This window comes from Manis pentadactyla, chromosome 8 (assembly GCF_030020395.1).
Source record: "Manis pentadactyla isolate mManPen7 chromosome 8, mManPen7.hap1, whole genome shotgun sequence".
Lineage (NCBI taxonomy): Eukaryota > Metazoa > Chordata > Mammalia > Pholidota > Manidae > Manis > Manis pentadactyla.
In genome coordinates this window covers 95,076,697-95,322,653 of record NC_080026.1, presented here as the reverse complement: position 1 = coordinate 95,322,653, position 245,957 = coordinate 95,076,697, and the positions used below count along the sequence as shown (strand labels likewise).

At 37.1% G+C, this 245,957-nt stretch overlaps 1 protein-coding gene, 1 long non-coding RNA gene and 1 other non-coding gene across 5 annotated transcripts; 1 reads left to right on the top strand and 2 right to left on the bottom strand.

Annotated features, from left to right (window-relative positions):
* Positions 1 to 7,148: 7,148 nt before the first annotated feature.
* MCU (mitochondrial calcium uniporter) lies at positions 7,149 to 241,984 on the bottom strand. Of its 3 annotated transcripts, XM_036928763.2 has the most exons (10): positions 241,389 to 241,526; positions 226,913 to 227,029; positions 226,219 to 226,267; positions 75,532 to 75,601; positions 38,495 to 38,665; positions 37,318 to 37,422; positions 29,588 to 29,748; positions 27,526 to 27,729; positions 10,406 to 10,522; positions 7,149 to 9,102 (listed from the first exon to the last, which is right to left on the bottom strand). In XM_036928763.2, the coding sequence occupies exons 3-10, from the start codon at positions 226,243 to 226,245 to the stop codon at positions 9,025 to 9,027; spliced, it is 933 nt and encodes a 310-aa protein (XP_036784658.2). In that variant the 5' UTR covers positions 226,246 to 226,267; positions 226,913 to 227,029; positions 241,389 to 241,526; the 3' UTR covers positions 7,149 to 9,024. The 3 variants fall into 3 exon arrangements, with proteins under 3 accessions (XP_036784658.2, XP_057361948.1, XP_036784657.2); XM_057505965.1 differs by lacking the exon at positions 226,913 to 227,029 and having other exon boundaries at positions 241,389 to 241,521; XM_036928762.2 differs by lacking the exons at positions 226,219 to 226,267; positions 226,913 to 227,029 and having other exon boundaries at positions 241,389 to 241,984.
* On the bottom strand, positions 168,637 to 179,721 carry LOC130684603 (uncharacterized). The gene is made up of 2 exons (XR_008998936.1): positions 178,711 to 179,721; positions 168,637 to 168,758 (listed from the first exon to the last, which is right to left on the bottom strand). It is a non-coding gene; the product is annotated as an uncharacterized LOC130684603 (long non-coding RNA).
* On the top strand, positions 200,514 to 200,620 carry LOC118933913 (U6 spliceosomal RNA). Its single transcript, XR_005033281.1, has one exon. It is a non-coding gene; the product is annotated as a U6 spliceosomal RNA (small nuclear RNA).
* Positions 241,985 to 245,957: the final 3,973 nt, after the last annotated feature.

Genomic DNA, 245,957 nt, shown 5'->3' with positions numbered 1-245,957 from the left:
ACTGAAAGAATTTACTGTATGGGGAAGGTTTGCAAAGAGATTAGTTAGGAAGAAGGGGTGTGGATGGGATCATCCATGGAAAATGGGGTCCAAGATGGAACCATGGAGAAGCCTAACATCAAAGTTGTGGCAGAGGAAGAGGATGTTCCAAAAGAGACTTAAGAAGTAGTTAGAGATTTACAGAAGGAAAACCAAGAATAGAGTCATAGGAGTTGAGGACATTCAAGGAAAAGGAATTGGTCAGCTGATGATGCATTTATAAAACATATATAAATTTTCACTTGTAAAGCAGGTAATTTATATTCAGTAGGATTTATTAAAATTAGTCTATACATTTAACCTAAGGAAATAGGTTTGGAAGACAAGGAGTTTAGACTTATTTGGGAGAGCAATGAACTAAAGGTTGTTGGGAGTGTAAACACAAATTAAAACCCTTAACAGCTTTGGTGAAACTGAGTTCCAAAATCTAAGACATTCTACTTTTCTGTGAAATCTTTAAAGATTTTAAAAATTCAACCTATTTGTACTTATTTTTATAAGTATCTCCTATGTGCTTACTAGTACACCCAGACAAGTGTGACCCAATAATACATGTGACATGATCTCTATTCTTTCCCTTTACCATATTCACCAATCCTCACCAGTCCTCTGTCACTTGGTCTGGTTGTTTGATCATAGGATTCACCGATGAGTTGTGACATAAATGCCTTCTCTGTGCTTCAGTTTCTTTCTCTTTAAAGCAATGGTTTGACTAGATCAATGGTTTTCATCAGAATCACCAATCATCCAACAATTTCTGATTCAGTAGGAACCAGAGAGCTTGCATTTCTAACAAGGAGATGCTATGTTGCTGCTCCAGGAACCATACTGAGAACCCTTTTAATTTTTCCAGCTCTAAAGTCTATGATCCCTTAGTAAAACTTCATTACCTACACTCATTAATGGATTTAACACTCTCCATTATCTGTCTCCACTAAGAATTCACTAAAGCCTTACATAATCTTGTGGAATATGTAGATATTATTTATTGAATGCAAACAATGGCTTAACATTTTCAATCACATCTTCTTACCTCTTACATGTGACTCAAGGATGTCTGTATTAGGTTGCTCTAAGCTGCCAGGAGGCAGGACCACAGCTAGGAAGGCTCTTAGTACATCTCCCACTGCACGAAATGTAGGTGGACATTCAATACATGCTTTTTGATATGTGTCCAATGGACTAGTAGCATGTGATATTTTTCTGTTTGGTGATTGTTATAAATTTGATACAAACTCTTAAAATAATATATAACCTTCACTCATACTTGAACAACTTTCTGGAGTCCAGGAGACCACCTTGGGCAATCTGGTGGTCTGATATTGAAAGGGTATCTCGCCACAACCCTCCTTAGCCAGAATGACTCAGGAGACATGGGCCCACACAAGAGATTTTTATTATCTGAAAGAGAAAATGACTGCCCCGAGAGAGAGAGAGAGAGAGAGAGAGAGAGAGAGAGAGAGAGAGAGAGAGGGCAGGGGGACAGAGACAGAGAGACAGAGAGAGAGAGCAGGGGGACAGAGAGATAGAGACAGAGAGAGAGAGCAGGGGGACAGAGAGATAGAGACAGAGAGACAGAGAGACAGAGAGAGCGAGCAGCAGTGTGGTACAGAGTGTTGTGCCTTTTATTGTGGCAGATCCGCTTGGCCTGTTGCCTTGGGGGAGGGGAGGGATGTTTAGAGATAAGGTGGGGCAAGCCCAGGCATGATTCTCATTGGCTTATGTGCCTTGGGACAATGGGGTAAATGGAGGATAAATTACTATATTCTTATATTCCTCCCTTTTCTTTTTTGTAAGTGGTAGACGATTTGGGAAGGGGTGAAGGTCAGTCTTCATTAACTGCTTCCTGCTGATTAGGGGCGAAGAAGTTCATTTTTGTATTGATGGGGGGCAGTCCTCAGATGAGTCCTTGGTCTGCAGTGGCAATGGCGTTTTCCAGGTTTAATAAGGATCATCGTCTTTGGAGAGGGGTTGGTAATCCTGTAATATAAGCTGGTTAAATGTTTGGTTAGAAATGTTTTGCATTTGGGCTGATTGCTATGTTTACATAGGGTGGCTGAATTATAGCATTCTTTGGGGACATATGTGCAGGCAGAAAAGCAACCTGTAGGGCAAAGGGAATCCTTGATGGTGCAATCTTTTGGGCAGTCTGAAAGAGAAGAAAGGGCTGGCGTTGGGAAGATAGGTCTGGTGAGAAAATAAGTGTTGAGACCAGGGTTAACAATCCTGAGGCATGATGCACGGTGCTTGTAAGGGAGGTCTTAGCACTCCGTGCTGGCAGAAACTTCTTCAGCGATGAGTGGAAGTGGAGATGAGTGCCGCGAAATGCAGAGTAAGAGGCTCCGTCAAGGTGGAGTAGGAACCTGTGGGATATTTGGTGGGAGGGGAATAAGGTGAGACAAACGGCTTAAGGTGGGAGTTGTGTATCTTATGGGGAAGACCCTGGAGTTTAAGTGAAGTGGGCGTGGAAAGGATTACTGTGTATGGTCCCCGCCATTTAGGAGTTAGGGATGGTGTTGCTTGGTGTGGCGGGGATAGGAGCACAGAGTCTCCTGGGTGATAAAAAGTAGGAGAAGTGGGGTCTTGAGGTTTTGGTGTATAGAGGTCAGCATGGGACCAGAGTAGAGAGCGAATGTGTTGAAGTAAACGGTTGACAAGATGAGGAGGAAGGATAGGAGGTTCAGAGTTGAGACCTGGAGGAAGCACAGGGCAGCCATACATGAGTTCAAAAGGAGAAAGTGTAGCAGGTTTTTTTGGCAAGGCCTGGAGTCGAAGTAGGGCCAACGGGAGGAGTTTTATCCAGTCAAGGTGGAGCTCCAGGGATAATTTAGTAAGGATACATTTGAGGGTTCTATTGGTTCTTTCCACTTTACCTGAGGATTGTGGGTGATAGGGGATGTGAAAATGCCATGGAATATTAAGGGCCTCAGTGGTTGCTTGGGAGATTTGAGAGATAAACTCGGGGCCATTGTCTGATTGTAAGGAAGTAGGTATCCCAAAGCGTGGGATAATTTCAGATAGTAGGATGTTGGATACAGTCTGGGCTCATTTGTTAGTTGTGGGAAAGGCCTCAACCCATCCTGAAAATGTGTCCACCAGTACTAAAAGATACAGGTGGCATTTTACTGGGGGCATGTGAGTAAATTCGAGCTGCCAGTCAGTCCCGGGAATGAGCCCTCGTGCTTGATGCGTAGGAAAGGTGGGTGGTCGAGGTGAGTTGGGATTGACTTTTTGACAGACCTCGCATGAAGTGGTGAGTGTTTTGAGGAAGGCAGTTTCTGAATGAGAAAGAGGCAGGTAAATTTTGAGAAAGCATTGTAAAGATTGGAGGTTAGGGTGGAATAAGTGATGTAAGTAGGAGAGTATGGCCTCAGTGGAAGGCAGGTCGGTAGTTGTAGAAATGGATTTTTTAGGGCCTGGAACAAGGGCACTTATTACAAGGGCTAGCGCTGCTTTTCAGGCTGCCTCATCTGCCCTGTTGTTACCAAGGGAGATGGATGACTGATCTGACTGATGGGAGCAGCAATGTACTAGGCCTATGGCTGTTGGAAGGTGTGAGGCTTCTAGCAGTGGTATAATGTGTTTGGCGTTGGCGATAGAGCTGCCCTTGGTGTTGAGGAGTCCCCGTTCTTTCCAGATTGCTGTGTGGGACAGTAGGATATGGAAAGCATATTTAGAATCAGTAAAGATAGTAAGAGAGGACCCCTGCGCCAAAGTGAAAGCACAGGTAAGGGCAATCAGTTCTGCTTGTTGGTTTGTAGTGTTAGGAGGTAAGGGCTTTGCCTCGATAGTTTTGTCCAGAGAGACAATGGCCTATCCTGCCCATTGAACACCCTCATAGATAAAGGAACTGCTATCAGTAAACCAGGTATATGTGGCCTGAGGAAGGTCACCCTCCTGAATATGGGAGGGACAGGGTAGGAGTTCATCTAGAGTTTGTAAACAGTTATGGAAGGGGGGGCTGTGATCCTGCCTGTGGATTGGGAGGTAATGGAAGAAGGGTGGAGGGATTAAGGGGAGGACAGGTTTTGAAATTGAGGGAGGTGTCCTCAACTAGGGCAAGCTGAAGTGATAGAATCCTGCAGGGGAAGAGAGTCTGCAGGCCTTTATAGGTAAGGAGTTCAGAAAGAGGATGAGGGGAGAAAACAGTTGTGGTTGACCTGAAGGTGAGTTTTTTGAATTCTTGAATGAGGACAGCAGCCGCTGCTAGGGCTCGCAGGCAAGGAGCCCATCCCTAAATAGTAGGATCTAGTTTTGTGGAAAGATAGGCAACCAGGGCAAAGGAGGGTTCTAACATATGTCTCCAAACTCCCAGGGTGAAGCCCTGCCTTTCTGAGACATATAGAGAAAAGGGGCGTGTGAGATCAGGCAAGTGCAGAGCGGAGGCTTGTAGAAGGGCCAGCTGGAGTCTATAGAAGGGCTTAGCCATGGAGATCAAGAAGGTCTCAGCGAGAGGTCCTTTTAATACTAATATCTCATTTTCTTAAACACTCAGACAACTCACTGAGACTTTAAGCATGAGAAACTGTTTTGACAAAACAATTAGAAAACCCTTTGTAATCTTTCAACATTAATGGTTGACTAATAAATCTTTGTTCTTTTAACAAACAAAAAAATTCTAGTTTTGCTGTGTACTTGATATTGAGACTTATTTGCTTTAATTTCACACAGCATGACCTTATTAAATTCTTCCACAAACTTTCTACAATCTTCTTTTTACATTCAGTGTTCTCCCTCTAAATAAACAGCGGTACTTTAGAACAAAGTTACTTTCTTTTATCAAAAGACACATTCTTTAGCATGTAGATATGTTTTCCTTTTTACTTTAAGTAGTTTTAATAAGAACTTAAAACTATTAGGTACCTTAATTTTTAGTGAACACTGAGAAGTAGGCTTTTGTAAACTGTTACACTAGCATTCTTTAGATTGACAAAGTTATGAACACATTTTATAATTTCTGGAACCGTGTGCTTTGCAGCCCAATCTCTAAGCACAAAATATGTTTAAACTTAGCAAAACTTTAAGATTTTAGGTTACTACAAAAATTCTCAGGCTGTTTGTAGGTATACACACTGTAACACACTATTATTATTAAGATGTTCACTTGCTACACTTAGTTTATTCATTCCCAACAACAATGATATTTTACTCACATTAGACAAAGCTACACTTCACTTTAAGCATTTCTCTTTGAAAGATTTAACAGATAACATTAACTAAAATGACTTTAGGTAAACTTAGGCAGCTGATAACTGTAAGGACATGTCTATTTCAGTTCAACTTAAATTAGCATTAATGCTTAATATCTTCTATTAGAATTTTCTGGAAGTTTTAGAATGCCCAATTTTCACAAGTGCTTGTCTTTAAATCAATTTTTATTAATACCATCCGGAGGTAAAAAAATATTTTCATTTACACACTTAGACACACAAACATACAGATTGAGATGTAATGACTACAGTTGGCAATACTTTTCATAAGAGAACATATACACAGACAGATAAACTGAGAGATACAGTGAGAGAGCAGACAAGAGCTCCTGGCATGAGCCAGGAGGGGACAAGAGAGCCCGCAGTGGTGTATTGTATAGGAGTTTTATAGGCAGTTGAGGATATTTGGGAATGTTAAAAAAGCTTAGGGGTGTGGACTTTAAGGCAAGCACTAGATGTTTAGGATTGCAGGGGACACACAGAGAGCTTGGTTCAGAGGTAGGAGAAAGCTTGGATATATGGGATCTCTTTCCATTTGTCCATGCGCTCACAGAAGTTGTATAAGTCGTGGAGAATTTGGGGGCCATTTAGACTGTCCAAGGGATATTGTGGCCAGATCTCATTACAGTAGCAAACAGGTTTGAGGTCTGGAGTGAGGTGGAGGGGCTTTAGATTATTGAGTAAGCACCCTAGCAGTGACTCTGCGGGAATGGAGGGGCCAGATTCAATGGTGAGAATGAGACCATTCAGAAGTCACTGCGGTGTCCCAGAGCAATTGAGAAGGTCGCAGAGAAGACCAGACACAGTTAGGGGGTTGTCACCACCTCTGACTGAGCAGTTGAGGCAAAAACGCCGAGGAGGCTCGGTACCTGGTACCAGGAGTTTATGAGTAGAAATGTAGATAAAGGGAGACTGGGCCTCAGTGAATGAGGATTCTCACCATGGGGAGGCAGAGAAGGGTTGACTATGGGGATCAACCGTGACTCTGAAAGTCATGGTTGGGGGTGCCCCTGTCCTGGCGGGTTCCTTGGGGGTGCCAGACACTCAACGATCACTTCCCAGGTTCCAAAGGGGCATTTAGGTTGACCATGAAGGGGAGTCTCACCAAATTGAAGGCTGGTGTTGGGCGAGAAGACGAGTGACTGGGGAAATGGATGGTGGGCTCGTGGAGGAGGACCGGGCAGTGAGGGTTCCCAAAGTAGCTCAGATTCCCGGAGGAAGAGCAAAGTCAATGGGAGAGCCTCATCTGAGTCACAGCACCAATGAAAGGGTATCTCGCTGCGACCCTCCTTATCCAGAACGACTCAGGAGACACGAGCCCATGCAAGAGATTTTATTCTCTGAAAGAGAGAGAGAGAGAGAGAGAGAGCGCACAAGGGGTCAGAGAGACAGAGAGAGCGAGCAGCAGCGTGGTACAGAGCATTGTGCCTTTTATTGTGGTGGATCCGCTTGGCCTGTTGCCTTGGGAGAGGGTTGGGATGTTTAGAGATAAGGTGGGTAAGCCCAGCAAGCCCCAGGCAAGCCCAGGCATGATTCTCATCGGCTTATGTGCTTGGGACCATGGGGTGAATGGAGGATATTACTATATTCTTATAGATATAATGGGGATTTTTCCTGTTAATTGGAAGATAAGGATATTAGTCTCAGTGCTGCCACTGACCTTATCATGGTTGTAGAGGTCACTTAACCTCTGGTAATTCTGGAAAATTAGGAAAACGCTGGTCATTTAGGTTTCAGAAGGTATAAGTAAAATGCCTGTTTTTAAAATATAGGTTAGGGCTTAATTTCAAAATGATATTCTTATAAAAATTAATTTTAGAAGTAACAAGTTTCCCATCTAGAATCACAGGAAAATAAGTATTTTTTAAAAATTTTGCTTAAAAGAATAAGATGCTATAGTTCAAAAATCGAATAAGTATTTATTGTTCCAGAAGGTACATTATTTTTATACATATTTCATAAATGATACAGGATTTTACATGTCCAATATTTTGCTATTTGTTTAAAGGACTTTTCTCCACATCCTCCCTCCCTTGCCTCCCACATGTCCTGAAAGGATTTGCTCATTACACTGTGCCGTTTCTTCTTAAAAACTCTATGCACAAACAGGATAAGTGGTTTAAAAATAATTCGCACAACAAAAATAAATGAGGGATGAGGTTGAACAACTGGGGGCTGGGCGGGGGAAGGAAGTGGGAGGAGGGCTGGGAGTGGAGACATGCATCCTTTCATTCCGTCCTGCCACTGCAGGGGGTGGCTTGGGAGCAGCAGCCATCCTGGCTGGACTTCAGCCTCTGCAAGGCACCTGGAGTCTGCCTTTGTCATTTAAAGTGTTTCTTTTCATTCATACTTAATGATCCCGAAGGAGGAAGAAAATGAGAAAGAAACCCCTTGCCACCAGGAGGAGGGATAAATCTTGTGAAAGAAAAAAGCCAATTGGTTGTGTGGCGAGCCCCATTATTCTTTCCATCCTGCCCTCATGGTAGTTAAAAACAGGATATTAGACACAGATTCCTTTGACTCTTCAAGTGCAGATGCCATCTGGAAATATGGTAAAAAATATTTTGATAGAGTATAATATTAATTCTTCTTTTTCTCAATTTAAGGTAAGAAAAAATAGGGTGAAGAGGGTAGGCTAAGGAAGCCATAGAAATGTATTCCTGTATAAAGATAAAGTGCACCCTTTGAGATCCACACACTTGATTTACAACTACTGAAGTGGTGGAGATGGGCAGGCTCACAAACAGTGTGGAAGTGTGTGTCCTTTGAGATTAACAAAGCCTCCAGACAAGGCAGCGCCATCTGGATGGCCTGGAATGCTGTCACACAAGCAGATTAACAGCAGTGAAATTATTCTGGTTCTGAAATGGCTAAAGAGCTATGAAATTTAGCCAATTTGTAAACCTTACATCTTTCTAATTTGGTAATAAGCTGAACACCCCTGCTCTGATTTGGGTTGTGGAGGGAGAGAAGAATATCAATAGAATAGTTAAATAAAGGAGGGACATTCTGCCTCCTGTTAAAGGTTAATTAGTAAAAAACAAAACAAATCAAAAAAACCTCATGCAGTGTTGCCAATGATTTCTAGATTCTGATCCAGAGCACTGAAATATATAGACATTTAAGAAGGTCTTACAGGATAAATCCAAAGTATCAAACAGTCATAAGTTGGTTCAATTATTATATGGATAAAATTAGTATAACCAACACGGTGTGGGTGGTCAGAAAAAGGGTACAAGTGAGAGAGATTCCTGGTAGCTTTGCAGAGACTGCAAAATTTAAAATAGGAGTAATGACATGGGCTCAGACTCTTGTTTGCCACCCACCTTATCTTGAGAATTTGCTTTTCTGGTATATTTATTTACTCCTATGTCAGAAATAATAAAAGTGAAAATAAAAAAAATCTAGAGCTGAATGAGGTGCTGGTGTGTTACTGTTTTGCTGACCCTGCAAAGAAGATGCAAGAAAGGAACACCCCCAGCATCATTTTCTCTTCATGAATCTCTCAACTAAATGCATCATTTTCATCTAGAAACTGAGATGCTTGATTAAGACAATATTCACTAAGCCCTTTGAGCTTATATTCTGCAAAGCCTGATCCTCAGATTTTAACATTCCTTTCTTTCCTAATCCTTTTTGTTTTTTATTTTTTAATTAAAGGTAAAAACCCCCTACACTGACGTGGCTCCCAGCTTCCACCTGCAATGCTTTAATTAAAAAGGCAATGGTTATAAACAGGTGTTCTTTCTGCTTCAATTCCGAGGCTCTTTGCAGATCAATCCTTCTCACCAATTTGTCGAAGGGGCAGATGTACTTGTAATGGGTCTCTCAGTCTCTTAAGGTCCATTTCTGCCTAAAATAGAAACCAAAGGTTAGAAAAACTGGCTAGTAAAGCTTTCAATTATATTAATATCCCCTGAGAAAAGTAAATTGTCCTTCATGACTGTGAGTCAGAAAATCATCTCACTCTCAAAATAAGACTGCCTCAGAGGCAAAGGTCTTTGAAGGCAGGGGGACCAAAATGGAAGGCTGTCCTGGCAGTTTCAGTTGCCAACAGAGCCTCCAGAAAAGGTTGTGCTATCAACAGGGCAGGGGTTAGGGTCTCAGGGATGTGGGGAGCACCTTGATGGTGTTTCTCCAGAGAGAAGCCCTTTCACAAACTTTTGCCTGTAGCCAGAACTTTAATTTATGTTGCTCAAAACTTTAGTTGTTTATTCAGTAGTTCTCTAAGTTTTTCACTTAGCTAGTGATTTTAAGAACAAGGATATGCAGTCAACTGCAGCACTTTCAAAACTCACACATGCTCGGACCTCACCCATAAGAAGTTGAATTAATAGGCTTAGGGTAGGGATGAAGTTTCTGTGTTTTTAATAGCTCCAGATGCATTCCCTCCAAATGAGAGCCACCACACAGAGCAACAGAGGACAGGAGTCACTTAGGCCAAGGTAGGAAGACTAAGACTACTCAAAGCACAACCCCATCATCAATGAGGGACAGAGAAGGTGGAGAAGGTTCAGAGAAGAGCAATGAAACATTAAAGAGGATGGGAGAGCTTCTAGAGAGTTTGGAAAAGTCCCTGAAGCCATAAAAGATTATGGAGAGAGGATAAATGAGGATTTATTCACCAAAATCAGATATCAAAGGGAGGTATACATTCAGAAATTTGAAAGAGGTCACTATTGTGAAAAAATATATCAATCTTTAAAAAAGCACCTTCTAGTTTAATAATCTCTGGCCAGCATCTAGCAAAGATTTCTAGTAGACTCTCTCTCTTATCTGGATTTCATTTTTGTCCCATTGCTACTATGTATTTTAGGTGAGAAATTTTGGGTCAATTATTGTAGGAAGATTAAGAAAAGAGAGAAAAGTAAAATAGACAACTCTAAAGAAACAAAAGGAAAAAATAGGTCTAAAAATTTCAATATGCTAGTGTTAAGATAGGTGGGACCATCATCTTTTCACCTGCTTGTTTATAAAGTTTTCTAGAGAGGTGTCTATGATAACTGTTATTTTTATCAATTGAGAAATAATTTATACAGGAAGAAGAGGGTTGGATCATTCTTTCAAAGTTTACCCGCTGAAGTACTATGGTTCTGGATAATAATAATACCATACAAGATAGGGCTGGGACTTATTTTTATATTTGGAAAACTTACCTGAGCAATTGCATCCTTGAGTTGATTGTATTTCTCTAGGTCAAAACGTGACTTTTTGGCTCCTTTATGGAAAAATAATAAGTATTGTCTGTCTCTGGCTTCTGGGTAAACATATTCCTACAAAAATAAAAAAATAAATTATTAATCCTTGGCATACTATCTTCACAAAATAAGCATTTATTAACTATCGATTATATTTAATACACATGAACATAAAGATATATACTGATGAGTGCTGTAAAATATTTAATAATTTTTTTATTGTGAAACACACACAGAAGAGTACACTAAACAAAAATGTACACCACGAGTCATCACATAATGAATATATTAATCATTCCAGATAAAGAAAATAGAACACTGCCAACAACTCAGAGGCCCCCATGCTATCCCTTCTCAATTACTAACCCCTTTTTAAACCCCCAAAATAATCACTATTTGGATTTTTATGGTAATTGTTTTCTTGCTTTCTTTACAGTTTTCTTACTAAAGCATTTATCCCCCTGAGCATTACAGCTTAGTTTAACCTGTTTTTTGAATTTTGTAAAAATGGAGTCAGATAGTGTGTACTGTGCATGGCTACTTTTACTGAGTATTACATTTGTGATATTCATCATTTGTGTGTAGCTGTAGTCTATTCATTTCCATGGCCACTTTATATTCTATTATATGACTACATTATAATTTATCCATTGTACTACTGATAAACTTTGGTGTTGTTTCCAGGTTATGGCTATTCTGAATAATGTTGCTAAGAACATTTCTGGACTTATCTTTTTGAGTGGAAATCATAGATCACAGGGTATGCCTATGTTCAAATTTAAGAAGTGATATCAAACAATTTTTCAAAATGGTTGTGCCAAACATACAACCAGCAGGAGGATATGACAGTTGCCATTACTGCATATCCTTGCCACTACTTGGTATAGTCAGTTAAAAAACGTTGGTGTGTGTGCAGAATTACTACATCACTTTTTAAAAACAGCTTTACTGAGATATAATTCACCTACTATACAATTCACCCATTTAAAGTATAGTGTTCAATGGTTTTTAGTATATTCACAAAATTGCACAACCATTACTATAATCAATTTTAGAATATTTTCATCATTCCCAAAAGAAATCCTGTATTCTTTAACAGTCATTTCCCATCTCCCTTGACATTTCCAGCTACAGGCAACTACTGATCTACTTTGTGTCTCAAAGCTTTGCTTAGTCTGAATGAACATCTCATATAAATGGCATCATACAATATGAAGTCTTTTGTGTTTGCCCTTTCAAGGTTCATCCATTTGTAACATGTATCAGTGCTTCATTTCTTTTTATAGCCAAATAATATTCCACTGAATGGATATACCACAATTTACTCATCCAGTTATCAACTGATAGACATTTGGGTTGTTCCTACTTTCTGGCTACTATGAGTAATGCTGCTCTGAACATTCATGTATAAGATTTTGTCTGAATGTATGCTTTTATTTCTCATGGAGATACATAGCATTTTTCTGATCCCTCATAAGGCTGAGGCCTTTTCATTTTATATGTTATTCGCTATTTGCCTATCCTCTTCTGGAAGTGCCTATTCAAATAAATGTCTTAGAATTTTTTTCTATTGGATTGTCTTTTTCCTTTTTTAAATTATGATTTGTAGAATTATATTCTGGATATGGATCTTTTCTTGAACATACATACATACTACAAATATCTCCTTCCAGACCATTCACCATGTTAATAAACAAAAGTTCTTAATTTTATTATAGTCTACTTTATCATTCTTATCATTTATTGCTAGCACTTTTTATTTTGCATACAAAATTATTCCCTACTCCACAGTAAATTCTCCTTTATTACCTACCTTCCAGAAGCTTTATTGTATTATCTTTCATATTTAGCTCTACACTCTATCTGTAATTAATTTTTGTTTGCAGTGTAAGGACAAAGTCATTTCATTTTTTTTTAAGAAAGATATTCAGTTGTCCTAGCATCATTAATAGAAAAAGACTCTCTACAGCACAATCTTTTTACAATCAGTGTTATAACTTAAGCTATAGTCTTCCATATCTGGTAGAGCAAATACATTTTTACTGGCTTTTCTTAGTCCCTTACATTTCCATATACATTTCTGAAGTAGTTTATTTAAATCTTTTCCCCGATCCCCAAATATGTTAGGATTTTGACTGGGATTACTCTGAATCAGATAGATTAGTTTGGATAGAACTGACATTTTACAATATTTACTTTTCTAGTCCATGAACATGCTATAACATTCCATTCATTAAGTCCCCTTTAATTTTATAAGGCCTTGCAAATCTTTTCACAATTAATTTCTAGGTATTTAAAAAAGTATTGGGGGGCGGAAGATGGCGGCATGAGTAGAGCAGCGGAAATCTCTTCCCAAAACCACATAAATCTACGAAAATATAACAAAGACAACCCTTCCTAGAATAAAGACCAGAGGACACAGGACAATATCCAGACCACATCCGCACCTGAAAGAACCCAGCACCTCGTGAAGGGGGTAAGATACAAGCCCCGGCCCCGCGGGAGCCGAGCGCCCCTCCCCCCAGCTCCCGGCGGGAGAAGATTAGGCAGAGCGGGAGGGAGACGAAGCACAGGACTACCGAACACCCAGCCTCAGCCATCCGGGCCAGAGTGCAGGGCCCTGGATACTAGGAAAACAGGGCAGCAAGAACAGTGAGCGGGCACCGGAGGCCTGGCGCCAGAGGACTCCAGAAAAGCGAGCGACCATTTTTTTTTTTTGCTGTTTTGTTTTGGCGAGCGCTTTTTGGAAGTCTTAAAGGGATAAGGCCCCCAATACTAGGGAAACAGCGCAGCAAGACCGGTGAGCAGATGCCTGAGGCTGGCGCCGGAGAATAAAGAAAAATGACCGGCCACCTTGTTTTTTTTAATTTTAATTTTTTTTTTTTTTTGGTGGTCGTTTTGTTTAGGCGGGTGCTTTTTGGAAGTCTTAAAGAGGCAGGGCGGGACACTTAATCCAGAGGTAGGGAATTCGGGGATCTCTGGGCACCCTAACCCCTGGGCTGCAGGGAGCAGGGAGGCCCCTTACGGAGATAAATAGCCTCCAGGCCGCTCCCCCGCCAACATGACTCCACCACTTTGGAGCAGAGGCCCGAACCAGGCCACGCCCACAGCAACAGCGGAGATTAACTCCATAGCAGCCAGGCAGGAAGCAGAAACCCTGTCCGCGCACAGCTGCCCAGCACAAGCCACTAGAGGCCGCTGTTCTCCCAGGAGAGGAGGGCCACAAACCAACAAGAAGGGAAGTTCTTCCAGCCGTCACTCGTCCCAGCTCTGCAAACTATTCCTATCACCATGAAAAGGCAAAGCTACAGGCAGACAAAGATCACAGAGACAACACCAGAGAAGGAGACAGACCTAACCAGTCTTCCTGACAAAGAATTCAAAATAAAAATCATAAACATGCTGACAGAGATGCAGAGAAATATGCAAGAGAAATGGGATGAAGTCTGGAGGGAGATCACAGATGCCAGAAAGGAGATCGCAGAGATGAAACAAACTCTGGAAGGGTTTATAATGGATAGGATGGAAGAGGCCATTGATGGAATTGAAACCAGAGAACAGGAACGCATAGAAGCTGACATAGAGAGAGATAAAAGGATCTCCAGGAATGAAACAATATTAAGAGAACTGTGTGACCAATCCAAAAGGAACAACATCCGTATTATAGGGGTCCCAGAAGAAGAAGAGAGAGGAAAAGAGATGGAAAGTATCTTAGAAGAAATAATTGCTGAAAACTTCCCCAAACTGGGGGAGGAAATAATCGAACAGACCACGGAAATACACAGAACCCCCAACAGAAAGGATCCAAGGAGGACAACACCAAGACACATAATAATTAAAATGGCAAAGATCAAGGACAAGGAAAGAGTTTTAAAGGCACCTAGAGAGAAAAAGGTCACCTATAAAGGAAAACCCATCAGGCTAACATCAGACTTCTCGACAGAAACCCTACAGGCCAGAAGAGAATGGCATGATATATTTAATACAATGAAACAGAAGGGCCTTGAACCAAGGATACTGTATCCAGCACGACTATCATTCAAATATGATGGTGGGATTAAACAATTCCCAGACAAACAAAAGCTGAGGGAATTTGCTTCCAACAAATCACCTCTTCAGGACATCTTACAGGGACTGCTCTAGATGGGAGTACTCCTAGAAAGAGCACAGAACAAAACACCCAACATATGAAGAATCGAGGAGGAGGAATAAGAAGGGAGAGAAGAAAAGAATCTCCAAACAGTGTATATAACAGCTCAATAAGCGAGCTAAGTTAGGCAGTAAGATACTAAAGAGGCTAACCATGAACCTTTGGGAACCACAAATTTAAAGCAAGCAATGGCAATAAGTACATATCTTTCAATAGTCACCCTAAATGTTAATGGGCTGAATGCACCAATCAAAAGGCATAGAGAAATAGAATGGATAAAAAAGCAAGACCCATCTATATGCTGCTTACAAGAAACTCACCTCAAACCAAAAGACATGTACAGACTAAAAGTCAAGGGATGGAAAAACATATTTCAAGCAAACAACAGTGAGAAGAAAGCAGGGGTTGCAGTACTAATATCAGACCCAAAATAGACTTCAAAACAAAGAAAGTAACAAGAGATAAAGAAGGACACTACATAATGATAAAGGGCTCAGTCCAACAAGAGGATATAACCATTCTAAATATATATGCACCCAACACAGGAGCACCAGCATATGTGAAACAAATACTAACAGAACTAAAGGGGGATATAGACTGCAATGCATTCATTCTAGGAGACTTCAACACACCACTCACCCCAAAGGATAGATCCACCGGGCAGAAAATAAGTAAGGACACGGAAGCACTGAACAACACAGTAGAGCAGATGGACCTAATAGACATCTATAGAACTCTACATCCAAAAGCAACAGGATATACATTCTTCTCAAGTGCACATGGAACATTCTCCAGAATAGACCACATACTAGGCCACAAAAAGAGCCTCAGAAAATTCCAAAAGATTGAAATCCTACCAACCAACTTTCCAGACCACAAAGGCATAAACCTAGAAATAAACTGTACAAAGAAAGCAAAGAGGCTCACAAACACATGGAGGCTTAACAACACGCTCTTAAATAATCAATGGATCAATGACCAAATCAAAATGGAAATCCAGCAATATATGGAAACAAATGACAACACGAAGCCCCAACTTCTGTGGGACGCAGCAAAACCAGTCTTAAGAGGAAAGTATATAGCAATCCAAGCATATTTAAAAAAGGAAGAACAATCCCAAATGAATGGTCTAATGTCACAATTATCGAAATTGGAAAAAGAAGAACAGATGAGGCCTAAGGACAGCAGAAGGAGGAACATAATAAAGATCAGAGAAGAAATAAATAAAATTGAAGAATGAAACAATAGCAAAAATCAATGAAACCAAGAGCTGGTTCTTCGAGAAAATAAACAAAATAGATAAGCCTCTAGACAGACTTATTAAGAAGAAAAGAGAGTCAACACAAATCAACAGTATCAGAAACGAGAAAGGAAAAATCATGACGGACCCCACAGAAATACAAAGAATTATTAGAGAATACTATGAAAACCTATATGCTAACAAGCTGGGAAACTAGGAGAAATGGACAACGTCCTAGAAAAATACAACCTTCCAAGTTTGACCCAGAAAGAAACAGAAAATCTAAACAGACCAATTACCAGCAACGAAATTGAAGCAGTAATCAAAAAACTACCAAAGAACAAAACCCCCGGGCCAGATGGATTTACCTCGGAATTTTATCAGACATACAGAGAAGACATAATACCCATTCTCCTTAGAGTTTTCCAAAAAATAGAGGAGGAGGGGATACTCCCAAACTCATTCTATGAAGCTAACATCACCCTAATAACAAAACCAGGCAAAGACCCCACCAAAAAAGAAAACTACAGACCAATATCCCTGATGAACGGAGATGCAAAAATACTCAACAAAATATTAGCAAACCGAATTCAAAAATAGATCAAAAGGATCATACACCATGACCAAGTGGGATTCATCCCAGGGATGCAAGGATGGTACAACATTCGAAAGTCCATCAACATCATCCACCACATCAACAAAAAGAAAGACAAAAACCACATGATCATCTCCATAGATGCTGAAAAAGCATTTGACAAAGTTCAACATCCATTCATGATAAAAACTCTCAGCAAAATGGGAATAGAGGGCAAGTACCTCAACATAATAAAGGCCATCTATGTTAAACCCACAGCCAACATTATATTGAACAGCGAGAAGCTGAAAGCATTTCCTCTGAGATCGGGAAGTAGACAGGGATGCCCACTCTCTCCACTGTTATTTAACATAGTACTGGAGGTCCTAGCCATGGCAATCAGACAAAACAAAGAAATACAAGGAATCCAGATTGGTAAAGAAGTTAAACTGTCACTATTTGCAGATGACATGATATTGTACATAAAAAACCCTAAAGACTCCACCCCAAAACTACTAGAACTGATATCGGAATACAGCAAAGTTGCAGGATACAAAATCAACACACAGAAATCTGTGGCTTTCCTATACACTAACAATGAACCAACACAAAAGAGAAATCAGGAAAACAACTCCATTCACAATTGCAACAAAAAAAATAAAATACCTAGGAATAAACCTGACCAAGGAAGTGAAAGACTTATACTCTGAAAACTACAAGTCACTCTTAAGAGAAATTAAAGGGGACACTAACAGATGGAAACTCATCCCATGCTCGTGGCTAGGAAGAATTAATATCGTTAAAATGGCCATCCTGCCCAAAGCAATATACAGATTTGATGCAATCCCTATGAAACTACCAGCAACATTCTTCAATGAACTGGAACAAATAATTCAAAAATTCATATGGAAACACCAAAGACCCCGAATAGCCAAAGCAATCCTGAGAAAGAAGAATAAAGTAGGGGGGATCTCACTCCCCAACTTCAAGCTCTACTATAAAGCCATAGTTATCAAGACAATTTGGTACTGGCACAAGAGCAGAGCCACAGACCAATGGAATAGACTAGAGAACCCAGACATTAACCTAGACATATATGGTCAATTAATATTTGATCAAGGAGCCATGGACATACAATGGCGAAATGACAGTCTCTTCAACAGATGGTGCTGGCAAAACTGGACAGCTACATGTAGGAGAATGAAACTGGACCATTGTCTAACCCCATATACAAAAGTAAACTCAAAATGGATCAAAGACCTGAATGTAAGTCATGAAACCATTAAACTCTTGGAAGAGAACATAGGTAAAAACCTCCTAGACATAAACATGAGTGACCTCTTCTTGAACATATCTCCCCGGGCAAGGAAAACAACAGCAAAAATGAGTAAGTGGGACTATATTAAGCTGAAAAGCTTCTGTACAGCAAAAGACACCATCAATAGAACAAAAAGGAACCCTACAGTATGGGAGAATATATTTGAAAATGACACATCCGATAAAGGCTTGACGTCCAGAATATATAAAGAGCTCACACGCCTCAACAAACAAAAAACAAATAACCCAATTAAAAAATGGGCAGAGGAACTGAACAGACAGTTCTCCAAAAAAGAAATACAGATGGCCAACAGACACATGAAAAGATGCTCCACGTCGCTAATTATCAGAGAAATGCAAATTAAAACTACAATGAGGTATCACCTCACACCAGTAAGGATGGCTGCCATCCCAAAGACAAACAACAACAAATGTTGGCGAGGCTGTGGAGAAAGGGGAACCCTCCTACACTGCTGGTGGGAATGTAAGTTAGTTCAGCCATTGTGGAAAGCAGTATGGAGGTACATCTAAATGCTCAAAACAGACTTACCATTTGACCCAGGAATTGCACTCCTAGGAATTTACCCTAAGAATGCAGCAATCAAGTATGAGAAAGATCAGTGCACCCCTATGTTTATCGCAGCACTATTTACAGTAACCAAGAATTGGAAGCAACCTAAATGTCCATCGATAGATGAATGGATAAAGAAGATGTGGTACATATACACAATGGAATACTACTCAGCCATAAGAAAAGGGCAAATCCAACCATTTGCAGCAACATGGATGGAGCTGGAGGGTATTATGCTCAGTGAAACAAGCCAAGTGGAGAAAGAGAAATACCAAATGATTTCACTTATCTGTGGAATATAAGAACAAAGGAAAAACTGAAGGAACAAAACAGCAGCAGAATCACAGAACTCAAGAATGGACTAACAGGTACCAAAGGGAAAGGGACTGGGGAGGATGGGTGGGTAGGGAGGGATAAAGGGGGGGAGAAGTAGGGGGGTATTAAGATTAGCATGCATGGGGGGTAGGATAAAAGGGAGGGCTGTACAACATAGAGAAGGCAAGTAGTGATTCTACAACATTTTGCTATGCTGACAGACAATGACTGTAAAGGGGTTTAAAGGGGGGACCTGGTATAGGGGAGAGCCTAGTAAACATAATATTGGTCATGTAAGTGTAGATTAGTGATACCAAAAATAAAAAAAAGGGCAGTTCCTGTGTGGTAACCTCCAATGAGTTCTACACAAGGGTATCAAGGTCATATAAAAGTGAAGGCAACGGGTCTGTTTGTGTTTATACAGAGGATCAAAGCCTAATTTGGCTACCCCGAAAATGAACTAAGATACGATATGAAAAAGAACTTCCAACATCAGCACTCTCTGGAAGACTCATGCCAGAAGATGATCATCAAAAAACCCCAACAAAGATCCACGCACTGCTATAGCTGTAGATGCACTCATCCCACCAGTTCCTGGACTTGCCATGGGAATGAGGAAGGAGATATCTAAGCTGGCCTGTGCATACAGTAAAACAAAAATTGGACTGGATCTATACTGTTGAAACTCAACCAAGAATTAGGAGAAGTGCAAATTGTAGCGCTCCAAAGTCTTACAACCACAGACTATTTATCGTTAAAAGAACATATGGGATATGAACAGTCCCCAGGAATGGGTTGTTCTAGTATATCTGAATTCTCTCAGACTGTTTAAGTTCAGTCGGACAATATCCACCAAATCATAGATAAGTTTTCACAAATGCCTAAGGTGCCTAACTGGTTTTCTTGGTTTCACTGGAGATGGCTGGTAATTACAGGTATGCTTTGGTTAGGTAACTATACTCCTATTATGTTAATGTGTGTGCGCAATTTACTTAGTAGTTTTAAACCTATACATGCTGAAATTACTCTACAAGAAGATATGTCAAAGAAATAATCAATCTTCCCATGTTTTCTGCCGCCTGCTACTTCTATAGCTTTTCTTCTTCCTTCCTAATTACAACCCTTAAATAGAATTAATGCCTCATATCAAATTTACCGAGTATCATAATTCTTCCAAGTGGTAAAGATACCTCAAGACAAATGCTGGGCATAGAAGCTATAGGGCATAAATACGCAAAGAAATAAAAAGCTAACCATTTCAAACAATAAGGCTTCTCTCTCACTTACCAACTTTACATTTCCCTGTATGGCCCCGGAAGATGACTGGTTAGCCAGAGACGGGTAAGATTCCTCAAGGGAGGAACAACCTAAGACAGGCACAGTCACAGGGGGGTCATCAGGTGAGAAATTGGGGTTCAACAGAGGTGAGGCTTGGAACCTCACCCCCCCTGTTCTGAGAGAAATCTTCTGCATACGTGGATGTTTTATTGCCCTTGTCTAGCTTGGATTAACACATAGTCTACAGGCACACACCTGATCATCTACATTTGCTCTCTTACAACACTAAACTATGTTTTCTACCTTTATCTTGTATCTACCTACCACTTCAGCATTTTATTAAAAATAATAATAATAAAGAGAGAAATGTGGTATCCACATATAAATCAAGTATAAAAATCAAATGAGTATTCATATTTGAACTGACTGTTTATAGTTCATAATGCATGAGCAAAACCGAAGGTTTCTGTGATGGCTGCCCTTGTACTGTTCACCATGTAAGAACTTATTCACTATGTAAGAATTTGTTCTCCATGTAAGAACTTGTTTGTTATGCCTCAGAAGACTGGAGACCGACGAAAATTAGGCTTGGGGTGGATTAATGATTGTGCATTGAGCATTGACTCCCCTATACAGAATTTTATTGTTGTTAACAACCATTTGATCAATAAATATGAGAGATGCCCTCACAAAAAAAAAAAAAAAAAAAAAGTACACATTTCCAATGGTAAAATAATAAGTAACTGGGACGTAATGAATATAGTCAAGATATTGTAACAGCTTGGTATGGTGATAGCTGGTACCTAGAATTGTCATGTATATAAATGTTGAATCACTATGTTGTACACCTGAAACTAATGTAATGTAATACTGTGTGTCAACTACCCTTCAGTAAAAAATAATTATCTAAAAAAAAAGTATTTAAAGTTGTATCTTTTAAAAGTTTCATTTTCTGTTTGTTGCTGGCCTATAGGTTTATATATTGACTGTCTATCCAGTAACCTTATGAAACTCACCTATGGATTCTAACCAGTTATCTGAATGAGTTTTTATCTTTTTTATGCCCCAAATCTTTAAATAGTGTCAGTTTTCTTTCTTAACAATCTTTGTATCGTTTATATTTTTTTCTTACCCAGGCATGGTTTATGTTTGCTTCTGTCTGGAGCCTATGAGCACTAGCACCCTGGGATTACAGTTTTCTAGGACTATCTCAATCTAATTTATGGGACTGAGATGATTGGAGATGAATTACAGTTTCTGAGTGAACCCATAGCAGGTTCATCCTTATTCTACAATGGTAACCTTTAGGGGTTCCAAACCAAAGCAAAAGTGTTTCACCTACTTTAGTGATCCCTGGACATCAATCTCTATGGTTTTGGTCCTTCTAGATTAATAAGTGTGGCTCAGCTTCTTTAATCATCTTATTCCTCAGGGATGAAGCACACTTATTATCAGATTTACCTTCCTGGGACAACTCCTCTTCAGGTCCTTGCCTGGTAATTTTTGCTCTCTTGTTAGCTCTCTAATGTCTAAAACAGATGTGTTTTATGATTTGTCTAATTGTTCCAAGATTTCTTAATGGGAAGATTGGTCTCATTACCTAGTATGCCCTATGAGAAGCAGAAGCAAATATTTAATTATTGATGATGACGGATAATAGCTGAATAGTAGTAAATGGTCTATGGAAGCCATTTGTAAATGGATAGAATTGAGGTCTGAATCAAGTAGCATTGATAGGATAAATGTTGGATTAAAAATTTGAATAAAAGTCCTCTACTTTCATCTAAATTGCTGTTACTAGGTTACTTACCTTATCTTTGCATAGGATATAAATGTACATGCCAATTAAATTTATTCAAAACTATTCTATGTTCCCTCTTTTGGGCAAAAATAATTTACTAAGCAACTATGTACTAGACTCAATTGCAGGAACTAGTGACTTGGTAATAACTGAGAAGAGATGCATACAGCTTGGTTATAAAGGAAAGAGATTCAGAGAGGGAGAGGTTGATAACACAGGGAACACAAAAAATAAACTGGAGTGAGAAGATACCAGAAGTGGGGAACAGGCTTAAGAACAGGTAAAGGGGCTAGTCTTGAATAGGAAAATGCCACCTTTTATTTGAGCTTTAAGGAAATAATGTGAAAGTAGGTACGGATATTGTTAAACTCAGAGAATTTGGAATTAGAAAGATTGAATCTTTTTACCTCAATGTTCTAGGAGAAATAGGTAGGAGGCAAGGTTAAGGGTGTGATGGGAAGCTTGATACAGAGTCTTAGAATAGCTATTGTGGGGGTACTGGGGAGGGAAATCTAATTAGAAACACAAGCAGTAGCCCATTGGACATTATTACATGATTTTTCTCTAGCAATGTTCAGTAGCCTGGATACAGGATAACTGGTTAGATTCATCCAAGATTAGGGGTTTATAGAGTACATATGGTGGAAGGACAAGCATGTAGGGACTGCAGGATACAAAGAGAATGACTACGTGGTCTAAGTTGGACAGAAATGGAAGCGACACATGAGGAAGGTGACAGTAAAAAGTTAAGAGAGATGTCAGGAACCTAAAGGTCTGGATGAGGTCAAAGGAGAAAGTAAATGAATAAAATGGCTAAAAAGAAAATTGTGGTCAGAAATTAGTATAATAATTTATATTGTAAGTAGGATGGTTCTAGGAAAGAACATCCTCAATGGCCATTAAAGTGGTTTGCTGGAGTAAAATAGAAATGATAGTTGTTGGAATTGAGAAGACAAAGGGTATGAAAGGTCAGGCCAATGTTTCTTAACCTTTTTTTTTATTACTGGCCCCCTACATAGCCTTTATAGATATTTTTTCCTGATTGCTCCTTTTCCCCATGGAAGTTTATTACTACAGATATACTAACTACCTGTTTATGTACTGTCAACATTAAGCACCAGTTTTCTCCCCCTCTCATCCCTAACAATATCCCCTTCATTGAAAATGCATGGCCTAAGCTGTTGGATGGATGGTTCACATGCATGCTGAGGTAAGTTCAAAATGGTGATCTTATTGTCAGGCTCCCTTTAGTAGAAACTAGTATTCAGGTTTCACTGAAATATTAGTAAAATTCAATATTCCACTTGATTTTATGATTTCTAGGAACTTGTCATTTTATAAAGATTCTTTGGAACTTAATATGCTATTGGGATATATTTAGGTTGCTAACAGATGCAACATTTCCTTGTAACACGTTTAAAAGAGTTTAAATGCTATTGAACAGGTGTTTTACTTCATGGGTGCTAATCATGGATACGAATATGGAAAAGAATATTTAACCTAAGAAACTCTTTTTACATTTCATTTGGTCACTGTTTCCTTATTCACAAATTCCTTAATTGTTTGCTACTGCTATTTTGCAGTTTGTAGCTTGGGGGCAGCAAAAATGCTTCGAGAATCACAGAATACAGCATTTAACTAGCAGGACAGATAGGCTATTAAAGATATAAGGAAAGAAGTGTTAGGTATGGTAGGGAAATAAAAATTGAATAAAACAGAATGCCTAGCCTCAAAAGATATCATTATCTAGTAGAGGGAAAAAAATAGTATACATGAATAATTATAATACAAGATTAGCATTGAATGAGTGAAAGAGAGGCACCATGTGCTACAGGAATTCAGAAGAGGGAGAGCTGGCCTTAAGGAACTGGTCAAAGGTTCATGAAAGGTAAGCATTTAAGTAAATCTTGAAATATGACAGGTAGAACTTTTCCAGTTGATAGAATAATATGAAGTAAGGACTGACATGGTGTTTGGAAGGAATAAAGAATAGAATTTGGTTTGTTTAGAACACATAGTACATATACACAGGAGTTGACAGACATTTGGGAAATATAGATAGCAACCAGTTATGAGTATCAGGTTCAGGAGTTTGGACTTCTATCAATAGATTAAAAAAAACTCATTTAAGGGGTATGTATTTAAGAGAGAGGGAAGAGAGGAGAGGGAAGGACAGACAGACATATACAAGCTATGTCCAGAGCTGTGATTTGATATGACTGATCTGATTGTTCAGTTCTGTTCACACAGAGTGAGTAGTGTGCGCCCGTAATGGAACTAGGTGCTGGAGACTCTGGACAAACAACAGCGGAACACAAACAGTTTGCTGTCTCTCTTCTCTACCAGACATGTTTGGAAGCCCCAGAAAGGTTAAATATTATTCTTAGGCTTTTCATTTTCCCACACGTAAATAGAACTATGATGACTGATATAATAGAAACAAAACACCATGTTTAGCAGCAGCCACTTAGATTGCAAAAGAAGCAATTCACAGGTTTTTATCTGATACCTAAGAGAACAGGAAAACCTTATGTCTTAGCTATTTTAAATGTTTTTATCATGAGAGGTTGGGTCTGTGGTGACATCACATATATAATAATAAGTGATAATACAGAAATACAAAGAATTATCAGAGAATTCTATGAAAAATTACATGCCAATAAATTGGGACAACCTAGAAAAAATGGACAAATTCCTAAAAAAGAACATTTCAAGACTGACCCAGGAAGAAAAAGAAAATCTGAACAGACCAATTACCAATAATGAAATTGAACTGGTAATCAAAAATCTCTCCCAACAAACAAAATTCCAGTACCAGACAGCTTCACAGCTGAATTCTACCAAGTATTTAAAGAAGAGCTAATATCAATCCTTCTTAAAGTAGTCCAAAAAATAGAACAGGAGGAAGGGAATACTTCCAAACTTATTCTATAAGGCCAGCATCACTCTAATACCAAAACCAGACAAAGACACCACAAAAAAAGAAACCTATAGATCTATATCCCTGATGAACACAGATGCAAAAATCCTCAACAAAACATTAGCAAACAAAATTAAAAAATAGATCAAAAGGCTCAACCATCACAACCAAGTGGGATTTACTCCAGGCATGCAAGGATGGTACAGTATTTGTAAATCAATCAACATGTACACCACAGTAACAAAAAGAAGGATAAAAACCACATGATCATCTCAATAGATGCTGAAAAAGCATTTGACAAAATTCAACATCCATTCATGATAAAAACTCTGCACAAAATGGGTATAGAAGGTATGTACCTCAACATAATAAAGGTCACATATGACAAACCCACAGCTAACATCATAATCAATGGTGAGAAGCTGAATGCTTTTCTTCTAAGATCAGGAAACAAGAGAAGGATATCTACTCTCACCACTTTTATTCAACATAGTACTGGAGGCCCTAGCCACAGCAATCAGACAACACAAAGAGATAAAAGGCATCCTAACTCATAAGAAGGAATTGAACTGTCATCTATTTGCAGATGACATAATACTATATATATATATATATATATATATATATATATATATATATATATATAAAACCCTAACGACTCCACCAAAGAACTATTAGAATTAATAACTGGATTCAGTAAAGTTGCAGGATACAAAATTAATACACAGAAATCTGTTGCATTCCTATATACTAACAACAAACTAGCAGAAAGAGCTAGGGGGCCCAGAAATAAACCCACGCATATATGGTCAATTAATATACGACAAAGGAGAGACATGAATATCCAATGTGGAGGAGAGTTTCTTCAACAACTGGTGTTGGGAAAACTGGACAGCTACATGCAAGAGAATAAAGCTGGATTTTGTGTCTAACTCCATACACAAAAGTAAACTTGAAATGTATTAGAGACTTAAATGTAAGACATGAAACCATACAACTCTTAGAATAAAACATAGGCAAAAATCTTTTGAACATTAGTATGAGCAATTTTTTCCTGGACATCTCTCTTTGGGCAAGGCAAGCAAAACAAAAAATGAACAAGTGGGACTACATCAAACATAATAGCTTCTGTACAGCAAAGGACACCATCAACAGAACAAAAAGGCAACCTATGGGAGAAAATATATTCATAAATGATTTAACCAATAGGGGTTTAACATCCAAAATATATAAAGAGCTCATACATCTCAAAACCCAAAAAACAAATAACCCAATTAAAAAATGGGCAGAGGACCCGAATGGACATTTCTCAAAGAAGAAATACGGATGGCCAAAAGGCACATGAAAAGATGCTCCACATTGCCAATCATCAGGGAAATGCAAATTAAAACCACAATGAGATATCATCTCACACTATTAGGATGGCCACTATCCAAAAGACAAGAAACAACAAATGCTGGCGAGGATGTGGAGAAATGGGAACCCTCACAAACTGTTGGTGGGAATGTAAATTGGTGTAGCCACTGTGGAAAGCAGTAAGGAATTTTGTCAAAAAACTAAAAACAGAAATAATATATGACCTAGTAATTCCACTTCTAAGAATTTACCCAAAGAAATCAAAACCCCTGTTTTGAAAAGATATATGAACTCCTATGTCAACTGCCTCATTATTTACAATACTCAAGATATGGAGGCAACCAAAGTGTCCATGAATAGATGAATGAATAAAGAAGATGTTATACATATACACAATGGCATATTATTCAGCCATAAAAAAGAAAGAAATACTGCCATTTGAGATGACATGGATGGACCTAGATGGTATTACACTAATTGAAATAAGCCAGGCAGAGAAAGACAAATACCATATGATTTCACTTATTTGTGGAATCTAAAAACAAAACAAAACAAAATGAACAAAATAGCAGTAGACTCACAGATACTGAGAAGTGCCTGGTGTTTACCACAGGGAGGACTGGGGTAGATGGCTGGATAGGGAGAGTGAAGGGGATAAAAGGGCACAAAAATTCTGAATCATATTAAGTTGGTCATGGGGATGGTAGTACAGCATGGAGAATACAGCCAATGATTCTGTAACATCTTCCAATGTTGAAAGACAGTAACTGCATTAGTGGGGTTGAGGATTTAATAACTGGGTAACTTATGAACTACTGTGTTGAATACTTGAAACTAATATAAGATTGTATATCAAATATACTTTAATAAAAAAATAGTAAGTGACAATAAATCCTTCATACTTCCTAAAGAGGCACTAGGGATTTTCAAGCTACTAAAAACATAGCACCGGCAACAAAAATTAGTTCCAGATATTGATATTTAATAAATGAGTCCTGGCTGATAAAGAACAGGCCAGGTGTATAAAGTGACTGGATATCTAATTTTCACCTCTCTCCATGAAAAACAACAAAAAACCCACCTATACTCTTAACATACTTAGAAGTAGCCCAGAGTTTAGTTTAGTTATTTGATTGGTTATCAGCAATTCCCCATGCCAAAAATTCAGTGAAAACAAAAAGTTTGGGACTACCCGTGACAGGTAAATTAATTACGTAGTACATAAAAAGCCATTAGCTGACAAGCTATCCTATAGCTGATAATTCTCCTTTGCCCTCTTATTTTCTAACTTACTGTAATATATTTTCCTGAATTATATGATTTATATATTTCTCTTTAAAGTCTGTGAGCTTCATGAGGGCCAAAGCCATGTCTTTCATCTATCTTCCTATCTTTAGCAGATAAAAGGGTACCTAACATAATTGGCATGCATGTGCACGTGCACATACAGCCTTGGTGTGGAACTGGCCCAAGAAGGAACACAAGAGAAAAGAGAACTACTTTGACAACCAAAATGCCATTACTATCTCATAAAAAGTTACTTGAAGGCTTCTTACCTGGCGTGTCATTACAAAATATGCATACATTGCCATGGCACTTCCATAAGTGATGAAGTAGGTGACTGGCTCCATGATGTCCCAGGAGTATTCCCACCAGGTAAGCCGGGCCAAAATGCCAAACTGTGTGGCCATGTAGGCAAGCCCACCCCATAGCACCAAAGTGGTCCTCTTCTCAGCTTTTCTGCTAATCTCAATTCGTACCTATGGGGCACAAATGATAGATCAAACATAAGACATTCTGACATATAATTATCTTAAATTCTTAAACTATCCTGTTTACTAAAGAAACATGACTCATAATCAAGACATATTAGTCTGAATTCTAGTGAATATAGCTTGTCTTCTTAAATAGTATCTGTAGTTTTCATTGAAAAAATAATTTACTGGAGTAATGTTTTTTAAGGACACTTATGTTTTATGTTTCACCCTAGAAAGAGGTGAAAATATGGTAGTGAGTAAGTTCGTTTTAACAGCTCTTCATCCAGCTGTGAGATTCTCTTCTTTATAAGAGGGAAATGAGAACATTTTCCAGCGTTCTCTTCCTGTAGCATACGAGATTTAATCTACTACCAATTTTTACTCAAAGGGCTAACCAGGGGACAGAACAGCACAGTGAGTCAGAGCATGGACTCTGCCATTCAGAACTGTGGGATTAATAGGATTAATACACAAATCAAGTAGAACAGAAATCAAATGTACAAGTACATATGACTTGATTATTCTTCCTACAACAGAATGATTAGAGCCAAAACAGTTCCTACAACTCCTGACTGCCCTCACATGGTTTCGGTATCCTTGAGGAGCGCCACGCCCTAGGGTTAGACTCAAGGTCAGATAATGATTGTGCGTTGATCATGTGTTGAACCCCCTACTCAGAATTCTTTAGATGTTTAAGTTCATTTGCTCAATACATATGAGGAGTGCCTTTTCGGCATTACTCTTGTGCTGTGATGCCTTGAGTACCCTGGTTGGCCTTTCAGATCTTCAGCGTTCTGTTGCATTCCCCCCAAATCTGTGGGTCAGAGGCAAGGGGGAGCTGACAAGAACAACTGAGCTCAAACTATGATCTGCAAATCATCAACTTCACTATGGAGTTGTTCAGTTAAATATCAGAAAACAGGAAAAATACTTATCAATTCCCAGCACATAGGACGATAACTTTGTTATATTTGCTATATTAAAAAAATGCTTTACATTTTGAAAACATCAAATTTAAATATTTTCCCCTTTCACAACAGGTCAATTTATCACATTTCTAATGGTCTTAAATTTATTGAGAACAAACTTGAGACCTGTGCTCATTATTTTTAAAGAAATCAGAAAAAGCAGAATATTAAGATTTGTTCCTTTTCTTAATCTCTAGTATATAGTCTAATTTCTTAAAATGGAAATATTTGCATCATCATTAAAAAATAAGGATGATATTCACTGAAAAACATTTAAAAAATCTAAAGAAAAAAGCATCATAATCCTATTACTCTTAGCATTTTGGAATATATTCTTTTTGATTTTTTTCTTTGTGTGTATGCACACACACATATGTGCATTTATATAAATATTGATAAATGTATAAATACATACATTTATATATGTATATAACATTTAAAAATTGAATCATAGTATACACTAATATGCACACTGTTTTGATTTACTTTTTAGAAAATACGGATACTTTTTACAGCATATTAGAGCTGAATCATTCTAAACAGCTGCATAATATTCCGTATAATACTAATTCTTAACTTGGCTAAAGTCAATATCCACTATACTCAGACCTTTTCTTGATCAGCAATCTTTCCAATTTTTGTTTTAAAGTTGATAAAACTGGTTAAGGGCAGACACTTAGACCTCAAAGCTCTAAGTCCACAATCAAGGCTCTAAACTATTCCTTTTTAAGTTCTCCTTTGATTGAAACTTTCTTATGGTTGAGTCCCCAAAACTAGTGGACTAATTTGATCAACACAGCTCAATTACATAAAACTCAGAGGGAATAAAAAAAATACATATCCTCTGGAAAGAAATACCGGTGAAGAGGAAAGTTTGAGATTTGAATCTTCACCTTCTCCAAAGGTGCCAGCTGCTCTTTGAGATCTTCTAATCTTTCGATGAGCTCCCTTTCCTTGTTTAACTGGTGTTGCTCGATGCACAGCGTGGTGTATAGCTGCTGGACAAGTGTCTTTACATCGCTTAGTGTTGCAGCATTTTCGTGGCTTAAGAGATCTGAAAGAAAGGGGTTACATTTTTAAAAACTGTATGCCTTAAATGAAGAGTTGCTTTTCTTGGGGCTATTAGACAATGATAAGAACAAGACAGATTCATCCACTACAGGAATCCCACCTTCAGTGTAAAACTGCAGGACAGTGATAATTCTTTTTTAAAAAGGAGGTGCCTACAAATCCTAGGAAGTAAATTCATATTTGGGCAAGTTGAAATTTTGAAACCAACAGCTACCATTATATTCTTGGAAGTCTAAATGACACAAATGAAGCTACAAATAATCTTCTTCATTAGAAAAACAAAGAATTTAAAGTAGTATGTTAAAAAGTAGTAGAAAGGTTCAGAATCAATTTGATTATTATGCTTGTTAAAATGCTGATCTATAACTTATCTATCGTGTTGCCATTTTAACTGGTGATTTTTTTTCCCTTTAGTAGTAACATCTGAGAAAAAATACACAGTATTTCAAATTTGCAAATACAAAGGTATAAATAAAATATCAAAATAACCTTAGCCCCCATACACCTTATCCCTAGCATACCAACTTTTATTTATTCTTGTTGGGGAAAGATACAGAAAAGCTGTTTGGGTCTCAATATCATGCTCTAAAGGGCATGAATTTATGAGAATGATTGGGAAGATTAAATTCTTTGATTCAATATCCTCTTCGAGTAGTATGTATTTCTAGAAATCTAAAAATTGTGTTTGAGAATCTAATAAAAAATTGGCTGATTTATACTGTCAAAGAATTTTTCAAAAAAAAGGACCCAAAATGAAGCTTTTGCTTTAGACTCTTAGCCTTAAATGTGATATTTTGTTAGGTCAGCCCTCTTCTAAATCAAAATAAGCTCCAGTCAGAATTAGCTATAAGCCAAAGTCAAAAGCAGCCACGCATTTCAAATATTAGTTAAGGATGTCCTCTAGTATAGTTATCACAGAAATTCAATTAATAAAAAAATTCAAATAAGGGTAGCAAATTGCATTAGAGAAGAGCTGATAAAGTAAAATGTGATACAGCATCTTGCACAGTATGTTGCATGCCTGAGTAACTGTGCTGAATTAATGGGAACAGATAAAACAAGGAAGACTTTGAGTTCTTTAAATCATCTATGTCAGTAGGGTTGTCTAATGCACTGAAGTTGGAGCTCACATTTGCATATGGCTTTATACTTTCCAAAGTTACCAGAAGAGGAAATTGCCTTTTTTTTTTGAGAAACCAGTTGCATTACTGATAGAGTTTTCTTAACAATGGTGGTGCCTGGCTCAGGGCTGGCAGGGAGGGCCAAACCCTCCCCATGCTGTCCAGGGCCAAGGGGGTGGGAGCAGGAACAAAAAAGCTTCTAGAAGGCAATTTAGATTTCACTTGTCTAGAATGTTACAGTGAAGTGGTAGAGTCTATGTCACCTGACCCCCTAGGCCTGAAGCCGAGTTAAAATGCTTCCTATATCAGTATTAATATTTCTCTTGAAAGCTTGGTCCTCTTTCAAAAAGACAATTTCTTAAGCAGGCATCAATTATCTATGGTTAACAAAATCCTTTCACACATATGTTATCCTCACAATACCACTATGAATAAGTTTGGTGCCCACAATTTATAAATGAGGAACTTGAATCCTAGAGATGTAAGATTAGAAAACATTTTTTGTACTAGATACTGATCTAGTCACTATGGAAGGAAAAAAAAATTCAAATGTTAGGTGGTTCTTCTTAATGAAGTCTAACAATATCATTAAAAAGTTGCAGAGTTTAGTAAGTGGAAAAAGATCTGATTGGCAGTCCAATGACTTTTCTATCCTATGCCCTTTCTTTTTCCACTCCAACTTGCAATACCACAATTGTACTATACTTGCTTAGAAGTCCAAGGAGGAAATGAGGGAGGGAGCCAGGAAGAGAAGAAGGAATGGGAGGGAAGGAAAGAAAGAGGGAAGGAAGGAAGGGAAGCAAGCATACCTAAATAGGATTTCTTCCTTTTCCTAATGAAGCAAGGACATGTTAATGATCAAATATGTCTGGAAAATCATAATGTAAAAGTCTACAAAATCTGAAATCAGGGTTGATATTTGTTTTACAAAAAAAGTAAGTTTCTATTAGAACATTGCAGACTTGTTAGTTTAAAAATTAATATTCATATGATGGGTTCTGCTATGTAGAAAATTAATTTTTGTATCAATCTTATCTTTTATGGCTTTTGTGTTTTATGTTATAGTCAGGAAGGTCCTTCTCATTAAAAGTTTATAAAAATATTTCTTTTGATTCTCTCAGCACTTTTACTATTTCTTTTTAAAACTTAACTTTTTGATCCATATACCCTTTGACACAGTACTTCCAGTTCTAGGTATTTTTGGAACATATGTACTCCTATACTTCCTAAGTGATACATATTCAAGATGCTACAATATATACTATAGTAAAAAACAAAACAACATAAGTCTGTCAATAAATTATAAAATAAGCAGTTAAGTGAATGGTGATACATGTTCATACAATGTAATACATAGCAGTTGTGAAAAAGAATGAAGAATTCTTTATGTACTGATATGTCAAGATCTTCAGAATATACTGTTAGGTGAGAAAAGCAGTATGGTGGTTTTATATCTTGTCAATCTGGCTAAACTAGAATTGTTTCTCAAAATACCTTTCCCTGTGTGGTTTGAATGAGAGTTACCCAAATCAAGGGAGATTTTGGAAAGCAGAAGAGAAGCTGAAGACATTTTACTTTGAAGATTGTTGTGCTTTTTAGCAGTGAGAAAACAGATGCAGAGGTGCCTGTAGATGCGACCTTGTGCTTTTTATCCTCTGTTCTGCATCCAGCTCTTTTCTCAACAGCCACCTCTGCTGGTTACCAGCAAATCCAGGACCCCAAACAGACACAGCCTTTTACAGCTGTGCTCTTCAAAACAGTAACGACTAGCCACATGTGCCCATTTAAACTTAAGATTAAAATGGAATAGAATTTAAAATTCAGTCCCTCAGTCACACTAGCCACATTTCAAGTGCTCAATTACAGGCTACAATATTGGATAGTGCAGAAATGGAAGAGTTTCATTATCACTGAAAGTTCTATTTGTTAACACTGTCCTAGAGATTTCTCTATCAGCCCTCCTTTGCAGTCCTAACCTTACAGTTGGATGCACTTGAATTTCCAGGTTCCCTGGAGCTTTGATTTGTCCACCTGTGCTATCACTTCAAAATTAGTGACATTTCTCTGATCTTCCATGCTCCCCTTTTCAGATTCTTACCTCTCTCCTCTGCACCTTCATCTACACTTGTGGAAATTTCATTCCTATAATAAATCTTTTATTCCATAATGTTCATGTGATTGTTTCCCCAAATGAACCTTGACTGAACAAACAGTATGTATGTGTGGATAAAATGAGAGTTCCAGGATTCTCACCTGGCCCTGGTTGACTAGCTCACTGCACATCTGTGGGCAATACATGGCTGTTGACTCTATAAAAAGAGCTCCGCTCAGTGCTCTGGGTGTGACACGGTGGCAGAGCTGCAAGGCTGCAGGAGAGCAGAGCAGAGGCTGGAATGGTGGCAACGCCGAGGACAGAGGCCCAGGGGATGGCTGTGTGGGATGACTGTGCAGAGAGGCCCAGAGGATGGCTGTGCAGGACAGAGGGGCCCAGAGGCAGAGACTGGCTTGCTGCATAGACTCGCTCTGAGGGAATGGGATTCTAGTGACTGACCTGCCACCTGGAAATAAAGTTGGGTATAACCCTTTCACCCCAAAGAACGTTTTGCTGTCAATTTCTTTGGTTACACTGAATCCATAGTGAACTTGCCCAGGGCTGAAACCCATTGGCAAGACAGTATGATATGCTATTATCTGCACAAAAAGGGAAAAAAGATTATGCATTGCTATTTGCTTATGAGTGTACTATCTCTGGTAGGAAACATAAGAAACTAAGAACCAGTGTGATTGCTGGTATGCAGGAGAAAAGGGTGGCTGTGGAATAGTGATGAGAAAACATTTACCCATACATTCTTTGACTTTGGCAGCTGAACCTTGTAAATGTATTACCTATTCAGAACAAATAAAAATATATTTAATGTGCAACTACATACCTTCTAACAGCAATATGAAGACCATAAATGATAATTCATAGGAGACCAACCTAATAGATGTCCAATTCTACACCTGGCTGAAAACAAGAGTTGTTTTCTTTCTGATCAGGTATCGGCAAAGCCCTGGCAAATTCAAGGGACTCAGCTCGATTTTGTTAGATTTTCTTGACTGGAGAATATGGTTCCAAGGTATTGTCACAGTAGAGGAAAACAAAAACTTCAAATCTTGACCCTGAAAAGTGTATTAACATATTTGGAGATGAAATTATAGAAAGAGGGAAGATCAGTCTGTTAATGGCTTAACAACACTTCTGGATGATATGTGTATGATTCATGAAAAATACAGTGAGATGTTTATTAATGATTCTGCACATGTCACCAGTGCCAGGAAAATTAAGGTACAAAAAGGTAGGGAGATATGCTAACATAATAGGGATTAAGAATTCTTTTGAGCTACTAAAATGGTTTGGGAAGGATTTGGGATATTTGAGTTTGTGGCAAGGCATTCATTATTGTTGGTATTTGGTTTTCCTGTTCAACCTTCCCTCTCAAATTATTTACATTAGTAAGAGAGAAGCAATGTCTTCAATATCCTCTGGATGGATAAATGGAGAAAAGGGCTAAGTGCCAATCAAAATGATTCTCCTTAGCACAAAAACTTTGAAAAACAGAGATACAGGGTGTATTCTCTTGTTCCCCAATAATAAGAGGAAGGTAGTTAATTACTACTTCAACATGGACTGGGATAAAAGGATTTTTGTGCTCCCTTTCCATATTCTTCCTTCCATTATAGGTTTAGATTAGGTTCTGAAATTACCTAATTGCTAACATATTTATTCCTCTCATTCGGCAGTGGTCAAACGGGAATCCAGCTTTATCAGCTATGGTAAAAGAATGCAATGTACCTTGCAACTAGCCCTACTGCTATGACCTGCCCCCTCATTTCATTTCAGTTTTTTCTGTCTCTTCTCTTTCAATTTTGGGGTTGGGTAGAAGGGTTGTCAATACTTAATTATCCATAGTACCTACAGACTGCTAATCCCATGTAAACATTAAATGTGGCTATGTAAGATCCTATGTGAATAAGGCCTTTAACCTCTATGCTTGGTAGAAGTACATGAAATCAAGGTTTAGTCATACAACACTCATAGAGCATTTTTATTCACAAAATGCTATTTATAAACAGGGAAAAGAAAAATAGGAGAGAGAAGAGAGAGTTAAAGGGGCTAAGGAGGGAGCAGAAAAACTGTGTCAGAACTTAAAACACTGTCCTGAAAAAGTTTTTCTTCACTAAAACCATCTTAAATTTTATTAGATGAAGCAGATTTATTCCATCTGCTCCATGTATATATACAATTCTAGTGTTCCTCCTACCTCTGGTAGGAATAACAGGAATAACAGGAATAACATCCCACTGAATATATATACCACATCTTTATCCATTCATTTGTAGATGACACTTAGGTTGTTTCTGTATCTTGGCTATTGTGAATAATGCTTCAATGAACATCAGAGCACAGATATTTCTTTGGATATATACCCAAAAGTGGGATTGCTGGATCATGTGATAGTCCTATGTCGGTCAAAGGGTACCAAACTTCCAATTATAAGATGAATAAGTATGTATAGCATACAACAATATATAGCACAATGACTGTCGTTAGTAATGTAATGCATACTTAAAAGCTGCTTAGAGAGATCTTAAGAATTTCACCAAAAAAAGAGAAATGGCAATTAGATGAGGTGATGGAGGTGCTAAGTAATCCTACTATGGTAATCATTTCACAGAATAGTATGTAAGTACATCAAATCATTATATTGTACACCTTAAACTTACACAGTGTCATATGACAATTATATGTCAATAAATCTGGGAAAAATAAAGAGCAAATTTAAAGAACAACACAAAAAACCTGAGTAAAATAGGCCTGTACTTCTGTTATAGAAAACTTCTAATCCAAGAATCAGGGAATAAAGAAGCAAAACATATAAACATAGTTAATATATAGCCAACAATTCCTAGTCAACATGTTCAATTATATCAACTTCATAAAATCCAATTCAGGATTATTTTACTATTAAAAGGATACTTTTCCATCCTTACTACACCTTTCTGTACTTTTTATAACCTAGTTCCACTTCAACTAGGTTGAACACAGAGGAGAATCTGGCTTCTGAACAACCAGAATGCTACCAAGTTAATTCATTTAATTCACTCAGTATAGAATGACCGCCTGAGTCAATGGGAGGTACAAAATCACAGTGCTTTTCTTCTGCGCATTTAACAAAGAAAAGGAAAAAAAAGAATTAAGAAAAGAGATGAGTTACTTCTGGTTGACTGGGAGTCAGATAGATTATGATTATGAAAAGCTTCATGGAAGAGCTGACCTTGATTTTGACACGAGGAAATAGAAGGTTAGGTAGGAAGGAAAAAGACATCTTAGAGGAAAGGTGAGCAAACACTGAGAAGGTAAAGAATAGGACAGTTCCGGTAAGGGCAAAGGAATACAGGATGGAGGAAAAGTAGGCAACATGTAAGAGGGAAAGAGAAAAATTTTAAAGGTAGATGTGGACTAGATTTTGAAGGCATTCAATATTTAGGCTTTCACTTACAATGTTTTCTACATTAGACACAATTCTCAAAAGCAGAATTGAAAAGAAGGGATGTGTTAGGAAGCTGATGGAAGGGGTGGTGGTGGTGGTGGAAGATGTATTAATAGCAGTTAAGTAATACTGAACATCAAGGGCAAAGGGAAAAGTGACCAGAAAAAACACCACTCAAAATGCTATTCAGCATTAGTACTGTGCAGAGTCATTTTGGAGCCTGGGGTGAAAAGAAAAGTCAGTAATAATGACTTTGTTTTTACTTAAAAACTAGGCATTTTATTCATCATGGATTTTTCACATTAACTTTCGTTTTTCAAAATATTTCATTAAAATACTATTTATCTTGATTACTGAGTTTCTGGTGCCCTCTTAAAATTAGTACCCAAAGCAAGTAAAACTTTTTTGAATAAAAGCATATACAGTGCAGAAGTTCCTAAGAACTATATTATCGTATAATAGCTCAATAATTGACTTCCAGACTGCTTATCTTGAGCCATCAAAAAAAGATTAATTCTTGTTACAAATGTTTAAGAGGACAAGGAAATCCACAATCTATTTTAAAAAGATTCCCCTATAGCATTATTAAAATAATAGGACTTTTCACCTATTTGAAGAGAAGGAGCTTAAATCTGGGAGAACATTAATTTATGTAAAACAGAGTGATAATATGCAATAATAAGGCATTCCTGTGTCTATGCAGAATATAAGTTTTAATCAATATATCAGCCAGTGCCAGGTACTTAATGAGCTCACCAACTGAAACTATCTACCTGTATGTAAAACTTTCATGGTTCTTTGAATTCTATCTCTTTCTCAAGGTTATCCAGGGAAAAGCAAAGTTCTTTCCAAAAGTTCTTTCCACATTTCTCTGTCCTTATCAAGGTTACTTTTTACCTCTCTTCGGTGGTCGTACATGATATGTTAAGTCATTAATGACGAGCTTAAAGTCATCAAGGAGGAGGAGGTCTATCCCTGTTGAGGCAGCAACTCGAACACCATCTGTGAGAAATTTAAATGTAAAAGTTAAAATTTGTCACAAATCCATAATTATTCAAGAAACCGAGGAAAAGCAATCCTCAAAATAGATTTTAAAAATTAAATCTTCTCTTTTAAATTTCAGTTAACTTTTTGCGTCATCCCCAAGTTCTGTGCTAAACAAAACTTTGTATTATTTGAGCTTTGTTGTTTTCATGGCCTCAAGTCTGTGAAGATTTAACAAGATGTTTTCCTGGCAGAACTTTATAAAACAAGTAAAATAATTACACAGATGTATAGGTGTCAGCTGGAAACTGAGGGTCAATGGGAAAGCTGTGTGGGTATTTGTCTATGATGGAAGCTGGTTAAGTAAAGAAACAATGCTTTCTAATACATGGTACTTTCCAGTATAGTCACTGATTAGTTGTCAGTAACTTGGTTATCGACATGCTAGGGTTAATAGCAAAGTATACTGATCTGGTCTACTAATTACATTACTAGATGAGTTGAAATTAAGTATTTTTAAAGTACTTAGAGCACAGAAATATAGCAAATTATTAACAACTGGTAAATTCAAATGGGCATTTACTGTACTAGTCTTTTATAGTTTCTGCAGGATTAAAATTTTTCAAAGTAAAAATGGATAAAAATATTAGGCACTAAAAAATAAATGGAATGGATGGATGTCATGTCAAATGGGAATTTTTAGTGCGTTATTTTAAATGCTTTTCAAATTATATATGTACTTTGTAAACTTTTATGTAAAAGACAAAAGCTTTCAAAGAAAGTCCTAATGTTTCATATCTTCAGAGATAAGGGCTCAACTACTAGAAAAATTTATTCTATGCCTAAAGTAATGATAAAAGGTATCAATAAAATAAAATGTGATTGATTGTTCATCTTTGCCCATAGCATTATATGTGAGGTGATTTTGAATGAGATTCCTTGTATGTATATATTTGCTAAAACTGCACAATAATATTCTGAGAACTAGAAGAGAAATCACTCTTTTCTTTTGCAGTGACCTGGGTGTTAATAGAAGTGGTTTGGGATGAAATGAGGGATGGGTGGGAATTGATAATGAAGGCGACTTTACCTGGTGAATAGATGGCAACTCTATCAATTCCCCGATCCTCTTCTTGCAGTTGTCGTAAAAACACACCAACGGAGTCTGAGATAGGTTTGAGTGTGAATTGGCAGCGTTCACGCCGAGATGGTAGCCTCACAGATATCACAGGTAACCCATTTTGATACACTACTGTCACATCTGAATGAAAAAGAACCATAATTGCATGATCATTACATTTCATTATAAGTTAAAGCTATTACTCTTATTTTTTTTAATTTTGGTATCATTAATCTAAAATTACATGAGCAACATTATGATTACTAGACTCCCCCCATCACCAAGTCACCCCCACATACCACATTACAGACACTGTCCATCAGCGAAGTACGATGCTATAGAATCACTACTTGTCTTCTCTGTGTTGTATAGCCCTTCCCATGCCCCCCCGCTACATTATGTCTACTAATAGTAATGCCCCCATTATTTTTCCCCTTATTATTCCCTTCCCACCCATCCTCCACAGTCCCTTTCCCTTTGGTAACTGCTAGTCCATTCCAGGGTTCTGTGAGTCTGCTGCTGTTTTGTTCCTTCAGTTTTTTTTCTTTGTTATTATACTCTACAGATGAGTGAAATCATTTGATACTTATCTTTCTCCGCCTGAGTTATTTCACTGAGCAAAATACCCTCTAGCTCCATCTATGTTGTTGCAAATGGTAGGATTTGTTTTCTTCTTATGGCTGAATAATATACCATTGTGTATATGTACCACACCTTTTTCCATTCATCTACTGATGGACACTTAGGTTGCTTCCATTTCTTGGCTATTGTAAATAGTGCTGGATAAACATAGGGGTGCATATGTCTTTTTCAAATTGGGCTGCTGCATTCTTAGGGTAAATTCCTAAAAGTGGAATTCCTGGGTCAAATGGTATTTCTATTTTGAGATTTTTGAGGAACCTCCATACTGCTTTCCGCAATGGTTGAACTAATTTACATTCCCATCAGCAGTGTAGGAGGATTCCCCTTTCTCCACATCCTCGCCAAGATTTGTTGTTGTTTGTCTTTTGGATGGTGGTCATCCTGACTGGTGTGAGGTGATATCTCATTGTGGTTTTAATTTGCATTTCTCTGATGATTAGCGATTTCATGTGTCTGTTGGCCATCTGAATTTCTTCTTTAAAGAAGTGTCTGTTCAGATCCTCTGTCCTTTTTTTTATTGGATTATTTGCTTTTTGTTTGTTGAGGCAGATCCTCTGTCCATTTTTTATTGGATTATTTGCTTTTTGTTTGTTGAACTGCATGAGTTCCTTATATATTTTGGATGTCAACCCTTTATTGGATCTGTCATTTATGAATATATTCTCCCATACTGTAGGGTACCTTTTTGTTCTATTGATGGTGTTCTTAGCTGTACAGAAGCTTTTCAGCTTGATATAGTCCCACTTGTTCATTTTTGCTTTTGTTTCCCTTTCCTGGGGAGATATGTTCATGAAGAAGTTGCTCATGTTTATGTCCAAGAGATTTTTGCCTATGTTTTTTTCTAAGAGTTTTATGGTTTCATGACTTACATTCAGGTCTTTGATCCATTTTGAATTTACTTTTGTATATGGGGTTAGACAATGATCCAGTTTCATTCTCTTACATGTAGCTGTCCAGTTTTGCCAGCTATTGAAGAGGCTGTCATTTCCCCATTGTATGTCCATGGCTCCTTTATCGTATATTAGTTGAGCATATATGTTTGGGTTAATATCCGGAGTCTCTATTCTGTTTCACTGGTCTGTGGTTCTCTTCTTGTGCCAGTACCAAATTGTCTTGATTACTGTGGCTTTGTAGTAGAGCTTGAAGTTGGTAAGGAAGATCCCCTCTGCTTTATTCTTCCTTCTCACGATTGTTTTGGCTATTCGGTGTCTTTCGTGGTTCCATATGAATTTTAGAACTATTTGTTCAGTTCGTTGAGGAATGCTGTTGGTATTTTCATAGGGATTGCATCGAATCTGTAGATTGCTTTAGGCAGGATGGCCACTTTGACAATATTAATTCTTCCTAGCCAAGAGCATGGGAGGAGTTTCCATTTGCTAGTGTCCTCTTTAATTTCTCTTAAGAGTGTCTTGTAGTTTTCAGGGTATAGGTCTTTCACTTCCTTGGTTAGGTTTATTCCTAGGTATTTTATTCTTTTTGATGTAATTGTGAATGGAAGTGCTTTCCTGATTTCTCTTTCTGCTAGTTCATCATTAGTATAAAGGAAAGCAACAGATTTCTGTGTATTAATTTTGTATCCTGCAACTTTGATGAATTCAGATATTAGTTCTAGTAGTTTTGGAGTGGAGTCTTTAGGGTTTTTTATGTACAATATCATGTCATCGGCAAATAGTGGCAGTTTGACTTCTTCTTTACCAATCTGGATTCCTTGTATTTCTTTGTGTTGTCTGATTGCTGTGGCTAGGTCCTCCAGTACTATGTTGAATAAAAGTGGGGAGAGTGGGCATCCTTGTCTTGTTCCCGATCTTAGGTAAAATGCTTTCAGCTTCTCGCTGTTAAGTATGATGTTGGCTGTGGGTTTGTCATATACGGCCTTTATTCTGTTGAGGTACTTGCCCTGTATACCCATTTTATTGAAAGTTTTTATCATGAATGGATGCTGAATTTTGTTGAATGCTTTTTTGGCATCTATGGAGATGATCATATGGTTTTTGTCCTTCTTTTTGTTTATGTGGTGGATGATGTTGATGGATTTTTTAATGTTGTACCATCCTTGCATCCTTGCATCCCTGAGATGAATCCCACTTGATCATGGTGTATGATCCTCTTGATGTATTTTTTAATTCGGTTTGCTAATATTTGTTGAGTATTTTTGCATCTCTGTTCATCAGGAATACTGGTCTATAATTTTCTTTTTTGGTGGGGTCTTTGCCTGGTTTTGGTATTAGGGTAATGTTGGCTTCACAGAAAGAGTTTGGAAGTATTCCCTCCTCTTCTATTTTTTGGAAAACTCTAAGGAGAATGGATAGTATGTCTTCTTTAGATGTCTGATAAAATTCAGCGGTGAATCCATCTGGCCAGGAGGTTTATTCTTTGTTAGTTTGTTGATTACTGATTCAATTTCTTTGTTGGTAATTGGTCTATTTAGATTTTGTTTCTTCCTTGGTCAGTCTTGGAAGGTTGTATTTTTCTGGGAAGTTGTCCATTTCTTCTAGGTTTTCTAGCTTGTTAGCATATAGATTTTCATAGTATTCTCTAATAATTCTTTGTATTTCTGTGGGGTCTGTCGTGATTTTTCATTTCTCATTTTTGATTTTATGTGTCTAGATTGTCTTTTTCTCCTAATAAGTCTGGCTTGGGGCTTGTCTATTTTGTTTATTTTCTCAAGGAATCAGCTCTTGTTTTCATTGATTTTTTTTCTATTGTTTTTTTCTTCTCAATTTTACTTATTTCTTATCTGATCTTTTTTATGTCCCTCCTTCTGCTGACTTTGGGTCTTATTTGTTCTTCTTTTTCCAATTTCAATAATTGAGACTTTAGACTATTCATTTAGGATTGTTCTTCCTTCTTTAAATAGGCCTGGATTGCTATATACTTTCCTCTTAGAACTGCCTTCTCTGTGTCCCACAGAAGTTGGGGCTTAGTGCTCTTGTTGTAATTTGTCTCCATATATTGCTTGACCTCTGTTTTAATTTGTTCATTGATCCATTGATTATTTAGGGGAATGTTTTTAAGCCTCCATGTGTTTGTGAGCCTTTTTGTTTTCTCTGTAAAATTTATTTCTAGTTTTATACCTTTGTGGTCTGAAAAGTTTGTTGGTAGAATTTCAATCTCTTTGAATTTACTGTGGCTCTTTTTCTGGCCTAGTATGTGGTTTATTCTGGAAAATGTTCCATGTGCACTTGAGAAGAATGTGTATTGTGCTGATTTTGGGTGTAGAGTTCTGTAGATGTCTGTTAGGTCCATCTGTTCTAGTGTGTTGTTCAGTGCCTCTGACCTTACTTATTTTCTGTCTGGTGGATCTGTCCTTTGGAGGAGCGCTGTGTTGAAGTCTCTTAGAACGAATGCATTGCATTCTATTTCCTCCTTTAATTCTGTTAGTATTTGTTTCACATATGTCTGTGTTCCTGTATTGGGTGCATATATATTTATAATGGTTATATCCTCTTGTTGGACTGACCCCTTTATCATTATGTAATGTTCTTCTTTATCCCTTCTAACTTTCTTTGAAGTCTATTTTGTGTGATACAAATACTGCAACACCTGCTTTTTTCTCCCTATTGTTTGCATGAAATATCTTTTTCTATCCCTTCACTTTTAGTGTGTGTATGTCTTTGGGTTTGAGGTGAGTCTCTTGTAAGCAGCATATAGATGGGCCTTGCTTTTTTATTCATTCTGTTACTCTGTGTCTTTTGATTGGTGCATTCAGTCCATTTACATTTAGGGTGATTATTGAAAGATATGTACTTATTGCCATTGCAGGCTTTAGATTTGTAGTTCAAGGGTAGCTTCTTTACTATCAAACTGTCTAACTTAACTTGCTTATTTAGCTATTATAAACACAGTCTGATGATTCTTTATTTCTCTCCCTTGTTATTCTTCCTTCTCCATTCTTTATATGTTAGGTGTTTTATTCTTTACTTTTTTGTGTTTCCTTTGACTGCTTTTGTGAATAGTTGACTATATTTTATGCATTTAGTTAGTATTTGTTTGGTCTGCTTTCTTTGGTATGATTTTATTTTCTCTGGTGACATCTATTTAGCCTTAGCAGTGCTTCCATCTAGAGCAGTCCCTTTAAAATATCCTGTAAAGGTGGTTTGTGGGAGGGAAATTCCCTCAACCTTTGCTTGTCTGGGAATTGTTTAATCCCTCCTTCATATTTAAATGATAATCGTGCTGGATACAGTATTCTTGGTTCAAGGCCCTTCTGTTTCATTGCATTATATGTATCATGCCATTCTCTTCTGGCCTGTAAGGTTTCTGTTGAGAAGTCTGATGATAGCCTGATGGGTTTTCCTTTGTAGATGACCTTTTTCCTCTCTCTGGCTGTCTTTATTACTCTGTCCTTGTCTTTGATCTTTACCATTTTAATTATTATATGTCTTGGTGTTGTCCTTCTTGGGTCCCTTATGTTGGCATACCTGTGGGCTTCCATGGTCTGAGAGACTAGTTCCTCCCCCAGTTTGAGGAATTTTTCAGCAACTACTTCTTCAAAGACACTTTCTATCCCTTTTTCTCTCTTCTTGTTCTAGTACCCCTATAATGTGGATATTGTTCCATTTGGATTGGTCACACAGTTCTCTTAATATTTTTTCATTCCTGGAGATCCTTTTCTCTCTCCTGGCCTCAGCTTCTCTGTATTTCTGTTCTCTGATTTCTGTTCCATTAACAGTCTCTTGCACCTCATCCAGTCTGCTCTTAAGTCCTTCCAGAGATTGTTTCATTTCTGTAATCTCCCTCCTGACTTCGTCCCTTAGCTCTTGCATATTTCTCTGCAGGTCCATCAGCATGGGTATGACCTTTATTTTGAATTATTTTTCAAGAAGATTGGTTATATATGTCTCCCCAGGCCCTCTCTGTGGGGTTGTCTGGGTGACTATTGACTGGACCAGATTATTCTGCCTTTTCATGGCAATAGAAGTAGTCGTAGGCAGGTGGCGCATGTGTCAGCTGGGAGAACAAAGTCTCTTCCTGGTTGCTGGTCGCCTTGCCATTCTCCTTTCCCTCTGTCAGTTAACCGGACACTGGGAGCAGCATCTGGGGTTGCTGTGGGCGGTGAAGCCCTCAGGGTAGCCTAGAACCCTGCAGGGAATGGCAGGTGCACTGGGTGTGCTCTTCTGTGAGAACAGCGCCCCTTGGTGCCTTGCCCGAGCTTCCTCTGTCTGTGCCAGGTAGGTATGCGCTGGCAGTAGCCTCTGGGTCTTTCTGGGTAGCTGGGAGGAGACTCTGGGTGATTGCTGTGGGTGTGGCCGCTCTCCGGCTGCTCCACCACTGGGGTGAACAAGTGGCAGGCTGCTTATCACCGTGAGGGGCTTCAAAGCTTTGTTGTCACCCAGGGGGTTAGGGCGCCTAAAGTTCTTTAGGATTTGTAGCCTGCTGGGCTGAGTGTGCCTGGACAATTCTGTCCAGCTGTTAAGCCCCTGTCCCTTTAAGACTTTCAAAAAGCACTCGCTTTTCTTTGGTCCCAGGGGAGCCGGCTGTGGGGACCCGCTTGAAGATTTTCCTTTTCCTTTTCTCTAATATCCAGTACCATGCAATATGTGTCTGTGCTCCCAGTGCAGATTACTAGGGCTGGTTATTTAGCAGTCCTGTGCTTCCACTTCCTCCCCACTCTGATTCTTTTCCTCCCACTGGTGAGCTGAAGTGGGGGAGCATTTGGGTCCCACCAGGTCACAGTTTTGTATCTTACCCTTTTCGTGAGATGCTGAGTTCTTCCAGATTTAGATGTAGCTTGGCTGTTGTACTGTATCTTCTGGTCTCTCTGTTAGGCATAAGTTGTATTTGTTGTATTTTCAAAATTATATATGGTTTTGGGAGGAGATTTTCGCTGCCCTACTCATGCCACCATCTTGGCCCCTCCCCCTTATTACTATTATTCTTATATGGGAGCCTATTATTATGAGAGTGGTTTAAAATGTTTTCAAAGGCTTAAGAATATGCCCTTTAGCTTTAGTAGAAGGTTATTCTTCAGTTGGCTTATGGAAGATCATATGGGTCACAGAATTCACTTTTAAGAAGAACAAAGCAAAACCTGCAAAGGATTTTCTTCTAAGTGGATCAAGGAGAGGCTTTTCCAGGAATTTGAGGTAAACTTTTGGTAGTGGTGAATATAAACCCTGGTTCCATTTAGTAAAATTTTATTAAGTAGCCAGAGATTGCTGGGCCATACTCAATAACCTGTAGGAGGTAGCCCATGGGAGCCAGAAGCTTTCAAGAACTCCTGGGGAATGGCATCTGAAAGTACACTTTTACTCAATGACAGTCAACGCTTACTTATATTATATCCAAGTTGCTTCATAACTATTCTCTTATGCAATATAATAAAAACTATTCCTTTTATGTTCTCTTGCAGCTTCCTGAAATTTGCTAGAAGCCAAAGCTCAGTTATTTGTGATTAAAATACTTATTAAGGGAAATATCTTAAGATATACAACTGGAAGGATTTTTATAAAAGTACAGGACAGAATTCCTTATTTTCTTTTTTTCCTCAAGTCTTGATTTACAGAGCGTTAGTCGCTAAAAACTGTCAGAATAACTCTTTCAAAATAATTTTCAAATGAAATTTTTAAATAAAATTTTTATATAAGCAACCAAGAATTTAACAATAATAAGTTCACACTAGTCTGTGAAGGAAAACAGACTTTGGAATCAAATCTTGGAAGGAATTATGGCTCTGTATCTTTGGGAATACTGTATAACTTCTCTGAGCCTCATTCTTTCATATATAAAATTGATTTAATCCCTAACTAATAGAGTTATTTTGAGGAATAAAAGAGTAAACCATTTAAAATACTTAGCATCCTGCTCAATTGATACATAAATGATGTTTCTTTATTAGCTTTTTAAAAATAACTAATAGATACATTCTATAATGTTTCCAAAGATTAATATCCATGAAAATCTAAGAGTTGAGAGGAAATGCAATAAATTAAGGTTCCAAATCAATGAAACTTTCCACAATTGTAATCATTTCTATCTTATATCCTTGCCAATGCCAGTAATTTTGAGGCTTACATGTAATGCATACAAAAGCCTCATACTATATTCTTCCATGATTTAAAATTTAAAAGTAACCATTGTTGAGGCATAATTTATATATAACAAAAAATATTCTAATTTTAAATGGACATTTGATCAGTTTTGACACAATAATCATGATAAAGAACATTTCCATTACCTCCCAAAATTCCTTGATCCCCATCCCAGTTAATCCTGGGCAACCACTGATTTGACTTTTGTTACCACAGATTGTATTTAGTTTTTCTAGAGGTTTATTTTACTGAAAATCATACAATATGCATTCTTTTGTATCTGGCTTCTTTCTCTCAGCATAATGCTTTTGAGATCTACCCATGTTGTTGCATGCACAGTAGTTTGTTCATTTTTATTGCTAAGTAGTGTAGTTTCTGTATGGCTACATCATAAGTTGTTTATCTATTTACCTGTTGATTAACATTTGCTTGTTTCCAGTCTTTGGCTACTATGAATAGAGATTTTATGATTATTCACTTATAAGTCTCTGTGTGGACACATGTTCTTGTGGTATGCCTTTTCTCATCCTTTTACTTTTAACCTATCCATGTGTTTATATTTAAGATGGGTTTCCTGCAGATAGCATTTAGTTGGGTCTTGCTATTTTGCCCAATCTGACATCTCTGCCTTTTAATTGAAGTGTGTATATATCATTTACACTTAGTGAATTATAGATATGGTTGTAAATCTATCCTTGTTATTTATTTCCTTGACCCAAGTGTTCTTTATTCCATTTTCCCTTAATTTTTGTCCTCTTTTAGATTAACTGAGTATTTTTATGATTACATATAATCTCTACTTTGGCTTATTAACTATACCTTTTTATATTTTTAGGGGTTACCCTATAGCAGGTGCTGGCAAACTTTTTCTGTAAAGGGCTAGATATTAACTATTTTAGGCTTTGTGAGCCATAAGATGTCTGTTGCAATTACAGATTCTGTGCTATGGTATAAAAGCAGTCATTCGCAATATGTAAACACATAGGCATGGCTATGTTCCAACAAATTTTATTTACAAAAACAAGCATTGGGCTGGACTTGGTCTACTGGATTTGTTGGACCCTGCTCAAGGGTGTACAATATACACCTTTAACTTACCATAGTTAACCTTCAAATAATATCATACCTCTTTAGGTATTATATAGACAACCTTACAGCAACATACTTCCATTCCCCCTACTTTGTAATATCTAATATATTTTAATTCTACATGTTAAAAACCACACATTTTTACTTTGAGAACTAATTATACTTTAAAGAAATTTTTAAATGAGGAAGAATACCTTTTATATTTGGACACATATTTATCCTCACTCCTTTCATATAATCCAAAATTCCATTTGCTATCATTTTTCTTTTTCCTCAAGAGCTTCCTTAAACATTTCTTCTGCAGATGTATTGGCAATTATTCTCTCAGCCTTGATAAGTCTAAAGAAGTCTTTATTTTACCTTCATTTTTGAAAGATATTTTTTGCTGTGTAAAATATTCAAGGTGGACAATTTCTTTTCCCTTTCAGCACTCTAAAAATCTTGTCTTCTGATTTACATCATATATGATAAAGTAATATATATTCTTACCTTTGTATGTAATATATCTTTTTTTCCTCTCGCTGCTTTTAATATTTTCTCTTTATTATTGGTTTTCAATAACTTGATTATGTTCCTTTCTATGGTTTTATGGTTTTATGATTATTCTCTTGGGAATTGTTAAATTTCTTAGATCTGTGGGCTCAGAGTTTTCATCAAATAAGGAAAAATTTGGGCCATTATTTAAACATTTTTTCTGTTTCCCATTCTTTCCTTTTTGGGATTTCATTTACCCTTATATTAGACTATGTGGTATTGTTTCACAGGGCACTGAAGTGCTCTTCATATATTTCAGGGATTTTCCCCCCTCAGATTCATTTTGAATAGTTTTAACTGCTATTCACTTCAATGTCATTGATTTTTCTTCTGTAGTGTCTAATCCACTGTTAAATCCATCTATACTGTTTTTCATTTCAGATATAGTTTTTCATCTCCAGAAGTTCCATTTGTTTCTATTTTTATTCATATTATGTTTATATTTTCCCTTTTCTCCATGAATATAAGGATCATATTTGTAATGATTATTTTTTAAAATCCTTGTCTGGTAATTCCATCATCATTGTCATTTCTAGGTCTTTTTCTATTGACTATTTTTTCTTCTATTTTAACCCCCCTGCTTCTTCATACACCTAGTAATTTTTTATTGGAGGTTAGACACTTTGACTTTTACACTGATGACTGCTGGATCTTGTTGTATAGTTAAGTTACTTGCATATTAGTTTGATCCCTTCAAGTCGTTTAGACAGTCTTTTAGGACAGATCTAGAAAATCTTGATCTTTCTTCTAGGGCCAATTTGGCCCCACTTCTAAGGTATGGTTTTTCTAAATGGTCTACTGAACCTCTACTGAATGGTCATTTATTCAGTAATGTCTCACCTCTCCAGCTGGAGGGAAGTCAAATGATTTCCAGCCCTGACTGAGCACTAAGAAATTTTCATTTTACAGCTTCTGGTAATTATTATTTCCTTGGAAGTCATTCTAGTCTGGTCTTACGGTCTAGAATTTAGTCAGGTAAGGCAATGCAGGGTTAATCTCATTTGTTTCTGTTCTCTGAGATCACAGTACTGTCCTGCCTATTGCCCTGTCCAATACCTAAAAAACAGTTGTTTCACATATTTTGTCTGGTGTTCTAGTTGGTGATAGCAGGATAGCAATTCCCATAGCAGTTAATTCTTTGTGGATACATGATTTGAATTTTTACATAAAATCTAAAGAAGCAAAGTCAGAAATCTCTATTTCTTTATTCCTTTCAAAAGCTAATCTATGTATCCTAAGGAAGAAGCCAGAAATAGTAATATGAACTTAATACATAGCATGCAATATCTAAAGACATTTGAAAATATTGTCATTTTATTCCTCATTTCTAAAAGAATCCTTGGCAATCCATTGTTTCCTTAAAGTCACAGCCACTAACAGGAATATTCCTATCTCTTCTGTGGGCAGTAATGATGATGAGCTCATAAACTTAGGTGATTAACTTGTTCACAGGGTATTTTCCTCCCAATTATCTTCTTTCTATATATGAAAAAACAATTTAATGATAAATTTCAAGAAGTAAACGGAGTGAATTTAAATAAAAGATAGGAGTTGTAAACATATAAAGTATGGAAGATTTTAATAAAGCATCAGTTGCATAGGTAAGTGCTTAGGGATTCTATTTTAAAATAACTGAGACAAAGCAGAGAGAATTAGGGTCTTTCTCACCCACGTTAACTTTTTCCTTTAAAGATCATGAAGGCTTTCAAAGGAATGAAATATGAAAGCTTTCAGAAACTCTGCATGGAATAGCACATTTCAGAACTGAGAAATCTTTATCATAATAATGCTTTTGAAATAAACCTCCAGATCTCCTTCTTTCCCACACACTAGATTGTAATGTAAATGTTAGATTTCTTGGTTTGCAAGTAAAGAAGAACAGTTATCTAAGTTTAACAATATATAAAATAGCTGTGGGTTGTAATGAAGTCACAAGGGATATTTACAAGCAAGTGACAGTTGTCAGCTGCTATTCTCTAGATAATTATTCTTTTCAAGTGTAAGTTGCATCAAGTGGCTCTTTGGTTCAGCTTTTTAAAATCTTTTGCTTTGATTTCCATTTTAATAAAATAAGAAATAATCAAAGTATTTTCTTAGATACAGAAGTCTGCTTCAAAGAAATCTAGATATTATGGGTCATCCAGTATGAATACTGAGAGATAGAACGTGACAACAGATTTAGGCATAATAACAAAAAGGCAAGGAAGTTTCCAGACTGTGAATTGTGAGGACAACAGACACTTAGGGTTGAAGAATAAATTAAAAAAAGATTTTGGGGCATCAAGTACAGAAAATGTCATAAAATATAAATGTTTGTTATTTAGCCAATTGTTAAAAATGTTTATAAAAATTCAAGTTTGGTGTTCAAATTAAAGGGTAAAATATCCTCTAAAGTACATGATCTTATGAACATGACTATATATCTTAAGGACTTATTATGGAAAGAAACTGGTACAATAAGGAAGCACATGCTGTAAAGCTACCTAACTTTATATAATGGATAATTTCAGTGACTTATGATCTTGCCAGTCAGTTTCTTCTCTTCCCCCCTTCTGTAATATTCTCCATCAAGAATGGGAATATAATCATAGAATTTTAGCTTTGAAAGAACCAAAGAAATAACCATTTACAGCTAAGAATAATCAAACATAGCAAGGTTAGGTGATGTTCCTAAAGTCATATAGTTCAACCCGATGCACAGTGTCTTTAGATCTCATTATTTGACTAAAAATATAATTTTCTCCTAGATCACATATTATCTTAGGTTGCTAAATTCAGTGGGAACTTTCGCCCTTATCTTGTTTGTTTTAGAGGTATCTAATGATGCTAACCTACTTCTTCATTTTTTAAAAAGCTTTCCTTTTGGCTTCTGTGATTCCATACTCTTCGGGTTGCTTTTACCTTTCTGTCTACATAGAAAGAAACTAATTTTCCTTCATAGCTCTTCTTCCTGTATTCATTCTTCAAAAGTTTCTAAATGCTTTGTCCTAGGCCTCTGGGCTTCTCAATCCATACGTTCTCTAGGTAATCCCATGTCCTTCTAAAATGCCAGCTACCATTTTAAATCCTGAGGATGTCCCAAACCTATACCTGTTGCCTGCTAGACAACTAAGTTTTCCACAGACACATCTCAAACTCAAAAATCCTAATATTGAATTAATCTTCCCCGAACTACCTACCTTTGACATTTCTCATCTCAGTCAATACTATTATTTAACAATTGCCCAATCCAAAGAATTTTCTGATATTCTTGACTAGTCTTCAAGTCAGAACATGACATTTCTCATATACTCATTCACCATGTCCTTTCATTGTTTTCTAAATATATCCAACCCCTCCAATTCTTTCCACTAACACCATCTAGTCCAGGCCACTACTGCTTCTTTCTTCTACCAGCTCCAGTGTAATTGGACTCCTTACTTCATCCTAGCCTTTGTTCCCATTCAAAAATTATCCACACTGGAGCAGGGTAATCTTTCTTTCTCCAAAGGAAACCACCATCCTGAAGTTGGCATTTAGTGTTTATCTTTCACATCCATGATATACATACATATAGGCAGGCAGATAGACATAGACAGACAGATACACATACATCTCAATACACAATATATAATATGGCAGTAGGCAGCTGCTGAGATGACACTCTATGACCCTTACCTCTAGGTATTCACATCCTTGTGTGGTGTGGTCCTAACCCACATCAATTCAGGGGTGGTCTGTATAATCAGTAGAATACAGCAGATGTAATGGTGTGAAACTTCCCAGGCTATGCCATTAGACTATGTAGATTGTCTTGCTTTCTTGGATTACTTGCTCTGGGGAATTCAGTGGCCACATCATGGACAATCCTGCAACCCTATGGGGAAACCGACATGAAGAGGTGGGGTCTCCTACCAAGAACCAGCACCAACTTCTCAGCCACATTGTGAACTACTTTAGAATTGGATCCTTCAGCCCCAGTCAAACCTTCAGATGATTGCAGTCCTAGCTGACATGGGACTGAAACTCCATGAGACCCCAAGAGGCCCAGCTAAACTGTTTCTGAATTCCTAATCCACAAAAACATGAGATAATGAAGGATTATTGCTATTTTAAATTACTAACTATTGCCATAATTTGCTATATGGCATTAAATAACTGAACACAACATGGTTTTACATGTATTTAGACTTTACATAAATGGTTGCACTGTATACAACCTTCTATAACTTGCCTTTTATACTCAATAATACTTGAGATTTATCCAAATTGAACAATATTTCTGGATTATTCATGCAAAGTCCTATATAGAATTTCATTGTATGAATACATTACAATTTATTTATCCATTGAAAAACCAGATTTATAATATGAAAATAAAGAAAGTTAAGAGAGAGTCAGCAGCACTCCTTGTTTCTAGTATCTGGTGTAAATTTGGTCAAATTTTTTCCTTTTAGAGCTGTGTTTCACATTGTATTTCTTCCACCATTTATTTAACAGTCTGCCATTTCTCCTGATTTACAATGCTAATTATATCACATTTCAAACTTTCATATGTGTAAAATTTTTCATGTGAGCCTACAATCTTTCCTGTATTAATACTTCACTGTTTGGACTATTATGGTTTTAAAAATACATGTTACTATGTGGTTTAGGTAAACCTTTCCCCATTTTCCAGTTTTTAAATTTTATCTTAGTTATTTGTATTGTTTTATTCTTTCATATGGATTTTTGAATAAGCTCATCAGGTCCCATTGGGGTTTAGATTAGCACAGCATTAAGTCTACAACTCCACTTGGGGAATATTGACATTTTTTACAATTTAAAATATTCTTCATATTTATTAACATGTTATAAATATGCATTTTTCCCTATACTCTTTTATGTCCTTCAATAAGGTTTATTGATCTCAATAAACATAGTACACATTTTTTTTACTAGTTTCATGCCTAGATACCTTTACATTATTTTTTAAACACTTACTTCTATATTTGTAAATGTAATTCTAAAAGTCATATGCTTTCTCATTAAATGATATGTTAGACCAAAACATAAAATTATCATTTTAGTAGAATAAAATAAATATTATTTTGGTGATAGTAAGGCCCCTCCTTATACATTATGGGAAAAAATACCCTCAGAAACTAAAATTAAAATATACAAACAAAATGTGCTTGTTTCATAATAACCTCAGAAAAATCTACTTAAATATTTAAAATAATTAAAATTTTCTTTAGATTATTCATAATATATTAAAAATACTGGATCTATTATATTAACATTATATAAAGAATACTCATTTTGAAAAACATGTAAACATTTATGTAGAAAATATCTTCCCATATCATATAAGAAAGACCAGTTATATAATCATAACCTCAATAGTTTGATAAATCCAGTTGAGGCTTTCTAACAACTAATATAAAATTAATTTTTAAAGTTAAAGGATCATTGATATACTATCTTATGAAGGTTTCACATGATCAACATTGTGGTTTCAACATTCACCCATATTATCAAGTCCTTACCTCCCACACCCATTACAGTCACTATCAGTGTAGTAAGATGCTATAGAGTCATTACTTGTCTTCTCTGTGCTATACTGCCTTCCCCATGAGCTAACTATATTGATTGCCAATTATAGTGCCCCTTAGTCCCCTTCTCCCTCCCTCCCCACCTTCCCTAATCTCTTCAGTTTGGTAACCACTAGTCCCTTCTTGGATTCTGTTAGTCTGCTGCTGTTTTGTTCCTTTAGTTTTGCTTTGCTGTTATAATCCACAAATAAATGAAATCATTTGGTAATTGTCTTGATCCACCTGGCTTATTTCACTGAGCATACCATCTAGATCCATCCATGTTGTTGCAAATGGTAGGATCTGTTCTCTTTTTATGGCTGAATAACATTCCATTGTATATATGTACCACCTCTTCTTTATCCATTCATCTATTGACGGACACTTATGCTGCTTCCATACCTTGGCTATTGTAAACAGTGCTGCGATAAACACAGAGGTACATATATCTTTTGGAATCAGGGATCTTGTTTTCTTCAGGTAAATTCCTAGGAGTGGAATTCCTGGGTCAAATGGTTTTTCTATTTTGAGTTTCTTGAGGAACTTCCATATTGCTTTCCACAATGGTTGAACTAATTTACATTCCCACTAACAGTGTAGGAGGGCTACCCTTTCTCCGCATCCTTGCCAGCATTTGTTGTTCCTAGTCTTTTTGATGTTGGCCATCCTAACTAGCGTGAGGTGATATCTCATTGTGGTTTTAATCTGCATTTCCCTGTTCATTAGCAATTTGGAGCATCTTTCCATGTGCCTATTGGCTATCTGAATTTCTTTTTTGGAGAAGTGTCTGTTCAGATCCTCTGCCCAGGTTTTAAAATCAGGTTATTTGTTTTTTGGGTGTTGAGGTATGTAAGTTCTTTATATATTTTGGATGTTAATCCCTCATGGGAAAAGTTGTTTATGAATATATTCTCCCATACTATAGGATGCCTTTTTGTTCTGCTGATGGTGTCCTTTGCTGTACAGAAGCTTTTTAGTTTGATGTAGTACCATTTGTTCATTTTTTATTTTGTTTCCTTTGCCTGAGGAGATGTGTTAAAGAAAAAGTTGCTCATGTTTATGTTAATTCAAGAGATTTTTGCCTATGTTTTCTTCTAAGAGTTTTATGGTTTCATGACTTACATTCAGGTCTTTGATCAATTTTGAGTTTACTTTTGTGTATGGAGTTAGACAGTAATTCAGTTTCATTCTATTACATACAGCTGTCCAGTTTTGCCAACACCAGTTGTTGAAGAGGTGGTCATTTCCCCGTTCTATGTCCATGGCTCCTTTATTGTATATTAATTGTCCACATATGTGTGGGTTTATATCTGAGCTTTCTATTCTATTCCATTGATCTATGAGTCTGTTGTGTCATTACAAAATTGTTTTGATTGCTGTGGCTTTGTAGTAGAGCTTGAAGTAGGAGAGCATAATCTCCTTTGCTTTATTCTTCCTTCACATGATTGCTTTGGATATTCGGGGTCTTTTGTGGTTCCATATGAATTTTAGAACTATTTGCTCTAGTTCATTGAAGAATGCTGTTGGTACTTTGATAGGGTTTGCACTGAATCTGTAGATTGCTTTAGGCAGGATGGCCATTTTGACAATATTAATTCTTCCTATCCATGAGCATGGGATGTATTTCCATTTATTGGTGTCTTCTTTAATTTCTCTCATGAGTGTCTTGTAGTTTTCAGAGTATAAGTCTTTCACCTCCTTGGTTAGGTTTATTCCTAGGTATTTTATTCTTTTTGATGCAATTGTGAATGTAATTGTTTTCCTGACTTCTCTTTCTGCTAGTTCATCATTAATATATAGGAATGCAACAGATTTCTGTGTATTGATTTTGTATCCTGCAACTTGCTGAATTCAGATATTAGTTCTAGTAGTTTGGGGTAGACTAGGGTTTTTACGTACCCTATCATGTTATCTGCAAACAGTGATGGTTTAATTTGTCAATCTGGATGCCTTTTATTTCTTTGTGTTGTCTTATTGCCATGGTTAGGTTTCCAGTACTATGTTGAATAAAAGTGGGGAGAGTGGGCATCCTTGTCTTCTTACCGATCTTAGAGGAAAAGCTTTTAGTTTTTCACTGTTAAGCATGATGTTGGCTGTGGGTTTGTCATATATCATCTTTATTATGTTGAGGTACTTACCCTCTATACCCATTTTATTGAGTTTTTATCATGAACAGATGTTAATTTTGTCAAATGCTTTTTCAGAATCTACTGAGATGACCAAGTGATTTTTGTCCTTTTTTTTTTATGTGGTGTATGATGTTGATGGTTATTTGAATATTGTACCACCCTTGTATCACTGAAATAAATCCCACTTGGTCATGATGGATGATCTTTTTGAAGTATTTTTGAATTTGGTTTGCTAATATTGTGTTGAGTATTTTTGCATCTATGTTCATCAGGAATACTGGTCTGTATTTTCTTCTATTGTGGTGTCTTTGTCTGATTTAGGTATAACAGTGATGCTGGCCTCACAGAATGAGTTTGGAAGTATTTCCTCCTTACCTAGTTTTTGGAAAACTTGAAGGAGGATGGGTATTAGCTCTTCTTTAAATGTTTGGTAAAATTCAATGATGAAGCCATCTGTTCCAGGGATTTTGTTCTTAGGTAGTTTATTTTATTTATTTATTTTTATTTTGGTATCATTAATCTATAATTACATGAAAGACATTATGTTCACTAGGCTCCCCCCTTCACCAAATCCTCCCCACATACCCCTTCACAGTCACTGTCCATCAGCATAGTAAAATGCTGTAAAAACACTACTTGTCTTCTCTGTGTTGCACTTAAGTAGTTTTTTGATTACCAATTCAATATCATTGGTGGTAATTGGTCTGTTCTATAAAATTAATTTTAATTATATTAACTATATAGTTCATTGTATATCTCAGGTGAATCTCTGTAGAACTGTGTAAAACTGCAAAACTATTTTGTGTAATTACTATGAGGCTTCAGTAAGTTGTGAAAACAGAGTAGTAAGTCATCTCTTAATACATGGTATTATTAGTCTTATGTTAAGTAGTTGTACAACCTAAGTACCTTCTAGTAAATGGGGCTTTTCTCTGTTAAAAGAATGTTGCCTTATATCATTAACACTAAGAATCCATACAGAGAATTCACACTGAATATGTGACTATATTGCATTTAGGACAGCTAGGGTTCACTCAATCTCTAGCTTCTTTGCTGTAAGTTCTGGTAGGGTTTTGACTGGAGGGGTGGGGGAGGTGGAGAGAATGAGAGAGATGGGAAAGGGGGAGAGAGAGGAAGTTGGCTGCATTTTTTTCTGTGATTCTATCAATCAGTTCTCAAGGCCAGAGAGTCTGGGTGTAGTCCCTGATCAGTGCTCTGTGCAAATCTGTTATGTATTTCAAGATCTGGTGAAGATTCTTAGCAGTGGTGACTGCTTTCTTTTTGTCTTTTTCTGTTGAAGCATCTTGATATACAATCTCATATTGGTTTCAAGTATATAACACTGTGGTTCAGCAGTTAGCCATATTATTAAATCCTCACCCCGACTAGTGCAGTTACCATCTGTCAACATAGGAAGATGTTACAGAATCACTGGCTATGTACTCCATGCTGTACTACCATCCTCATGACCAACTTATACTGTGACTGAGAATTTTTGAGCTCCTTTATCCCCCTCACCCTCCCCACTCCCCCACCCCAACCCCTTCCCCATGGTAACCACCAGGCACTTCTCAGTGTTTATGAGTTTACTGCTATTTTGTTCATTTTATTTTGTTTTTAGATTCCACAAATAAGTGAAATCATATGGTATTTCTCTTTCTCCGCTTAGCTTATTTCACTGAGCATAATACCCTGTAGGTCATGCTATGTTGTTGCAAATGGCAGCATTCTTTCTTTTTCATGGATGAGTAATATTTCATTGTGCATATGTACCACATCTTCTTTATACATCCATCTACTCATGGACAGTTTGGTTGCTTCCATATCTTCGCTATTGTAAATAATGGGGCAGTAAATGCAGGGATGCATGTATCTTTTGAATCAGGAATTTTTTTTTTCTTTGGATATATTCCTAAAAGTAGAATTAGTAGGTTGTATGATATTTCTATTTTTAGCTTTTTGACAAACCTCCATACTACTTTCTGCAGTAGCTGCATCAGTTTACATTCTAACCACAGTGTAGGAATGTTCCCTTTTCTCCATATCCTCACCAACACTTGTTACTTCTTGTCTTTTGGATATTAGCCATTCTAATTGGTGTGAGATGATATCTAATTATGGTTTTGAATTGTCCTTACCTGATGATTAGCGATGTGGAACATCTTTTCATATGCCTGTTGGCCATCTGTATTTCCTTTTTGTGGAAATGTCTTCTCAGGTCTTCCACCCATTTCTTAATTGGGTTATTGGGTTTTTCTTTTTCTTTTCTTTTTTTTCTGGTGTTGGCATATGACTTCTTTATATAGTTTGGATGTTAAACCCTTATCAGATAAGTTATTTACAATATATTCTTCCATACTGTAGGTTGCCTTTTTGTTCTGTTGATGGTGTCCATTGCTGTACAGAAGCTATTTAGTTTGATGTAGTCCCACTTGTTCATTTATTATTTTGTTTGCCTTGTCCAAGGAAATGTGTCCAGGAAAAACATTGCTCATATTTATGTTCAAAGGATTTTTGCTTATGTTTTCTTCTAAGAGCTTTATGGTTTCATTTAAGTCTTTAATCCATTTTGAGTTTTCAGTAGACAGAAAATCCAGTTTCATTCTCTTGCATGTAGCTGTCCAGTTTTTCCAACACCAGATGTTGAAGAAACTCTTTTCCACATTGGATATTCATGGCTCCTTTATCATATATTAATTGACCATATATGCTTGGGTTTATTTCTGGGCTCCCTATTCTGTTCCATTGATCTATGGGTCCGCTGTTGTACCAGTACCATACTGTTTTTGATTACTGTAGTTTTGTAGTATAACTTGGAAGCCAGGGAGTGTAATACTCCCAGCTTTGTTGTTTCTCAGGATTGCTTTGGCTACTCAGGGTCTTTTGTGGTTCCATATGAATTTTAGGATTATTTGCTCTAGTTCATTGAAAAATGCCATTAGTATTTTGATAGGGATTGCACTGAATCTGTAAATTGCTTTGGGCAGGATGGCCATTTTGACAATATTAATTCTTCCTGTCCATGAACATGGGATGGATTTCCATTTTGTTGGTATCTTCTTTAATTTCTCTTATCAGTGTCTTAATAGTTTTCAGAGTACAGGTCTTTCATCTCCATGGTTATGTTTATTCCTAAGTATTTTATTCTTTTTGGTACAATTGTAAATGGAGTTGTTTCCTGATTTCTCTTTCTGCTAGTTTGTTGTTAGTATATAGGAATGCAACAGATTTCTGTGTATTAAATTTGTATCCTGCAACTTTACTGAATCTAGTTATTAGTTCTAATAGTTCTTTGGTGGAGTCTAGGGTTTATACATATGTAGTATTGTGTCATCTGCAAAAAGAAACAGCTCAATTTCTTGCTTGCCAATTTGGATGTCTTTTATCTCTTTGTGTTGTCTGATTGCTATGGCTAGAACCTCCAGCACTATGTTGAACAAAAGTGGTGAAAATAGATATCGTCTTGTTCCTGGTCTTAGAGGAAATGCTTTCAACTTCTCATCATGAGTATGATGTTATCTGGTTTTGTCATATGTGGCTTTTATTATGTTGAGGTACATACCCTCTATACCCATTATGTGCAGAGTTTTTATCATGAATGGATGTTGAATTTTTCAATTATTTTTTCAGCATCTATTGAGATGATCATGTGGGTTTTTATCCTTTTTGTTAGTGTGGTATACCACATTGATTTATGAATACAGTACCATGCTTGCATGCCTAGAGTACATCCCACTTGGTCATGAAGGATGATCCTTTTGACATATATTTGAATTCAATTTGCTAATATTGTTGAGGATTTTTGCGTCTATGTTCATCAGGACACTGGTCTATAATTTTCTTTTTTTGTAGTTTTCTTAGTTTTCATATTAGAAAGATGCTGGTTTGTAGAATGAGTTTGGAAGTATTCCCTCCTCTTCCACTTTTTGGGCTACTTTAAGAAGTGTGGTTATTAGCTCTTATTAAGTGTTTGGTAGAATTTAGCTGTGAAGCCATCTGGTCCTGGACTTTAGTTTATTGGAAGATTTTTGATTACCAATTCAATTTCATTAGTGGCAATTGGTCTGTCAGGTTTTCTGTTGCTTCCTGAGTCAGTCCTGGAATTTTTCCATTTCTTCTATGTTGTCCAATTTCTGGTATACAATTTTTCATTGAATTTTCTAATAATTTTTTGTCTTTCTGCAGTGTCCATTGTGACTATTCTTTTTCAGTTCTGATTTTGTTAACTTTTGTACTTTCTGTTTTTCTTGATAAACCTGGCTAGGGTTTGTCTATTTTATCTTTTCAAAGAACCAGCTCTTAATTTCATTGATTTTTTTGTTGTTTTATTCTTCCCTATTTTATTTATTTCTGCTCTGGTCTTTATTATGTCACTCCTTGTACTACTTTTGCGTTTCATTTGTTCTTCATCCTCTAGTTTCTTTAATTGTGAGTTTAGACTGTTTATTTGGGGTTGTTCTTGTTCCTTGAGGTAGGCCTGTATTGCTCTGTAGTTCCCTTTAGAACTGCTTTTGCAGCATCTCACACGTTTTGAACTGTTCTATATTTGTTGTCATTTGCCTCCATGTATTGCTTGATTTGTTTTGATCTGCTTATTGATCCAGAAGCATGTTGTTTAGCCCCTATGTGTTTGTGGGCTTCTTTGTTTTCTTTGTGTGATTTATTTCTAATTTCATACCACTGTAGTCTGAGAAGCTGCTTGAAACTATTTCAATCTTTTTGAATTCATTGAGGGTCTTTTTTTTGGCCTAGTATGTGATCTATTTTGGAGACTCTTCCATGTACACTTGAGAAAAATTTATATCCTGTTCTTTTTGGGTGGAATATTCTGTAGATATCTATTAAGTCCATCTGATCTGATGTGTTGTTCACTTCCTGTTTCCTTATTTATGTTCTGTCTGGTTGATCTGTGCATTGATTTCAATGGTGTGTTAAAAAGTCTTGCAAATGAATGAGTGGCAGTCCCCCTTAATTCTGATGGTATATGCTTTACATATTTAGGTGCACCTTTGTTGGCTGCACAGATATTTATAATGGTTATAACCTCTTGTTGTACTGATCCCTTTATCATTATGTAATGTTCTTCTCTGACTCTTGCTATGTTTTTGTTTTGATATCTATTTTGTCTGATATAAGTACTGTTACTTCTGCTCTTTTCTCCCTATTATTTGCATGAAATATTTTTTGTTCCATTCCTTTACTTTCAGTTTATGTCTCTGGGTCTGAAATGAGTTCTTGTAGGCAGTCTATAGATGGGTCTTTTCTTTATCCACTCTGCCATTCTGTCTTTTCATTGGTGCATCCAGTCCATTTAAATTTAAGGTAATTATTGGTAGGTATGTACTTTTTGCCATTTTATTGTTTTGTTGGTTTTATAGCTCCTCTGTGTTCCTTTCTTCCTCTCTTATACTCTTACCTTGTTATTTGATGGTTTTCATTAGTGTTGTGGTTGGGTTTCTCTACTGTAATTTTTTGTGTATCAATTATAAGCTTTAGGTTTGTGGTTACCATGAAATTCATGGATAGTTCCCTACCTATATAACGTCTATATTAAGTTGATGATTGCTCTATTTGAAATACAATATAAAGGTACTTTTTATTCTTCTTCCTCCACACTTTAGGTATTACAGTTCATAATCTGCATTTTTTGGGTATCCCTTGACTGAACTTATATATTGTTGTTTTTACTACTTTTGTTTTGATTTAATTTCATACTTGTTTGGCAAATAATTGATCTGCTACCTTTACTGTGAGTTTATTTTCACTGGTGAAAACTGTTTAGGCTTAACAACATTTTCATCTACAGAGAAGTCACTTTAACGTATCTTGTAATGCTGGCTTATTGGTTGTAAATTCCTTCTGCCTCCGTTTATCTTGGAAATTTGTAACCTCTCCTTCAACTTTGAATGAAAATCTTGTTTGATTCTTGTTTGAAGGTCCTTTTGTTTCAATACATAGAATATTTCATACCATTCCTGTATGGCCTGTAAGTTTTCTGCTGAGAAGTCTGCTGATAGCTGATGGGGTTTCCTTTATAAGTAATATTTTATCTCTTTCTGGCTGCATTCAATACTCTCTCCTTATCCTTAATCCTTGTCATTTTAATTATTATATGTCTTAGTATTGTCTTCCTGGGTTCCTTTTGTTAGGCGCTCTCTGAGATCCAGGACTTGGCTGTCTTATTTCCTTCCTCAGATTGGTAAAGTGTCCAGCTTTTATTTCTTCAAAGAGACTTTCTTTGTCTCTCTCTGGTACATCTATTGAGAAGAATGTGTATCCTGCTGCTTTTGGGTGTAGAGTTCTGCAGATGTCTTTAGGTCCATCTGTTCTAGTGTGTTGTTCAGTGCCTCTGTGTCCTTACTTATTTTCTGTCTGGTGGATCTGTCCTTTGGAGTGAGTGCTGTGTTGAAGTCTCCTATAACGAATGCATTGCATTCTATTTCCTCCTTTAATTCTGTTAGTATTTGTTTCATATATGTTGGTGCTCCTGTATTGGGTATATATATATTTATAATGGTTATATCCTCTTGTTGGATTGACCCCTTTATCATTATGTAATATCTTTCTTTATCTCTTGTTACTTTCTTTGTTTTGAAGTCTATTTTGCCTGATATAAGTACTGCAACACCTGCTTTTTTCTCCCTATTGTTTGCATGAAAAATCTTTTTCCATTCCTTCACTTTTAGTCTGTGTATGTTTTTGGGTTTGAGGTGAGTCTCTTGTAAGCAGCATATAGATGGGCCTTGCTTTTTTATCCATTCTATTACTCTGTGTCTTTTGATTGGTGCATTCAGTCCATTTACATTTAGGGTGATTATTGAACTATATGTACTTATTGCCATTGCAGGCTTTAGATTCGTGGTTAACAAAGGTTCAAGGGTAGCTTCTTTACTATCTAACTTGACTCACTTATTAAGATATTATAAATATAGTGTGATGATTCTTTGTTTCTCTCCCTTCTTATTTCTCCTCCTCCATTCTTTATATGTTAGGTGTTTTGTTCTGTACTCTTTCATGTTTCCTTTGACTGCTTTTGTGAATAATTGATTTTATTTTTTGCCTTTGGTTAGTATTTGGTTTGTCTGCTTTGTTTGCTGTGATTTTATTTCTCTGGTGACATCTATTTAGCCTTAGCAGTGCTTTCATCTAGAGCAGTCCCTTTAAAATATCCTGTATATTTTTTAGCCCAATCTCAGCCCAACTGGGGAGGCAACTGTGGGAACCAGCTCCAAGCACTCCTTTTTCCTCACAGGGGTCCCATCCCACTGCTGCATGCCCAGCCTTAGAGCCATGCAACTGCCCCACCCACCTCTAAGGCAGGTAGGACCACCATTGCAGCAGGACAGGTAGAGGGTGGCCCACCCACAATGATCCCAGCAGAAGCACTGCTGCTGTGTAGATGAAAATGTTGTTAAGTACAACAAAGAAACAAGTTGTACTTGTTTGTATTTTCAAAAATATCCCTGTGGTTTGAGGGAGGCAAATCCCTCAACTTTTGCTTGTCTGGGAATTGTTTAATCCCTCATTCATATTTAAATGATAATCGTGCTGGATACAGTATTCTTGGTTCAAGGCCCTTCTGTTTCATTGCATTATATGTATCATGCCATTCTCTTCTGGCCTGTAAGGTTTCTGTTGAGAAGTCTGATGATAGCCTGATGGGTTTTCCTTTGTAGGTGACCTTTTTCCTCTCTCTCGCTGCCTTTAATACTCTGTACTTGTCTATGATCTTTACCATTTTAATTATTATATGTCTTGGTGTTGTCCTCCTGGGTTCCCTTCTGTTGGGAGATCTGTGGGCTTCCATCGTCTGAGAGACTATTTCCTACCCCAGTTTGGGGAAGTTTTCAGCAATTACTTCTTCAAATACACTTTCTATCCCTTTTTCTCTCTTCTTCTTCTGGTACCCCTATAATGCAAATATTGTTCCATTTGGATTGGTCACACAGTTCTCTTAATATTTTTTCATTCCTGGAGATCCTTTTCTCTCTCCTGGCCTCAGCTTTTCTGTATTCCTGTTCTCTGATTTCTGTTCCATTAACGGTCTCTTGCACCTCATCCAGTCTGCTCTTAAGTCCTTCCAGAGATTGTTTTATTTCTGTACTCTCCCTCCTAACTTGATTCTTTAGCTCTTGCATATTTCTCTGCAGGTCCATCAGCTCAGTTATGACCTTTATTCTGAAGTATTTTTTAGGAAGATGGGTTATATCTGTCTCCCCACGTCCTCTCTCGGGGGTTATCTGGGTAATTCTGGACTGGACCAAATTCTTCTGCCTTTTCATGGTGATAGAGGTAGTCGTAGGCAGGTGGTGTGTGTGTCAACTGGGAGAACAAAGTCCCTTCCTATTTGGTGGTCATCCTTCCCCTCTCTGCTGCCTGTGTCGGTCATCCTCACACCGGGAGGAGCGTCCAGGTTAATCCCCTGAGCCGCCATGGGCAGCGCTGCCCAGAGCCCTGCAGGAAGAGGCAGGCATGCTGGGTGTGCTCTCCTGAGAGAACAGCACCCCTTTGCACCCTGCTCTGGCTTCCTCTGCCTGTACCAGGCAGCTGCACACCAGCGGCGGCCCCCGGGTCTGTCCTGGGTGGCTGTGCACTGGGAGGAGACTCTGGGCGGCTGATGTGGGCACGCCTGCTGTCAGGCTGTTCTGCTGCTTTGGCAGGGTCGCACCGGAGGGGGAATGAATGGCAGGCTATTTATCACCGTGAGGGGTTTCAGAGCTGCACTGCTCCCCAGGGGGCTGGGGCATTTGAAGCTCCTCAGACTTCCCAGCCTGCTGGGCTGAGTGTGCTGGGATGATTCCATCCAGCTATGAGGCCCGTCCCTTTAAGACTTTCAAAAAGCACTCACTTTTCTTTTGTTCCAGGGGAGTCGGCTGCAGGGATCCACTTGCAGATTTTACTTTTCCATTTCCCTAATATCCAGCACACCATGTAATGTGTGTCTGTGCTCCTGGTGTGGATTACTAGGGCTGGTTATTTTGCAGTCCTGGGCTTTCACTCCCTCTGTGCTCCGACTCCTTTCCTCCCACTGGTGAGCTGGGGTGGGGGGAGTGCTCAGGTCCCACCGGGCCGTGGCTTGTATCTTACCCCCTTTGTGAGATGCCGAGTTCTTGCAGATGTAGATGTAGCCTGACTGTTATACTGTATGTATCCTCTGGTCTCTCTTTTAGGAATAGTTGTACTTGTTGTATTTTCAAAAATATATATGGTTTTGGGAGGAGATTTCTGCTGCCGTACTCATGCTGCTATCTTCCAGACTCTCTGGTGTCTCTATTATGTGAATATTATGTTGTTTAGAGTTGTCACACAGCTCTCTTAGCATCCTGTCATTTCTATAGATTTTTTTCCCAGCTTCATTCTTCTTTTCTTTCTCATTGTTTGTACCCTCTACCTGCAGCAATCTATTATTAATTCCCTCCATTGTGTATTCCATTTCAGTTACTTTAGCTCCGAGTGGCATTTTTCAACTCTTCTATCTCTTTGTTGAAGTCCTCCCTGAGATTGCCATACTTTTCCACAGATCAGTGAGCATATTTATGACTGTTACTCAAGAAATTGAGATTGGTGATCTTCTTTTCATTTAGCCCTCTTTCTGATGTCTTATCCTATTCTTTTGTTTGGAATATATTTCTCTACTTTCTCATTTTGTCAGGGTTTCTGTGTTTCTACAATTAAGACGGATGTGCTATGTTTCCTGATCTGGAGAGTAATGGTTTTATGAAGAGGGCATCCTGTGGTGCCCAAAAGCTCAATATTCCCTACTCTCCAGTGCCTGGTTCTCCTTAGTGGTGCTTCCCCAGCTGCTGTTCAGCCAGCAGTGGTCTATCTCAGTCTGTGTGAATGGTAGTTTGCCTCAGCCAGCCTTTTATAAGCTTAGCAGCAGTACTTCTGCTGAGATCATTGTGGGTGGACCACCCTCTACCTGCCCTGCTGCAATGGTGGTCCTACCTGCCTTAGAGGTGGGTGGGGCAGTTGCATGGCTCTAGGGCTGGGCATGCAGCAGTGGATGGGACCCCTGTGAGGAAAAAGGAGTGCTTGGAGCTGGTTCCCACAGTTGCCTCCCCAGTTGGGCTGAGATTGGGCTAAAAAAGCTGAGGAATCCTCTCTCTGCCTGCAAGGCAGCAAAGTCTGTCACTGCTGGGCCAAGAGTGTGCATGTGCAGGGAAGTGCCCTGTAGCTGAGTCACCAGAGTCACCAGCAAGGGGAATAAAGCATTTAGAGCTTTTGTGAGTGACCAGCTTGTTGGGCTGAGGGAGGGCTGGGGAAGTGTTGTCTACTTGCCCTTTCTCCTGAGGTGAGAGCTCCATTCAGCCCTGGCCCCTCTGGCACCCTTCCCTCTGCTGGCAAATCTTTCAACTTCAGCCTCTGTTTTGATTCTCAGTGGGACTGATGGAGTGTGCCTGTCCTCCACAAGCAAAACTCCCCCTGTTGTCCATGGCCATTAATCACCAAAGCCCAATGCAACATGGATTCGTGTTCCCAGAACAGATCTTCAGGACCAGGTGTGTAGAGGTCCTGAATGCTTATCCCCTCCCTGTTCTGTTCTTATTCCTCCCACTTGTGGGCTGGGGTAGGGGAAGGGCTTGGGTTGAGTGGTTCTGCCACTTAACCCTTTGTGTGGTCTTCTCTTCTTCACCAGGTGTAGAAGGTCTGTTCTGCAGTCTTCAGGTCATTTTCAGAGTTAGTTGTATTTGCTCTAGTTGCTTCCCTGGTGTGTGTGTGGGAGGTTTCCACCTTGCCTTTCTACCCTGCCAACTTTTAAAAAATATTCTGGTTCTTTTAAATCAGCTTATGGAAATATTTCTCATAAATATCAAAAGCATTTGTGCTAAGTAAAAAGTTATTCTGCTTTGTTCCTTCCATTTATCTATTCATTCTATTAAGAATTAAAGATTTTGTTTTGCATTCATAAAAATGAAATCCTGTCCTAATATAGTGCTCTAAACTTTCCTTCTTTTTAAGACTAATGCTTTGATGCTGCTGATGTGAAAGTAACTTCATTAAAAATTTGACCATTGGCCTGTTTTAATTTCCAGGTGGTGAACAGAATACAATCCTAAAGTACAGACAGTGGAGTGCAACAGAAAAATTACAGGTTTTGGAATCTCTGATTTGATAGTACTCATGTTCTGCCAGAGGAGACACCTTGAATTCATGGGCACATTACTGAATATAAGCATACTTCAGTTTCTTCACCTATAATGTAAGGATTCTAATATCTCACAAGTCTGCTAAGAAGATTCAGTGAGAATATATGGAAATGCCTACTTTAATAGTTACTCTTACTCTTCCTAGAATCTAAAGTCTTAAAACTCAAAGTCTAAAAACATGTAACACATCCATGAGAAGAACTTCAATCATGCCTTTAAAATCTCAAAAGAACAAAAACGACTTGTTCCACTGAGGGCAACAAGGGGAAAAACAGTGTAAGGTATATGAAGCAATTCTGTGTTCCTTAGTGTCTTTCATGATGTCTGCTAAGGACTGCTAAAGACTATTGAATGTAGGTCTTTAGGAGGTAATTAAGCTTTAAGACCTTTAGGAGGTCATAAAGACAAGATCCTAATCTGATAGAACTATGGCTTCATAAGAAGAGTAGAAGCTCTCTCCACTTCCCACCCTGTGAAGACACAGCAAGAAGGTGGACATCTCCACGCTAGGATTAGAGTTCTTATCAGAACCTTACCATGCTGGCACCCTGATCTCAGACTTCAGGTCTCCAGAACTGTGATAAAATTAATTTTTGCTGTTTAAGCCACCAGTCTATGGTATTTTGTTATGGCAGCCTGAGTAGACTAATTGCCGTATTTTAAAAATAAATGTTTACAAAAACTGGAGAATTTGTCCTCATTTAAAAAACAAAATGAATGGCCATTTCTTATTTTTTTAAACTAATAAAACAAAAATGTACAAATTAAAGCAGAAAATAAACTTTAATGCTACATAAAAGAACAGTTCAATTACAAGGCCACTATTGTTTGGCTTGAATAAAGAAGTCACAATGGCCCAGTTTTAGGACATGGTAATTTGAATATTGCCTTTGATATCTTGAAGGTTATGCCTCTCTGCTTTCATGAAAAGAAAATCTGAAAACTCTGAGACTCTGAGAAAGCTATGTGGGAGCAAATATAATCACAGCTCCTACAGCTCACTTTGTCAAATTACATACTAGGCTAGGTATGTGTAAGGAATCTAGGAATTCTCTAAGACTCTTAACATTTAATTAATATTTATACTTTGATGCAATATCAAAAGCAAAAACATCTTGAGTCCAAGTTCCAGTTTTAGGGTTTCTGAATAGAGGTAATCTTCAAGAGCTCTGAGGTTTTTCAACTCCTGCAGACAAAATGACAAAGCTTTTCATTCATGACTAGCATACAGAGAAACTGCCTCTAACAGTTGGAAAATTCACATAGTTGTTCATTTCCAATTACCTATTTCAGAGTTACAGCTTGGTTAAAAGGTTTGTGACTTTTCTACCAAATCCATAATGACTTTGAGACAGGGACCAAGGGCCTAGACAGAGTAGGGTTGAGGGCCTTCGGAAAAAGCAAGGCAGGATATTTACAGTCAGATCAATGTAACAATGTAAAATCCCTATGAAACTGTGTTCAGCATTATGCAAAGTCAAGGTCACACTAATTCTCTAGGGTAAAGATACTAAACTAGGAATATAGACATCTTCAGTGAGATCAGTTAAAGGTCAAAAGGCCAGAAGCAACCTGGCCTGGAATGTTTGAGTGTTCCTCAAGGGTATCTCAGCATAACCCATGACTTCACTGTAAACAGCCCTAGCAAACAGACAACAACCCAGCCCACCTTGAGGGCAGAGCAGGTGATACAAGTCCACATCCTAAGCCCTCAGTGCCCAAAAATCCTCTACTGCCTATAAATCCCGTAGACAATGCACCACCCTGGGCTCTCTTGTCCCCTCCTGGCATGAGCCAGGAGCTCTTTCCTCTCACTGTATCTCTCAATAAAAGCCTCTGCCCTGGCTCTCCTACCTTGACTGTTTGCTAAGTTCATTCTTCAACTCCGCAAACAAGAACCCCGGCATCAACTTCAAGGTATTGAATTGGAAGGTTATGCTCATTCAGAAAGCCTCAAATATCCCCAAGTAAACGATAACTAAACTCTTCCTTGTGAGACAGGGACTGTGGGTGTAGTCAGAGTAAGGTGGGGGCCTCTGGAAAAAGCAAGGCAGGATATTTACAGTCAGAGCAATCTAACCAGATGCAAGGAAACCCCCTACCAAAACTCTGTTTTAAACATTAAGCTCTAGAGTCATTCTTCAGTGAGATCAGTTAATTTTCCCCAGATAAAGGAAAGTAGCCCATGTTTTCTTATTATGCTAATCATTGGTAATCATGTCTCCACCCCTAAGCCCTTTATCACATTTCCCCAAATCCTCAACTGCCTATAAATCCCCTAGACAATGCACCACCCTGGGTTCTCTTGTCCCCTCCTGGCGAGAGCCACGAGCTCTGTCCTCTCACTGTATCTCTAAATAAAAGCCTCTCCCTGGCTCTCCTACCTTGGGTGTTTGCTAAGTTCATTCTTCGACTCTGCAAACAAGAACCCTGGCATCATTTGTACTAAACTCTCTCTTCATTTAAAAGCAAAACTCTTGTCCAAAGTTAAATCGAGCAAAGGAAAATTTCCTATTTTGATTCTTTTTCTTATTTTATAAAATCTTGTTCTCATGATAGTGATTACTTCTGTAGTAACAGGCAAAGCCTTCTTTTCAGGGCGGTTGGAAGAGTCTTTAATGCCAGTAAGTATCAATGAAAAAAACAATGCATGATTACAATGGGTGGAGCTCCTCTTCTTCTCTGAAACAACACAAGCATGCATGTGCCAAGTTTGGAAAATGTACCATCTTTGCTGAGAGTACCAAGTTCTTCCTTAGAGTAAAAGATAAAACAATTTTTTGTAGTTATTTTGGCAAAGAAATTTAACTCTCTTTCAAAAATGATGGCGATAGCCATTAATGTTAACAGCCTTTCTAGTTTCCATTAAAGAATCTCACATATTTCAGGACTTTTGGCTGTGGCAACATGCTTTTTAAAAGACAAAATCTAGGAGCTAACCCCTTAGGCCAGTATCAGTAGTTTCATCAAGTTGCATTCTGGAGGGAAATGGGATAGTTTCCAATTCCCTCATAAGTTACTTCAAAATATTGGAATAAATGATGGCATACTAGAATGGATGACAGCATCTGAAATTTGACAAATTTGCTTCTACTCCAAGCTAAACCAGTTCAAATACTGTCAGCACATAAAGCTTAAAGTTCTCCCCAATTTCATGTGGCTGCTTTTCTTAGCAATGTGAAAGTTGAAAGGGTTGTGATGGAACAAGTTCAATCACATTTTGTTAGTTTCAAATTGAACTCCTACTTGCACAGGAAAAAAAAATTCTAACTGTAGGGTATATTTTTAAAATAGAACATACAAGATGTTTCAGCTTTCCCAACTTCATATTTTAGGTTGGTGAGAACTCTGCCACAATGAAACATTGAGGCTTTATGTGCTATTGTCTTTGGTGATTAAGCAGTTTCACTGCCTTCATTTTTTTTGTTGTTGTCAAGTTTTTTAAAAGTTGGGATGTAAGAGTGGTGGGATATGTCTGTGCCCTCAATATGATGATAATAAGTACAAAGTTTTCAACTTTATAAGAGTGAACATTAATAACACAAAATGACTGTAAAAAATCTTCCGTTTCCCCAAAACTATTTAAAAAATAACAGGCAAAACTCTAGAATATATAAAGAACCCTTACAAATCAGAACTAAGAAGACAGTTTACTTTTTAAAATGCGCACAAAGTTTTAATACTTTACCAAAGAAAATATTTGAAGGTTTAATGAGCACATTAAAAGATGTTCAACATCATTAGTCATCAGTGAAATGCAAGTTAAAACCACAATGAAGTAATACTACACATCCACTAGAAAGTAAAGAAGAATGATTATGCCAAGTGCTGGGGAGGATATGGGGCGACTGGAACACTTACACATTACTGGTGGGAATGCAAGGTGGTATAGCCACTTTGGAAAATGGTTTTGCAGTTTCCAAAAAAGTTAAGCATATACTTACCATATGACCAAGCCATTCTACTCTTAAGTATCTACCCAAGAGAAATGAAAACATATGCAAAGACTTATAAGAAAATGTTCACAGCAGCATTATTTTTATAGTCCAAAATGAAAAACAATTCAAATAGCTTTCATTTGGTAAATGAATAAACAAAAGGTGGCATTTCCATATGCTAAAACAGTACTGAGCGATAAAAATAAAAGGAAGCATAATAAATGCTACAGTACTGATAAACCTCAAAAGCATTATGATATGTAAAAGAAGCTAGATGCAAAAGACTATATTGCATGAGTTCATTTATATATTTTTAGAAAAGGTTTAACTATAGAAAGAGAAAGCAAATTAGTGGTTGTCTGGAGCTTAGGATGGAGAAGGGACTGACTACAAAACAGCAACAAGGGAACTTTTAGGGGTGAAGGAAGTAGTCTAAAACTGGATTGTTATAATGCTTGCACAATAGCTGAATTTTACAATATGTAAAATATATTTCAATAAAGCTTTAAAAAAAAGTAATAGAATAAAACCAATGAAAAAAATGGGACATATATTTAGTTCTCCAAACCATTCATAGACCTTAGGTTAAGAATTTATGTATTATCGATACTTGTGTTAGACAGAAAAATATATATGAGCAGGGTTGAAAGAGAATAAGGTCGGTAAAGCTCCCTAAAAAGGACTCAGTTAACAAGTTAAACTAGAAAGCCAGAAAAGACTCAGGGTTAGTGAGTTAATCAGTTAAAGCTCAAAAGGTCAGGAGCAACTTGGCCTTGAATGTTTGAATATTCTCCAGATAAGGAAAAGTATCTGAACACAGCCCAAGTCTTCATTGTGTCAATTAGATCATTGGAAGATTTACTCTAGCCTGCTAAAAGGCCCAACTATAAACAGCATAATAAAGACAGGGAGATTCCATCTTAAAGCCAAAATTGCATTTTGAAAAAACCCAGGAAATTAAGAAGAAAGATTCTTAATATACTCTTTAGCAAACAACAAACAAACAACTGTCCACCTTGAAGGAGGGGCAGACAGTCTTGACTGGTATGCTCCCAAACCAGAAGCTGCTATCCTGGGAGGGGATCAAAGCAGTGAATTTCTTGTGTTAAACTAATTTTGCAGAATTACCTAGAGAACTGATAAGAAACTTAATGTCTCATCAAAGATACTTGAGACCACTTAACAACCAAGTCCATACCCCTAGCCTTTTGTCACATTCCTGAAAAATCCTTAAAAGTAGGAACCCCCAACCTTTCAGTGCGCTCCTCTCTCTGGGGTCGCCCGAACTTTAGAAGTGCATAGCTTTAACTGTTTCCCAACCTTTTAAACTTTCTCTCTCCAAACTTTCAGGCACTTCTCCCTGAGGTCGCCTGTACTTTTTCTCTCTTTAAGTAACTTTAAATAAACCTTTACTTTGCTTCACTACTGTGTCTCCGCCGAGGAAAATATACAACGCAATATGCTTCCCTGCCCCACCCCCCCAACACTTGGTTTGATTGAATAGATGATTATTTATTAAAAAGGAATTTTCAATAACCCTTCATTACTAAAATTATTTGCTCTCAAATAATTTTTGTAAGGGACTCTTACATCTTTTGTTAACTACAAAATAAACACAACTCTTACCACAATTCTCAGTACTGGGCTAACTGAGTTGAATTGAATTTCTGGATAAAGATTTGAAAGCAGCCAGAAGTGGCTACTTTCCTTGTTTTTATTATTCTAGCTCACTTTTGAGCACCATCTGTATAGTTAAGGGTATATCCTGGCTTAATGCTATTAAAAATTATCTGGACAATGTTGTCTCTTTTTCACTCTCAAAAGTATCCTAGGAACTTTGGAAAGCTTTGAAGGTCTTAGCAGGTATAAATCATATAATAGTAAAAATTTGACAGTCATTTTACAGTAAGGATTTTGGGCAAAGAAAAATTTAAATGAGAAGTCTAAAGCCACATTTTTCTAGATTAGGGATCTTTAACACTACCACAACCACTTTATAGAATAAGCATTTCTGGTGGGTAAGTACTACTTCTGCAGAGTAGTACATTTTTCTTTTAGAGGTGATAAATATTATTATCTCCATTTCACAGATGAGGAAAGAGATTTTGAGAAATTAATAACATTGCCTGAGGTCATAAAGTGTTTAAATGGTGTAACTTGGATGCAAACCTACGTCTGCTTCACTCCAAGCTTGTCTCTTAATTTCTAAGCATAATACTTTCCATGAAAAGGAACATGGGTGTGGGTATGTATACGTGTATGTGCACTTGTGTGCAATGTATCCAAAGCAGTCCTCAAGTTGAAGTCTATGACTAAGTAATCCATGAGTTGGTTTGAGGGAGTCTGTAGTTCCTAAGAAATTATATGTAAAATTTCCTATGTGTACATATAAATTTCTTTTTCTAGAGAATGAGTCTAGAGCTTTTCCCAGATCTTCGAAAGTATTTATGATACAAGAAAAATTAAGAACATTTTATATTGCTTTTGGTAAATATTTAAGATAATATACATCTTTTATATCAGCTATTACAGTCATCACCATGTATTTCTCAACCAACCCTGGTCATCACCAAGATTTCTCAAACAGCATAATTAACAGGCAATTATGGGAGGCAGTATGTAGTAGGCATATATACCAGGTATAGAAATGTCACAATTACAAAATGCAGTATTTCAGATTTTGTACTTTTAAAAAATGGGGGGTCATGCCTTCATGTGATATAGAATATGACCCAGAAGTCACGATAAGAAAAGTAATGAATTATGGTAGAGATGTTTAGTACTGGTGGCTAAATTCTATTGAAGTAGCTATGTATTAAGCAGTGTTCTCATAAGCTGTATTGACCTAAGGTAAAATTAATTTGGGAGTACAAAATGAGAAAGTTGTATAACTTGAGGCCAGTAAAGACTCTGAGTTGCATGAAATGAATTTTGTGCTTCTATTTCTTGGTGATTAATAGGAGTTGGTTTATTTAAGAACAATAGTATTGGTAGGAATTTTGGGAGCTACTCCTTTTTTTTTAAGTATGTATTTTTTTTAGTTTTTGTAAAAATATTGCCTTCAACTCATCATGTAAATAGGGGCAACCTACTAGCATTTATGTCCTAGATAACATTCAGCCACATACCCCAGTAGAACTGTACCATTGTTAAATTATTGAAATAGTTTTCATACAGTCTAGTATATCAGATAATAGTAACGGCATTAGGTTGCAAAGTTAATAATACAATTTCAATATGAACTCATTAGTTCCAATTAATTGCCACTGTATATCATAACAATCACTGGCACGTGAGTGTCCTATTGTATGACTTAGTTGATACTGAATATATATAACTTACTAAATATATATTTATATATACTGACACTAGATATATAACAATTTCAGATAATACTTTCAATATAAATGGTAGAAATTTTTGAATGAAATGCTATTAGTTCAGCAAAAGCTAAGCGTAGCTGGCACTATGAAAGTATTTTTTTACATTGAGAGACATTCTCTTTTTTGAAACTAATGAAGCTACCCTTCAGGGGTAATGGAGGAAGGTAATAATAGTAACAGGACCTGGGTGTGGTGCTGGCATAGATGTGGACAATCCCATTGGTTGTTTAATGGGCAAGACAATGTCAGAGATAGGAGTGATACCCACCCACTGCCTTGAACGGGTTTATGGAGGGAATGGAGTAGGTGGCATGGGCAGGTGGCTTTATGTTCCTCTGGCTCTTGGCCACATGGGAAGTACTGGCATCTATGTACATAATGAGTTTTATGGGGGGCAACACATCTACCTGTCTTCAGCTGTAACAAACACTGAGTGCTGCTTTTTGATTTATATACTTAGTATTATTTTACCAGTTCTTTATGTCTTAAGAGAGGAAAAAGAAAGCTACTACTATTTTCCTTGTTTTGATTCTGGTCTACTTTTTCTTTCAACCTTTCCATACTACAAATGGGTAATCACAAATGGGTATTTTCTCCAGGTTTAGAGGATTTTAGCAAATACAAACACACTGTCCATATATTCAGATAATTAAGTAGCTTTGGGGAGGGGCTTCTCATAACATTGCAAATATATATATTGAATCTATATTGATGAAATGTAAGCAGCGGATCCTAGGGCTTTCACAAATCATTTGAGGTTTCTTTAGTTTTAGGGGTCCTTATAAATTTGCTGGATGCTCTTTTGATGGTTGCTATGCCTACAAATTAATGTTTATAAGGCTGAAATTAGAGTTCTATCAAACTAAACTTTACAGAGAGAAAATATATTTAACAGCCAACCCTAGGCAAACCATCTAAATTGTAAATGTGCAATACTGGGTAAGAGAAATGACAAGAAGAGTTGTAAACATCTCCCCTACTAATGTAAAAACAACCAAAGCTCAGATCTTATCAGTCCGCAGCATCATAAACATTTGCAAATGATGTGGTCTCCAAGCATCTGTTCATTCTTTTCCATATCAAAGAAGAGTATTACAGCCCTTAGTCTAAGGGAATAAAAAGACAACCAAGGGCAGCAGGTCTCAGACCTTGAATTGCTTCTGTCTAGGCTGTGATGCCATAAAGGAGCTGGAATGTTTAACGATTATCTGTACTATGAAGACCTAATGGTTGGGCCCAAAGATGGTACTTCTGTGATCTTCACATTACCTATGTCCCCAGTTTTAAAAAACAAATGAAAAATAAATGAATAGACAGTAATATTTCATGATCTATGAAAACTTGGTCTGTTAGTTTTTCTTCCTGACATCTCCTCTAAATTCACCAGATCCCTCACCCAACTTTTATTTCTCTTCTTTAGCCCCCACTTCTCTGACTTCAAGTCCATCCTAAATGAAAAAGTATGGTTCAAAAATTTATATGTTGGTTAGAGAATGGAAAACACTGAATTAAAGGAAAACAAACCAGTAGACATAAAAAATGGGTTTGCCAAAACTTACCATCAGAGGGCACAATAGTACTGCAGTAAACAACTCGCACGTTCTGCCAAGAAGACAGCCGCTGGTGCACCTAGAAAACAGACATATCCACTGTCAGGATGGAATGGCAAATGTTATATGCATATGTCTGTGTATATAATAAATAATGACTTTTTGATTACTCAAAGTAATATACATTCTTCACAGAAAAGTTTAACAATACAGATGAAAACAACTCTCTCAAGCTCATACCAATTGTGATGAACATTTTGATTTTCAAGATTTTATACAAATTTACACATACATATCACAAAAACTATATTTCACCTAGTTTTAAAATACTCAATACTGATTTTAAGTGCTATTGTCTAAATTAAACTTTATTGCTTTTTCCTCTTGCTGGCTTTTCCTTCTTATCCTTGACCAGGTATAAGCAATTATTTAAGTAGTTGTATCACAAATTTACTGTTATTGGGTAGACATCTAGTCTTTCTGTTCACTCTCTCTTTTTTAAAACCTTGTCAGGTAACCTCACTCTTTGAGTCCTTACCTCATTACCTTCTTCTGAATATAAGAAGGAAATCACTCACAGTCATATCCACCTTAATTATTTCCTCAAGAATAGTGTTATTGTGGATTTAGGTCTGGAATTAATGTTCTCACAGTTAAAATAGATGTCAGAAAGAATACTGAGTATGTTTCTGCCTTGCCAAATGCTTTATCCCTGTCCTTTTTACACTTATCCCTGTGTAGCATTTACTTTCCCAGTCCCAAAAAACTATTAAGAAAGGAAGAAAGGAAGGCATTAACTGACTAAAAACCAATGTCTTTGCCTCAGAGCCAGGTATTCTATTCCACTTCATTAGCCCTACAAGAAAAATCACTTAGGACTCAAAGAAAAACAATGCACACCTTAACACAACTAAGACATATAACACACTTTATATCCTTCCTGTGAATATCAATTCCCACCATCTTCCAACCTAAAAGGGAGTGCAGAAATGTGAGACTGACATTTATTTTAAAATGTAAATTACAGTAGTCTCTCCTTATCCTTGGGGGACATGTTCCAAGATCTCTAGTGAATACCTGAAACTGTGGATAATACTAAGCCATATATATATATATATATATATATATATATATATATATATATATATACACTATGTTTTTTCCTACATATACATACACCTATGATGAAGTTTAATTTATAAATTAGGCACAGTAAGAGATTAACAAAAACTACTAATAAAATAGAACAATTATAACAATATACTGTAATGAAAGTTATATGAATGTGAATATGGTCTCTCTCTCCAAATGCCTTATTGTACTCTACTCACCTTTCTTCTGATGATGTGAGATAATAAAATGTTTACGTGATGAGATAAGGTAAGGTGAACAACACAGGCAATGTGACACAGCCTTAGGCTACTACATATTGATCTTTTGACAATATGTCAGAGAAGGGTCATCTGCTTCTGGACCATGGGTAACTGAAACTGGAAAGTAAAATGGTGGATAAGAGGGGGCCTACTATAATCATTTAATTTACTTATGACTTAATTCATAGCTGATCATGACACATTAATGTGTTCTGATGTGATGCTGAGAATCTTTAAGTTAATATACACAATCACTTTGTTATGGACTGTGGATTTCAGACTTAAAAAAAAAGTTTCAATACATTTAGTTAAACTCAATCTTACTCCGATCCAGGGATGTTGTGGTTAAAGACCAGTGTGCTGGGAAACCTACACCCCCAAGACTCTGTCTGGACCCCTAATGGGATCCAAAGAATCTTTGCGCTCCATGAATTAGTTTGAAAACTAATACTGGGACACAAAAGAAAATGAGTCCTACCCCTTATTCTACAAATGAGAAAACTGATACCCACAGAGAGCAAGTGCCTTACTGTCACATATCAGTTAGAATCAGGATTAGAATCCAGGCCTCAATATTGCTCACCATGAACTATATGAAATACACAGGGCCTTGATCTTGTCCTCTGTAGGACTGTTAGCTCAACTACAGTGTTAGGGGCTAGGACGCTTAGGTCTCTTCTAGCAATGTGACTTCTTTGAACAGATAAACAAGTACATGACAAAAACTCTAAAGTAAAAAAACGAAGGAAAAATTAAGTCTTTTACACCTAATACTGGTCTTTTTCTCAACTCTGTGGTCCAGCTACTCAGCTCTCCTCTCCAGAGGAGAGTAGTTACGACTTACAGAAGTAGTAGTTAAATCTGGGTATCCTAGCAAAGTCAGTGTGATACACACACAAGTTGTGGATATATGCATGGATTTGTGGAGATTTTTAAAACATAAATGGTAGCATGCTGCAGTACCATACTCATCTAGCTTTTTATATGTAATTTACTTATTTATTTTATTAAGGTATTATTGATATACACTCCTATGAAGGTTTACATGAAAAAACAATGTGGTTACTACATTCACCCCTGTTATTGTGTCCACCTCATTGCCCCATTGCAGTCACTGCCCATCAGTGTAGTAAGATTCCACAGAGTCACTATTTGCCTTCTCTGTGCTACACTGTCTTTCTCCTGATCCTCCCCACACCATGTGTGCCAGTCATAATACCCCTGAATCCCCTTCTCACTCACTCACCACATGCCCTCTCCCACTCCTCTCCTTTGGTAACTGCTAGTCCCTTCTTGGAGTCTGTGAGTCTGTTGCTGTTTTGTTCCTTCAGTTTTGCTTCATTGTTATACTCCACAAATGAGGGAAATCATTTGGTACTTGTCTTTCTCTGTCTGGCTTATTTCACTGAGCATAATATCTTCTAGCTCCATCCATGTTGTTGCAAATTGTAGAATTTGTTTCTTTCTTATGGCTGAGTAGTATTCCATTGTGTATAAGTACCACCTTTTCTTTATCCATTCATCTACTGAAGGACACTTAGGTTGCTTCCATATCTTAGCTATTATAAATAGTGCTGCAATAAACACAGGGGTGCATATATCTTTTTGAATCTGATAAATTACATTCTTTGTGTAAATTCCTAGAAGTGGAGTTTCTGGGACAAATAGTATTTCTATTTTTAATTTTTTGAGGAACCTCGATATTGCTTTCCACAATGGTTGAATTAGCTTACATTGTAGGAGGGTTCTCCTTTCTCCACATCCTCACAAGCATTTGTTGTTCTTAGTCTTTTTGATACTGGCCATCCTAACTGGTGTGAGGTGATATCTCATTGTGGTTTTTATTCACATTTCCCTGATAATTAGTGATGTGGAGTATCTTTTCATGTGCCTGTTGGGCATCTGAATTTCTTCTTTGGAGAATTGTCTCTTCATATCCTCCGCCCATTTTTTAATCGCGTTATTTGCTTTTTGGTTGTTGAGGCATGTGAGTGCTTTACATATTTTGGATGTTAACACCTTATCGGATATGTCATTTACAAATATATTCTCCCATACTGTAGGATGTCTTTCTGTTCTGTTGATGGTGTCCTTTGCTGTACAGAGCTTTAAGTTTGATATAGTACCATGCATTCATTTTTGCTTTTGTTTCCCTTGCTTGAGGTGATGCATTCAGAAAAAAGATCCTAATGTTTATATTCAGGAGATTGTGGCCTAAGTTCTCTCCTAAGAGTTTTCTGGTTTCATGACTTACATTCAGGACTTTGATCCATTTCGAGTTGCCTTTTGTGTATGGGGATAGACAATAATCCAGTTTTATTCTCTTGCATGTAGCTATCCAGTTTTGCTAACACCAGTTGTTGAAGAGGCTGTCATTTCCCCATTGTATGTCCATGGCTCCTTTACCATATATCAATTGACCATATATACTTGGGTTTATATCTGGGCTGTCTAGTCTGTTCCATTGGTTTATGGGTCTGTTCTTCTGCCAGTACCAAATTGTCTTGATTACTGTGACTTTGTAGTAGAACTTGAAATCGGGGAGTGTAATCCCCCCAACTCTATTCTTCATTCTCAGGATTGCTTTGGGTATTCGGGGTCTTTTGTGGTTCCATATGAATTTTAGAATTATTTTCTCTAGTTCATTGAAGAATGCTGTTGGTATTTTGATAGGGATTGTATTGAATCTGTAGATTGCTTTAGGCAGGATGGCCATTTTGACAATATTAATTCTTCCTATCCATGAGCATGGTATGTGTTTCCATTTATTGGTATCTTCTTTAATTTCTTTCCTGAGTGTCTTGTAGTTTTCAGTGTATAGGTCTTTCATGTCCTTTGTCAGGTTTATTCCTAGATATTTTATTCTTTTTGATGCAATTGTGAATGGAATTGTTTTCTTGATTTCTCTTTCTGTTAGTTCATATTAGTGTATAGGAATGCAACAGATTTCTGTGTATTAATTTTGTATCCTGCAACATTGCTGAATTCTGATTTAGATCTAGTAGTTTTGGAGTGGATTCTTTAGGGTTTTTTATGTACAATATCATGTCATCTGCAAATAGTGAGAGCTTGACTTCTTCTTTACCAACCTGGATGCCTTGTATTTCTTTGTTTTGTATGATTGCCGTGGCAAGGACCTCCAGAACTATGTTGAATAAAAGTGGAGAGAGTGGGCATCCTTGTCTTGTTCCCGATCTTAAAGGAAAGGCTTTCAGCTTCTCGCTGTTAAGTAGGATGTTGGCTGTGGGTTTGTCATATATGGCCTTTATTGTCAAATGATTTTTTGGCATCCATGGAGATGGTCATGTGGTTTTTGTCCTTCTTTTTGTTCATGTGGTGGATGGTATTGATGGATTTTCTAATAATATACCATACTTTCATCCCTGGAATAAATCCTACTTGATCGTGACGGATGATTTTTTTGATGTATTTTTGAATTCAGTTTGCTAATATTTTGTTGAGTATTTTTGCATCTATGTTCAACAGGGATATTGGTCAGTAATTTTCTTTTTTCTGTGGTATCTTTGCCTGGTTTTGGTATTAGGGTAATGCTGTCCTCATAGCATAAGTTTGGAAATATTCCTTCCTCTTCTACTTTTTTGAAAACTTTAGGGAGGATGGGTATTAGGTCTTCACTAAATGTTTGATAAAATTTAGTTGTGAAGTCATCTGGTCCAGTAGTTTTTGTTCTTAGGTAGTTTCTGATTACCAATTCAATTTCGTTTTTAGTAATTGGTCTGTTCAGATTTTCTGTTTCTTTCTGGATCAGCCTTGGAAGGTTGTATTTTTCTAGAAGGTTGTCCATTTCTTCTAGGTTATCCAGTTTGTTAGCATATAAATTTTCATATTATTCTCTAATATTTGTTTGTATTTCTGTGGTGTCTGTAGTGATTTTTCCTTTCTCATTTTTGATTCTTTTCATGTGTGCAGACTGTCTTTTTTTTTTCTTGATGAATCTGGCTAGGGGGTCTATCTATTTTGTTTATTTTCTTGAAGAACCACCTCCTGCTTTCATTGATTCTTTCTATTTTTTTTACTGCTTTCAATTTTATTTATTTCTGCTCTAATCTTTACTATGTCCCTTCTTCCACTGCCTTTGGGCCTCATTTGTTCTTTTTCTAGTTTCATTAAGTGTGAGTTTAGACTGTTCATATGGGATTATTCTCCTTTTCTGAGGTAGGCCTGTATTGCAATATACTTCCCTCTTAGCACCACCTTTGCTGCATCCCACAGATTTTGCATTGCTGAATTATTGTTGTCATTTGTCTCCATATATTGCTTGATCTCTGTTTTTATTTGGTCATTGATCCATTGGTTATCTAGGAAGATGTTGTTTATTCTCCATATGTTTGTAGGCTTTTTCATTTTCTTTGAGCGATTTATTTCTAGTTTCATATCCTTGTGGTCTGAGAAGCTGGTTGGTACAATTTCAATCTTTCTGAATTTACTGAGGCTCTTTTTGTGGCCTAGTATATGATCTATTCTTTAAAATATTCCATGTGCACTTGATAAGAATGTGTATTCTGCTGCTTTTGGGTGGAGAGTTCTGTAGATGTCTGTTAGGTCCATCTGTTCTAATGTGTTGTTCAATGCCTCTGTCTCCTTACTTATTTTCTGTCTGGTTGATCTGTCTTTTGGAGTGAGTGGAGTGTTGAAGTCTCCTAGAATGACTGCATTGCATTCTATTTCCTCTTTTTATTCTGTTAGTATTTATTTCACATATGTAGGTGCTCCTGTATTGGGTCCCTAGATATTTATAATGGTTATATCCTCTTGTTGGATTGACCCCTTTATCATTATATAATGTCCATCTTTGTCTTTTGTGACTTTCTTTGTTTTAAAATCTATTTTGTCTGATACAAGTACTGCAACTCCTGCTTTTTTCTCCCTATTAGTTGCATGAAATATCTTTTTCCATCCCTTCAGTTTTAGTCTGTGTATGTCTTTGGGTTTAAAGTGAGTCTCTTGTAGGCAGCATATAGTTAGGTCTTGTTTTTTTATCCATTCAGTGACTGTATGTCTTTTGATTGGTACCTTCAGATCATTTACATTTAGCATGATTATTGATAAGTATGTACTTATTGCCTTGTACGCTTTAGATTCGTAGTTACCAAAGGTTCAAGATTAACTTTATTACTATCTAAGAGTCTAAGTTAACTCACTTAGTATGCTATTACAAACACAATCTAAAGTTTCTTTTTTTTTTCCCCTCCTCTTTTTCCTCCTCCAGTCTTTATATACTAAGTATATACTAAGTACCATATTCTGTACTCTTTGTCTATTCCTTTTTATTACCTCTGGTGACAGCTATTTAACATTAGGAACACTTCCATCTATAGTAGTCCCTCCAAAATACACTGTAGAGATGGTTTGTGAGAGCTAAATTCTCTCAGCTTTTGTTTATTTGCAAATTGTTTAATCCCTCCTTGAAATGATAATCTTGCCAGATAAAGTATTCTTGGTTCAAGGCCCTTCTGATCCATCACATTAAATACATCATGCCACTCCCTTCTGGCCTGTAAGGTTTCTGCTGAGAAGTCTGATGATAGCCTGATGGGTTTTCCTTTGTAGTGATCTTATTTCTCTCTCTGGCTGCTTTTTATAGTCTGTCCTTATCCTTAATCTTTGCCATTTTAATTATTATATGTCTTGGTGTTGTCCTCCTTGGGTCCATTGTGTTGGGATATCTGTGCATTTCCATGGCCTTAGAGACTATCTCCTTCCCCAGATTGGGGAATTTTTCAGCAATTACTTCCTCAAACACACTTTTTATCCCTTTTTCTCTCTCTTCTTCTTCTGGTACCCCTATAAATGAATATTGCTCTGTTTGGATTGGTCACACAGTTCTCTCAGTATTCTTTCATTCCTAGATATCCTTTTTTCTCAGTGTGCCTCAGCTTCTTTGTATTCCTCTTCCCTATTTTCTATTTCATTTATCTTCTCCTCCACCATATCTAATCTGCTTTTAATACCCTCCATTGTGCTCTTCAATGATTGGATCTCTGTCCTAAATTTGTTCCTGAGTTTTTGAATATTTTTCTGTACCTCTATGAGCATGCTTATGATTTTTATTTTGAAATCTTTTACGAAGTTTTATTAATTCAGTTCTCACTGAGTCCTTTCTCTGGCATTCAGATTTTGCTTTGAAGCAGGTTCCTCTAACGTTTCATTATTTGTATTTGGCGCCCTCTAGTGCCCAGAAGCTCTACTCTCTATAGCTGTTCAGCCCCTGGAGTGATGTCAGGGGTCACAGGGGAGTCGTGCTGGTGTCCTGTTCCATGAGGTCCACTTTTCTCCAGATGTATGCAGTCTGGTGCAGCCCTCTTTCCTGTTGCTCTTTCAGGACTAGTTGTATTAATTATATTTTTGTATTATATGTGGTTTTAGGAGGAGGTCTCTGTCTCACCTCTCATGCTGCCATCTTTAATCCAATCCCTCCTTTCTCTCAGAGTTTCTGTAGGTCAGAAGTCTCAGCATAGTGTGGTTCAGTTGGTTCTCTGTTTAGAGTCTCACAAGGGTAAAATCAAGGTATCATTAGGGCTGAACTTTTTTCCAGAAGCTTGTGGAGGGGTGGGGGAGGTGATGAATCTACTTTCAAGGTTATTCAGGTTGTTGTCAGAATTCAGTTCCTTGTAGGATCCAGGTCCTTGCTTCCTTAAATTAAGCTGGTAGGGCTGGTCTCAGTTTCTAGAGGCCAGCCACAGCCTTGGCCTGCAGCCCCCTTCCTCCATCTTCACAGCTAGCACACCCAGAGCAAATGTTTCTCATGCTTCCACTTTTTTGTTTTTTAAACCTTATTGTTTTTACTGACTGAATGGAATTATAAGGGTTAAATAAATTTTATGGTACATCTTTAGAACATCCTATTGACAGACAATCTTTTATTATTATAATATATGATACCAGAGTAGATAACTTTGCATGTGGGCACATATCTGAGAATAAAATACTTCAAGAGTAAGTGCCAGATTAAAGATTAGTGCACTTGAAATTTTGAAAGCTACTGCCAAATTGTTTTTCATGGAGGAGTATATGAATTTACATACCCACAAATTATACTCTTATTCAGTAAATGAGTATCTGATTCCCAACACTTCCCCTAAAAAATGTACAGCTGACCCTTGAATAACCTGGGAGTTAAGGACACTGACCCTAACTCTGACTGTGCAGTCAAAAATCCATGTGTAACTTTTGACTCCCCAAAAATTCAACTACAAATAGCCTACTGTTGACCAGAAGCCTTACTGGTAACACTATTTCATATGCTATATGTATTATATTACTGTATTTTTACAAGAAAGTGAGCTGGAGAAAAGAAAATGTTTTTTCAAATTGTTGCAAATCTCCAAAAAATGTTTCAATATATTTATTGAAAAAATCTGTATATAAATGGACCTGTGCAGTTTGAACCATGTTGTTCAAGGTCAAGTGTATTATCAAACTTTATTTTGCAAATGTCACAGCCGAACAGTATTTCACCATAGCTGTGAATATGCATATTTTGTATTAAAAATGAGAATTTACATATTTTTTTAAATCTCAGAGTTAGTTGTACTTGTTTTCTATAAACTGAAGATTTTACTCCTTCCCCATTTTTTCAATTTGGTTGTTGATCTTTAAACATTATTTTGTAGAAATTCTTTAAATATTAAGAAAATTAGCTCTTTGCCAACATAATGTGTTGCAATCTTTTCTCTGTGGTTTACGGGGCCTGTCTCATGTAACTTAAAGACTTCCTTAGTTAAAGAATATTATAAAATTTTTCTTGGTTTCTTCTAGTTAAATTTTCAGGTTTAAATCTTTGGTTCATTAGGAATTAATTTTAGTCAAAGTTATGAAGTAGAAATCCAACTAATTTCTCAGTAATGTATCACAGCTGTCCTATAGAGTAAATATTTCATTTTCCCCTCTTATTATAAATTATATCTTTATTTTCCAAATACTTATATGAATTTGGATCTTTTTCTGGATTTCTGTCCCATGATCTGTTTGCTCATGCCCTAGTACCACATTGTTTTAATACTCTAGCTTTTTATCTTAGTTTCTGGTAGGGTGAACTGGTTTCCCCTTACTATCTTAAGAATTTTCCTGGCTATTCTTGCTTATTTGTTTCTCTGTATGAACTTTAGATAATCAGTTTGTCTAGTTAAACACATACACATACACATACACTCCTGTTAGTTTCAAAAGCAATATAGTATAGTGGTTAAAAGCACAGACTCTGTAATCACCCTTCCTAAGTTCGGATTATTTAGTAACTTACTCTAACTGCAACCTCAATTGGGCAAGATCATTAGCTTCTTCGCGCCTCAGTTTCTTCACTGAGAAATGGGCAAAGAGTAATCTCAGCACCTATTATTTAAAGTTGCTGTGAAGACTAAATGAATAATACATATAAAACATTTAGAATAGTGCCTGGCATTGAGTAAGCACTCAATAAATGTTAAGTTTTTTGTTTGTTCTGTTGTGAAGCTGAGATCATATTAACTCCATGGATTAATTTAAGTGAAAATGACACATTTATGATTTTGAGTCTTCATAGCTAAGAACCTTATAAACCTTTCCATTTAAGTCTTTGTCTCCCTAAGAAGCATTTTAAAGTTTTCTTCATAAAGATCTTATATCTCCTTTTTCCTAATATAATGCTTTTCATACTAAGTTTTGTCCATTATTAAGATCATGGCCCCTGCACTTTGTTTGCATATGCCTCTATATCTCTGCCTGTCCTTTAATTTTGTTATTCTTCCTGAGCTTCTGTGTTTCAGGAATGAATCAAAATTGTTATTTTGTGTGTGTGATCTAATATGGGACTCTTTTAATAGGAAAGCTTAGGCTATTTATATTTATTAACATATTTAATCTCCTTTCAGGCATCAAATTTTATGCTACAAAGCTTTTATGCTTTGTTTTTATTGCTGCTGTTCCTTCTTAAAAAGTTTACTAAATGGCTTGTGCTTGTTGTTTTAGTTATACAAATGTATTTCTTCTGATAATATGGAAGATTATTCTTAGTAGTTTTTTTCAGAGTAAAAGTCTAGTAAGTTCTTTTAACTGCCTTTAAGACCCCAAATTGCCCGATACCCTATTATCTTTCTAACTTCATCCCCTACCACTCCCAATCACACTGCTTTAGCCCCTTTGGAATCTTTCCTGTTTGTTGTATGCACCAGCTGTATTCTTGCTTCAGGACCTCTGCAATAGTTAACACTTCTGCTTAGAATATTATTTCTCCAGATTAACTATCAGGCTCCCCTTGCTTCCTTCAAATCTTTGCTCAAATTTTACTTTCTGAATAAGGCCTACTCTGAACACCCAATTTAAAATGTCAATCCCATCATTTGGTACTTCTGATATACATTATATCTCTATTATAAGTAATTATGAACTTAATATAGTTGTTTTTTTCCTCCCCTCTGCCATACCATTTATTACATTATTTCTCTCAGTGTTTATCACCTACTACCTACATACTTCTGCCCCATCACTGTATGCCCCACTTTACTCCTTTTACTGTATTTATTGGTTTTAAATGACACCTTTAAACACTTGTTATAAAATGTGAGGTTAATAACACTTTACAAAATTTCCCTCACCCTTCCAACTTCTGTTAGTTATATCATTGTCAAGGTTCTAAATATTCATATCTTCACATCTGTTTTAGTCTGAATTTTATACATCAGTGTACTCTATGCTCACTATCAATACTTTAACAGTGGTTTCTCCTTTCATTTCTTGGCTGGCTGAACTTCATCCTGTAGAATTAGGGCTCATGAGAGCTAAATTTGCTGAAACTTGTCATTATTAAATTTTAACTTGTTAAAAAATGTTTATCTTTATACTGAATGATTATTGGATTGGTAAAAAAATTCCCAAATTAATCTTCCCTTGAGGACTTCAGGATAAAGTATTAGTGGTGAATGCTGCTTTGAAGAAGTCTGTGGCCAGGCATTTCTTTTGGAAAACTGAGTTCTCTTGGCTTTGCTCGGTATCTGTAACCACTGAGGTTGCCTCTCAGGGTCTTCTCACACACCTATTTGGCCTTCATTGGATCTGGCATCCTTTTTTTTTATATATTGTGCTTTGGGATTGCAGAGATCTCTCTGGTTGTACTAAAGATGGAGCTTGTATTTCTGCTTCTATTCTCTTTTCTACTTTAAGGTGATTTTAAGAGAAGGGAAAAACTGCTGCTTCTACTGGGCCATTGTTTATTTAAGTAGTAACTTTTAAGTATGGATATTTTCAAACATACACAGAAGTAGAGAACACAATGTGATGAATTTCTTTCATGTGCCCATTACCTGCCCTCTACATTTACCAACATTTTGTCAAACTTAGTTAATCTATATTGACCCAGTTTTTTACCACAGAATATCTTTAAGGAAATTCTATCCATCATTTTGCTTTACCTGAAAATATTTCAGTATACATCTACTAGGCCATGTTAAAACAAGAAGTCTTTTACCATCTATGATTTTATGAATGGATTACCACTAATAAAAAAAATGTGTGGGTCAGAGAATTGCATGAATACATGATTACTTATGAATATTATTTGTTAGGATGTTAAAATATGATTGGCAGGTCAGTCACTTATTTTTGCAAACAAAGGTTTTATTGGAACACAACCAAGTCTGTTCATTTACTTATTATATACAGCTCATTTGTCTTCGTTCACACTATTAGGGCAGAATTGAGTAGTTGTGTAGTTGCAGGGGAGTTGAGCAGTCGCGACAGAGACTATATGACCCACAAGCCCACAACATTCACCATCCGGGCCTGTAAGAACTTGCGTGGGGACTCTGCTGGGGGACCGTCCCGCAGTTCTGGGGTCATTCACTTCCCAGAGCTGTTTCGTCACTTCTATAACATCTGACCATATATAACATTCTATAACGTCACTGACCATCACAAAATACTACTTATTAAGTGTTCATAAATACACATACAGGTCCTTTTCTGCCTTTAAACCTTCTAACAGCCTGTAGAAGCCCCACAAAGATGATTTTGCTCTTCGTTTTTCCTTTGAAATAAGACAAGACCAACAAACAAAAGCAAAACAAAGACATAGACGAGACAAAGAGATGCTGCGGGGCCAGAGCAAAGGGCACCACTGCTGTGAATGTAGCCACGGCTTCCTGACTCCCTGGACTAAATGTATTCTGTTGTTCAAATTGTAGATTCTTAGGAAATCACAAAAAGATAGAAAGCTTTTAATAAACACTCGACTGGTGTTCAAAGTTTTAAAAAGGTGTCAAGAAGGTAAAAAAAGAAAAACATTCATGCAAATACTATGTATTATTCACATATTTAAATTTCATACACAGAGACTTAAGGTTAAGGTTAAGATTAAGGTTAAGAAAGCAAAGATTCAGAATGTGCAGAAATCAGAGAAAAAGTAAATCTTAAGGCAACGTCAATACCAAATGAACAAGGTGATTTGATGCCAATATGGTCCCTTGAAAAGAGAATACAAGCTTATACTTTTGGTACAAGATAGTCCACATCTTTGATAAGTTAACTTGAGAACTTCTAGGGAAAAAAGGGGCTTGTGGTTAAAGTATAATACCTCTGCCCTGGTATTACAATAATTTCCTTTAAATTTTAACCCCAGGAGAAGAAAAATGCTAGCATTACCAAGTTAGAGTCAGACTACAGAACAATAACTTTATTTTCCCAAGTCATAAGATTCAAGTTGATAGTAAATCAAACTTTGGTATTATAAAGACATTTCATGCCCCCAAGCAAGTTATTAAATTCAATTCAAAACTTACTTGAAAATTCTTTACTACTATCATAAATTATGCAACTTCCCTACACTCACCTTTTATTGTTCAGAAGAGCAAACTCAGCCATATATTCCTGCCAGCAACTTGAGAAGACTATCAAGTCTAAATAACCTGTCAATATCTCCAAAATATTTATAGCCAGTTAGATATTAGACCAGAGTGGGGGAAAAACAGAAGGAAGGATGGAAGGAAAGGAGAGGAAGGGAAGAGAAAAAAGAAAGGAAGGAAAAAGGTATTTCCTTAACCCATTCTCTTTATTTAAGAATATCTTAGGATCTAAATTCATTAGGAAACAAATATCTATTAACTATGTCAAACTATATCAAACAGCTTTGAATGGAATAACTATATTTCTATATTTGTCCATGGCTAAAATCTTGTTATAAATAGCGTCAATATACCACAAGTTTATATATGTCAAACTGTATCTTGCTGTTACATTTTTCCCCTAGTATAACATGGAAAGCTTATGAAAATGGAACTCTTCAATGTCCCAAAAGTCTCCTTTTTTAAAGAGACCAGAGTAGCCATGTTTCAACAATTCTACCGTACGTATCTCCAGAACTCAGTGTTTGTATGTATACTAGGACTAAGAGTGTAAAACTATTTCAGTTGGTCTAAAGCAAGACACAGATGTAACAGCTTCAATTTGGCATCGATTTTGCCCATATCTTTGATATAATGAAATTGTTGAAGCATCACATCAACAATAATTTTTCACTTCTTTGCCTCTACCCATCTACTAAAATAAGCACTGTGGCTTCGAACCCTAGAGATCTGAAGTAGGGGGAAAACACTGTAGTTAGAAGACTTGAACTTACTATCTTGAATCTCAACCCCAAAGTCTCAGTTGACTATTTCACAAGGCTGATTTAACTTAAGGACTTGTGATGATATGAGCACAATAATATCTGAATGACTGTCTACCACAATAAAAGATGTTCAGAAATAAAACTGAGAATAAATCTTCAATCTCCTTAAGGACTGATTCTTATTGAACTGAATTTAATAAGTATAATGCATTTCAAAACCACACTATCTCTAACAAACAGACATTATACAATAAAAACACCTTTTGATGTTAAAGGTAGAAACCTGAGGTATCTCTTCAGGTAACACCATAAAGAGCACTTAAAGGGTTAGACTAAATTCTTTTTCAATAACCCACCAAAGAAAAAAAAGTTTTTCTGATACAGTTTAAGTGACAGTGGTACTTATAATTTGTGTGTTAAATTATAATTACAGGTTAATATTAGAAAATTATTTTTTCCTTGAATATATTATTAAAAATGGTTACTCCATTTTATTATAACATAGGCAACATTTCCTCCACTAGAATATATTGTTACTTTATAATGGAAGTCATGATTCAACTTTAATATTATCTTTAGTTTCCAAAAGAATTTCACACATCTATAAAACAAGGTAATATGCAGGACTTCTTGTTGTATCTTTCAACACCAGTTTTCTAATTAGAAAATTAAATCCAGCTCCCAAATTACCAATACAGTTATTTAAAAATTAATACTTGTTCACCAAACTCACTTTGAGGATCAAGTAAGGTAATGTGTGGAAAATGTACAAGGCAAGATGGAAGCCATTAAATACTTCACCACTGCTGATCTAGCAATAGACTAAATCAGAGCATTCAAATCTTAACTAGTTGTGTATCATATCATTCAACATAATATGAATTGATAAAAGGTAATTTTTTATCCTAATACCAATATTTATTCATTTAATGGTATTAAGAAATGCTTATTAAAGAAAATTATCCTATATTAGGTTTTGAAATCAATAACTAGGTTCTAATATTGATAAAAATTATCACTATGTATGAAATTAAGATAAATATAAATATAAAGCATATGTTAACTTCATTGATAAACAATGTTTCTATTTTAGATTTTGGTATTACCCCAAAATTTCAACAAGAACCAGAGTCCAATATCTACTAAAACATCACTGTGTGGGCTAGATCCCTAGTATCTCAGGCAATTCTACACCTACATTTGGAATGTGTTTATACCCTTTTGGGTGCACATTTTCCTGAATGGTTGCATTTTTACTCTCTTGTGCCTCATGACAGAAATGTTAACGATACCAAAGCAAGAATTTTTGCTCTTAAGTGACAACCGGTCTCCACAGTGAATTGGAAAATTCTCTTCCATTTTTTTCTTCTATTTATTAAGACCCTACATTCACAAGAAAAGTGAAAACTGTGGCCCCTTTATACCATGTTTTTCTAAATGATTATTTTATCCAATATTATGAAACTTTTCAAACATAAAGCAAAATTGGAAGAGTTTTACAGTGAACACCCTTGTATGCCTTTCATCTACATTCTATATTATCAGGTTGTCTATCCATCCCTCTATTTTACAGAAGTTCTTAATTCTCATTTATCATTAACAAATTTTTAGTTCTAGTTTCTTTTATCATTTGTTAATGAATTACATTTTTCAACTGTTTCCTTTACAACTGTCCTGCACTCCTTCTAGATTTTGTCCATACCTGTCTTCATTTGTCACACTGTATTCTAATGACCTGTTTAGATACCTGCCTCCCCTTGGGCATAATGATCAACCTGAAGACTGCCTTCATTTCTTTATATATACACTTACATATATATAAGAGAAAGTGTAAGCTTAATAAATAATTAATTGTCTTCTTTATACCTCAAAATCTTTGACAAGTTAAAATGTTGCCTTATGTACCAGTACTACCCTCCACATACACTGGGAATTAGTCCTAGCTTGTTATTTTATTGCTAAATTACTCTGAGAAATAGGAAGCAATTATGATTTCTATATGTACTTTGGGAGATATTCAGAGTGCAAACTTCTTTACATATATACTAAATGTCTTTTATTTTTAGCTGCTGGAAGGAATAAATATACTGCTAATTATTAATCTTAAACAGCAAAAAATGCAAATGCAAAATCATTACCGGGTTCACTTCCATAAAACCTAGTACTTACTTCTTTCAACAATCATTTGTACAATTCAAAGCAACATAAAGATTTAGAAATAAGGGAATGAAGTCAGAATGTAAACTACCTGGGAGTGTATTTGTTAAAGATGTCTTTGTAGGGGCGGAACATGGCGGCGTGAGTACAGCGGCGGAAATCTCCTCCCAAAACCACATATATCTATGAAAATATAACAAAGACAACCCTTCCTAGAATAAACACCAGAGGACACAGTACAATATCCAGAACACATCTGCACCTGAGAGAACCCAGCGTCTCGCGAAGGGGGTAATATACAAGCCCTGGCCCAGCGGGAGCCGAGCGCCCCTCCCCCCAGCTCCCGGCGGGAGAAGAGTAGGCAGAGCGGGAGGGAGATGGAGCACAGGAATGCGAACACCCAGGCCCAGCCATCCGGGCCAGAGTGCAGACACAGTACGTGCCCAGGGGGCCCTGGATGCTAGGGAAACAGGGCAGCAAGAACAGTGAGCGGGCACTGCAGGCCGGGTGTCGGAGGATATAAGAAAAGTGCGCGACCATTTTTTTTTTCTCTTTTGTCCTGGCGAGCGCTTTCTGAAAGTCTTAAAGGGATAGGGCCCCCAATACTAGGGAAACAGGGCAGCAAGACCGGTGAGCAGATGCCTGAAGCTGGCGCCGGAGAATAAAGAAAAACAAGCGGCCACTTTTTTTTTTTTAATTTAAAATTTTTTTTTTTTTTTTTTTTTTGTGGTCGTTGTTTTGTTTGGGCAGGTGCTTTTTGGAAGTCTTAAAGGGGCAGGGTGGGACACTTAATCCAGAGGTAGGGAATCCGGGGATCTCTGGGCACCCTAACCCCTGGGCTGCAGGGAGCAGGGAGGCCCCTTACCGAGATAAATAGCCTCCAGGCCGCTCCTGCTCCAACGCGACTCCACCACTTTGGAGAAGAGGCCCGAACAAGGCCACACTCACAGCAACAGCGGAGATAAACTCCATAGCAGCCCGGCAGGAAGCAGAAACCCTGTCTGTGCGCAGCTGCCCAGCACAAGCCACCAGAGGTCGCTTTTCTCCCAGGAGAGGAGGGCCACAAACCAACAAGAAGGGAAGTCCTTCCAGCTGTCACTCGTCCCAGCTCTGCAAACTATTCCTATCACCATGAAAAGGCAAAGCTACAGGCAGACAAAGATCACAGAGACAACACCAGAGAAGGAGACAGACCTAACCAGTCTTCCTGAAAAAGAATTCAAAATAAGAATCATAAACATGCTGACAGAGATGCAGAGAAATACGCAAGAGAAATGGGATGAAGTCCGGAGGGATATCACACATGCCAGAAAGGAGATCGCAGAAATGAAACAAACTCTGGAAGGGTTTATAAGCACAATGGATAGGATGCAAGAGGCCATTGATGGAATTGAAACCAGAGAACAGGAACGCATAGAAGCTGACATAGAGAGAGATAAAAGGATCTCCAGGAATGAAACAATGTTAAGAGAACTGTGTGACCAATCCGAAAGGAATAATATCCATATTACAGGGGTTCCAGAAGAAGAAAAGAGAGGAAAAGAGATGGAAAGTATCTTAGAAGAAATAATTGCTGAAAACTTCCCCAAACTGGGGGAGGAAATAATCGAACAGACCACGGAAATACACAGAACCCCCAACAGAAAGGATCCAAGGAGGACAACACCAAGACACATAATAATTAAAATGGCAAAGATCAAGGACAAGGAAAGAGTTTTAAAGGCAGCTAGAGAGAAAAAGGTCACCTATAAAGGAAAACCCATCAGGCTAACATCAGACTTCTCAAAAGAAACACTACAGGCCAGAAGAGAATGGCATGATATATTTAATACAATGTAACAGAAGGGCCTTGAACCAAGGATACTGTATCCAGCACGACTATCATTCAAATACTACGTTGGGATTAAACAATTCCCAGACAAACAAAAGCTGAGGGAATTTGCTTCCCACAAACCACCTCTACAGAACATTTTACAGGGACTGCTCTAGATGGGAGCACTCCTAGAAAGAGCACAGCACAAAACACCCAACATATGAAGAATCGAGGAGGAGGAATAAGAAGGGAGAGAAGAAAAGAATCTCCAGACAGTGTATATAACAGCTCAATAAGCGAGCTAAGTTAGGCAGTAAGATACTAAAGAGGCTAACCTTGAACCTTTGGTAACCACGAATTTAAAGCAAGCAATGGCAATAAGTACATATCTTTCAATAGTCACCCTAAATGTTAATGGGCTGAATGCACCAATCAAAAGACATAGAGAAATAGAATGGATAAAAAAGCAAGACCTACCTATATACTGCTTACAAGAAACTCACCTCAAACCAAAAGACATGTACAGACTAAAAGTCAAGGGATGGAAAAACATATTTCAAGCAAACAACAGTGAGAAGAAAGCAGGGGTTGCAGTACTAATATCAGACAAAATAGACTTCAAAACAAAGAAAGTAACAAGAGATAAAGAAGGACACTACATAATGATAAAGGGCTCAGTCCAACAAGAGGATATAACCATTCTAAATATATATGCAACCAACACAGGAGCACCAGCATATGTGAAACAAATACTAACAGAACTAAAGGGGGATATAGACTGCAATGCATTCATTCGAGGAGACTTCAACACACCACTCACCCCAAAGGATAGATCCACTGGGCAGAAAATAAGTAAGGACACGGAAGCACTGAACAACACAGTAGAGCAGACGGACCTAATAGACATCTATAGAACTCTACATCCAAAAGCAACAGGATATACATTCTTCTCAAGTGCACATGGAACATTCTCCAGATTAGACCACATACTAGGCCACTAAAGACCTCAGAAAATTCGAAAAGATTGAAATCCTACCAACCAACTTTTCAGACCACAAAGGCATAAAACTAGAAATAAACTGTACAAAGAAAGCAAAGAGGCTCACAAACACATGGAGGCTTAACAACACGCTCCTAAATAATCAATGGATAAATGACCAAATCAAAATGGAGATCCAGCAATATATGGAAACAAATGACAACAACAACACTAAGCCCCAACTTCTGTGGGACACAGCAAAAGCAGTCTTAAGAGGAAAGTATATAGCAATCCAAGCATATTTAAAAAAGGAAGAGCAATCCCAAATGAATGGTCTAATGTCACAATTATCGAAATTGAAAAAGAAGAAGAGATGAGGCCTAAGGTCAGCAGAAGGAGGGACATAATAGAGATCTCAGAGAAGAAATAAATAAAATTGAGAAGAATAAGACAATAGCAAAAATCAATGAAACCAAGAGCTGGTTCTTCGAGAAAATAAACAAAATAGATAAGCCTCTAGACAGACTTATTAAGAAGAAAAGAGAGTCAACACAAATCAACAGTATCAGAAACGAGAAAGGAAAAATCATGACGGACCCCACAGAAATACAAAGAATTATTAGAGAATACTATGAAAACCTATATGCTAACAAGCTGGGAAACCTAGGAGAAATGGACAACTTCCTAGAAAAATACAACATCCCACGATTGACCACGAAAGTTACAGAAAATCTAAACAGAACAATTACCAGTAATGAAATTGAAGCGGTAATCAAAAAACTACCAAAGAACAAAACCCCCGGGACAGATGGATTTACCTCGGAATTTTATCAGACATACAGGGAAGACATAATACCCATTCTCCTTAGAGTTTTCCAAAAAATAGAGGAGGAGGGGATACTCCCAAACTCATTCTATGAAGATAACATCACCCTAATACCAAAACCAGGCAAAGACCCCACCAAAAAAGAAAACTACAGACCAATATCCCTGATGAACGGAGATGCAAAAATACTCAACAAAATATTAGCAAACCGAATTCAAAAATACATCAGAAGGATCATACACCATGACCAAGTGGGACTCATCCCAGGGATGCAAGGATGGTACAACATTCGAAAGTCCATCAACATCATCCACCACATCAACAAAAAGAAAGACAAAAACCACATGATCATCACCATAGACGCTGAAAAAGCATTTGACAAAGTTCAACATCCATTCATGATAAAAACTCTCAGCAAAATGGGAATAGAGGGCAAGTACCTCAACATAATCAAGGCCATCTATGATAAACCCACAACCAACATTATATTGAATAGCGAGAAGCTGAAAGCATTTCCTCTGAGATCGGGAACTAGACAGGGATGCCCACTCTCTCCACTGTTATTTAACATAGTACTGGAGGTCCTAGCCACGGCAATCAGACAAAACAAAGAAATACAAGGAATCCAGATTGGTAAAGAAGAAGTTAAACTGTCACTATTTGCAGATGACATGATACTGTACATAAAAAACCCTAAAGACTCCACCCCAAAACTACTAGAACTGATATCAGAATACAGCAAAGTTGCAGGATACAAAATCAACACACAGAAATCTGTGGCTTTCCTACATACTAACAATGAACCAACAGAAAGAGAAATCAGGAAAACAACTCCATTCACAATTGCATCAAAAAAAATAAAATACCTAGGAATAAACCTAACCAAGGAAGTGAAAGACTTATACTCTGAAAACTACAAGTCACTCTTAAGAGAAATTAAAGGGGACACTAACAGATGGAAACTCATCCCATGCTCGTGGCTAGGAAGAATTAATATCGTCAAAATGGCCATTCTGCCGAAAGCAATATACAGATTTGATGCAATCCCTATGAAACTACCAGCAACATTCTTCAATGAACTGGAACAAATAATTCAAAAATTCATATGGAAACACCAAAGACCCCGAATAGCCAAAGCAATCCTGAGAAAGAAGAATAAAGTAGGGGGGATCTCACTCCCCAACTTCAAGCTCTACTATAAAGCCATAGTAATCAAGACAATTTGGTACTGGCACAAGAGCAGAGCCACAGACCAATGGAACAGACTAGAGAATCCAGACATTTACCCAGACATATATGGTCAATTAATATTTGATCAAGGAGCCATGGACATACAATGGCGAAATGACAGTCTCTTCAACAGATGGTGCTGGCAAAACTGGACAGCTACATGTAGGAGAATGAAACTGGACCATTGTCTAACCCCATATACAAAAGTAAACTCAAAATGGATCAAAGACCTGAATGTAAGTCATGAAACCATTAAACTCTTGGAAGAGAACATAGGTAAAAACCTCCTAGACATAAACATGAGTGACCTCTTCTTGAACATATCTCCCCGGGCAAGGAAAACAACAGCAAAAATGAGTAAGTGGGACTATATTAAGCTGAAAAGCTTCTGTACAGCAAAAGACACCATCAATAGAACAAAAAGGAACCCTACAGTATGGGAGAATATATTTGAAAATGACACATCCGATAAAGGCTTGACGTCCAGAATATATAAGGAGCTCACACGCCTCAACAAACAAAAAACAAATAACCCAATTAAAAAATGGGCAGAGGAACTGAACAGACAGTTCTCCAAAAAAGAAATACAGATGGCCAACAGGCACATGAAAAGATGCTCCACATCGCTAATTATTAGAGAAATGCAAATTAAAACTACAATGAGGTATCACCTCACACCAGTAAGGATGGCTGCCATCCAAAAGACAAACAACAACAAATGTTGGCGAGGCTGTGGAGAAAGGGGAACCCTCCTACACTGCTGGTGGGAATGTAAGTTAGTTCAACCATTGTGGAAAGCAGTATGGAGGTACATCAAAATGCTCAAAACAGACTTACCATTTGACCCAGGAATTGCACTCCTAGGAATTTACCCTAAGAATGCAGCAATCAAGTATGAGAAAGATCAGTGCACCCCTATGTTTATCGCAGCACTATTTACAATAGCCAAGAATTGGAAGCAACCTAAATGTCCATCGATAGATGAATGGACAAAGAAGATGTGGTACATATACACAATGGAATACTACTCAGCCATAAGAAAAGGACAAATCCAATCATTTGCAGCAACATGGATGGAGCTGGAGGGTATTATGCTCAGTGAAACAAGCCAAGCGGAGAAAGAGAAATACCAAATGATTTCACTTATCTGTGGAGTATAAGAACAAAGGAAAAACTGAAGGAACAAAACAGCAGCAGAATCACAGAACTCAAGAATGGACTAACAGGTACCAAAGGGAAAGGGACTGGGGAGGATGGGTGGGGAGGGAGGGATAAGGGGGAGGGAGAAGTGGGGGGGTATTAAGATTAACATGCATGGGGGGTAGGAGAAAAGGGAGGGCTGTACAACACAGAGAAGGCAAGTAGTGATTCTACAACATTTTGCTATGCTGATGGACAGTGACTGTAAAGGGTTTTATAGGGGAGACCTGGTATAGGGGAGAGCCTAGTAAACATAATATTCGTCATGTAAGTGTAGATTAGTGATACCGAAAACAAAACAAAAAAACACAAACAAACAAACAAAAAAAGGGCAGTTCCTGTGCGGTAACCTCCAATGAATTCTACACAAGGGTATAAAGGGCATATAAAAGTGTAGGCAAAGCATCTCTTTGCGTTTATACAGAGGGTCAAAGCCTAATTGGGCTACCCCGAAAATGAACTAAGATACGATATGAAAGAGAACTTCCAACATCAGCACTCTCTGGAAGACTCATGCCAGATGATCATCAAAAAACCCCAACAAAGATCCACGCACTGCTACAGCTGTAGATGCACTCATCCCACCGGTTCCTGGACTTGCCATGGGAATGAGGAAGGAGATATCTAAGCTGGCCTGTGCATACAGTAAAACAACAAATTTGACTGGATCTATACTGTTGGAACTCAACCAAGAATTAGGAGAAGTGCAAATTGTAGCGCTCCACAATCGTACAACTACAGACTATTTACTGTTAAAAGAACATAAGGGATGTGAACATTCCCCAGGAATGGGTTGTTTTAATTTGTCTGATTTCTCTAAGACTGTTCAAGTTCAGTTGGACAATATCCACCATATCATAGATAAGTTTTCACAAATGCCTAAGGTGCCTAACTGGTTTTCTTGGTTTCACTGGAGATGGCTGGTAATTACAGGTATGCTTTGGTTATGTAACTATACTCCTATTATGTTAATGTGTGTGCGCAATTTAAGTAGTAGCTTAAAGCCTATACATGCTGAAGTTACTCTACAAGAAGATATGTCAAAGAAATAATCAATCTTCCCAGGTTTTCTGCCGCCTGCTACTTCTATAGCTTTTCTTCTTCCTTCCTAATTACAACCCTTAAATAGAATTCGTGCCTCATGTCGAATTTACCGAGTATCATAATTCTTCCAAGTGGTAAAGATACCTCAAGACAAATGCTGGGCATAGAAGCTACAGGGCATAAATATGCAAAGAAATAAAAAGCTAACTATTTCAAACAATAAGGCTTCTCTCTCACTTACCAACTTTACATTCCCCTGTATGGCCCCGGAAGATGACTGGTTAGCCAGAGACAGGTAAGATTCCTCAAGGGAGGAACAACCTAAGACAGGCACAGTCGCAGGGGGGTCATCAGGTGAGAAATTGGGGATCAACAGAGGTGAGGCTTAGAACCTCATCCCCCCCTGTTCTGAGAGAAATCTTCTGCATACGTGGATGTTTTATTGCCCTTGTCTAGCTTGGATTAACACATAGTCTACAGGCACACACCTGATCATCTACATTTGCTCTCTTACAACACTAAACTATGTTTTCTACCTTTATCTTGTATCTACCTACCACTTCAGCATTTTATTAAAAATAATAATAATAAAGAGAGAAATGTGGGATCCACATATAAATCAAGTATAAAAATCAAATGAGTATTCATATTTGAACTGACTGTTTATAGTTCATAATGCATGAGCAAAACCGAAGGTTTCTGTGATGGCTGCCCTTGTACTGTTCACCATGTAAGAACTTATTCACTATGTAAGAATTTGTTCTCCATGTAAGAATTTGTTTGTTATGCCTCAGAAGACTGGAGACCGACGAAAATTAGGCTTGGGGTGGATTAATGATTGTGCATTGAGCATTGACTCCCCTATAGAGAATTTTATTGTCGTTAACAACCATTTGATCAATAAATATGAGCGATGCCCTCACAAAATAAAAAAAAAAAAGGACAGACTTCCAATGGTAAAATAAATAAGTAACCAGGATGTAATGTATAGCATAAGGAATATAGTCAAGATATTGTAGCAGCTTGGTAGGGTGATAGCTGGAACCTAGAATTATGTATATAAATGTTTTATCACTGTGTTGTACACTTGAAACTAATGTAATGTAATACTGTGCATCAACTACCCTTCAATAAAAAATAATTATCTAAAAAAAAAAAAAAGCCAAGTTGTACAGATAAAGGTATAAAGTAAGATTCTGAAGTTTTGAGATTGACATGGGTATGTATACATGCATACGCATTCTAGCCAATACAAAATATTAATTTAATTCTAATTTGATAATATGATATTTATTACTTACACATTTCACCCATTTATTCCTGGTTGAAAGGTTTTGAATATGGTGAAAATATTAAATAACTTATTGAAAGCCTATGCAAGTGGCAAATGAAAATGCTAGATAAAAATCCATGTCTCCATGTATTTGTCAAGTCTAATTTGCTATTGAGTAAACTCTTGAAAACTGCTCCCAGAAAAAAAAAAAATTGCAATTTCTCTAAATCCTTACCAACACTTATTATCTTTTCTATTATAGCCATCTATGTGGATTTGAAGTAGTATTTCATTGTATAGTTGATTTCCATTTCTCTGATGACTGATGATGTTGAGCATCTTTTCATATGCTTATTGACTGTATCTTTTTTGGAGGAATGTCTATTCAGATCCTTTGACCATTTTAAAACAGGGTTATTTGTATTTTTATTATTGAGTTTAGTGTGGTTTTGGTAAGTTACATTATTCTAGAAATTAGTCCATTTCACATGAATTAAAAAATTTTGGGGCATAAAGTTGTTTGGAATACCCTCTTGCCTTTTTAATGGCTGTAGGATCTGCAGTGATATTTCCTTTCTTTGTTCCTGATAATGGTAAATTGTGTCTACTCTTCTTAATCTGTTTGGGTTGTTATTTCTTCTTTGATGCAACTTTTCAAATATGGGAAAATTTTCCAATGGAAATGTTACGACATCTAGATTAATTCCACTGTGGTTAGAGAGCATATTCTGTATGATTTCAATCCCTTGAGATTTATTAAGCCTTGCTTTCTGGCTTAGCTGCTGGTCAATTTTGAAAAACGTTCAGTGTGCATTTAAAAATTGGCCAAGTAGTTAGTTATTGGATGGGATACTTCCAGAGGCTATTAATACCACCTGAGTTAATCCTAACATTTTTTGGTGACAACTAAAGGGCTTAGCTTTGTTTTTTGCTTGACTAGACAGCAATTCTACCCCTGCAATGTCAGAATCTTCAAGAAACTGTTGTGTGGAACTTTGCAAATAGAATATGCTGCTAGCCTACACACTGTGGAGTTAAAATCAAGCACAAAAGCACATTTGTTTCTGTGCTTGTTTCCTTGTGATGAGATCAATTTCATGGTAAGAAACCCAGACATTTCTTGGACAATTGAGAAGCGATTCAAGATGGCAGCATGAAAGGTGAGACAGAGAACTCCTCCCCAAACCACACATATTCCAAAAATAGAGTTAATACAATTAATCCTAAAAGAACAACAGGAAAGAAGGCTGAACCAGACTGCACACACCTGGAGAACAGAGCACACCTCACAAAACAGGGTAACGTATGAAAGCCTTGATCCAGCAGGACCCAAGCCCTTCTCCCACCCCAGCTCACCAGCGGTAGGAAGAGAAATGGAGCGGGGAGTGGGTGGAAGCCTAGGACTGCTGAACACCCAGCCCTGGAGATCTGCTATGGGAGCACAAACCTACATTGCATGGTGCTCTGGAGATCAGTGGGGTTGGAAAGCTAAGACAGGCAGAATACTTGGAGAGACTGAGATTCCAGCCTTTTGTGGAGGACAGGGATCCACATTTGACTGCTCTAGAACAAAGAAAAGACAGGCAGTCTGTCTGAGAGGCTTCCTAGCAGTGAGAGGGCTGCTGAAGGGGCGGGGTTTGCATGGAGCTTGCTGCGCGGGAGAAGGGATAGGTGGACAAGGTTGTCTGGGCACACTCTACTGAGCAGGTTGGGAACTTTCAGGAGCTTTAGGCACTCCATCCCCATGGCTGGCTACTCAGGTCAGAGGCCCCTCACTGTGATAGGCAGCCTGCTGTGCCTTTCTCCTGGCCTGCCAGCATGAGCTTGCAAATCATGGGCAAGCCAGAGGGAGGCCCAGCCTACAGCAGCTACAGACAAAGCACAGAGGCTTACACCTGTGTGCTGGCTAACTGGTTCTGACAGTGGAGATAGGCACTGCAGCTGGGAAGCAGGAAACAGCTCTTTCCTGAAAACTATAAGGCATTATTGACAGGAACTGAAGACATAGATAAATGAAAAGCTATGTCATTCTCCTGCATAGGAAGAATTAATATTGTCAAAATGGTTATCCTGCCCAAAGCAATTTGGCAATTAATTTAATTCCCATCAAAATACCAATGGCATTTTCCACCAAACTAGAGCAAATACTCCTAACTAAAATTTATATGGAACCACAGTAGACCCCAAATAGCTAAAGCAATCTTGAGAATGAAGAACAAAATTGGGGTGTATCACACTCCCTGATTTCAAGATATACTACAAAGCTGCAGTAATCATATCACACTCCCTGATTTCAAGATATACTACAAAGCTGCAGTAATCAAAACAGTATGGTATTGGCATAAGAACAGATACATGGATCAATGAAACAGATTAGAGAGCCTAGAAATAAACTCGTTCATATATGGTCAATTAATATATGACAAAGGAGGCAAGAATATACAATGCGGGAAAGACAGTCTCTTCAATAAATGCTGCTGGGAAAAACTGGACAGCTACATCTAAGAGAATGAAACTGGATCACTAACATCATACACAAAAGTAAACTTGAAATGGATTAAAGACCAAAATGTAAGACATGAAATTATAAACCTCTTAGAAGAAAACATAGGCAGGAACATCTTGAACATATGCATGAATAATTTTTTTCTGTATACACCTCCCTGGGCAAGGGAAACAAAATCAAAATTGAAGAAGTAGAACCACATCAAACTAAAAAGCTTCTGCACACCAAAGGAAACCATCAACAAGATGAAAAGGCAATCTACTATGCCTTTTATATATTTACAAATGACACATCTGGTAATGGGCTAATATCCAAATATATATAAAGAACTCATACAACTCAACACCCAAAAAAAAGCAAATAATCTGATTTTAAAATGGGCAGAAGACCTGAGTAGACATGTTTCCAAAGATACACAGATGGCCAACAGACATATGAAAAGATACTCCACATTACTAATAACCAGGGAAATGCAAATCAAAAACATGAGATATCACCTCACATCAGTTAGAACGGCTACTATCCAAAAGACAAGAAATAACAAGCATTGGAGAGGATGTGGAAAAGAGGAAACAATCTTCGCGTACTTTTGGTGGGAATATAAATTGGTGCAGTCACTGTGGAAAGCAGCATGGAGGTTCCTCAATAAACTAAAAATAGAAATACCATATGATCCAGCAGTTCCACTTCTGGGAATTTACCCAAAGAAAACAAAATCACGGATTCAAAGAAATATATGCAATCCTATGTTTACTGCTGCATTATTTATAATAGCCAAGATATGGAAGCAATGTAAGTGTCCATCAATAGATGAATGGATAAAGATGTGGTACATATATACAATGGAATATTATCCAGCCATAAAAGACAAAGAAATCTTGCCTTTCGAACAACATGGATAGACCTAGAGGGTATTATGTTAAGCAAAATAAGCCTGGCAGAGAAAGACAAATACTGTATGATTTCGCTTATTTGTGGAATCTAAAAAAACAAAACAAATGAACAGAAATAGACTCATAGACACAGAGAAGAAACTGGTAGTTGTCATGGGGGAGAGGGAAGGGGTGTGGGTGAAGTAAATAAAGAGGATAAAGAGGCACAAAATCCCAATTATAATATAAATTAGTCAACGAGGATGAAAAGTACTGCATAGAGAATATAGTCAATAACACTTTTTTGTCAGTAATATTTTTCTATGCTGAGAGATAGTAACTACACTTACTGGGATGAGCATTTAATAATGTAATACATATCAATAACTTTGATTAAAAAAGACAAAAAATAATAAAAATAATAAAATTAGCTGACTACTTCACTACATCTTACATGAAGGAAGCACTTCATTAGGAAAATATCTATCTTGTATTTCATGTAGGCTTTGGGGACCAAATATTTAGGTTTAAAATTTCTTAAACATTTTTACTCTTTGTTTTTCATCATAAATCTTTTTTCTGTATTTATTTATTTTTATTAAGGTATCACTGATATACAATCTTATATCAAGTCCCTCCTCACACCCCACTGCAATCACTGTCCATCACATAGTAAGATGCTACAGAGTCACTGTCTTCTCTGTGCTATATACACTGCCTTCCCTGTGACCTACCTATATTATGTGTGCTAATTATACTGCCCCTTAATCCTCCTTTCCCTCCCTCCCTACCCACAACAAGTGGTAAACACTAGTCCCTTCTTGGAGTCTGTGAGTCGGCTGCTGTTTTGTTCCTTCAGTTTTGCTTTGTTGTTATACTCCACAAATAAGTGAAATCATTTGGTACTTGTCTTTCTCTGCCTGGCTTATTTCACTGGGTGTAATACCCTCTAGCTCCATCCATGTTGTTGCAAATGGTAGGATTTGTTTTCTTCTTCCGGCTGAATAATATTCCATTGTGTATATGTACCACATCTTCTTTATCCATTCATCTACTGATGGACACTTAGGTTGCTTCCATTTCTTGGCTATTGTAAATAGTGCTGTGATAAACATAAGGGTGCATATGTCTTTTTCATCATTATAGATCTTCGTTCCCTTTCTACTCTGTTTCCTACAGTGTAAGAGCCATTGCTTCTGCTGGATAAGAGTAATGATCACAAGGATGCTAGAAAGTTAAAAATGGGGCAATGCGTTAGAGATAAAGCAAAAATTAATTTCAGTTGGCAGGACAGGCAATGAATCTAAGAATAGAATTTTATTTACAAAGTTCAAGTTTAGGTCTCAATACTGAGTTGTTATGAGGCACAGGATTGTATGTAATCTAGTATCATGGCATCATTTCAAAACAACAAAGCAAAATGGAAAGGGAATATATATAGCATGTGGTAGGGAATAACCATTGATCAAAACACTGAAACTTCATATTATTCCATTAAAAAATCCTAGCGAAATGGATGAATAAGTCCAAAAGGAGATATCTACTTGATCATTTGCCAGTAAAATATGAAGTAATTCCTTATTATTCCCCTCTTTTAAAGCCAAGCCTTAGTGATTGTATCAAATAATCACCTAATGTTTATCCTTCAGCTGAGAAGCATGAAATTAGAAATAAAACTATACCAAAAATATTACTTCCTTCCAACAATTAATCTGAATAGTTAATGAGTATAGCTTGTCTAACAGAAGAATGAGAAAAATTAAGAAATCTAATCAGTTCTTATAATACACGGTACATAATATCTTATTTTTTACTGACAAATTTTCTTCAAATTTGAGCAAGCAATAATAACAAACACAAGGTATGTAAACATATATTATACAAATGTGTAGCACAGATGAAATATTCTTTGAAGCACAAATATAAGGTGAATGGTTCATATCTTTTGAGAGATTCTCATTGATGAAAGATGCTTTCAATTATGATTATGATTTCCTGCCCTGCAACAGATATATACCACTCAACTTCATAGTATAAATGGCAAACACTTTCCCTTAAGAGTTATCTTCAAGGAGGAAAATATATTCATCTTTGGGTGGGCAGAACAAACATTTTCCTTCAGTCAACAATACCATCTAATGATTTATTTCAATTGACTTTACATTAAACAGTACTGCATCAATGTTAAATTTCTTGAGTATAATAAATTATATTATGGTTATGTAGAAGAACAGACTTATTCTTAAGAGACACATGCTGAACTTTTTACGAACTGTCAATGATATCTCAAAAGGCTCAGTGAGGAAAGAAATACATTGGCAAAATGTTAACAGTTAATGAATGTTAGGAAAGAGCATAAAACCTAAATGTGATTTATTCCCACCAGGATGTTTAAACATTTTAACAGTAAGGTATTAACAAAGGGCCACGTGATGGACACTGCTCAGGCTGAGAGTCGGGGTAGGGGTGGGGAATTGATAAGGGCCTGGCTATACCTGTTTGAGTTTTTTAAACCTACCAATAAGATTAAGACAAATGTTAAGGGAAAGATATAACAGGCTTAGGCGACGTCCGGGAAAGAATGTGAACCCTGTAGTACTCAGCCAATGAGGAACCAGGGGAGGGACTTGCTCACTAGGAGATAAATTACTGGCGCCAATCTCCCCAGGTGTGCCTGCTCACCAGACACCGGATTGCAAGACAGTCATTAAAGCCTCACTCCACTGTTCTCTTTGTCTCTGTGTCCACTTGTTGAATTTGGACCAGTGAGTGTGTTTCTCACAATGAATCTAGATAAAGGGAATCTGGATGTCCACTGTACTATTCTTCCAAACTTTCTGTAGATTTGTAACTTGTCAACCTAAAAAGATAAAAAAGGAAAGCATTTATTAAAAATCTAAAAATGCCAACTAAGGTTGAAGGGCTACTTAATAGAACAGGGAAGAGCAAGTGTTAAATACTTGAATATTCTAAGCTCCTGAATATGAAAAAACCTTTCATATTGAAAAACTTTTCTCTCTGACTTCCTCTTATATTCATCTTGGCATTTTACACTTAGTATGCCAATACCCAAATTTACTGATGAGTATTTAGCATGCTGGGGTAAAGGAAATAGGGAGATAGGAGTAGCAACAATTAATGAAAAAACTAACAACCTCTGTCTTAATGTGTGTATGCACCTGAGTTCTTCCCTAAAAATCCTTGCCTCAGAAAACTGGTTCTTAATTTTGGGATATGCTGAGATCTTCCATATCCTAAAGCTAATCTAAGCAGAGAAGAGGGAGGATAAATTAATTCTTTATTATGAAAGTAAAATAGGAGATTCAAGAGTCATAATGGGCTATTTTATTGGTCAAAAGCACTTCACAATACCTAAGTGGAGGCCCTAGGTAATGGTGACAGATTGGTGGCAGTGAGTAGCTCAGTAGTTCCTACCCCTATTAACACTCCAAAGGGAGCGTCTTATTAGTATTTCCTTTAGTGCTTCTGTATGAAACACAATGTTATTTCCTAAAGCCTACTTTTGTTAAATAAATACTCAAACAGATATCACAGGTTTTAGATATATAAAAGACACAGGGGTTTGTGTGTATGCCTAATAAAAAGTTTTCTGCCTTCTCTCTCTATTCCCCCTCTCCCTTCTCAACAAAATGTCATATTTACTGTGAAAGCCATTTCCTCAAAGTAGTTCTTCAGTTGAACTACATATGACTTGCAAATTATGAGACCTATATCATCTAATTCTTTTCCTGGTTCACCCCAATTTATCAAAATAATGAAAACTGACCTAAATCCCTCTCTGCTATTGCTTTTTAGAGATGCTATTTGGGATTCTGACACCATTCTCCATGGGGTTCTCCCACTAAATTTTCAAATGGCATCCAGCAAAATATCTTAAAATATTTTTTTACCCTGAGCAGCAGAATAAAGTATAGAGACACAACACAGTCAAAACTGGCATCTATTCATGCACTGAGTTCATGTTTCTATAAAAGGAGGATTGAAAGCATTAAGAGATAGAAGCTACTTTTATTTGCAGTGTATGTAACACCCAAGGCCAATATGTTTAATGTCACTGAATAGCATTATTAAGACAATGCTCTGAGTCAATGCTGTCTTTGTGTGTTTGATAACAAGCTCTTTGAGGATGACCAGAATATCACATTCTCCCTCCTTGGATTCAACAATACTAAATAATTCAATAAGTGATCTTCAGTAACAATTGCAATAAATAAAAGCTGGTCAATTCTGCAATAAGAGTGTGTTAAAGGAGTTCAAGGTTCTAAAATAGAAAGAATCATAGAAGTCAAGAAGGCCAGAGGAGAATTGTAGTGACTTCTCAGAGCAGTACTTTCTGTCTTATTCTCATGTGGTAAGTTAGGAAAACACTGTAAATGTCATTATTATGACAACAGAGCAATCATGGTTTGCTTACTCTTAGCCTACCTATCCCACTAATCATTCTATATTTGAAGCATATGAAAATCTGAGAAGCCAGAGAAGAGGACAATGATTTAATTACCAAGAGGAACTTTTCATTCTAAATAACATTTTTTCAATTCTATAATAGAGCCAAAACAGTAGCTCAATTATAAGCTGTTTAAGTCTTTAAAATTTTCTCTCTATACTGTCCTATCATCCAATTATTTTCCAAGAGGAAGGTTGAACAGTATTGGTTTTAACCTTTTTTCAAACAGCTATTTACTATTTTACAAAATTCAAAAGGGTAAAGCAAGTCAAAACGTTATCTTCATTTAGGGGGTTAGAGTTAGTACTTGACTGAATTTTGTTAAAGTACTCAGTACACACAAGGCACTCAAAAAATGTTAATTTCCTTTAGGATAAAGTTTCAAAGCCCTCTGGGTCACTCAAGTCCATTAAAATCTCTACTACTACTCTCCATCACTTTACTAATACAAAATATAATACCACTAGCTTTTACTGACACTTATAATACATTTCCAACTAGACTGGAAGCCTTCTGAAAACAGAAACAATACCATGACCACTTTTCATGCTCATTTTTAGTAACCACATAATAACTGTCATGTTAAAGACAGTAATAATTCTAATACCCAAGACTAGTGACTACTACAAGCAACACCTAAAGAAAGCTTCAAATGCTAATCCAAAGTAATATTAGACTTCTTTGTAGACTATTAACAAGCAGCATACCTCAAGCTCATATTAAGAAGGCAGTAAGGTCAATAAAACCAAATAATATGGGCACTCAGCAGGGAAAGGATATGTAATGAGATGGAACTAGCCTATTCTGTGTAAATGGAGCCAAAAGCAGGCTTCTGAGAAACACACATACCTGAAGAGAGTATCTACTTCAGAGCAAAAGCTTAGTCACCATAATTATTTTTCTTGGAAAATACATATACAGAGAGAGACAACAGAGCAACAGAAGTTGAAGGGAGAGAACCAATCAAAGATTGTTTTTCTGGATCCTTCTGGATTAAACTGTTTTTAGAGTGAATGTCAGGGAGCGAAGTATGAAGGAAACCAACCCAATAAACAACTACAAATTAACAGCAATAAAAAAATAGAAAAAAAACATTGACAGTAAGTTTGATGTATACTTTTTAATCAAATTGTTAAATTCAACTATTTAAATTATAACATTATGCTACCATTCCACATCCTTTTATATGGACATGTTTGTCTGGTTGCCCAGAAGTTTTTATATAATGCAGCCCAATAACTTCACCAGATTATGTTTTAATTTGAATCATCCTGTATTAGCTACTTATCAGCACATACCAACTGGCTGGAAGGTAATACCTTTCAGTTACTGAAGTGCAGGAAGCCAGAGGAAATTTCCTTTTACTTAAATAACTACTATAAGTTTTGTTGTACAACTAAATAAAAATCTTCCTAATTTTTGCCCATTCCAACACATTCCTATGTTATTCTTAGAGTACTTTAAAAATTTCCCGGAATTATCTTAAGAAAAAATAGTTGGTGTAAAACAGATGACATGCTAATGAGCCAACATTGCATCATATGACATACAGGTTCCCAAAAGATCCCTTTAGAGTTAAGAAAAAAATTATGAAAAATATTAAGAGACTGGAACAATTTTTTTAGCCATGTTCAACTTTCAGGAGTATTTATTGATACCTTGATATGAAAGATGAAATGAGAAGTACGTTTTTATTTCCTTTTATTCCCCTCCCCCACCTGATTTGCTATAGCTATTTTATAATGTCAAGGTTTATACATTTATAATCAATTCTGAAAGTATAATTTCCACTGAGGTTCCATGAGAAATGAATTTAATTTCTTATTATCACATTAGTTCTGTCATGGTTTCTTTTTTTTGATGATTCTGAATTATTTATTTTATCTATGTTATAACTAAGAAGAAGGAGCATAGCCTGGGATCAGTCAGTATCCATGAACAGTAGATTTTTTTTCACATCCACACAAAGGTTACTCTCATGTTTCATCAGCCATTTTTGGTGCATACACCAAGAAAGTAATGTAAAGATGGGCTAAATTCTAATGTATGGATTATATTTAACCCCTTGTGACTGCCTTATAAAAACCACCGTCGCAAATGGAAGGTCCTATGAAATCAGGTGACACAAGGCAATGACACCAATCAAATTTTTTTTATATTAAGGTATCATTGATTCTTATGAAAGTTTCACATGAGCAACATAGTGGTTTCAGCATTCACCCATATTATCCATTCCTCACCCGCCCCATTGCAGTCACTGTCTATCAGCGTAGTAAGATGCTATATAGAGTCACTACTTGTCTTCTCTGTGCTATACAACCTTCCCTGTGACCCCCCTACATTATGTGTGCTAATTATATGCCCCTTAATCCCCTCTCCCTGCCTTCCCACACACCCTCCCAAACTCCTTCCCTTTGGTAACCGCTACTCTGTTATGGTTTCCTCTTTAAATTCTTTTTTTTTTAATTCATCTTTTGATGATTAAGTATATTTTAACATGATGTAATTTTTTAAAAAGATCTTACAAGTATTATGTTTGTTGAGGTTGTCCATGCTAGAGTACATCCATGTGTTTATATTTATGCTTAAAGTGTTTGGCTGGTTAAAAAATTGTGGGTAGACATGGTAGACTTTCCTCTATTTCTAACATTTGTTTCTTGTTCAGAAAAAAGCTAAAGTAAGTCCAAGTTCTGTCGCCAACCCCACTACCTAGATGTCCACAGAATTCTTTCTTTACTCTTCAAGTTCAGTAATTTGACCAAGATATGCCTTGATAGCCATTCTTCTGTATCAATTATTCCTAAGCCAGAAGGTAGTCTATTATACCTCTAAATATTTTTTCAGTTCCATTTGTTGTTTTCATCTAGAACAGAGGCTGGCAAACTATAAGCAGGCAAGATCCAGTTCACCACCTTTTTTTCTACATAAAATTTTACTGGAACACAGTTATACATAGCGTCTATGGCTGCTTCTGCTCTAGGAGACAGAGCTGAATGACTCCAACAGAAACTGTACTGACTGTAAAGCTTAAAATATTCACTGTCTGGCCCCATAAAGAAAAAGCTTGCTGACCCCATGCATATAGTTAGATCTTTGTTTTCCTTTTATTTTCTTCTCTGTAATTTTTATATCTTATATTTTCTTAATATCATGTAATTTCCTCAAGCCTCTCAGCCATTTCTAATTACATTTACTCTCTCTTCTTTAAAATTTCTAAAGTTTTCATTTCTCTAATGTTTTTTTCACTTATACCACTCTCCTAAAGGTTGCCCACTGATTTTTTATTTTCTACTGCCCTATTATCTCCTAACACTTGTGTTGGAGAGGTTTTAAAAACTTGTTACTGTATTTTCTGTAACAGATCATGTCTGTAATTTAAGTCTATTAAAAACTACATATCAATATGATAGGGTAGAATAGAACAGAACAGAATAGAATAACTAAAAATTAATATAGTTTTCTGCTAATGGAGTTTTCAAAACATAACGAGAGAAGTCCGTAAGAGCTTGCCAATATTTCTTATAGAAAATGTACAATTGGATGGTTTGCATGTGGCTTCTGTTATGCTGTCTCAGTTTCTGCAACTGAATGTGGTCACATAGCCTGGTTTTAGCTACATAACCAAAGAAGTATATAAAAGATTCCTACGTGAATGAGACTGTGGCTTCCCTGAGATCTGCGGGCTATAGATGAACTACAGCCTTGAGGCTGAGAGAGTAATGTAAAATCTGCGTATGGATATTATGAACCTCTGTAATGTAAATGTGTGCCTCTTGCTCCTGCTGCTTTATATTCTCTGCTTACAATAAATCTTACGTGTGTGTGTTTGGTGTGCGCGCGCGCACGCACATGCATGTTATATGAGTCCTGCAGGTTGCTGAAAACTAAAAATAGCAGACAAAATAAGGTTTCAGTTAGCCAGAAAGTAGAGAGATGAGTATCTGGTAACTCATCTCTGTGCCACACTGTATTTTCTGAATTGTTTCTAATAAACTTAGAATACTTGTACATTTAAAAAAAAAAACAAAAAAAAACTACATATCAGAGTTCCAATAAAGGCTCAGGTTACACTTTTAAAGTAACACTTATTTTAGAGAAATCAATGTATTGCTTGGGATTCCCAGGAAATGTTCAGCATCCTCCTGCACGTGGCCTAGATTTTTCAGTATTTAGCAAGCTATCCTTCACTGTTTTATTTTGGGCTTAGCCTTGTGCCTGGTTTCACTAGTGATGAACTCTTCTATTTTGCTGTCTTATTTTTAGTGAGTTTCAAAGAAGTCTGAATAAAAATTTCTTCACTCTGCTACTTTTAACTGAAGTCTCCCCCTCACACATTATATTTTAAAATGAGCTAATCTTTAAAGCAGTAAGTTATTGGCTTGATAGCTTTTAATGCATCAGGAAATGAAAGATAAAAATCCAGCATGAGCAGTGTGAAAGAATTGCTTAGAAGAAGCCTGTGCCAGGAACAACATTTGTTTGGAGATCTGTTCTAATAGCCATGCCAAATTAGTTGTATCATTTGGATTAAAAGTAGTTGCAGAATGCTGTACTATAAAACACTTCCATAGCATACTTAAATTAGGCTTAGGATTAGAATTAGCAGTTTTGCCTGACCATCACTAAGTCCCTTATTGTACTCTTACACTTGAAGAAAGTGAGTACAAGTAAGTCCCTTATTGTAGTCATCTATTTGTTGACATATAGATGTATAACTGCTTTTCCTTTTTCATTATCTGCCAATCTGGTTCAAATATCTCTTCCAATTTTAGGAGGTTAGATTAGGTGATTTTTAAGTCTTAAAATTCTTTGGGTCTAGGTATTAATATATCATGCCATTAGTTAAAATACACATTGTACAGTATGAAGCTGAGTTATGCTTTTAAAATATCTATGTATAGATAAAGACAAATGCCAAATAGACTTGTAGGTGATAAGGTCTGTATAGCTTCCAAATTATTTAGAGTAATCATTATTTCACAATCAGGAAAAATTCCACAAAAATATGCTACCCATCATGCAGATATCAAAAGATAAGCTATTCAAATAAACAAATCCTCCTACACTTCTTTCTCAAATTTTGCCTGTTTTTTTTTTATCACCATTTATAATTAAAGGTTGGGGTTTCTGCAGTCCTCAAGAGTTGTTTACAGCTCTGGATCTCATCATATTGCTGGTTGATGTCTTTGCTCATAAAGAGATCCTGTCTCTAAATGTTCATTTCCAAATTGGCTGGTCAGAAGCCCTCACTAGCAGTCCAGGGCTGGCTTTACCATTTGAATTTGAGTTCTAATAGGTTCTACTAATCTTGCCTAAAAGCTGTCTCATTTAAGCTTCTTATTGGGAATCTGTTTGGATTCTTGATGTGAGTCATCCTCAATATATAAAAAATCCAGAATGTTGGGCTAGAAATACTAGATTAACAACTGGACTGTATTACAGGTGTTGGCAGCAGCAAGCTCTCATGCTAGTAACATTCAGTACAGCTCAGAAATGACACTGATGAACATGATCCAAGAATCAGATTTGACAGTTTAAAGCATGTTTTGATTCTCCAAGTCACAGAGATAACTAAATTGTTAAGTGGCAGATCTTTTGCTTAATCAAAGGATAGATGGCCAGCTCCACCAGTCTCCCAGAGGACAACTAATAAATAGACAGCATAGAATGTTAAGTATTTGGTAAAACATTAAAGCAGTAATAGGAAGAAAGCTGACTCCCTCTTTATATTGCTTCACAACAATTTGCTTCAAATTGTAATGATAATAAGTTTATGTTCTGTCAGAAAATAGCCCCTCATTCTAAATGCTATTTTAAAGTATATCTTCAATAATGAATACTAAAGAAAACTCAGTAGATAATCCCTGAAGTTCCTTTGCACCTTTGCATACTGCATTCAACCTCTATATCTCCTTTTAGAATTCTGTTCTCTCTGATCACTGGATCTGACGTCTCTTTCTTCCTTTTGTCTTGTCTCTTGCTCTGCCCACTGTCTCCACCTCACATCAATAATGAAGTATAGGAAATCTTGAAATTACAAATTGAAAGCATTAAACTTTTCACATTAAAAAAGCAATACACATCCAAAATGCATAAATAATATCACTTCCTAAAATGTGTTCTATATGGGAAATTGCCTTCCAGTGTATTTAGCATAAAAATGACAAGGAACGCAAGTTTGGTTGAGGGAAATTTATTTTACTATTGAAAATTAAGGAGACATAGGAATGTTTTAAGTTATGTCCGTTATGAAGGAAAAGACATCATTTAGAACTTTATAGGTACCAAAATAAGACTTAAAAAGCCAGTAGGGTCTTTGGGTAAATTCTTTTCAAAAAACATTTATGTTATCTTGAGAAATTATCATTTGTCTTCAAAGATAAGTTGATCAATATGCAATTTTTTTTCCAAGAATTTAAACATTACCATTACTCTGTTTCTCAATATATGGATAAAAAGAAATTATTACACAATAAACTCAAAGATAACATGCATGTTAATTAACAGTGTACCTTTTCTAGCAAATTAAACTGAGTCTGGAAGACTCCTTTACTCCTGCCCTGACATTTGAGAGAAAAGCAAACAAGGATTGGGTAGCTGCCAATTGAAATAAAGAAAAAAAAATCCAATTTTAAGAATAATATGAAGGACTCCCACTGATCTAAATAGTACAAATATTATTAAATGGATTAATAGACCATTAAGTCTATGGGTTACACTGGATCTCTACTACCCAAATAACTACAATGGGTGCAAGAAAAATGCTTATCTCATAAAAATGCCAACCTAGTTCTGCAAAAAACATATGTAAACACATCAACAAGATCTCAACAAATGTTACACTGGTTTACTGATGCTACAAAGGCAAGTTCCCTTTAACTTTAGTAACTTTGTTCTCAAAACAACTATCACCATACAACAAAACTTTTAGCAGCCTGGACTTAAATCTTCTACTATTTTACAGTCTATCTTTCCTACACTATAAATTATGCATTTTTGTTTTAAGAAAATGGCAGTTAAATATCTAAGTTTAAACTATCTTGGTTCGAACTGTTACCCCAAGAATAAACTAAGAAAGTGTTAACTAAATTTATTAAAAAGCTACTAAAATAATGTGCTGAGTAGATTTGAGGTCTCTTACTGGATGTAACCGAAAGAAGTTACCAAGTCTTTTCAATATTCTCCCTCAGCATATCCAGGCCTACACACTACTCTTTGTTTTACCACTCTCCCTGCTCAGTAAAAGCCTTCTTTTATTACATCTCTAGTGTCTCAACTTCCTTGACCTCTAACCCCACTCTGCCAGCCCTTACTTCCAGGCAAATCCATTTTATCAACTCCTGTCATAAAATGAAACAAGGGCTATTTGAAAAGGCAATATAATTGTCTTAACTGATACCATTACAAATTCATGTTATACAACCTTCGCTAGATGATTAGGTTAACTCCCTAGATGTTCTCACACATTTCTAGTAGACTCTGAGACTTTTTCCCTACAGAAGCTTTTCAGAATTGCTTCCTGCCTTTCAGTAGATGACCTCACCCTCTACTTTACTGAGGTCAAGGTCTTCTGAAATTCACTCCCACAACTTCTTTCTTTTCCATCAAAAAGTTTCTTTCAATTTTTTTTCTCTTCTTTTATTCTATATAAGGGAATGAAGCACCCCCATTCTTTGCAGGGTTACTAATTCAGTTAGTTCTTTCTTACATCTTTAGTGTCTTCAACTCTAATGGCTCTTTTAGCCCAACCTTAAACATGTCTACTTCTCTATCACACCCATCCACTCACCCCCACCTACTCCACAAACTACTTTCACTGATCTTACTTTCCAACCAAACCAGTTTTCACTGTTAAACTTTACATTACCTTTTTCTCATCTCTCACTTTGTTAATACCTTTTAACGACATTCTAAGAAGTCCTGAATTTCTTCTTGCCCTACAGTGTCTCTGCTTACCTCTATGTCTCCACCAACGTTTGTTCTTTCAGCTGTTCCTAAGATACTCCATAAGGATTGTTCTTTGCCTTTGTTTTTTTACACTTCATTCTGCTTGGAGAGCTCACCCTTTTTTAGAACCTCAAGTTATTATCTCAAGGAAAATAGTATCTTGAGTTCTTTCTCTACTTATTTTCAGATATAAATTTCCAACTGCTAGATATATTTACCAAATATACCTACAGTTTCTTGAAGTAAGTATCTTCCCAAACTAGCTCCATCCCTGTATTTCTATTTTGATTAATTATAACTCCAACCTTCAGGTCATTCAGGCTTTAAGTCTCTTAGTTATCTTACAGTCTTCACTTCCAACTCCCAGCCAATTTCAGACCTATCAAGTTGACCACCCTTTACCTTCTTTTTTGCTCCTTTAAAATTTTTCTGTCAACACTGGTATAATTCAGAGGTTAAGAGCACAGGCCCTGAAGTCACAAATCGATTTGAATCTCAGCTTCCCTAATTACTAGTTTTGTGATTTTGAGCACGTTCTTTAACTGCTATAAGCCTTAGTTTCTACATTTATAAATCCAGATGTGAGGTATCAAAGGGCTGATGTACTTAAAATGATTGGCACTCAAAAAAACACTAAAAAATCCGCTATTTTAACTACTCCCAAAATAGCCTCTAATCTTTTGTCCTTCTAGTATATCCATCACAGTTCACCAGTCACCCTCCTAAATAAAGACTGGATGAAACCATTCTCTCTTCAAAACACTTTCACTGGCTTCTCTTTATTTAAAGGATAAAGCCAAAGACATTCCACAAAATAAACCAATCCCAACTCTTCCTCAAGGTACTAGAAGGATACTTCCTTCTAAAATATGATCTTAAAAATGTGTGTGTTATTAGAATCTTATTTACTTTACCTAACAGCTGTCTACCCCATGCCTATGAAGAATTCACTTGAAAATTTAACAATATTTTTTTGAATCTTTGTTCTTGAGTTCAACTTATAAATTTTCTTGGGATTCTGCAAGTCTTTTGAAGTTAGCAATTTAGATGCCCACAACTGTTCCTCTGCCTTACGAGTTTCCATAGTATACTCATCTAATTTCAGGACAAACATTTATTTGACTCCTTTCTCATTTGGCTGGTAACGAGCTCTGCATCAGAAGCCAAAGACAAGAGAATCTGGCTGAATTTCAGAGACAGCAGGTGGAAGAAAAGGTAAGCCAACTGCTAAATATAATGACAAAAGAAACCTAATATCTACTAGTGATAATATGTTATTATAAAACATGACTATTCCCTAAATTCATGTTATTCATTTCCCAAGTATTTCTTAACAGAAATCATCCATCTACTACCAAGTAAAATAAAATAAGCATGTCTCAAGATGATTACAAAATTTCCTATGTCATCATGTTGCTTATTGACTAGACTGCATTTAAGTGTTTCTATTTGCAAAAGTAATTAGATGTTTAAGTAAGTAAACAAAATCTGGGCAGAAATCAATGATTGTCTTTTCCAGTTTTTTACTATTTCATTAGTTTATCCTGTCAATAATTTGTAAATGCATGTTATTGGGCAAGAAAAAGGAAAAGATTCTCAGTGCCCTATCTTCTACTGGTTACCCCTTAAGACAGCCAGTCAATACTTAAGTAAAAAGTCCAATATCAGGTCGACTTTCTCAGCAAAGTTTATGTGTGTTGGGGAAGGAGAGAAAGGAAACACACACACAGAAGCAAAAGTAAGCAGAAAAAATCCAAGTAGTAGATTCACTGTTCCAATAAACAATTTAGAATTGAGTTACTTGGGAGTGAAAGTGTGAGCTTTGATTAGATCATGATGACCAGCCTCCTTTTCTAATAAAAATGACAGAAAAAGAACTCATAGAACTTGGCCAAATTTCATTAGTTTTCTTAGCTTAGACCATATTAAACTGGCTCCAAGGAGAAGCAATTTAGTAAATTTTTTAATGATTTCATAAGTAGCACATTTGGCCCAATGAGAAGTCATTCAATATTAACATCAGGTAGTATATTCCTCAAAAGTCTCATTTAGGTTTTACTTCAGCTGACTGTGCTGTTAATGAGGAATTAACAAATTACTGTCAAAGAGTCTTTCTCTCCTTTCCATAAATATGAATCACCTTTTAATAAAATTTACTTATGGCCAAAGTCAGGTTTTAAAACTCACCTAGATATCCAAAAAATAAATTAAAATGCTGCTCTTGTGTGTGAAAAGCATTACAATAATTACTGTTGCTCAGTGACTTAAGAAACCACATTAATTATCAAAGCAAATGTCACCCTTTAGAGCTGTGCTACCCTGACTAAAAAATCGTAACTTAGATAAACTGGAGTAATGCTATAAAATTTACCTACACATTTGTGCTTGATACTGTGCTAGTAAAAAGAAGTTCTATGCAGCCAAGCAATGTAATGATAGATTGTAAAAGGCTTTTGTATAATTTCAAAAAAGAAAGAAAAATAAATGAGAGAATTGGGTCATCATACCACACAATGTATGTATGCTGAATTCAAAGAATCCAAGCAGGACTTAATCACTGCCATGATCATATTTTAAGTTGACCACTTAAATGTTAGTAAAATATTGTCACAGAAAATTAAGGCCACTTGAATTTTACTAGTTTTGTAATATGGTTTCATAGCTTTACAGTATCTATATGCCTCTCTGGCCTTGTTTTGTACCTCTGTCATCCTCACTCCATAGGTCCCAACCCAATGCCTTCTTACAGTTCCTTGAACTGGCCAACGCTGTTCTGGCCTATGGCTTCACCTAATTTCTTTTCTCTGCCTGGACCATTCCTTCTGTAGATTTTCACATGATTGGCTCCTTCTTTTCATTCATTTCCTCCTTAGAAGAGTCTTCTCTTTCCATTTAATCTAAAGTAGCTCAACAGCCACTGTGAACACAATACTATTTTATTCTATTCTTGGGGCTTCACACTATGTGATTCTCTGATTTGTTTTCATTTCCCCCCTTCTGCCTATACCATAAGGACACAAGGTCCATGACTGGTTCAACTGTATGTTCCTGTTACCAACGGCAGTGTACCCACTACATAAGAGATACATTCATTCAAACAATCACTGCATATTTGAATGAATTAATGAATTACAAGTCTCCTGTAAAGCTCTTCATGGCTTGTTGCCTACCCATGTGTATGGCTTCATCTCATACCAGACTTCTCACTCTCTGTATGCTGGCCTCTTGTAATTCATTAAATTCTACATTCTCCTCTCTATGCACACACAGGGTCTTTCCCCATTCAGTTTGTTTAGTGAAAGACCCTAATTTATTCCTTTAACTGATTAATGCCTAATCATTTTTGCAGATGTCATTCAATCACTACTTGTTTGACAAAGTCAAATCTCCTTATTAAATGCTCTTATTAATAAGGTCTTCATACCTTTCTTCTAAGCACTGATGAAATTATAATTTTATATTTTATTGTGAGATTATCTGATTAATATCTGTTCCTTTACTAAACTATAATCTCCATGAAAGCAGGAACCATGTCAGCTTTACAGTGCCTGGCACATAACAGGTTCTCAATAGTATTTATTATATGAATAAATATCTGTAGACTAAAGAAGGAAAACAAAACTTAACAAGATCGTCCAATTTAAATAAACAGCATTTTCACGTATAGTTCTCATTTAAGAAGTCCTATTCTAGAAATTGGAATTATTCTCTGAATCTCTCTTTTTTTTTTAAGAAAGCACTAGATATCTAATATTAAGAAAAACATGTATTTGTTTTGGGGTGTTTGGAGTTCCAAATTGGTATATTTAAAGCAAAAATTCAGTATCAGGTTTTTAGACTGCTTAAAAAATTTTAAATTAAAAACTGGGGAGGTACGGCTAATGTATCTTAACAAAGAGAGATATAAACATTGTGCTCTGTTTTGTGGTGTAAAAGAAAGCATACAAAATCTCTTGTGATGTGTTCTTACCATAAAATTGAAATAGAATCTGGCCCCACCTCTAGATTTAAGTAACAATTTATAGGAATACAGGATATAGGGAAATATGTTAAAAGATGCCACAAAGATCAACAAGTTCTACAAGGAATTTCTACAGCACAAATGACATGGTTTGTTCAACAAATAAATAGTAAAGGAAAAAAATATGTAAGTAGAAGATTCAGATCTCACCGACACATAGTCAAACTGGAATTTTTTTTTGTCATAAGTACATTAGTAAGACATGCATACATAATGCACCATACCTTTTTTATTTTTATTGAAAATAGCACAAAATAGATTTTAAACAATTTTTATTGAAGTATAGTTGGTATACAATATTTTATTAGTTTCAGGTGTACAACTATAGCGACTCAACAATTTTATGCATTATGAAATGCTTGCCATGGTAAGTGTAGCTATCATCTGTCACCAAAGTTGGTGCAATGCTATTGCTTATAGTCCCTATGCTGTGCTTTTTTTTCATCCCTGTGACTTAATTTATAATTAGAAGTTAAATTTCTTTATCCCCTTCACTTATTTCACACATGCCTCCAGGTCCCTTTCTTATAGCAACTACCAGTTTTTCTCTGTATTTGACTCTACTTCTGTTTTGTTTGTTCATTGTATGTTTTTAGATTCAATGTATAATATAAGTCATACAGTATTTGTCTTTCTCTGCCTGACCTATTTCACTTAGCATAATACCCTCTAGGTCCATCGTTGTCACAAATGGCAAATTTTCATTCTTTTTATGGCTGGGTAATAGTCCATTGTATGTATGCACCATAGCTTCTTTATCTATTCATCTATCTATAGACACTTGGGTTGCTTCCATATCTTGGCTATTGTAAATAATGCTGCAATAAACATAAATAAGAGTGCATATGTCTTTTAAAATTAGTATTTTCATTTTCTTTAGGTAAATACCCAGCAGTAGAATTACTAAGTTTTTCTATTTTTAATTTTTTGAGGAACAACCACACTGTTTTCCATAGTGGCTGCACCACTTTACATTCCCACCAACAGTGCATGTGGGTTCCCTTTTCTCTACATCCTCACCAATACTTGTCATTTCTTGTTTTTTGATACTAACCACTCTGACTGGTATGAAGTGATACCCCACTGCTGTTCTGATTTGCATTTCCATGATGATTAGGAATGTCAAACATCTTTTCACATGTCTGTTGTTCATCTGTATATCTTATTTGGAAATATGTCTATTCAGGTCCTCTGTCCATTTTTAATTGGATTATTTGTCTTTTTGGTAGCACAAAATAGAATTAATTGTAATAATACTGCAGTGAGTGCATCTGTGTATGAATTTGCTTGTTTCTGCATACAAACTATCAACAATAAAAAACAAATTTCAATCAACTACGTTAGAGAAAAGACTGAATTAGCTTTTACCCTCTATAGAAAATTATCTTAGAAAACTGTTGCCATATGAAAAAGTGACCAAAGAGTATGAAGAAGAAAATGAAAAGTATTATAAAAGTATGTCAGGAGTTAATGGATAAAACTGTTTTGTTATTATTCTGGAACATGTATTTGTTAGTTTTTAAAATATATAAATGTGTAAATTGTTAGAGCTCTTTTCTCATTCTAAGTATTCACTTAAATTGCAAAAAAAAAGTCAGGGAAGAGGAACCTGTGGATTAAAAGAGAATATAACATATGGTCCTTGTTTGGATTCTGCTTCAAATGAACCAACTGTAATAAACCATTTATGGGACTATGAGGAAAATTTGAACAATTAGTAGGTATTTGATGATATTAAGCAAATGTTGTTGGTATTTTTAGATATGATGATGATATTCTGGCTATCTTTACATGTCATAGAGATATACTAAAGTATTTTTGGAAAAATGATATGATAAATGACTTGCATAAAACAATACAGTATTTGTGTGTGTGCATACAAGGAAATGGATGATGGTAAAGATGAAATAAGATTGGCCACACAGTTGATAACTGATGAAGTAAGATAATGAATATACAGGATACACTAAACAATTCTTCAAACTTTCATAAATGTTTTAAATTTTCATAATAAAATATTAGGAATATAAGAGCTTAAGTTTATTTATTAAAAAATAACTTGGAAGACAGGAATTGAATAGATTTGAGGATTTTCCAAGAAAAGCCTTCAAATGCAAGCCTTTCATCAGCACTTTCAGTGTGCATAGATAAATTAATAGTGCAGATATTACTGAGGAACAAATTGAACAATCCATATTTAAGAGTTTGGATTTTGTTTCATTATCAAATAAAAAATTCTTAAGGTACCTTAGGCTCACTGAGCTTTTATTATAACAGGCAAGCAGAGGTAGGGAAAAATGAGTTAACTGAATGAAGAAGTACAGGAAAAATTAGAACTGCTGATTTTGTGAAAAAATGGTTTCTAAAACACTCACACACAGAGGAAAAATATAACCAACTACTGTATGAATTATATTCTCCTCCACAATAATATAAGCCAAAACAGATTACCCTAATGGAAAAACCCACCTAATTTTGCTCCTGAGAAGTACTGTTTTAAGCCTATCTTTTCCGATAATAAAACCTCCAAAGAAGGGGAGAAACATATTATTCTATTGTAGGAGAATCACAGAAACAACGAATCATAAATAATACAAATGAAATGACACAATTCTTTGGGTACACAAACTGAAGCTTGTGAGGTTCTATAGGGAATGAAACCACTGTTGATTAATCTGTAGTGAAAAGCAACTCAACAAAATTACTCAGGAGTTATAAGTATTTCAAAATAAGTTTGAGTGGTGATGTTTTTGTAAAGGATTGGACAGATTTACCAGATTACTTTTCATGGGCATTTACAGAATAAGAAGAAATATATAAACAAATATTAATGTTCAAATAAAACACAAAACAAGTGAATCTGAAGATTATACAAGGAATCAATGTTTTGTTTGCTTTAAAAAAAAGCAAAGACTAATATTTTGAAGATATAAACATAGTGAATATATTTAAGCAGGGCAGGCTCTGAGAGCTGTGGATTATTCAACAGACTAGAGCAGTTAGTATTTACCTTTCCCATAATTTTCTTTTTTCATTCAATTTCTGATGAAATCACAAATTTGTTGGCTTCATACAGGCTCTTGCCAGTTTCACAAAGGACTTTTAAGAAATCATTCACAAGCCCTGGCCAAAGCTGTTAGCTTTGAATCATTCACAAATCTTTATTATTTTTTTTAAAGAAAACTAAAATAGGCTTGATTTGTATTTCAATTAAATACAAAATTATTTTCAAATGGAATGGGGTTAATAAAATTTCTTTGTTATTTATCTTATATGGAAGCACCCAAAGTGTCCATCAGTAGATGAATGAATAAAGAAGATGTACATATACACAATGGAATATTATTCAGCCATTAAAAGAAAAGAAATCCTGCCATTTGCAACAACATGGATGGATCTAGAGGGTATTACGCTCAGTGAAACAAGCCAGGTGAAGAAAGACAAGTACCATATTTCACTTATATGTTGAATATAAATACAAAGCAAAACAGAACGAACAGAACAGTAGACTCATAGGCACTGAGAAGTGACTAGTGGTTACCAAGGGGGAAGGGTTGGGGTGGGTGGGGGAGGTTGAGTTGGATAAAGGGGCACAATAATTCACAATCACAATATAAGTTGGTTACAGGGACAGTAGTACAGCATGGAGGATATGGTCAATGATTCTGTAACATCTTTCTATGTTGAGAAATAGTAACCTCACTAGAAGGGGTGAGGATTTAATAATATGGGTAACTGTTAAACCACTGTGTTTTATATTTGAAACCAACATAAGATTGTATATCAACAATACTTCAATTTAAAAAAAAAGGAAGAAAAAGTGGCCAAGAATTACCATGGATAATCTGAGAAGTTTATGGGTCATGTCAGAATGGCTAGTATCAAAATGAAAAAAAAAAAAAAAAAGTGTTGGTGAGGCTGTGGAGAAAAGGGAACAGGTGGGAATGTAAACTAGTATGGCCACTATGGAAAACAGTATGGAGGCTCCTTAAAAAATTGAAAATATAAATATTATGTGATCCAGCAATTTTCCTTCTGGGTATATATCTGAAGAAAATAAAAACATCAATTGAAAAGATATATACACTCATGTTTTTTGCAGTGTTATTTACAATTGCCAAGGTAAAAAATCAACTTAAGTGTTCATTGACAAATTAATGGAAAAGAAGATGTGGTACACAAACAACACACAAAAACATACAAGAGAAGAAAAATATGCAGCCAAAAAAGAATGAAATCTTACTATTTGTGGTAACACGGATGGCTTTAGAGGGTATTATGCGAAGTGAAAGACATTTCACTTATATGTGGAATCTAAAAATCAAAACAAATGAACAAAACAGAACAGACTCACAATTACAGAGAACAAACCAGTGGTTGCCAGAAGAGAGACAGGGTAGAGACATGGATGAAATAGGTGAGGTACAAACAATAAGAGGTATAAACTTCCAGTTTTAAAATAAATAGGTCATGGGATGAAAGGTAGAGCATAGGGAATACAATCAATAATACTGGAATAATTTTATATGGTGACAGATGGTATCTACACTTATCATGGTGAGCATTTCATTATGTACATAAATGTTGAATCACTATGTTGTATGCCTGAAACTCATATAATATTGTATGCTAACTATACTTCAACTAAAAAAAAAAAGTCTGTGGGTCAGAGTTAGTTCAAGTCACTCACAAGTTAGTAGGGTGTTATGTAAAGAACACATGACTAGAGTCAGAAGACCAGAGGCCTAATGTTACTGCTCGAGGGCTGGCTAAGACTATGACCTCTCTCAAGTCCTTCACCTCTCTCTCTGAACTTTGGTTTGGCCATCTGTGATATGAGGACTGGATTAGATGATCTTTAAGGTCCTAACTATAAAATTCTATCAAGTCATTTCTGATCCTCCAGCTCCTTCTGTACTACCATCTTAAATGATGAAAAGTAAACTTACATTTAATACAATGTTCCTGATGCACATATCAGTTAGAATCAGAGTTAGAATCCAGGCCTCAATATTGCTCACCATCTTCAATATAAAATACATAGGACCTTGCTTGGTCTTGTCCTCTGTAGGACTGTTTGCTCAACTCCAGCATTGGGGGCTAGGATGCTTAGGTATCTTCTAGCAATGTGATTTTACTTAAAAGGTATAATTTTATTATTTTTTGAACAGATAAAATAACTACCTGATATAAAATTCAAAAGTAATACACCAAGGTAAAATAATTAACTCTTTTACACTTAATATTGGTCTTCCTCCCATCCCTGTAGCACTCTTTATTATAGCATATATTTGTAAAAATCTAAATAAATTATGACATATCAATACAATGAAATATTACATAGCTGTTTAAAAAATGAGGTTGATCCACATATGCATCTGTTAAGAGAATATATCATGGAAATCTTAGGTTATAAAATTAAATATAGTATGACTTAAAATATATTATGATTTTATATGTGTTAAAATATATAGTGATTCAATATTTACACTTAAAATACATCCACACATTTATATATGCATAGAGAAAAGTCTGGAAGAATCGACATCAAGTTGTTAATGGTTTTATCTCTAAGGAAAGATGACTTCCACTTTTTATAATAACTTCAGAATTGTGTGACTTACTTACAAATGTCATATATTACTCTAATAAGATTTCTAAAAATTAAAATATTTTAAATGCACATAGAAAAAAATCCTGGGAGGATGCAATTAAAAACACAGTGGTTACCTTTGGATGCTGGGATGATGGTCAGTTTTTTCTTCCTCTTTATGCATTTAGTTCAGTTAAGGAAAAAAAAAGCCACAAGAAGTAGTTTTCTTTCCCCTTTATGCATTTCTATGTTGTTCAAATGGATGCATCTTTGAACATGAATTATTTTTGTAATTAGGGGAAATAACTTAAAAAAATTTTAACTTCAATATATTGAATTATGTTAATATTGTTTTACCACCATATTGAAGCTCATAGAGATTAGGTAACAGGTATAAGATCACATAGCTAGAAAGAAGTATCTAAGGCAGTATGTAAGAGTTATGATTTACAACAAAGGTACATATAGCAAAGATTACAATACAAATATAACAATTATGAATAGCTGTGCACCAAATAGCAGAGCAGCTATTTATCAGAAAATAGAAACATAAAAGTACAAGGTGAAACACACAGAAACATATTAGTTATGGGGAAAGTTCACTCTGTACACCATCACAGATCAAGTGGGCAAAAATAGTAAGGCTACTTAATCTAGTCAAATAAGCTAGAATATGTATGTATATAGGGTATGGGTATATTTTATATCCTGAAAATCAAAAGAAAACAACTTCATCAAATGTCCATGGGACATTATGCACATTGACCACATTAAGGCAGAAAGAAAAGTTCAATAAATCCAAGAAGTAGCACAAATAAAGAAAACATTCTGTAATAACAGTAAAACAAAACTAGAAATATATAACAAACTAAGAAAAAAAAAGTCCTTCTATCTGGACATTTTAAAACTGTTAAACCATTCTTGGTTAATGAGGAAATAAGGACTTTTAAATTTCCCTATTAAGGCTTTGGCCTTGTCTTTGATAGGATGGGACCTCTCTACAATTATTTCAAATGTTTTATTTGAGAAATGTTAAAGTATTGCATGTAGTTTAGGGCAATGGTCCTCAGAGCATGCACCTGGTTCCCCAATGTTTTATGAGAAACCCCTGGTGGATCAGTGAGTTCTAACAGTTACAAAGTGGCAATATTTTCAACCAAACTTTTTTGTCCATGCCAAGAAACAGACACCATATCATAACTGCCTCATCAGAAGCCAGCATTTCCAGTCATAGAAGCTATGATCAAAGTGTGGCATGAATAAGTAACAGTGTGCCCAGGTGTTACTTGGTGTTAGAGGTAAAATTTGGTACAACTCCTTGGAGTGTATTTTTGGGTTATGGTATAGAAAACATTATAATATTATAGTAAATCGATATACTTAGTACATAGTAGAATAAAAAATATATGCAAGCTTCAAATGCTAAACATGGAATTTCAAAGAAACTTCACACTTGCTAAGGATATCCCTAAGTTCCTCAGGGGATACAAGTATCATCCTCCATAGTTTGGGGGTACTGTAGGAGAACAGATTGAAAATCACCTGTATAGTGACTTTTTTGTTATGATATCATCTTGTTATGATACAGAAAAATGCATAGCTTGACATTGCTTTTGTGGATGAAGTGTAATCATAAAGGAAAAAGGAAAAAAAAATCAGACCAAAGTTTCAGTGCACAACTGTAGGTACCAAAAGTACCATCTGATGCCTCATTTGCTTGGCACTGTCAAAAAATCGTGTGTTCCTTATAAGTAAGTTTTGCATGAAATTAAAGCCTACCCTTTTAAGTATAAAATATTTTTAAGTTTTAATTTTCTTTACTCTGAAGAACTCCGGAAGTATTTTTAACTACTCATTATGGAAAATTTTAAATACATACAAATATACTATACAATGAATACCCATGTATCCATCACTCAGATTCAACAATTTCCAACGTATAGTCAATCTTATTTCATCTACCCCATACCCCATTTCCTCCAATGACATATTATTTTGAAGTATCTGAGAAATTATATTATGTTATACACTAAGAAATGTATTTCAATAGCTCTAAAAGATAAAAAAATTTAAAGTTTAACCACAATTATCATTTATACTTACATTTTCAATTTTAGCAGTTTCAATGAAAAATTTTCTAAAATTTATTCATTTTACTTAAAGCATACTGATATTGAAACAACTTTTATTTGATAACCCAGAGTCAATATTCCAGGAGTAGGGTGCCTGCCTATCAAAAACCTAAAACATGTGGCACTGACTGAGATGGGGTGGCAGGTAGGTAGGGTGGGCCTCAAGGAAAATGCTGATTTGAGCTTAAAGGAAAGTGAGGAAAATTTTTCAAAAGCTAGGGAAAATATATATAGTGCTGGAAATTTTGGCAATATTGTCACCTACAGTAATGGAAATGTACCTAATGAATTCAATGTTCTTGCTAAGTAGACTTGGACTTTAAAGAAGCTACCCTTCTTCTAGCTGTCTACAGTAAAATGTAAGTGGAAGAGAAAAGCTGTATATATTAATAAAAAATAAACTATCATTTTTTTAAGGAAAATTTAGAGGAAATATAAATAACTTAAGATTTGCTGGGTTTTATAATAAAACTTTTTCTCATTCTCAATCTCTACAGAAGGCAAACTATTCTCAGATTAAGAAACATTTCTGGGCAAACATCAAATCCAGAATAAACCTTTAAGATCCTTTAAGAAAGATCTAAGGTGGTGCTTTATAGACTCTCAAAGAGAAAAAAAAAAAAAGCCTACTTAAAGCTATTAAGAGCATGCCTCACAGACAGTCTCCATTAAACATTAGGGTTTTTAAAATCTTAAGGGTATTTATTGTCCCAGTGTAGTCTCACAGGCAGCTCATGGTTGGGTGAGGAGGACTTTCTGAAGAGATTTTTGGGTGTGCGTTTGTCTGATGGAGTGAATTTATAAATGGATTCAATAAGAAGCCCACAAAGGTTTAAAAGAAAATGTATTAACTTGCACTGAAAGGAACAGAAACAGAACCAAAATGAAGGGAGGCTTTGGAACTCCCAAACTTCAGTAGACTACTCAGCTGTAAAAACAGGCTAGTTTTTATACAAAAATAAAGATGACCAGCAGAATCAAGAGCCCAGAGCACAGAACCAAGAATCTAGGCAAACAACCCTAGACAGTAAAACTGAGCTCTATCAAGGAACTGACAACATGTGTTGGCTTGATTCCAAAACTGCTATCAGTAACTGCTATGTATCTCATTTTTCCCCCTTTTCAATGGAAGGGTCTATTGTGGTTATCTTATGCCTGTCCACTTTATGTTGCTTGAATGTAGGGCAGATCATTTATCTCTTTAGTTAGAGGTCTTCAAATCAAGAGAAAAGGTTCTCAAGGAGCTGTATGCAAGGAACTGCAGCTGAGGGGCCTCATTCACACCTGGACTTGATATAGATAAGATCCTGGACTTGGAGTTGATGCTGTAATAGAATGTGAATCAATAATGTTGGTAGAGGAGTTGAATATATTTTGCATGTGGGAGGGATGTGAATTCTTATGGCCAGTTTACTAAAGATGGTCACCACAATATATCCCATCCCAAATGTTTTTCTCATGAGATGAAGACAAAATTCTTCCCTTTAATCAGAGGGTCTGTAATTTCTTCCAACTAGGTAGGCAGGCCTATGAATATGAAAGTAATGACACATTACTTCTGAAACTAAGTCATAAAAGGCAACACAGCATTCCATCTGGTTCTTTTGGGGTGCTCACTCTTGGAACCCAGCCACAATGTAGTTAGAAAATTGAGGTCACACAGAAAGGCCACATATTTACAGATATTCTATACTACAGCCCAGCTGAGGTATCAGCTAACAATCAGCCTCAGCCAGACATCAACTGATTGTGACCACATGAGATCCCCAAGCAAGCACTGTCTCACTGAACCCAATCAACCCACAAGACTGTGAGAGATAATAATACAATGACTGCTGTTGTAAGTCACTAAATTGTATGGTGATTTGTTACAAAGCAATAGATAACAAGGACCCAGAATATATCTGCCTTTAATAAATTAAATGCTCATGGCCCAAAGGTATATAAGACTGTCTGCCCATATATGAAGTGATCTCAGCATACTGAGCCTCTACAAAAATTTTCTGATAGCTGTTCCTTTTGTTGGCTGCTCTCTTTTCGAGTAGTTTCAACATCTGTCTTCCTCGCTGTTGCTTTATTTTCTCCAAGTGAGGTTCTAAAGCAGGCTCTGCCTCACCTTTGTGATAATGCTTATTTCTAGGTTCTTAGCTATCTTATTGCAATAAGCCTTGAAAAGCAGCATAATCATTACTGCCACCAACATCTATTGGGCACTAGCCACGTAATGTACTATACTTTAAGTGTCACTTAATATGGATGTCATTTAATCTTACAAAAGAAATTCCTGAGGAGGTATTATCATTATTCTTACATACAAACTGAATGACTTTATCTAAGGTCATACAGCTAGGAAGTGGTAGAGGCAGGATTCAAACTTGACTTCAAAGATCCCACTCTTTACTATACTTATGGCTTATTTTTATAAAAGTAACTGAGGTAGCAATCTCTTTTGGGTAGAAGCATTTAAAAATGTTTATTGCTTTTGGCATTTAGAATTTCCTACATAAAAGAAAACATGTTCAAAAGGAGGAAAATAAAAAAATAAGTTTATATAATTTCATATCCTTACATAAATGTGCAGAGATCTCCTTACAACTAAGGTACCTGAAACTCAAACAGTAGTTATTCAGATTAGTCACACTTGGTAATTCATGGTATTTCAGTAACTATGGGAAAGCACATTGGCTGAAATACTTCCTGATAAAAATAAATATTTCTCCTATATCTAAATAGCCAATATAATTAAGCAGAAACTTAAAAAGAGAAAGAGAAAAGCCAAGGATTTTCAGCATTGTGTTTAAGGAGAAAAACATTCTCTAAAGAGAATCCATCCAAGGACTAGATTAAAACAAATTGTAATACCTTTCTTCTGGACTAGGGATAAAAATGGGGAAGCAAAGAAATAAAAGAGAAAGGAGTAAAATGATAAATACTAATGATTATGGTTTGCAGTCCTACATAATATTAAAATTCTCTTTTGTCCATTTTGCACAACTTTTTTACTATGTTAAGAGATAGTTAGCAGCTGAGCTTAACAGACTTAAATTTGATTTTTTTAAAATTTATAGTAATTTCATAATATAAAGGAACACAAGTGAAATAAGACCCATCACTAATTTTAAACTGTTGGGAACAAGGTAGGGCAAAAAAGATAAAATGTGCCACCACTTCTTACTTCTCAACAATGAGATCATTTCACTTAAAATCTTAATATACTTTTGAAACCCCTGCCCCCATCTACAAAGACTATCAAGACTATATCATATGAACACTATTGCTTCTGGGGAGAATCAATCACTCTGAAGAATATCCACTAAGTATATACCAATAGAGCAAGGCTTTCAAGATTTTGAAATGCCTCCAAAATATCTGATTTGTCTATCTTTGTCAGACCACAATGTATTTCTTTGTTTCTTATTTCTCTATAATCAAAATGAAAAGCACTATTGTAATTTAAAATATACACTGAATTTTAGCTCCTAGAAGATTACATTTTAACTGAAGTGATGTTACATTTTAACAAAAGTACTTCTGCAATGCTGCAATGAAAGCTTTCTGAGCATAGTAGCACACAGCATGCCTAGTAGCTTTTATTATGTAGCTGAAGCCTTCCCTGGCTACAAAACTATAAATAAACAAGCACTAGGGAATCCCAGGAATACTCAAGGTTATTTCATCAGGCAAAAAGAGATTCGATTTAACAGGAGATAATGTATTTCAACTCTACCCTTATTATACCTTCATCTCCATTCATCTACAAAATAACAGAATTCAAAAAATAAAATTTTAGATCACAATTATCTTACAATCTTGCAGAGTGTTCTTTTTATTACCACAATTTTTAAGAGGAATAAATATGATTCACCTTAGATCTCACTCAGGTAATAATCATCATGTTTGCTTAAGCTTCTGGGAGGTATGTAACACATACAACTTCGCATGCAGCTTCCTCCCCGCCCCGCCCCTGCCCCCTCGCGACCCAGCTAAAGGTGGAAGGAGGAAGACAGAAAGCAGTGAAAATAGAAAAGCCTGGAATTAGCCTAAAAATTAGTTCCTTTCTCTTTCTACAGAAAAAGCCAATATCCACTAGATACAGATTCAGGGAATATCCCCTCCCCCCATCCCCCTCTTTTGCTGAATTTTGCAGCATGAAAGACATACACTAGATCTGGACCAAAGTGCTAGTTCAGGACTGCAAGGCTGTAGGATTAAGAAAGATCCAAAGAGTTCAGAATTCTGATGTGTATGTCTACAGTTTAAGTGGTCTATGACAATGTATGGCACAAAACAGGTTCCCATAAAATCTCCTAAATCAAGCCATGGTCCAAAATGAGAACAAAAACCAAATGTATCAGAAGTATGCAACCAGAAACAGCTCGTGGGCCATGTAGTGGGAAGCGGAAACATCCTTTTGAGAATCTCTTATCATGCTAGGTGTTTTTCAAATTTCTTTTCTAGTACTCCATATTTTATTGTGTGATTTAGATGGCTTGGTAATGTCTGAAATGCCTTTAAAAGAGGTAACCACTTTCATGCCATGATCAGAAATACAAATCTAATTTCACAAGCCCAGGAGAGTTGTGAAGATTAACATAATGATAGTCTATCTTTTTTGGGTGCAAATTTGATGGAGAATTATGAGGAAATAGGACTCAACAGGGATTAATGGAAATAGAAAGGTTAAACTAGAAATCCTGTAGAAAAAGGTGTAAAAGGGAAGAACTAATCGGATGTGTCAAATATGGTTTAATCTTACTTTATCTGGATGTAGTATGAAAATGGAGCAATTCTGTCATAAAACAAATCAAAGAGAAAACACAAAACAATATGATTAGACTATATAATTATATAAAGCTAGCATTATAAGCTCTTATATTTACCTGACATGAAGCTAAAGCTAATGTAGTTCTAAACACATCACCGAAGCTATAGACATTTGAGGAATGCTCTATTATAACTAATATGCAACAGCAATCACTCAAATTCTAGCCATTTGACTCTATTAGATATTAACTAGTACTCATACTACCAGCAACAAAACTTGAATTATATAATATGATTTAAATTTAAAACATCTTACTACCTATTGTGTTAAGATTATATTCTTAAGTACCTTAACTGTCTCAAAAATTTCCAGCCGTTCAATCCCATTTTCAGAACTGGTTTAGTCACCCAATGCATATCAATTTTTTTCACTTGATGGTATTGGTTCCAAGGTCCCTAGAGTATACCTGAGGAGATGTGAACTGAGAGATAGTCAATAAAAAAACCCAAAGAAAAGAAGTTAGGAACCTGCTCTCTTAATTTTTACTCATCAATACTGCAAACTTACACTTTACATGCCTCAAAGAGTAGACACAGTAATCATTCTAGACAGGCAAAATTAACCAGTTACAGGACTTAGGGAAGGAGATAAAAAGACATAAAAGATTTGGGGAAACAGCAAAACTGGTTCCAAGATACCATACCCCATCCTAGACAGTTGTCAGAGGAAGGGATTCAGACAAGAAGGAATTTCAACCTTTATTCTTTTTAGTCTCTACTTAGCCACTGTGAGCTTTATTCCAACAAACCACCTGGTTTACTGCAGTAGCTTTTAAAATAGGGGTTTCTATAGATTAGCAGGGAAGCACTGTCATGAGTCAACTACTCATGATGTGGTAATAGGTGACAGTGCAAAATATAAAAATTTTTAAACATATCTTCTTTATCCATCCCTTGACAATATGGGTGTGGAGTAAAATTTCCAAATAAAATGTACTAGATGAACCTTACTCATCACTAGTTTATATGTGCAACTATTTCTACAGCCTACCTACTACCTATATATGGAATCCCATCACTCCAGTGCTACAGTGGAAAGCATTTACTGAGTTGTTTTAACCAGCTAGTCATACAAAGTCAACAACTACTTATTTTGGAACAGCTGGATGCCTAATGAATGAATAGGCCCAAATTCCCAATACACACCGGAATACAGAATAGAACCTCTCCTTGTTTCCTCACAACTGTTATTGCTTTCTTTAAGTAAAAGGTGTCAACTCAGTGCCTATTGGGTACAGAGCAACAGAAGTGCTGTGAAGAAAAAAGATGTGGACAAGGTCTGCGATGGCTGAGGTTACAATCTAATTAGCAAGGCATGATACTATCATAAAAGTGGACACACATTCGTTTATAACAATGCATAATTGCCAAATGAAAGGTAAACTCAATGAAATTTAAGTAACCAAGAGAAAATGAATTTTCAATTAGTCAAGATTATTGTGGGCAGCAGTGGTAGGAGAAGGCTTCTTGGACCCTGGACCTCAACTGGGAGCAGAAGTTTACATTATAAGATGGAAGGGCAACAGGTTTGTCTTTCAAATTGTTTTGTTTAGCTTAATATTAAAATCATTTTATATTACATTATTAAGCTGATAGTTTATCTTTTTAAGCCTGAGATTGAAATATGGTCCTTGACAAATCTCTCCCTCTCTATATATAACTTTTCTTTGCTATTTTGCTAGTTCAGGATGTATAGATTTTTCAGAGAGGGTAGGAAAGCACAAATCTGGTGGCTTGAGCAAGACCAAGTGCTGTAGGAAATACCTAAAACTTCAAAGTCACATATTCTACCAGTGATGACAAGTTTCCAGAAGGATTGAATTTAGTAAGAAAATTGGGGAACAATGTTTATGTTTCAAAATAATTCAATCTCAGCAAATTGGCGATTTATTAACTATTATCCTAGTCCTTCCAATGAGAAAACTCAGTGAGGTTCAGGGAAGTTATGACGCTAAGAATCAGCACAACTAGGATTTGAAATCAGATGTATCTGATTCTAAAACTCATCTCTTCCTACTGTATGTGACTCATAAAAGGTAGCAAAACCAGTGGCTTCTCACTCAATGTTGATGTGTGCACATATAACATAAGAGGTTAATATCCTTAACTAGCCAGAATTCCACAAACAACTACCCAGAACTACATTAACTAAACTAGGTGACATCTCTGAGCACCGATATCATGTTTAGTGAAAGGATCTCCATGGCAAATCAGTCCATATAATTTTATTCTTGAACTTTTACTGCATAGCATTACTACCCTATTTAATATAGTCTTGTTCGCTTAAACTGTTCCATGGACAGCTTTCATCTCCTCAAATCGGTAACAAACACTTTGTAGACAAGGATATATTACTATTCTTTAGAATCTGTAAAGTGCTCAATACATTCCCATAGTACATATATAAAGAACACCTATTAATTAAAAGTTGCTGATCAGTACTCCTTTGATTTCTGTGAAAATCTCCTTTCCAAAAGGATTCCCTTCAACTACTTCTATTATTAGTTAACACTAAATTAAAATAAATGGCTACACATATAATGTTTTTCTTACAAATTAAACCAAGGTGAACATTGCTGCCCTTGTAAGGTTTTTACTAATGACAAGGCCCAGAAAGAGTGAACCCTTATTTCCATGAAATAAACCAACAGGAGAACTTTACATAAATACTAACAAATAAATAAAATTGCAACTCTGGACCATATGCCAACACACAAAAGAAGCTCATTTCAATCTGTCAGATAAATGTCTACTCAGAAGTATGACTTCTAGGATATATTTGGCTATTTTGTATTCTGTTTACTTAATCTGCCACTAGCCATGGCAATCAAAATATGTTTTTGAACACTGGGATATATTTTTATTATGCACATTTTTTAATAACTCTAACTTGTGTTTTTAAAATGCATTTCTAGTCTGTGAATGCCACAGGCAAGTTTATAAACCTAAGTAGCAGGCAGGGGGTGGCAGGAGAGGAGGTAGGGAGGTAGGAAGATGGATGGAGGCAGAGACAAGAGAAAAAGCAAGCTGTAGCTTCAATAAATACACAACCACTAACCCTGCTGCAGAGACACCAAGGTTATTAGAAAATTGCTGACAGTAGCTCTGCCAGGTTTGTCTGAAGCAGCTACCACTACCATTTACTTCGCTGACTGTGTGATATATGCGGAAACTGAGGAGATTCTCCTCCTTGATCATATTTGCATGTTAAATATCTAGTGGCAGGAGGAGCCCTTGGTAGAGAACAGCAATCCCTGTACTATATGGAATCCCAACTCCCTTGACAACAGCGGTATTCTGATTGAACAGTTCTACCACACAGATAAAAGACACATACACTAGGAATTGGTTGATTCACGTTTTAAAATCATTCCCTATGTGCTTTTTGCTCCTTATTCTGACTGTCATTTCAGAGTTGAAATATATCAGCATTTAGGAATTTCCCCAAATTTGCTGGATAAGGAGGAATTCCCCAAATCCTGCCCAATGAAAAGGCAAAGCTGCTCTGCAATATTTTTCAGCCAGAGAGGCAAGGTGTCTAGTGGCCCTCATGCATACACCCATGCATCCCTAGGCTTTCCCCAGTATTGTGCACTGAAATGAAGAGAGCTCACTCAGCTCCCCACACACAGTACTGCATTAACATTTTGGGGCTACTGGGGGCATAGAGGGCTTTTCCTAACAGACAAGGACATCCAGAAATCTAATTCCTACCAACATTTGTCTTGTAGATTCTATCCTTTTTATATACGCCAGTAGCCAGCAAGCTTACTTACATCTATGTTTTAACCTCTCTTAAAACTAAATGTAAAGGAGGGGGTGGAAGATTGCGGCGTGAGTAGAGCAGTGGAAATCTCCTCTCAAAACAACATAAATCTATGAAAATATAACAAAGACAACCCTTCCTAGAATAAAGACCAGAGGACACAGGACAATATCCAGACCACATCCACACCTGAGAGAACCCAGGCCTCGCGAAGGGGGTAAGATACAAGCCCCGGCCTGGCGGGAGCCGAGCGCCCCTCCCCCCAGCTCCCGGCGGGAGAGGAGCAGGCAGAGCGGGAGGGAGACGGAGCACAGGCCTGCCGAACACCCAGCCCCTGCCACCCGGGCCAGAGTGCAGGGCCTTCGATACTAGGAAAACAGGGCAGCAAGAACACTGAGCGGGAACGGGAGGCCGGGTGTTGGAGGACATAAGAAAAGCGCGTGACCAATTTTTTTTTTTTTTGCTTTTTTGCTGTTTTGTTTTGGCGAGCGCTTTTTGGAAGTCTTAAAGGGATAGGGACCCCAATACTAGGGAAACAGGGCAGCAAGACCGGTGAGCAGAGGCCTGAGGCTGGCACCAGAGAATAAAGAAAAACGAGCGACCACCTTTTTTTTTTAATTAAAAAAAATTTTTTTTTAATTACAAAATTTTTTTCTTTTTTTTTTTTTGGTGGCCGTTGTTTTGTTTTGGCGGGTGCTTTTTGGAAGTCTTAAAGGGGCAGGGCGGGACACTTAATCCAGAGGTAGGGAATCCGGGGATCTCTGGGAACCCTAACCCCTGGGCTGCAGGGAGCAGGGAGGCCCCTTACGGAGATAAATAGCCTCCCAGCCGCTCCTGCTCCAAGGCGACTCCACCATTTTGGAGTAGCTGCCCGAGCCAGGCCACGCCCACAGCAACAGCGGAGATTAACTCCATAGCAGCCGGGCAGGAAGCACAAAACCTGTCTGCGCGGAGCTGCGCAGCACAAGCCACCAGAGGTCGCTGTTCTCCCAGGAGAGGAGGGCCACAAACCAACAAGAAAGGAAGTCCTTCCAGCCGCCACTCGTCCCAGCTCTGCAAACTATTCCTATCACCATGAAAAGGCAAACCTACAGGCAGACAGAGATCACAGAGACAACACCAGCGAAGGAGACAGACCTAACCAGTCTTCCTGAAAAAGAATTCAAAATAAGAATCATAAACATGCTGACAGAGATGCAGAGAAATACGCAAGAGAAATGGGATAAAGTCCGGAGGGAGATCACAAATGCCAGAAAGGAGATCGCAGAAATGAAACAAACTCTGGAAGGGTTTATAAGCAGAATGGATAGAATGCAAGAGGCCATTGATGGAATTGAAATCAGAGAACAGGAACGCATAGAAGCTGACATAGACAGAGACAAAAGGATCTCCAGGAATGAAACAATATTAAGAGAACTGTGTGACCAATCCAAAAGGAACAACATCCGTATTATAGGGGTCCCAGAAGAAGAAGAGAGAGGAAAAGAGATGGAAAGTATCTTAGAAGAAATAATTGCTGAAAACTTCCCCAAACTGGGGGACGAAATAATCGAACAGACCACGGAAATACACAGAACCCCCAACAGAAAGGATCCAAGGAGGACAACACCAAGACACATAATAATTAAAATGGCAAAGATCAAGGACAAGGAAAGAGTTTTAAAGGCAGCTAGAGAGAAAAAGGTCACCTATAAAGGGAAACCCATCAGGCTAACGTCAGATTTCTCAACAGAAACCCTACAGGCCGGAAGAGAATGGCATGATATATTTAATACAATGAAACAGAAGGGCCTTGAACCAAGGATACTGAATCCAGCACGACTATCATTCAAATATGATGGTGGGATTAAACAATTCCCAGACAAACAAAAGCTGAGGGAATTTGCTTTCCACAAACCACCTCTACAGAACATCTTACAGGAACTGCTCTAGATGGGAGCACTCCTAGACAGAGCACAGCACAAAACACCCAACATATGAAGAATCGAGGAGGAGGAACAAGAAGGGACAGAAGAAAAGAATCTCCAGACAGTGTATATAACAGCTCAATAAGCGAGCTAAGTTAGGCAGTAAGGTACTAAAGAAGCTAACCTTGAACCTTTGGTAACCACGAATTTAAAGCCTGCAATGGCTATAAGTACATATCTTTCAATAGTCACCCTAAATGTTAATGGGTTGAATGCAACAATCAAAAGACACAGAGTAACAGAATGGATAAAAAAGCAAGAACCATCTATATGCTGCTTACAAGAAACTCACCTCAAACCCAAAGACATGTACAGACTAAAAGTCAAGGGATGGAAAAACATATTTCAAGAAAACAACAGCGAGAAGAAAGCAGGGGTTGCAGTACTAATATCAGACAAAATAGACTTCAAAACAAAGAAAGTAACGAGAGATAAAGAAGGACACTACATAATGATAAAGGGCTCAGTCCAACAAGAGGATATAACCATTCTAAATATATATGCACCCAACACAGGAGCACCAGCATATGTGAAACAAATACTAACAGAACTAAAGGGGGATATAGACTGCAATTCATTCATTCGAGGAGACCAACACACCACTCACCCCAAAGGATAGATCCACTGGGCAGAAAATAAGTAAGAACACGGAAGCACTGAACAACACAGTAGAGCAGATGGACCTAATAGACATCTATAGAACTCTACATCCAAAAGCACCAGGATATACATTCTTCTCAAGTGCACATGGAACATTCTCCAGAATAGACCACATACTAGGCCACAAAAAGAGCCTCAGAAAATTCCAAAAGATTGAAATCCTACCAACCAACTTTCCAGACCACAAAGGCATAAACCTAGAAATAAACTGTACAAAGAAAGCAAAGAGGCTCAGAAACACTTGGAGGCTTACCAACATGCTCTTAAATAATCAATGGATCAATGACCAAATCAAAATGGAAATCCAGCAATATATGGAAACAAATGACAACAACACTAAGCCCCAACTTCTGTGGGACACAGCAAAAGCAGTCTTAAGAGGAAAGTATATAGCAATCCAAGCATATTTAAAAAAGGAAGAGCAATCCCAAATGAATGGTCTAATGTCAAAATTATCGAAATTGGAAAAAGAAGAACAGATGAGGCCTAAGGTCAGCAGAAGGAGGGACATAATAAAGATCAGAGAAGAAATAAATAAATTGAGAAGAATAAAACAACAGCAAAAATCAATGAAACCAAGAGCTGGTTCTTCGAGAAAATAAACAAAATAGATAAGCCTCTAGCCAGACTTATTAAGAAGAAAAGAGAGTCAACACAAATCAACAGTATCAGAAACGAGAAAGGAAAAATCACTACGGACCCCACAGAAATACAAAGAATTATTAGAGACTACTATGAAAACCTATATGCTAACAAGCTGGGAAACCTAGGAGAAATGGACAACTTCCTAAAAAATACAACCTTCCAAGATTGACCCAGGAAGAAACAGAAAATCTAAACAGACCAATTACCAGCAATGAAACTGAAGCGGTAATCAAAAAACTACCAAAGAACAAAACCCCCGGGCCAGATGGATTTACCTCGGAATTTTATCAGACATACAGGGAAGACATAATACCCATTCTCCTTAAAGTTTTCCAAAAAATAGAGGAGGAGGGGATACTCCCAAACTCATTCTATGAAGCTAATATCACCCTAATACCAAAAGCAGGCAAAGACCCCACCAAAAAAGAAAACTACAGACCAATCTCCCTGATGAACGGAGATGCAAAAATACTCAACAAAATATTAGCAAACCGAATTCAAAAATACATCAGAAGGATCATACACCATGACCAAGTGGGATTCATCCCAGGGATGGAAGGATGGTACAACATTCGAAAGTCCATCAACATCATCCACCACATCAACAAAAAGAAAGACAAAAACCACATGATCATCTCCATAGATGCTGAAAAAGCATTTGACAAAGTTCAACATCCATTCATGATAAAAACTCTCAGCAAAATGGGAATAGAGGGCAAGTACCTCAACATAATCAAGGCCATCTATGATAAACCCACAGCCAACATTATATTAAACAGCGAGAAGCTGAAAGCATTTCCTCTGAGATCGGGAACTAGACAGGGATGCCCACTCTCTCCACTGTTATTTAACATAGTACTGGAGGTCCTAGCCACGGCAATCAGACAAAACAAAGAAATACAAGGAATCCAGATTGGTAAAGAAGAAGTTAAACTGTCACTATTTGCAGATGACATGATACTGTACATAAAAAACCCTAAAGACTCCACCCCAAAACTACTAGAACTGATATCGGAATACAGCAAAGTTGCAGGATACAAAATCAACACACAGAAATCTGTGGCTTTCCTACATACTAACAATGAACCAACAGAAAGAGAAATCAGGAAAACAACTCCATTCACAATTGCATCAAAAAAAAATAAAATACCTAGGAATAAACCTAACCAAAGAAGTGAAAGACTTATACTCTGAAAACTACAAGTCACTCCTAAGAGAAATTAAAGGGGACACTAACAGATGGAAACTCATCCCATGCTCGTGGCTAGGAAGAATTAATATCGTCAAAATGGCCATCCTGCCCAAAGCAATATACAGATTTGATGCAATCCCTATGAAACTACCAGCAACATTCTTCAATGAACTGGAACAAATAATTCAAAAATTCATATGGAAACACCAAAGACGCCGAATAGCCAAAGCAATCCTGAGAAAGAAGAATAAAGTAGGGGGGATCTCACTCCCCAACTTCAAGCTCTACTATAAAGCCATAGTAATCAAGACAATTTGGTACTGGCACAAGAGCAGAGCCACAGACCAATGGAACAGACTAGAGAATCCAGACATTAACCCAGACATATATGGTCAATTAATATTTGATCAAGGAGCCATGGACATACAATGGCAAAATGACAGTCTCTTCAACAGGTGGTGCTGGCAAAACTGGACAGCTACATGTAGGAGAATGAAACTGGACCATTGTCTAACCCCATATACAAAAGTAAACTCAAAATGGATCAAAGACCTGAATGTAAGTCATGAAACCATTAAACTCTTGGAAGAAAACATAGGCAAAAACCTCTTAGACATAAACATGAGTGACCTCTTCTTGAACATATCTCCCCGGGCAAGGAAAACAACAGCAAAAATGAGTAAGTGGGACTATATTAAGCTGAAAAGCTTCTGTACAGCAAAAGACACCATCAATAGAACAAAAAGGATGCCTACAGTATGGGAGAATATATTTGAAAATGACACATCCAATAAAGGCTTGTCGTCCAGAACATATAAAGAGCTCACACGCCTCAACAAACAAAAAACAAATAACCCAATTAAAAAATGGGCAGAGGAACTGAACAGACAGTTCTCCAAAAAAGAAATACAGATGGCCAACAGACACATGAAAAGATGCTCCACATCGCTAATTATCAGAGAAATGCAAATTAAAACTACAATGAGGTATCACCTCACACCAGTAAGGATGGCTGCCATTCCAAAGACAAACAACAACAAATGTTGGCGAGGCTGTGGAGAAAGGGGAACCCTCCTACACTGCTGGTGGGAATGTAAGTTAGTTCAACCATTGTGGAAAGCAGTATGGAGGTACATCAAAATGCTCAAAACAGACTTACCATTTGACCCAGGAATTGCACTCCTAGGAATTTACCCTAAGAATGCAGCAATCAAGTATGAGAAAGACCAGTGCACCCCTATGTTTATCGCAGCACTATTTACAATAGCCAAGAATTGGAAGCAACCTAAATGTCCATCGATAGATGAATGGATAAAGAAGATGTGGTACATATACACAATGGAATACTACTCAGCCATAAGAAAAGGGCAAATCCAATCATTTGCAGCAACATGGATGGAGCTGGAGGGTATTATGCTCAGTGAAACAAGCCAAGCGGAGAAAGAGAAATACCAAATGATTTCACTTATCTGTGGAATGTAAGAACAAAGGAAAAACTGAAGGAACAAAACAGCACCAGAATCACAGAACTCACGAATGGACTAACAGGTACCAAAGGGAAAGGGACTGGGGAGGATGGGTGGGGAGGGAGGGATAAGGGGGGGAGAAGTAGGGGGGTATTAAGATTAACATGCATGGGGGGGTAGGAGAAAAGGGAGGGCTGTACAACACAGAGAAGGCAAGTAGTGATTCTACAACATTTTGCTATGCTGATGGACAGTGACTGTAAAGGGGTTTATAGGGGAGACCTGGTATAGGGGAGAGCCTAGTAAACATAATATTGGTCATGTAAGTGTAGATTAGTGATACCAAAAACAAAACAAAACAAAAAAAAAAAAAAAAGGGCAGTTCCTGTGTGGTAACCTCCAATGATTTCTACACAAGGATATAAAGGGCATATAAAAGTGTAGGCAAAGGGTCTGTTTGCGTTTATGCAGAAGATCAAAGCCTAATTGGGTACCCCGAAAATGAACTAAGATACGATATGAAAGAGAACTTCCAACATCAGCACTCTCTGGAAGACTCATGCCAGATGATCATCAAAAAACCCCAACAAAGATCCACGCACTGCTACAGCTGTAGATGCACTCATCTCACCAGCTCCTGGACTTGCCATGGGAATGAAGGAGATATCTAAGCTGGCCTGTGCATAGAGTAAAACAACAACTTTGACTGGATCTATACTGTTGGAACTCAACCAAGAATTAGGAGAAGTGCAAATTGTAGCGCTCCAAAATCTTACAACTACAGACTATTTACTGTTAAAAGAACATAAAGGATGTGAACATTCCCCAGGAATGGGTTGTTCTAATTTGTCTGATTTCTCTCAGACTGTTCAAGTTCAGTTGGACAATATCCACCATATCATAGATAAGTTTTCACAAATGCCTAAGGTGCCTAACTGGTTTTCTTGGTTTCACTGGAGATGGCTGGTAATTACAGATATGCTTTGGTTATGTAACTATACTCCTATTATGTTAATGTTTGTGCGCAATTTAAGTAGTAGCTTAAAACCTATACATGCTGAAGTTACTCTACAAGAAGATATGTCAAAGAAATAATCAATCTTCCCAGGTTTTCTGCCGCCTGCTACTTCTATAGCTTTTCTTCTTCCTTCCTAATTACAACCCTTAAATAGAATTCGTGCCTCATATCAAATTTACCAAGTATTTCTTCCAAGTGGTAAAGATACCTCAAGACAAATGCTGGGCATAGAAGCTACAGGGCATAAATATGCAAAGAAGTAAAAAGCTAACCATTTCAAACAATAAGGCTTCTCTCTCACTTACCAACTTTACATTCCCCTGTATGGCCCCGGAAGATGACTGGTTAGCCAGAGACAGGTAAGATTCCTCAAGGGAGGAACAACCTAAGACAGGCACAGTCGCAGGGGGGTCATCAGGTGAGAAATTGGGGATCAACAGAGGTGACGCTTAGAACCTCACCCCCCCGTTCTGAGAGAAAGCTTCTGCATACGTGGATGTTTTATTGCCCTTGTCTAGCTTGGATTAACACATAGTCTACAGGCACACACCTGACCATCTACATTTGCTCTCTTACAACACTAAACTATGTTTTCTACCTTTATCTTGTATCTACCTACCACTCCAGCATTTTATTAAAAATAATAATAATAAAGAGAGAAATGTGGTATCCACATATAAATCAAGTATAAAAACCAAATGAGTATTCATATTTGAACTGACTGTTTATAGTTCAAATGCATGAGCAAAACCTAAAGTTTCTGTGATGACTGCCCTTGTAGTGTTCTCTATGTAACTTATTCATTATGTAAGAATTTGTTCTCCATGTAGGAACTTGTTTGTTATGCCTCAGAAGATTGGAGACTGACGAAAATTAGGCTTGGGGTGGATTAATGATTGTGCATTGAGCATTGACTCCCCTATACAGAATTTTATTGTTGTTAACAACCATTTGATCAATAAATATGAGAGATGCCCTCACAAAAAAAAAAAAAAAAAAAAAACTAAATTTAGCCAATTCAAAACTGCATCTACCTTCAACAAAATGCAAAATGCTCAGGAAAAGTATGAATGACCACAAGGTGATTTTAAGTAAATAAATCACACATATTAGCTTTAAGAACCACAATTACTACCTGTATGGGACATGCTTCTAAGAAATCTATTAAGAAAACCGAGCAACATTTTTCCTAATGTGACAGTATTAATTTAACAAGTTCTAAAAATACAAAAGTAAAGAAAACACAAGCCTGTGCACTCATAAAAGGAATGTAGTTATGTTAGTCAAATTCTAAGCAAGCAATCTCTCTGTCTCTCTGAATTACGCATACTCTTTACACCGGTTCTCAAGAGGGAACAGAAGGAAATCTTCTTTTGGGAAATGCCAACCCCTTACAAATCCAACCCTCACATTTCCCAGTAAATGGGCTCTTCAACCTTGTAGCACAACAGGAAGTGTTAGCAGAGGAGTTACAGCATCCAATGGTGCTGTCTTCCCCTGGCTTCCCTTGGATCAAACAGCAGGGTTAATTATGTGGAACAGCTAAAAAGGCACAGAATTTGATATTGACTTTATGGGGCTGGTAAATTTCAATAATGCCTATGGCACTAGACTTCATAATAAGCCCCTTAACCCATTTTTGAAACTAAAGAAATGAGGACAAAGTAAAATAATTTTTATTAAAGAAAAGAAGAAGAAAGGAAGAAACAAGTAAAACTACTTAATTTTTTTGGTGCTAATCAGAGGGAAGATCCCTCCCACATGCATTCAATTTTCTTTTCCACCTCATTCTACTGTATGTGTTTTTCTTGGCATGATCTCTGCTCTCTCTCTTTGAGAAAATAAACAGTATTTGCTCTGTAGTTACACATTGGATACAACAGCTCCCCTCAAGAAAGCCTCTCTTCATCCCACAATATTTATTTCCCTCAGAAGAAAATAGGCTAGAAATTCCAATGCTGTCCCATTAAGCAAGCTCTCCTGAGAGCGTTCACACAGTATGCAAAACCTCTCAGATGCCAAAGACAGACCCAAATGAGTGACATGTGGCAATTCTATATATAAGTCCAAAACACTTCAAGGAACCACTAGTTTGTTTTTACCATACCTTTTGTCCTAAATAATATTCTAAAATGAATAGCATCACACTTGTTTTGGACATGAGGGTGGGGGTGAAGGAATGGGAAGGAATTTAAAAAACATAATCTAATCCTTCAAAATATCTGGAGGATTTACACAGAATGCACCCAGATGGTGTATCTATGCCGGGTAATAAAAATCCAACTTGAAAACAATCTACACTTGACATTTTCTAGCCAAGGTAGAGCACTGCAATGCAGTGGTTTCATTTAAACTCTTCAATGAAGTACTTAGGGTGGATATTGATTATGCTTAAAGTGCATTCAACAAAAACTTCAAACCATTTGAGTTACTGTCTCCCTTTTTTATGTCTGGGAACTCCCTTCACACTTCCCTGTAGAACTGTAGGTGGTAAATTGCCTGGGTTTGCATTAGTGGAAGGAGATTTTATTAAGAAACATATCCAGTCACACTTCTTTTTAAATTCTCTGGATTCTTGATCATTAATTAATTCCCTTTAAAGATCAAGGGCTAGTCCCTTGTATACTACTGCAGGATGTTTGCTCATAGTTAGACAGCTACACGACAGTCACAATAACCTTTGTTATTCCTGGCCTTGCTTATCCGCCAAGCTACAAATAATGCATGAACCCTGTATGCAAAGAACATACAAGCTAGTAAGGAAAACAGACATACATCCCTGTAAATTAAGAAAAAGTCAAAATGGGTTCCTCACAAGAGGTACAAAATCAGTTAGACTTTAAAAAATAGGTAGGATTTAGATAAATGGAAAAGTACAAGAGAACAGATGGAAGAGCACGAGTGAAGGAATACAAATGACGTGAAGGCTGAGAATGTGCCAGGCTTGCTACAAATGGAAATGGACCAGTTCAAGTACTGCTACACCTCTATGACCACTTTACAAGGGAGATTTTGGGTGGATCAAGAAGAGAGATGGCATTCTTTTATACTTCTAATTCTTGGGTTCCTCTCATCCAAATGTGTGCTTTGGGTATATTTGTGGAATCAGCAACGGTGAAGGAAGTTCCAGGACAGAGTGGAGAGAATTGTGATCCAATGATCACGTCCTCTGCAGAGTATCCTCTGTAGGGAGGAGTCTGCAGTCCTGGCAGCACTCCCTAGTTTCCCTTATGGCAGTGACACCTAATATCTGATGAGAGTGAAAAGGAATTTCTTCTTTTTGTAGCCTATGCATTTGTCCTATTAATTAGTGTCCAGTGTCCTCATTCTGTTAAAACTGACCATATGGATCATCTACAGATCCTGTCACTAAAATGAGTTCGAGGATCATTATCCCTTTGGCCAAGCCACAAAGACTTTAAATATATCACAGCAACCACAAGAAGGAAAAAAAATGAAAGGAACTGACATGAAAGAAGGTATCTATTTTTCTGAAGTATGTTTGAGAACTAAGCAACTTGTCATTCCCAATTTTCACTTAGGTATTAGCTCAGGTTAACCTCTCACATTTAAGTCTCAACTGATTCCCAGGAAAACAAAACATCTGCTAATGTACAACCACATGTTTCTGAAAACAGACATAAACACTCAAACCCCCAAAGCTTTGTTTTAACCAAAAATGGAATGAGTGGATGATGTCTCACACAGAGTATACTTTGTGTATGTTTGCTTTTAAGAATACTCACCACGTATAACCTGGCTAGCCTTAGGTGGAATTTAACTCCACAATTTACATAAACTTAATAAACCTAAGAAACTGAGGAGGCTGTATCAGAAAGTGAAGTCAGGCAAAGTAAGCCATGGAGAAAAATTCTAAAAGCCTGTGGCCCAGGCTAAGGATACAATCAGCTTATACATATAAAAAAGGCTCTAAGTAGCCTCAGCTTCAGTAGTTTCTTATCCATAAATTCCTTGCCTGCCAAATTCAATTCATCAAATCTTTCTTGATTACCAATAATAGGATACCAAGTTCTACATCAAAAACCGCATCTAACACTCCATATCTAATGCTCCCTCCATACCACCACCCTCTTCCCCCACTCCAGTGTTCTAATTCTTAAAGTTATAGTAACATGGCAAAAATACCCAGAAATAAACTATCCATTGAATTATTGTCTCCACATGTCAGTCAGACCAATTAAATGGGTGTCACCAAATTTTTAAAAATTGTTTGATTATATTTGTGTTACATTTGTAGAATGTTTTTAGTTCTATAAGAGCTCTTTCCTGTCTAAAAACCTCATTTGCCTCTCACAGTAAGTCTGTGAGTATGAAGAAGGTATTAACAGGAGAAAACCAAAGATGCAGTTAACATGGTAAAAATCAGATATCACTATTGCAGGGTTTTTTTGGTTTTGTTTTGTTTTTGTTTTTGTTTTGCTAAACCTTTCCAGATGATGGGACAGTTGAAAAGGAAAGCAGGAATGAAACTCTTTCCATCTAAATCAAGTAGGCATCATTTTCCTGTCATCACAAGAGATTAAGATAAATTTTACAAGTGATGACAAAAGTATCTTTCCTCCTATCTTCCCAATTCCTCCAAAACACACACCAACACACACAATGTTAGCCAAGCAATATCTTAGAACATTACTTTATAAGCACTGCAGGTTTTATTTTCCATTTCCTTCTTCCAGTTAATTTGTTAATACTTTTGAGATATAATTTACAAGACCATAAAGTTCACTCTTTTAAAGTGTACAAGCCAGTGGTCTTTAGTCTATTCACAAAGTCACCCAACCATCATCACTATCTAACTCAAGAGCACTTTCATTGCTCTAAAAAGAAACCTCATGCCCACTGACAGGCTCTCACCATTCCCCTTCACCCAGACCCTCCCTGGCCACCACCAATCTTTCTGTTGCTATGGATGGCCAATTATGGACATTTCACACAAACAAAAGTAGACAATATGTGGCCTTGTGTGACCGGCTTCTTTCATTTAGGATAATATTTGCAAGTTCATCCATGTTATAGCATGTATCAGTATCTCATTTCTTTTTGTTGCCAAATAATATTCCATTCTATGGATATGCCACCTTCTGTCCATCAGTTGATAGGTATTTGGGTTACTTGCACTTTTTGGCTGTTATGAATAATGCTATGAACAATGTACACGTTTTTGAGTGGACATAGGCTTTCCTTTCTCTTGGGAATATACCTAGAAGTAGAATTGCTAAGTCATATGGGAAATCTGTATTAAACACTTAGGAGCTGCCAAACTATTTTCCAAAGTGGCTGCACCATTTTACATTCCCACCAGCAATGTACAAAGTTTCCAATTTCTCCACATCTTCACCAAAACTTATTTTGATCTTTTATTAAAATTATTATTATAGCTATTGTAGTGGGTTGAGGGAATATCTCACTGTGGTCTTAATTTGCATTGCCCTAAGAGCTAGTGAAGGCAAACATCTTTTCATGAGTTTATTGGCCATTTTATATACCTCACTTGCAGAAAGTTCTATTCAAATCCTTTGCCCATTTTGAAATTAGGTTTTGTTTTTTTTATTATTGAGTTCTAAGAGTTTAAATATATTCTGGAGGCAAGTCTTTTATCAAAATAATGATTTGAAAATATTTTCTTCCATTCTGTGGGTATTTTTCACTTTCTTAATGATATTTAACAGCAAAGAAGTTATAAATTCTGATGAAATCTAATTACCTAATTTTTTTCTTGTCTCTTCTGTTTCTGATGTCATATATAAAAGATAATTTGCCTAATTATGATTAGAACACATAATGTAGTGAGTGGGGACACAGGAAAGGCAGCATATACAAAGACAAGCAATGATTCTATAGCACCTTACTACGCTGATGGACAGTGACTGTAATGGGGTATGTGGGGAGGACTTGATAATAGGGGGAGTCTAGTAACCATAATGTTGTTCAAGTATTTGTATATTAATGATATCAAAAAGAAAAAAGATAATTTGCCTAATCCAAGACCATGAAGGATCACATCTCTGTTTTCTTCTAAGTCTTACTGTCCTAACTATTAAATTTAGGTCTCTGATCCAATTTAAGTTAATTTTTTGTTATGGTGTGAAGACAGGGTCCAACTTCATTCTTTTCTGTTATATATCCAGTTATCCTAGCATCATTGGTTGAACAGACTATTCTTTCCCCCACTGAATTGTCTTGGCACCCTTATAAAAAATTAGTTAAGTGTAGATAAAAGGATTTATTTCTGGGTTCTCAATTCTATTCCAGTGTCTAGCCTTATGCCAATTCCACAGTTTCCATTACTGTTGCTTTGTAGTAAGTTTTGAAAGTGGGAAAGTGTGAGTCCTCCAACTTTATTTCCTTTTATGCTTCTTATAACTATTCTGGGTTTACTTGAAATCTATATAGATTTGCACATCAGCTTGTCAATTTATATAGGAAAAAAAGCAGAAGAGATTGTGATGAATCTGAAGATCAGCATTAAAGTATTGTCATCTTAACAATAACAACTCCTCTGATCCATGAACATGGGAATATTTTTCCATTTGTTTAGGTTTCTTTTCTCTCAATAAGTTTAGAGTCTATAAATGTTACACCTCTTATTAATTCCATAGTTATTTTGATCACAGATATACAGTTAAACTGATGTTCATTTATGATTAGGTATATTAATAGTCCTCACTGTATTTGGTATGTGTGCTTACATACAAATTTATTTTTTCACTTTAATTTTTATTTTTCATCCATTATACATCCATATAATCTGAAGCTTTAAGTAAGCTATAAACTTGTTATAAAAAATAGCAATCCATGACCACTATCCCTATCCTTAACCTCAACACCTTCACTCCCAATACACTCACCTCATCTCTTCCCTATCCCATGAGGTAATTGCTCTGAACTGATCCTGTTGATATTTTTTTCTCATTTCCCTAATGAGAAAACCACTTTTATTACCACTTCTTGATTTTTCAACTTCACACAGCATCTACTGACTTTCTACTAGGGAAAATAAAGTTTAGCTCTCTTTCATATGTACACATCCTCACTTAACCCTTCAGCTTCTCCTCTCTAAAAATAATTTTGTCTTCATTATGTTGACTATGTAAATGCTATTACAGTTCAGCCACATAGTACAATAAGATTAGTAATCTCTTTCTTGAACAACATTACATTCTATGGTTTATGACTTTTTTTTGTAGCTTACCTTTCTATGTATTTAAATCATCCATTCTATACCAAAATTTCTTCCACTTAGATAAATTTACTCTTGATACATTAAATATATTAATTTCTTCTTGTAGAAATCTTTCCTGGAGCATTCTGAACCAATCCAATGCTCTCTAGGCCTACTGAATAGCTGTCATCTCAAGATGTGTATATCTGCCATCATTCTGAAGAATTTCTTAATCCTACTTCCTGGATATTATTTCCTTCTAGGAATACTTTCTTATTGGTACAGTACATATTCCGGTAGCTTCTTGTGAAAGTGTGCTTTGAAGGAAAAATTGAAGACCTTACATGTCTGAAAATTTGTTTAGTCTTCCTCACCCTTATTTCAAAGTTTGACTACATTTAGAATCCTAGACTAAAAATTGTTTTCCTTCAAAACATAGGTCATTTATTCATCTTTCAGTAGCTTCCACTATTGGGAAGCCTGAGCTTTGACTTCTGATCCTTTGTATGGAAATTGTTTCTCTCTTGATTCTGTTATCATTTTTTCTTAATCATTATTATGAAATTTCACAAAGATCCTTGATCTGGATCGCACCATGCTTGACAATAGTTGGATTATTTGAATTTAGATATTTGTCTTTCAGTTATAGGAAGTTTTCTTGATCATTTCTTTGATGATTTCATCTTCTCCATTTTTTTTCTGTTCTGTCTGGAAAGAAAGCCTGTTACTTGAAACTACTTTGCTTACTTAACCTCCTGGACTGGACCTTTAATTTTCATTTTTTGTTTATTAAGATATCATTGATATACACTCTTATGAAGGTGTCACATGAACAACACTGTGGTTACTACATTCACCCATATTATCAAGTCCCCACATAGCCCATTGCAGTGACTGACAATCAGTGTAGTAAGATCCCACAGTCACTACATGTCTTCTCTGTGCAACACCATCTTCCCCGTGACACCCTCCATGCTACATGTGCCAATCATAATGCCCCTCAATCACCTTCACCCTCCATCCGCACATGCCCTACCCCACCCTTCCCCTTTGGTAACTGCTAGTTCCTTCGTGGAGTCTGTGAGTCTGTGCTGTTTTGTTCCTTCAGTTTTGTTTTGATCTTAGGCTCCACAGATGAGTGAAATCATATGGTACTTGCCTTTCTCTGCCTGGCTTTTTTTACTGAGCATAATACCCTCTAGCTCCATCCATGTTGTTGCAAATGGTAGGATTTGTTTTCTTCTCATGGCTGAATAGTATTCCATTGTATATCTGTACCATGTCTTCTTTATTGACTGACCTCTGATGGACACTTAGGTTGTTTCCATAGCTTGGCTATTATAAACAGTGCTGCAGTAAACATAAAGATGAATATGTTCTTTTGAATTTGGGATTTATTTTCTGTGGGTAGATTCCTAGGAGTGGAATTCCTGGATCATATGGTATTTATATTTTTAGCTTTTTGAGGAAATTCCATATTGCTTTCCACAAGTTGAACTAATTTTCATTCCCACCAGCAGTGTAGGACGGTTCCCCTTTCTCTGCATCCTTTCCAGCATTTGTTGTTCCTAGTCTTTTCGATGTTGGTCCTCCTAAATGGTGTGAGGTGATATCTCACTGTGGTTTTAATTTGCATTTCCATGATACTTAGTGATGTGAAGCATCTTTTATTGTGCCTGTTGGCAATCTGAATTTCTTTTTTGGAGAATTGTCTATTCATAACCTCTGCCCATTTTTTAATAGAGTCAATCATTTTTGGGTGTTGAGGCATGTGAGTTCTTTACCTGTTTTGGATGTTAACTGCTTTTTGGATATGTCATTTACAAATATATTCTCTCATACTGTAGGATGCCTTTTTGTTCTACTGATGGTGTCCTTTGCTGTATAGAAGCTTTTTAGTTTGATGTCTCATTTGTTCATTTTCGCTTCCATTTCCCTTGCCCAAGGAGATGCGTTAAGGAAAAAGTTGCTCATGTTTATATTTAAAAGATTTTTGTCTTTATTTTCTTCTAAGAATTTTGTGGCTTCATGACTTACATTCAAGTCTTTCATCCATTTTGAGTTTACTTTTGTGAATGGAGTTAGACAGTGATCCAGTTTCATTCTCTTACATGAAGCTGTCCAGTTTTACCAACACCAGCTGTTGATGAGGCTGTCAATTCCCCACTGTATATCCATGGTTCCTTTATCATATATTAATTGACCATATATGGTTAGGTTTGTATCTGGGCTCTCTACTCTGTTCCATTGATCTATGGGTCTGTTCTTGTGCCAGTACAAAATTGTCTTGATTACTGTGCCTTTGTATGAGAGCTTGAAGTCAGGCAGCATAATCCCCCCAGCTTTATTCTTCCTTCTCAGGATTGCTTTGGCAATTTGAGGTCTTTTGTGGTTCCATATGAATTTTAGAACTATTTCTTACAGTATGTTGAAGAATGCTGTTGGTACTTTAATAGGGATTGCATTGAATCTGTAGATTGCTCTAGGTAAGATGGCCATTTTGACAATATTAATTCTTCTTATCCATTGGCAGCGGATGTATTTCCATTTATTGGGGTGTTCTTTAATTTCTCTCATGAGTGTCTTGGAGTTCTCAGGGTATAGGTCTTTTATTTCCTTGGTTAGATTTATTCTTAGGTATTTTATTCTTTTTGATGCAATTGTGAATGAAACTGTTTTCCTGATTGCTCTTTCTGCTACTTCATCATTACTATAAAGGAATGCAACAGATATCTGTGTATTGATTTTGTATGCTGCAACTTTGCTGAATTCAGATATTAGTTCTACTAGTTTTGAGGTGGATTCTTTCTGGTTTTTTATGTACAATATCATGTGATCTGCAAACAGTGACACTTTAACTTCTTCCTTACCAATATGGATGCCTTTTATTTCTTTGCATTGTCTGACTGCCATGACTAGGACCTCCAGAACGATGTTGAATAAAACTGGGGAGAGTGTGCATCCCTGTCTTATTCCTGATCTGAAAGGAAAAGCTTTCAGCTTTTCAATGTTATGTATGATGTTGGCTGTGGGTTTGTCATATATGGCCTTTATTATGTTGAGGTATACCCTGTATACCCATTTCGTTGAGAGTTTTTATCATGAGTGGATGTTGAATTTTTTTTAATGCTTTTTCAGCTTCTATAGAGATGATCATGTGGTTTTTATCTTTTTGTTGATGTGGTGGATGATGCTGATGGATTTTTAAATATTGTACTGCCCTTGCATACCTGGAATGAATCCTACTTGACTATGATAGATATTTTTTATGTATTTTTGAATCCAGTTTGCTAATGTTTTGTTGAGTATTTCTGTATCTATGCTCACCTGGGATATTGGTGTGTAAATTTCTTTTTTTGTGGGATCTTTACTTTGTTTTGGTATCAGAGTGATGCTGGCCTCATAGAATGAGTTTAGAAATATTGCCTCCTCTTCTACTTTTTGGAAAACTTTAAGAAGGATGGGTATTATGTCTTCACTAAATGTTTGATAAAAATTCAGTGATGAAGCTATCTGAACCAGGGATTTTGTCCTTAGGTAGTTCTTAAAATTACCAATTACATTTCATTGCTGGTAATTGGTCTGTTCAGATACTATGTTTCTTCCTGGGTCAGTCTTGGAAGGTTTTTTTTTTTCCTAGGAAGTTGTCCATTACTTCTAGGTTATCTAGTTAGCATGTAATTTTTCATAGTATTCTCCAATAACTCTTTGCATTTCCATGGTTTCTATAGTGATTTTTCTTTTCTCATTTCTGATTAGGTGTGTAGACACTCTTTTTTTCTTCTTAAGTCTGATTAGGGGTTTTTCTATTTTGCTTAATTTCCAGAAGAATCACCTCTTGGTTTCATTGATTCTTCCTATTGTTTTATTTTTCTTGATTTTATTCATTTCTTCTCTGATCTTTATTATGTCACTCCTACTGACTTTGGGCCTCAATAGTTCTTCTTCTAGTTTCATTGTGAGTTTAGACTATACATATAGGACTGTTCTTCTTTCCTGAAGTGAGCCTGTATTGCAACATATCTCCCTCTTAGAAGAGCCTTGGTTGCACCCCAGATTTTGTGGTGCTGAGTTTCATTTGTCTACATCTATTGCTTGATCCTTGTTTTTATTTGGTCATTTATCCATTGAGTATTTAGGAGCATGTTGTGAAGCCTCCATGTGTTCATGGGCTTTTTTATATTCACATAATTTATTTCTAGTTTCATACCTTTGTGCTCTGAGAAGTTGGTTGGTACAATTTCAATCCTTCTGAATTTACTGAGGCTCTTTTTGTGGCCTAGTATATGATCTATTCTTGAAAATGTTCCATGTGCACTTGATAAGAATGTGTATTCTGCTGCTTTTGGGTGGAGTGTTCTATAGATGTCTGTTAGGCCCCTCTGTTATGATGTGTTGTTCAGTGCCTCTGTCTCCTTACTTATTTTCTGTCTGGTTGATCTGTCCTTTGGAGTGAGTCTCCTAAAATGAATACATTGCATGCTATATCATCCTTTAATTCTGTTAGTATATTTTTCACATATTTAAGTGCTTCTATATCAGGGGCATAGGTACGTATAATGGTTATATATTCTTGTTGGACTGACTCCTTTATCATTATATAATGTCCTTCTTTGTCTCTTGTCACTTTCTTTGTTTTGAAGTCTATTTTGTATGATACAAGTACTGCAACACCTGCTTTTTTCTCCCTATTAGTTGCATGAAATATCTTTTACAATTCCTTCATTTTAGTCTGTGTATGTCTTTGGGTTTGAAGTGAGTCTCTTGTACCCAGTATATAGACGGGTCTCGCTTTTTTATCCATTCAGTGACTCTATGTCTTTTGACTGGTACATTCAGACCATTTACATTTTGGGTGATTATCGATAGGTACATACTTATTGCCATTGCAGGCTTTAGATTCATGGTTACCAAAGGTTCAAGGATAGCTTCTTTACTATCTAACAGACTAACTTCACCACTTAGTATGCTATTTGAAGCACAATCTAAAGGTTCCTAGGTTTTTTTCCTCCTTTCTTTTTCTTCCTTCTCCATTCTTTATATATTAGGTATCACATTCTGTACTCTTTGTGCATCTGTTGATTGACATTGTGGGTAGTTTACTTAATTTTGCATTTCATTAATAATTAATTAGTCTACTTATTTTCCTGTGCTTTTATTTTTTCTGGTGACAGCTATTTAGCCTTAGGAGCATTTCCATCTATAGCAGTCCTTTTGAAATACATTGCAGAGATGGTTTGTGGTAGGTAAACTCTCAACTTTTGGTCATATGAAAATTGTTTAATCCATGCATCAAATTTAAATGATAACTTGCTGGGTAAAGTATTCTTGGTTGGAGGCCTTTCTGCTTCATTGCATTAAATATATCATGCCACTCACTTCTGTCCTGTAAGGTTTCTGCTGAGAAGTCTGAGGGTAGCCAGATAGGTTTTCCCTTGTAGGTGATCTTTTTTCTCTCTCTGGCTGCTTTTGTTGTTGTTCTTTGCCAATTTAATTATTATATGTCTTGGTGCTGCCTTCCTTGGGTCCCTTGTGTTGGGATATCTGTGCACTTCCATGGCCTGAGAGACTATTTCCTTCCCCAGACTTGGGAGGTTTTCAGCAATTACCTTCTCAAAGACACTTTCTTTCCCTTTTCTCTCCCTTCTTCCTCTACTACCTCTCTAATAGAAATATTGTTCCATTTGGATTGCTCACACAGTTCTTTTAATATTCTTTCATTCCTAGAGATCCTTTTTTCTCTCTGTGCCTCAGCTTCTTTGTATTCCTTTTTCTCTGAGTTTTATTTCATTTAACATTTCCTCTACTTCATCTAATCTGTTTTAAAATCCCTCCATTGTATGTTTCATTTCAGATACTGTATTTTTCAAACTTTTTATCTCTTTCTTGAATTTCTCCCTGAGGTCTTGAATATTTTTCTGAAGCTCCATGAGCATGTTTGTGATTTTATTTTGAAATATTTTTCAGGAAGATTGGTGATTTCAGTTTCACTTGGCCCTTTTCTGGTGTTTGGTTTGTACCAGGTTCTTTTGACATTTCATATTTGTAATGAATAATATGGAATAGTAAGTTGGTGTAGGCAGCACCCTCTAGTGCCTAGAACCTCTACTCTCTGGAGCTGCTCAGCACCTGGAGCAACGGCAGTGGGTGCAGGCTAGTGGCACTGATGCCAGCCAGGAGGAAAGAGCTCTTTCTTGCTTTCCGGCTGTAGTGCCTGCCTCCACATTTCCAAAGCCAGTGGGCTGAGCATGCAGGGAGAAGACTCTATGCTATGCCCATGTAGCTGCTGTAAGCAGGGCCAGCCTCTGGCTGGCCTAGCACAATGGCAAGGGCAGGAGGTTTGGGAGCCAGTACTGGCCAGAAGGAAAGAGCAGCAGGATGCATATCACAGTGGATTCTTCAGAGCTGCATTGCTAGCCAGGGAGATGGGGTGCCTAAAGCTCCCAAAAGTTCCCAACCTGCTGTGCTGAGTGCACCAGTACAATTTCATCCACCTATCCTTTCTCCTGGGCAGCAAGCTCTGTGCAATCCTTGCCCCTTTAGCAGTCACCTCACTGTTGGAAAGTCTCTCAGAATACCCACATTTCTGTTGTCCCAGAGTGGCCGGTTGTGGGTACCTGTTCTCCACAAGTGGCTGGCATCTCAGGCTGTGTATTCTGCCTGACTTAGCTTTCCAAACCCACAAATCTCCAGAGCACCACATAATGTAGGTTCGTGCTCCAAGAGCAGATCTCCAGGGCTGGGTGTTCAGCAGTCCTAGGCCTCCACCACCTCCCCACTCTGTTTCTCTTCCTCCTGTCAGTGAGCTGGGGTGGGGGAAGCTCTTGGGTTCCGGGTTCCATGGGATCATGGCTTTGCTACTTGATGCTTTTCATGAGGTCTTTTTTTTTCCCCAGATGTAGGCAATCCATCACAGTCTTCTTTCCTGTCACTCTTTTAGGATTAGTTGCATATGCTATATTGTCATATTATATGTGGTTTTGGGAGGAGGTTTCTGTCTCATTTCTCACATCATCTTCAAGTTCCTTCTCCAGTTCTCCTTGAATTTTCTTATTCTTCTCTCCTAAGTTTTATTTCTTTTAGTTCTAGTTTCTTGGTCATTTCAAAATTTCTATGGAATACCTTTTGTTATCATTGCAAATTTCTAATATCTCTTTTTGGTTTTCTGAAAGATCCTTTTTTGGAGCACCTTACAGTTGTTTTATAGATGCATTACTTTCTTTTTCTCTCTGAAGACCATTAGTGATCTGTTTTTAAAAATTTCCTTTTTTCTGCATACTCTGTTCCCTTTAAGTTGCTGTTTCCCATTTGTTTTGGTTCAACTTTTCATATCTAAATTGTTCCTCAAGTATCTAGTGATCTCTGATTGCCCATACTTAGCTAAAAATTTAACTGGAAGCTTTATGCAAATGATGGTGTTCACTGCAATGAGATCTGGCTGTGCTATTTCCCTGGGGAAACCACAGTGATCACTACCTTTAGATCTTTTAAATTACATCAGGTTCTCTGCAGAAAAATACAATCTCCTACTCAGAGGGTATAAAACTTGTCTGACAATGTTCTCAGTGCCAAATGAGGAAGACAGCTAGAAATATCAATATTAAATGTCACCTTCCATTCAATCCTCATCTTTCAGTACAGTACAACTGCCCTTAGAGTGTCTAAGATTCCCCAAACCAGAAAACCTGTTTCATCTTTTTAGAGACTAAATTTTCAGTTTTATTACAAGATGGGGTAAGGGAATCTGAAAGACTAAGTGCCAAGTAATGATATTTTCAACAAATCCTTCAACTGATCTCTTCTGTTGTTAACTCATTACCATTTCAGAGGCATTGGCGGATGTTTCAGGGTAAGCTAGGTTTCTTCTCAGTTTATACTCTTAATAATTTAGGATTTAGCTTTATTAAAGATGTAATCATTCATCTCTTCAGATTCCTAAATCTAAAATTTCCGGTCCCTTTCATTTCCCTCCCCTTTCCTTGTCTTTCTGTCCCCTTGTGGGTTTATGCCTTTTAAAAAAAAAAGAAAGAATGAAAGAAAAAAGAACCTTTCTCATTTTAGTGGAGTTTTGAGAAAGTGAAGGTAAATCTGTGCCATCAATGTACCATCTGCTACAGTTAACACTGCTGTGTAATATATAGAAGAGTTGTTAAGAGAGTAGATCCTAAGAGTCCTCATCACAAAGAGAAATCTTTTTTCTTCTTTCCTTTTTATTGTAACTACATGAGATGATGGATGCTAAATAAACCTATTGTGGTACTCATTTCAAAATATACATGAATGAAACCATCGTGCTGCATACCTTATACTTACACAATGATGTATGTCAATTGTCAATAAAACTGGAAAAAATCTGTCTTCTTTAACTAGAAGCATATACATTTATTTAAATCATATTTTACATTCAATACTAAGATCTAGGGGCAGATCAAGCTACAGAATTCGAAAGAGCTATCTGGTGTTAACAGAAACAATAAAGTGAACACACACTATCTCTTATACTTTCTCCCCAGCCTTTAAACTTTGCCACAAAGCCAAGAAGAAAAAAAGTATCACATTCTAATAGTCATTAGGTGTTGACGGCCAATAGTAGCTGAAAGTTGAACTACCAAGTTTTGTGATGTTTCCATTTTTGCTGTTGTTTTAAAGAATGATAAAGGAAATGTAGATGGAGAGACAATGAGAAGAAACAAATCACTTCTATTCACAAGTTATTTTTCTAAATGTTTTTTACTAAGTACAATTCCTCTATTGTCTTTAAGTTTCATTAAAAATATCTATTTTGACCTAACCCTTTGGCTTCTTTGGGAAGTGGGACTGGTTGGGTCTCTATGGGAAGACACTTGACTTTTGCTCTACTTCCCAGCCTCAACTGCTCGCTGGTGGAGTTCTGGCTGATGGCCAGATTCCCAGACCCTGGGCTGCCAAATTCCATACATTGGAATTTCACTCCCTGGAGTTGGGCAATGCAGAACATGAAAGACAGTATGATTTGGCCCTTCCAAGATATAAGCAGCTAAACATTTCTCATTTTAGAGTTTAAAGTATGTCATCATGGCAGTTTTCATTACTTCCTATTCTTTTTATTCTCCTTTGATGATAGGTTTTAAAATGCTAAGACCACATAAAACTTCCTATTCTTTTTATTTCATCACTTCCTATTCTTTTTATTCTCCTTTGATGATAGGTTTTAAAATGCTAAGACCACATAAAACTACTTTTGCAGATCCTTTTGGACTTGATCTTTCTCTAGAATGTCACTGATGAACTGTTCACTTGGGGAAAATTTTTGATTCCCAAAAAAGTAACAAAATCAACAGTGAAACAAATGCCAAGAATTTGAAAATTTTTGAAATCACTATGAAACCTACTAAAGCCTCTGAACCTAACCTGGAAGGACTGCCCCCTCTGAAATCATTGCATACATGAACTTTATTATAGTTGGTACATAAAATCCACAATGTGGTGGTAAATATATACACTGGAATGAACCATCTAATCTTGGAGCTTTGAGACCCTAGAATAGTCAAGAATTATCCACAAGGGAGCACAACGCCCAGATGACACTGACTCTAGCCTTTACTCTGAGCTCTCCCGATTCTTCTGTCATAGAAACTTACTAGAAACAAATGCTATCAGCCTCAATTGTTATACTAGCCCTATCTTGGTACTCTGAATCAAATGGTAAGAATGACAAACCTACTAATGACTGGTACCAACTATTTTGGATAAAGCTCATAAATAGAGTCTGATGCAGAAAAGAAAAAGAATTGAAATTTTCTTTTGTGAAAATACACAAATCAGTAAAGATTTTATGTATAAAATTCTTAGATATCAGAGATCTACCAAAAACAAATATTGTTAACCAAGTAAGTTTAAGTATTTATAAAGTAGCTAAAAAATAAACTGCTCCTCAAAATAAAAAAAGAAATATATTTTAACTAGTGAATAAATGAAACCTTAATAATATCAAATTTTGAAAGTTTCCTGAGAACCATACTATACTGATCCCTCATCATGCATGGACAATTACATGGCGGAACAGTGTTCTTTTTAAGAAAGTAAATTTAAAAATGCATGGAATAAGGGAAACGTGGAGTCATTTTCCATCAGGGTTCAAAAGAGAAAACACAGTAAAAACAACTAGAGAGCACATGAAAAGATGCTCAATATCACTAATCATTAGGGAAATGTAAATCAAAACCACAATGAGATACCACATCACACCTACTAGAATGGCTATTATGGGGGGATAGAAAATAACAAGCAGTGGCAAGAATATGGAGAAATTGGAACCCTTGTGCATTGCTGGTGGGAATATAAAAAAGTACAGTCACTGTGTAAAGCAGTATGGCATTTCCTCAAAAAATTGAAAGTAGAATTACCATATGATCCAGCAATTGCACTTCTAGGTATGTATCTAAGAGAACTGAAAACAGGAACTCAAAATAGATATGTGTATAACAATGCTCAAAGCAGCATTATTCACGATAGCTAAAAGGTGGAAACAACCCAAATATCCTTTCATGGATCAACAAAATGTGGTATATGTGTATGATGGAATATTATCAGCTTCAAAAAGGAAGGAAATTCTTACACAAGCTACAACCCAGATGAACCTTAGAGACATTATGCTAAGTGAAATAAGTCATACACAAAAGGACAATTATTATATGATTCCACTTACATGAGGTACCTAGAATAGTCAAATTAATAGAGACAGAAGGTAAAATAGTAGTTTTACTGTGGCTGGGGTAAGGAAGATTATTGTTTAATAGGTACAGAGTTCCCATTTGGGATGATTAAAAAAGTTCTGGAGATGGTGGTGATGGTTTCACAATGTTAAAGCACTTAATGCCACTGAACAACTTAAAAATGAGCAAGGTAGTAAATTTTGGTACACATTTTTACTATAATAAAAAATACACAAAAACTGGAGAAAAAATATAGGTGACTTTCAAAGAATATAATTAGACTGACACTAGATGTCTGAACAAAATGGAGTATCATAAAAAAGCTGAGATAAAGTAACTATCAACCTAAAATTCTATATGTGACTCAACTATCATTAAAGAAAAAGGGAATGTTAAAACATTTTCACAAAAACATATCCTAAGAGAAAGAAATACTAACAGATGTACTTCAAAAGAAGAAAATTGAACCTGAAAAGAAAGGAATGGTGAACAAAGATACTGGCAAAGATGGGAGTAGATCTAAACAAGTATTATATAAAAACTAGTAACAATAACAACAACAATTAATTTGGAAGACAAAAAGGAATTAAAAACTATATTAAGAGAACGTTTTGCATAATAGAGGGAATGATAGGACTAAAAGGCATACTAAGGTTTCTGGACTGTATGAGAAAAAGATAAAGATACTGACTGTACAGAAAATGGAAATTTATACCAGCATCCTCCCCTGGCTTTAATATTGCCCAGTGTATACATAAAGGAGCCTGCTTTGGACAGCACAATGTTTACCAGTAACAGAGCCTCAGTCACAGGAGTACCGGCTTAGGGGAAGTAGAGAGCAGAAAAGGGAAGCCTAAATGGAAGCAAGGATCAGCAGCACAGCTGAAGTAGTAGGAAGCAGGAGAGAACAGTAGGCTTGGAGAGGTGAAAGCACCTGGCTGAGCACAGTCAGGCCCCGAGACTGAGCAGAGAGAGAAGCTTGCTGCTTGTACATAGCCAGTCAGATGGGACTCAAGCACACAACTGCCATGAAAATAAATATGGTATGAGCCCCTTATAACCCCCAACTTGCCCTTGTCTTTATTTGGTCTCATCACATTCATAGTGAACTTGCCCTGAGTGGGGAACCCCCTCCTCCCAGAGAAACACTGACTAACTTTAGACTTTAAGCCAGAAATGTATGTTAAAATTGTAAGGTGTCTTGCCAATGGGTTTCAGCCCCAGACAAGTTCACTATGGATTCACTGAAAAAATGACAGTGGAACATTCTTAGGGTGAAAGGATTTATATCCAACTTTATTCTGGTGGCAGGTCAATCACTAGAATCCTATCTACCTCAGAGTAAGTATGCATGCAGCAAGCCTGTCTCTGCCTCTGGGCCTCTCTGCCCCCACAGCCATCTCAGTCTCTGTCCTTGGCACTGCCACCATTCCAGTCTCTGCTCTCCTGCAGCCATGAGGCCGTGCAGCTGTGCAGTCCAGAGCACTGGGCAGAGCTCTTTATATAGAGTCAATAACAACATACTGCCCACACATGTGCAGTGAGCAAGTCAACCAGGGCCAGGTGAAAATCCTGGCCATGAGAACCTTCTCTTTCTCCACATAAGGGTAATAATATTAATAGAATAGGTAAATAACATATAACTTTAAAATCCATTGAGGGGAAAATGGACATAAATAAAAATCAAGAAAGGAGAAAAAGCACATAAAAAATATGGCAATTAGAAAGTACCAAATAAGATGGTAAAAATAAATGCAAGTGGAGAGAGCAATGTGAAAGGACTTCTAGAATGCCAATGTGAGGAGTTCTATGGACCAGCTAACCCAGCAAAACAACTATAAATGGTGGAAATTATAAAAAGCAAAAAACAAAACAAACCAACCAGTTAAAGTCTCTGGAAACTGCCCTAAATGTATGTAGCAAATGAAGATAATATTCAAGAAAATCTACTAAATCTCTGTAAGAACAGCAAAAGTCTGTGGCATTTGAACCACAACCTGGTTTCCTCCCCACCACTCCCTGGGTTCAGCATGATGAAAGCTCTACTCTGGGTGGGTGGAACCAAAAATGCAGGGTTTCCTCTACCCCCAAGTCCCAGTTGAGGACAATGATGTATGCCTGGGAGGGATAGTCTACCTGCATTTCTCATACTTTCATCTGTGTGTGGGAGCTCTGTAACACGCAAGAGCATCTGAGAGGTCTGGAATTCACTGCTCCCAACTATCCCCCACTCATAAGGCAGAAGTTCTACCACAGCAGGTAGGCCAAGAATACTGGGATCCCAATTGCCTGAGTCCCAGCTTGCTTATAGGATAAAGTTTCCACAACAGAATAAGCCCAGAAGACCAAGCAGAAGTGTCATTCCAAATGAAGGGGCCACTACTTCTCACTCCCAGCTCCAGAGCAGTGGCAGAGGTTTAGCCCAGGGGTAGAGACAGGCCATAAGAAGATAGAGTTTTGAAGTTCTCCCCAAGGGAAATGACTATTTGGAACACAGCATAGGGAAGTTCAAGTCTGAGTGCACTATAGAAAACAATACAGATTTTGGTGGTAAGCAATTAAGAGACTGGTTGCTCTATGAGAATGACAAGCTAAACCATAGAACAGCTAGAAATTTCCCAGGGAGAACAAGGGAAAGAGCTAGTAAGAGTCCCCATGAGCCTCAAAGACTGGCCTCAAAGTACCCCTGCAATTGAGCCCAAATTTAATTGCATCAACCTGTGGAAGAATTTATGCCACAGCCCAGCCATTATTGATAATAGAGCAATCAGCTGGCAATTAGTGGAGGCTAACAGCTGGTTGTGATAGTTATAGAGGGAAACAGCTTAACAGAGACAAGAAGAAACTGTCTCAGTTTTATCTGTAAATTACAGGTAATATCTTCCATAAGAAACTTCAGAGCTGCAAGAACCATTGGAGAAAGCAGAAGGAAAACTGTTTTACTTTGGAAACCCCTAAAATCCTTTGGAGAAAGTGAAGGTTCCTTTGGCCAGGATTCTTACCTGGCCTGGTTGGCTTGCTCACTATACACATGTGGACAATACGTTATTGACTCTATAAAGAGCTCCACCCAATAATCTGGGCAACACGCTGGCACAGCTGCAGGGGAAAAGAGATGAGTGATGGCAGCGACAAGGACAGAGACTAAGATGGCTGCAGGGTTGAAGAGGCCCAGAGGCAGAGACCAGCTTGCTGCCTGCAGACTTGCTCTGAGTGGATGGGGTTCTAGTGATTGGCCTGCCACCATGGGTTTTTGGTCTCACTGAATTCATAGTGAACTTGTCTGGGGCTGAAACCCACTGGCAAAACAATTGGCAATGTTGGCAGGATTCATTGTAGACAGAAGTACAGAACAGGCTGCCCTCATTGGAGGAGTGTTTCAGTGGGCTGCCCCTATGGATGGGGAGACATTGGAGTGTCCCCCAGTGGACATGTGGTCTAAGGTGGCTTGCCTCCTAAAGGACTGGGCCCCACCCCAAGACTCAGAAGAGGTGGAGGAACACCTGAAGCATTTTTTTTTCCTCACAGTACTGAGAAAGGCCATAAGGGAGAAAGACATCCTCCTGTAGGAAGCATGAGAACGTGAGCTGCAAGGTGCCACAGAGGTGGTAAAAAATTTGTTGATGACTGAAATGCCATCACTATGAGATGCTGTGGAAATTGTAAAGGATGTAATGGTAGCCTGAGAAGAGGCAGAACGAGAGTGCAGGCTGCGAGGCGCTGTATGGCAGGTGAAGGATGTAGTTAGTGGTGCTGCCAGCCCCAGAAACAAAGGAGGAGCTGAGGTTTGATGAACAAGTAGGGGTGGAGACCCTGCTGGTGCTGGAGGCATGAGCCCCTCCTCAGTTGAAACCCCACCCAGTTGAAAGCTAGTGGAAAGCCCAAAAGAAAATAAAGATTTGGCCACCGTGGGTCCCTCCAGGAGAGGTGCAGCCCCACCCCCACCACCCCCACAGGTTGTGGAGCACTCTATGCTCTGCTCCTATACTCAGGCTCAAGCAATGAAAGCACAAAAGGAAATAGTCTGCTACTCGAAGAATGTAAAGGGCCCCATGAAGGTCACAAGGACCCAGATGTGGGTTGATTCGATAAAGGCAGGAGAAAACAAAGAAATTGGATGCAAAGTCAAATAGAATCTTATTGGAGCTATGGCAACAACTGAAACATGAGCAGTGGTTTCAGCTGCTGAGGACTAAGAAGCAGAAGCCAGAGACAAAGCAGTAAAACCGGCGTCTGTGTCTCCAAGACTTTCTGCTGGAGAGGCTGGAGAAAGTGGGTATTGTAAAGCCCACCCATGGTTCTTTTGGTTAACTCATCTGAGTAGAACTGGTTTTAATACAGCTGGGATGACTACTTGGTGGCAATGGATCTCCTCAGGCTTGAGGGTTATTATAATTTCTGTTCTGTTGTTATTGTGGAATTTGGTTACAATGTTCCAGCTTTGTCACACAGGGACCACTGAAGAAGACTGAGGGCACATAGATTGAGAGGCAAGAATCCTGGAGCTGTGGAGTGTGGAGAAAGTGAAGATTCCTAGGGCCAGGATTCTCACCTGGCCCTGGTTGCCTTGCTCACTACATATATGTGGGCAATACATTGCTACTGACTCTATACATAGAGCTCTGCCCAATGCTCTGGGCCACACAGCAGCAAGGCTGCAGGAGAGCAGAGACTGGAATGGTGGCAGCACTGAGGACAGAAAATGAGATGGCTACAGGGGCAGAGAAGCTCAGAGACAGCAACCAGCTTGCTGCATGCAGACTTGCTCTGAGTGGACCACGGGTTACTCCAGGATAGGTGCAGTCTCCTCCCAAGGTCATGGAGCACTCTATGCTCTGCTCCTTTATTGAACAGGCGGGGTGAAGGCCCTACAGGTGCCAGAGGCATCAGCCCCTCCTCAATTGAAACTGCACCCAGTTGAAAGCTGGTGGAAAGCCGGAAAGGACTGATCTGCCACCATGGGAATAAAGTTGGGTATAAACACTTTCATCCCAAGAATGTTCCACTGTCATTTCTTTGGTCTCATTGAATTCATACTGAACTTGCCCAGGGCTGAAACCCATTGGCAAAAGAAGTCCTAAACCAAAGTAACTCATTAAAATAATACAAAGACATGAAATAATCCAACTTGAAATAAGTAATACTTTTTACATAAAGAATCTAAAGCAAATCTATAATGATAACAGCAGGTAAATGGTAGCCTATTGCTGGAGGTAGAAGAGACTGAGTGCAAAGAGATGCAAGGGAACTTTTGGAGTTAAGGAAATATTCCACCTATGTGATTGGGATGGCAGTTACACAGATGTATATATACATTTGTTAAAACTCAGTAATTGTAGATTTAGTTCACTGTATGATAAATTACACCTCAACAGAGCTGATTTTAAAATGAACAGCAAACACAGAGAAAAGGCCAGGCTCTGTAGAAGAGTACCCCCAACAAAGAACAATCTCTTTTAAGTATCACTTTCACATCTGGTCTTTAGAGAAGTGTTTAGTAAGCTTATTTAAATAAAAATTTGAAAAAGTTAATACACATAATTTCCTTAGAAGAACATCAGAATGTTAACTTGGTTTCCAATTATATTTGATCGAAAAGTATCAGAAATTCAGGACTAGGAGGTTATGAAGTAGTGTCCCACCAATTTTGCAGAAAGAGAAAAAGAAGTACTAGAAGATGGACTATAATCCTAAATATTCAGTTCTAATGCCCTTGCTACAAGAGTCTGCAATCTCTTAAAAGTACATGGCTACTTTTTGATTTAAGTGAATTATTATTTCTTGTGTGTTACTTTTTTAAAATATCGTTAATGTACAATTACTTGAACATTGATTACTAGAGCCCCCTATTATCAAGTGCCCCCCACATACCCCATTACAGTCACTGTCCATCAGCGTAGTAAGATGCTATAGAATCATTATTTGTCTTTTCTGTATATACTGCCTTTCCCAACTACATTATGTGTGGTAATCGTAATTTCCCTTTTTCCCCCTTATGCCTCCCTTCCCACCCATCCTCCCCAGTCCCTTTCCCTTTGGTAACTGTTAATCCCTTCTTGGGTTCTGTGAGTCTGCTCCTCTTTTGTTCCTTCAGTTTTTTCTTTGTTCTTATACTCCACAGATGAGTGAAATCATCTGATAGTTGTCTTTCTCCGCCTGGCTTATTTCACTGAGCATAATGCCCTCTAGCTCCATCCATGTTGTTGCAAATGGTAGAATTAGTTTTCTTCTTATGGCTGAAAAATAATCCATTGTGTATATGTACCACATCTTCTTTATCCATTCATCTACTGATGGATACTTAGGTTGCTTCCATTTCTTGGCTATTGTAAATAGTGCTGCGATAAACATAGGGGTGCATATGTCTTTTTCAAACTGGGCTCCTGCATTCTTAGGGTAAATTCCTAGGAGTGAAATTCCTGGGTCAAATGGTATTTCTACTTTGAGTTTTTTGAGGAACCTCCATGCTGCTTTCCACAATGGTTGAACTAATTTACATTCCCACCAGCAGTGTAGGAGGGTTCCCCTTTCTCCACAACCTCACCAACATTTGTTGTTGTTTGTCTTTTGGATGTTGGCCATCCTAACTGGTGTGAGGTGATATCTCATTGTGGTTTTAATTTGCATTTCTCTGATGATTAGTGATGTGGAGCATCTTTTCATGTGCCTGTTGGCCATCTGAATTTCTTCTTTGGAGAAGTGTCTGTGCAGCTCCTCTGCCCATTTTTTAATTGGCTTCTTTGCTTTTTGTTTGTTGAGGTGTGTGAGCTCTTTATATAATTTGGATATGTCATTTATGAATATATTTTCCCATACTGTAGGACATCTTTTTGTTCTACTGATGGTGTCCTTTGCTGTACAGAAATTTTTTAGTTTGATATTGTCTCACTTGTTCATTTTTGCTTTTGTTTCCCTTGCCCGGGGAGATACGTTCATGAAGAAGTCACTCATGTTTATGTCCAAGAGATTTTTAGCTATATTTTTTTCTAAGAGTTTTATGGTTTCATGACTTACATTCAGGTCTTTGATCCATTGAGTTTACTTTTGTGTATGGGGTAAGACAATAATCCAGTTTCATTCTCTTACATGTAGCTGTCCAGTTTTGCCAACATCAGCTTTTGAAGAGGCTGTCATTTCCCCATTGTATATCCATTGCTCTTTTATCGTATAGTAATTGACCATATACAGTTGGGCTTATGTCTGGGCTCTCTATTCTGTTCCACTAGTCTATGAGTCTGTTCTTGTGCCAGTACCTAAGTGAATTATTTTTTAAATTGTTGAAGGGTAATAATTGAAAAGTACTTGAGGGCTTCAGTGGTCCAAGCAGCCCTAAGATTGCTAATTTATAACTTCAAATACATAAATGTAATGATTAAATGCAGGTTTTCTGCTGCTTGCATATTTTGTACCTAGTAATACTGAGAGAGGCATCAAAAAAAAGCTCCTATTTGAACTGCAGAGACTGGCAAGCCTTGACTTACCATAAATTAGTAATGCTAATTAATGGCTAAGGCTGGATTTAATCATTCTGACATCCAAGAAAATCTAGTCTTGTCATACTTTTCCTATAGAATATACAAATAAAGAGAAGGGGAAAGAGCTACATAAAAGGTACTTTGGATTTCCAACCTTCTCTTAATTCTATTCCAATGGATAACTTCAAGATATGAAAAATAATAGTCCCAACTGTTTTTATTCTAGAAAGTTTTAGAGCTTCTGTAACTCATTGGTGAGAAAAGGGATTCTTTATTCTTGATGAAAGAGTATCTTCAACAGAAAGCTGTAGTATCTGCAACAGAAAGCCCTACAGGTTATTAAAATAGTAATTTTTGAAACATAAGACATGCCCCAGGAAATAATAACTTTCCAGGAGAAGCTGACATAAAACAGAACAAAAGGCTAATAAACTCCCCGTCCCTCCTACTTATAGCAGTCTCCTATCATCTCTCATCTTTTATAGGACCTCTAATGAAAACATCTTCAGATTTTGCAACATTTTATGGACAAAATCATTTTAATTAATACATTTCTAAAAGACCAGATAATTTACTATGCTATCAAGAACTGAATTCTTAACAGACTGATTTTTTTGGTCAAAGTACAGTATTTTCATTAAAACCTTTGGTCTCTATGCCCTAATATCTAAATCTTCCTAAAGGCAAAAATCACATCAATAAAAGTCTCATTTTTATCCCGTTCTATAAATTTGTGATCATTAATGAATATATATAGTGGTTACTAGTCAAAGTATTTACAGTGAACTTGTGCTATGTACAAAGTCAGACTATCTCCTTATAAACCCCATTCCCTTCATATAGCCAAAAAGTAATTAAATCAACTTACTTACTCGTACAATTAAATCAATTTCTTAATCTGGGTAGACTATGCACCATTTTTCAATGAGAAATATTAAAATGAGCCCAAAACTCCTTAGGGGCTTAAAAAGAAACACAAGCCCAACATGGTATCACTTCTGCTAGGCAAAGTCACCAAACTGGGGGGTTTTAACCTCTAACCAAAAATGTAGTCAGTCAGGAGTTTTCTGATCAGCATCAATAGTTGTCACATATGCCCTCTTCATCCCTAAAGGAAGATCCACCTAATGAGACCCTTATCCTGGCCTCTTCTCACACAGAGACCACTGTTATGTGTCTTTTAGGATACTAACTAGATGTATTCATGCCACACTGCTTGATGTATTAATAAATATAACCTCTTTTCTACATGTATCCACTGTTGAAGACAAAGTATTTAAGATGTCTCCTAATAAAGGGGTTTTAGAGAAGTATATGGACTACTCTTAGATCATAGTCCTCAGGAAGACTATGAATAAACTTTATGAATAAACAGTCATGTTGATTTCATTCGACACAGGGAATGCAACCATTTATATTCAAATTATAATTATTGCCTACTGCATACTTTTTCTAATGACAAGGTATAACTACTATTAAACACTGTTTAGTTTAAGCACTGTATATGAGAACTCTTAGTCCAACTGGTGAACAGAAAATATCTGGGTACATATGCTACAGCACATTATACTACCTTTCAGCTACCAGACCAAGCACAGATTCATCTTTCAAAATAACTGAAATTCCTGGCTGTGCAATACATTAATTGCCTTATAACCATAAGGAAAAAAATGCCATCTCTACATGTAAATTCCAATCCCAATCAGCAACTATCTCTTCCTTGTATTTTTTGATATCTTGACGTAACAAGTTCCTTCTGCGGCCATGATTATACTGTCCATTAAATTGAACAATGGACTATTTGGCAAGCCAGAAACTGGCTCAATCACTGTAGCATAACAAAGGAAGAAAGTAAACTGGAATGGACTTCTACAGTGCCCTGATTCCTTAAATCATTTAGTGGAAGTAAAAGCCACAGGGCAGGAAAAGGCAAAATATGTGGCCAGTAAACATTACATAAATGTGGAGTGGATGCCAAAGCTTGCTCTTAAGAATAGAAAAAGCTAACAGTTCAACCTAAACTGTTTTGCCTACTGACAGATTTTAAATGGCTACTTTTAGAGAACAAAATTAAGAATTCAGGTTAACTCTCTACAAGGTTCTTTTGTGTGAATGTGTGTGTTGGGGGTGGGGGGAGTGTTATTATTAACCTTACATCTATCAAACCTTTCTTTCTGTAGTCTTCTCTCAGATGGTGTGATCCAGTCACCTAAGCCAAAAACATGATCAACCCAATTATATATAAAGATACCTGGAAAACAGTAACAGCTGTTTCACGGTCTCTTCATTTCCAGTCTTATTCTCCCTCAAACTGAGAATGGTCTACCCAAAGTGAAATCTGATCATGTCATTGCTTGGTTTCAAATCCTTCAATGTCATGCCATTGCCCACACATATACACCCAACCTCTGAAGTATAGGATGCAAAGTCCCACCATAATCAAACTTCTCTCCCCATTCTACCATCTCATACACCTTGAACTAATTTGTGGTTCCTTAAAAAATAAAAAAATATGTATGACATGATATACTCCCATATATACTCATATAGCTCCCCTTAACCCAAATGCACTTCCCTTGCTCATCTTGCTATCCACACAGCAGCCACTTACATTCTTCCTTCACTCAATTCAAGACTCAGCTGATCGCCTCCTGGAAGTTATTCCTGGACCCCTAAGCAGGGTTAGGTGTCCAACTTTGATTCTTTCACAGTTCCTTGGTGTGACAGACAAAATAATGGCCCCCAAGTATTTCAATACTTTGATCCTCAAAAGTCTGTGAATATGTTACCTTACATGGCAAAAGGGACTTTATGGATGTGGTTAAGAACTTTGAGATGAGGATTTAAAACCATCATCCAAGATTATCAAAGTGAGCCCAATCTAATCACATGAATCCTTAAAATCAGAAAACCTTTCCCACCTGCAGAAAGATGGCAACGTGAGAACTGGACCCACTGTTACTGGCTTTGATGATGCAGGAAGGAATTATAAATCAAGGAATATGGGTAGCCTTTAGAAACTAGAAAAGGCCAGGAAATGAATTCTCCTGTAAAGTGTCCAGAAAGGAACACAGCACTATTTTAGCCAAATGAGATCCATGTCAGATTTCTGACCTACAGAAGTATAAGATAATAAACTTATGTTTCTTAAGGCCACTACATTTATGGTAATTTGTTACAGCAGCAATTAAAAAAATAATACACTTGGGGACAGTTTTACAATGCTATACTGTGTCTGCTTGAGGGTGGGAATTCTCTCTTACTTAAAATTTTATTCCCAGTACCTAGCACAGTTCCTGTCAAAACTTGATAGTAATTTGAGAACTGATACATGTTCATAATTTAATTCCAAAGATCCTATTACAATAATTAAAATATTTTTCATCAATTCAGAATCTTAATTGGCAATATGAATTGCTCTCATTCCTCATCAGTCATTCCAAGCAAAGACGTCTGTTAATACTAGTTTACTCCGTCTGACTTGTCTCCTTTTCCTAACAGGACTAGTCCTTGTGTACTATATGACCCAGTCTTCCCAAGGTCTTGCACTTACATAGCTTTTTTAATCCATGTTCCTATTTCATATAAGATACCATATATTTTTTAAATTATATATAGTCATTAGGAATATATTTTTAGTTCTATCAATTTTAAGATTCATTAAGAACTATTTTATTTACCCACAGTGCTTTTAACTTAGGTCTCCTGAGTATCTGATAAAATAAATTAGTACTGAAGTACATCTCTTGAATCAAGGATTTAGAAATATTCAGAAGACACAAAATGCCAGTTCATAACCCTTGAAAATTGACATTCTTCTTCCCTCTTAGGGTACATTCAATACTATAGTTCACAAGGATATCAGCTAACATTTTTGAAGGCATAATATGTGCCCATCTCTTTGGCAAATAAGTGTTTTACAAGCATTCCTAATTTTCACAATGACTGTATGCAGGTGATTCTATTGCCCCCACTGGAGTGGGGTTGGGCGACTCAGAGGAAATAAGTACCTTGCCAAAGAGTAATTCCACAGCTCAAAAGTAGTGGAGCTGGGAATTCAAATCCAAAGTCAATTAAAGAATAAAAATAAGTGAATTTCTTAGATCAATGCTGACCTAGTTTATTTTACTAATCAAAAATCAATTTGGAAAACATGTGACAACAAGTTTGAAGAGTGACAGATACCCATGAAAGCACAGCAGTGGCTATCATAAAATACCAAAAAGTATCGTCACGTGACAACATGAAAAATGGTACTGTGGCTATAAGATAAATTCATTTTCTTTGAACCTTAGAATCCATGTTCTAAGATAAAGAAAGGTCTGTAAATCATTTATCAGCACTGTGTATTTTATTATCTTCTGACACTTCCACTCTTTGGGAGACAAAAACTAGAAGAATTCTCATTTCAGGCTCACTTTGTGGTTTAAGATTGATGCCTCTCATTACCAATGGTTAGCATTTACACAAGCTTAAAAATGTAGCACAAAACATTAGCAGTATTGATCTTCACTAATTAGCTCTGCAATCTTAAATCACTTCACTAACCCTCTGGTCCTTGGTTCTCTCATACATAAAATGAAAAAGTTGGATTAAATGAAGTCTAAATCTTTTCCTAATTCTAACATCCTAGGAAGGTACTAACTTTTGCCCTCTGTCTGGCACTCTACTGAGCTAACAGAAACATAAAAGCATAAAAAAAAAGAAGCTTCAGAGGAACTAAGTTTGAATCTCAGCCCTTATACTTACTAACTATATGACCTTGGGCAAGTTTAGTTGCCTTGTCTATAAAATAAGGACAATGTCCACCACCTACAGTTCCGTTGAGAATTAATTATTAAATACATTTTTTAAATGCATCTAAAACAATGCCTAGTGCGGGGTAAGTACTCAACTAAATATTCGTTTCTCTTTAAGTGTGACTTTCAAGTATTAGAATTCTGTTTTTCATGGAGCCATTTCTTGAATCAAGATTCAAAAGTTTTGTAGGATTTAAAGACAATGTAGGATCAAGAGTGTCCTAATCTACTCGGGTTGCTGTAACAAAATACCATAGCCTGGGTGGTTTAAACAGAAGAAATTAATTTTCTTATCATTCTGGAGACTAGAAGTCCTAGATGAAGGTCCAAAATGGTTGGTTTCTGGTGAGACCTCTTTTCCTGGCTTGTAGACAGCCATCTTCTCACTGAGTTCCAGTGTTTCTTCCACTTCTTATTAAGGGCACCAGGCCTGCTGGATTAGGGCCTCCCCCTTATGATCTCATTTAGTCTTTATCACCTCCCTCCAGGTCCTATCTCCAAATAGTCACACAACATATGAACGCGGGGAGAACACAAACATTCAGTCCACAACAAAGAGTATTATTTTACTTTTGTACTGAGTTTTTTATTTCAAAGCAAATTCTATAGATCTCATTCAAACCTCATGCCAAGTTTCTAAGATGAACAGAAGTGCTACCATCCTGCATGGAGACTTGAGGAACAGACATGGACAGGTTAAGCAACATAACATTGTCCTCTCTCACATTACTTCTTAAATCTGCCTTAAAATTCTGTTTTGAATAGGAAATTTAACTAAATTTACAGAAAGGGGAGATTTTTTTTTTTTTGACTGAAATTCTCAAAGACAAGAATAGATTAAACAGAACCATGAAAACCAGGGTTTAATTAACCTTATAGATTTGTGATTTCTGCTTTTAGGGAAAGCCAAGAAACTGGCACATTCAGCAGTCACTGGCTTATTTCTTGACCAACAATTGTCAATGAGTCAATCTACCCACAGGCAAATTGGAGTTCAATAACTATTTCCAGTAACTGAAAGTTGCCTATTCATGTTTTCAGAAAAGAGGAATAGATTGTTTTAATAACTACATTTAACTTTCTCTGAGTGGTAGAGGTTTTACATGCCATCTCTTTAGGACCAAATATTAGTACACACCTATATTGTGGACATGATTTAACACAAAAGGTTGCTTCAAAGAATATTCTCATGGGGTGGTGGTAGGAGGACAGAATTCTTTAGTGGGGAAAAACACTGGCTTATATTTGGTAGGTATTACTCCTCAGACCACTTTGGCTAAGAGTCCTTTCTTCTTTTTAAAGATTTAAAAAAATGTAAAATTAGGTAATGTTATTCCGATTTTTGTAACTGTTTAAAAACCTTTTTATTCTTTAGGAACGATGTGCAGGCTGGCACCTCCTAGAAAAAGTGAGAAACTTCCTATTCAAAAATAATAATTTTTACAGGACTTTCTGTGCTTTGGGGGGTAGAAAGGGAAGGGGAGATGGATCACACTGTATCTGTTCTTACCTAACCAAATTAAGTATTCTTTGTTTTGTACTCTGTGCACCTCTTTGTGTTTCTGCACCTGCAAGAGGTGGAGGCAGTGGTAGTGACTTCCTGTTGCTAATCTCTATAGGTTACTGTACCATCTCTTATTTGGCTCTCAGTTCCTTTAACTGTGTAATAGTTTTCCTGCAACAAATTCCTTGTGTTGTAAATTCCTGATGGCTGCTGTTTTCCTAGTAGACTCTGATAAAATCATTTACTTGGCAATTTTATCATGTACTGCTTTTCAAACAGTTAATTAGCTTCTGCATATACTTATGTGCTTTAAAATGATGCCTCAAGTAAAAAATCTTAAGCTTGAATCCATGGACTCTGAGATCAAAACTCTGACTTCACAGGGCACCCACTAAAATGAGGATGCAGAGTGGGAAGGGAAGAAAAAGCAGACAGGGAAGGTCAGTGAATAAAACGGATCCAAAAGCCACTCAGGTAATATGCTAGCCATGCTAAAGTAATGTCAATCAGAAGTCTCTCAGATCCAGCTGTAAACTTTGAATACAGCAAAGTACTATTAAAAACAGGTAAGTGTACTGACAACAAATACAGCAAGCAATAATAATGCTTTTATTATATCCTCCAAAAACCAGGAACTTTCATTCATTCATCTAGTGAATTATGTAGTTTTTTTCAGAGAGAGTGCCCAAAGTGGTTAATGATCCAAAAGAAATTTTTTATGTATGAGTAATTATTAGTGGCTATAATCTAGATCAATCTACTAAAAATGAAATTCTTAAATGCTAACAATCCAAACATAGATTGATACACAACATAGTAAAATATTACTTCAGAAAAAAAACAGAATACTATATAGCTATGCACAACTCTTTAAGGAATTGCTTTCAATTGGGCTAGTATCACAAAGCAAGTACTTTGACACAATCTTTGATGACTTCTGTCTGGCAAGAGAATGTTCCAAGAGATCATAGTTAGATGATCATTTATGTTTCAGCAAATCAAACTATTCTGGCTTGTAGGCACAGACTCATAATGATGTAATATAACAATAACAATGACATCAGCTAGCACTTAAATAGTAGTTACTATGTTTATGTGCCAGACACTTGTCAAGTGCTTTATATATTTAACTTATACAGTAATTCTCACAGCTTACTGGCATAGGAATTATTGTTCTCTATTCCACCTCCAATATTACAGTCTAGGCTAAAAAACATGAAGTAAATTACTCAAATTCACATTGCTGGTAAGTAATAGCTAGAATCTGATCCTAGGTGTAGTCTGAGTCCAGAGTCCATGCTCTTAATTATTATACTATATTCTCTCATTAACATGGTCAACTTCATGTTAGGGTGGTGGTGTCAGGAATTCAACCTAAGTCTTGAGGTACATTTAACTAGAAACAGAGTTATGAGATATGTGAGGTTATAACTCTTCAGCTCTCCTCCTTTAATCTCTCAGAAATCTTTACCATTACTGGACAATGGGCATAACATAATATGAACCTCCAGAATCATTTGTAAGTCAATGAATTTGCAAGGATTACAGAAAGAGCTAGTGCTTTTGGTCAGAAAACATGGTTGAAGTCTTAACTTTGCCATTAATTGGCAGTATGCTATTAAACAGAGTATAGGCTCTGTAGTCAGAGACCTGGATTGAAAACTTAAGAAAATTATGTAGGGTGGCAAAGGCAGTACAAAGGCCAACAAAGTAAAATGGAGCTGACACTCTGCCCATTTTCAGCTCATCAAGCCATCTACCATGGAATGGGGGCCATATGTATGAAAGAAGAGACACCTAACACAGGACCACAAGCTATAACCTGGTGTGGTGTGACAGCCCAGAAGAAGTTTCAGTTATTTAACTGTTTCATCACAAGCGGTACCTTTTTTCTATTTCAAACAAAGGTGTCTCATAGCTAATGATGACTGCCTACTCCACTACTTACTACTAGTTATGTAATCTTGGGCCAGTTATTAACCACTCTAAACCTCACTTTCCTCATTTGCAAAAAGTGTTTGAAAACAGTACTTGCCTCAAAGTGTGGCTTTTTTGAGGATTACACAAAATGATACAAGTGCCAGGAACTTAGTAAGTGCTCAGTAAATTGTAAGCAATAAATTATAACAGCCATGTGTAGGATCATCACCTCTCTGAGCCTCTCTGATCCCTCATCTGTTAAAATGAATACCAACTACTTCACAAGACATTTCCATGAGGGCTCATTCAAAATTTTTTATAACATAAATTTGTGTTTTGGATATTTCTTGCTTTAGGGAGGAAAATAGTGCTCATGGATCAGTTTAAATGTGAGAGGACAATTAATTACCTCATTAGAGAGATCTGTAAACAATACAGATCTAAGGAGTCTAAGGCCAATTGGCATCTAGTCCAAAAAAAAAAAAATTCTACAACCTATCAGGTTTGTGCAAACTTAGAAAGAAGAAGAACCACCTTAGAGATAGTAAACTTTCTTGCTTTAAAGTAGAGCCTCTGAATAGGGAAGACTGTGTTTATATCCACATAACATATATAAACCATCAGACTTACAGAGTGGCATAACTGCAGCCTCAGAAACTGCCTGTTGATTCATTTCAACCTCAAAGTAAATATTTGACCCTGCTTCCCTTCAAAAGGGGGATCCTTCCACTCATATTACAATGTTTGGGGTATTTAAAGCTTCTATTACCATAAATTCCAAGCTTATAGTATCACAGCAAAGATAATTCAGCTGTAAGGAACACACACTACAGGTCTACAAACTAGAGGATTTAACAGGCCTCCAATTCTGCAAGTGAATGATGCTTACTGTGGCCCATGCAGCAGGCAAAACCCAAAATAAAAAGACCTAAGATTGCTATCAGAACTTATACTGCCTGCCCGTCTACCAAATGTGCTCACAAGTTTTTTTGTTTTATTACTATTCATAGTTATTATGAATGAAAGAAATGAATGTTTTCTCAACTTTATTAATGACTGCATCTTTTTAGCACTCAACCATAAAGCACATTCTCTGTTTATTGTGGATTATTCTCCCCATCAAGTCATATTTTTATGGGATGGAAAGCAAGAAGCTCTAAATTCAAATCTGAATCAGTCACTAGTGTTATGTCCTCAGTAAATCACTTAACCTCTGTGGGTCTTCTCTGTGATAATGTATGAAAAGAATTTTTGTATTATAAAATGATATACATATGGAAATGATTACTTCTGCCAACACTATTTATGCAAGTAGATATAAAAACTCCTGCTTAAGTTATTTCCATATACTATAAAGGAAGAAGTTGTGAACATGCTTTTCAAGGACAGAAACATTCTACAAATGCAAGATTTATGAATTACATAACCTTTTAATTCTTTATAATCTTATAGCACTTTCTAGAGGCACTACATATAAATGGCTCAATCAAAATTTGGAAACTTCTGGAAGCATAAGTATTGACAGTTGGGATAATCAGCTTCCTCAGTAACATTATCTGTTTCACAAAACTGCTGCTTTCTTTTGGATTATTTAAGCATTTTAGGCAGCACATGCTACTCCTAGAAGGTCAGTAAAAGTAGCACCTCAAGTCTGCCTATCCTCATATCTCTCAGGGGTATTCAGGGCAAGTGGTACTATTTCTGTGTAATGAATGAGGAAAGTCTGGGCAATCACCTAAACATATAGAACAAAAAATGAATCCAGAACTAAATCAAGTTCACTGTTCCTTTTCCTAGAACGCACTGTCTTCCTTGGGGCAGGATAAACCTCCAAACTGAAAACAAAAGCAAAAACTGCCCTGTCTTTTCTCTTAGGCTTCTTTACTACCTGTCTGAGAAACTTGAACAACAGAACAAAAGAAGCAAAAAGTCTGTCCCATAGGCATTGCAAGGGATTAACTTCACAAAATCTTTGTTTTCTATTTTGGCAGCTCTACAAACTATTTACAAACCAACCTCCATTAAGATCAAGGCCAGACTCACATGATTCAAGCTGCTCCATTTGAGAAGGAAACATTGGACATGTGGCAAAATAATCCATCAGACAGGGCACCCTATATCATGAACAAGTAAATGAACACAGTTGTCAAGTCAAGTATAATACTGAACAGCTATCACTAATGTGCACTTGCCACATTTACAGAGGAATTATTGTTTCCTGTGCATTATTACTAAAGCACATCTCTCTAAACTACAGCACATTTCATATATAAAGCATGCCACTAAGAAATAAAACTACCACCTCAACTGGCTTTAAAAGATGACTAGGAAGAAGCCAGAAACACAGGAATTATATTTCCAATGTTAAACACTTGTGTTCTGTGTAGTGTAGTGTACGAACATGTCATTGGTACAATGTAAGGCAACATATGATATGATATACCACAAGTTAAAAATGGCTGCTTATCTAGGCATGAGGTCTAAAGATGAAATAAATGCTGATTAGGTTTTAAAACACAAACTAAGCTTTAGCTGCTGAAATGCATCACCTATGAGTAGGGTTGCTAAGGTGTAGGATTTGCCTATTTTTCTTCACAGAAGCTGCCAAAAGTGGTCATATCACCACAGAGAACACATTGAGTCCATAAAACAAAACATTGTATGAAGTTTCAGAAGGCAGAAAAGTAAGGTTTGGTTTGTTTGGGTTTTTTTGGACCAGATACATGTTTATAAATTGAGACACAGAGGTTTTGACACAGAGGTGTTACTGAAGAATCCTGCATCTGACAGAACTGTGTTCCTGTGGCCAAAATTTGACATGAAATGTATTTAACACCACTTAAAGTCAAATTGAAAATTTGAAACTCACCAAGCTGGTTTATTTACTTGAATTTTCTTAGGCAGCCTCTCTTTCATGAAAAGTCTGGCTTTCTGAGCAGCTTTTGGCTGACTGATGGTTCATAGATGGTAACAGCTCCAAATCTCATCTGAGACCATTCTCCCATTAACGACTATTTGGTTTCTTGGACCAATTTCAATTTCAGAGAGAGAGAGAGAGAGTGTGTGTGTGTGTGTGTGTGTCACTATTTGGGCTCCTGGACCAATTTCAACATGTGTGTATGTGTGTGTATATATGGGTTTCCCACACTACCAAAAAGCAATTCTTGGGATACTGGCAGGGTGTCCAAGAATTCAATTCAATTCTGACACCATCTACCTGAAGATAGCATCAGAAACTCAGCCAGGTGGAAGAGATGCATAGGGCACAGTATGTGTCAAAGGGCAAAGAGCTTCCAGGCCCTCTCCAGGTGCACCATTCTCCCCTCATTTCCACGTGTTTAACAACCTGGAAGCTCTGAGCAATAATTTCTGAAGTAGAAGACCTAAAAAGACAAACTAAGGACCCTTGATTTCGTATCAAAGGCCACTGAAGGAGTTTTTTAATATAAGGACAGATATTTAATGCAGCATAATTATATAGAAAAATTTTAAATTGCTCCTGAGAACTAACTTTAAATAGAAAAATAGATTTTCTAAGATATAAAAGAGGGGCAGATGACTTTAAGGAGAGAAAACTACCCTACACTAAACATCCAAGGAGCAAAAGAATATATAAAATTTCAACTGGTAATATGGGTACTGTCTGCTGACCCAGAGGTCTGTGTGAACATTCTTGCAATACTCCCCAACAGAACTCAGGAACAGGTCTGGCAGAAAGACGTCTGTACTGTAGCTCAAAGAAATCTCCCATGAACCTGATGTTTTTAAGAAAGGAGAGTTGGCCTATGACTTTGAATAACCACCAGCCTTACTGTTTTATATTCTGTCCCCAAATTGTCACCAGTCAGCTAAAAATTCTAGCATTTCCTCTTCCTCACCAAACTCTTCTGGATTTAAGGGGCTCACTGGCAAAATGAAGTCAGTCCATTGATCAAGTCTTTATACAGTCTTTCACTAAGTAGGAACATTGTATTACTGCAAACAATCATCAAAAAAATCTTTTGAAAAATCTGCTTTAATATATGATAGGAAAAATTAAGCCAAAAGATACAGCTATTACATAATATTTGGGAAAATTTTATACACTATAGAGAAAGTACTCCCTATATTAAGTATTAAGAAGGGGGAAAAAACAAGATTAAGAAGGGATTGGGTTAAAATCATTTTCAAATAAAACAAAACAAACAAACAAATATATATATATATAATTGTCAAGGGGGAGATGTGAAAATGTTACAGCATAACCTACAAAAAACAAATGGCTAGATTACTGGAAGAGTTGCAGAGTTTAATCATACATAGAACAGTATGTTGCTCATCTTCTCACAATCAGCTGCCATCAGACACCAAGAAAACTTCATGTAGAAGTAAAGCTACTACATAGAATAGGGTTATTTTCATAGTTGGTCTCAAATTCTATCATGCATATTCCAAATTTTTTCTTATTTCTTCATAGCTACTCTTCCAATAAGAATTTCTACCCTTCTAGGTAATAATGCAAAATTAATTTTTTATGAAGTTTCTTTGATTTCCCTCTAAGTTCACAGTATACTAATTTACATCATAAAGCTCACACTGCAAGTTTCTTGAAGTAACAACACTTCTATTGGACCTTAAGAACAAGCAGGAAAAAAATGCTTCCAGTGATTAGAAAAGCACCTGACACAGTAGATACTAAGTATAAATATTTGCTAAATGAATAAAGGAATAAATGGTACTTAAGTTTACCATCTCCCCATCATAAAGACGCTTACATTAAAGGGGCTCTAGAAACCATTCTCTATTGGACAGCTAATCACCCAGCAAAGCTATACATACAACGTCAAGTTGTGCACTCTTACACTCTCACACTCTCAGCAACCCCCACCCCCAAAACCCATTTGACCAAAACCAAATTTAGGACACTTGTTTCTTTCACCTTTCCCTAACTTCCTTAGTAGTGTTTAAAGATTTGTACCCCTAAACATCAGCTCAGGAGTTGCCCAAAGAGCAGGCAGCCATTCTAACTACATCTTCAGGAGAAAGCCCTTTCCTAATTCTGGTTTTCTGGAGCGTTCTGTATCCTCCAATAGATCAAATCAATCCCTGCATTTAGCCATAGTCCAGGTCCTGCCCATAGGCAACAGATTCTCTTAACATTAATGGCACTTCATTATTAGGCATACCTGTACGTATGGAAGTTGTTGGACAAGACATATGTCTAACTTATCTTCCACTCTGTCTACATGAACCCTTCTAGGTACAGTTCTCACACAGTCACTCCACTTGTCAATGACTAGGCAAATACTCAATGAACATATGAAAAAAACAGCTGTTAACTTATAATGAAAACACTGACCAGTGGTGACCAGTAGTAGGCTGTGAGTGTAAAAATCATATTCATTTCTGAGCATTATTTATTTAACCAAGGGCCTAAAAGCCTAAAAAAATGGCTGAAATGTATACAAAAATGCTGAGAACCTCTGATGAAAAATGGTTATGCAATAGCATATAAATAAAATAGAATTGCAAGTCTGAAGAAACACCTATAATGATAAAGATGGACAGAGTACACAGAAAAAATAAGAAAAAGTAGAAACAAGAAGACTAATCAAATAGAAGTTTTATACAAATAATCCACAAGACACAGTTAACTTGGAAGCATGGCACAGAAAATGTCAATAGTGGTGACCACTGGCCACAGAGAACATGAAGACACTTCTCACAGTACAGAGAGATGTCTTTCATTCTACCTGGTATAAAATACCTTCCACTTTGAAAAGAAATCTTTCTTTTCAATGAATGTCTATAAATCATAGGGGCATTATTTTTGACATAACTTGCCTATGCCTACAAAACCTATATTTAGTCATGGTCAGTTAGCTGCTCCCCCAACAGCTCAATTCTGAAATTCATTAACTGTTGTTATTGAGGGGAAAAAAGATTTTTAATTGTGTTTATAATTAAATGTATGAATAAGTGCATTAATATTTTATTAACAACTACTGAAATATGCTCAAACAGCCTACCTTATGCCAAGTACAGCTAGAATCTTTTTACATACCTAAGAAGTCTTTGCCTATTAGATCTAGAAACTCTTCTCAGAGCCATACTCTCATTGCCCTCTGCCACAACTGAGTTAAAGGACTTGTCCTGACAGTTCGTTAAAAGATACAACCATGCTTAACAGCAACACACTGGCTGCCCTGACAAAGGAGCAAATGACTCATGGTACCTGCTGGTTTGAACTCATCCTTATACTACACTAGCTTTTATGACCTCGCTTGAGCTGAAGTTAGAAATCAAGAACACACAAAACATCTAAAAACAAGGATAGGAGTCAGAAGTCAGAAAGAAATGCAGAACTAAAGAAATCATTATTCTGAATCTTGGTTGTTCAAGAAATTCCAAGAAAACTGATAAATCATAAGCTTTGTTTTAGGAGAACCATTCCTAGTAGGATATTCTGTCATTTCACTGTTATGATCAGTCATGAACTATGGAGTTTCCTAGTTTGAGGTAATGGGAGAGAAAGCTGCACACAAGCAGGGGAAATACCATGATGAGAGCACTCTTTTCCAGTGGCCACAGAACAGGAAGCAAGAGAGCTACTATGAATCAATATACAGCAAGGTGAGGAAACACTGATGGACAGGATCACAGCAAAGTAATAAAAGCCTTAATTTTCTTCACTGGTTAACCTCATATACTAAGTCAACTTTAAAAGGAAAGAGGTTGAACAAGCACATCCCACTCCCACAAACCCTCCTGGAGAGTCAGGTAACAGGAGCAAAAGAAGTTGGTTTTCTTTAAAATGCAAATTTTTTCTGTTTCATAAACAGAGGAGCCTGAAAGACTGCTACAAGGAGGCTTAAAATGCTGAATTTGCCTATAACTCAAATCAACATGTTTTAGCTAAAATCGAAGAAATTAAGCTAATACATAGTCTGACTTTATCACCTTTCCAGTTCCCAACACTGAGGAGTTTTTAAAATCCCATTCTACATAATATGATTTAATAAGGTTCAAATTATGCTAAGCATAATCCCAAATGTTATTTTTAAAAGTGTATAAAAGTGAATATGCTACGTCAAATATGAAAATGAACTTCACTGCAATGTATACTGATCAGTCCAGCCTTTTCTTTTTTTGGCAACTAGTCAACTAGCCAATAGTAGTCAAAAAATTTTTAAGGTAAGTTACATCTAGACACTCCAATTTATAGTTTCTACTTTGGTAATTCAGTTACAATTTCCTATGCATCTACTATGTGCAGCACATTGCTGTGGCACATTTAAGGCTAAGTAAGTATTTTTATACTAAGTGCACATAGTCCATGCCTTCCAATATATACCCAAACATACTTCTGGCTCCAGCTGAATATAATAATGAGAGGAGAGAGGGAGGGGCGGAAGATGGTGGCATGAGTATAGCAGCGGAAATCTCCTCCCAAAACAATATATATCTATGAAAATATAACAAAGACAACCCTTCCTAGAATAAAGACCAGAGGACACAGGACAATATCCAGACCACATCCACACCTGAGAGAACCCAGCGCCTCGCGAAGGGGGAGAAGAGGGCCAGAAACCAACAAGAAAGGAAGTCTTTCCACCCGTCACTCGTCCCAGCTCTGCAAACTATTCCTATCACCATTAAAAGGCAAACCTACAGGCAGACAAAGATCACAGAGACAACACCAGAGAAGGAGACAGACCTAACCAGTCTTCCTGAAAAAGAATTCAAAATAAGAATCATAAACATGCTGACAGAGATGCAGAGAAATATGCAAGAGAAATGGGATAAAGTCCGGAGGGAGATCACAAATGCCAGAAAGGAGATCGCAGAAATGAAACAAACTCTGGAAGGGTTTATAAGCAGAATGGATAGAATGCAAGAGGCCATTGATGGAATTGAAATCAGAGAACAGGAACGCATAGAAGCTGACATAGAGAGAGACAAAAGGATCTCCAGGAATGAAACAATATTAAGAGAACTGTGTGACCAATCCAAAAGGAACAACATCCGTATTATAGGGGTCCCAGAAGAAGAAGAGAGAGGAAAAGAGATGGAAAGTACCTTAGAAGAAATAATTGCTGAAAACTTCCCCAAACTGGGGGAGGAAATAATCGAACAGACCACGGAAATACACAGAACCCCCAACAGAAAGGATCCAAGAAGGACAACACCAAGACACATAATAATTAAAATGGCAAAGATCAAGGACAAAGAGAGTTTTAAAGGCAGCTAGAGAGAAAAAGGTTACCTATAAAGGAAAACCCATCAGGCTAACATCAGACTTCTCGACAGAAACCCTACAGGCCAGAAGAGAATGGCATGATATATTTAATACAATGAAACAGAAGGGCCTTGAACCAAGGATACTGTATCCAGCACTACTATCATTCAAGTATGACGGTGGGATTAAACAATTCCCAGACAAACAAAAGCTGAGGGAATTTGCTTCCCACAAACCACCTCTACAGAACATCTTACAGGGACTGCTCTAGATGGGAGCACTCCTAGAAAGAGCACAGCACAAAACACCCAACATATGAAGAATCGAGGAGGAGGAACAAGAAGGGACAGAAGAAAAGAATCTCCAGACACTGTATATAACAGCTCAATAAGCAAGCTAAGTTAGGCAGTAAGATACTAAAGAGGCTAACCTTGAACCTTTGGTAACCACGAACTTAAAGCCTGCAATGGCAATAAGTACATATCTTTCAATAGTCACCCTAAATGTTAATGGGTTGAATGCACCAATCAAAAGACACAGAGTAAGAGAATGGATAAAAAAGCAAGACCCATCTATATGCTGCTTACAAGAAACTCACCTCAAACCCAAAGACATGTACAGACTAAAAGTCAAGGGATGGAAAAACATATCTCAAGCAAACAACAGTGAGAAGAAAGCAGGGGTTGCAGTACTAATATCAGACAAAATAGACTTCAAAACAAAGAAAGTAACGAGAGATAAAGAAGGACACTACATAATGATAAAGGGCTCAGTCAAACAAGAGGATATAACCATTCTAAATATATATGCACCCAACACAGGAGCACCAGCATATGTGAAACAAATACTAACAGAACTAAAGGGGGATATAGACTGCAATGCATTCATTCTAGGAGACTTTAACACACCACTCACCCCAAAGGATAGATCCACTGGAAAGAAAATAAGTAAGGACACAGAAGCACTGAACAACACAGTAGAGCAGATGGACCTAATAGACATCTATAGAACTCTACATCCAAAAGCACCAGGATATACATTCTTCTCAAGTGCACATGGAACATTCTCCAGGATAGACCACATACTAGGCCACAAAAAGACCTCAGAAAATTCCAAAAGATCGAAATCCTACCAACCAACTTTTCAGACCACAAAGGCATAAAACTAGAAATAAACTGTACAAAGAAAGCAAAGAGGCTCACAAACACATGGAGGCTTAACAACAACACGCTCCTAAATAATCAATGGATCAATGACCAAATCAAAATGGAGATCCACCAATATATGGAAACAAATGACAACAACAACACTAAGCCCCAACTTCTGTGGGACACAGCAAAAGTAGTCTTAAGAGGAAAGTATATAGCAATCCAAGCATATTTAAAAAAGGAAGAGCAATCCCAAATGAATGGTCTAATGTCACAATTATCGAAATTGGAAAAAGAAGAACAAATGAGGCCTAAGGTCAGCAGAAGGAGGGACATAATAAAGATCAGAGAAGAAATAAATAAATTGAGAAGAATAAAACAATAGCAAAAATCAATGAAACTAAAAGCTGGTTCTTCGAGAAAATAAACAAAATAGATAAGACTCTAGCCACACATATTAAGAGGAAAAGAGAGTCAACACAAATCAACAGTATCAGAAACGAGAAACGAAAAATCACGACGGACCTCACAGAAATACAAAGAATTATTAGAGACTACTATAAAAACCTATATGCTAAGAAGCTTGAAAACCTAGAAGAAATGGACAACTTCCTAGAAAAATACAACCTTCCAAGATTGACCAAGGAAGAAACACAAAATCTAAACAAACCAATTACCAGCAAAGAAATTGAAGCGGTAATCAAAAAACTACCAAAGAACAAAACCCCCGGGACAGATGGATTTACCTCGGAATTTTATCAGACATACAGGGAAGACATAATACCCATTCTCCTTAGAGTTTTCCAAAAAATAGAGGAGGAGGGGATACTCCCAAACTCATTCTATGAAGCTAATATCACCCTAATACCAAAACCAGGCAAAGACCCCACCAAAAAAGAAAACTACAGACCAATATCCCTGATGAACGGAGATGCAAAAATACTCAACAAAATACTAGCAAACCGAATTCAAAAATACATCAGAAGGATCATACACCATGACCAAGTGGGATTCATCCCAGGGATGCAAGGATGGTACAACATTCGAAAGTCCATCAACATCATCCACCACATCAACAAAAAGAAAGACAAAAACCACATGATCATCTCCATAGATGCTGAAAAAGCATTTGACAAAGTTCAACATCCATTCATGATAAAAACTCTCAGCAAAATGGGAATAGAGGGCAAGTACCTCAACATAATCAAGGCCATCTATGATAAACCCACAGCCAACATTATATTGAACAGCGAGAAGCTGAAAGCATTTCCTCTGAGATCGGGAAGTAGACAGGGATGCCCACTCTCTCCACTGTTATTTAACATAGTACTGGAGGTCCTAGCCACGGCAATCAGAGAAAACAAAGAAATACAAGGAATCCAGATTGGTAAAGAAGAAGTTAAACTGTCACTATTTGCAGATGACATGATACTGTACATAAGAAACCCTAAGGACTCCACTCCAAAACTACTAGAACTGATATCGGAATACAGCAAAGTTGCAGGATACAAAATCAACAAACAGAAATCTGTGGCTTTCCTATATACTAACAATGAACCAACAGAAAGAGAAATCAGGAAAACAACTCCATTCACAATTGCACCAAAAAAAATAAAATACCTAGGAATAAACCTAACCAAAGAAGTGAAAGACTTATACTCTGAAAACTACAAGTCACTCTTAAGAGAAATTAAAGGGGACACTAACAGATGGAAACTCATCCCATGCTCGTGGCTAGGAAGAATTAATATCATCAAAATGGCCATCCTGCCCAAAGCAATATACAGATTTGATGCAATCCCTATGAAACTACCAGCAACATTCTTCAATGAACTGGAACAAATAATTCAAAAATTCATATGGAAACACCAAAGACGCCGAATAGCCAAAGCAATCCTGAGAAAGAAGAATAAAGTAGGGGGGATCTCACTCCCCAACTTCAAGCTCTACTATAAAGCCATAGTAATCAAGACAATTTGGTACTGGCACAAGAGCAGAGCCACAGACCAATGGAACAGACTAGAGAATCCAGACATTTACCCAGACATATATGGTCAATTAATATTTGATCAAGGAGCCATGGACATACAATGGCGAAATGACAGTCTCTTCAACAGGTGGTGCTGGCAAAACTGGACAGCTACATGTAGGAGAATGAAACTAGACCATTGTCTAACCCCATATACAAAAGTAAACTCAAAATGGATCAAAGACCTGAATGTAAGTCATGAAACCATTAAACTCTTGGAAGAAAACATAGGCAAAAACCTCTTAGACATAAACATGAGTGACCTCTTCTTGAACATATCTCCCCGGGCAAGGAAAACAACAGCAAAAATGAGTAAGTGGGACTATATTAAGCTGAAAAGCTTCTGTACAGCAAAAGACACCATCAATAGAACAAAAAGGAACCCTACAGTATGGGAGAATATATTTGAAAATGACACATCCAATAAAGGCTTGTCGTCCAGAACATATAAAGAGCTCACACGCCTCAACAAACAAAAAACAAATAACCCAATTAAAAAATGGGCAGAGGAACTGAACAGACAGTTCTCCAAAAAAGAAATACAGATGGCCAACAGACACATGAAAAGATGCTCCACATCGCTAATTATCAGAGAAATGCAAATTAAAACTACAATGAGGTATCACCTCACACCAGTAAGGATGGCTGCCATCCAAAAGACAAACAACAACAAATGTTGGCGAGGCTGTGGAGAAAGGGGAACCCTCCTACACTGCTGGTGGGAATGTAAGTTAGTTCAACCATTGTGGAAAGCAGTATGGAGGTACATCAAAATGCTCAAAACAGACTTACCATTTGACCCAGGAATTGCACTCCTAGGAATTTGCCCTAAGAATGCAGCAATCAAGTATGAGAAAGACCAGTGCACCCCTATGTTTATCACAGCACTATTAACAATAGCCAAGAATTGGAAGCAACCTAAATGTCCATCGATAGATGAATGGATAAAGAAGATGTGGTACATATACACAATGGAATACTACTCAGCCATAAGAAAAGGGCAAATCCAATCATTTGCAGCAACATGGATGGAGCTGGAGGGTATTATGCTCAGTGAAACAAGCCAAGCGGAGAAAGAGAAATACCAAATGATTTCACTTATCTGTGGAATGTAAGAACAAAGGAAAAACTGAAGGAACAAAACAGCACCAGAATCACAGAACTCACGAATGGACTAACAGGTACCAAAGGGAAAGGGACTGGGGAGGATGGGTGGGGAGGGAGGGATAAGGGGGGGAGAAGTAGGGGGGTATTAAGATTAACATGCATGGGGGGGTAGGAGAAAAGGGAGGGCTGTACAACACAGAGAAGGCAAGTAGTGATTCTACAACATTTTGCTATGCTGATGGACAGTGACTGTAAAGGGGTTTATAGGGGAGACCTGGTATAGGGGAGAGCCTAGTAAACATAATATTGGTCATGTAAGTGTAGATTAGTGATACCAAAAACAAAACAAAACAAAACAAAAAAAAAAAGGGCAGTTCCTGTGTGGTAACCTCCAATGATTTCTACACAAGGATATAAAGGGCATATAAAAGTGTAGGCAAAGGGTCTGTTTGCGTTTATGCAGAAGATCAAAGCCTAATTGGGCTACCCCGAAAATGAACTAAGATACGATATGAAAGAGAACTTCCAACATCAGCACTCTCTGGAAGACTCATGCCAGATGATCATCAAAAAACCCCAACAAAGATCCACGCACTGCTACAGCTGTAGATGCACTCATCCCACCAGCTCCTGGACTTGCCATGGGAATGAAGGAGATATCTAAGCTGGCCTGTGCATACACTAAAACAACAAATTTAACTGGATCTATACTGTTGGAACTCAATCAAGAATTAGAAGTGCAAATTGTAGCGCTCCACAATCGTACAACTACAGACTATTTACTGTTAAAAGAACATAAGGGGAGGTGGGGCGGAAGATGGCGGCGTGAGTAGAGCAGCGGAAATCTCCTCCCAAAACAACATATATCTATGAAAATATAACAAAGACAACCCTTCCTAGAATAAAGACCAGAGGACACAGGACAATATCCAGACCACATCCACACCTGAGAGAACCCAGCGCCTCGCGAAGGGGGTAAGATACAAGCCCCGGCCCCGCGGGAGCCGAGCGCCCCTCCCCCCAGCTCCCGGCGGGAGAAGAGCAGGCAGAGCGGGAGGGAGACGGAGCCCAGGACTGCCGAACACCCAGCCCCAGCCATCCGGGCCAGAGTGTAGGGCCCTCGATACTGGGAAAACAGGGCAGCAAGAACAGTGAGCAGGCACTGGAGGCTGGGCGACAGAGGACATAAGAAAAGCGCGCGACCATTTTTTTTTTTTGCTTTTTTGCTGCTTTGTTTTGGCGAGCGCTGTTTGGAAGTCTTAAAGGGACAGGGACCCCAATATTAGGGAAACAGGGCAGAAAGACCGGTGAGCAGAGGCCTGAGGCTGGCACCGGAGAATAAAGAAAAACGAACGACCACCTTTTTTTTTTTTTTTTTTAAATAAAAATTTTTTTTTTTTTTTTAATTAAAAAAATTTTTTTTCTTGTTTTTTTTTGTGGTCGTTGTTTTGTTTTGGCGGGTGCTTTTTGGAAGTCTTAAAGGGGCAGGGCGGGCCACTTAATTCAGAGGTAGGGAATCCGGGACCTCTGGGCACCCTAACCCCTGGGCTGCAGGGAGCAGGGAGGCCCCTTACGGAGATAAATAGCCTCCCAGCAGCTCCTGCTCCAACGCGACTCCACCATTTTGGAGCAGCTGCCCGAGCCAGGCCACGCCCACAGCAACAGCGGAGATTAACTCCATAGCAGCCGGGCAGGAAGCAGAAACCCTGTCTGCGCGCAGCTGCGCAGCACAAGCCACTAGAGGCCGCTGTTCTCCCAGGAGAGGAGGGCCACAAACCAACAAGAAAGGAAGTCCTTCCAGCCGTCACTCGTCCCAGTTCTGCAGACTATTCCTATCACCATGAAAAGGCAAAGCTACAGGCAGACAAAGATCACAGAGACAACACCAGAGAAGGAGACAGACCTAACCAGTCTTCCTGACAAAGAATTCAAAATAAGAATCATAAACATGCTGACAGAGATGCAGAGAAATACGCAAGAAAAATGGGATGAAGTCCGGAAAGAGATCACAGATGCCAGAAAGGAGATCGCAGAAATGAAACAAACTCTGGAAGGGTTTATAAGCAGAATGGATAGAATGCAAGAGGCCATTGATGGAATTGAAATCAGAGAACAGGAACGCATGGAAGCTGACATAGAGAGAGACAAAAGGATCTCCAGGAATGAAACAATATTAAGAGAACTGTGTGACCAATCTAAAAGGAGCAATATCCGTATTATAGGGGTCCCAGAAGAAGAAGAGAGAGGCAAAGAGATGGAAAGTATCTTAGAAGAAATAATTGCTGAAAACTTCCCCACACTGGGGGAGGAAGTAATCAAACAGACCACGGAAATACACAGAACCCCCAACAGAAAGGATCCAAGAAGGGCAACACCAAGACACATAATAATTAAAATGGCAAAGATCAAGGACAAGGAAAGAGTGTTAAAGGCAGCTAGAGAGAAAAAGGTCACCTATAAAGGAAAACCCATCAGGCTAACGTCAGATTTCTCAACAGAAACCCTACAGGCCAGAAGAGAATGGCATGATATATTTAATACAATGAAACAGAAGGGCCTTGAACCAAGGATACTGTATCCAGCACGACTATCATTCAAATATGACGGTGGGATTAAACAATTCCCAGACAAACAAAAGCTGAGGGAATTTGCTTTCCACAAACCACCTCTACAGAACATCTTACAGGGACTGCTCTAGATGGGAGCACTCCTAGAAGGAGCACAGCACAAAACACCCAACATATGAAGAATCGAGGAGGAGGAACAAGAAGGGAGAGAAGAAAAGAATCTCCAGACAGTGTATATAACAGCTCAATAAGCGAGCTAAGTTAGGCAGTAAGATACTAAAGAGGCTAACCTTGAACCTTTGGTAACCACGAATTTAAAGCCTGCAATGGCAATAAGTACATATCTTTCAATAGTCACCCTAAATGTTAATGGGTTGAATGCACCAATCAAAAGACACAGAGTAACAGAATGGATAAAAAAGCAAGACCCATCTATATGCTGCTTACAAGAAACTCACCTCAAACCCAAAGACATGTACAGACTAAAAGTCAAGGGATGGAAAAACATATTTCAAGCAAACAACAGTGAGAAGAAAGCAGGGGTTGCAGTACTAATATCAGACAAAATAGACTTCAAAACAAAGAAAGTAACAAGAGATAAAGAAGGACACTACATAATGATAAAGGGCTCAGTCAAACAAGAGGATATAACCATTCTAAATATATATGCACCCAACACAGGAGCACCAGCATATGTGAAACAAATACTAACAGAACTAAAGGGGGATATAGACTGCAATGCATTCATTCTAGGAGACTTCAACACACCACTCACCCCAAAGGATAGATCCACTGGGCAGAAAATAAGTAAGGACACGGAAGCACTGAACAACACAGTAGAGCAGATGGACCTAATAGACATCTATAGAACTCTACATCCAAAAGCAGCGGGATATACATTCTTCTCAAGTGCACATGGAACATTCTCCAGAATAGACCACATACTAGGACACAAAAAGAGCCTCAGAAAATTCCAAAAGATTGAAATCCTACCAACCAACTTTTCAGACCACAAAGGCATAAAACTAGAAATAAACTGTACAAAGAAAGCAAAGAGGCTCACGAACACATGGAGGCTTAACAACATGCTCCTAAATAATCAATGGATCAATGACCAAATCAAAATGGAGATCCAGCAATATATGGAAACAAATGACAACAACAACACTAAGCCCCAACTTCTGTGGGACACAGCAAAAGCAGTCTTAAGAGGAAAGTATATAGCAATCCAAGCATATTTAAAAAAGGAAGAGCAATCCCAAATGAATGGTCTAATGTCACAATTATCGAAATTGGAAAAAGAAGAACAGATGAGGCCTAAGGTCAGCAGAAGGAGGGACATAATAAAGATCAGAGAAGAAATAAATAAAATTGAGAAGAATAAAACAATAGCAAAAATCAATGAAACCAAGAGCTGGTTCTTCGAGAAAATAAACAAAATAGATAAGCCTCTAGCCAGACTTATTAAGAAGAAAAGAGAGTCAACACAAATCAACAGTATCAGAAACGAGAAAGGAAAAATCACGACGGACCCCACGGAAATGCAAAGAATTATTGGAGAATACTATGAAAACCTATATGCTAACAAGCTGGGAAACCTAGGAGAAATGGACAACTTCCTAGAAAAATATAACCTTCCAAGATTGACCCAGGAAGAAACAGAAAATCTAAACAGACCAATTACCAGCAATGAAATTGAAGAGGTAATCAAAAAACTACCAAAGAACAAAACCCCCGGGACAGATGGATTTACCTCGGAATTTTATCAGACATACAGGGAAGACATAATACCCATTCTCCTTAAAGTTTTCCAAGAAATAGAAGAGGAGGGGATACTCCCAAACTCATTCTATGAAGCTAACATCACCCTAATACCAAAACCAGGCAAAGACCCCACCAAAAAAGAAAACTACAGACCAATATCCCTGATGAACGTAGATGCAAAAATACTCAACAAAATATTAGCAAACCGAATTCAAAAATACATCAAAAGGATCATACACCATGACCAAGTGGGATTCATTCCAGGGATGCAAGGATGGTACAACATTCGAAAGTCCATCAACATCATCCACCACATCAACAAAAAGAAAGACAAAAACCACATGATCATCTCCATAGATGCTGAAAAAGCATTTGACAAAGTTCAACATCCATTCATGTTAAAAACTCTCAGCAAAATGGGAATAGAGGGCAAGTACCTCAACATAATAAAGGCCATCTATGATAAACCCACAGCCAACATTATATTGAACAGCGAGAAGCTGAAAGCATTTCCTCTGAGATCGGGAACTAGACAGGGATGCCCACTCTCTCCACTGTTATTTAACATAGTACTGGAGGTCCTAGCCACGGCAATCAGACAAAATAAAGAAATACAAGGAATCCAGATTGGTAAAGAAGAAGTTAAACTGTCACTATTTGCAGATGACATGATACTGTACATAAAAAACCCTAAAGACTCCACCCCAAAACTACTAGAACTGATATCGGAATACAGTAAAGTTGCAGGATACAAAATCAACACACAGAAATCTGTGGCTTTCCTATATACTAACAATGAACCAACAGAGAGAGAAATCAGGAAAACAACTCCATTCACAATTGCATCAAAAAAAATAAAATACCTAGGAATAAACCTAACCAAAGAAGTGAAAGACTTATACTCTGAAAACTACAAGTCACTCTTAAGAGAAATTAAAGGGGACACTAACAGATGGAAACTCATCCCATGCTCGTGGCTAGGAAGAATTAATATCGTTAAAATGGCCATCCTGCCCAAAGCAATATACAGATTTGATGCAATCCCTATGAAACTACCAGCAACATTCTTCAATGAACTGGAACAAATAATTCAAAAATTCATATGGAAACACCAAAGACCCCGAATAGCCAAAGCAATCCTGAGAAAGAAGAATAAAGTAGGGGGGATCTCACTCCCCAACTTCAAGCTCTACTATAAAGCCATAGTAATCAAGACAATTTGGTACTGGCACAAGAGCAGAGCCACAGACCAATGGAACAGACTAGAGAATCCAGACATTAACCCAGACATATATGGTCAATTAATATTTGATAAAGGAGCCATGGACATACAATGGCGAAATGACAGTCTCTTCAACAGGTGGTGCTGGCAAAACTGGACAGCTACATGTAGGAGAATGAAACTGGACCATCGTCTAACCCCATATACAAAAGTAAACTCAAAATGGATCAAAGACCTGAATGTAAGCCATGAAACCATTAAACTCCTGGAAGAAAACATAGGCGAAAACCTCTTAGACATAAACATGAGTGACCTCTTCTTGAACATATCTCCCCGGGCAAGGAAAACAACAGCAAAAATGAGTAAGTGGGACTATATTAAGCTGAAAAGCTTCTGTACAGCAAAAGACACCATCAATAGAACAAGAAGGATCCCTACAGTATGGGAGAATATATTTGAAAATGACACATCCGATAAAGGCTTGACGTCCAGAATATATAAGGAGCTCTCACGCCTCAACAAACAAAAAACAAATAACCCAATTAAAAAATGGGCAGAGGAACTGAACAGACAGTTCTCCAAAAAAGAAATACAGATGGCCAACAGACACATGAAAAGATGCTCCACATCGCTAATTATCAGAGAAATGCAAATTAAAACTACAATGAGGTATCACCTCACACCAGTAAGGATGGCTGCCATCCAAAAGACAAACAACAACAAATGTTGGCGAGGCTGTGGAGAAAGGGGAACCCTCCTACACTGCTGGTGGGAATGTAAGTTAGTTCAACCATTGTGGAAAGCAGTATGGAGGTACATCAAAATGCTCAAAACAGACTTACCATTTGACCCAGGAATTGCACTCCTAGGAATTTACCCTAAGAATGCAGCAATCAAGTTTGAGAAAGACAGATGCACCCCTATGTTTATTGCAGCACTATTTACAATAGCCAAGAATTGGAAGCAACCTAAATGTCCATCAATAGATGAATGGATAAAGAAGATGTGGTACATATACACAATGGAATACTACTCAGCCATAAGAAAAGGGCAAATCCAATCATTTGCAGCAACATGGATGGAGCTGGAGGGTATTATGCTCAGTGAAACAAGCCAAGCGGAGAAAGAGAAATACCAAATGATTTCACTTATCTGTGGAATATAAGAACAAAGGAAAAACTGAAGGAACAAAACAGCAGCAGAATCACAGAACTCAAGAATGGACTAACAGGTACCAAAGGGAAAGGGACTGGGGAGGATGGGTGGGAAGGGAGGGATAAGGGGGGGAGAAGTAGGGGGGTATTAAGATTAACATGCATGGGGGGGTAGGAGAAAAGGGAGGGCTGTACAACACAGAGAAGGCAAGTAGTGATTCTACAACATTTTGCTATGCTGATGGACAGTGACTGTAAAGGGGTTTATAGGGGAGACCTGGTATAGGGGAGAGCCTAGTAAACATAATATTCGTCATGTAAGTGTAGATTAGTGATAGCAAAAAAAAAAAAAAAAAGGGCAGTTCCTGTGTGGTAACCTCCAACGAGTTCTACACAAGGGTATAAAGGGCATATAAAAGTGTAGGCAAAGGGTCTGTTTGTGTTTATACAGAGGATCAAAGCCTAATTGGGCTACCCCGAAAATGAACTAAGATACGATATGAAAAAGAACTTCCAACATCTGCACCCTCTGGAAGACTCATGCCAGAAGATGATCATCAAAAAACCCCAACAAAGATCCACGCACTGCTACAGCTGTAGATGCACTCATCCCACCAGTTCCTGGACCTGCCATGGGAATGAGGAAGGAGATATCTAAGCTGGCCTGTGCATACAGTAAAACAACAAAATTGGACTGGATCTATACTGTTGGAACTCAACCAAGAATTTGGAGAAGTGCAAATTGTAGCGCTCCAAAGTCTTACAACTACAAACTATTTATTGTTAAAAGAACATATGGCATGTGAACAGTCCCCAGGAATGGGTTGTTTTAATTTGTCTGATTTCTCTCAGACTGTTCAAGTTCATTTGGACAATATCCACCATATCATAGATAAGTTTTCACAAATGCCTAAGGTGCCTAACTGGTTTTCTTGGTTTCACTGCAGATGGCTGGTAATTACAGATATGCTTTGGTTATGTAACTATACTCCTATTATGTTAATCTGTGTGTGCAATTTAAGTAGTAGCTTAAAACCTATACATGCTGAAGTTACTCTACAAGAAGATATATCAAAGAAATAATCAATCTTCCCATGTTTTCTTCCGCCTGCTACTTCTATAGCTTTTCTTCTTCCTTCCTAATTACAACCCTTAAATAGAATTCGTGCCTCATATCAAATTTACCGAGTATCATAATTCTTCCAAGTGGTAAAGATACCTCAAGACAAATGCTGGGCATAGAAGCCACAGGGCATAAATATGCAAAGAAGTAAAAAGCTAACTTTTTCAAACAATAAGGCTTCTCTCTCACTTACCAACTTCACATTTCCCTGTATGGCCCCGGAAGATGACTGGTTAGCCAGAGACGGGTAAGATTCCTCAAGGGAGGAACAACCTAAGACAGGCACAGTCGCAGGGGGGCCATCAGGTGAGAAATTGGGGATCAACAGAGGTGAGGCTTAGAACCTCACCCCCCCGTTCTGAGAGAAATCTTCTGCATACGTGGATGTTTTATTGCCCTGGTCTAGCTTGGATTAACACATAGTCTACAGGCACACACCTGATCATCTACATTTGCTCTCTTACAACACTAAACTATGTTTTCTACCTTTATCTTGTATCTACCTACCACTTCAGCATTTTATTAAAAATAATAATAATAAAGAGAGAAATGTGGTATCCACATATAAATCAAGTATAAAAACCAAATGAGTATTCATATTTGAACTGACTGTTTATAGTTCATAATGCATGAGCAAAACCGAAAGTTTCTGTGATGACTGCCCTTGTACTGTTCACTATGTAACTTATTCATTATGTAAGAATTTGTTCTACATGTAAGAACTTGTTTGTTATGCCTCAGAAGATTGGAGACTGACAAAAATTAGGCTTGGGGTGGAATAATGATTGTGCATTGAGCATTGACTCCCCTATACAGAATTTTATTGTCGTTAACAACCATTTGATCAATAAATATGAGAGATGCCCTCACAAAAAAAAAAAAAAAAAAAAAAAAAAAGGACAGACTTCCAATGGTAAAATAAATTAGTAACCGGGATGTAATGTATAGCATAAGGAATATAGTCAAGATATTGTAACAGCCTGGTAGGGTGATAGCTGGAACCTAGAATTATGTATATAAATGTTCTACCACTGTGTTGTACACTTGAAACTCATGTAATGTAATACTGTGTGTCAACTACCCTTCAATAAAAAATAATTATTAAAAAAAAAAAAAAAAAAAAAAAAAAAAGAACATAAGGGATGTGAACATTCCCCAGGAATGGGTTGTTTTAATTTGTCTGATTTCTCTAAGACTGTTCAAGTTCAGTTGGACAATATCCACCATATCATAGATAAGTTTTCACAAATGCCTAAGGTGCCTAACTGGTTTTCTTGGTTTCACTGGAGATGGCTGGTAATTACAGGTATGCTTTGGTTATGTAACTATACTCCTATTATGTTAATGTGTGTGCGCAATTTAAGTAGTAGCTTAAAGCCTATACATGCTGAAGTTACTCTACAAGAAGATATGTCAAAGAAATAATCAATCTTCCCAGGTTTTCTGCCGCCTGCTACTTCTATAGCTTTTCTTCTTCCTTCCTAATTACAACCCTTAAATAGAATTCGTGCCTCATATCAAATTTACCGAGTATCATAATTCTTCCAAGTGGTAAAGATACCTCAAGACAAATGCTGGGCATAGAAGCTACAGGGCATAAATATGCAAAGAAGTAAAAAGCTAACCATTTCAAACAATAAGGCTTCTCTCTCACTTACCAACTTTACATTTCCCTGTATGGCCCCGGAAGATGACTGGTTAGCCAGAGACGGGTAAGATTCCTCAAGGGAGGAACAACCTAAGACAGGCACAGTCGCAGGGGGGTCATCAGGTGAGAAAATGGGGATCAACAGAGGTGAGGCTTAGAACCTCACCCCCCCGTTCTGAGAGAAAGCTTCTGCATACGTGGATGTTTTATTGCCCTTGTCTAGCTTGGATTAACACATAGTCTACAGGCACACACCTGATCATCTACATTTGCTCTCTTACAACACTAAACTATGTTTTCTACCTTTATTTTGTATCTACCTACCACTCCAGCATTTTATTAAAAATAATAATAATAAAGAGAGAAATGTGGTATCCACATATAAATCAAGTATAAAAACCAAATGAGTATTCATATTTGAACTGTTTATAGTTCATAATGCATGAGCAAAACTGAAGGTTTCTGTGATGACTGCCCTTATACTGTTCACCATGTAACTTATTCACTATGTAAGAATTTGTTCTCCATGTAAGAACTTGTTTGTTATGCCTCAGAAGATTGGAGACTGACGAAAATTAGGCTTGGGGTGGATTAATGATTGTGCATTGAGCATTGACTCCCCTATACAGAATTTTATTGTTGTTAACAACCATTTGATCAATAAATATGAGAGATGCCCTCAAAAAAAAATAATAATAATGAGAGGAGTAGTCTAACAATAGTATAAACAATAGATCTGGGGCTTTGAAGAATGGACAGCACTTCAACCGATAGGAAGGGTCAGGAGAACATCTTACATCAAAAGAAGTTGTGAACAAAGACAGAACCACAAGGCATGTCGTGGGAAACTAGTACAGCAAATGCCTACATTGCAAAAGGGAGAAGAGAAAAAAGAAGAACCTGGAAGGCCAGACTGGGCTCAAACCATGAAGGACTTTCAATACCAAAGCTAATGGATTTTAAGTTATATTCTCCAGGCAACAGGCAGCAAAGGATTTTAAGTAAGTTTTAAAACTGTGTGCCAAATACAACATTTCCACAGATAAGAAATTATAAGTTTCATATAATATTTCCTTATGTTCTGTTATTTATAACCCTTAACTGTTGAAATTCAAGGCTAGGGAGTCAACATCACGGCTATCAGTATTCAACATTTCCTTTTTTAAGACAATTAAGAATCCACATTTCTTTGCTTAGCATTAAAATTTTCTGGGAAGGCTTTATCTTTTTGACCCATTTTATCTAAAACCAACAGCACAAACCAGAGGAAAATGTCTTTCCTAATGTTTGCTTGATTTAAAAGCTAAATCCAGCACACAGGGTACACATTTCTTTATTACTATACATGATTGGCTCTATTCCTCACTCTATGAGTCTATTTTCAATTTGTTGGACATTTAACAAAAGAGGCATGAGTGAGAAGAATTTCTCAGAACCCCCAGGATACCTATTCATATAGCTGTGATCCAATTCTCCATCTTCCTCAAATAACTTTTTTGTTTATAATAATAATAAATTATTATAAGCTTGATTCCATTACAAGAGCTAGAAAGTTTTTCCAGTGGGTTTTATTTATAAAGACTTAACTCTGACTCTAGTCCCAGGCTAGGCTTTCTCATTCTTTTAAATTATTGCAGGATTTCTCTAGCTGCACCAACTCCCAGAAGCCTGCAAGTCTTAATGACTACTAAAGCTGCAACTGTACCTAAAGATAACCCCCATCTGTACCATCACTCATCTCAACTCTAACGCCAACTTAAAAGCAGAATGGGAAGTTGTTAGGGATGGAATCAACAGCTTGCTGCACCTGGTGCTTACAACTGGAGTAGCCCACTCCTAAAATTCAGGTAAAAATTAAGGAGCAGAGTGCTCGCTTCGGCAGCACATACACTAAAATTGGAACGATACAGAGAAAATTAGCATGGCCCCTGTGCAAGGATGAAACGCAAATTCGTGAAGTGTTCCATATTTTTTGAAAGAAGAAAAAAAAAATTAAGCAGAAAAGGAATGGATTGTGCCCCTTCATCATTTCTTATCAGGAAGAGGGCAACAAGGATATGAAGACTCAAATACAAATCTCCAGCACAAACAGCTTCACTGAGGAACACATTCTCAAATCCAACAGCTAAAAGAATATCAACTTAGTTGTCTTTTAATTCCATTAAAATAGAAATTCTACAAAATGGGGACATTGACTGTCTTGTTCACTGATTCAAGTCAAATTCTTGGCCTATTGATAGTACCTGGTCCATGTGGGCACTGAATAAATATTTTGACAATAAACATTTATATATTTTGGATGTCAATCCCTTATTGGACATGTCATTTATGAATGTATTCTCCCATAGAGTAGGATACCTTTTTTGTTCTCCTGATAGTGTCCTTTTCTGTACAGAAGCTTTTTAGTTTGATATAGTCCCACTTGTTCATTTTCGTTTTTGTTTCCCTTGCCCAAGGAGATGTGTTTATGGAAAAGTTGCTCATGTTTATATTCAAGAGAGTTTTGCCTATGTTTTCTTCTAAGAGTTTTATAGTTTCCTGACTTACAGTCAGGTCTTTGATCCATTTTGAGTTTACATTTGTGTATGGAGTTAGACAGTAATCCAGTTCCATTCTCTTACATGTAGCTGTATAGGTTGACCAACTCCAGCTGTTGAAGAGGCTATCATTTCCCCATTGTATGTCCATGGCTACTTTATCATATATTAATTAGCCATATATGTGTGGGTTTATATCTGGGCTTTCTATTTTGTTCCATTGATCTATGATTCTGTTCTTGTGCCAGTACCAAATTGTCTTGATTACTGTGGCTTTGTAGCAGAGCTCAAAGTTTGGGAGCATAATCCCCTTGGCTTTATTATTCCTTCCCATAATTGCTTTGGCTATTCGTGGTCTTTTGTGGTTCCATATGAATTTTAGAACGATTTGTTTCAGTTCGTTGAAGAATGCTATCAGTATTTTGATAGGGATTGCAGTGAATCTGTAGATTGCTTTAGGCAGGATGGCCATTTTGACAATATTCTTCCTACCCAACAGCATAGGATGAATTTCCATGGATTAGTAACCTCTTTGATTTCTCTCAAGAGAGTCTTGTAGTTTTCACGGTATAGGTCTTTCATGTCTTTGGTTAGGTTTCTTCCTAGGTATTTTATTCTTTTTAATACAATTGTGAATGGAATTGTTTTCATGATTTCTCTTTCTTCTAGTTAATCATTAGTGTAAAGGAAGGTAACAGATTTCTGTGTACTAATTTTCTGTGTACTAATTTTCTATCCTGCAACGTTGCTAAATTCAGATATTAGTTCTAGTAGTTTTGGAGTGGATTCTTTAGGGTTTTTTATGTACAATATCATGTTATCTGCAAACAGTGACAGTTTAACTTGTTCCTTGCCAATCCAGATGCCTTTTATTTCTTTGTATTGTCTGATTGCCATGGCTAGGACCTCCAGTACTATGTTGAATAACTGGGGAGAGTGGACATCCTTGTCTTGTACCCAATCTTAAAGGAAAAGCTTTCAGCCCTTCACTGTTAAGTATGATGTTGGCTGATGGGTTTGTCATGTATGGCCTTTATTATGTTGAGGTACTTGCCCTCTATACCCATTTTGTTGAGAGATTTTATCATATATGGATGTTGAATTTTGTTAAATGCTTTTCAGCACCTATGGGGATGATCATGTGAATATTGTCCTTTTTATTGATGTATAAATAAACAGTGGATGGTGTTGATGGGTTTTCGAATGTTGTACCATCCTTGCATCCCTTGGATAATTCCCAATTGATCATGATGTATGATCCTCTTGCTGTACTTTTTAATTCGGCTTGCTAATGTTTTGTTCAGTATTTCTGCATCTATGTTCATCAGGGATATTGGTCTGTAATTTTCTTTTTTTGTGGTGTCTTTGCCTGGTTTCGGTATTACAGTGATGCTGGCTTCATTGAATGAATTTGGAAGTATTCCATCCTATTTTTTGGAAAACTTTAAAGAGAATGGGTATTATGTCTTCTCTAAATGTTTGATAAAATTCAGCAGCAGTGAAGCCATCTGGTCCAGGTGTTTTTTTCTTGGGTAGTTTTTTTATTACAGATTTAATTTCATTGATGGTAATTGGTCTTTTCAGATTTTCTGTTTCTTCTTGGGTCAGTCTTGGAAGGTTGTAAAGTTGTCCATTTCTTCTAGGTTATCCAGTTTGTTAGCATATAGTTTTTCATAGTATTCTCTCATAATTCTTTTTATTTCTGTGGTGTCCATTGTGATTTTTCCTTTCTCATTTCTGATTCTGTTTATGTGTGTAGATTCTCTTTTTTTCTTGATAAGTCTGGCTAGAGGTTTACCTATTTTGTTTATTTTCTCAAAGATTCAGCTCTTGGTTTCATTGATTCTGTTGTTTTATTCTTCTCAATTTTATTTATTTCTTCTCTGATCCTTATTATGTCCCTCCTTCTACTGACTTTGGGCCTCATTTGTTTGTGAATTTAGACTATTCATGTGGGATTGTTCTTCCTTGTTTAAATAGGCCTGAATTGGTATATACTTTCCTCTTATTACTACCTTTGCTGCATCCCACAGAAGTTGGGGCGTTGATTTGTTGTTTTCATTCATCTCCATATATTGTTTGATCTTTGTTTTTATTTGGTCATTGATCCATTGGTTATTTAGAAGCATTTTGTTAAGTCTCCACGTGTTTGTGAGCCTTTTTGTTTTCTTTGTACAATTTATTTCTAGTTTCATACATTTGTGATCTGAAAAGTTGGTTGCTACAATTTGAATCTTTTTCAATTTGCTGAGGCTCTTTTTGTGGCCTAGTATTTGACCTATTCTTGAAAATGTGCCATGTGTACTTGAGAAGAATGTGTATATTCTGCTGCTTTTGGGTGGAGTGTTCTATAGATGTCTGTTAGGTCCATCTGTTCTAGTGTTATTCAGTGCCTCTTTCTCCTTACTTATTTTCTGTTTGGTTGATCTGTCCTTTGGAGTGAGTGGAGTCTTCTAAAATGAATGCATTGCATTCTATTTCCCACTTTAATTCTGTTAGTATTTGTTTCACATATGTAGGTGGCTCCTATGTTGGGTGCATAGATATTTATAATGGTTATATCCACTTGTTAGACTGACCTCTTTATCATTACATAATGCTCTCCTATGTCTCTTGTTACTTTCTTTGTTTTAAAGTATATTTAATATGATACAAGTATTGCAACTCTTCCTTTTTCTTCCTATTATTTGCATGAAATATCTTTTTCCATCCCTTTACTTTCATTCTGTGTATGTCTTTGGGTTTGAAGTGAGTCTCTTGTAGGCAGTATATAGATGGGTCTTGCTTTTTTTATCCATTCAGTGACTCTGTGTCTTTTGATTGGTGCATTCAGACCATTTACATTTGTGGTGATTATTGATAGATATGTACTTATTGCCATCGCAGACTTTGGACTCATTGTTACAAAAGGTTCAAGGGCAGCTTTTTTACTATCTAGCAGTCTACTTTAACACTTATGCTGTTATAAACACAATCTGAAGATTCTTCCCCCCCCCACCTTCTTTTCCTCCCCCCCCATTTATACGTCAGGTGTCATATTCTGTACTCTTTGTGTAGCCCTTGACTGATTTTGTGGGCAGCTGATTTAATTTAGCATTTGGTTAGTATTTAGTTGGTCTACTTCCCTTGCTGTGGTTTCATATTCTCTGGTGATAACTGTTTAGCCTTAGGTGCACCAACATCTAGAGCAGTCCCTTTTAAATAAACTGTAGAGACAGTTTGTGGGAGGTAAATTTCCTCAACTTTTGCTTATCTCACAATTGCTTGATCCCTCCTTCAAATTTAAATGATTGTGTTGCTGGGTAGAGTATTCTTAGTTCAAGGCCCTTCTGTTTCATTGCATTGAATACATCATGCCACTCCCTTTTGGCCTGTAAGGTTTCTGCTGAGAAGTCTGATGATAGCCTGGTGGGTTTTCCTGTGTAGGTGATCTTTTTCCTCTCTCTGGCTGCTTTTAATACTCTGTCCTTGTCCTTGATCTCTGCCATTTTAATTCTTACATTTCTTGGTGTTGTCTTTCTTGGGTCCCTTGTGTTGGGAGATCTGTGTACCTCCATGGCCTGAGAGACTATTTCCTTCCCCAGATTGGGGAAGTTTTCAGCAGTTACCTCCTCAAAGACACTTTCTATCCCTTTTCCTCTCTCTTCTTCTTCTGGTACCCCTATAATGCAAATATTGTTCCATTTGGATTGGTCATACAGTTCTCTTAATATTCTTTCATTCCTAGAGATCCTTTTTTCTCTTTCTGCCTCAGCTTCTCTGTATTCCTGTTCTCTAATTTCTATTCCATTTTCTGTCTCCTGTACCTCATCGAATCTGCTTTTAAATCCCTCCATTGTTTGGTTCATTAACCTCCCTCCTGAATTTGTCCCTTAGCTCTTGAGTATTTTTCTATAGCTCCATTAGCATGCTTTTGACTTTTATTTTGAATTATTTTTCAGGAAGATTGGTCATTCAGTCTCACTGAGCCCTCTTTCTGATGTTTGAGGGATTTTGGATTGAACGTTCTTCTGCCTTTTCGTAGTCCTGGAACAATGGTAGTGGTCGCAGGCGAGTGCTGGGGTGTCAGCTGGGAGGACAAAGTCCCTTCCTGCTTGCTGGTCACAGTGCCTATCTCCACTGTCTGGGCCAGTTAACCACACACAGGGAGCAGCCTCTGGGTTAGTCTCTAAATTGCCATGGGTGGGGTGGCTCTGGGGATGGCCTAGGGCGATGGCATGGGTCACAGGCGAGTGGCACAGGAGTCTTCTGCGAGGACAAAGCCCTTTCATGCTCCCTGGTAGCTGTGCCTGTCTCTGCTGTCTGGGCCAGTTAGCCACGCACAGGGAGTGGCCTCTCGGTTGATCCCCTGAGCTGCCATGGGTGGGGCAGCCCTCAGGATGGCCTAGGGTAATGGCAGGGGTCGCAGGTGAGCAGCACGGGTACTGCCACAAGGACAATGCCCTTTCATGCTTCCCAGTTGCCATGCCTGTGTCCGCTGTCTGGGCTGGTTAGCCACACACAGGGAGAAGCCTCTGCTCTAAACTGTGTAGTTGCTATAGGCGGGGCTGCTGTCGGGCTGGTCTGCAGCAATGGCGCAGACAGCAGATTTGCATGCAGGTGCCAGAGGGGAGGAAGGAGAGGCAGGCTGATTATCACACTGGGGGACCTCAGGGCTGTGCTCCCAACCAGGGGGATGGAACACCAAAAGCTCCTGAAAGTTCCCAACCTGCTGGGCTGAGTGTGCTGGGCCGATTTTGTCCACCTTTTCCTTTTCCTAAACTCTTGTCCCTTTAGCAGCCCTTTGACTGTTGACAAGTCTTTCAAAGTGCCTGCTTTTCTTCTGTCCCAGGGCAGCAGGTTTTGGGAAACTGTTCACAGTCTTAGTCTCTGATTTTGGTTTTCAGCCCCTCTAATCTCCAGAGCATCATGCAATGTGGATCTGTGCTCCCAGGGTAGATTTCTAGGGCTGGGTATTTAGCAGTCCTGTGCTTCCACTCCCTCCCCGCTCTGATTCTTGTCCTCCCGCCAGTGAGTTGGGGTTGGGGGAGTGCTTGGGTCCCACCGAGTCATGGCGTTTTTACTTTATCCTTTTCCATGAGATGTCCACTTCTCCCAGATGTAGACTGGCTGGTGCCCTCTTACTTCTGGTCACTCTTCTAGGAATAGTTGTATTTGCTGTTTTTTAAGAATATATGTGGTTTTGGGAGATTTCCATCACACTTCGCACACCGCCATCTTTTTTCCCCTCCTCATCCATGTTTTTAATAAAATGTTGAATCCTAAAATACTATTCAGCTATAAAAACAACCGAAATCCTAATATATGCTACAACATTGATGGACCTTGAGAACATTATGCTCAGTGAAATAAGCCAGACACAGACTACAAATATTGTACGATTCCACATATATGAGGCACTAGCATAGGCAAATTCATTAGAAAAAAATGAGTGTAGAGATTATTAGGGGCCAGGGGAGGGGAAGATTATTATTTAATTGATAGAGTATTTTGAGGAATGACAAAGAAGTTTTAGATATAGTAATGATGGTTTGATGGTGATTGTTACACAACATTATGAATGTATTTAATGTTACTGAATTGTACACTTAAAATAAATACTATACTATGTATATTTTACCACAGTAAAGAAAATGGGAATTACTCATACATGCTAAGTAAAAAAAGCCAATCTCAGTATGAGTCCATTTACATAATATTTCTAAAGTGACAAACCTACAGAAAGAGAACAAATGTGCCATTGCCAGGAGTTAGCAAGTAGGGAGGAAAAAGGTAGGTGTGATTGGTTATAAAAGAACAAGAGGAAGGATCCTTGTGGTGATGGAACTGTTCAGTATCTTGACTGTGGATAAAGAAGCCTACACATGTAATAAACCTGCCCAGAACTAATACACATACACATATATATACACACAGACACACGGATGCATAAAAGTAAAACTGAGAAAAATAAAGTAAGATTTGTGGATTATATCAATGTCAGTATCCTGGTTGTGATCATTGTACTATATCGTTCTATAAATTGTTAGCATTGGCAGACACTGGGTAAAGGGCACATTGGATCTCTCTGCAGTATTTCTTACAATTGCAAGTAAATCTATCATTATCTCAAAATTAAAGTTTAATGTAAAAAGTAAGTAATATTCTAAATGCCTAACAGAAAATGGCAAAGGATAGTGTCTGCCTATTGCTACCACTTTCCCACCTCTGCTGTTTTCATGGTCACTACAATGAGAACATCCCACCATTATACATATGCATTCTTTTTATTAGAATTCTTTGAATATTTAACTAGTTACAAGTACATTTAATCAGAAGAACACTAAGTTCTCATTTCCCACATCTTGTTTATAAGAAAAGCATTATAACCTTCATTCAGTAACCAATACCTTAACTTTAAATTTTTCAAAAATAATGTAGTAACTATTACTGTGCTTAAAGCACAGTGCTATCTAATATATTTCCAATAGAAATATGTGAACCACATATACAATTTTAAATAGTCTACTAGCCACAATAATAAAAGTTTAAAAATCAGGTAAAAGTAATTTTAATAATATGTTTAACACAATATAATATAGACACAAAATATTATCATTTCAATATGTAAATAATCTGATATGTATTTTATATATACCACACATCTCAATTTGAACCAGGTACATTTCAAGTTACATATGGCTAGTGACTACTTATATTGGACAGTGTGGGTATATAGCATTTCACTCACCTACTAGTTTCACATCCCTATTTGAAAAAAACATCAGGGTACCATGCAACTATGACTTTCTTCTCAAAAATATTTACACTTTTTAAAACCCATTTTTACTCATCTACCCTAGAATTCTGCCTATGCCATTAGTCTTTCTTTGGTCTGAAAATTAACTTTCTACTCTTTTTCAGTACTTTCATTTACTTTCAGTAAATCTTCATTTTACCAGTACTACTTTCATCTCATATGTTAATTCTGAGTACCATGTAGCTTGTTTGGGGTTTTTTTCTGGGATAATTCTATGCTCCCTTTTGTCTCATCACCATTCCAAGACTTGGGCTACCCTTTATCAAGGGCATTTTCCATTATCCAAGTCAAAAGAGGTTCAATGTGAGTAAGAGGTAATGAATTATGCTTTCATTGCCATCTGCTTTAACATCATTAAATATACAGAGCATGCCTATCCTTACCTATTCCTATTATTCCACAGTTCTAAAAAATGTTTTTCTTGCCTTAGTAACTTTAGAAGCCTTATCTCATTTTGAGCCCATTTTGATAAACTCTAAAGTCATTCTTAATTTTATTATCTTCCCTATTGGTCTTTAGTAAAGATCTGTTTTAGATCTGAGTAAAACAAGTACTTTCTTTTATACTATGCATCAGTCTTTAAAGAATTCTCCTCTATTTCTTACTCACAATTTTCAATTAACATTATCATTTGTTTTTGAGGGATTTTTCTTTTCTTCTGGGACCATATTCTAATCTTAAGCCTCTGTTCACAGTCGCATCTTTTTTGAATTTTTTTAATGTATTTTCAAAATAAATTTCCAAAGTTTCTTCAATAGGCATATTTTACAATTTTAATACAAAGTTAATTCCTAAAAAAATTAAGTAGGTCCAGTTTGCTTTTCTACCTTCTATGAAATTAAAATCAGGAAGGCTTATCAGGATGGAGTATACATGACAATTTAAACTAAATCTTAATCCTGCCATATATATATATACACACACACACACACTTTATAAATTAAATAAGATTAAATCCCCCCATACATACATGTTTATATATGTGTGTGTGTGTGTGTATATATATATATATATATACACATATATATATGTGTGTTTGTGTGTGTGTATATATATATATATATATATATACATACACACATATACAGGGTAGCACTGAGAGCCTACTAAGCACTAGCCTATATGCTTTTCATAGATGGCCTCATTTTACCTTTACAATTTTAAAAGATTTTATCCATCTCATTTTATAAATGAGAGGACGGAAGTTTAGAGAAATTAAGGTGGCTTGTTCGAGGTCACCCAAGAAAGAAATGGTAGAATTTGAAAAGCACTCTGGCACCAAAGCCTGTGCTCTTTGCAACCCTCTCTATCTTTCAGCATTCCTTACAGATAATTTTATTTATTTTTTCCATTTAATATTAATCAAACATAAATGCTCTTATACTCAAACCCACAAAATGTAGAAAAAAATCAAAAGGGCAACTCTGATCTCATGGATGCTCTCTCCTGTAACTTAATCAAGCTAAAATATATTTAATAGCCTTCATTTACTACCAAATAGTACACATGATAGATGTAAATCATTCTCATGACCCTGTTAAACCAGTTACGAATTCTTTGAATACCCAAATTCCCTTTGAGGGAAGGTAAAACAAACAGATAATCTTAATGTTATGTACAAAGCCTTGCAGTACAAGCTACAAATGTTTCTAATATTCCTGGTGAGGGAATGTGCCAGAAACCAACAACCTTCATTTGACATATTTATCAGTCATGACTTACTTGTTTAATCAGATTCCCATAGGAATTAAAGGTACTTAATTCAGTTCACCAGATCCTATCACATTTGCTCTACATTAGCAGTGCTTTACTTCTCCCACTTACCATCTGTATACCAACAATTTCCATTTCAATTCTGTAAAAACATGACTTACATTCCTTATGACCAACACTTTAAAAAACTAAAATGTGGAAAAGGACACATGACTGCCTTCCTTGAAAAAAGATTCTCTGAGTTACCAGTTTGAAAAATGAATGGATGATAGATTCATAACAGAGAAAAGTTTTAAGAAGATATCCTTAACTCTTACAACTCAAAAATAGAATGACCAATGTAATTTAAACATAGGCTAATGAAAGATGGCAGCATGAGAGGTGAGATAGAAGCCTCCACCCAAAATGACACATAATACAAAAATATAATTAATACAACTAATCCTGAAAGAGCAACAGGGAAGAAGGCTGCACCAGGCTGCATACACCTGGAGAAGAGAACAGACCTCACGGAACAGGGTAACATACCAAAGCTGTGACCTGACGGGACTCAAGCCCTTCCCCCACCCCAGATCACCCAGTGAAGGAAGAGAAACGAAGCAGGGAGAGAGTGGAGGCCTAGGACTGCTAAACACACAGCCCTGTAGATTTGCTTTCTGAGCACAAACCTACATAGCATGGTGCTCTGGAGATTACTGGGGTTGGAAAGCTAACACAGGTGGAACACCTGGGGAGACAGAGATTCCCACTGCTTGTGGAAAACACGGATCCACATCTGGAGGTTCTGGGACAAAAGAAATTCAAGCAGTATGAGAGATTGCCTACCAGCAAGAGGGCTGCTAAAGGGGCAAGGATTGCACAGAGCTTACTGCTCTGGAGAAAGGACAGGTGGACAAAATTATTCAGGTATACTCTTCCCAGCAGGTTGGGAACATTCAGGAGCTTAAGGCTCTCCATCCCTCTAGCTGGCTACACAGATCCAAGGCTCCCCACCATGATACACAGACTCCTGTGCTTTCCTCCCAGCCAGCCCACACTGGCTCACAAACAGGCAGACCTTGCCCTGGCATCAGGCTAGCCAGAGGGAGATATGCCTATGGCAGCTACAAACGCAAAGCATAGAGGCATACACTTCTGTGCTCAGCGCACTGGTTCAGACAGTGGAGGCAGGCACAGGAGCCAGGAAACAGGCAACAGCTCTTTCCTCCCCCCAGGCACTAGTGCCCTCCCCTGCAACCCCCGACATCGCTCCAGGGGCTGAGCATGTCCAGAGAGTAGAGCTTCAGGGCACTAGAGGGTGCCACATACAAATATGCAACGTCACAGGAACCTGGTTCAAACAAAAACCCCACAAACACCAGAAAAAGGGTCACGTGAAACTGACTTCACCAATCTTTGGGAGATTTCAAAATATAAATCATAAACGGGCTCATGGATGTACAGAAAAATATTGAAGAACTCAGGGACGAACTTAGGACAGACATTCAATCACTAAGAAATTACATACCTGAAATGAAACATACAATGGAGGGATTTAAAAGCATATTGTATATAGTAAAAGAAATGGGAGGAATACAAAGAAGTTGAGGCAGAGAGAGGAAAAAGGATCTCTAAGAATGAAAGAATATTGAGAGAACTGTGTGACCAATCCAAACGGAACAATATTCACATTACAGGAGTACCAGAAGAAGAAGAGAGAGGAAAAGGGATAGAAAGTATCTTTGAGGAGGTAACTGCTGAAAACTTCCCCAATCTTGGGAAGAAAATAGTCTCTCGGGCCATGGAGGTACACAGATTGCCCAAAACAAGGGACCCAAGGAAGACAACACCAAGACATTCAATAATTAAAATGGCAAAGATCAAGGATAAGGGCAGACTTTTAAAAGCAGCTAGAGAGAGAAAAAAGATCACATACAAAGGAAAACCGATCAGGCTATCATCAGATTTCTCAACAGAAACCTTACAGGCCAGAAGGCACTGGCATGATATATTTAATGCAATGAAGCACAGGTGCCTCAAACAAAGAATACTGTACCCGGAAAGATTATCATCTAAATTTGAAGCAGGGATTAAACAACTTCCAGATAAGCAAAACATGAGAGAATTTAACTGCCACAAACAGTCTCTACTATGTATTTTGGAGGGACAGCTATAGATAGAAGTGTTCATAAAGCTAAATAGCTGCCACCAGAGGAAATAAAACCATGATTAATAAAGTAGGATAATTAATTGCTAAGCAGATGCAAAATTAAACAAACTACTCGCAAAGTCAGTCAAGGGATAAACAAATCCATACAGAATATGACACCTAATACATAAAGAATGGAGGAGAAAGAAAAAGGAGAGGAATAAAAAAGAACCTTTAGATTGTGTTTGTAAAACATACTGAATTAAGTTAGACTGTTAGATAGTAAGGAAGTTACCCTTAAACCTTTGGTTACCATGAATCTAAAGCCTGCAATGGCAATAAGTATATACCTATCAATAATCACCCTAAATGTAAATGGTCTGCATGCACCAATCAAAAGACACAGTCACTGAATGGATAAAAAACAAGACCCATCTATCTGCTGCCTACAAGAGACTCACTTCAAACCCAAAGACATACACAGACTGAAAGCGAAGGGAGGGAAAAGGATATTTCATGCAACTAACAGGGAGAAAAAAGCAGGAGTTGCAGTACTTATATCACACAAAATAGACTTTAAAACAAAGAAAGTCACAAAAGACAAGGACATTACATAATGATAAAGGGGTCAGTCCAACAAGAGGCTATAACCATTATAAATATCTATGCACCCAACATAGGAGCACCTACATATGTGAAACAAATACTAACAGAATTAAAGGGGAAAATAGGGTACAATGCATTCATTTCATGAGACTTCAACACTCCACTCACTCCAAAGGACAGATCAACCAAACAGAAAATAAGTAAGGAGACAGAGGCACTGAACAAGACATTAGAACATATGGACCTAACAGACATTTACAGAACACTCCACCCAAAAGCAGCAGGATACACATTCTTCTCAAGTGCATATGGAACATTTTCAAGAATAGATCACATACTAGGCCACAAAAATTGCTTCAGCAAATTAAAAAAGATTGAAATTGTAGCAACCAACTTCTCAGATCACAAAGGTATGAAACTAGAAATAAAAAGTACAAAGAAAACAAAAAGGCTCAAAAACACATGGGGGCTTAACAACACGCTCCTAAATAACCAATGGATCAATGACTAAATAAAAACAGAGATCAAGCAATATATGGAGACAAATTACAACAATAATTCAATACTGCAAAATCTGTTGGATGCAGCGAAGGCCATGCTAAGAGGAAAGTATATTGCAATACAGGCCTACCTCAGGAAAGAAGAACAATCCCATATGAAGAGTCTAAACTCACACTTAACAAAACTAAAAACAAACAATAAATGAGGCCTAAAGTCAGTAGTAGGAGGGACATAATGAAGATTAGAGCAGAGATAAATAAAATTGAGAAGAATAAAATAGAAAGAATCAATGAAAGCAGGAGCTGGTTCTTTCAGAAAATAAACAAAATAGACAAACCCCTAGCCAGACTTATCAAGAAAAAGAGATTATACACATAAACAGAGTCAGAAATGATAAAGGAAATATCACTGTGGTCACCACAGAAATATAAAGAACTATTAGAGATACTATGCAAAATTATATGCTAACAAATTGGATAACCTGGAAGAAAAGGACAACTTTCAAGAAAAATATAACCTTCCAAGGCTGACAAATGAAGAAACAGAAAATGTGAACACACAAATTACCAGCAAGGAAATTGAATTGGTAATGAAAAAACTACATAAGAACAAAACCTCTGGACCAGATAGCTTCATGGCTGAATTTTGTCACACATTTAGTGAAGACCTAATACCCATCCTCCTAAAAGTTTTCCAAAAAGTAGAAGAGGAGAGAATACTTCCAAACTCATTCTATGAGGCCAACATCACACTACTAACAAAACCAGGCAAAGACACCACAAAAAAAGAAAATTACAGATCAATATCCCTGATGAACACTGATGCAAAAATACTCAACAAATTATTAGCAAACTGAATTCAAAAATACATCAAAAACATCATCTATCATGATCAAGCAGGATTTATTCCAGGGATGCAAGGATGTATCAACATCATCCACCACATCAACAAAAAGGACAAAAACCACATGATCATCTCCATAGATGCTGAAAAAGCATTCAACAAAATTCAACATCCATTCATGATAAAAATTCTCAACAAAATGGGTATAGAGGGCAAGTACCTTACATAATAAAGCCCATATCTGACAAACCCACAGCCAACATCATACTTAACACCAAAAAGCTGAAAGCTTTTCCTTTAAGATCAGGAACAATACAAGGATGCCCACTCTCAGCCTTTTATTCAACATAGTACTGGAGGTTCTAGTCACGGCAATCAGACAACACAAAGAAATTAAAGGCATCTAGATTGGCAAAGAAGTTAACCTGTCACTGTCTGCAGATGACATAATATTGTACATAAAAAACCCTAAAAAAATCACTCCAAAACTACTAGATCTAATATCTGAATTCAGCAAAGTTGCAGGACACTAAATCAATACATAAAAATCTGTTGCATTCCTATACACTAATGATGAACTAGTAGAAAGAGAAATCAGGAAAACAATTCCATTCACAAGTGCATCAAAAAGAATAAATACCTAGAAATATACCTAACCAAGAATGTGAAAGACCTATACCCTTAATACTACAAAACACTCATGAAAGAAATTAAAGAAGATACCAATAAATGAAAATCTATCCTGTGCACATGGATAGGAAGAATTAATACTGTCAGACTGGCCACCCTGCCTAAAGCAATCTACAGATTCAGTGCAATATCCCTATCAAAATACCAATAGCATTCTTCAATAAACTAGAGCAAATAGTTCTAAAATTCATATGGAATCACAAAGACCCCGAATAGCCAAAGCAATCCTGAGAAGGAAGACTAAAGCTGGGGGCATTATGCTCCCTGACTTCAAGCTCTACTACAAAGCCACAATAATCAAGACAGTTTGGTACTGGCACAAGAACAGACCCACAGACCAATGGAAAAGATTAGAGAGTCCAGATATATACCCAAGTATACATGGTCAATTAATATACAATAAAGGAGCCATGGAAATACAATGGGGAAATGACAGCCTCTTCAAAAACTAGTGTTGGCAAAACTAGACAGCTACATGCAAGAAAATGAAACTGGATTACTATTACTATCAAACCCATACACAAAAGTAAACTTGAAATGGATCAAAGACCTGAATGTAAGTCATGAAACCATAAAACTCTTAGAAGACAACATAGGCAAAAAATCTCTTGAATATAAACATGAGCAACTTTTTCCTGAATGCATCTTCTTGGGCAAGGGAAACAAAAGCAAAAATGAACAAATGGGACTACATCAAGCTAAAAAGCTTCTGTACAGCAGAGGACTCCATCAGCAGAACAAAAAGGCATCCTACAGTATGGGAAAATATATCTGTAAATGACATATCCGACAAGGGGTTAACATCCATAAATATATAAAGAACTCACATGCCTCAAAACCCAAAAAGCAAATAACCCAATTTAAAAAATGGGTGGAAGTTATGAATAGACAATTCTCCAAAGAAGAAATTCAGATGGCCAACAGGCTTATGAAAAGATGCTCCACATCGCTATTATCAGGGAAATGTAAATTAAAACCACAGCGAGGATAGCCAGCATCAAAAAGACTAAGAACAACAAATGCTGGCGAGGATGCAGAGAAAGGGGAACCCTCCTACACTGCTGGTGGGAATGTAAACTAGTTCAAACATTGTGGAAAGTAATATGGAAGTTCCTCAAAAAACTAAAAATAGAAATACCATTTGACCTGGGAATTCCAGTCCTAGGAATTTACCCAAAGAATACAAGTTCTCAGATTCAAAAAGACATATGCACCCGTATGTTTATCACAGCACTATTTACAATAGCCAAGAAATGGAAGCAACCTAAGTGTCCATCAGTAGATGAATGGATAAAGAAGATGTGGTACATATACACAATGGAATACTATTCATCCATAAGAAAGAAACAAATCCTACTATTTGCAACAACATGGATGGAGCTAGAGGGTATTGTGCTCAGTGAAACAAGTCAGGCTGAGAAAGACAAATACAGAATGATTTATCTCATTTGTGGAGTATAACAACGAGGCAAAACTAAAGGAACAAAACAACAGCAGACTCACAGACTCCAAGAAGGGGCTAGCAGTTACCAAAGGGAAGGAGTGGAAGAGGGTGGGTGGGGAGGGAGTGAGAAGGGGATTGAAGGGTATTATGATTACTACACACGGTGTGTGTGGGGTCACAGGGAAGACAGTGTAGCACAGAGAAGACAAGTAGTGACTCTGTGGCATCTTACTACACTGATGGGGAGTGACTGCAATGGGGTATGGGGGGGACTTGATAAAATGGGTGAATATAGTAACCACATGGTTCTTCTTGTAGAACCTTCATAAGTGTGTATACCAATGATACTTTAATTAAAAAGAAACAAAACTAAATACGCAAATACCCTCAGAGCCAACAACTGCACTCTTGGGGATTCATTCCAAAAGAAATTAAAATTTATGTTTACACACACACACAAAAGGCTGAAAAGATGTAGTTAGAGCCATGGTTCTCAACCAAGTGATGTTTGAAGACATTTTTTGGTTTTCACAATTGGGAAGCTTGTTACTACTGATATCTAGAGGGCGCAGACAAGGGAATCTTATAAACCACCTTACAATGCACAGGACGGCCCCCCAATCAGAAAGAATTATTTGGCACAAAGTATCAGTAGTGCCAAGGTTGAGCAACTTTGAGTTATACTACCTATGGTTCTACTAGTCTATCTAAAGTCCAAATGCCATTCTGCAGTATGAGAATATTAGATATATACGCACTATCTGTCCCAGTTTGAATTGGAAACAGAAAATGGAAAAGAGAGTGAGCAAAAAGCAATCCTTTATTTAGAGTGGCAACTGTTTTTGCATTCCAAAGGCAAATTAATCTCTCTTGTTTGTGGGGTTGATTTCCTTTTTAAAAGGAATCTAAAAAGCAGTTTTCTATCCCTTTAACATACAGTGATATTCTTTAATAGGAAAGATCAGTGCACATTTGGGGTTGGAGCCTGTTGCTATATTCTGAAACACTCACAAGACCTACTGCAATACAAGTAACTGTAACCAAAAAACACTGCTCCTGTACATCAAGGTAAGAGGAATAAATAAGCAATTTCTTTCAGGCCCACCAGGTTGGGACAGTGAAATGAAAACAGAAGGCTTTATTCCACTACTCACCGGATACACAGTCTTTCTACTACCTATCTTTGCTGCAAACCTCATACTATTCTCCTCCTGAACAGTATACAAAAATCATTTTAGCCAGTCCATGATATCCAGCAGCTCATGGGGTTTAATAACACAGAAATATCTTCTTTTTCTCCACACTTACAATTACAACCCTACTGTCAACAGGACATCTCAGGGGAAGAAAAAGGAAGTAGAGTGAGTGTCCTCAAACTTCTGTTAAAACAAAACCTTCTCTCCTTTGAGAGAGCCTCATCTACATTCTTTTCACTCACCACACTCCAGCAACATCAGCCATCCTGCTGTTCCTCCAACAGGCCAAGTTCATTCACCATCCTGTGACCCAAACCCCAATTCCCATCCCAAACCAGGGATTTTCACTTGTTCCCTCCACTAAAATATTCTTCATTATTATCCTTACATGGATTTCTCCTAGTCATTTAGGTCTCAACTTAAATATCATTACGTCAGAGAGGCTTTCTGGGACTACTCAAATCTAAATTAACCCTGCAATCACTCCTTACCATATCAAATTTCCCATGGTTTTTAACTACTAAGCACCTTTTAAACAGCCTTCCTTGTGTGAAGAATTTCTCATCTCGTAAGTCCTGATTCCCCAAGACACAGGCCAGAAATTCACTTTCCCAGCCTCTCTTGCAAACAGGAAGCAGACATGTGACTTAGGTTGTGCCAATCAAACACATCCACATAATATTTCAATTAGGAAGAAAGTGATATAATGGAGACACCATGTAAAATAAATAGAACTCTCTATTGCAACATAAATGTACACTTAGGAACCATCTGAAAGAAACTGAAAATTGTGCTACATGAGTTAGAGATAAAAAGGATCGATGTGGATTGGAGAAGTCAGAGAGGCTTCATAAAGAGGAGACAGCACTTCAGTACTGAAAAGATGTACTGTAACCCATCTTTCTACAGGGGTGTAGAAGGGGGGAAATATGCCTTCTAAAGGATTAGAACAAATGAATGGCTCTGGAAATGAGTGTGGCAAACAAAGAAATGCAGGATTAAAGAAAAGTGTGTTGAGTTCAGTGGGAAGTAGATATGCAAGATGGGCAAGATTATGAATGGCTCTGAATGCTAAGCCTGGGGAATGTTGTATTTGATGGTGTTTCAAGAACACTAATCCTCAATGAGCATTTTCATCTATTCTTTATTCTAGATGTTATCTGCTATGTAAAACTACAACCGCTACCCACACATTTTCTTCAGCATTCCCTCTCAGAACATTGGTGCTCTATATTTATCTGTTCAAGCTGAGAGACTACTAGAGAAAGAGATTCTTAAAATTAATCCTTGTAACCAAGACCAAGCAAATACCCAATTTAAAGATAAAAATCTATTACCAAAATGGGCTTTACTTCTCAACCACATCCCCAAAGTCAGATTTTAAAATGTCTCAATTCTATTTGTTCTTTAGTCTATGAGAATATTACATTGGTACTAGTACATGAACGAGAGCTTTAAGGAAGAATTTTGTTTTATTTTTGTATTAAAGTAACACAGTCACTCAGAACACAGAAAGACAATTTTATAAAAAGAATTCTTCAGATACGATCCATTAAGAATCCAGCAAATCCTATAACTAACAACTATGAAAAGGCTACATAATTATCTTTTATGGTCTTACAAGAATCAGAAGGGACCTGAGAAAGGCTAAGTTCTTAGTACTGGGAAACAATCTGGTAGTAATTATTAAGTATTATTAAATATACATATATCATATGTATACATCCTTTGAACCAGCAATCCCATTCCTGATTTCTTATCTCACAGAATAAATGCATCAGTATGTGAGGGTATCTACAAGGTGATTACTACCATGTTCACAGTGACAAATTATGGGGAAAAAAGTAAATGTTCACCAACAAGGGATTAGCTAAATGAATAAAGGCACAGGTGGCACAGGGAAAAATATCATATATAATGGCATAGTTTATAAAGCCATTAAATAAATTATTTAGAGCCATACTAGTTAATAAAGAGAAATGTTCTACTAGCTCTTATTCAGTGAGAAAAACAAGATGCAGAAAAGAATGCATAATATGATCCAATTATATAAAAACAAAATTTTAAAAAACTATACATATGAATGTGTGGCTGGAGAAGTATATGTGTACTGATAGACAAAAAATAGATGGAATGATGATTCAAATATGGGGGGAAATATGGTAAGATCTATGCCATATGGCTACCTTGGAGAAAAATGGGAGCAAAAGAGGGAGATGGAATTCAGCAGGAAAAAAGAAATATAAATTCAGTTTTATAAAAATCAACAAGCACAGATACAGGAATTAGTATTTTTTAAATAAAAACAATATGAAAATAAAAAGAAGAGTTATTAGAAACTAATCTAACCTTCCAGATGATACAAAGATTCATGTATTTAAACTAAGTGCCTATATTGTGCAATGAACAGGAATATGGGTTGGTATCTCCTTTCCAGTAACAGATCTAGTAACAAAGAATCCATCTAGCCCCACAGATACCATTCCATTTTAAAGCTAATTTAATGAAAGAAATTCTTCCATGTAACTAACTGAAATTTGCCTCTCCGTAAGGAGAAGGAATTAAGCTAATCTAACCTTTATCCACATAACTGTCTTCAGATATTTTTAGGACTAATATTTTATTTACTTAGCAAAATTTACAGGTAATTCCTTATTTTCATATGTAATATAGCCCTTAAAATGTGTCTAAGAGTTGAAATTATACACGCAGACTTAAGGGCTTTAAATGTTTAAAAATGACAAACTGAAAAAAATTGCAACTCAGATCACAAAGGGTTAGTTAGCTTCCCTGATATACAAGGAGTTCCTACAAATCACAAAGAAAAAAACCAACATCACTATAAGAGCTAAGAAATAGGTACATAGCAAAAGGAAAAGACATCCAACTTCTCTCACTTAATGCAAACTAAACCTACATTGAGATACTACTTTTCACCAATCAGACATAGATCCAAAAGTCTGATAACTTTGACAAAGATGTAAGCAGATAATAATTCTCATACCTTCTGCTTTTAGGAACACATTCTATAAACTCATACAGGAGCAATCATAAAGGCACAGGGTTACTCAATGCAGCAATGCAAATAATAAAAAGACTGGAAACAAATGTATAACAAAAGAGAACACAGGTTTGTAAAAATTTCTTGCTCAATTGTTCTGAAATTTGTTTCAAGGGGAAAGAATGTTTATTCTTTAAAACTCTCAAATGTTCCACCAAAAATATAAAATCTATGTTGGAAATTGTGTCATCAACACAAATAATGATACAGCCACTCTTTGGAATACTATGCTGCTGTTAAAAGTGTATAACATTTGTTAAATATTTGGTATAATGCTAAGCTAAGGAAGCAAAATGGAGTTATATCGTTTTTACATTGTAAAGATGAACTATTCTTTTATCAGAAGTTAGATGAACTCCATAAAAATGTCTAGAAAGAAAAATACAAATATGTTAACAATGCTGGTCTCTGAGTAGCAATTTCTTCTCCCTTCCATTTTCCTGTACATTTAATTCTTCTATAGTAAGGATTTAATACTTTTATAAGAGATAAAAGCCTTTAAAATGGATAATTACGAATGTGTCAGAAAAAAGTAAGAATTGTAGCATTATACACATGAACAGAAAATTAAGTTTATCTTTAAAGGACAAATTTGTCTAGTAATTATTAAAAACATTTTTTTAAAAAGCAAATCTCTTACCTTCCCCTCAATTTTGCTGTAAATCTTAAACTGTCTAAAAAAATTACGTTATAATTTTTTAAATTCTAGAAGATGAACATTTCCTTAAGATAAAAGTAACAGAACAAAGGAAATTAAGCTTTCATTTAAAAGCGAGCTTTTTCTCCAATGTCCAAAATTCTTGAGGAAAGAAATACTCCAAATTTTTATTAAAATGTCTTCCAAGAAAGTACACACTCTTACAAAAGAGAAACAGACTTTTTCTCCATTTCTTAGTTGTCTGCCAGGAAGAAGTGACAGCCTTTAGTTCAAGCTACATGGATTCTGTGAATCAAGCCCCAAAATAAAAATGGATTACTATGGTTACCCAAAGATTAATTTGGAAAATGAAACTTCGGCTATTATGTTTTCAACTTTTACTACACTGGAATTCTATTTGTAAAAATACCTAAGCATAAAAAAGAAAGAAAGAGAACTCTGGCAGAACTGCAACTCAATTTTGCCACCTCATCATAATTGTTGTCTATGCCTAGACTAAGTCAAGTGGAGGTTGAATTCTCTTAATTAAAATAGGAAAAAATGGGGGGAAAAGGGCAGTAACTGAGATCAAGGAGAGAAGATAGCATCCAGTTCATGTGAAGTCTTACACCATCTTAATTATAATAAACTAGAATGCTAAACTGGTCTGTAAATGTTAGTATTTATACAGAAAAAGGTCCTCATAAAACCATTTTGATCTTCAAATAAAATGTGCATATTCCATTTTCTCATTACTTATTACAGATCTTCACAATAATGCTACTGTAAGACTAACACAAGACCAAACATATACTTAATCACAAATATTGTTGGGTTCTTTGTAAGGAGCTTAAGTAACAATAATTTCAAGTTGCGTTTATCAATGACAGGCCCAACCTGATGTGTTTATATGAACTGCAGATACTTTCATTTCAACCAAAACAAAATGCTTCTTTTTCAGTCTCTATGGCAAATACAACCCTTCCCCACCTATAGATAACACTGCCTAGAAATAGCAGTAATGTGTCGCTACAGCAAGGCAAAAGCACTGTTGCATATCTCAAGATGACCAATAAAATACAAATTAATAATTCCTTCTATACAAAGGATGTTCCCAGATAGGGAAATACATTCAAATTTACATCTTTAAAAGAAGTTCACGTTAATCCATTCAACAACTACTTGAGTGCTATGTGTTAGACATTCTTTTGGGTGCTGAGGATTCTAATAGAGGGGACAGGGAAGAGTAGCAAGTAATACATAAACATATAATATGTTGAAAGTGCTAAGAAAAAATAAAGCAGAGTAATGGAGAAAGGGAGTGTTGAGTAGAGACTGCAATTTTGTATCATTGAAGATACTTGCACAGAGAAAGATAAGAAACTAGGAAACCTACTTGTATTTAGGAGGAGAGCAATCTAATCATAGAAAACTGCAAATGTAAAGATCATGTGAGGTGGGTGCATATCTGGCATGTTTGAGGAACAGCAGAGAGGTCAATATCACAAGAAGGGAATGGGCAAGGGGGAAAGTGGCAGCAGGTGTAGGTCAGACAGGAAGCCATATGTTCAGGGTGGTGAGCTGGTGCTGGCTGTAACAGCTGAAGAGGCTGAAGAGTAGTAGATGGCTGTACATTCTAGAACTTTGAATCAGCCATAGTGGGAATAACTATACCAGAGAAATAGGCAAATGCTAAAAATCAGAGGATTTCCCACTATTGGAGTTCTGGTTTATCAGCACATTGCTGCCTGCAGGCCACTTTGAATACTTTGTCTTTTACTCTGAGTGAGATCAGCAGCTACTAGATAGGCTGTCTTCTGCTTGATATCACTCCCACTGCTTGGATTCTGACCATACAAAGAGCAAAAGTAGGGAGACTAATTTGGAGGCTGTGATAAAATACAGATAAGATATGTTGGTGGCCTAAACCAAATCGCCAATGGTGAGAGAGTAAGAAGTCGAATTCTGTATATGAAGAGTTGTTCTGATTTGAATCAGTATATAGCAATAGTACAAAGCTTCCTGCCTACAAACCAATCATACCTACCTCTAATCTAAATATGTCATTCCTGGTTCTGAGTTAAGATTCCTAGTTGGATTTATAAAAAGCTTCAAGACGCACAAAGAACCAAGAGTCCTAGAGGCACATCACGTATCTTCAGCTTTTAACGGTTCCATTATCATTTCAAATAATTAACACATACATTTACTGAGCACCTGTTATAATACGGCACTGCAGAGAATACAAAAAAATCTATAATCCAAGCCCTCAATTTCAAGGAGGTTACAATCCAAAGTTTAAGGAAAACCACCCATATATAAAAAAGAAACAGATTCAAGGCAGTGGAAATACAGTGTGTGGTGAGGCTAAGGAGTATTCTATAAATTAAGGGGAGAGACAAAAATCACTGAACAGATGGGACTGGAGCTAGGCTTTAAAAGATGGATAGAATGAGATTGTGAGAGAAGGAGTAAGAAACAAGTAAGTGCCTTCCAGGCAGTAGATCTGCAATGTGTATGAGCTAGGATAAAAGATGGGAATGTACTTAGTCATTAGGGACTATCCTACTTGAGGCTTCAAGAGTACTGGGAGATAAAAAGATTACAACTGTGGAGTATGGAGACATACATTTGAACTCTCAATTCCATCACTTACCAGGTTGGGCATGTTATTTAGAACCCTCCAGTCTCTATTTCCTCGGCAGTGGCAATAACATTATCTACTTTATAAGATTAAATTAAATAAAATCATGCATGTACGGTGCTTCACACATCCTGGAAGTTAGTTAAGCAGTAACTGGTTATCAAAACAATATTACCATTCAAAGATAGAAAAACAGAATGGAACTTAATGATAAGGCCTTGAATATCAGACAAAGGAATTTGCATTAAATATCCTGAAGACAGTGGCGAGCAAAACTCTGTGTGGAGAAATGATATGGTACGTGAGATTTAGGAAGATAAATCTGGCAGACAATACAGAATGGATTGATTACAGAGGAAACACTGAAAGTTGAGATATTTAGACAAAAGTCCAGACATATAACAAGAGTTTAAACAAGGGTAAGGATGGTTGCACAAAATGCAAGGTAAGTGAAATGAGAAAGGTAGACTCCAACTAGGACTTAATACTTAAAAGGGTAAAATCAGTATTTGTAAGTGCGTAAGATGGCAAAATTTACATTGTGTTTTTCACCAGTTTTTTAAAAAGGGTAAGCAAGGGTTGTTGCAAAGGAAAAGAGAAGAGCCAAAAATTAGTTTTAAATTCAAGTAACTGGAAGAAATAAAGGTACCCATAAAAAAAACAGTCAAGTCATAAAAGGGAGTTCCTTTTGGGAAAAGGACTCTACATTCTGGTTAGGTTTGAAGTGATGCCTTGAAAGCAGAAAGAATACATAGAATATACAGAGGTATGACTGAAATTCAGTAACTGATTATCATTACTATCAGTAAAGTAAAGCAGCCACTTTCTCAAAAGGCAACAGAATATAAATGCTATGTCAGAGCTGTGCAGCAGTTAAGCCTATACTCATTTAATCAGACTCCTGGAAATGAAAGGGACTTCAGAACTACTCTAATGTTTAGGTGGTCACATAACTGCCTTCTACATTGGTGAACATGCTAATAAAAATTCATTTAATCCTGGACCAGAGAAAGAATATTAGGCAAAAATTACAGGAATCTGAATAAAGTATGGACTTTAGTTAATAATAATGTATCAATATTGGTTCATTAATTGTAACAAATGTACCATACTAATGTAAGATAATAATAATAGGAGAGATGGGGAAGAGGTATTTATGGGAATTCTGTTCCCTAAGCCATTTTCCCACAAATCCAAAACTGTTTTAGAATAAAATGTACTAAAAAATCCATTTAAAACTCTACAACCTAACTTGCAGATTGTAACACACCTGCTAAACTACTCTCAGAATGCAGTCCAAATGTACTTTAAGAGCTGTTACACACCTATGCACACACATATATATACATACACATATACACATACACTCTTTCTACCTATGGGCTTAGACACACAGATATATAAGGGAAGCATTCCATCTCTGCTGGCTTTGATTCTGCTTCTAGCTATAAAATTATGAACAGGGCTCAGAGTTACTTTTTTATTCCAACTAATCTAACTTTTTTTTTATTATTAGTTATCACTGATATACAATCTTACGCTGGTTTCACATGAGCAACATGTGGTTACTACATTCACCCATATTATTAAGTGTCCCCATACCCCATTACAGTCACTGTCCACCAGCGTAGTAAGATGCTTTAGAGTCACTACTTGTCTTCTCTGTGCTATACTGCCTTCCCTGTGCCTCCCCTACACTAATCTACCTTTTCTGAGTACACACTATACGCACTTAAGAATTCATTAAAACACAATCTCCCAGTTATCTTCAAACAATAAAATAAAAGCATCCAAACTCCAAGTAAGGCCAATTCTCCAATAAACCATATTTTTGTGGTTTAAATTTTTTGAGTCTTTGCTGTACTTCAGGGGGAATAAAGGAAAAAAACTGTGCTTTACAGCTACCTGGTAGGGAAAACAAGTAGCTCTAACATGATATGAGACGTAGTGGAAGGAATCCTGGGCAAGAAGGCAAGAGACCTAACTTCTAGTTTCAGTTCTACCACTAATCTGTTCCATGATCCTTGAACAATTCCCCGAACATCTCAAGTCCATTTTAACTCTAATATTCATTCTATAAGTCGAGTTCCTTCAGTTATCACTTCTTGGCTATGCCAGATATCCTAGTTAAATCTTTTACCCTTATCTAATCTATAAAACCTTTAGAATGTCTAGAAAGAAAAATAATTATCCTGCCACTGAATGTTTATACCTATTGGGGTCACGATGGGGAGGGATATAATGAGTGAGGATAAGAAGCTGAATAGTCATCATAGCTTTCCATTTCATTAACTTTGCATTAGTAATCCCAACACTATATGCATTGCAAATATTTACTTGCTGGTCAGCATTATGACACAATCTTGGCTTTCTTTTCAGGAGCTTATTTGAATCCAACAGTGGTTCTAGCAAGTTTATATCTAAATACAGCTTGAAGTTTGGTTCCTCTAGACTAGGAATTGGCAAACCTATTCTTAAAGAGCCAGATATTTTAGGCTTTCTGGGTCATTTGGTCTCTGTCACAGCTCTGTTGTTATAGTGCAAAAGCAGCCATAGACGATATGTATATGAATGGGTCTGTGTTCCAATAAAACTTTATTTACAAAACAAGCAGCAGTCTCAGCTGTAGTTTGCCAATCCCTGTTCTATAGTATCAGGGGCAAGAAAATCAACTGGCAAGACTGATTTTGTGAAACCCATCATGGGTTCACACTGAAATAAACTATTTTGTTTGCAGGGAGAAAATGCTTACGAATCATGATCTTCACATACCTGAGAATGTTCAAGATTCCCCTGCATAAACAGGTCACATCACCAATACCTAAGACAGAGCAGGAAAACACTCTCCCTTACATGGTTGTTATGACATAACAGGGAATGTGTTAATTTATATAGGCAAAATTTACAAGGTTACCTGCAAAAGTAAAATACCAGGTTTTAGCAACTTTAGTTGATAAATACAGAAAACCCAAACCTCATCAACACCAACCATCACTTCTTCCAAATATTAAGCTAAATTAATACAGATAAATGTCAAGGTCATTGGCTTTCCTGGGAGAGCTCTTCTGTTTCCATGAAACCCTGTTGGTTTAAACCAGCAGACCCTTGGTCATCCATAACCTGGTAAATTTTCAGGAGGCCAGGATAACTATTTGAGCTAACACAGAAGTTTTAATTCATTCTGGGATGGGACAGGGGCTGCTCATCAATATAAAAGGTCTAATCAGGCCAAGATCAGATCTAAATCCCTTAGGTTCTATCCTAGTAAAAACATCCATTCTGTGACAGTAAGTTACCTCACTAAATTCAGCCCCATGTTAGCTACCAGGTGTTCAATAGTAGGCTGGAGCCAAGAGCCAGCCCACAAGGATCAAGCAAGTGCCTTTTTAAAAACTAATCTTAAGAATTCCTCTACATGGCTTTGCAGTCAGCAAAAGCCATGCCAAATAGTAAAAAAGGCACTTACTTGACTCCCAAAGGCCAGCTCCACACTCTAGCAGCTAAGATGTCACTGACAATGGTACATGGATGGAGAGTGAGGTGGAAACGATATCTTGCCAACCACTGTAGGATAGTGAAAGACCTAAAAGAATAGAAAAAAGTGAAGTCAGTGTCAAAGGTAAAGGCCCTGCTGAGCCTGCTGACATGGGTACCTCAGCATATGATGCCAAAAAAATAGAAGAAAGTCTGAAAAGATCTTGTTACGGTCATTCTCAGCTGCTAGTTATTATAAATGACCCTTGGGAAAAGTGGGCATTTTTAAAGGAATATGAGTTATAAACTAAAATAAATCCAGGTTGGTTATAAGAAACTCAAAAATACACATTTTTTAGAAAGAAAATGTTGAATCTTTGAAAACCACAAGGTAAGCTCAGACAGATAAAAAACAGAGCATCTGAAGCAACTCATAAACCAATACTTTTAGAAATAGTTTTAAAGAAGGGTAAATTTTTTCATCCCATCTCTATGCTTCCAGCATTTAAAAAACAGATAGAACCTTAGTAACAATGAAGAAAAAAGAAGCATTTTTAAAAACTTAAGGGGACCCTGGCAATAGAAGTTTCAGGCTATCCAGGTTCACTCAGGAACTTACACTATTTCAGAAACAAATTTACAAAACTTAGGTATTTTTGGTACACTAAAAAAAAATTCCAATTCATTTGCCTAGCCATACAACTCTCTGGTTTAAGGGTTCTGATTCAAAAAGATATATGTACCCCTATGTTTATCATGGCACTGTTTACAATAGCCACAATATGGAAGCAACCTAAGTGTCCATCAATAGATGAATGGATAAAGATGTGGTACATATACACAATGCAATATTATTCAACTGTAAAAAAGAAAGAAATCCTACTATTTTCAACAACATGGACGGACCTGAAGGGTATTATGCTAAGTGAAATAAGCCAGGTGGAGAAAGAGAAATACCGTATGACTTCACTTCTTGTGGAATCTAAAACAAAACGAAACAAATGAACAAAATAGCAGAAGACGCAAAGACACTGAGAAGTACTGGTAGTTAAAATAGTGGAGGGGAAAAGTTCTCAATCATAATATAAGTTGGTCACAGGGATGGTGGTACAGCATGGAGAATATAGCCAATGATTCTGTAACATCTTTCTATGTTGACAGATAGTACTGCACTAGTGGGGGTGAGGATTTAATAAAATGAGTAACTGTTGAACCACTGTCTTACATACTTAAAACCAATATAAGATTGTATATCAATGATACTTCCATTAAAAAAAAGGAAAAGAAAGAGTTCTGTTTCAAAATGCTTGACTCTTGGTAAATTTAATCAGAGATCATTCCAAAACAACAACAACAAAAATTTAAAGCCTGTTTACATACCACTACGCATACCTACTCTTGTCATGGGTAAAATAATTTGTGAAAAAAAAATCTGTGTGACATCTAAGAAAAACTAATAGTGAGAAAACAAGTCATTCTGAATTAGCAATACCTTCTCTCCTTCTTCTATTTAATCATGCCTGCCAAAACAAAAAACCAAAAACTCTTTCTTTAGTTGCAGATTCATTTAGCACCCTTTCCTTCAGAACCACATTGGAAAAACAAACAAGCAGTGGAGTTTAATCATACTTGAGGCACTGGAATCTATCCAATAAGAAAAAGCAAAGATAATGTAAAGTTTTCATTTTAAATAAGTTTAACCTGAAGACTATTTTTATGCTTATCCCTAAATTCTAATATGCTTAAAGTTGGGTCACCTTTTTAACAGAAAGTCTGGTGATTCAAATTGCCAGGCCTCAATTAATTTAATTAGAAATATTCACTGTTAATAGCATATCTGGCCAGACTACATCTTGGGTGCCTAACTAACATTTTCTTCTTAAATTTTGGCTTGTGTTTGCCTTGCCTTAGCTACAATCTCTGGAAAGCATCCCAATTATTAGTGTTTCCCTTGCTACATCAGCATTTCTGGTTAATGCACTACAGCAAATCAGTTGGAGGGACAACCTGAATGAAGCTCTGCATTGTGTATTCTGCAAAACTGTTCAAACCATTGTGAAAGATGTTGCAAATAAAAGACAACTACATGAAATTAGGAAGAAGAAAATATTTATCAGATTGCCATTTAAAAACAATAATTACAAAGTAAGAATGAATGAACATTGACAAAAGGTTTATTATTAAAACAAATATTTATTTTGCACCAACTGCCTCAAAAATAAGTACCTCCCCTCATTCCTACATGTTTTTCCTTTGCTCCATAAAACCATGACACAATTCAAGAACAGTCTTTTTACCATGTAAGACACATATCCCTTTACAAAAACAAAGCAGACAAGAGAAGTGACTAGTGGTTACCAAGGGGGAAGGGTTGGGGTGGGTGGCGGGAGAGAGTGAGGGGAATAAAGGGGCACAATAATTTGCAATCACAATATGAGCTGATCACAGGGACAGCATGGAGAATATAGTCAATGATTCTGTAATGTCTTTCTATGTTGATAGATAGTAACCACACTAGAGGGGGTGAGGATTTAGTATGGTTAACTGGTACATATACACAAAGGAATATTATTTAGCCCTAAGAAGAAAACAAATCCTACCACTTGCAACAACATGGATGGAGCTAGAGGGTATTATGTTCAGTGAACTAAGCCAGGCAGAGAAAGACATGTACCAAATGATTTCACTCATCTGTGGAGTATAACAACAAAGCTGAAACAAAACAGCAGCAGACTCACAGAACCCAAGAATGGATTAGCGATTACCAAAGGGAAAGGGGTTGGGAAGTCTGGGTGGGAAGGGAGGGAGAAGGGGATTAAGGGGCATTACGATTAGCATACATAATATAGGGGGTGCATGGGGAAAGTTAGTATAGCGCAGAGAAAACAAGTAGTGACTCTATGGCATCTTACTATGCTGATGGACAGTGACTGTATGGGGTATGAGGTGGGGACTTGATAATGGGGGCAATGTAGTAACCACATGTGGCTAATGTGCAACCTACGTAAGATTGTATATCAATGATACCTTAATAAAAAACAAAAACAAAAAAATAATAATATGGCTAACTGTTGAGCCACTGCCTTGTATATTTGAAACCAATGTAAGATTGTGTATCAACGATACTTCAATTAAAAAATAAAAAGCAGACAATCCCAAAATGCAATTTATTCCAAACACACGGAAAAGAAATGAAATGCCAACGAGTGCACTCTGCACAGGAAAAATCTGAGGATTTTAACACAGTAAACCTAGTTTTCACAGCAGCAGCTCAATCCTTCCTGAGCTCACTGTATTAATGCATATGCTGTTCTGCATTTTGCACAAGACATGCTCATCTGTGTAATGAAACTTTACTCTTCACCCCCCTTCTCTAGGGAAGTACAAAGGTTTTCCCAGGAATATGACAAATGAGGACACCCACACCAAAAAAGGAAAATGGCTTTTTTTAAAGTCAAAACAACATTCCTAGTCTAACTTTAAAAATGACATAATTATATTATTTTCTGTTCCCCCAAAATATTCAGCTAAAAAGCCTTTCATTTAACAAGAGAATGGTTAAATATGTATTCTAGAGAATGAAACACCACAAAGAGGCTAAACATAAATGAAGCACAACCACATGTATTAAGCAAAAAGAACAAATTACATAAGTACATACAGTGTAATATCTTCTCAATAAGGTTTAAAATATGCTTACAAGATTCACAAATATATAGATCAATCAATGGCTCTATTTAGCAAAAGGATAAAAACATGCATGGGAATGGCAAACACTCACTGGAGAGAATGTTACTTTTTGGAGAGAGGTTTGGAAATAGGACTGAAGAAGGATACTTAGGGCAGCAATTGTGTTTAATTTCTAAAGCTAAAGGAAATACATTATTCTACTTGTTTTTATAGACATGAATGATACACCTCATTATTTAAAAAGAAGAGACTTTTTCCTTGGCATGTTTGACTGAATGTAATTTCCTTATGGAGCACTCCGCTCTTCCCCTGGGCAAAAAAAAAAATCCTCTGGTGATAGAATGGCATTTCCTAGTGAGCTCTTTGAGAGTCTGCTCATCAGTAGTTATCTTCTCTCTTTTATTCCAGTAGCGCTGCAACTTTCTATGCTAGCTGTGATGTGACCCTCGGATCCGAACTCAAGGCCTCAGATTGCCTCTACTTTTAATCTCACCAAGAATACTCATTTTAGGCAAGAAATCTATCATAGATCTCTTTCATTTTCCCTCTTGAACTGATAAAAGCTCTAGCAATCACTAAAAAGAAATCCACTGTACATTTAAAGCTCACCCAACTTCGTGACAGCTGACCAAGCTAGGAATTTTATTTCATTCTGAATCAAACGCCAGTGCAGAGTAAGATATAAAGATTAAAGAAAGTACTGATTGGAGTTCAATTCTCCATTTAATAAATGAATATTACAAAATTCTATAATATACTAAAATTCTTACTGTCTCAACTGTGCTTAGAAAACATTTTGTTTTGAAGGCTGAGCTAGAAATGAAAAAAAAATCATTTTCTTTGGGGTTAAAACAAGAACAAAGTGAAGAAACAAATGCCAATTACTAACATGCATACATGCATTCACACAGAATATACCCTTGGGATACCTCAAAAATAAAAACAAAAAAATTACTACTACCTCTTTATGATCAAAAAACTCATTTTCCCAGTCTAGTCAGCAGTTTCTGGCAACAGCACACAAAGATCAGGGAGAGGGGCAAGAGAGAAACTGACAAGAGACTGACATAAACTGGTATTTATTTACAAAAGAAATGTAATTCCATCTAAAGCAAATCAAAAATTTTCAATCTTCTCATCAGGTTTTTACTACTACTACTACTACTCCATTCAATCTATCTTTAAATACTTCCTTAAAGTATTCTGACATCTATACTCTGTTTTAAAATGAAAAATAGGTTTTTATCACACTTGCCAGAGACCTGCTTCATGGCTGCTAGCAGAATTATGGCAGTCCAGTGGGGGCAGAATGGAAATACAGAAGATTAGTGCCCCCAAAAAACACCTCCAAAAATCTGTCATCTCTGGAAATATATATATATATTCAGGGAAGCTAGAGTTGGCAGCACCACTTTCAAATAGTTTTTTTCTCTCTTTGGCAGTGACAAGCCCTTCACCCTTTCCTCTTCTCCCCTACTCACTCCAAATACTTGCCAGGTAGATGCACTGTGTCAATTTCTTAAATTACTTGTAACATATAAGCACTACAATCTTTTTCCAGAGCTATTTTACTTAGCATTCTACATAGTCCTGCTTGTTTCAGTACAATCTGTGAACTCTTTTAAAATTATTAACTGCTGTCTGAATCAAAGAAAAGTAATTCCCCCTTATATTTATTTCTATGATTCTCATCACTGTAGTATCTAGGCCAGGAGAACAAAATGACCTACAGCTGTATTACCCACAAGACTGAAGGATTTAGAAATGGTCTCTAGTACATTTTAACTCACTGACTCTCATTTATCCAACACTGAATGTTCACGTTCCTGACACTGTATTAGGCTCATCTCACACAGTTTGGGAGAACAGACTACTACGAGCAACTAATTACTTTTTAAGTTTTTCACACTCAGGATTCCTGTAGTGTAATTCCAAAGGAGAACAGAAACATTTTCTGTTTCAGGTAGCCAAGCTATAACTCAGAATTAACAACTTTTAGTACAGTCCCATATTACCTCAATGCTTCAACATTAACTGCTTTTTCCCTTCCCCCATCTCTCCAATTCTCTGGATTCCCCACCACATCTTCACCACTTCCTTCACTCCCTCAGCAGTATGGATTGGAAAAGAAGACAGAAGAGAAAGATGGGACCAAAGGCATAATGAACTGTTTAAGAGGAATGCAGGGTAAATTGTTCACCAAATTGTCAGAAGTAATTATGCAAACTGTCCTATAAAGGAACTGGAAAGCTAGTTTACTTCACTTCAAGTCTTTGACCTTTGTGAGAATAAGCAATATACTTGGGTTTATGATTTTACATAAGCCGCCCAATGAAATAATATAAATATTACTTATGAAGTGTTATATAAAAATGATATATATCTTAGAATTAAAGAAGCCCTTTAGGCTCACCTAATCAAGCATCCTTATTTAATTGACAAAAATATTAAGACCAAAGAGGTTAAGTCACTTGCCCAAGGTAAATAGCAAATTAATGGAAGAGAAAGGAACAGAACCCAGGCTCCTAACGCTATTATATACCACATGGCACCTAATCCTCTTCAGTTACTTTTATTTTGGTGACTGGGAAACACAGACACACGCTCACACACACACAATCTTACTACTCCCATCTCTTCATTTATTTAACTCTCTCAGAAAACTAATAAAAATATTCTGGGATGGCATAGCAATTCCTTGCTCCCACAGGATGTCAAAAGGCTCACCAATTAAACTGCAAATACAATCTCTTCTGGTAAATAAGATATCATAAGGTCTCTAAAAAATTGTCATAGTTATCAAATACATAAGATACTTACCTATGTATTATAATATCTAGAAGACCACAGAACATGTGCTTTCTAAATAAAGCAATCCAGTAAGGTACATAATAAATTAAAATGCTAGAGAATCACACCAAACAATTTTTGTTCTCAATTATGTATTTTTATTTTTATAATTCTCTTGAGAAACTAGGATGGGAGAAGCAGTAGGAATCTCACAAATCTACACATCTAATGTGGAAAGGAAAGTTGCTAAAATGTTACCAAGAAAATATCTCATACTTAGGAATGGCTAGTTTTTGTTTTTTTAAAGATAAGACCATCATATATGCAATGGTCAATATTCCTTAAAGGGAGTCAAATATTACAAAAATGGAAAGTTAAAGAAAACAATTCAAAAAAAAGTACTCAAAAGTATTCCTCTAATTAATGAACATAATATTAAGAGTTTCTGCTTTAGAAAAGTATAATACACAGAACACTCTTTCAACAAAGATTTGCTAAGTGCTCATCATGCTATGTAATCTTTTTCACACTGTTGCACAAATTTTCTGGATTCTGATAGTATGGGATAAGGTATGGGATGCAGGAATATTAGGATATTCTTGATATTCCAGCAAACATCTGATTTGATACATAAATTTTTAAGTCATTTTAAAATAATTAAACCAGGTCGGAATATTTTTGTATAGAAAAGGAGAGACACAAAAAAGACAACAAAGCAGCATATTCAACATGACTGTAAAAAGAAACAAAGAGTCAAGAAATAAAATTTCAGTAGCTGAGTAATAGACAGACCTTGAAATGAATTGCCTTTCTACCTAATACTAACTGAATGATAGTCCACATCCAATCACCAAGTTCTATCAGTTCTATTTCCTAAACCCCCCTTCTCTCTACTCCAATGCTACTGACCTAGTTCAGGCATCCTTTTGCCTGGTCTGTAAGATGCCACTTGCTGGGCTCTGCCTTTCTGGTCCCTGCCTTTCTGGTCCCATTCTCTCCGATCTGGATGTCACACGGCTGCCAGTGTGACCCACCTGAAAGCACAAACCTGATCATGTGATTCCTCTACTTGAAACTCTTCAGATGTTCATGTATTGACTAGTAGTTTTCCAAACTGCTACTTAAATTATAGAATTAATTTAAGTGGGTCCCAACCAGTGTTTTTTTTTTAACAGAATAGAAGCCATGTATGCCTCATATATAATAAGAAAATATTGATTCACGAAATGTCTTAGTTTTATACACATATGCACATGCTTGGTCATGATATAAAATGTATTTCACTGTCAGCTGGGTTTAAAAAAAAACACTGACCTATATAATAAAATTTCAACTCCTTCACAATTTGATTCCCTCACCATACCAGAGTGGTTAAGAGACAAGCATTTTAGTACCTTTAAAATAGGAATAGTAACAGTATGTATTAATATACAGTCACAAGAATTAAGTGAGATTATCTATGTAAAGTGCTTGGCACATGGTGCACTTGATAAATATTAATTATTATTGGTATCACTACTACTATTGGACGTAATCCCTAGCTATTTTTGCCCATACTCCAGTTGTAACAAAATACTGGCTGTTTCTCAAAAACATCTTATCCCTCATACTGTCATATCAGCTCCTGCTGCTGCCTGGAATGTGGACTGTACACCTTTCTTCTTTCCCACACATTATATTTCCTCATATTCAGCCTAAGAGAGGCCTCCCTTGTGAAGCCTTCCCCCACTCTCTCCGGTAGATCTAAATGCTCTCTGAACCTGAAAAGAAAAGCCAGTTATAGTCCTTTTTCTTGCTATCTCCTGGCCAGATTATGAACTCTTAGGACCTCCTCAGAGGCATCTCTCTTTCACAGCACAGCATCTCAGTTGGATGTTTCTGAATGACTCCAGGTTGCTAACCTTTCTAGGTTTTTGTTTTCTCATCTGTGAAAGGGGGTAGAGCTGTTGTAGCATACCTAGACAATGTTATACAAGTGTCTGATATAGAAGCAATGATCAATAATTACCAGGTCTACTGAGGGAGACTTACAGAATCCTAAATTAAATTACAAAGATCCCTAAGAAGCACTACCTGAGACCCTTATCAGCTAATACCTGGAGGGGAGAGTGGAGAATGAGATTTAAGAAACGGTAGTCTGTGTGACGGATGGTAAGATCTTGTGGAAGAAAACTTCAGTAGATGCTTGAGAAAGAAACATGGCTAAAGGAGCACAAGATGAAAGGGAAGAAGGACCCATAACGACACTCAACATGGTATAGCTTTAATTCTAGCCAGACCTAGACTTAAATCTCAGCTCCAAAACATCTCTCTAGTCTATCTTTGCATCCCTAGCATTAAGACAGTTTATGACACTTAAGAAAAAGTGAGCCTGCCTCATCCTTAATTTCCTCAACTATCAATTCAGGTAATAATACCTCTCATAGGGTTATAGTGAGAATTAAATGAGGTAACAATGCCCTCAGATCTTAGATGCTTTCTTCTGTATTTACTCCTCTATTTATACAGGTCAGGTAGTTCAAGGTTCAGGTTGCTCTCCTGTTATTAGACAAATTATCAGTTGGATTTCCTTTCTCTTCAGTTTAAAGCAGACATTAATACTCTTAACATCTTACAACAACACCTACTACAGATAAGAAGTACAAAGTAGGCCTGTCTTAGAAGGCAAAAAAGAAGTTAAAGGATATTATAATCCATGAAGCAGTACAGTTTAAGACAGCCTCATACACCTAACAGGCTCCACAGCAATTTCCTGGTAATTATTACAAGTGTTCCTCCAAACAATAAAGTGGACAATAAACAGTAAGAAAAAAAATAGGTAAAAACTGAAAACTTCAGTTAACAAAGCACAAAAAGTAAATGCCCCATTCTCCTGGAATAAATACTATTAATATCCTAAAGAACCTTTAGAAAAGGTTCTTATTTTTAAGAGAGATGTCAAAATGCAATGTCATATTATCCAATTATTCAAGGACTGCATTAGAAAAAGTTGTTTTAGTATGCTACTGGACTCAGTTGGTTATTAACCAAGTAATATTTTTATCAATATGAAAGATTCAAGCCTGTACACACACACGGTTTATGGTTCAATAATTCACTAAACTTGTTAAAATGACAGCTTGAACACAACTTTCATTTCTACACAGGCTGTCTCACTGCACGCATTTAACAAAGTACAGTGAAATAAGTAAATTAATTGTTTCTGTGTTCAACCCCAAAGGACAGTTTTTTTAACAAGTGTCACCAAGCTTGATCTAAATCAGGGAGTAATTATTCAAAAATGAGATTGAATTTTGGTACTTACTAGAAGAATTTAACCCCAATTCACTTTTAAAAACTGGTTTCAGCCTAATTTCTTTTAAAAATCAAAAATAGAATTGTGTAATTTCATAGGAAAAGAACTGAATGGGAGAACCAACAGATGCAGTTACTTGCTGGGAAACTAAGGAAAAAGCCATTCCACCCTTCTACACTCTTATTTCCTTAACCTAATGTCTTTCCAAGCTCTGAATTCTAGGATTCTTTTAAGTACATGTCTTCCATGATAACATCTTAGTTTTCCAAGTAACATGTTACTCCATTAATTCTAATATATCCATGAGCCATGGTATATGGTAATATATCCATGAGTAAGTTAAATGAAGTATAGAGGATTCCCCTATTGAGCAGTTATATTGAGATCTTAAAAGGTAATCTTGTCCTTAACCACAGGGACACAAGTGTAAATTTTAAGAAAAGCCACTGGGGTAGAAAGCTAGAATATAAAAAGAAATAAAAGCAACATCTCAGCAGTTATTCAGATAATGTTATAAAGAAGTACTATTGCAGAATATAGAATATCGTGACCATTGATTTCAACTTCAAACATGAAGCAGCCCCCAAACCAAAACTAATTCACATTCAATTTGTTGTCTTGGATATATACCATTTTTGATGCTGCATTTTCTACTTAGATTTCCTCTTGGATTAGAATTCCATAAAGAATAGTCGAGGCCCCTGGGATTTAGAAAAGTTCAAATAATCAGAATTTTTAAAATAAATCCAACATACTCATTCAAATATTTTATAGGGTTCAAAATAAGCAAAATTTTAAGATAAATAAAAGGATAATTGCTCCCTTAAAACAAGTCTAACATATTTATCCAGAATCCTCAAAATCTTAATACTATAGTAGACTAAAACAACAAATCTAGAATCTGATTCTAACATATATTTTTAATAATCTAGGTATTTATCATGCTTTTGCTGGCTTTGGACAGAAAGCAAGTACCTCTGTAGAGCTAATCCAGTGGTACCAACTTTCTCTGTCAGTTCACTATAAGGAAATAAAATATACAATCAAAGAACAGCAGCAATACCAAACTTAAAGCAATTACCCCAGTGTGGCTACCTAAGCAACAGACCATTAAACAAGTCAAACCAGGCGGGAGAAGAGAGCATATCTTTTCACTGGCAAGCAGACAAAAGGATGCATATTTGATTAATGCTTGTCTGAGTCACCTATGTACCTAGCACTGTGCTGGATCCATGAGACAAAACTGTAATAAGATATACAATCTTTGCCTTATCTCCCCAGTAAGACAGGCACCCACAAGTGAAACATTTAGAGAACAAGATAAGTCCATGTCAAAATTCTGTCCTGAAAATAATAAATCCCACCAGAATGCAGAAAAGACAGAATAATGGAAAAGTATTAAAAGCTAGGAATCACAGAAATTAAGATTTAGACCAGGACTTCTCTTGAATCTATCTCCATTTAAAAGAATTTTAATCCCAGATGTTATTAACCACAAACATAACCTAACAAGACACTTCCCTCAGTCCCCATTAGGTCTGTCCTCTTCAGTAAAGTAAGGGTGTTAGACTCAAAGAGGAGTCACAGGTCACAGCTTCTACTCTGAAACAGACTAAAAGACTGCATTCAGATACAAGAACTGCATACACATTTAGTATGGATATATGGGACACTGGCTTCAGAACAGTGGAGTATTTGTGCTGGTGTGGATCTGGCAAGTAAAACTGGGCCAGACCACAAGGAACCAACCCAATTAAAGTATTGGGACTTGCAACTGTGTCAAATAATATAACCTCTGTTAAAACTGTCAGTTTAAACTGAAATAATATCACTGCCAAAGAACTACAATGTGTAGAGAGAGACAGCCACAATCTTTAACAGTACACTGACAGACTTAAGTAAGAGATTTAGTAATTCAATATAGCCGTTGACCCCCAGGAAATGCCAACAGTCAGGCTGTCATAATTACAAATGAGACAGTTGATTTAGCAAAGAAATTACACAGCTCACAATGAAAGGCAGTTCCCACTCAAAGAAATCATGCTTGAAAATAACAGCCATCTTCACTAATCACACAGAAAGTCATGCAACAAACATTTTCTATTAGTCTTGGTTATGGTCAAAAGCTGGAGAGCAGTAACAGGCTCTTCACACAGGAAAAATTACACTAGATTGTGTTAAAATACTGAATAAGCCCCTACACCTTTACTCCTTTTTACTCAATTAAATGATGTTTTAGTGGGGTTAGGGGGTTGAGGGTTATGTTTTATAACTTTGCAACCACATTTACCAACTAGCTGAACTATACTGCTTTGGATTCATTCACCAAACTTGGAAAAGATGGATTTCAAAAAACATATCTCTCAATCAAAAAATTAACCAGCACTATAACTAGTTATGCCCCTCTGGATCTCAAGGACCTTTATATGAACAAGTTGCTCCTGAATATGATTAATATATGTGCCTCAAAAAAAAAAATCTGCTTATAGGACAATTCCCATTTATGGGGTTTTGATAAGTAGCAGTTAATTTTATAAGGAAAGAGAAAGATATGAAGAAGCAATAGTACTTTATAATTAAAAGAACACAAATAAAGGGGTCAGACTACCTGGGGTGGGTGGGAGACCTTAAATTGTTGCACAGTAGCTGTGTAATCCTGGCCAAGTCTGCCCCCTTTCTGGGACTCAATTTCAGGCATAAAGTGTTAAACAAATCCCTAAGAGGTACTTTTCAAATGGAGTCTTGTGAGGAATCATAGAATAACAGATGGAGACAGCCATATATATGATGGCTTCAGAACAGTCGTAAAGAAAAAACTTGTTTACGTGTTTTAAATAACCAGGTACAATTTTTTCAAAATCTTACAATTCTAAATTCATTTAAAAGTCACCATCCCATGATAACACTCCTGCCCTTCAGAAATAACACTTCATTTTAATTGTGCTTTCAGTTACAAATTCAGCATATCACTATTACCCAGCCCAGAATAGCACAGAAGAACACTTTCATGAAGTACCCACACAAGGAAGACACTCACAGCCTGACAGATTCACATGGTAGAAAATATACAAGGCACAAATTTAAAAATGCTAAATGCATACCACACCCAAACAGTCCAAACAAACTGTGCAAAGTCAAAAGATGTATTATCAAGATACAGAGAATCAGACAACTTAGGAAGTCTTTAAATAGTTTGAGGGAGAAAGGAATGTGATCAGATTTTGGGGTCACCTTATGTTTTCAGGTGAACAAAAAACGTAACTGGAGGGCATGAAACATGCAAATCTAAACTGAACTGTGGAAGAGCTCGGCTCTCACCCAAAAGCTTCAGCAAAGCAGTATGTCAGTATGCCAAATATGAAGAAGTACTCACAATTTTCTTACAAGAATGAGGATAGGGACCATACCTGTGACTGATAATAACACCACCATGCATTTACGGAGACTTAGTTCTTTTCATAGATAATAATTTTATTCTGTCTTCCGTACTTGGGTATCCTCTCTGAAAACCTGCAGCTCAGTTTCCTCTCAATAGCTATGTGATCAGAACACGACCGGTGCAGGTATTTGTTAAGACTGGTGGATGTATTTATTGAGGGTTGAAAGTACTAGTTTCTTCTATCAGGCTGTCTGCAGTGATTCTCTCCTTATCACATTCCACAACTTAGCCCTAGGAAATAAAACCTGCACTCACTCTCAGAGTTGGCCAGAGACCAACACATATGAGTCTAGAAAGTCCAAAGGAAGAGAACCTGCTGACTTGTTAGGTCAAGAACTCCATGCCAAGTTGATCTGTTGAAACTGAAAAAAAGAAATCACAATCACAAACACGCACACTCCAAGGATGTTCAAATAGAACCTCTCAGTCCTTGCCAGCCAATGAAATCCAGCAATACCTGGTTAATACAACCACCAAATCCCTGCCCCTAGGAAAAACTTGTATTTGCTTCCCCTCTGCTTGCTGCCCACCCTTCCTTCTTCAGACACGCGTGAACAAGCTTATAAACCAGCCCTCCAAATGGACCGCCAAAGACCTTAGGGACCTGAGGCGATGGAGCTGCCTCCTGAAGCAATGCAGCATCCCTCCAAGGGAGCTGGTGGTGCCCCTGCCACACGCACAAGTCACAGAGAGGGATAAAGTTTGATTCTCCTTCTTGCCCGTTCCCAAAGGGCGGAGAGAGGGCGTGGGGGCGGCCCCGCTGGCGTCCTGGGTTGCTTTCTGGGGGCAGCTCCCAAAAGCATGGCACGGCCACTCTCCTGACACACACACAGGGCAGCCGCGGCAACTCAGTACAGCCCAAGCCGCCCTAAGGAAGAGGGAAAGGCGACAACTTGCACGGGGCCCGGCTCGGGAGCAATGGGGCAGAGCAGTTCAAAAAGGAGGGAGGGACCAAGATTGGGGGCGCCTCGTGAAAGGTTCCAGTCCCGTCTCTTCCCGCCCGGGTGTCCCCGGTCCTGCGGGAACATCCCCGCCGTCGCCCCTCCTCCTCCCCTTCGCTTCCTCCGCCCTCCTTCTCTTCCTGGTCGTCGCCGCAGGCGCCTGAAGGGCACGGCGGCTCCTCGGTGCCCAGCAACCTCGGGAGCGGCCGCGAGTTGAGGGAACTCGCCCGCTGCCCCGGCGGCCTGCCGGCGGCGACTCCCACACGCCGGCGCCGCCCCGCCCTCCCCGGAGCCGCCGAGCGCGCTCGCTCACCGTCCGATGGTGCTGCTGTCGGTGGCGGCTGACGCCCAGTCCCGGGAAGCAGCCGGCAGTCAGCGCTCCGCAGCCGCCGGCGCCCCCGCCGCCGCCCCGGGAGGAAAGGAGCAGCAGGAGCGGTCTACCTGCGGCGGCCGCCATCTCTCAACTGGAAACAGCGCCGACCCAGGGAGGTGCAGCGGACGGCCGGGGCGGAGCTAAGACCTGCCACTCACCAGCGCCGGGCCAACTGCCGCCCTGGACTGAGTTGGCGAGGCGGAGCTTCCTGTAAGGCCCAATCGACAGGCGGGAGAACCACACTTCAGGCTGCCTGTCACTGCCAGAGTTACCTATTGTGGGACATATTCAATTACGGGCAAATTCTAGGGAACCGGTAATTTGCACCCAGCCCCTCACAATAGCAGCAATACAGATAGTATATTCGATTCGGCTAATGTTCACCAAGGATAGCTATTTGTGCTAAGCGTTGTACTTCGTGAGTTTTTCAAGTTGACAAAATAGACACCAAATTAATAATCATTAACTAGGTATGCTGTAACTCTCGACGACACGCCCAGAATTATCATTCATAACTGAAGGTATTTGGATAGCTGAAATTAACTCCACATCATGGGGTGATCTAATGACTGTGATATGTAGCATAGTATAGGAGGGGTAGAATGATATCAAAGTCCCAGAATGAGTACACGCCATCAGAGTGAATTAACAGACCTATGTACATTTCAAAATCTCAGTTCATTTTTACAGTATCCTTATACTAACAGTCATACTCTCTCCAGAAGCAACACTATTTTCTTCACATCTTTGACCTTGTGTGCATTTATTAAACTATAGAAACAGAATATATCTGTAATGTAATAAAAGTCATTTAAAGGTTATTTTAATGAATTTTCATAATTTAGCTAAACTAGCCATTATAATACACTGTAGAATAACTCTTGATCGCTTTCTCTTGAAAAAATACTTCTTTCCACACAAAGAAGCTTCTAATGAGAGCTCTTAAAAGACTGAAAGAAAGGAGATTTGGGGTTCCTGAATTTCTTAGAAGAGAATTTCCTTTTTATTTTTATGAGCTGGTTAGTTCTCACATCTTGTTTTAGAATCTGGAGCAGGAAAACAATTTGGTAAACAAATAATAGTATTCTTCTAAATTTTGAAAACATCTTTGTAGTGTAGCCTTAGGTGATAAAGTTAAAACCAACACACAGCCAGACAATTTCATTGTATCACTTTTTCTCATAATATTCTTTAAAGTTTGGCTGACATAGTGCTTTTTTGGCCAAGAATAACTAAATAACGAAATAGAGCTTTTGGTTTCTTTAATCCTTCCACCCACCCCCATAGAATAAAATGATTGGCTTTTCCCTGTGAGACTATGATACCACTCACCCAAAAGGTATTTATTGCCCAACAGTGGAATCTGAGAACTCAGGAATGAGATGAGCCCCCATTCAACAGCTGCACACAGTAATCCCCTTAGTTGGAAATCTGTGACATTTCTAGAGCAACTTCACTTACAATTATCTTCTACCCATCTATTTTTATTCTATATACATTTTATGTTTTTACTCATGCCATGCCATTTCCTCCTTTTCTCTTGTTCCTTCACATCTTCTTACTAAGATTATCATGGATTTTAACTTTGGTTTTATTCTGTGCCTTCGCCAAATCAGGCTATGAATCAGGATTGTGCCCTCCCTATCCATCTTATACTTCGAGAATTTCTGCTGGAATGCCTTTCCCTTATTTTTCCAAGTATGACAAAGTAAACATACATCCTGCAGTACTGAGATTTAGTTCTGTGCATTTGCAAAGAATCAGAATAAATAGGGTTTTTTTTAACTGCATAAACCTGAAAGTGGAGGGGTTAGCAAAAGCTTCCCCTTCTTATCTATTTACCAAAATGTGTCATCTTTTATTTACCAACATGAAACCACTGATACACCACAAGAAGGTCATGTAATTTGAGGATCCACTGACTAAAATTAGTCCTAATAATCCAGGGCTGGAAATTAATTTAAACAAATGTCAATTATTTCCTCACAGAGAAAATTTTTTCCACAGCTGCTAGGGACATAATCCCACATCAGCTGGTTGGCCAGGCCCCATGTGGAGAAAGTATAGATAGCTCAAGAGAGCATCCTCATACCTTACAAAAAACATTATATGTGAAGGAAAAGGCAATGGATGTTCATAGATTTCCTGCCATCCCAGAACTGTGCTAATCACCCTAGAGATATTATATTTGTAAAGGATGGCAAAATTACTGGAAAAAAACTTAAAAACATCATAACTTTTGAGAGTCAAAAGTTGAAGAAAACCTAAATGTCTTCCATTAGGACATTAGTTAAATAAATTAGAGACTAATTCTATAACAGAATATTATGCAACCATTTTTTAAATGAATTATCCATGTATATATTTATAAAAGTAATAATAAAGTAGAGATGATCTTTTTAAGTTACATATATGTAATTTAGATAGGAAGAATAAAAAGAAAATACGTTAATTCTGAGGAGTGTTAAGGGCTTACTACCCTTTTGAATTGTTTAACTTTTTTCTTACTTGCGTGATATTTTTACCATTGTGAAAACATGGTCACTGAAACCTACATAGCTGCAGAATTGTTTTTTGTGCCAATCCTTAAAACAGGTTGATCTTTTTTTAAGCTAAAACTAATCAGAACAGATTTTCTGGAGCATGAAACCCTAACTAGGTTCCCTACTAAAATGTACACTGAAGTCAGCTCCCAAATATGACTCAACTCAGTGGAGTATTTGTCTAAGCATTCCAGAATAGCCAGGGTAGGTGACGCACAGTTCATTGACATGGGCAAGAAACCCTGAAAGGGATGATCTGCTTAGAGGTATGGGGGCTGTGTTTCATGGTTCACTGATAATGTGATTTATTATTCAAGTGAGATCAGCAATTCTTAAAGATCAGAAAAAAGTATATGAAGGAGAGCAAGAGGAAAGTTCGGCCTTCAAATATTTATCATGAACCACAGCTTAGATCTGTTTTGGCCTCACTACTTTTTCAGATGTCTTTATTCCCATTTCTTACACCTACCCATCAGCAGTCATCACTCCGTTACTGCCACTCATTTCCCCACAACTTCCTAGTTTTTGTGATCTCTTATGCCCTTTTTCTATCAGCTTCTCTGAATCAGAAAAACTTCTAGTCAGTGTGGGTAAGAAGGGTTCAACTACTCTTAAGTCTCACCACATGTATTTTCCTATTCATATCTATATCTAGTCTCACTTCATTAAACACACACACAGATTTTTTTCCTTCCTTATTTTTTTTTTCTCACCCTTTCTTCCCCCAAGTCACCTATCCCCCTTACTCTGATATAGACAGCAACTTCACACTGGATCATTCACATACTTTGCATACTTAATTTACATAGATATATTTAAATACTCCCTTTTAAAATTTTTGTGTGGCAGGAGTCTCATGCCTTGGCCTCCAAAGGATGAATGACTCCATGTTCATTTTATAACTCAGTAATCCTATAATTTAACATTCTTTTATATCAGAAACATCCAATTTTTTTCCATCAAGAGCCGAACACTAGGACAACATTGAGTTGAGAAGGGCAGGGCATGTTCAAATAGGGCTTTGTCCGTGTTTCCCAGGATCTGAGAGGCTGACAGCAAACTTTAACGCTGATTTTCTTGTGTTGGATTGGCTGTGGCCTCCGATGGCCTTTCCTATTTACTAGACCTTTGGAACCAGGAAATCTGCGTCTATCTGAAGTGATTAAAAAAGGCAGGACACTAAACTTTACAATCAAACCACACCTCCTAAGTGCACAGGAATTCAGCACACATTCTTATGGAACCCAACAGCATCCATTCCAGCATATTCAAAAGTGCCAAGAAATCTTAAGAACTTTCTCTAACAAGGCTAAATTATAACAAAACTCCAAAAAAGTATCGTACTCCCCTCTGTTAGTACTCTCCACGTTTTTAATACCCAGACCCTGAATATGCCCCAACCTTCCAAACTCCACCTCTTTGCTCCTAGTGTCCCTGTAAGCCACCGGTTCTACTCTTTTGAAGACCAGCTTGGCCTCCTCTGAGAGTTAATGTCCAGGTAAAATTGAACTCTCACAATTTGTTCGACTTTCTATCATAGCACTTTGGTATTTGATGTGAGCTGACCTGACAATGAGGTCAGCCACACCCCTTGATTATCAGACCTATTTAATTAGATTAATCTGGTTGGCTGGGCCAAATTTCCCTTCTCTCACCTTCTACATGTATTTTGTATCATAATTACCTACCAAATTATCTTTCTTTTTCAGAACTCTTCCAGGTTAGAGTTGCAAATCTGGCAAATTAATTTAAGCTAACTCTTCAGATGATGACAAGTACTTCTTGGATTGCCTCTTTTATACCACATTTACATTTATAGGACCCTCCAATGCTGATAGCCAAAATTATTTCACATAATATGGCAAGTCTAAAAAAACTTGGCGGTGGCTGTGGGGAGTCAGATAGTCCATTAATTGTCTTCAAAACCTCATCAGATACCTAGCCACGTCGTTGGTCTACCTACTTC

What these genes read in the sequence shown, in the direction of transcription:
- MCU (XM_036928762.2), bottom strand. Translation starts at nt 241,532, where the DNA reads ATGGCGGCCGCCGCAGGTAGACCGCTCCTGCTGCTCCTTTCCTCCCGG. An exon ending in GACAGCAGCACCATCGGACG is followed by an intron (nt 75,602 to 241,388) that starts GTGAGCGAGCGC and finishes TCTGTTTTCTAG; the next exon opens with GTGCACCAGCGGCTGTCTTC. An exon ending in TACTATTGTGCCCTCTGATG is followed by an intron (nt 38,666 to 75,531) that starts GTAAGTTTTGGC and finishes TTTTTCATTCAG; the next exon opens with ATGTGACAGTAGTGTATCAA.